Raw genomic sequence first — 288358 nt, 5'->3', positions numbered from 1 at the left:
TATTTTAGTTATTATCAAATTGCCTGAGTTTTGAGAACGTAGCGGACGTAGAGGATTATAATGTAAAAGGAGCTCATTCAAATACTGAGGAGCTAAACCATTCAGGGATTTATAAAGCAATATTTTAAAATCTAAACAATGTTTGATAGGGAGCCAGTGCAGTGTTGACAGGACCGGGCTAATATGGTCATACTTCCTGGTTCTAGTAAGAACTCTTGCTGCTGCATTTTGGACTAGCTGTAGTTTGTTTACTAAACGTGCAGAACACCCACCCAATAAAGCATTACAATAATCTAACCTTGAGGTCATAAATGCATGGATTAACATTTCTGCATTTGACATTGAGAGCATAGGCCGTAATTTAGATATATTTTTGAGATGGAAAAATGCAGTTTTACAAATGCTAGAAACGTGGCTTTCTAAGGAAAGATTGCGATCAAATAGCACACCTAGGTTCCTAACAGATGACGAATAATTGACAGCGCATCCATCAAGTCTTAGACAGTATTCTAAGTTATTACATGCAGAGTTTTTAACACCTCTGTTTTTTCAGAATTTAGCAAAAAGAAGTTACTCGTCATCCAGTTTTTTGACTATGCATTCCATTAGTTTTTCAAATTGGTGTGTTTCACCGGGCCGCGAAGAGATATAGAGCTGAGTATCATCAGCATTACAGTGAAAGCTAACACCATGTTTCCTGATGATATCTCCAAAGGGGTAACATATAACGTGAAGGTTAGCAGCCCTAGTACTGAGCCTTGAGGTACTCCATACTGCACTTGATCGATATGATACCTCTTCATTCACTGCTATGAACTGATGGCAGTCATATAAGTACGATTTAAACCATGCTAATGCACTTCCATTAATGTTGTGGTCAATTGTGTCAACTGCAGCACTAAGATCCAATAGAACTAATAGAGAGATACAACCATGATCAGATGATAAGAGCAGGTCATTTGTAACTCTAAGGAGAGCAGTCTCAGTACTATGATATGGTCTAAATCCTGACTGGAAATCCTCACATATACCATTTTTCTCTAAGAAGGAATATAATTGTGAGGAAACCACCTTTTCTAGTATCTTGGAGATTCGAGATTAGTCTATAATCAACTAGTTCTTTGTGGTCAAGTTGTGGTTTTTTGATGAGAGGCTTAATAACAGCCAGTTTAAGGTTTTGGGGACATATCCTAATGACAATGAGGAATTAATAATAGTCAGAAGAGGATCTATGACTTCTGGAAGCACCTCTTTTAGGAGCTTAGATGGTATAGGGTCTAACCTACATGTTGTTGGTTTAGATGATTTAACAAGATTTAACAAATGCAAGATGTCTTTAATAAAGATAAAGCAACAGTCCAGTTAAACAGAAATCCTCTTCTGAGATAAATTCCAGCAACAGCCGTCAATATGATAAGGCAAATAACAAAAATATCCCCATGAAAACAAAGAAAAAGCACAGCAGAGGGAACAGGTGTGGCGGTGTCAAGTCTCAGTCTCTCAGAGGAGGAATGGCACACAGCTGGCGGATAGGAAGCTCAGGCTGGCAGACATCAGCAGGTAAACTGGACAGAGTGCAGAGCAACCCGATAATCAGCAAACACAGAGTAGTAAATTGTACAGACCAGATCCAGACAGGACTCGGACTAGACAGGAATAAGGGAAGGAGAGAAAGCCTCTGCATAAATAACTCTAGGAATAATCTGGCAATGAAGCAGGGAAATGGGAAGCTAGAAGTAGCAAACACAATGAGAGGGATAGGCGAACAGGTGTGAGAGAATTAACCCAAATGCTGATAGCAAACTAGAAACAGCTGAGGTGAGTGAAGGTGCATGTGGAAGAGAGTGTGTGTAATGGTGAGTGTGAGTCAGTGAGTAACCAGTAGAGGGAGAAAGAGACAGATACCAGGCCCATGACAGTACCCCTCTCCTAACGAGTGCCCCCTGGCTCTCCCAAGGGAGGAACCTGGCGGGCACAGAGGAAACCTTTAACGAGCGAGCGGTCCAGGACATCGCGGGAGGGAACCCAGGTTCTCTCCTCAGGACCATATCCCTCCCAGTCCACTAAGAACTGGTATCCCCGACCCTGGCGGCACATATCAAGGAGCTTACGAACCCTGTAAACCGGAGCTCCCTCGACACGAACGGAAGAAAGAGTAGGCCGAGGAGAACCAGACCACCTAAAACAGGACTTGACTGAAGTGAGAGCTGTCAACAGCACGGACACTTGGCTAAATTTTTTTATCAAACGCGATAAAAATTAGCAAAACAAAGGAAACGCTGAAGCGCGACGCGAGTGTCAGGGACTGGCCAATCGGTGACCACCTGAACTTTAGTAGAGTCCATGCTAATCCCCTCTGCTGAGATAACAGACCCAAGAAAAGTAACGCGTAAAGAGTGCGCGTGAAAGGAACACTTCTCAGCCTTAACAAAGATTCGGTTCTCAAGAAGGCGCTGTAGGACCCGGCGTACATGATGTACGTGAACTTGGAGAGAGGGAGAAAAAATCTGAATGTCGTTGAGATACACAAAAACTAAAATATTAAGCATATCTCTAAGGACGTTGTTAATCAATGCTTGAAAAAAGGCCGGAGCATTTACAAGACCGAAAGGGAGAATGCAATATTCAAAGTGTCCTAAAGGTGTATTAAATGCTGTCTTCCATTCGCCTTCCTCCTTAATGCGAACTAAATGGTAAGCATTGCGGAGATCCAACTTTGTGAAGACCTTTGCTCCCTGCAGGAGCTCAAAGGCCGATGACATAAGCAGCAAAGGATAGCGATTCTTAACGGTTATGTCATTCAGCCCTCGATAATCTCAATCAATCAATCACCTTTATTTATATAGTGCTTTAAACAAAATACATTGCGCCAAAGCACTGAACAACATTCATTTGGAAAACAGTGTCTCAATAATGCAAAATGATAGTTAAAGGCAGTTCATCATTGAATTCATTGATGTCATCTCTGTTCAGTTGAAATAGTGTCTGTTTTAATTTGCAATCAAGTCAACGATATCGCTGTAGATGAAGTGACCCCAACTAAGCAAGCCAGAGGCGACAGCGGCAAGGAACCGAAACTCCATCGGTGACAGAATGGAGAAAAAAACCTTGGGAGAAACCAGGCTCAGTTGGGGGGCCAGATCTCCTCTGACCAGACGAAACCAGTAGTTCAATTCCAGGCTGCAGCAAAGTCAGAATGTGCAGAAGAATCATCTGTTTCCTGTGGTCTTGTCCTGGTGCTCCTCTGAGACAAGGTCTTTACAGGGGATCTGTATCTGGGGCTCTAGTTGTCCTGGTCTCCGCTGTCTTTCAGGGCAGTAGAGGTCCTTTCTAGGTGCTGATCCACCATCTGGTCTGGATACGTACTGGATCCAGGTGACTGCAGTGACCCTCTGATCTGGACACAGACTGGATCTGGTGGCCACGGTGACCTCGGAACAAGAGAGAAACAGACAAATATTAGCGTAGATGCCATTCTTCTAATGATGTAGAAAGTACGGTGTTATGTGAAGTGTTCCGGTTCCAGTTTACCTAATTAATGCAGCCTAAAAATCCTTTAACGGATTTGGATATTAAAAGCATATTAGTATGTTATGTGTATGCCAGGTTAAAGAGATGGGTCTTTAATCTAGATTTAAACTGCAAGAGTGTGTCTGCCTCCCGAACAATGTTAGGTAGGTTATTCCAGAGTTTAGGCGCCAAATAGGAAAAGGATCTGCCGCCCGCAGTTGATTTTGATATTCTAGGTATTATCAAATTGCCTGAGTTTTGAGAACGTAGCGGACGTAGAGGAGTATAATGTAAAAGGAGCTCATTCAAATACTGAGGTGCTAAACCATTCAGGGCTTTATAAGTAATAAGCAATATTTTAAAATCTATACGATGTTTGATAGGGAGCCAGTGCAGTGTGGACAGGACCGGGCTAATATGGTCATACTTCCTGGTTCTAGTAAGAACTCTTGCTGCTGCATTTTGGACTAGCTGTAGTTTGTTTACCAAGCGTGCAGAACAACCACCCAATAAAGCATTACAGTAGTCTAACCTTGAAGTCATAAATGCATGGATTAACATTTCTGCATTTGACATTGAGAGCATAGGCCGTAATTTAGATATATTTTTGAGATGGAAAAATGCAGTTTTACAAATGCTAGAAACGTGGCTTTCTAAGGAAAGATTGCGATCAAGTAGCACACCTAGGTTCCTAACTGATGACGAAGAATTGACAGAGCAACCATCAAGTCGTAGACAGTGTTCTAGGTTATTACAAGTAGAGTTTTTGGGCCCTATGATTAACACCTCTGTTTTTTCTGAATTTAGCAGTAAGAAATTACTCGTCATCCAATTTTTTATATCGACTATGCATTCCATTAGTTTTTCAAATTGGTGTGTTTCACCGGGCTGCGAGGAAATATAGAGCTGCGTATCATCAGCATAACAGTGAAAGCTAACACCATGTTTCCTGATGATATCTCCCAAGGGTAACATATAAAGCGTGAAGAGTAGCGGCCCTAGAACTGAGCCTTGAGGTACTCCATACTGCACTTGTGATCGATATGATACATCTTCATTCACTGCTACGAACTGATGGCGGTCATATAAGTATGATTTAAACCATGCTAATGCACTTCCACTGATGCCAACAAAGTGTTCAAGTCTATGCAAAAGAATGTTGTGGTCAATTGTGTCAAACGCAGCACTAAGATCCAATAAAACTAATAGAGAGATACACCCACGATCAGATGATAAGAGCAGATCATTTGTAACTCTAAGGAGAGCAGTTTCAGTACTATGATACGGTCTAAATCCTGACTGGAAATCCTCACATATACCATTTTTCTCTAAGAAGGAATATAATTGTGAGGATACCACCTTTTCTAGTATCTTGGACAGAAAAGGGAGATTCGAGATTGGTCTATAATTAACTAGTTCTCTGGGGTCAAGTTGTGGCTTTTTTATGAGAGGCTTAATAACAGCCAGTTTGAAGGTTTTGGGGACATGTCCTAATAACAATGAGGAATTAATAATAGTCAGAAGAGGACCTATGACTTCTGGAAGCACCTCTTTTAAGAGCTTAGATGGTATAGGGTCTAACATACATGTTGTAAGTTTAGATGATTTAACAAGTTTATACAATTCTTCCTCTCCTATAGTAGAGAATGAGTGGAACTGTTCCTCAGGGGGTCTATAGTGCACTGTCTGATGCGAAACTGTAGCTGACGGCTGAATGGTTGCAATTTTATCTCTAATAGTATCGATTTTAGAAGTAAAGTAGTTCATAAAGTCATTACTGCTGTGGTGTTGGGAAATGTCAACACTTGTTGAGGCTTTATTTTTCGTTAATTTAGCCACTGTATTGAATAAATACCTGGGGTTATGTTTGTTTTCTTCTAAAAGAGAAGAAAAGTAATCAGATCTAGCAGTTTTTAATGCTTTTCGGTAGGATATGCTACTTTCCCGCCAAGCAATACGAAATACCTCTAGTTTTGTTTTCCTCCAGCTGCGCTCCATTTTTCGGGCTGCTCTCTTTAGGGTGCGAGTATGCTCATTATACCATGGTGTCAAACTGTTTTCCTTAACCTTTCTTAAGCGTAAAGGAGCAACTGTATTTAAAGTGCTAGAAAAGAGAGAGTCCATAGTTTCTGTTACATCATCAAGTTGTTCTGAGGTTTTGGATATGCTAAGGAATTCGGATACATCAGGAAGATAACTTAAAAAGCTGTCTTTTGTGGTAGAAGTGATGGTTCTTCGATACTTGTAACAAGAAGTAGAATTTACAATTTTGGCTATATGAAGTTTACACAGAACTAAATAATGATCTGAGATATCATCACTTGGCTGAATAATTTCAACACTATCAACATCAATTCCATGTGACAGTATTAAATCTAGAGTATGATTTCGACAATGAGTAGGTCCTGAAACGTGTTGTCTAACACCAATAGAGTTCAGAATGTCTATAAATGCTGATCCCAATACATCTTTTTCATTATCGACATGGATATTAAAATCACCAACTATTAAGACTTTATCTGCAGCCAGAACTAACTCGGATGTAAAATCACCAAACTCTTTAATAAAGTCTGTATGGTGCCCTGGTGGCCTGTATACAGTAGCCAGTACAAACATAACAGGGGATTTATCATTAACATTGGTTTCTTTGGATAATGTTATATGAAGCACCATTACTTCAAACGAGTTATACTTGAAGCCTGCCCTCTGAGAAATCCTGAAAACGTTATTATAAATTGAAGCAACACCTCCCCCTTTGCCTTTTAGACGCGGCTCGTGTTTATAACAATAATCTTGGGGGGTGGACTCATTTAAAATAATGTAATCATCAGGTTTTAGCCAGGTTTCTGTCAAGCAGAGCACATCTATATTATGATCAGTTATCATATTATTTACAAAAAGTGTTTTCGTAGAAATGGATCTGATATTCAATAAGCCAATCTTTATCATTTGTTTATCCATATTGCATTTGTTTTTTATTTGTTGAACCTCAATTAAATTGTTAACCTTAACTTGGTTTGGACGTTTTTTGTATTTTCTAGTTCGTGGAACAGACACAGTCTCTATAGTGTGATATCTAGGTGAAAGAGTCTCTATGTGCTGAGAATTAACTGACCTCTGTGACGGGAGGCAGCTAGCAGACGGTCGGTTTAGCCAGTCTGTCTGCTTCCTGACCTGGGCCCCAGTTAGTCAAGTATAAACACTAAGACTATTTGCCATATTTCTAGACAGAAGAGTGGCGCCACCCCAGGAGGGATGAAGACCATCTCTTTTAAACAGGTCAGGTCTGCCCCAAAAGCTCGTCCAATTGTCTATATAACCTATGTTATTCTGTGGGCACCACTTAGACATCCAGCCATTGAGTGATGACAATCTGCTATGCATCTCATCACCACGGTAAGCAGGGAGGGGACCAGAGCATATTACAGTGTCTGACATCGTGCTTGCAAGTTCACACACCTCTTTAAAGTTATTTTTAGTGATCTCCGACTGGCGAAGTCGAACATCATTAGCGCCGGCATGAATAACAATCTTACTGTATTTACGTTTAGCATTAGCCAGCACTTTTAAATTTGCCAAGATGTCAGGCGCTCTGGCTCCCGGTAAACATTTGACTATGGTGGCTGGTGTCTCTATATTCACGTTCCGTACAATAGAATCACCAATAACTAGAGCACTTTCATCAGGTTTCTCAGTGGGTGCATCACTGAGTGGGGAGAACCTGTTTAATGTTTTGATCGGAACAGAAGAGCGGTGTTTTGACCCACGACTACGCTGCCTCACCGTCACCCAGTTGCCCTGCTGCAGGGGCTCTGCTGGAACCGGACAATGTACAGGAATCCCTGAGCTAGACGCATCCAAAGCCATATCTAGAGCCCTAACATTCTTACTGTCCTCAATTAAAGTTTGGATGCGTGTCTCTAATTCTGAAATCTTCTCTGTCAGCCTAACTGTTTCCCTGCATTTATCACATGTGAATCCCTCATCAGCGACAGAGATAGATAAACTGTACATGTGGCAAGAGGTGCAAATAACAATTGTAGGAGAAGCCATTACTCACCGTGCTTGATGAAATATTCTTACTGCGGTTGTTTGACGAACTTGTGGAAAACTGCAGCGTGAGAGAGGAGAGGAGAGGAGAGGAGAAAAGAAAACGCTAATGACAAGCTAACGAGTGCTAACGCTTTGCAGGTGTGCTGCAGTCACGGAAGAGTGAACGATCAAAGTTAATCTGATAAGATTGATCGGTAATATCAGAAATATGGTGTGAATTAAGTTATATTTTACAATTAAAAAAACAAACAAACAGACAGTGATAGTAAGAAAGATTATAGAGAAAAAATATAAAATAAAAACAGCTACATGGAGCTATGATTAGCTACAGAAGGCCAACAGGAAGTAGAGAAAACACTGTCCAACCAATATAATAATAATCTATAAAGGGACACAAAGAACCGTCTTTCTTCTTCACAAAGAAGAATCCTGCACTGGCGGGAGAGGAGGAAGGAACAATCGTGCCGGCATCAAGGGAGTCAGAAAGATACTTCTCTAACGCTTCACACTCAGGAAAGGACAGAGAGTATAGCCTTTCACGTGGAGGGATTGTAGCAGGAATGAGCTCTATACTGCAATCGTAGGGACGGTTGGGAGGGAGAGAAGTGGCCCGGGAACGACTGAAAACCGCCCGCAGGTCAAGATACTCCTCCGGGACCCCAGTCAAATCACCCGGTTCCTCCTGAAAAAGAGAGACAGAGGAAACAGGAGGGAATGCTGACGCTAAATATTCAACATGACAGGACAAATTCCAAGAAAGAATAGTGCCCTAAGACCTGTTAATGTGAGGATTATGTTTTACTAGCCAAGGGTGGCCTAAAACTACAGGGGAAAAAATTGAGTGAAAAATTAAAAAAGAAAGAATCTCGTGGTGGTTACCAGAAACAGTGAGAGATAAGGGAACGGATTCACAGTGTACCCGAGGGAGGGCGCTACCATCTAAGGCGAAAATGGGGGTGGCCTCCTCACGTTCCTTCAAAGGAATACCTTGTTCCAGAGCCCATGCCTTATTGATGAAATTCCCCTCTGCCCTCGAGTCAACCAAGGCGTTACAGGAGACAGAGAATCCAGGCCAGTGAAGCGTGATAGGAATGGCAGTGCAGGACTTGGGAGGAGAGACCAGAGAAGTTGCACTCGCCAGTAACCCCTCCTCTACTGGGGAGCGTTTGATTTTAACAGGCATGTAGGAATGAAGTGACTCTGAGCCTGCCCTCTGAGAAATCCTGTAAACACCTCCCCCTTTGCCTTTTAGACGCGGCTTATGTTTATAACAGTACTCAACTTGTTGACATCTTGTTTCGAGGTTGATACAACATTTAATGCTGAATGATTGAAAGTGTTGACATATTTGAACATTCTAAATATGTGTTGTTTAAGTTACATTTTCTGGTTTAGCAATTAAAAGGAAAACAAAGGACTTGATGTGTGACCCATATTTGAAATGCATTCTCTGCATTTCACTTATCCAAGTGCACACAAACAGCAGTGAGATCAACAAACACATGCACTGTGAAGACACACCCGCAGCAGTGGGCAGACAATGATCTGTGCTGCATTCGACCCGATAGATCATGACATACTCAAAGATAGATAATGACATACTTAAAGATAGATCACGAAACTATACGGGTATTCAAGGGCCAGCTTTAAGATAGCTTGATCCTACCTGTCCAAATGTTACCACTTTTGTTTGTTTAAACAGGGAATAACCTCACCAGAAAAGAATGAAGTGCCACAAGGATCTGTCTTAAGCCCTCTGCTATTTTCACTATACATGTTTGCCCCTTGGTAATATTAATAGAAAATATGGGATTAGTTTACGTTGTTAAACTGATGATACTCAATTATTTATTTCAACAAGACCAGATGAAACTTCTAAATTATCTAAGATAAGAGAGTGTGTAAAAAAATTTTAAGATTGGATGTCCAATACTTTTTTCCTATTAAATTCGGATAAGACAGCGATATTACTTATTGGACCAAAAAACAGTACACAGACTCTAGTAGACTACTAATTCCTTACATTTATATAGCACTTTTCTGGGCACTCAAAGCACCTTACATAGAAGAGGGGGATCTCCTCAACCACCACCAGCATGCAGCATCCACCTGGATGCATCTTGTCTTTTGAAAATCCTATTTCACATGTTACAAAAAAAGCAATAAGCCCCAAGAAGCCATGGTTTACAGTGAATTTAGGACAGCTAAGGGGCATTTTATAATAATAGCGGAGGGGCTGTTACAAATTAACTGTAAACCACTGCTTCTAGGGAATTATTGCTTTTATAAAAACAATTATTCCAAATGTGTAGTAAGGTAAAAACTCCTGTTTACTATGGTACTAAAGCCTGATTTGTTCACGTTCGTGTAGCTGCACGAACCGATGGCACTTCAACCTGCCAAAAGGGGAGGAGCTGACCTATAATTCTATTCTATTTTAAAAATACATGTTGCCCCATGGTAATATTATTAGAAAATATGGGATTAGTTTCAACTGTTGTGCTGATGATACTCAACTATATATCTCAATGAGACAGGATGAAACTTCTAAATTATCTAAGCTAACAGAGTGTGTTAAAAATGTAAAAGATTGGATGACCAATAATTTTCTCCTATTAAGTTCGGATAAGACAGAGATATTACTTATTGGACCAAAAACAGTACACAGAATCTAGTACACTACAGTTGGCAACTAGACGGATGTATTGTTATTTCCTCTACAGTCAAAAATGTGGGTGTTTTATAAGACAGCAACCATATTTCCCATGTTACAAAAACAGCATTCTTACATCTTAGAAACATTGCCAAGCTACGAAATATGGTACCTGTTTCTGATGCAGAAAAGCTAGTTCATGCATTCATGACTCTACACTGGACGATTATAATGCACTTCTTGGTGGTTGTCCTGCTTCTTCAATAAACAAGCTACAGGAAGCCCAAAATGCAGCAGCTAGAGTCCTTATCAGGTCAAGAAAATCTGATCATATTACCCCAATTTTACAGCCTTTGCACTGGCTATCTATTAAGTTCCGTATCAGTTACAAATTATCATCACTTACCTATAAGGCCCTAAATAGTTTAGCTCTTGCGTACCTAACTAGCCTTCTACCACGTTACAACCCATCACGCTCCATAAGGTCACAAAACGCTGGACCTTTGGTAGTTCCTAGGATCCTTGGTCTATTCCTATGGAATAGCCTTCATGATGTTTGGGGTTCAGACACACTCTCTCTGTTTAAATCTAGATTAAAAAACATCTCTTTATAAAACATTCGTATAATGCATCTCATAATTTGTGACTGCAGTTGTATTTGATCAAATGCACATTATTATTCTTTAGCTTGGGTTAATCTAATTAATTTTACTTTGTTGGAACAGCAGCTGCGCTAATGATGTCTCTATTTGTTTCCCTGTTTTGCCTTTTAACTAGGATTTACACAAGCTCCAGTCTGGATCCAGAACAGCCGAGAAGAGATGATGCCAACCCTTCTGAGGACCTCAGATGATGCTAACCCTGAAACAACATACAGAACTAAAAATATTGCTACTTACCATTCAATCACATTATAATTGCTGTTAATAGTGTTCATCGTCTGGTTGACTATGTCTTGTATAAATTTTTTTCTGAAAATTCCTGTCATTTGCACATAAACTGATCACCACTTATAAGCTACTACTAAATGTTGTAGAAACTCAATTTTCTGTAAAGTTGCTTTGCAATGATTTGTTTTGTAAAAAGCACTATACAAATAAACTTGAATTGAAATATAAGTTGGCTCTGAGCGCCATTTCTTCAGAATCTTTTGACTGAATCGACAGTAAACAATTCATGTGCAGTCTCATAGCACAGAAGCCTAAGTAATGCTTGGTCCCTTATCTCAGGGAATCGAGGTTACGTCAGTAACAAGAGAGTTTCTCTTTCAAACAGTCTCTCCTGAGGTATAAACCAAGGCTATAGCTTAAGCATCCATTATCCAGTGAATCTCAACACAAAGTGCTGCTCTGAGTGTATAAACAGTCCAGAGTGCTCAACATACACTCTAAGAGCCCAAACCGGGCAGAGTGAATTAGGACCCTGCTCATCATTTAAATTGGGGAGTGCCAGAAGGGTGAAGACTTGACAACAGAGTGGAGAGCACTTTGAGCACATAGCCATGTCTCGGTTTGAGAATGATTCTACAGTCGTTAGTCCCAAACTTAAGTCAGGAATCACTGACTAACAGTGCCTGCAGGTTACCCACTTGCTTGACTGATGCTAGAGGAGGGCCCTGAGGACTATAGACAAGTCTCAAATCGGCACAGTATGAGAATGAGATAGATACAATCTCTGAACTCCTCTCAGAAATGTAACAACTATTTCGTTTCAGCCGACTGATTGTCCAGCCACAAAATAATGATTCGACATGATGTCTGCACACATACACTTTAAACATGGAAGGGGTGCGCCCCTTATCCAGCAGTTCTTGTAGAAAGAATAGCACGTGGGAGACGTCACAAGAGGACGGGTCCTCGTTCCGTGGTCTACACCAGTCAGAGAAGACTGACCATTTGAAGGAATAAAGATGTCTCGTAGACAGCGCTCTAGCCTCCAAAATGGTATAAGTTACATTCAGGGGTAGCTGCAAAGACTCCCGTCGAGGGGCCAAACATAAAATGTTCCATAGCCCTGGCCAATCATCCACCAAGAGTTCCACCTCTGCCCTCCTGAAGACAGACCAAATCATTAATGAAAGATGTAGTCTCCATTCTCCTGGATCTACCTTGTCCCTGGACAACATGTTTGCCCCCTGGTTCAGTCTTCCCAGCACATGAAATGCTCTCAGCCAGAGGACTTTGCCTTGTGCCCATAGAAAAAGCATTTAGCCAACCTGTTCAGTGATCTGAGACATACTTGATGATTGATAAAGGCTACCACAGTCATGTTTTACATTTATGCATTTAGCAGAGGCTTTTATCCAAAGCAACTTACAGTGCAGTCTATAAACATTTTTACCAGTATGTGTGTTCCCTGGGAATTGAACACATGACATTTTGTGCTTCTAACACAATGCTCTACCACTGAGCCTTAGGAGCAGTTTTCCGAGCAGACCAGGACATGGTGCCCCATTAAGGCTGACAGGGATAATGCAGTGGTGGGTTACCCTGAGATAAACACATCCCAGGCGAACATGGGCTTTGAGCCAGTACTGAATGTTGTGAAGGCCCAGAGGAATTATAAAGGGAGTCTCTGGATTCTCTGGAAAGCCCTGAGGGGACGTGAAGTCCCTAATTTGAAAGACGTGCTTGTCGCTGAATAGTCAGGGAACGTTCTGGCGTAATCTATGCCCACATTCAAGCAGAATCGATAACTGTCTCCAAACACCACTTGCTTGCTCTGAGACAAAGATCATTTATCTAAACTTATTCTCAAACCAAGATGCTCCAGGTGGCTAAGCAGCAGCAATCTGTGAGTGATGAGTTTCTGTTTTGACCTAGCTAAAACCAGCCAATCATCAAGCTAGTTCAAAATGTTTAGTTTCACACCTGGATATGAAAGTAAGCATCTTTCAGATTCACTGACAGAAACAATTCCTCGGGACATACTTGCACGAGAAACTGTCTCAAAGATAACAGCTTGAACAGCAGTCTCATAAGTGAGTGGTTCAGTTGTCTAAGATCGAGAATGTGTCTGAGCCCACCATCTTTCTTGGTAATGGGGAAGTAGCGGCTGTAAAACGCTGACTCGCTGTTTGCTAGAGTTGCCCCACGTCTCCTTTTGCAAGCAGTGTTTGTAGTTTGGACTGGAGAACATCAGCATCATTTTCCTGTTCAGAAGTATGAATAACACCTCTGAAGCAAAGTGGCCTGCTTGTGAACTGAAGCGAGTAACCTTGTTCTGTTTTTAGAACCCAACTTGGCACATCCAGGATAGCTTTCCAAGCCTGAAGCCAGATGGCAAGTGATTCTAGTTTTTTGAATGGAAGTTAACTGCACTGGGGCAGGGAACTGACATTTGTGGTAATGAGGTGAGAAGTAATGCTTGGTATGTGGGTCCGTTATCACAGTGGTAGCTTAGGCACGCAAAGTGAAAAGGATGGGCCCAGCTTGAGTGGAGTTTCCATCACTCAGTAATAAGTGAAGGGATGGATAGCCTCAGCAAGAACTGACCCTCTCCTCTTCCTCTCTGCGTACGGATCAGGATGGCCTCTGAGGCTCAGGGTCTAGTGTCACTCTGAGGCAGGGACCTTTACGCTTCAGAAACGGTCAGCGTTCCAACATCCAGGGATGTTGCTGAAACCCATGTTCAGACTGGGGCTGAAGCAGCACCAGCTTTGAAAGACTGCTCAGAGGATGGAGCTTTCTGGCAACTTGAGTCAGGTGCTGTACTGGAGCATTTCTACAGGAAGTGACACATTGCCTGCGATGACTTCTGTGCCACTGTAAACCACTAGGTAAACCCATTCACAGCAGGGCCAAACAGTCCCTTAGGAGAGAATGGCTAGTCTTGGAAGGTGACCATTGTCAGCATCCCTGATCTCCATCAGATTCAGCCAAAGGTGGCGCTCAAGTCCTCCAAACTGGCCATGGCCTTAGTAGCGCTCAGATCCAGATGAGTTGCTGTGAACAGCTTTTTAAAGGCATCAGAACTCTGGCCAGACTCATCCATGTTGCAGAGAAATTTGATATAGAGGTCAGCTCCTCCACCTTTTGGTGGATTGAAGAATTTTTGGTTCATGCAGCTGCATGAACATGAACAAATCAGGCTTCAGTACCAGAGTTAACAGGTGTTTCCCCCATAAGTGTGTCAACGCAACATTTCAAAAGGGAACTCTGGACTTTTGGTAGTACCTAGGATAGCAAAGTCTAAAGGCTTTTTCAAATTTGGCTCCCAAACTCTGGAATAGCCTTTCTGATTATGTTTGGGGTTCAGACACTCACTCTCTGTTTAAATCTTTATTAAAGACATCTCTTTATCCAAGCATTCACATAATGTATCACATAAACCTGTTACATCTGATCAATTAAACTTTATCATTCTTTGCTTGGTTTGAACAGCAGCTTTGCAAATTTTTCTCTATTTATTTTTACTGTTTCTGGCATGGGATGGGAATACCAAGGTAACTAGAAATGGCACAATCTTCAGTTTGGATCCAGCTCTTATGAAGCCAACCCCTCCAAGGACCACAAATGATGACAACCCTGAACCAACATGCAAAACAACCTAATTTTCCTGTAAGTTTGATCGTAACAATCATTGCTATTAAAAATGTTCACAGTTTGTTTGAATACATGTCATTAACTAACAGCATGATTTATTTTTCTGTATATATGTGCCATATGGACATCACCTAGTCACCACTGATATACTGCTCCTGAATGTAATGTACAAACTTTCATTTTCTGTGAAGCTGCTTTGCAAAGATTTGTACTGTGGAAGCGCTATACAATTAAACGTGAATTGAATTGAATTGATTTTTTGAAATAAAAAAAGTATGATTATAATTTAAATCTACATAATGCTCAACTCAAGAATACATACACTTATTATTAACTATACAGTTACTGTATAGTTATGTTTTTTTTCTATCAGTTTTGAAAACAAGAGTGTTTGAGTTTATTTTGTGTTATTCACTTAATCTTTATTGCATTATTTTAGAGACGTGTGTTACCCTGACAGTTTTTTGTCTTTGTATCTATGAATTACCTGAATATGATTGCTGGCCATGTTTTAATTAGCTTATGATGAACTGTGATTTATCATGTGTCTTTCTAATTTACCGCATATTATTATGGTTTATTAGTACACGTAGTACAAGTATAAAGATTTTGGTAGTTCAAGTAGAATGATATGATATGATATGTTGATATGTTAACATTTTGTCACTTGATGAAATATGCTTTTAAAAGTAGTAAATCATAAATTTGGCAGGATAAAATTAACAATAACATTTTATATCATGATGATGATGAAGCACAATGAGCAAAAATTGTCTTGTCCTTGCTTAAAGATGTCACGGTGTCTGGTCTGTGTTTCCCTGGGTCTCCACTAGTGGTCTAACTTCCCCATAGGCGCCTCACCGCAGGCACTACAATTCCCACAAAGCCTTGTCCCTTCATCACAGTAATTGCACTCCTGTTAATTGCATTCAGGTGTCTTCACTTCATAGTCATTACCCTTCCTATTTAAATCGGTCTGTTTGTTTCATGGAGTCCTTAATTTCCATCACCTGGTTTCCTCGCGTTTCTAGTATTTCAAGTTTTTGTTTGTTTGTTTGTTTGTTTTTGGATTGATGTTTGGTTATGACCCCGGCTTGTTTTGATTCTGATTTTGGATTACCCAATAAAACTCACACTGCTCTTGGATCTCTCTTTGTGACGCTTGGTAAATGAAACAGGAGGCAAAAGCGAGTAAACAGAGTTTATTGTACAAGATGTGATGATGGAAGGTTGGAGAGTGACGCAGGAACATCGATGGCAGCACAGACTGGTGAGTTGGTGAGTTGAGTGCGCTGGTAGGGATGACGGTGGTGGTAGATCCGAGTGAGGTGACGATAATCCGTGTGTGAAGGTAGTAATCCAGAGCGAACCGAAACAGGAGACAAAGCAAGGCAGGAACACGAGAAACAGACATCTAACACGGAGGACCTCAAACAACGATCTGACAAACAAGAGACGAAAGACAGGGTGTTAAATAGGCAGTTGGAATGAGATTACGATCAGCGGCAACACCCACTTGAAACAATCAACATGACGTAACATGAATACAGCTGGAGACGGTGCATTCATGAACCGTGACAGTACCCTTCCTCCTAAGGACGCCTCCTGGCGTCCCCAGAATCTCTTACCTGTCGATTGTAATCATCGATAAGGGAGTGATCCAGGATGTCCCTAGCAGGTACCCAACTTCTCTCCTCCGGACCGTAACCCTCCAAGTCCACCAAGTACTGAAATCCATGTCCCCTCCGTCTAGAGTCCAGAATGCGATTGACCAAATAGGTGGTCTCCCCATCTACGAGTCGCGGCGGGGGAGGAACCGGGGTAGGCGGATTAATGGGAGAATGAAATACGGGCTTGATTTTGGATACGTGAAAGACGGGATGAATTCTCCTGTACGCAGGAGGGAGTTTAAGGCAGACTGCCACCAGACTAATGATCTTGGTGACAGTAAGCAGGCCAATAAATTTGGGAGCCAATTTATTAGATACGGAATGGAGAGGAATATTCTTGGTAGAAAGCCACACTTTTTGACCCACGATGTATACGGGAGGCCTAGACCAGTGGCGATCGGCTTTTGCCTTGGTGCGCGCCCCCACTTGGAGTAGAGTCTCGCGGGCTCTGGTCCAAGTGCGGTGACACCTCTGGACAGACTTACAGTCGCTCCCAGTAGTTTACAGAATTCTCGCCAAAATTTAGACACAAATTGGGGTCCCCTGTCGGAAACCACGTCTATCGGGAGGCCATGTAAATGAAAGACGTGGTCTATGACGGTCAACGCTGTCTCCTTGGCTGAGGGTAATTTGGGCAAGGGAATAAAGTGGGCTGCCTTCGAGAAACGGTCCACCACGGTTAAAATTATGTTAAAAAATAATGTGGGACCAGGGTCTCGAAGGGACCGGTAGCGGTTGGAGTAACCCATCAGGGGGCCGATTGGAAGCCTTACCAGTGGCACAAACTGAGCAAGCCAAAACAAAACTGTGAATGTCGCAAGCCATAAGTGGCCACCAGAATCGTTGCTTGACTAAAAATCTAGTACGGTTAACCCCTGGATGGCAAGCTACATTAGAGCAATGTAACCCACTGGATAACGTTGGACCTTAATCCCTCCGGCACAAATAAGCAGTTCGGTGGGCACCCGGGCGGAGGCGTTACCCCTTCTAAGGCTGTTCTGATCTTCGATTCGATCTCCCATGTGAGAGTGGAGACCACTAATGTCTCAGGAAAAATACACTCGGGAGTAGACGGGCATTCGGAATGGTCAAAAATACGTGATAAAGAATCGGGTTTGATATTTTTGGAACCCGGGCGGTACGAAATAGTAAAGTCAAAACGTCCGAAAAAAAGTGCCCATCGAGCCTGCCTGGAGTTCAACCTTTTGGCGGTGCTAATGTACTCTAAATTCTTGTGGTCAGTCCATACTATAAAAGGAACCCCCGATCCTTCTAACCAGTGTCGCCATTCCTCCAATGCCATCTTAACTGCCCACAATTCTCGGTTACCAATATCGTAATTTTGTTCTGCAGGAGATAAACGATATGAAAAATACGCACAAGGGTGGACCTTGTCGTCTAAGGGAGAACGTTGAGATAACACCGCTCCTACCCCCACCTCTGACGCATCGACCTCCACCACGAACTGACGTGTAGGGTCAGGGGTAATCAGAATAGGGGCTGAAATGAAACGGCTCTTCAGTTTGGCAAACACAGCCTCAGCTGTGTCTGACCACCTGAACGCAGTCTTGGCGGAGGTCAGAGGTGTGGCTAGTTGGCTGAAGTTGCGAATGAAACGCAGGTAGAAGTTAGCGAACCCCAGAAACCTCTGTAGGGCCTTACTGGAATCTGGGCTTGGCCATTCTACCACAGCCTTAACTTTCTCGGGATCCATGCGTATTCCCTCAGTCGACACGATATACCCCAAAAATGGAATTGACTGTGCATGAAACTCGCATTTCTCCGCCTTGACAAAAAGCCCATTCTCTAGCAACCTCTGAAGCACTCGTCGGACTTGCTGCTCATGTTCCTGGAGAGAGGAAGAAAAAATCAATATGTCGTCCAGGTAGACATAAATGAACTGATCAATCATATCTCGCAGCACGTCGTTAACGAGTTCCTGGAAGACGGCTGGGGAGTTGGATATAACCAAATATTCAAAGTGCCCTCTGGGGATGTTAAAAGCGGTCTTCCATTCATCACCCTCCCTGATCCGAACTAAATGATACGCATTGCGTAAGTCCAGTTTTGTGAAAATTGACGCTCCCTGCAACCTCTCGAAGGCTGAAAACATCAATGGCAAAGGATAAGTATTCTTAACCGTGATGTTGTTCAGTCCCCGGTAATCAATGCAAGGTCGCAGTGATCCGTCTTTCTTTCCCATAAAAAAGAACCCCGCCCCCGCAGGAGAGGAGGAAGGGCGGATGAATTTAGAAGCTAGAGAATCAGAAATATATTTCTCCATAGCCTCCCTCTCCCTCTTTCTGGAACAGAAAGTGAATAAAGTTTGCCCTTAGGTGGAGACTTACCTGACAGTAATTCTATGGCACAGTCGTAGGGACGATGCGGAGGAAGAGAAGCAGCACGAGACTTACTGAACACTTCCTTCAGATGGAGGTACTCAGCGGGCACGTTATACAAATCCACCGCCTCCTCCTGTAACACAGACACAGACACAGACGGACAGGCAGACACTAAACAAGACTCATGACTCATTCATCATTCAAAATTATGAGTAAACAATCAATTTATGTGTGCTTTATTTATAAAAAAAAAACATTTGTTGACAGATTACTTACAATATGACTAACATTAGCAGTGAAAGGTCATGCAATCAGTGAAATAAGTTGAATTTCTCTTAAATTAAATTATTAATATTCCTTCTTAGAAAAAAATTGTATCTCTGAGGATTTCCAGTCAGGATTTATACAGTATCATAGTACTGAAACTGCTGTCCTTAGAGTTACAAATGGCCTGCTCTTAACATCTGATTGTGGTTGTATCTCTTATTAGAGCTATTGGATCTTAGTGCTGCGTTTGACACTATTGATCACAACATTCTCTTGAATAGACTAGAAAACCATTAATGGAAGTGCATTAGCATGGTTCAAATTGTACTTATCTGACCGCCATCAGTTCGTAGCAGTGAATGAAGAGGTATTATATCGATCACAAGTGCAATATGAAGTACCTCAAGGCTCAGTACTAGGGCCGTTACTTTTCACGCTTTACATGTTGGGAGATATCATCAGGAAGCACGGTGTTAGCTTTCACTGTTATGCTAATGATACTCAGCTCTATATTTCTTAATCCATGCGTTTATGACCTAAAATTTAGATTATTGTAATGCTTTATTGGGTGGTTGTTCTGCACAACAAACTACAGCTAGTCCAAAATGCAGCAGCAAGAATTCTTACTAGAACCAGGAAGTACAACCATATTAGCCCAGATCTGTCAACAAAGCACTGGCTCCCTATCAAACATTGTATAGATTATAAAATCTTGCTCACTACTTATAAAGCCCTAAATGGTTCAGGAAGTCAGTATTTGAGCGAGCTCTTATTGGACTATAGTCCTCCATGTCCGCTGCATTCTCAAAACTCTGGTCAGATCCTTTTCCTATTTAGAAAATAACATACTCTGGAATAACCCACCTAACATTGAATGAATACTATTAAATATCTGGATTAAATCTAGATTAAAGACCCATCTATTTAACCTGATTTAGACATAACACACTAACACATTTCTAATATTCAAATCCGTTAAAGGCTTTTTAATGCTATAATTAGGTAAACTGGAACCGGGAACACTTCCCATAACACCCGGTGTACTTGCTACATCATTAGAAGAATGGCATCTACGCTAACATTAGTCTGTTTCTTTCATTTTCCGAGGTCACCGTAGCCACCAGATCCAGTCTGTATCCAGATCAGAGGGTCACTGCAGTCACCCGGATCCAGTACGTATCCAGACCAGATGGTGGATCGGCACCTAGAAAGGACCTCTACAGTCGACTTGATTGCACAAATACTATTTAAACTGAACTGAGTTAGATGACATTTTTGCTTTATTGACTTACTATTTTCCTATTTAATGCTGTTCAGTTGCTTTGTCACAATCTGTATGTTTAAAAGCGATATATAAATAAAGGTGACTTGACTGACTTGTATGTAACAGAAATGTATGTTGACAGAAATGTACTTAAAAGTAATTAGTAAATTTTTCTAGTAGTAACAACATCCTAAATAAAATTTTAGAGGATCTGTATTTAACTGCTTCTTTTTGAGTAACATCCCCAACACTGCTCATCTCTTGGTATTTCTGACTCTCAGTAGTCATGTCAAACCAATCATTTTTCACTTATTAAAAAAAAAAAACATTGCAAGACAAAAAAAAGTCTCGACTGGAGACATTTAATTCTTGCAATATTGATAAGGATGATAAGGTAAAGATGATGAGTTAAAGTTATTGCTTTGCCATGTCACATGACTACTGACTCCAAATTGTCAGGATATTCATGGGAGACAAAGGTAGGTGAATTCAGTACACAGTGTTTATTAGTGATTTAAGTGCTTTATTAGTGATTTAAGTACTTCTTGTTTTCAAGTGCGGGCAGTATGATGGACACAGGGGACTGGATGGTAGACAGGTGAGTGCATTTGATTCAGAAGTGTCACAGCCACAGATCACTCATAATTGTTCTCTTCCTTTACAGAGGCCGAAGTTAATACCAGCTCGTATTAATAATACTACCCCCCCTCCAGGGTCCGCGCCAACAGACCCAGCTCTCCAACGTCATGGGGGCCTGCCTCAGGGACGCGGTGCGAGTCTTTCCGGAGGTTGGGCATGGAACTCTGTGAGCAGATTGGGGTCAAGGATATCTTGACGAGGTACCCAACATCTTTCTTCTGGTCCATAATCCTCCCAGTCCACTAAGTATTCTAGTCGCCCACCATGATGTCGGGAGTCTAGAATCTCTCTTACTGTGTAGATGGACTCAGTGTCAATGGGTGGTAACTAGGGGTTGTCGTCAGGGACCGGGTCTGCAGAGGGAAAAGAGACAGGTAAGTGATGGGGTTTTAAGAGAGAAACGTGAAAGGTGGGATGTATCCGATATTGAGCGGGTAAACAGAGTCGGTAAGTAACAGGGTTTATCTGTCGCTCCACTGGAAAAGGTCCTATATACTTAGGGCTTAGTTTTCTGCAGGGTTGTCTTAACCAGATGTCCCGTGTTGAGAGCCAAACCAGCTGTCCAGGTTGATATGTGGGATTCTGCGTTGATGACAATTAACGACCTGGTTCCATACCCTCTCACTGTTCTGGAACAAAGTGTTACTGCAAAGACCTCAGATGGCTCACAGGACCAGGGAAACAGAGGAGGTTGGTAGCCTAAAACACATTGGAAAGGGGTCAGGTTGGTGGATGACTGTCGTAGTGAATTTTGTGCAAATTCTGCCCAGACTAAGTAACGGTTCCAGAGGTTTTGATGACAAAAGGTTAGAGGGAGCGACTGACATCTTGAATTTTGCATTCTATAGATGCAAATGCATTCATTTGCATTTGTTTTGGGGTGATAGCCGGAAGTGAGACTTACAGTGACATTGAGTATCGTGAAGAACGACCGCCATACCTTTGAGATAAACTGAGGTCCTCGATCTGACACGATGTCCTCCGGAATTTCTAAAGTTACGAAACACATGCTCAAATAGGAGCTCTGCGGTCTCGAAAGCTGTGGGTAAAGCTCTCAAGGGAATTAATTTGCATGCTTTAGAAAATCTGTCTATGGCTACTGGTATACATGTTTTACCATCTGAAACAGGGAGGTCAGTGACGGAATCCAACCCCATGTGGGACCAAGGGCGATGTGGAACCGGCAAGGGGATTAATTTCCCAGTGGGTAGTTGTCACAGGACTTTTGTCATGGTACAAAAGGCACACCCCGGGATGAATTTCTGGATGTCATCTTGTATTCCTGGCCACCAGTATTTGCGTTTGAAGCAAGAGAATGAAGCGAGAGTTTTATTTACCCCGGGGTGACCTGTTCCTACAGAGGAGTGTGCATGGAAATGGAAATAGAACCTGGTAAAGAATAAGGCCCATCTGGCCTGGCGAAGATTGAGTCTTTTGGCCTCCTTCAGATATTGGAGATTCTTGTGATCTGTTAGCACGAGAAATGGTTGTCTGGCCCCCTTCAACCAGTGTCTCCACTCTTCAAGGGCAAGCTTTACTGCAAGGAGCTTTCGGTTGCCAATATCGTAGTTTCTCTCTGTTGGAGACAATTTCCTGGAGAAAAAGGCGCATGGCATAGGTTTTGCTGCATTCTCGGAATACTGGGACAGGATGGCGCCGGCACACCAGTTGTGGAGGCGTCCACTTCCACAGTGAACTTTTTCTCTGGGTCTGGGTATTGAAGTAATGGAGCTTTCGTGAAGGTGGTCTTTAAGGTTTGGAAGGCCTGCTCAGCTTCAGGGTTCCACTGAAGGGTCTTTGGTTTCCCTTTTAGGAGAGACGTGAGTGGTGCAGTCATTATACTATATTGGTTAATAAAGCGGCAATAAAAGTTTGCAAAGCCCAGTAACCTCTGAAGCTCCTTGATAGACTTGGGAGTTGGCCACAAAGTGATCGCCTGTGTTTTCCAGTCATCCATCCTCACCCCTTTGTCGTTGATGTTATACCCCAGGAATTCGATGGATGGTTGGTGAAAGACAATTTTTTTCCGCCTTTACAAATAAGGAAAACTCTCTGAGACATTGAAGCACTTGGGAGATGTGACACTGGTGATCCTTTTCATCGGGAGAGTAAATGTCTTCTATGTAAACGAGAGCAAAACGGTTCAGGTACTCATGGAGGACTTCATCCATGAAGCTTTGGAATACTGAGGGGGCATTTACTAGACCATACGGCATTACCAAGCATTCGTAGTGCCCAGCGGGGGTGATAAATGCTGTTTTCCACTCATCTCCCTTCCGAATTCTGACCAGGTTGTTTGCGCTCCGTAAGTCTAGTTTGGTGAAGATACGGGCATCCCGGAGCTGTTCCAGAGAGGATGGGATTAAGGGAAGTGGATAGCTGAATTTTACCGTTATCTTATTTAAAGCCCTGTAGAATACGGTCGTAACCCTCCATCTTTCTTTGGGACGAAGAAGAAACTAGCAGCTGCTGGGGACTTGGACGGTCGGATGTACCCCTGTTTCAAGGCTTCCTCTACATATTCTTTCATGGCGTTTTGTTCTGGGATGGACAAGGAACCCTGGGAATGGTCTCTCCAGGGACTAGGTCGATAGCACAATCCCAGGGGCGATGTGGTGGAAGCTTGGAGGCTGCTAGGGGGTTGAAGACGTCTGGAAAAGAGGCATAACAAGATGAGACATTGACAGATAGATTCTCTTTGGGACTCGCTATCAACGTGGAATTTACTGGCATAGAGACAGGCTGGTCATCAACGGATGGTGTGGAATATGCTCCTTGAGTGACATGGCAGTTACAACCCCACTTTAGAATTTTCCCCGTAGTCCAATCTATTGTAGGCTGATGTTGGATCAGCCAAGGGCAGCCTAAAATCAGTTCAGCTTGACTATTAGTGAGTCAAATTGTTCTTGGTGGTTATGCTCAACACAGAGGGTGATAGGTGCTATCTGTGATGTCACATACCCTTTATTTATCATCTCACCTGTCACTACATAGATGGCGTATGGCTTTGGAGTTCGGGTCCTTTGAAGGCGATGGGTCTTAACGAATTTCCCTGAAATGAAATTGGCAGCCGATCCGGAGTCAACAATGGCGGTAGCTTCAACATCGAGACCTCTAAACCTCAGATTCACACATATGGTTAGTGAGATTGATACAGAAGGTTGAGGAAGAACCGAACTCACCACTAACCATGGAGGACGAGATGGACAGGTGCGTATAAAGTGTTCATCACTTCCGCAGTATAGACACAGTTTGAGCTCCCGTCGACGATTTCGCTTCTCTGGGGATAAACGGTGGGAATCTACTTGCATCTTTTCCGGCTGTGGCTCAGGGGTTTTCTCAGGTATGTTTCGGCGAGGAGCAGTATCTGTGGTGTGTGCATCCCGATAGCAGGACTGGGATCTCAGGTGAATTCGGAGAGCTTGTTGCATGAATTTCTCGAACCCAGATTGTCATCATAGATGGCAAGTTGGAGTCGGAGTTGGAGTTAGGGTTTAGTCCTCACTAGTCGATACACTGTCAGAAGAGCTTTTTCATTCCATCCACTCACTGCGGCCGAAGTACGAAATTCAAGGGAATACTCTGAGACTGTCTTTTTACATTGTCGCAGGTTTAAAAGTTGATTGCTGCCTGAAGAATCTCCCAGAGGACGTCCAAACACTTCCTTGAAATGGGCGATGAAATTCTGTAAGGAGGAGGTGATTGTGGATTCCTGAAACCACAGAGCTTCAGCCCATCTAAGTGCTGGTCCAGACAGTTGTTGTATTTTAAATGAGATTTTCGATCTCTCCGTAGGGTATTGGTGTGCATGTTGCTTAAGTGCGAGTGAACATTGTAATAAAAACCCATTGCAATCTTCCTCCCCATCGGAGAAGGGCGCTGGTCGTGAGACTGAATTTGCCATATACACCAACGTGGAAGCGGGATTAGCGGAAGCGCTGTCCTCGGACTGTGCTGAATTCATTTTTCGGTGTTGGTCAAGCCTTCTGTCAGGATATGCACGGGAGACAAAGGTACATGAATTCAGTACACAGTGTTTATTAGTGATTTAAGTGCTCGGTGAATACTTAGTGTTTTCAAGTGCGGGCAGTACGATGAACACAGGGGACTGGATCGTAGACAGGTAAGTGCGTTTGATTCAGAAATGTCACAGTCACAGATCGCTCATATATGTTCTCTTCCTTTACAGAGGCCGAAGTTAATACCAGCTCGGGATATACACAGGAGACTACAGAGACCATTGGATCACAGGTAATGATAGAGTTCAGGGGTCCTGAGGACAGCAGAACAAGGACACAGGTTAGTGTTACAAAAGCGTAAGTATACATTACGTCTGGTAGGCACTGAAGTTGTGGTGAGTGTCTTATAGTTCTCTGATTGGATCATTGATGCGGGTCAGGTGTGGCTGGTTAGTACTCAGGGGAATGTGGGCGTTGTGGATTGGCTGAAACTGGGCTTGCCTGATCCCTGACACAAATACATCAAGATTGCTTAATTTTTAACCCCTAACAAGGGTTCAGCGAGGCTATAGGCACACCTATAAATGTGTACAAATAATTTCAATAATGCCAAAGAGTAGAATTGCAGGAATGAAGTAACACATGCTGTGGGAAAATAAATCATAAAAGTGGTGTGTTTTGTTAAACAATATATATATATATATATATATATATATATATATATATATATATATATATATATATATATATATATATCGTATTACTTGTGCAAAACAATCACTTTAGCAAAGATTGTACTCTATTTGTTTTGATAAATAAAACAATAAATAATATACTGTCATTAAAATGTTCATTTTCATTTTTTTAAACAAATAATTTAAAAAAAGTAAAGATTTTGAAAGCTTTGAAGGAGATCTCTTAATAATTGTATATATAGCTTTACATTGTAACAATAAATGTACTATGATATATTATCTCCAATTATCTTATCTATAAGGTTGACACCAAAGCTGATAAATTATCATCTAAATCTATCCATGTCATGTCAACAACCAGGATATTAATATTATTTATCATCATGTTAATTATTATGCCTTTAGCCCCAAAATACTATACTTTAATATATTCTTCCACTACTGAAAAACTGTTAATTTAATAGAATAACAGAGAAAATCATCAACAAGACCTTTGATTCAATGATTTCTTGACTTCTCCAGCTAATTAAACCTATAGTTTCTGGCTAAATATTTTTGGCTAAAAAGCAATAAATAAATCTTGATCACATATTCATTTGACACTTCTGTCATCCTGCAGAAGTTTGCTGAGGCCCTCTAGTGGACCCCGGGCATCCTGACCTATATGAGTCCCGTCTCTTAATGCATCTTGGAGGACTAAGTGAAGCAAATTAGGCCATATTTCAGATCCATAACACTGTCTCACTGATGAAGATAATCTCTCTTATAATTATGTATTTGACAGAAGCTTTTATCCCAGGTGACTTAGACTGCATTTAAGATCTATACACATTTCATGCAACATTCATTCTGAAAACACGATGCAAGAAATACACAATGCAAAGATCAGTGTTTTATTAATATCAAATGAAACTCAAACTTTGACAAAAACAAGAGTTAAACTTGTAGGGGGTAAAAGAACATTAAGCATTAAAAGAATGTTCAGAATAGAAGATAACAGAACATTACGTGTGTATTCAAGTATTCTAACACAAACTCAGACATGCCTTCTGAATAAATCACATACTGTCTTACTGAAGGCACTGCAGCCAGTAGTGGTTTCTAATGCTTTTTTATTCATTAAGAGATTCAAATCTACATGTGTTCAAATCAATTACATTGTATCCTTCTAGGCAGGAACAGTTTTTAAATTATTAATATTATTACTACGACATTTTTGATAAAAGAGAACACAACAGTTAAACATTTTCAGTGCATGACAGGTCTTCAAGCTTAAGATTTTTAGCCTTGTTGGCTCTGAAATATTACAGAGCTGTATGAATATATTTCTTGGTGAGCATTTCACTATTTCATGAAAAAAAAGAATTAATAATAATAATACAATATATACCTAAAAACCAGTTAGTAGCACAAACTGACAGTCGGCTGACTGCTACTCAAAAGAAATGTCCACGACTGGGAATCAGAATCAGAGCTGTTTTTAACACTAGTAAGCCCATTCCTTGATACCTGTGAACTGATCATTTACTTTATGAGTAGTAAATCTAGTTAATAGACTAAAACAGGCTTGATCTTTCACTCAGTGTTAAGCATTGTATATTCATTGCTGTGAAGATAAATGAGTTACACCGTTCCAGTAATGTCACTAATTCAATTTAAACAGTAGTCCAATAGATTTATAGCACATAAACATGAACACTATGTAGTCAGGAAATCAAACGACAACAAAACTATTAATTAAACCCAATATGTCAAACTTTGGAAATACTGTAATAAAACAAATCACCAACACATCACAATTAATAAATATATAAAATGACTGAATCTAAGGTGCTTTTCAGAGCATATTCCACCTATGGTTAGATAAATGAAAGATTAAAATAATATGGCAGATCAAAAAGATTAGATGGGTAGGTGTCAAACAAAACAACCCATAGAAAGTGTGAAATCTAGCAATTCAGTCAAAGGATTATCAAAGTTACAGGTGGAAGATATAGAAGAAAAAAGATGCAGGAGGGGTTCAACTAAACGAGTTGAAAAAAGGAGTTTTGAAAAGAATGAAATAACGTGATAAGAGAAACAACCGCAATAATAACAAAGATCCTAAAGAAACAAGTAATATTCAAAGGTTTAGATCTAGCATCTTCCATGATGATAAAGATATAAACATTTCAGAAAGCAAATGGACACATAAACACTGTTGTCAAAATAAAGAGAGATCAGATCCCATGAACTGTTACTAGCGCTTACTGTCTAAAACCATGAAAGATTGTCTGCTGTTCAAAAATGAGTCAAGTTCCCCTGGACTTTGGTTTTTATAGCAGTGTTGTCTACTGCGTGCAATGTGAAGGGGAAAAGAGACGTATTAATGGAGAAAGTAAATCTCACAACAACCTTGATTAGCATACAGACTACAACACAGCATTCAGTGTCATTTCAAAAGATCTGGCGAGTCTCCGGTTAAATACTGATTAAAGAATGAAAAGGCCATCCATGGTTTCTCTAAGCTAGTGTTAGTTTGGGTGCTCCAGAGATAAGCCTCTCTTGCACAAAGCCTATCAGAGTCTGTTTTAAACAACATCCAGATTGTGTAACAGTCGAGAAGCTCACCTGACACGAGTTACTGAAGTTAGCAGAATAACACAAGTGTATGATCAGAGGTAACGGGACAACATAAGACTAAATGGAGCAACAACATTTCCAACGGTCTAAGTGTTTTGCACACACACAGAAGATATTACGCAAATAAGCCACACCATTTATTGCTAATCTTGAGAAACGTCGCTATGAATGTACATACCCTTCTACAATGATCTGAAGAGTGGAGGAAGGAGTAGTGATCACGTCAGTATTTACTCACTCTCATGTTTTTCCAAACTGAAGAGAAGGGATTCTTTTTTATTATTTGTTATTTTTCATACAAAGTCAGTTCATAAGTAGGGCCGCACAATTTAGCCGTAAAGTTATATTGTTAGAATGTTTCTACATTATATTATCATTCAAAAGATTATATTAAACAAATATTACCCCCAAAAATATTTATTTTAATAACTGAAAAATGACAACATTAATAATCATGGCTGTCTTTAATTCTTCACTTTCACATGATGATGCATGAAGCTCTCATTCTGGCAGAAGACTGCCACGTTTATTTAATTCAAGTCTCTTGATAGTTTTGTGTGAAAGACTGAATTCAAAGTCTTTATTCAGGGGACCAATAACAATTTTCAGCCTGTTCGCTACACAAAGCTATAGCTTTAGCAGACTTTGGGACAGATTTACTAACAGTTTGCACCAATGCAAACTCTCTAAACCCAGGAAAGGTGTGGAGGAGTTAATTTTATGGCTTATCTTACAGCATAAACATTTATAGGAGTTTCTCTTTAAGACTTAACATTTACAGGAGGAGAGTATTTAAATAAACAGGATAAGTAGACAATTCACTGTTATTCGTGTCATTATTTAATGCCCAAAAAAAGCATGTCTTGAGCCATTTTGCGCTTGACATGGCTGCAATGCTTGCTAATTAGAGCAGCTCTTGATAGATGCGTGGCTCATTATGGAAATGAGCTGTGTCTGTGTCTATAAAAAAAATTCTCCTGGTGTTTTCGGTCAGGAACAACATGAGAGTTAAGTAGAGAGTGACTGGTATGTTTGCATGAACTACTCCTTTAGTTTCCCCTAACTGGACCCGACGGTGCTTCATCACGCCTCGAGATTAGTGCTCTATGGATGCCTTGAGCCCAAAGTATACTTCATTTTAATATGTGCACGCTAGTTTGTGTGTACAGTCGAACGCAGTATCCTCCATTAGATAAACGAGCGCTCTAGAAAGTGTAATCTTTGTCCAGTGCCTGCTCTGTTTTTCTCCAGAAGCTATGACTGATGAAAATGTCTGTGTGTTCTTCTAAACTAGAGTTGTGGCTCTCTCATAACCCCCTCACATGAGCGTTTGGGAATGTGGGCGTCTGTTGTTGTTGGTTCTGACTCTTTAGTTTTGTGTGTTATTGTGAATCATGGTCCGGGCCAGTGCGGACAGTTTGTGGAACAAATGATTATTGCAAAACCAAGTCAGTGTGCATGTGCGGTTATGAAAATCTGGTTGTGCGTGTACAGTATGCAGTGAGTAAACTTGCACCCTCACGTATGTGTAAAAATTGAAGTATACTTTGGGCTTCGGTGGTGAAGTGCCTATAATCAGAGTGGTCGAAATCAAGGCCCTGTATGAAGTGCAGGCAGGTGGACGCTGAATGGTGTGTATCTGAGAACTCATGTCTTGTTTCGGGTGAACACGCGCTCGCCCCTCAAATTGAGATGCTGTAGCTGGTACTGCAGCACTTCAGTGTCCGCCGGCTCCCTGAGGCTCATCTTGTCCAGGTTGAGGTAGTCCAGGGACTTGGAGTACACCCGCTTGCCCTTCAGCAGGCAGAGGGGCAGGGGCCCGTGTAAGGCCTTGCTGGGCTCCCCGCTCACCTTCAAGCAGCCGTCGCCCGAGCTGGGCATGCGCCGCCTCCGGCGTCCGTTGATGGCTGGGATGTCATACGGTTGGTAGTAGCGGCTCTTGGCTTTGTAAATCCGCGAGGCTCGGTGCAGGCTTAAATCCACAGGCTTTTTGATGGGGCTGGGCAAGGCCTCTGTGTTGCTGTTGTCAGGGCTAGACCACTTCTGGGCTAATTTGAGAAGCTCCTCACCGGTGGTGAAGCCCACTAGATAGTTGGAGTTCATGTGGAGGATCTGGTATCCTGAGACAGTAGTTTTAATGGGGGAGCAGGGGGTGCTGGAGCACCGGGGTTTATCGGCTTCTGGCTTCAGGCTGGCTTTGACCTCAGCGGCAGGCAGAACAGAGATGGGTGCCCTGGACACCCCACTGGCATCCATTTCCATCTTTAATGACATGACCTGGATGAAACACACAGGGGAATAAACTGCATTCATTAGTTACACATTTGTTGAATTTACTTCTCACAATACACACCGTTTCAAAGCAGTTTTTACTGGAAGTTACATTGTTATGTCTATAATGCCTTTGTGCTTTAACACTGAGCAAGGTCCATGGCTGGACCATTTAAAAATCACGATACAAATGATCCTCCAGATATTAGATTTAGCTATATTGTATTCGTAGCATTGTCTAGCACAGATATGAGTGCTGTGGCGACTCGGCACATGTCTGAGCGCTCAAAGCAATTCAGGGAGATAAATATTGGATGGGTTTGTTCAAACAGAAGTAACCAATTCCCAATGAAAATATGATCAGACGTCACAGCTGATGAGTCTGATGCCTGGGCACATGCTTAATTAAGACTGTAAAACGCTTACATTGTTCATGAATTATGACAATGTTTACTCTATGGTGTTAATATTGCAATATGTGGTGTATTTCATGTTTCTGAATGAGAAGCTGGCAATAGTAAAGCACAGATATTCCAAAATAAGAGTCCCAGTGTATGTCAGGCTTAAAAGTCACATTATGCATACGTTTATATTTTAGAAGTTATTATTGATATTTTGGTTACACAGTATCTGGCATTTTACTTCAGTGTGAACTCTTGTATCTTGTCAGCTGAACTTCATGCAGAATGGATTTTAATATTAAAACACAGAAGGAGAATTTCAAATGCTGACTCTCATTCTGACTAATAAAATACCAAGAAAGAAAACCATTTAGAAGGCATGAAACAATCCGGATATAAACCACAGAGCTACACAAGTGTTAATGAGAAATCATTCATCTTTAGGTGGGCTTAATAATGTAATGTCCTATTTTTATTTGGTATGAATGAACAAACAAATAGGCCAAATTTAAGATCATGTTTTACACACTTATTAAAATCTTTGTGTAATTTTGGACAGTATAGTGCTGGATGTAATCAAACAGTGTCCACACAGAGATGCGTTTCATGCCGGACATTATGAAGGATAACCCCCGAGAAACCAGGCCAGTGCCTTACTGTAAATCAAACAAGATCACTAGCATTTCAGCAGAAATCAAATCAAATGCGCAGTTTAACACACCGGACATTGTGACTGATGTAAGAGCATGAATAATAATGATAATAGACCATCATTTTGAGTGTTTAGCGAGAGGTCTGTGAGGATTCATCCCGTTTCTTCTCCAGCTGATGCTCGACATCAGTCTGTCTGTCCCACACACACACGCGTTCATCAGCAGCTGCGTCGTCAAAGACACATACACTAAAACACACAACCTGGGCTTATTCTGGGCTGTGCCACTGCCACCATTTCGTGATTTCCCCCAGCGGCACGGGATTTAACCTCACAACCGCGGCGTGCACACTGCTGAGAGACCGAGCGGCGGAGAGATGCGATAAAGACAAGAGAGTAAAACCAAACCTGTTCAGAGAGACTGCACACCTGGGCTTGAGAGAAGCACAGACGAGATCCCTGTCAGAGGAGAAGAGCAGAGCAGCTCCCAGAGTCTGCCGTCGACACCAGTCACGTGACGCGAGCCGCTGATGCTTCAGGATTCAGTCACGTGACGTCACAAGGCTTGGATGCTCTTATATAAAGCAGTGCTTCTCCTGCAGGGGCCCGGGGCCCACTAGGGGACTCAGCAACTTTCCAAAGGGTGCTAACAAGAAGACTTCAAACGGTTTAAAATTAAATTAAACAAGCTTAAAATGATTCGTTCCAAAAAAATACATCTGCTGGAAATTGTGTAAGTTGAGGTAGGTGGCTGGGGCGTTGCTAACAAAATGGAGGCAGAGTAATGGTTGTGGTAATATACTAATTTCCTTTAGATTTTTAAGGGTAGTGTACAGTCGTGGCCCAAAGTTTTGAGAATTACATAAATATTCGTTTTCAAAAAGTTTGCTGCTAAACTGCTTTTAGATCTTTGTTTCAGTTGTTTCTGTGATGTACTGAAATATAATTACAAGCACTTCATACATTTCAAAGGCTTTTATCGACAATTACATGACATTTATGCAAAGAGTCAGTATTTGCAGTTTTGCCTTCTTTTTCAGGACCTCTGCAATTCGACTGGGCATGCTCTCTATCAACTTCTGGAACCCATTCTTTCATAATCACTTCTTGGAGTTTGTCAGAATTAGTGGGTTTTTGTTTGTCCACCTGCCTCTGGAGGATTGACCACAAGTTCTCAATGGGATTAAGATCTGGAGAGTTTCCTTGGATGAGAAGCAACCCCACACATGAATGGTGGCAGAATGCTTTACTATTGGCATGACACAGGACTGATGGTAGCGCTCACCTTTTCTTCTCCGGACAAGCCTTTTTCCAGATGCCCCAAACAATCGGAAAGGGGCTTCATCGGAGAATATGACTTTGCCCCAGTCCTCACCAGTCCATTCACTATACTTTCTGCAGAAGATCAATCTGTCCCTGATGTTTTTTTTTCAGAGAAGTGGCTTTTTTGCTGCCCTTCTTTACACCAGGCCATCTTCCAAAAGTCTTGGCCTCACTGAGCATGCAGATGCGCTCACACCTGCCTGCTGCCATTCCTGAGCAAGCTCTGCACTGGTGGCACTGCGATCCCGCAGCTGAATCCTCTTTAGGAGACAATCCTGGCGCTTGCTGGACTTTCTTGGACGCCCTGAAGACCTAGAAGTTCTTGATGATCCTATAAATTGTTGATTTAGGTGCAATCTTAGTAGCCACAATATCCTTGCCTGTGAAGCCACATTTGTGCAACGCAAAGATGTCTGCACGCGTTTCTTTGCAGGTCACCATGGTTAACAATGGAAGAACAATGATTTCAAGCATCACCCTCCTTTTAACATGTCAAGTTTGCCATTCTAACCCAATCAGCCTGACATAATGATCTCCAGCCTTGTGCTCGTCAACATTCTCACCTGAGTTAACAAGAGGATTACTGAAATGATCTCAGCAGGCCCTTTAATGACAGCAAATGCAGTGGAAAGGTTTTTTTGGGATTAAGTTAATTTTCATGCCAAAGAAGGACTATGCAATTCACCTGATTACTCTTCATAACATTCTGGAGTATATGCAAATTGCTATTATAAAAACTTAAGCAGCAACTTTTCCAATTTCCAATATTTATGTAATTCTCAAAACTTTTGGCCACGACTGTACTCCTCCATGGCTTGTGTAAGCACTGGTCAATGCATTGATTTCCATAAAGTGAAGCATCAGCTTCAGTTCTCCCCTTGTTGTTTATCTCAGCGTTTACCTTCACGTCACTAGCTCCGACCTTGCGCCATAGCTCATGACCGGAAGAGAAGATGAGTCTTCTTAGGGGGAGGGGAGGTTAAAGGATTTTGATTACAGATTATGAGGACACATTAATAAAAAAATTTATAAACTCTACAGTATTCCATTAAAAATAAGAATTTTCAATTTTGATGTCATGTTGACTTTAATAACACTGTGTAACTGCACAACCATTGGTTCGAGCAGTGAGATAAAAACAAACCAATGGCGAGTCAGTGGAGCTGCATGAGCCTTATGGCCTTGAAGCTCGCCAGACCTGGCCAATATGGGTGGGGCCTTCTGGCTGTATCAGCAGGCATTGTGGCATAGGATTCTCAGGTTACTTTGACTGAAGCAATGACACTGAGCCGTGTTACGCTATGCACCGAGGAACAACTGATATGTGAACTTTTGCTTAAGCACCCAAGGGACTCAGAGGGACAAGTATAATACCATAAGCCCTTCAAGTGACAATGGGTCAAACTCACAGAAACTTAAGGCCAAGAGCGTACGAGAAGTAAACCAATTCTGGCAAGTTTAAGCACGTCACAGCCGAATGCAACTCGAAGCTAGTCACTCATATCTAGTCCCACCCTCTGGCAGGTGCATGCCAAATATGCTGAAAGGACCCTAGCCTATAAGGCAGGGATGTCCAGGTTGTAAAACCTAGCAAATGTGGATGGTGAGGCCCAGCTGGCTACAGCACAGACTTCTGCACCACTAGAACAAGCCCAAGAAGAGGACATGCCTCTGGTGGAGTGCGCTCATACTCCAATGGTGCATTTCTGGCCCAAGAAAGAGTATGCTAGCATAATAGCGCCAACTATCCACTCTAAGGCCCAATCCCAATTCTATTTTATACCCCTTCCCCTTCCCTTACCCCTCCGCCTACCCCTTGTCCCTTGAAACAGAGTGTCAAGGGGTAGGGGAGACAATATTCCCCTAAGGATTGGGACACCACTACCATGACGTCACAAGCCATCATTCGTCGTCTAGCTCTTACAATACACACACATACTGGTGTGCTGGTGTGCATTAGAGCCTTTAATTATCGTTCTGTATTAATGAGCTGCTTACTGACACACATATCGGAAATCGCGCAGCTCACACATCCAGGAGAAAATAAACTTGTCAACGCTGCCCCACGACTTTTACTAAATACAGTTTAAACACTGAATCGCTACATTATATTTTCCAGCGACGAGAGGATACAATCGCTGTTTTTAAGTAATCTCTTACCCCTACCCCTCCAACCAAAAGAGAATCGAGACACCCCTACCCCTTCATGTGAATGCGCGAAACTGAGGGGTAGGGGGAAGGGGAAGGGCTAAGGGGTAGAATTGGGATTGGGCCTAAGTCTCTGCTTCATAACTGGATGATCTTTGGTGCAGCCACCGAAACAAGTAAAGAATTGTTCCGACTGCCTGAACGGGGCGGAGTGCTCAATTTAAATTCTCAGTGTAGAAACAACTCCTGGTCTTTCTCCAAGGGAGGAAGCAAAGAGAGTGTAATGACCTGTGCTCTGAATGGAATGGAGAGCACTTTAAGTATTTAAGCCTTGGCTCCAGGACGATGCTTGACTGATGCTAAAGCCAGTAGCAGAGCAGTTTTCAGTGACAGGAGCCAAAGGTCGGTTGATTGTAAAGGCTCAAAAGGGAAGGCTCTTAAGAGCTCCCAGAAAAGTAGGCAGATCCCATTTAGGGACGGTAAAGGGGCAAGGCGAGTTCAGCCTCCTGGACCCCTTAAGAAAGCCGACAACTAAGTTGTTTCATTCTTATTCTGAGGTCACCGTAGTCTTACGGATCCAGTCTGTATCTAGCCCAGATGGAGGATCAGCTCCTAGAGATGACCTCTACAGTCCTGAATGTCAGCGGAGACCATACCAACTAGATGAGCCCCAGAAAGAGTCAGTCAGGAGAGAGAACAAATCCAATTTACAGTCGCTCCCATAAACGCTGTATTATAAACACCCTCACAATATAGTGTTACCTAGCTTTTTGTAATTTGATGCACAGGAAATCTGACAAAGTATAGTGTTAGAAATGTACATGCATTAAAAAATGCATTTTTTGGGAGGATTTACGAAGCTGATGACGCATCTTCACCGTCTTGTGAAAAGGGTACATTGAACTCATTCCATAATTGATGAACTTTGACAATTATTAAACTGAACTGAATCAACAATGAACTGACTTTAACTGGAAAATCGACTGTTCACTATTGTCCTCTTTTTTTTTTTTTTTTGATCAGAATTTAATTTCTTTACTTTATTGAAACATTATTTTCCTGTTTAACACAGTACAGATGATTTGACACAATCAGTATTGTATAAAGCACTATATAAAGGTGACCTGACTCGGCTTTTAAAAGAAGATGTAAGCTGGTTGGAATTGGGCATCAAGATCGGCAATGTAAATGTGGCCCTAAACACTAGTGATGTCTGATCCAATGCTTCCCAAACCTGTTCCTGCAGGACAATATTCCTTGCAGAGTTTAGCTTCAACCCTGATCAAACTCATCTAATCAAGGTCTTCAGGAAGATCACTACAAAGTTCCAGGCCGGTGTGTTGGAGAAGCTTGGGGCTAAACTCTGCAGAAAAGTGTACCTCCAGAACCAAAATTTGACAGGATTGGGTACTATACAATTATGCAATTAGATTAGAACACAAAATACCTTGGGGCCAGAGATTTGAAGAAGTGGCTACTGAAGAACTATTCAACCATTTCCAGTTTTCTAATGCACCATATAGTTTGAACTAAATTGTTTATTTTTCAAGAACTTACCAAATACCAAAGTTCATTCCCAATTTACAAATAATTTGTATCTAATTTCAGTTTGATGAAAAAAGTAATTATTAACAAAGCAGATGTCAGTTGCAGTGGAGGGAAAGAAGTGCATAATCTGATTGTAATCAATTATATGAATCAAAAATGTTTCTAAACAAGAAATATCACTTTGGACCTTGTTTGATGAGGCCCCAGAAAGTGCTGCATTCATTAAATATTCCAAATGAATTAAAACCAGCTGCAGCAATATGTCATACTATGACAAGTAAATTCTATGCGAGCTTCTACATTTCAACATTCAAATGTACAATATAAATGTAACACATTCTTCTGAACCATTTAAGGTGAACGGAAAAGCTAAATAAGCCTATGATATGATTGTAATTACAACAATGTGATATATTTTGGTGGACTGTGTTTTGGTATCAAACATTCAGTGAGATGTTCCTTTAAAAGCAAAGAAAGGTAAAGCGAACTATGACAAATTCTTGTCACTAAAAGTAATGAGGTGAGGCCTGTAACATGCTCTCTGAGTTTTGGTTACTGGGTCCAGTTGACATATGCATTATTTGTCCATGAGCTTGGCATGTGTGCTTTGATAGCTGTGTTTTTGGTTGTGCCCTGGTTGGGGGTTTGTCATGTGTAAAAGCCGGACACAGTTTTTGAAGCGCTCTTGTTTTCTAGAGCAGGGGTTTCATGTGTTGCTGTGCCACTGGATTGTTGTTGGGTTTTAACAGCAGGGTCATGAGATTGAGGTGGCAGAAGGATGGAAGTGTTGGAAGCAGGATTGGGCTGCTTGGTCTCTGAGCTTGGCTGTGAGGTTTTGCTTACACCATGCTCTGAAACATCTGCCGAAACTGCTCTGGGTTTTCTGGCTGGAAAATCATCATGATCTAAAGGGGAAAAAATACACTGAGTAAACAAACAGAAAAGCACAGACTGGATTGTGACAAGAATATCATGTGCTTCCCACACCTTTTGACAAGGATTTTGCATGACTTCTTACTATGTATGGACTTTCTTGTTGTTTGTGATTACTGGATAATATTCATTCAGCCAACTGACATAGGAAAAATCGAACATCATTTGATTTGGTATGCTGCTCCAAATCTAATGAGACTAAACTGTTGGTCAAACTGTTTAGAAGTTATAAAATAAATGTCAGTTTTTAAGATGACATTAAGGTGGCGCTGTGTTTAAACTATTCACATGCCCTCATGTCATGCTTTGTAAAACACATACCAAATTTGGTAAGAATCCGTTAAAGCGTTGCGAAGAAATAGCCTCGTCCATTTTTGTTAGAAATTCATGAACATGATTTACAAGAACTGAAAGGCATTTGAAACCCTTTTTTCCAGCACTGAATATGAATTTGACTTGAGCCAATTTTGGTGAAAATAAGACAGACCGTCTAGGACAAGTCAGGAAAAGTTAATTTTTCAGGAAATTCAATACTGCGGAAAATCTTGGTGTTTGATAAATAAATAAAAAAAGGTAAACAAAAAAATAATTTAGTTTCTAGCCCTTATGGTTCAAAAGTACATGAGTACATATTTAACCTTTTCATGACACTAGAAAGTTTGAGTTAGAAACTCAAAACTTGCTGTGAATAATAAATAGACTGTCCTCTATCTGTGCGCCAAAGTTTATAACTTGCATTTAATGCAACATGCCTGATGCACTCTTCTCTGATGAGCATGTCTTCTTGCCAAGAGACTTGGTGAATGGCAAAACTTTTGCTGGAGTATAAGTGTTCAAAGGAGCCTTCTTGTTGGGCACAGCTGAGGGAACAAATAGAAAGCAGCTAAGACAAGTGTACAGTAAACCACGTATTATACAATGGCAGTCAGAACATGATGTCTAGACAGTACCTGGGGAGGAAGCTGATATTTCCAGTACTGGATCATGGGATATGGCTATGGAGGCGAGGAAATCATCCACTTGTTTGAGAGACAGGGAATTATGGAGGGTCTCCAAGGGACAGATTGAAGGAACCATGGAGTACAACTCAAAACCTTCAATGAAATATGCCAGAATATCAGAATCTGGAAAATAAAAAAACTACACATACAACATCTTCAGCTAGGATAATCATATAGCTTGAGCTATAACTTGAGATCTTGGACACATGACAGAAACATGTCGTTCCATTTCCTCTTAAAGTGACAAGCAACAACACGGTCAAACGTGAGTTTGAGGTGGGCAGGATGGAGGCAGACGGGTCACACAAAGAACAGCTCACAATACCTTCAGTCTACCAAAAACACTGGCCAAGATGAAATTATGAAGCAGAAATGATAATCAACCTACCTTGTACAATTTTTTTTTGTACATTTCTCAGATGAAACTAGTGAAACAACATGATTATGATTTGGTTTATTCACATCATGCAATTCGGCAGAAAATGTCTGAACATAATCTTCTTGAGTCTTTCTAATAAAAGCAATGAGAGGCCATGCATTACAGTGATTATTCCACTGTAACACACAGTGTCTTTTTGGTTTATTGTATTAATACACACCAACAACAGATATATAATATAAAAAGACACCAACAGTCATTAATGGTTACATTTATCGGTAACATTTTATAATAAGTATACACTAATCAAGTACTTACAAATCATTAAGAAACTATTAGCTTCTAGTCAATGCATAGTAGCTTCTAGTTAATGCATAGTAGCTTCTAGTTAATGCATAGTTTATAAACATTAATAGACAATGCAAGTGAATTCTTCATTCATTATCATTGCTTATTAAACAATAATAATTGTGTTAATTACAGAGACAATGAATGGAGAACTCACTATTCGTGTGGAGTCTATTAATGTATTAGCTACAGTTTATAAACTTCATATCAAAATTAAAAATCAAAAGAACCAATTCTTCTGAATTCTTCAGCTCATTAGTCTAAACCTGTCAACGGTTGCTAAGCAACAGTCCATGCAGAATATGCAATGATACGTGTGGATTTATTCTGAACTCAATCTGAACGGAGTACATTTAGATTATTTATTTTATATTGAAGCGCTGTTCTAACACCCGGACTGATTTGCTAATGTTGTTAAAAGCATATTACCTATTAACAAGAAAAGAAGAGGCATTTTAAGAAGTGAATAAGTGAAGGAGCTAAGAGCACAACAAGGTAAGGCAACAAATATTAGGCAATATTCAGGTTATTAGGTTTGGTGATCTACTCAGAATAGGTCTAAAATGTGAAGATAAGATTGTCCCAGTAATTATTTAAAAAATAAAATACATTAAAAATACAAACAAGCATGTGTTACTTGTTACCTTTCCTTCTGCAAATGCAAGGAATAAACCAAAAATGTAGAATGCACATATAGGATAATTTTCTTGTGGATAGATAAAGTTAAAAATGAAATATAATTATTATTTTTTTTTTTTTGGTAAGGGTCAAAAATAGGGTATAAAGACTAGATCTAAATACTTACTACAAAAAATAAACACTAATTAGACAGGATAGGAGGAGTATATTAATCATCTTTAACACTTACCAGTGAACATACTGGAAAACACTGACCCATTTAGAAAAGCAGATTAAAAGAAAAACAAACAAACAAACAAACAATAAAAATGGTATGCTAAAAATGGGCAATTTTCTAAACTTTTAGATGTTATCAACTTATTAAACACTACAACGCATGTATTAAATATTCGGGCATACAACGGTTTTAAAGAATGCTTCACTTCTCCTCTTTAATTTATGTGACTGTTAGATCATAAAGTTGTGTGTATACTGTGGAATTTGCAACTGAAAAAAACAAAAAACGAATCACACAGAAACCATTTGAAGCGTTAGCAAAGCTAACCTATGCAGACAAATGTAAACAGGTTTAAATAAAGTGTTGTGTTAAATCTTTATCCTTTAAATAGGCATAAAAGCAGCAAATTCTGTTCACCTCAAATTGCAACATGTTTAATCAGTTTCTAAGAGCTAGCTCATTCAGCCACAAATAATCAAGCAAATATTACGTACCAGCAAAATATGTTTTTTAATCTTATTGTTCTTTCACACAGATGAAGGAACAGAACTGACAGCAATCTTTGAAATGCATGAAATGAAAATGAAATGGGTATTTTTAGTCCTCTAAAATGAATATTTCTGTTCGCTATCCTGTGGTTGATGGAAGAACAAATAATAAAAAACTCAAAGGGGAAGACTTGCAACTGGGAATTAACAAAAGCAAACATACCATTGGTCGGGTGTCGCGCAAATGAGATAGAAAATCTTTTTACAGCAGAACCACGCGTAGCCTCTGAGAAAGAGAAAAACAGGTACCTGAAATGTGTAACAGCTAACAGAAAGAGGGTTAAAGAAGGCTAAAGAAGGCAAGAGTCATGCCGGAGAGACGCAGAGGAGAAGCAGAGGGGTGCTTGTGTTAAGTGTTCGACAGCCAGAGGCATGGTGATTAAAAACAAACCAAACAAAACATTCCTCTTCTCAATATGAAAGCTTTCCCTTCTGTTCAAGAAAACACCCCATATCAACCCTAGAATGCATAACAGGGGTTAATTTGATACGATACAGCAGTAGCCTTCAATTCTCTTCCTGGGCACTGACAGCAAATGCTGCGTATCTCACACCTGATTCAGTCACCAGAAGATACCTCAGGTGACTGAAAACCACTGAGGTACAGTGAGATTTTTTTATTTTTGCAAATTAAAATTCTAACAAAATGCATTGATTCGAATTCTGACTACTTCCTACTATGAGTTGATTTACACTCTGTGGATTACTTAAAAGTTTGGTTTTAATATTTCATATCATTCCAAAGTCACATCTGAGTGAATGTTAAAAACTTCGAGGAACAGGCATGTTCAAGCTTTAGACCGGTCTGGTACTCAAATGGAGTAAACTGTCCAAAAGGCAGAGGGCAGAAGGGTGGGAATCTCTGTGCAAGATGTTAAATCAACCGGCATTACATTAAGCCCTGGATATTATGTCAGGGCCCCTCTCTGGCCGCCACGGAGAGGTGTTTGTTACACCCCCACTGGATCATGGATCAACACACACACACACACCCCCAGTGGCATCCCATAAACACCCTCTAGGCAAAAGTGGCGGCAACAAATCCTCCACATAGTTTCTGACACAAAATGGATATAAATAATGCATACAGGATTCAGGGGTCAGCCGAAATTGGCACACAGAGTAATCACTGTATACACATGAAGACTGATCAACTCTGATTTATGCATCATTAAAGATCGATGCATCATGATGTGTGAAGACGACTTGTGACAGAGCCCCAAGGATATTTCCCCAAAGTTTTTGTCTCGTGTGAAGATCACTATAACGTGCTGACCGCATCTGCAAGGATCCGTTTCATAAAAGTTTCTGCTAAATTAATCTCTCATATTAATACGCTTGCTACAAGTAATTCTACTGAATTGTATTTTTGTTGTGGTATATAGGAAATGAACAACTGAACATTATCACTAAATATTTAGGATTTTGTGTATAATCACATTCTTAAATTACTTAATTACACTAAAAGATAAAAACAGGATTTGAAAAAAAAAAAAAAAAAACAGCTCATTTTGCCCCCATTATGCATTCATGTAGGTTTTTTTAAATAATGCATTCCTAGGTTAAAGTGATATCATGTTGCTCTGCTTTCTCTTCTGATCCACAGCAGCACTTCTGCTCCATCAACACATCTACAACACAACACTAATTAGCCAAGGAATCTCAGATCTACTCTAAATCACTGTTGAGTTGAATTTCTCCTCAGATAACAGACTTAACAGACTTTGAATGATTTTAAGTCACTCATCGCATTATTTTAGCTGCACTAAAAGCTTCCCACTCAACGGTTTCTATCACTGACACTGCAGCTAGAGACTAAAATGAGGTTCTTGGCTTTTCACAGAAAGATGAAACGTCAGACTGCACATGTTAACAGAACAGAAACTAGCCTCTCGGATAGGAAGATACTGTCTGCCTCTTTCAGTCTGATATTTATTACTATATTTATACGGTTTATACTGTGCACAATGCAGACCTGTCTGCACCATTCAGGCAGGTTTATTATTAAAAGAAATAAAAATGCATTAGAGAAATCAATTTCAATGTTAACAAAATATCCAAACATAAATTCAAACTTTTAATTCAGAGCTTTAATTTGACTTGCCGGGAGATTTCTGGCTTCCATGATTTATCATAGGATGTTTATGTCAAGTCTGTATTCAAAGATGGGACAGGTGTGGAGAAGGGAAACACAGTAAAGCCAGAACACTACCACAGTCTTCTTGAATAATAATAATAACAATAATAATAGGGGGAAACTGTAGATCTTTAGTTTCAACAGGCAGATCAATGAATTTCATAAAACTGCCTTGCATGCACTATAATGAACTAAAACAAAACACTTTAAATTTACTAGTTAATGTCAACAAATTATGACTGAAAGTTAAAGTCTAAATGAAATCTGTTAATCATGTAAAGCGTAAGACTTTCGTTTCGTTCTGATTCCATTTCCCATGTTTTTTCAAGTTTCAGAGTCAACGTAAATCAAGGATTTGCTTTCATGGCCTTCGATGCAGGTTCAGAAATATCTCAGGATTCATTAAAGAAATTGTTTTTGCGAAAACAAAACATGAGTTGGAGTGAAATGAGGATGAGTGAAATAATTTCCATTCATTCATTTCTAATTTAAGTGGTCGTGCTTCATTTAGTTACATGTTTGTAACTACACAGTGTATCTTAATAGAGCTTATAGTTATTTATATTAAGATAAAAAGTTTTTGAGTGAACTCAAATGAAATGTTTCTTATTCAGCTACTCTTAAATAACTGAAGTTAGATGAAAATACTAAGGTATATAGCTATGAACACTGAAGCGAAGTTTCCTGGTATCCATACATGGCGTTTTATAGACTGACTACTAAAACATGCTGTTTGGAGAGTAGAAAACAGGGTGTCACAGGGGTGCTGTGGTAAAAGCATATGAGGTGCAGGGATGAGGTTTGTGTAACACAGATCTCTGATAAATGACATCAATGCAACCAGTGGAGAAACACAGATGGGACTCCAGGGACGGGGATTCACCATTAGAAGGTGTGCGTGCGTGTTTGCACATACCATCTAAGAAGCCAGAGGAGGTCAGCTTTTTACGGTGTGCGTGAGCGTAATCTTGTAGGTTAGGTGCACTGGAGGAGCCACCCAGCACCATGGTGCTAAACAAGCCAGCGCAATGAGACCCTGATGAGAGTTAGAGAAGATACATACAGCAATCGGGTGTTCACAGAGACACACCTCGCAATGCATGCAGCATGCTTTCTACAAGATTCCTGCCACAGAATGAGTAGTGCAGCCTCACTGAAAGCATCCCATAATGACAGTAATGTCTTTTGTCATGGCAACCACTCATCGACCTATAACTAAGGCTTTAGGGTCACATGATATCGAGCAATTACTGACACAATGAATGTGTAATACACTACACACTGTTGAATTCTAACAATTAATATTAATCTGTATTAATTGTAATTAACCTGTATTGACAGAAAGCACTTTGCTGTAAAAGACCAGCGTGTATTTTGCTCTCATGCACACACATTTTTTTTTTTTTAACAGCTGCCCAAAAAAAAAAAGAAATGTATATAAAAACCTTTCTCAGGTGGCAATGTTTATAGTATTTATGCAAATGTCCACCACTTTGCAGTGTCACTTGTGTCGTGAACAGTAAAACATGAAAAATCCTTTGGTATGTCACATCACAAAGTAAAACTAAATCACACAAGCTCTTGGTTGTTTGAAAGATTTGCACTAACTTTGTGAGGACTGACACACACAAGATATTAATGGTTAGTTTCCCTCCCCAAACAACAACCACATTTCTGTTTTAGATGTATATGAAAAGTGAATATATAAAGCAAAGCATCGTAGATCCAGTAAATGGTCATATTTTCTCTACTTCACTGCTTTTAAACTGTCCTGCAGAATGACAATACTTTTTTGTGAATGCTATTATGCTATTGCTATTATGACCCATAAAGAATAAAAATACACAGAGTACAGCATGTCACACTGCAGGACATCCAATTGTATTTCATATCCTTCAACAAAAATGGATAATACACGGTAAGGAACATGTATATGCTTCAAACCATGAGCACACACAAAGGACATTACAAGCATATATGAGAGTCAGCGCTGTATTAGTCAGCTGTGTGGCAAAAATCTTACAACAGTGTGTTTCAGAATAAAGCTCACAGATAGTATTACACACACAGATCCAAATTAATTGGTCTTTAAGTTTGAACGAATCGAGAGAGAGCAGCCACACCAACATCACACACACAACACAGATTAGAAATGGAACGGCAAAACATTATTTGGACACATGTGCGACCAGGACGTTGCGTCAGAGCTCCTCATAATGAACATCCGACAGCTTCAGGATATTATAAGGTGACATCTTACCTATTCCAGGAGTGAGCTTGTGATCCGGGTGAAGTCTGCTGGCTCTGCTGTGACTGTTGTTCTCGGACACTACCTGAAAGAGCACAGGCACACCACAATAACTACTCAAAACGCCAACCTTTATTCATCTCTGCCAAGAATTTGTTTTCCAGACAGACAGGTGTTAATAAGAAGCACTGTAAATGTGTGAGTTCACAGGTCTATACACCCAAAAAAAAAAAAATAAAAGCGCATGAAGACACAGAAATGGACCATGCGTTAGGCATCGCCACACAGACTCCATTCCATATCAGAAACAGGAAATGAGATCACGGATGCAGAAGGGTATGAGGACAAACATGGCAACAGTTTATAGAGTTTAACTCAACATAGTCCATTGGCATTCATGTAAAACCCAACAGAGCAGGGAACAGCCCGGTTATTTTTCTCATTTCAGTTTCATGCAAAACTAGGAAATCTACTTTGGGGGAAAAAAAGAGGTTATCCTTGGCACAGGAAGAGGGTTAATGGACAATAAACGGCTCAGAGGTCTCAATGCCATCCTTCACGTCTGAACAGGTTTTACCTGAGGCCTACATCAGTCTTGGTTTTCCATAAACCCTGGCCGTTCAGGACACAGATTCAGCCCAGTTCTCAACTAAAACGATTGTCAGTGGAAACAGTGGCAACAAAAATACACTCGAAAAATCTGTCTTAATTTCATAAATCAAAGCAATTTCAATCTATCTGAAAGATTAGTGTAGATAAAGATAACACACTTCAGAAAAAGTATTTTAAATAAAGACCAAGTATGTCTTTTTTCTGGTTGGAAAGTGCTGAACTATCTACAGTTACTCTCATAAGACTCTAGAAAGGAACTGATTGTATATCTACAAAAAAACTGACTGAAATGTGCTTTGATTTTATTTATTTTTCTTAAATGACAATGACATTTTTAAATGTGGCTGAAGTGTCTGAGTTGTTTTTGGGGCCAATATATTTAGTTGAAACTTGAGTTGATCTGTGCCACATCTTCAACTGTGTAAGTACTTGAGACCGAGGTTCCCACTTTGTTATAAAGTTGTGTAACGATGACAGGAAAACTGACCAAGCAATAATATCTTGCAAAACAAAGACACAAGCATAATTATAACATTTGGGTTATAATTATTAAAAAACAAAGAGTGATGCTCACTAAATGGTTAACCACCATAAATAAATAAAATAAATAAAAGTATTTGATTTATACTCTTGTTAAGAGCTTCCTAATGAACTGTGAAAACAAGAAATGCAGATCTGGCCGCATGGACAGGGACCAGTGAATGTTACAGGGAGCCAAAGCAGAAGCAAACTCATGTCCTGAAAGAGATGAGTCACAAGCCATATCCACCCGAAACAAACATGATATCAATGACACACATCCCACCGCGGCCCAGAGGTCAAATCTAGCTTTGTCACTGGAGCAGGATGCAAAGGACAGCTAATGGCACAGCAGATGAATGAAAAGAGCTGAGAGTTAGCAGCTAAACATGGATCAAGACAGCAGATCGCTGAACAGAGGACAAGAAAAGACTGAGTTTATGGTCTGAAGGAGCAGCAAACACAAAGAATATCTTTTTACATAGCAAAAAAGTAATTATAATACATAAAAAACTATATTTTCTTTTCTACATGGTATGATATTCAGGTTAGATTCAATCAGTCTCATAAATAATAATAGGAACATTAGTATACATTACTCACAAATTTTGTAGAAATGTATTTAAAACAGAATATAACGTCAATCTGAAATGGCATTTGCAATATATTTTAGTTTCTTAAAATTATGTATTTCTGAAGACTTGAGTTCATCCATCATGATGCACTAATAGTAAATATTTTTTAACAATTAATTATTGGCAAGAATGCCAATACAAAGACTGAACTGCCTATAATGATATCTAAAAATATACATTATATATTTATGTTTTTTTTTTTGCACATTTCATGTCGACTCTAAAGCTAAAATGAGAACCCATTGGTCTGTAAAAACAAAGCCTGGGTGTTCAGTGTTGTAATATTAAAGGATATTTTTGTATAAATAATGAACTACCAAATTTAGTAATAATCATAGTAAATGCAGATATTTTAAAGTAGTTAGTTTTCAAATGTTTAGAACAAAACATGATTTATGTGAAACATGAAGATGATTGTAACTAGCCCAAAACTGGTCAAACGAACTGAAACGCTGACTTTCCAGAACACAGACCAGTGCATTATATTTCAACAAAACAGATGATGAATGAGGTAACAGTGCGCTCTTTTAATTCATCTGCTGATTAGGTGTCCTTGCTGACCGCCGCAAGATCTTGAGTGTGAACGAACAATACGTTAGTGGTTGGTGTGAAGAATGAATTAAATTGGTAAAAACCTGTTGCCATGAGCCAAAAATACTGGATGTGAAAGCCAGTGATTTGGGGGAGACTGGGGAGGAAGTGATTTGGTCCCCTGATCTGCGTCTTCGACGCCCAGTACCAACACCACAGGTGTAATGAATCCAGGTACCTAAAGAGTCAGGGCTAGACACACTCAGGGGGCTCTCTTCCTGGAAGTGAGACAGGGGGCAGAAACAGCACAGTCATGCAGCGTTAACAACAGTCCGGCTACGACTCCACCAACATTCACCACAGAGCTCTTCGGCTCAACAGAACACAAACACAGTTAAGTGTGCTCATACTTTGCCAGCAGGCGTCTTGAGAAAGTCTTTCTGCAATGGGGACTAAAACACGAAAACAAATCAGACACGGTGGCAGTTTTTCAAATAATACACATTTGTGGGCGAGAAAAGCCTTGAACTGAAAAATGAAAGAGCATTGTATTACATACACAACACAAAACTGCTAGCTGAGCTGAATGAAAACTGAATGCTTTTTTACATCTCATTAACTAAGAGATCATTTATGGCTAAGGTATGCATAAAATAATTATAATGCACAACAGTGAGTTAAAGATCTACCTGACAAATGACATTTAAGTCAGCCATGTTACCACCTCGCAGCTGAGAAATATAACACGGTTTTTAACGTAGCTCATGAATGCTTCGGTGTCTGTATCCCTGTGCTTCAACTACAGGAGCGCATTCATTTATAACAGTGATTAAAATGACTGGAACTACTGTTCTAACACACATTCCAGCCAATCAGATTAGAGCATTCAGACGCACCATGATATAATGACTGTTTTCAATTATTTCCCCATCATTACAGTAGCAAGGGCTCTGATAATTTGATGTTCAGTGCAACACTGTTGATTTCACTTTAACTTTGAGTGATATGGAGCTAGAATAAAATATATTATGAAAATTAGTTTGTAAAGTTTGAGGACAAAATCATCAGCTGTAGTGCAATGTGTAATTCTAGCCTAGAGTTGTACAACACACCCAGAGAAACAGTGCTATTTTACTCCCATTTTCAGTAATTGTAGATACTTTAAAAATTAAATACATGAAAAAACGGAAGAAAACCAAAATATAGGAATGTCAAACTGATTACTAAAAACTAAATTCAAATGGAAAGAATTGAAAGTCAAGAGAAGGCTTTGGCGTATTAAAAGTTAAGGACATGTAAAAGCATATTTGCATTAATAGAGATAGTGTTGAGATTGATGTAAACTGCAAGCACTTGTTCATAGCAATGCATAACGTGAATGTCACAGCAATGGAAAAAGACATTTAAAAAAATTATATATGATTCTAGCAATGCACCGCACATTCACAGTTTTTTTGTGATCTAAAAACCTTTTCATTTAAAAGCTTATGCTGAAATGCTTGAAATCAGTTGTGTATACAAACAAATCTGATCATATGAATTTGTTTATTTACAATAAGGTCTTAATTGTTAACAATTGTCAATACTTTTACTGAATTTATATTAATTTCAATTCATATTTTAAATAAAAAGTTGTGTCTGTTAACATTAGTGACTGCTCTATGAACTAACATCTGTATTTTTTTTTAACTACTACAAAAAATATATGAGTTAATGTTAACTAATGCATTAGCCAATGTTAACTACTGAAACATCACTGCAAAGTCTTACTTAATTTCTAGCACTTGTTGAATTTGTATAACACACATATGCAGCATCTATATTGGTGCATATATGTAAAAGTATGTGCAACACTGTTATCAGAGAAGAATAGTTATTACCTGTGAATGACTTAATTTGATTCATTTAACAAAGGTGTTTAGAGACATGCTATGTAGGATCTTACTTCCACAGAGCCGATCTTTTTGGAGCGGGGAAGAGGGGACTTCCTGTGGATGTAGATGGGATCGGACACCATGGGGCGGAACATCATAAGAGCTCGATCCGGCTCGTCACGTCTCGCACCACCGGACTCTTCATCATTGTCATTATGGGATTTCTTCTTGGAGCCCTCATTCTGAGTCACATTCAACATTTAGAGGGATTTTAGTCATTAGTTACTCACTCGCAAGTCGTTCCAAACCTATCTTCAGAACACAAATAAAGATATTTTTGATTAAATCCAAGAGCTCTCCGTCCCCTACATAGACAGCAACACAACGGAAACATTCAAGGCCCAGAAAGGTAGCAAGGACATGGTTAAAATAGTCCATGTGACAGCAGTGCTTCAACTCTAATGTTATAAAGTTATTTTTGTTTTCTTTGCCCACAAAAAGTATTCTCATAGCTTCATAACTTTACGGTTGAAGCACTGCTGTCATGGTCACTCTCGGATTTCATCAAAAATATCTTCATTTGTGTTCTGAAGATGAAGATGAAGATATTACGGGTACAACTTTCTGAGGGTGAGAACTTGATGGCAACATTTTCATTTTTGGGTGAACTATCCCTTTAAGTGCATTTGACAACAACAACAACATTTTTTTTAAGTATTCTCGTCGCTGAATAACATTAGAGTTGAAGCACTGCTGTCACATGGACTATTTTAACCATGTCCTTACTACCTTTCTGGACCTTGAATGTTTCCGTTGTGTTGCTGTCTATAGAGGGACAGAGAGCTCTCAGATTTCATCAAAAATATCTTCATCTGTGTTCTGAAGATGAACTAAGATATTACAGGTTTGAACGACTTTCAGAGGGCGAGTAATTAATGGCAACATTTAAATTTGTAGGTGCAAACCTCTCTGGATGCTGGTCTATATCCAAATCCAGACGGCAGGTTCTTATCTTCTTCACAGCCTTTAGCTCCTGGACTGAAATGAAGCTCCACATGGAAACGGTCCTCTGATGAAGGATCCTGCAAATCCAAACCCCTCATCAACACACTATTAACAGGGTCTCAATATACAGTATATTTGATCAAATATAAAGTTATATTTCTTTTTCCACAATTAAATGTGGTCTCTTGTATAGATTAAGCAGTTACCGAGTGGTTTCAAACTAATTTGATTTCTTCCAATACATAAAATAAAGTACTTCTAAGGCAAAAGAGTTTACTGAAGATGGTGTGACAGGAATGCATGCCTCAACACGAATGTGATTTATTTCCATTCCGTTAGTTTTCTTGAAATATTACTATATGAATCTATAATTAAGTTTTAGGTACACTTTCATAAATATACTAAGACTATGTGTCTCAAAGTAGAGTTACATTTAAAAAGTCAACTTACGTTTTGCATGCTCAAAATATTATATTGCATGAGCAGAATTATCGCAGCAATACCTTTTCATAAATTTCTTGGATATCAAGTCAAAAGTGGTTTCTGATTTGTGTTATTGACTTGATCGCAAATAAATGCACAGACACTATTTAAACTGAACAGAGATGACATCACTGAATTCAATGATGAACTGCCTTTAACTATCATTTTGCATTATTCACACACTGTTTTCATAATGAATGTTGTTCAGTTGCTTTGACGCAATGTATTTTGTTTAAAGCGCTATATAAATAAAGGTGATTTATTGATTGATTATGTAAAAGCCCTGCATGTGTGCAGACCCCTGGTACCTTGTTTGGGTCTTCATAGAGCATGATGACTATCTGTGTCATGTAGTTCAGCTCGCTGACTATTTTGAGGTAGTCCATGGCTCTCTTCCACTGATCTTCTCTGGCCTCCTGAAGATACAGCCACACAAAACCCTTCAAGTAGATCTCAGAACAGCAAAACAACAGCCAGGATATTTCCATGTACTTTAAAGCTTTAAAAGATGATATTAATCAGGGTATACATCACAGAGGGCTCCGTAGCGCAGGATAGACAGCAGCGAGTGAACGTGACTCTCACTGGTGAAGTAAAGTCTGGTCCGCACATGACGTTCAGGAGACATGACTCCTCTGGAATATCTGCAGACAGAGCAATCAACACAGAAAGCCTTTTGATTTCACCCAAAACCTGAAATATTAATGCATTTAAGAGGTCGTAATGACCTACAGTTTTCAACTTATGATACAGGTACCAGGCACCAAAAATAAAAATAATTTGGTTAAATCTGACCTGCAGTTTCTTTTTAAAGACTTCAATGTAAACTGCCAAAGACTGCTAACATCGACTACCATGAGGATTGAGAAAGATGATGTCTTACAACGGATGCAGTTTGTTAACAGTGTCATCGTCTTGTGTCCTCTGTAGGTCCGAGCGGATCTTGCGAACAAGAGGTGTGCAGTAACCTTTAGCTATGTCCAGTTTCTCAGCTTGAGAAATACCGTATTCCTGACAGCAGCAAATAAGGACAATATTTTATGAACACAATAATCAAATTGTGACACATTCATTTATACAAGCTCTCATAATGGATTTAATTGATCTTTTACTAAAAGCAATAAAAAGGTCACCTGTGGGATGACGATGTCTGCCAGGGCTTTGGACAGCCGGTAAATTTCCATGGTGTTGTCCAGCTTTAACAAGCTGTTGTGCTGCACGTCATATTTGATGCAGTCGTAGATATCAGGGATCTTGCTGATGTTGTATCGTCCGTTCTTCATCTTGAAATCCTTCTCGAGTTTAGACCAGCGACGCAGCATCAGCTCGAGAGTCTCACTGTGGTACAACTGGATGTCTGTTAAAAAAGAGAAAAGAGAAGTACATACTAAATGTATTTGTGCAATGCTTTAATAATGTGCATTCACAACATCATGTCTACCTGCTGATTTGGGGTCTTCCATCCTCTGGCGGATCTGCAGCGTCAGGTTCTGGATGAGGGAGTACACCTTATCACACGTCTTCACCGGGTTTTTAATCATCTGCATGGACTTCACCAGAGAAGTGCTGGAGGTGGGCGCCAGCTAGTCCAAAAAAAACACACAAAAAAAGACAGATCATCACTCACAACGACAAAAAAACAAACCTATAAAACAGGTGAACTTTTCTGAAATAGCTCAGTTTTTAATCCAATGGTCTAATGAAAAGCTCCCAAAAGCAGAGATGAATAACATCGTGACCAATTCTTTTAACAAGGTTCAACAAAAAGTACCTTCCTTCTTAAATCTGACCGTACCTTCTCGTAGTCTTCTGGGGTGAAGTCTCTGTCCTTCTGCAGAATGTCATGAAGGCGAGCTTTGACTTTCTGTTGGCAGCTGCTCAAGGAGTCGCTGTCACTGTCCAGCAGCCCATTCATATTGGCACTCTTTACCATCTGCACCAGGATGGGTGTCAGCTCGCCCTCTAACGCCAGCAGGCCCTGAGACACCAGACATACTCTTACTGAGAAATATGATTATGAATATGTTTTAAAGGTACAATTTGTAAGATATTTGCAGTAAAATATCCAAAACCCACTAGGCTAGTGTTATATATTTTGTCCAGCTGAATACTAACAATATCTCTAATGTTTTCAACTACTTGTAAATCATGAGAAAATCCCCATTCTGAACAGTGACACGGGGCAGTGCAGTCGCCTGTCATCAACATTAGTTACCCTTTATTACCGCCTTTACTGATGTAGAAACCACGTGATAACAGTGTTGTGGACAAATACGGAAGTAGCTTCGCGACAAACTTCAATTAGAAAGAGATGCCGATCTGACTTGTGTTTTACTCGACAGGTGAGTTGTTTTGATTCGTATCTTTACAGAAAACGTATGCTATTATAACGATCAACAAGATTAGTATTATGGAGCATACACGCCAAACACAGGGCATCGTGTCTTTAGACCTGCGCGAGGAGGCGTCTGATCCATAGTCTGATCACTTCTTTGCATTGACTTTGTATGTAATCTACTCGCGCAAATCGTTGAACTCGCGTTAAATCCATGATTTATGTTTTCGTCTGATTGATGGCCGTCAGCAGTTGGGTAGAAGACAACAAATCCCATCATTCAACGCTCCTTCTTAGCGTCATCACACCACGCGATTGTTATTGTTTTGGTAGTGCGCCCTCTAGTGGCAGGTCCTACAACCTGTACCTTTAAATAGGGCTGTCAAAATAAACCTTAGAAATAACTAAAAATAAAATAAAGGGATACAAATATTTGAAAATGTTCATACTTAACATCAACACATTCAATTTGACATTTCAACCCCACACCCTCTTCTCCAAAACCCTCCCAAAATGCCAGTTTTCCTCCCTTCATCAGGAGCACATTAACCAATAACTTAGATCAGTCACAATTAAACTATCTGAAGAACTGAGCTGGATGATGACACTTTTTTTCTTCAACACTAAGCTGACTTGTTTTTCAGAGCTGCTTAACATTTGAATTAGTCACATATTTGTTGTGACTAATTGTTCATCACTAATTCTGTTTATTACTGAGAAGCTGCTTTGAAGCAATGCGTACTGTATGAAGCGCTCTAAAACATGACTCTATACACTGACAACCACAGTTAAATAAAGTACTTTGATAACACTTATTCTTTTCTATTTCAGAAAATAAAGGTGGTGGTGTTACTTTAGCAAACGCTGCAGCGGTCATCTGAACGCGTCCTTCATCAGAGGCGTATATCTTCAGGTCATGCCTGTACGTGCTGTGCAGACGGAGAAGACCACAGCCGGGAAAGCCAGCGTAATCGCCTGAAACATAGGAGAAAAACAATACATACAACAATACACAGAGCAGACATGCTACGACAATCACGAGCACAGTGAGAGTGAAGTACCTTGTCCTCCAGGGTACATACACCTGAAGGCCCGGCCAAGCTCTTCAGCCTGAACCCTGCCAGCGGGAGTCAGCTCTCCACCCCACTTCAAAACCAGCAGGAGCGACGGGTCGTCCCTCCGCACATCTGGACAAAAACACACACATCCATATCAAATACATCAGCCTTGTGTGCAACATTTATGCACACACTTCATTAACTCATCTGATGTTTCACCTACAAAACAGAAACATGGAAGACCATCCTCACCTTCCTCTTCACTGGACGTTTTAGGGCAGCCATGTGGCAGATATGTTAACTGAACCTTGCGATTAATGCCAGAGAAATGACCATACCTGAACAAACAAAATGAGATATTAGAAATGAGACTGAAACACAGCTGTATAATTGAATGTAATGGGGCCAAGCACAACATGTCAAAAGTGGCATTAAAATAACATGGATATAGCATCTGCAGGGATTATATTAGCAAGTGTGGTTGAAATACCACAAAAGCTAGCACTGTCATCAAATCAATACTGCTATTGATACTGCTTTGTCAAGGCAATGTGCCAATGACACAAAATAACTGTAAATATGTCACAATACATCAGCAATATACAACCTTAGTTCTGTTTAAGAATCCTTGCTATTTAATTAATGATGCATTACACACACACACACACAAAAAACAAGTTAAACTTTTCACTAGTATGGTATGAAGATGATTTAAAGTTGATACTACATTTGGTGAGCATCTGATGAAGCTTTTTCAATAAAATGCTAAGTGTTAGAGAGAGAGTACTGCTCTCTAAAAGGCCATGTAACCCTAAAGGCAATGCTGAAATGACATTTAACGAGATTCACCCCAAAATATAAATTCTGTCATCATATAGCCACCCTTTTGTCATTTCAAACCAGAATGCCTTTCATTAGCTCGTGGAAGGGACTACAAATCAGAAGCAAGGGCAGTAAAAGAAGAATCTGGAAACTAACATGCTTCGACATGCCTGGCCCCTGTTAATAAACTTACATTTCCAGAACGGTTTTCAGCTGTTCAAGCTTTGCTTTGCTCTCCTCGATTTCTGAATCGTTATTTTGGCCGAGTTCTAGCAACAGCTGCCTGGCAATGTCCAGCACTTCCTGTCCGATCAAAACAAACACAACAAACAGCTGAGCAAACCAGACAATGAACGCTTTAGATATGTGTGATGAATAACATCTGTTATCCGTTACAAAAACTACATTTATTTACTTGGAGCTGCTTTGGTTTTTTTAATTTCAGTTTTCCACTTTTGTAACCTTCACATTTTTCAAAAAGGTCAAAGAACCTGAAAGACACAACAAGAGAAATGAAATAGCAACAGTGCACTTCAGCTGAGCAGAGCGTGTATTAAATGTGTTTTTGGAACGAGCTGAAATGTGCGTACCGCTGATGTCGAACTTCCATTTTCATCTTCTGTTTAGGAGTTCTGTCACCGTGTCGAATCACAGCAATCACACACCTCAACTCCATCCTGAAAGTCATATGACAGCACTTGAAAAGAGCTGAATCAATACATCAGTATTAATATATAACATTAAATGTGTTCAAAAGGAGTTCACAATTTCCTAGAAATGAAAATTCCCACTGCATCACTCCAATATCACTGAATTTCTTCTGCTCAACACGAAAAGTGATCATTTGATGAAACAGTCGGGTGAAATCAATCAATGGCAGCACATTGTGACTTGACAATGCACCAAAAATAAGATTAATTTACTCATCCTTATGTCATTCCAAAAGCATAAGTCCTTTGTTCCTCTTCAAAACACAGTTGAAGTCAACTTCAATGAAACGTGAGGGATTTCTGCCCCTCCGTTGAAAATCCATGACCCCAGCATTTGATGATTCAAAAAGTTCATAAAAACATTGTTAACATCAAGTGTTTTAATTCAAGTCTCCTGAAATGACACATTTGCCTGATTCAAGCAATTAAGGCTGTTATTCACATATAAACCCTGATCAACGCACACTGGAGCACATCAAATATTGCAAATGCAAGCTCAGATGTGACACGCAAGAACCAAAGAGACCTCAAGCAAGTACGACTGAGCTTCCTGTAGCGTATTAGATGTGCTGCATGTGTCAATCAAGGTTTATATGTGAATAAAAGCTGACATGCAAGCATTGAAGCGGATATATCGACTGATTAGATTTACAATCTTTTAGAATCGGCAAAGTTTCGGTGGAATGGACAGAAATCTCTCAGGATTCATTATTAAGATCTTCATTTGTGTTTAAAAGATGAACATATCTCTTATGGGTTTGGAACGACATGAGGGTGAGTGACTGATGACAGAATTTTCCTTTTTGTGGGAACTCTTCCTTAAATAAAGTACATAAGAGTATCAGCAAAGGGTTTTCCTTTAATATTTTCCTAGAAACTAAAAAGATAGCTAACTAGCTGAGAAACTAATAGCATTGTTGAAATACTATCACGAAAAGTTTAAAATGAGGCTTGTCTTTGCTCGTTTGGACGCACATGGTCCCAGAGGTTGTGGGAACTATGGGAATGTCCTCCGCTTCTAAAGGAATAGACCACGGGATCTGAAACTGTGGAGCCAGCTCTCTCATGATGGTATTCCTGTGGGGAGAACCAAAACAAAATAACACAATCTTATGCATAAATAGATGTGTGTTCTACATTAAATGCATGAAGTGTTTCTAATAAGAAATGACCACAGTGTAATCATCTTATTATAATTAAAAATGCAACAAATCAAATACACTGGATATTAAGGATTTGTATACTAACCCCAGGATCTTTGCACAGTCATCGTAGTATTTCATGGAGTTCTTGACGAAGCTGAAGCCGTTGACGTCACAGACGTATGACTGGCCATTAGCACGGAGCAGATCAAACCCACACACAGTTTGCTATAAATGAGAAATCACTAATGCTTCATAACCAACTTTCAGAATAAGGCTCAAACTATTCAAACGAGTAGTTCTGCCTTTTGTAAGACTGTTTTCAAAATCTTGGTTTACCTTGAAAGCCGAACAGACTTTCCATGCGATGAGTTTCTCTCTGGCATTGAGGATGACTGGGTAACGGACCTCTTTCCCCTCACTGTCTCGTTCCACCTTCCCATCCAGGGCAGGAGATTTACGCGCCTCTGCGTGGGCATAGTCAGGACCTACAGTATACACCTGAGAAAAGCACATCAAATAATGATTTGTTAATAATGAGTCTGTAATCAACTATAAAAAGTGGAAGTCCTATCTGAATGACTGATCTTTATGAAAACTGGAATATGTGCACCGCTGACTAGATGAGCCTGTGTGATGAATACTGCAAGTCTGGCATAAAGTGGTACTATAATGAGCTAATTCACATTTTTGTTACCAACTTTGGACACTTACTGTAAACCCAAGTCATTATAGAATATTAGAGCAAATCGGTTTAGACTATAAAACTATAAAGCTCTTAAACTATGATTTAAATGAGATATTTAAGGGTTTATGTTCTTGTCATGTGTTTTCTGTACTTTCATTTTCTGATTATACGTCAAAGGATCCGTTCAATTCAGATTTATTTTAAAGATCTGATTTTTTTGGTATGACCAAAATTTCTTTTAAATTCGGCCAATATCAGATCAAGGTCCTGAACGTGAAAAAAATAATGACCGTATGAAGCACGCCATGACTTAAGGAGGCCACTTTAGTAAACATTTATGCATTAGTTTATAATCTGAAGTTCTGTGTATTCTGAGCAGACGATTAAGGAGGACAAAGATAAGGATAATTTTTTTTAAATATTCATGGTATCTTCAGTTTAACTTGTAAAGAGCTGTCACTGTAATACTGTAAACAGCACCACACTGTATCTTCACTGATTTCATATACAACTTTCTGTCATATTCACTGAGTGATCAAAAAACAGCATGTCAAATCACTGGAGTGACTCCTGTCAGTGCAGAATTCATCATGTCAATCATAGAGCGATGTAAAGTGGCACTGCAACACATCTGACCCCAATCAGAATCAGCACCACATATGAAAGTGGCCCAAATCAGAATCGAAAAGGTCAGATTCTGTGTGGTTTGTGCTGTTTACACTGTCAAACGATCTGAGTCACATACACGAGTACAAAAAAAATCAGATTTTCCTGCAGTGTGAACGTAGCCTAAATTGTGTTGCCAACTTGGAAAATAAAATTAAACACTGAACAGCCTGACACAACTCAAGAGTTTTCACAGACAACATATCTCACACTCTGTGAAGAACAGAATAAAGAGAAAGAGGAAAAAAACTTTCCTCTTAAGAAAATCTAAATATTATTTTCACTTTGATTAATCTAAATACTAGCACTGATATGAAAAAGCATGACCACGGTGTGTGAGGATCTTTGCTCTGCTGAAGATAAACGACTGCGATACCTTCACATCCGTTCCATCTGTCGGCATGAACTCCTCATAGATGTAGGATCCAGTCTTTCTGACGTTACTCTCCGGAGAATACACACTGCTTCTGCTGCCAATCTGAAACAAACAGGAAGGGATCAGAAACAGAGTCTGATAAACCGAAACACTACAATAGTGTTCCAAATTTTGTGATAACATAAACCTTTCTGTAGGATTTCATCTCATTATGGTTCTATCGTCTTGTTTTTGAATATTTATTTATTTGCACCTCACTACTAAATTATTAAACACAAACCATGCCAGTGTTACACAAGCTATTAAGCAGCTCAGCTCCTAAAAAGATCTGCATGTTATGTTATTGAGTCTCTGTATAATGGAAACCTATATCGTATTATTTTTAATAAATAAAGGCTGCAACTTCTGAACAGTTACACAGAAAACCATGCAGTGTTGTTCTCCAAAACAAACATTCAGACAAATATAGTGTATGTATCCAAGTCTTTAGGCTTTAAACCTTCAATTTGTGTCCTATTTCTATAAAAAAAATAGACCTGATTGAACAAATTAATGTGATTTAAGTCTTAAAACATATTTATGAAGTATTTTTTAAATCAATTGATGTAATGTGGTGTGTATTGTGGAGCTGAAGGGATGGATTGTGACTCATGATGGTCACACCTTGCGGAAGAGCCGCTGACTGCCTCCTCCTGCAGATGTGGGGTAGTAGATGTAGACATTGTGGTCCTCAGCACTCACTGGCTTCTCCACGAAAGGCTTCTGGAAGATCTCCCCATTCACCTCCACGTGGTCCTCTCCCTCCACCAGATTACATTCTACAAAAACATCACAACCTCATGAAACCCCATGAAATCGTTCACATTAGAAACAGGATATTTGGGTAAAACATATTTTGAGAGACCAAATAAACATGGTCAGGTTCAAAGAGAAGCTCAAGCAAATACTGCTTTATAAAAAGACAAAAGTAAACAAACAGGCAGCAAGAAACTGAAATCGCCTTGATTTGATTGAATTCAATTGAAAAGTGCATACATAAATTCTCTCAACAAATCCTCTAAACTACAAAGGTAACCTGCAAACGTTTTACTCATTATTTATTCATATTCATGAACACACATGTATAAGTAGCGAATGCAACTCCCAATAATTATCAGAGAAACAAAACCAAATAAAACTGATAATTAGTTATTTTTTTTACTTAACATTTTTTTATAAAAAAAAAAGTTAATTTCAGTAATTCTACTCAAATTGTAAACTTGTGTATTAAATAAATTCAATGCACACTGACTGAAGTAGTTTAAGTCTTTAGTTATTTTAATTCACATTTAACAAAAACCCACCAATTCACAAATTAGAATATGATGTCATGCCAATCAGATAATAAACTCAAAACACCAGCAAAGGTTTCATGTGCCTTCAAAATGGTCTCTCAGTTTGGTTCACTAGGCTACACAATCATGGAGAAGACTGATCTGACAGTTGTCCAGAAGACAATCATTGACACCCTTCACAAGGAGGGTAAGCCACAAACATTCATTACCAAAGAAGCTGTTCACAGAGTGCTGTATCCAAGCATGTTAACAGAAAGTTGAATGGAAGGAAAAAGTGTGGAAGAAAAAGATGCACAACCAACCAAGAGAACCACAGCCTTATGAGGATTGTCAAGCAAAATTGATTAAAGTTTTTGAGTGAACTTCACAAGGAATGGACTGAGGCTGGGGTCAAGGCATCAAGAGCAAACACACACAGACGTGTCGAGATTTACTGAACCACAAACAACATCAGAGGCGTCTTAACAGTCTGTGATGATTTGGGATGCAATGTCATCTGCTGGTGTTGGTCCATTGTGTTTTTTGAAAACCAAAGTCACTGCACCTGTTTACCAAGAAATTTGGAGCACTTCATGCTTTCTTCTGCTGACCAGCTTTTTGAAGATGCTGACTTCATTTTCCAGCAGGATTTGGCACCTGCCCACACTGCCAAAAGCACCAAAAGTTGGTTAAATGACCATGGTGTTGGTGTGCTTGACTGGCCAGAAAACTCACCAGACCTGAACCCTCAGAGAATCTATGGTGTATTGTCAAGAGGAAGATGAGAAACAAGAGACCAAACAATGCAGATGAGCTGAAGACCACTGTCAACGAAACCTGTGCTTCCAGACCACCTCAGCAGTGCCACAGACTGATCACCTCCATGCCACGCCAAAATGAGGCAGTGTTTAAAGCAAAAGGAGCCCCTACCAAGTATTGAGTACATGTAGAGTAAATCTGATGAAGTATTCTAATTTGTTGAGATTTGTTGTGAATTGATGGGTTTTTGTTAAATGTAAGCCAAAATCATCGCAATTAAAAGGGTTTCACAATCTGAGTTGAATTACTGAAATAAATGAACTTTTCCATGACATTAGATGCACCTGTAGGCTCGTGTCTCATTTGTAAGTATCAGCTCAATGGCACTTATGTCCTATAAACTACCTGAGAACAAGCCACTGTGATGCAGATGCTGTAAACACATTATCTGTCCGCTGGTGCCACAGGCTTATTTTATGATGTCCAAACTAGGACAGTGTGAGGAGTTAACAAACCTTCTGGTCTGGCAGGATCTCTGTTCAGAACCGCAAAGCGGGGGAGCTGTATTCCCTCGGCCTTCAGTATCTGATACACCTCCCTCCTAAACACAAAAATATCACATAGGAATTTGGATTTTATGTGTGTAACAAACAAACATTCATATAGCATACATTCATATTGTTTTTCATATAGCACCCATGCACAGTCTTCTTTAAAGTAATTTAAATGGTGCTTCAAACCAGTTTAAACCCTTTTTAACCAAAATGTCCCTCATCATTTACTCAGCCTTATGTCCTTAAGTTTAAAAGAGTTTTAGTAATCTCCAAAACATAAATGAAGCAAAGAGTGTCCATTATTTGATGTGCTCTGTTTAATAAAGTGAACATCATAAAACAAATTAATTTGTGTTTTAAAGAGGATTGCAAGTTGCATGAGTTTGGAACGAAATTAGGATGAGTAAATGTTAACTTAAATGACAATAATCACACAAGAGAACCACTGTTCAAAATATCTGAAGTGCTGCTGTTGGACACAAGGCTGCAGTGATGAGTATTATTTGTGTAGTATAACTTGTGTATTGAAGACAATAAGTTGATATCGAGAACATTTTATACACAGTACTGCCAGTGCAGACAGATCTATTTTCACTGGAAGAACAAAAACAGTCTGGACTACATTTCAGGACTCTTGAAATGCCACTAGGCCAACCACATTCAATAAATCAGTGTGCACTGCATCAGCTTCTTTTGATTTCTCTTATCGTTCAGAACTAAAAAGAACCAGTTGTTTCACTTGTCAGTTGTGTGAGGAAGAATTACTGTGAGAGACAGTTAGTCATGGATGCATGAAGTTTCTAAACCAAATCAAATGAATACATTTATCTCTTTAAATGATCACTTCTGTTGCAGTGATGACCGCTCCATGGGCAAACGCTTGCATGCATGCTGCAGCTTGCTGTTGACCCCAGTTAAAATGCAAACATTCAAACAAGTTTTTCAGGACCTTTAAGATTTTCTCTCATTTACCATGTACTTCACAGGACTGGACAATTTGTCATCAACAAGCAAGAGGTCTGCTGTTTTGGATATAAACACAGCTGTGATGTAGCCATAGGCACCAGGTCCACTTGCCATTGATATTTAGACTAACAGCACAATTTCAAATGTGATATTGCTTTTATTAACAGGCCAAATTAAGAAGTGGTTAATATTGTCTTGTAAGTTGATGCATTCTCTGTAAGTAGGGACCATGACAATCACCCATGCTAGAGGAATGACATACAGGTGCTGGTCATATAATAAGAATATCATCAAAAAGTTGATTTATTTCACTAATTCCATTCAAAAAGTGAAATTTGGATATTATATTCATTCATTACACACAGACTGATGTATGTCAAATGTTTATTTCTTTTCATTTTGATGATTATACCTGACCACTAAGGAAAATCCCAAATTCAGTATCTCAGAAAATTAGAATATTGTGAAAAGGTTGAATACTGAAGACACCTGGTGCCACACTCTAATCAGCTAATTAACTCAAAACACCTGCAAAGCATTTAAATGGTCTCTCAGTAGTTCTGTAGGCTACACAATCATGGGGAAGACTGCTGACCTGACAGCTGTCCAAAAGACGACTATGGCACCTTGCACAAGGAGGGCAAGACACAAAAGGTCATTGCAAAAGAGGCTGGCTGTTCACAGAGCTCTGTGTCCAAGCATATTAATAGAGAGGCGAAGGGAAGGAAAAGATGTGGAAGAAAAAAAGTGTACAAGCAATAGGAATAACCGCACCCTGGAGAGGATTGTGAAACAAAACCCATTCAAAATGTGGGGGAGATTCACAGAGTCAGTCTTTTGTTCGTTACCTGGCTCGGCTCTGTGTTCATCTTCAGTTCTCTCTTCACATCAGTTCAGTCAGTGTACTGTTTGAGTAAATGAATTACTCCGGGATATTGGTTTGTTTGAACTCAGAGGGAGTGTCAGCCACATTAAAAAAGTTAGCAGCTTAAGTCATTTGTGGATTAATGCATATTGGAGACGCGAACCGGTTAAAATGATTCAGTTCGATTTGGTGAACTGGTTCAAAAAGATCCGGTTACATCGAGTGATTCGTTCGTGAACACAGACACGGAAGAGAAGACAATGCTGAATAAAGTCATAGTTTTTGTTATTTTTGGACCAAAATGTATTTTCGATGCTTCAAAAAATTCTAACTGACCCTCTGATGTCACATGGACTACTTTGATGATGTTTTTCTTACCTTTCTGAACATGGACAGTAGACTGTACACACAGCTTCAATGGAGGGACTGAGAGCTCACGGACTAAATCTAAAATATCTTAAACTGTGTTCAGAAGATAAACTCACGAGTTTGGAACGACATGAGGGGGAGTCATTAATGACAGAACTTTCATTTTTCTGTGAACTAACCCTTTAAAGTTTTTTTTTTTTTAAATATATCATAACACAAGCATCACTTAAAAGTGGTCATATAATGCCCATTTTCCACAAGTTGATATGATTATTTAGGGTCTTAATGAAAATTTCAATTTTAGTGTAGAATTTTTTTTTTTACCCAGTCAAAAACAGCTCTTTTCAAAACACACTGGTTTGTGTAATTCTCCTTTAATGCTAATAAGCTCTGCATACGTCATACGGTCAGTCGGCTCGATTTGAGAAAGGGGAAACATTTAACGAGATTACAGAAAAAACACTTGGTGGATTTTTATCATAATAGGGTGGTTGTGTACACATACTGCCAACACACATTTCAGTTCAAACTACTTGTAAAAGTGCATGTAGCATTAAATGACCCTCTTTAAGTAAAACAATACATTTATTTTGTGATTTTTAATATTATTATAATAATTTTTTTTGTTTTGATTTTTCATTTTATTTAGCTCTTAAATTACAAAATTACTCCATTGACTTTCATATATGTGTGCATTTATATTTGGACCACACTGAGATTGTTGTAAAGGCTCACCACTTTATTTATGTGTATGTATGATCTCCACTGTGTTATATTTATAGATTTATATTGGACAATTTGTTTTTAAATTATAGTCTCAACCATTAACAAAAAGTCCCATAATCAAAAAAGTTACGATATATGTAATAGTTTCTTTGCTCAGTATAGACGGTTCATGTGAGATTATGTGCAGAACTGAAATCATTGAAACACGCTTAGGGGATCTGAAACGTACTTTGCTTACTCTCAGTTTGAATAACCACTTTGTTCCCTTTCAATACTACACTCGTACTTTTGGTTCGTGCAGTGTAAAAACATTGAATTATGTTCTCGCAGCTGGAATCGAGACCTCGCAGCACAGCTCTCAGGCTTCGCCACAGAGGGAGTGCTCTCCTCTCCTCTTCTCTCATTCTGATAAGTGTCCCTCTGCTGGTGCGAGTGATCTGATCTCATTTGGGGGAAGTGAGGATGAGCTGCTTGATGACAGCACGTCATTACCAGAGTCGGATGTAGAGGAGCTGTTGGGCTCTGTAACTGACTCCACTCCATCTACATCATCCGTACCCAATGACGCCAATGACGAGATGGATGCAGAGTTTCTCCATATCCTCTCAAAAGCATTTGAAGAGCTGGGCTAAAAATGGTCTCCACCAGAGGAGCCCCCTCACACCCATCTGGATGAGTGGTTACTGCCGGGGCACCGCCAAGCCCCTCGTCAACATCCCTCTCTGTTCTTCCCGGAGGTCCACGACAAGTTCACCAGATCGTGGAGTGCTCCCTATGTGCCTCTGCTTCATCTGTCCTCACTTCCACTGACGCCGCTGAAGAGAAGGACTATGATAAGCTGCCTCCCCAGGATGAGTCAGTGGCGGCGCACCTCTGCCTGCTCACCCATCTAAACCATGTAAGACCCCTTCAGCTCTCGCCTACACCTCAGCTGGACTGGTGGCTTTGCTGTTTACTCAATGGCGGTCCTTCAGGTCTTTCAGGCCAAAATCTTTGCAAAGGGCTCTTCGGTCCGGCAGCCGAAGGATTCGCCGGGCACTTCACGGAGGCACAGAAAATCCTCCCAGGATATGCAACATTTCCAGACCGCCCCACATGCAGCCTCTCTTGGACCTCTTGACACCCCGTTAAATTCTAGGTGCAGAGGGAAATGTGTTTTGTGCCAAAAACAGGTCCATCTAGACACCTCTACGTCTTCAAGTGGTCTTTTTTCTCCACTTGGTGTATAAACCGCAGCAAAGACCCTCATACTTCTGATTTGACAGCGGTGCTGTCATTGCTACAAGAGCTGCTGGTTAAGAGATGCTCCCTTACTCACGTTCAAAGTCTATGTGGCGACTAGAAGCGGTCTCTCATGCCCCTATTGCGGGCCAGTCAGTGGGCAGAAACAGCACAGTTATCCGTTTCTTACGGGGTGGCAGGAGTCTGAATCTCCCTCGACCCCCTACAATCCCCTCATGGGATCTGCCCACTGGAGCCAGTTCAGTTTGCAAACATTTGTTCGCTATTGCTAAAGACTGCGCTGCTTTTAGCAGTGGCATTAGTAAAGCCAGTATGGGAGCTGCAGGTGCCCTCCATTCAGGCCTAACGACACAAAGCTCATCCTGAAAACAAGGCATGGTTATGTAAGTAAAGTGCTCTCCATTTCATTCAGAGCACAGCACATTACGCTCCCCTGAAGAGGACAGAAAGTCATCTCTGCTCTGTCCTGTCAGAGCTCTGCGAATATATGTTGAGTTTTCAGCTCCTTATAGGCGATCGGACCAGCTCTTCATTAGCTTCAGTAACCGCACCAAAGGGCTTTTGGGCACAAAGCAAAGACAGCTGGGCCTCGTCGTCCACATTTGCAAGGTTTTATAACCTGGAAGTGGTCCTTTCTGCTTGAAGAGACACATGCTGCATGAACAGATCTGGCAGAGAAGCCTTGGCCGTATCACGCTCAAACTCTCTAGCATCAGTTCACCAGTTAGCATTCCCATATCTCAGGGAACCAGTAACCGAGTATGTTTTTCATCTTAATAAACATAACCAAGACAGTCTTCACTTTTGAATCTGTAAAATGCAATAAATGATTCTCAGCTTGTTCTGTTTCTATGTACTCTACAAGTTAAAAACAATTATTTGTCATAAAGACAACACATATAAAATTAATAATGATGAAATTCTAGAAACATGGATGCAGCAGTTTACCCCATTTTGTAGAATAAGAATAAGTTATATGCTGCCCCCCCCCACACACACACACACAAAGAATAAATATAAATAAATTTGTCCAATAACTACAATTTTAATCAGTAATCACAGTTACTAGGGCTGCTCCGATCACGATCGGCCGATCGTTAATGCGCATCTCGTCAGTACGGAGAGAACAGAGAAGCTTCGCAAATAAACGCCGAAAATGAAGTGGATTTGCGCATCTTCTCTATTAACAACGGCTCTGTGTAGTAACAGCTGCTCTATGTGAAATCACACACCTGAGGGAATTAACCGCTGATTAGAAAACCGGCTTTACTGACGAGATGCGCATTAACGATCGGCCGATCGTGATCGGAGCACCCTAACAGTTACAATACCTGGGAGAACCTGTCTATCAAATATATTGAACAAAAGTTTTTCCAGTTGTAAAAGCAATAAAATATAGCTGCCAATATCTTTTGCATTAGAGCTGGAACAAATCAAATGTGGTCATTAAACAGTGCAGTAAAACGTGCAATACAATGAAGACATGAAGCTCACCTGTCCTGAATAAAATACTGAAGATCCAGATCATTGATAACAAAGGGATTCCTCAGCTTCTTATAAGCCACAGCTTTATCCAGTGGGAATCCTTCAAAAAACATGTAATATACAGAGAAGATATATTCACAAAAGCAGGTTCTTATCGAGAGGGAATTAATACATCTTCACTCTTGTTCTCAATACAGTAACTGACTGTGCCTGCAATCGTTTTAATGCACACCTTTGAGCCAATCAGAGGTTTCAGACCATGGTATAAATTAACAATTCACATTCTACACAAACTTCACATCATTTAAATTATTTTACAAATAAGGGTACAACTTAAAATCATTAACCACAATTTGATAAAAATGATTTCAAATTTAAACCATTGTTTCAGAATATACTGTACAGTAAACACACTTGTTTGTAATGCATCACTCTAAACACAAGCGGGACGTCACAAACCTTTGGAATGGAAAGAGATGAGACAGTCACAGAGCGGCCAGTTTTCCACCGGCTCATTCAGAACCACTTCCTCTTCAAACGTGACCACAGTGATGTATTTGAACAGACACAGTCTCTCCAGGATCTCCTTCATAGGTTTGGAATTTGACTTCTTAGACATGGCACAGATGCCCACCACGATCTGTCTCTCAGGAGGCTGCAGATAACAACACACATCTCCAATTAAAATCCTTTCACTGGTTTGAGTTACAAATAATGAGGATAAAGTGTTAATTTGCGTTAAAAGAAATGTAGTGCTCTCAAAGGATTAATTGCGATTAATCGCCTCCAAAATAAAAGTTTTTGTTTGCATAATACATGTTTGTGTTATGTGTATATTTATTATGTATATATAAACACACACACAGAATATATTTTGAAAATATTTACCTGCATTTACATATAATTTATATTAGAAATATATTTAATATATAAACATACATGTTTATGAAATATATACATGCGTGTGTGTATTTGTATATACATAAAACAGTAAATATACACAACACACACACATTTATTACGCAAACATTTTGGATGCAGATTTTTCTCTCTCCTTGATCTGGAAAACTATATTTCACTAACTGTCCAGTGGGCCGAGAGTAATACGCATCACTTCGCATCCCTCGTTCACACACCGAATCATATTCTGCATCGTCTCGGTCTTCATCCTCTTCTTCCAGGTTCTCGTACAGGCAGTCGTAGCCGAGCACTCTGCCCGGATCCAGCAGCTCGTCTCCCTCGCCGTCCTCCGCTCCCACAAAGAAGCGCGGGTGATCCAAGTCCTCGTGCACAGACATGCTCACCACAGACAGCTGTCAGTCACTCACAGAGGATCATGTGAAGCCCCCTCCAGCTCATCTTCACCGGCTCGCTCTTTAACAACCGCTGACTCAGGCACAAAGCTTCTGAAAGAGAAAGCTTTAGGTTCACCCAGGCTGCATTTACTTGATCAAACACACCGTAAACAAAGTAATGTTGTTAAATATTCTATTTTCACATTAATCTGATATTTTTGGCTATGTAATATTGTCAGTGACAAATTTAGTATCTACTATAATGCAAAAAAATGTTTTTATCTGGTTTAAGAGTGCAAATAAAATCAAGTTACATATGGTTTGGAAAAAGGACTAAATTAAATGAATCAAAAACATAATGGAACATCAAGTAAAACGGCATATATGTGAGTGTACACACCTTTTCCAAAAAATTACATTTTACAATTACAAGTGACATTATACAACCTAAACTACCCTTATCTTGTAATAAAAGTCAAATCACCTGACATTTTAAAAGGATAGCTCTGTTATGTTCCATAAAAGATGACAGTTCTCTATTTTGTCCCTTTACTGACGTACAAGGACGTACTGACCTTGGCACACTGCCACGTGTGTAAGTATCATTTTAGTGTCAGGTGTTTATTCTTTCTTCAAGTTGGTTGGAGCACAACTTTGTTGGTTGCACCACGTGAATGATTTGGTACACACCATTTTTATTAAAAAATGAAGTAGTGCAGTATTTTTGTTAATATTATTATTTTAATAAGGCTTTTTGTTTATTTTTTTAATTGGCATAAGGATATTTGTATCACCCTTATATTTTTGAATGATCTCATCTCTAAACAAAAAATATTAATACACAAATTAAAAGCCATGTTCAGAAAAAATTCAAGTAATTATATGAACTGCAGTTTTATTTTATATGCAAACAACCCATTAACTATTTTCTGGTGAATGTTTAATGGACTCACCACCCAGATGTGTCAGAGTAATCCCTGGAAGACCACAAGTTCAGAGTTACTAGTGACCTGCAAAAAAAAAAAAAAAAAAAACCTGCTTAAAAGATGTAGACCTGGGATAATATATATATATATATATATATATATATATATATATATATATATAAATTGTTTTAACTATTTACATGCTATGTGCTCATATTTTCAAAAGAGATGGCACTTCTCTAAAGACAAACACTAATGATTATGAACAGCATAACATGCACTCAATAAGATAAGGCAAATATTTGACCTTCTTTTCTGCAATCAAACTAAATGTAATGACAGAGATCCACGTAGAGTCACTTTATCATGGGAAGGGTTCAAGGTTCCTAAATCTAAATTATTTTTTTATGAGGACAAGGGCAGTTTTTTTCTAATTCCCTTAATTTACAAGGCTGATTATCTCTGGTGTGGAGCAGACAGGAAGTTGCTATCATATTAGATACTCTGTGCCAATATCTTTCTGTAAAAAATAGTTTAATAGACAATTAGATAACCTGCGCAAAACCACGATCATATTTTGTGCATGCTTTGTGCAGTGAACAACAGCTAATATCTACAAGTTGCTCTGCTGTACCAACACAGTTAATAGCTTAAAACAATTAAGGAAATTAAAAAAGGTCAAACAAACAACAACTTTTGGACCACTTGAGATGGACTGGCCTTTATATAAACGAAACAAAAATACAAAACATTGATGATGAACAAAAAATGCATACATATGTATTAATTATTTAAATCACATACATGTTGTCTCAACTATCCAAAGGAAATGCTGAGAACCCTGTCAATTATCTGAGAACATGAACAGAGATCTGCCATAATCCTCAGACATCTGTCACTGACAAGTCAAGCCAAGTCACCTTTATTTATATAGTGCTTTTAATAATACAGATTGTGGCGAAGCAGTTTGCAGTATTAAATAGGACAATAGTGTGTAAAACACCTGTCTGAAAACACACTACATACCATAACAACACATCTCACACACACACACACACACACACAACACAAAAGGGAACTGATGCCTTATTCCCTTACACAATACTAAACAAATACCATAAGTATCAAATAACATCCCCAAAGTCAGAAAAACACCATAACTGGGTTTTAGTTAATTCATTGTAAAAGAACGAATATTACAGATATTATATTAGACCGTTTAGAAGATTTGATACACGTTACTTTGACTGGCAGCATATATACATGTAATAACCTGACCTACAGTAGAGATTAAGTCAAATACATTAGTGTGGCAGTGAAAGTCATGTGCACTTTGATGGCTCACTTTTAGCAGCTAATGATATTTCCTGCAGAAACAAAACACGTGCATGATGTTAGAGATGATCAATAGCAAAGACGTTATATTCCTACCTGCTCTAAAAGAGATGGAAGTGAAGTCGAAAGCTGAAGGCTGCTATGTTAGCTGTTCACACACAGAAATGTTGAATGAGGAAAGCTAGCATTAGCGTACATGCTAAAAGCAACGGCAGCAAATATCATCATCACTCTTCAGCTAACGGGCACAAACACAGTTGAGCTCATTCTGAATCTGATCTCCTGCAGGCCTCAACGATTCTCCACAAAATATTTATTACATCCATCTGCATAACTGCTGCATGAGTGTACTCAAGTTTAGGCTTTAAAAATAAAAAATAAAAATAAAAAGTCAAAGTGGCGTGGCGTGGCGTCATTCATGACGTCACCGCGAGGGCGGAGCCACAACGAAGGTGGACGCTTATCCACCTCTTTACCTGATTGGTTTAAAAATCGAGTCGGATTGGTGATGGGGTGGTTCCCTCCTGGAGGAATGACCTGGCAGAGTACAACATTTTCCTAGCTAAATTTTACATTCACAAATGTGAATTTTCTTAATCCTCTTTTTTTGAGATTTAAACATGAAATGAAGATGTACTTTGAATCTATTGAGTTATCTGAAAACTTAAAAGCTATGAGAACAGTGGCTGTGTTTAAGGACTTGGCACTTAATCTGGACTGAAAGACTGAAGGAACTTAGTCTGGACTGAGGGTCTCTGGAGTATGGTTGTAATGTAATGACAATAACTGTTGTTAATGTTTTTGTGTTTGTGTGTGTGTGTGTGTGTGTGTGTGTGTGTGTGTTTTGCTGTTATCTTCTAACAAGCATTTAATAATAATAAAAAAAGTGCAACATGTTCCTGGATCAACATCCTTGTTGATCCTGAAACAACATTCCAATCAACCAATCAGAACTGAGATAACTTCTCAGGAAATATCTGTTTTAGGCTTGTAGGTGCTTCAACACAACATTGTTAATCACCTATTACTTTGTAAGGTCCAGGCACTCGGCCCAAGGAAGGTATCCGGTGCTGGATGAAGGTTTCCTGCGTGTTCAGTCTTTCAGCGCGTAGAGTTATTCAGTTTAGGTTAAACACTAATCTGACTCCATTGTGTTATTATTTAATCTGACTCCATTTTAGTATGACCTCGAATTTAGGTTGAAATGCAAATTGGTTGCATGCCTGTTTAATCAATATTCTTCTGACATTTGATTATTCTAGTTAACTCTTTGTTTTTATATTAACTTGTTCATTCGGATGCTCATGTTGCTAACAAGGATACAACGTAATCTATTAGTCTATAATTACAGAGTAAAACAGAATAAAATCAAGTGTAACAATTTATAATCAGTCAGGTAAATATGTATTTTGCCAATTACATATCCAATTGAAAACACATCAAATCATATCAATACAAAACATTAAATTCTCAACGATAAATCTAAAAGTAAAATTTGCATACCTGGCCTTAGAAAATACATAGTATGAAGTGAAGAGACACACAACACACCACGGGCTTTCTGGCTAAAGAAATCGCCCTGATCCTCTTTCTGCAATCGTTTAAAGATTTCAGACCAAGACAAACATCCCCCAAGATGGAGAGAGGAACTGACCATTGGAATTTGCATTAACTCAGGTCCCAAGCCTGGGTGGTTTTACACCTCAATGGGAACAGGGGGTACCAGTTGCACCGAGACATTTCAAATGATACTAAACATGAGTGTTAGTTCACTTGCATTGACGTTTTCATGTAATCATTTTGAGCAGACTGAGTAGAAGGAAGAATGGGTTTTAGGGATTTAAAATGAAACAAATGGCCGGAAGGGGAGGAGGTCTCCTGCACCTCCAATCTGTGGGGTGTCTCAAAGATGCCCGTGTATGTTTGTATTGTCTGTTTCTCAGGAGATCAAAGTATCTCAGGTTCTTTCGTCCTTACAATTTCCTATCATTACCTATCATAGTGGTTAATGAGTTTGACTTCTAACCCTAGGATTGTGGGTTTGAGTCTCGGGCCGGTAGGCTAATACCATGACTGAGGTGCCCTTGAGCAAGGCACCAAACCCCAAACTGCTCCCGGGCACCACAGCATGAATGGCTGCCCACTGCTCCAGGTGTGTGTTCACAGTGTGTGTGCACTTCGGATGGGTTAAATGCAGAGCATGAATTTTGAGTATGGGTCACCATACTTGGCCGAATGTCATGTCACTTTATCTTCAAGAATCAGCTAAAAACACATTTCTTCCAATTTTTATTTGACCCTCTAACTCTAGCACCCTCTATTCTAATTCTATTCTTCATTAAAAAAGTAAAAAAAAATCAAAACAATTGCCTACACTTAAAAAAGGTTATATCAAAACTTCAAAAAAAAAAAAATCATAACAGAAAATAAAATTATACATTTTATATCAATTAAGGTCTAAATAAGGCTTTAAAAGGTCTAAATCAGATTATTCTGTGTCACCTACCCTCTGTACAAACACACAAAGAAGAAGAGAAATGTTCCTAAAATTCTTTAATTCAACACATAGGTGATACTGACACAGGAAAGCATTAATGAGACTGGACAAAACTCAAAAGACATGCATGCATGGAACAAACAAAGGGAACTGATTAGTACACCGCTAAATGGAATGACTAAATCAAATCAGTACACAAAGAAACAAATGACGAAATTGATAGGCAGGGAGAAAACAGTGATTCATTCAGCACTGGCACAGTGTGTGCATATTCCAATAGAAAACTAATTAACTCAAGATGTGTTTTTCCACCCAACTGCCTGCATGTTTCAAGAGTTAAAATACTACCAGTAAACTGAGGTAACACTATAATAAAAATAAAAAAGCACAGATCCTCCTTGTTCTTTATGTATGACCTGTAGTTTGATTTGTGTATATACAGTATCTGTATTCATTCAGGGACGGAAACCGTCTGGATGTTGCAAGAATAAAATCTAGTCAGCTTGAGGTAAAATAAAATTGGCAGATTAACAATAAAAAAGTAATAATTTAAAGCTTCCATGGTCTAGTTTGAATTGTGTGTAAAGCATTTTTCATTCATTGTAATGATTTATGAGGAGACATTAGTCAGTTAAGGTAAAAAATAACAACACTCTGGTAAATGGGAAAAAAAGATAAAATAGTGATTAGTAATATCTCTCAAAAAAAAAAAAAATCTGCATTGTGCAACCAAATATACTGTGCTATAACAAGTCTCAGTTAGGTTAACACAGTACACGTAGCAAGGGTTATTAAATAATATAATAAATAAAAAGAAAACAGATATTGAAAATAGAAAAATAATAGAGCCAGCTAGTGTTAGAGATTTATTTTTTATAATTGTATAATACATAAAAAGAAAATAGAATACAAAAAGATTAGAAAGGTAGTTATTTTTTTAAAGAATAGAATTATAATAGTGAGTGTTAGAGTTAGAGGGTCAAATAAAGATGGAAAAGATGTGTTTTAAGATGATTCTTGAAGATGGCTAAGGACTCAGCTGCTCGGATTGAGTTGGGGAGGTCATTCCACCAGGAGGAACATTTAATTTAAAAGTCTGTAAAAGTGACTTTGTGCTTCTTTGGGATGGCAAAATCAAGTGACGTGACATTCAGTAAAGTATGGTGACCCATACTCAGAATTTGTGCTCTGCATTTAACCCATCCGAAGTGCACACACACAGAGCAGTGAACACACACACACCATGAACACACACTGTGAGCAGTGGGCAGCCATTTATTTTGCGGCGCCCGGGGAGCAGTTGGGGGTTCAGTGCCTTGCTCAAGGGCACCTAAGTTGTGGTATTGAAGCCACGTTCACTTGCAGAACGCAAGCTTTTAGAGGGCACATAAAGTCTGAAGTAACAAATTTAGGTAAATGGGTGCAGAGCCAGTGGTAGTTTTGTAGGCAAACATCAATGCCTTGAATTTTATGCGAGCAGCTATTGGAAGCCAGTGCAAATTGATAAAAGAGGTGTGACGTGTATTCTTATCTTGCTGTCGTGTTCTGGATTAACTGTAAAGGTTTGATTAGAATTGGCTGGAAGACCTGCCAAGAAAGCATTGCAATAGTCCAGCCTGGACAGAACAAGAGCTTGGACAAGGAGTTGTGCAGCATGTTCAGAAAGAAAGGGCTTGATCTTCTTGATGTTGAATAAAGCAAATCTGCAGGATCGGACAGTTTTAGCAAGGTGGTCTGAGAAAGTCAGCTGATCATCAATCATAACTCCAAGGCTTCTAGCTGTTTTTGAAGGAGTTATGGTTGATGTGCCTGACTGGATGGTGAACTTGTGATGAAGCAATGGGTTTGCTGGAATCACAAGCAGTTCTGTCTTGGCAAGGTTGAGTTGAAGGTGATGGTCCTTCATCCAGTAAGAAATGTCTGTTAGACAAGCTGAGATGTGAGCAGCTACCGTCAGGATCTTTAGGATGGAATGAGAGGTGAGTGTCATCAGTATAGGCTATGATGGTATGAAAAGCCATGTTTCTGAATGACAGAACCCAATGATGCCATGTAAACAGAGAAGATAAGTGGTCCAAGAACTGAGCCCTGAGGGATCCCAGTAGTTAGATGTTGTGACTTGGACACCTCACCTCTCCAAGATACTTTGAAGGACCTATCTGACTCAAACCATTGAAGTGTGGTTCCTGAGATTCCCTTTGCCAGTAGGGTTGATAGGAGAATCTGTGGTTAACCATGTCAAAAGCAGCGGACATATCAAGCAAGGTAAGTATTGAAGATTTGGATTCTGCTCTTGCCAGTCTTAGAGCTTCAACAACTGAGATGAAGGCCGTCTCAGTTGAATGTCCACTTCTGAAGCCAGATTGGTTGCTGTCAGGGAGATTGTTTTGTGTGAGAAAGGCAGAGACTTGGTTGAACAGAGCTCGTTCAAGTGTTTTTGCAATGAAAGGAAGAAGGGAAACTGGTTTGTAGTTCTCTAGAAGAGATGGGTTGAGGGTGGGTTTCTTAAGTAGTGGAGTTAAACGAGCTTGTCTAAATGATGAGGGAAAAACACCAGTGTGGAAGGATTGTGATAATGATGTGAGTGAGTGAAGGTACATCTGCAAGAGAAATGGCTTGAAGGAGATGAGATTTAATAGGATCAAGCAGACAGGGAGTAGGGTGATTAGAAAGGAGGAGTTTGGAGACTTCTGCCTCAGAGAGTGAAGAGAAGGATGTGAACGAGTATATGTTTGCAGATGTAGTTGACGGATTGTGGTGTGGAAAATTGTGCACTGATGTTTTTAATTGTATTAACGAAAAACTTGGCAAAGATGTCAGCTGTTAGAGTATGCAAGAATTAGACAAATTGTTAATTTTGTTATGGTAGTATGTCCTTTTAGCAGTGGAGACATCAGCAGAGATGGAAGAGAGGAGTGACTGATACACAATAAGGTCAGTAGCATTTTTGGATTTCCGTCACACCCTTCCAGCAGCTCTAAGCTTAGAACGGTGTTCACGTAGAACATCAGATAGCCAAGGGGCGGAAGGGGTGGTACGGTCTGACCTGAAAGACAAGGGGCAAACAGTGTCTAAACAAGATGTAAGAGTGGAGCAGAAAGTATCAGTAACACTGTTAGCATTAAAAGCTGCTAACAGTTTAGAAGAAGGAAGTGAAGATGAAACCATTGCAGATAGCCGGGTGGGTGAGAGTGCACTTAGTGTCATCAGCATAACAGTGAAAACTAACACCATGTTTTTTGATGTTATCTTGAGGGTAACATGTAATGTGTGAAAAGGAACGCCTATTCTTAGTTTTTCTCTTCTCTAGACCAACTTAAAGCAGTCCAGCCATCAGAAGAATTGTGCAGATATGTGAAATTTCTGGTTTAAAAACGCAAAGTGCTGCCTGCGTTTTGCCCCTTGTGATTGCCGTATCCATTCTTGAACCATCTAAACATCTTGTCAATACATTAAAATTGTAATGAAGTGTGCAAGCATCTCTCCACTGCACTCATGTCATGGTTTGTCACCAACGTCATTAAAATACCTCCAAACAGCAGACTTTGGAGGGAAAACTTACAGGCTCTGGTGTAAAATATTCAAGATCCACAGTATGAAGTGTCCCACCTATCGAATACATTTCCTCCTACCTGATAAGCAGAAACTTAAAAATTCATGTTTCACAAAATCCACATCTTCATCCAAAAACGTTGTCAAACTAATCCTGTGTTTATTAAACAGGACTTCTTGTTGGTGAAACGCACATCACTCTTCTATAGAATATATATATATATATATATATATATATATATATATATATATATAGGGGTATTAGGAGTGTTAGGAGAGAGAGTTATGTGAGTCACAATACTTCAGTGTCCAACCACCGTATCCTAAAACTTATTTAGCAAACACTGGGATGTCAGTACATAGAGGACAAAATAGCAACTGTCACAGGTGTGTGCAGGGAGAGGGGAACGTCCAAAAAATAATCAAACAAACACACACACACATACAAACACAAGTGTGATGTTACCTTGTACAAGGCAAACTGACAAGACCAAATCAATAACACAATATTTTTGCTTCAACTGCATAAAATCTTGCACAATAATCCACAAGTGATCCACTTGACTCTAGTCCATCAATTACCATCTTGTGAAGTGATCCATCATCAAAACCCATCATTTAGATGTTTTTAACTTCAAACTGTTGTTGCCCGCTAAACACAAGTCCTCTATTTCTCCATACTGTGGAAAAGTAATTTCATCTGAATATGGAGAGAAATGAGCACATATCTAGTGCAAACAGTTCTAAACAAATATGTTGGTGTATTGGTGTGAGAACTCAGCAGGGGATGGGTATTTTGACCGGAGGAAGAATTATTGTGGATTATGGATTGTATTCTGGCCAGAAACAACAGTTTAAAGTAAAAATGCCTTAATGATGGAATTTTTTTTAAACATGCAGCTTCACTTCTCTCTAAATTATGGGCAGGCTTTGTGTGGAATACTTGTGGATCTACTAGTGACCAAACATTTAGACAGGTGACAACAACATGATGAAATGCTATTAAAAAATATGCATTTATTAATTTCGAGGTCACCGTAGCCACCCAGATCCGGTCTGTATCCAGACCAGATGGTGGATCATTACCTGGAGAAGACCTCTACAGCCCTGTATATCAGCAGAGACCAGGGCAACTAGATGCACCCCAGAGACCGACCCACTCTGAACGCCACGTTGGCCATTGACTGATGAGTCCTCTGCACAATCTGACCAGTGTTGCAGCCAGGGCCACTGCTGGCCAAATGTGTGCCCTAAGCAGGATTGTATTGTTGTGCCCCCCTTCCTCAAATATTATGATGGAAAAAAACACCTACTATAGGGGTAATTGATAATAGAACTTTAATCAAATAAAAAAGTAAATGAATAAATTGTATTATTTACAAATTACAATTGTAGCTCTCGACATTTACCTATGATTATAACTTTATTATGACTCTAATTTATTTTATAGTCTCAAGCATTCAGAAATCATGCAAAAGGAAACTAAGCAGTTTTACTATGATTAAACCATGGTTTTATTTTTGTAAGTGTTGTGATATCCATGTTTGTTGTTGAAGAAATTATAAAGGCTGTGTCATCTATAGCAAAAAGGTGTCCAAAAATGAAAGATTTAGTGAATATTTGAATTAAATGTTTGATTAGTAGCCTAAACAAGGATTTGATTGTCCTGTAAGTGTAACAGCAGCAATTACATGGCATTTGGCTCCCTTTGCAGGTATTTGTAATAACATGTACGTACATTTTTTATTTTGCATTTGCCTACATTATGTATTGTAACAGTGTTATTATCAACCAGTCATTATTGCCTCATTGTTTTTTTATATAATGCATTTTAAGACATTTTAAAGGCTATTGATGGCTTAGGTCTGTTTTTATAGCAACAACAACAACAAATTATTATTTGAAGTAACAAAACCATGGTTAATTTGCAGTTACCATGGCTACAATAACGATTTGTGGTCTTTCTCCTCAAATGCTGTTGAGCTTCAAATTTGCGTTTGAGCCCATGTGAAAAAGTAGCATAATTTACATATGATTTACAGTTTATTTTAATAAATATCAAACATCCAATTCAATTGTGCAATATAGCTGACACCTAGATGAACAATTGCAGTTGTTTTTATGACTGTAAGTCATTTTTCTCAAATGCTACTGACGTTAGAAATGTGTATACCAATATCGCATGTAACTTTAGAGACGGTCTCTAAATTTGAGACTCGAACGTCCAAAGTCAGACCAACTTTATGCCTGTTTTTTTATTTTATTATTTTATTTAATTTTTTTACTTACTTTAGTTTTCCTTTCTCTTCGGCAGATTGCTGATGAGGTGCGAGCAGTCGCGAGTGCGGATGGGAGAATGGCGGAAGTTTTTTCTTTTTTTTTTTTTTGAGCAATTGGCATGGTGCCCCCTCTGGGAGTTGGTGCCCTACGCAGACTGCGTACTGTGCGTGTAGGGAGCGACGGTACTGGTTGCAGCCTGGAATTAGGGGAAGTCGTGGCCTAGTGGTTAGAGAGTTTGACACCTAACCCTAGGGTTGTGGGTTCGAATCTCGGGCCAGCAATACCATGACTGAGGTGCCCTTGAGCAAGGCATCGAACCCCCAACTGCTCCTAGGGTGCCGCAGCATAAATACAGATTGTGTCTGTATTTTGGAAGAGTTAAAAGTGCCCTGTTCAGTAAAATCTGGGATTCATCCACTCAGGTAGGTTACGACGATTAACTGTTGTCAGGTCAAAACCCCGATGAGGACGACGGGCAGCAGGTGAGCTTCCCTGAGACGGTTTCTGACAGTTTGTGCAGAAATTATTCGGTTATGCAAACTGATTGTTGTAGCAGCTGTCTGGGTGGCAGGTCTCAGATGAAGGTGAAGATGCTGGATGTGGAGGTCCTGGGCTGGTGTGGTTACACTTTGGAAGAGTTAAATGCAGAGCATGAATTCTGAGTATGGGTCACCATACTTGGCTGAATGTCATGTCACTAAACGACACCATGTTGGTTTTGTCTGGCCTGAGGAGAACTGGACCCCTGACTGAGCAAGGTTTCTTGCCACTGTCGCCTTTGGCTTGCTTAGTTGGGGATGTTTGACTAATTGCACAGACACTATTGGAAGAGAGCTGAACTGGATGACCACTGAATTATCAATTAGCTAATTTTAGCTGGAAAAATGTCTCTTTGTTATTGTCCTCTTGCATTATTGACACACTGTTTTCACCGTAAAGCTGCTTTGACACAATCTGTATTGTATAATGCACTGTATAAATAAAGTTGACTTGACATTACCTTAATATACACCAAACAAAATTATAAAAGCAACACTTTTCTTTTTGCCCCCATTTTCCATGAGCTGAACTCAAATATCTAAGACTTTTTCTATGTACACAAAATGCCTATTTCTCTCAAATATTGTCCACAAATCTGTCTAAATCTGTGTTAGTGAGTACTTCTCCTTTGCTGAGATAATCCATCCACCTCACAGGTGTGGCATATCAAGATGCTGATCAGACAGCATGATTAATGCACAAGTGTGCCTTAGGCTGGCCACAGAAAAAGGCCACTCAAAAATATGTAGTTTTATCACACAGCACAATGCCACAGATGTCACAAGTTTTGAGGGAGCGTGTGACTGGCATGCTGACCGCACGAATGTCCACCAAAGCTGTTGTCCGTGAATTGAATGTTGATTTCTCTACCATAAGCAGTCTCAAAAGGTGTTTCAGAGAATTTGCCAGTACATCTAAACCGGCCTCACAACCACAGACCACGTGTAACCGCACCAGCCCAGGACCTCCACATCCAGCATCTTCACCTTCATCTGAGACCTGCCACCCAGACAGCTGCTACAACAATCAGTTTGCATAACCGAATAATTTCTGCACAAACTGTCAGACACCGTCTCAGGGAAGCTCACCTGCTGCTCGTCGTCCTCATCGGGGTTTTGACCTGACAACAGTTAATCGTCGTAACCTACCTGAGTTTTTACTGAACAGGGCAGATGGCTGACAGCGTATGATGTCATGTGGGTGAGTGGTTTTCTGATGATAACGTTGTGGATCGAGTGGCCCATGGTGTGGTGGGGTTATGGTATGGGCAGGCATATGTTATGGACAACAAACACAGGTGCATTTTATTGATGTCTTTTTGAATGCACAGAGATACCTTGATGATGTCCTGTATGCTCTGGATCCACGTATACGACAGTGTGTTCCAGTTCCTGCCAATACCCAGCAACTTCACACAGCCACTGAAGAGGAGTGGACCAACATCCCACAGGCCACAATCAACAACCTGATCCACTCTATGTGAAGGAGATGTGTTGCCCTGCGTGAGGCAAATGGTGGTCAAACCAGATACTGACTGGTTTTCGGACACCCCCCCAATACAGTAAAACTGCACTTTTTAGAGCAGCCTTTTATTGTGGCCAGCCTAAGGCACACTTGTGCATTAATCATGCTGTCCAATCACACCTGTGAGGTGGATGGATTATTTTGGCGAAGGAGAAGTGCTCACTAACACAGATTTAGACAGATTTGATCTGACAATATTTGAGTGAAATTGTCCTTTTGTGTATATAGAACAAGTCTAAGATGAGTTCAGCTCATGAAAAATGGGGGCAAAAAAATGTGTTGCGTTTATAATTTTGTTCAGTGTATTATTATAGCTTTTTTCTATCCTAGTTATTTTGATACACAAAATCCTAATTAAACACCACAAATTCTCTTGTGATCAGTTTACTCACTTATGTTTGTTAAGACATTACCGAAAGGGTCATAAATAAAAGGTTTGCATTTTTGGGTGAGCTATTTCTTTAAGGACTGTTACTTTAAGTACAAAACCAATGAATCAAACATCTGGGCAGGTGACAAAAACAACACAATCAATTGCTCTTTAAAATATTAATTTCTTTATTTATTATACATTTTGTTTACCCTAGTTATTTGAATACAATCCTGGTTAAACCACAAGTGCTTGCGATTGGTTCACTCATTCACTCGTTTGGATTTAGACCGAAAGAGTCACGAATCACGATGACTCATCATGAACAATAACTTCAGACGAAGATTCAAACGGATTTGTGAATCGTTTGTCTAGTTCGTTTAAAAGAATCTGTTCAAAAGCGCGAATCGAACATAACACCGATTTTCCCGCCCACAAGAAGAATAATTGCGTCATTTCTGCCCGGTTTTTCTCGCTAGCGGTTTCTTCACGTGTCTCCGGCCATCAACTCCTCTGCTAAACGTAAGCTGCTTTATTTTATAACTTTAACTCCTCGGTCTTAATGCGAATTAAAGCACGATTGAAGAGAAGGTTGACTCCTTAGCGTCAAATAGTTAGGCGATAATTGTGAAGTTGACTTTTACTGCTGCGGTCTAATGTTAATTGACGTAACATTAGTCGTCTTTAGTGTTAATACCTATCTTAATTAAATTATTAGCTTTTAAATTAACCTGTATTACTGTACTGTAGAAGAAAGGATATGGTGTCGTGTGCTTTTTCTAGAAATTACGGTGTTTTACACGAGGCTTTCAAAGAGGTTAAGAGGCCTTGTGCAGAAACTAATGACCGATTTAAATTGAACGTTAATTGAACTCCTTAAAATGTTAACCGATAATCGAGTTAGTTTGATGTAGCAAATATTGAGTTTCAGCAGTGTGGTGTTTTCTGTCACAGACCTTGGAGAAGTGTTAATTGCCGGTGGTATCCTCTCAGCTGAGCTGCTCATCATGGATGACTGGGAGGAAGATCAGGTGAGGCCACCACACTCATCCTCTCACGGTGTGAAATTCACTGGTCACACGGAGATGTCTTGATTCCTTCAGTAGTACTGGAAACATTACTGATTGTTTTTTACATTTTATATTTTGACGTATATTGGCTAAGAGAAGTGATTTGATTACAATGAGTTTGCCAGAAGTTTCTACGTGTTGCATATGGCCGGCGCTTTTATCCCAAGTGACTTTCAGTGGATGCGAGGTTTAACGTTAGTTTCGTTGTTTCGGTTCATAAACTTAACGTTACATTACTTTGCCAGATGTGCAGCGTTGAATATACAACAGGTACATTTTGCAAGTGTTCAGTGCAAGAAATCAAACCCGATGAACTTTTTAGCACAGACTTCAGCACCTGAAATGAATGTCAAATAAGTGTTCATTCAGTTAACATTCAATTATTTCAAATAAGTACAATAGGACTTTGATGCAAGATGAAAAATTTATGCTGAAAAAAGTCAGAATAGTCGCATTCCTTGATCAAACAGGGTCAAGTGATTTCATTTTTAAGATAAACTAATCATAAATTAAAAATACAAAAAAAAAAAATCGATTCATGGCCTTAGAGAATTAATTTTGAATCACATTTTAAAAAATGATTAATTGGAAAAATTGAATTTTTTACCCAGCCCTAATATTTAGAAATGAATGTTGTTAATGTGATTACTTCTTAATTTGTTCATCTTTTACAGGGCCCTGTTGTATCCTGCAATTCAGGTTTTGGTAGGTTTAAAAAATAATAATGCACACACACATATACATACATACATACATACATACATATTTATTGCACTTTGTTCTTTTTTTACGTTTAGTTCCATACAACCTGACAGAAATTACATTTCAGTTTCACATTAGGGCTGTGCGATTTGGGTAAAATATATAGATGGAATTTTTTTGACACAGATTGCGATTACGATTTAATTTGCGTTTTTAATTTGGCAAAGTCAAGCTTCAGCTTAAAATTGTCAATAGTGTGCAGGACAGTATGGGTATTGTTACCCTGCTGAAAAAAACAACAAAAAAAATTATTATGGTTTCCAAAATTATTTTTGTAGTGTGTTTTGGGCATTACTCTCATATTAATTACTGTTCTATTGTTTCCCATCTGACAGATTATATCCCACCAATAGAATCCATCAAATGCAAGTAGACACCATTATAGTTTACAGAAAAGCCAAAATAATTCATATTTTAAACCTTAAATCCATTCATTTTCTTTGGTGTTTTGGGAGGGGTTCTATTGTTTGTTTGTTTTTGTTTAAGCAGGGAATATTATAATTGCATTTAGGGCTGTAGCTATCGAATATTTTAGTAATCGAGTATTCTACCAAAAATTCCATCGAGTAATCGGATAAAATGTGTTTTTGCTTAAAGTGCAATATTAATTATGCAAGAGAAAATAAGACTCCTGGGTCTCTTAAAATGAACAACTAAGTTTCCTTTTTTAGAAAAAAAATATATTTTTTAAATGCATAGAATGCAATGCATAAATTAAAAATAAACATTTAATTATTACCTATTGTTTTTTTGTCTGTACTTGTACTGTGAACAATGACAAGAAAGTTGACAGATGAATTAAGTGCATTTTAAGGGACATTCAGTTGGGGTTTTACATAAAGCATTTTCTGAGATGCACATTAAACACATAAAACATGAATTTAATTTATCTTTTAATTATTGAAAATTAAACAAACTTAATTTTTTTTTAGTAGTAGGCTATGTACATTCTGCTGAACAATAGTAATAGATTTCTGGCAAATACTTGTCTTTAAACTAAACCAGACTTTTATTTTGACGGGTTACCATACCTTTACAGTTCTGTGTGAGTTCCCACACATTGTGACGTGACGCTAGTTTTACTCAAATCAAAGGGTCAAATGCTCATGAAGTGACTGTCAGTGCAGTTCTAGAGATGTTGTTCATGTGTTCACCTCCTCATTAAGTGACACAGCAGACGCTGAAATCATCGGAGCGTCACGCGCGCTTCAGTGTGTGTGATAAAGGAAGAAGTGCTTCTGCTCCATTCATTAACAGAGGCACACAGAACATGCAGGATTCATATTTAAACAGACTGTTCCGGCTTAATATTTACAGATATTAGTCCATATTGTGATTTGATGTAAGTGCAATGACCTATTTTTGATTAATTCATTCAAAATTTGGCAAATTCCGTGCCATCCCACGTTAAACTGTAAATTCCGTTTTATGACTGGATTCCGCGATTCCCTCCGCATTTTCTGCATCGCAGTAAACTCGTTGTCACATTAAAAAAAAAATTGAGAAAGAACCTGACATCAGATTTAAAATATATTAAAAGAGGCTTTGAGGCAGAGGAATTTGCCTCGATAATTTTTTGTAATCGAGTTTCAGCCCTAATTGCATTACTTCTTTTACAGAATTTACTTATTTAATTTAACAGGAAAGATTTATTTTGTGTAAATAAAGAACTATTAGTTTAATCAGTTATTAAAGTATTACATAGGTTACATAGGCTGATTTATTCATTTTTAATATTTGGGATTTTAAAAACAAGTGGAAAATGTGTTGAATGTTTCATTTCATCCTAGTGAAATTAGCAAAGCAGTGTGACAGATTTTTTTTAAAAAGCAGAGCCAAACAATTTTTAAAAGCAGAGCCAGGCAGGTTGAGCGCATGCTTCGGGTCTCATCCATATTGCCATATGTGCTCGTGGAGACCTGCGGAGCCGCGTGCGAGTATAACTGAACATTATGAGACAGGCTTGTGTGAGCGGTGTGTTTAAATTAGGGATGCACCGAAATGAAATTCTTGGCCGAAGCCGAATAATAATGAAATGCTTGGCCGAAGGCCGAATACCGAACGCGGTGTTTCGCATTTTTTCCATTTATTTTGCCAATCTGTCACCTTTTTCAGTCCTTCTGAGTTTGCAGGTATGGACATGAGATGCAGCACTAAACAGTCTCTCACTGTTGGTGCTTGTGCATGGAGCAGACAAGTACCTGCAGAATAGTTGAAAATTTTATTGCAGTTTTCTGACAGTTGCTCAATTCAAAACGAACAATGTCTTCAAGATAATGAAATGGTTGAAACCCAGTGTAGGCCTACTATTTTACTACACTGAAAATAGTTCAGAATTTTCACAAAATACATATAAAATATAGGTAGTAACACTTTACAATGTTTGTTAACATTATTGCATTAACTAACAATGAGCAATACATTTGTTATGGTATTTATTAATCTTCGGTAATGTAAGATAATAAAAAATATTTAGTTCATGTTAGTATAAGTGCATTAACAATTTTAACAAATAGGCCTACCACTTTTGATACTTTTTAATTCAGAAATTACAAATGTGATACTTAATTTTAATACTGTATTAGTAAATGTTAACATTAAGATTAATAAATGCTTTTTAATAAGGGTTTTTCATTGTTAGTTAATGTTAAAAATAGAAACTACTTATAAAGTGTTACCATAATCCAAAATATAAATAAAATCTTAAATTAATTTCCCATACAAGGAGCCTACCTGCGTGCCATCTGCGCCAGGTCAGGAAAGCGGCCTTGATTTGTCTTCCAAAATTCGAGAGGGTTATTGCTCCTGGGGATGGGGACTTCTGAGAGATACCCATCTACAGTGTTGGGAAAGTTCACTTTCTACATGAACTAGTTCAAAGTTCAGTTCACAAATTTTAAAATGAACTAGTTCAGTTCATAGTTCAAACTACAAAATAGTTCTTTTTTTCCACATGTTGCTGCAAGCTATTATTTTTCACAATTATTGCCACAGCCCATATAGAATCACAGACAGCAATTATTTTATCAGTTTTAACAATGAAGCTATGCTCAGATTTCATCTTCATATAATATCCAATTTTGAATCCTTATCCAACCAGGGTTTACATTAGGATTGAGGGGACAGCATTCCCCCATTGTTGCTTTAATGCTTTGTCTCCCATTCTCACCGACATTGTCATAAACATCATAAAAAAATCTTTTAAATGATCATACACCTTCTTGCTACATGCTGCTGTCGCCTTGTTTTTTTTTTTTTGATGACGCGTCGCGCATGCGGCGGACGACTGTGCGCCACTGGTGGCTGGTGTTGCCAGATTGGGTGTTTTTTCGCTACATATTAAGACCCGTTTACGGTGTGTTTTAGCCGGGCTTTCGCCAGGAAGGCTCTATAGAAATCTGGCACCCTATTGAACGAAGTGAACCTGAGAGAGCGTGCCGTTCACAGACACCAGAATGAACGAGTTGACAGTAACGTTCATCAGGCAGTAATACAGCACGTTCAGTTCAAGTTCAAGTTCAAGTTCAAGTTCATTTATTTATATAGCACATTTAAACAGCCACACAAGACAGACCAAAGTGCTTTACAGAACAAGCATATAAGAATAAAAGCAGAAAAACACACATAGAGAACAACTAAGCTAAGATTAATTATAAAATCAAGAAGCAAATGTAGAAAAAAAAAATAACAAAAAAATAAATAAATAAATAAATAAAAAAATAAAAAAATAAGAACAGTCTAAGATAAGAAATCAATATGCTAACGAGAATAGATATGTTTTGACCAGAGACTTAAAAACAGGGAGGTTGGGAGCAGTTCTGATCTCTAGAGGCATGGTGTTCCACAGACAAGGCCCTGCCACCGCAAAAGCACGCTCCCCTCTACGCTTAAGTCTGACACGAGGGACTACCAGCAGCGCCTGGTCGTGGGATCTGAGACTTCTGGACGGAATGTACGGATGAATAAGTTCAGAGAGATAAACTGGTGCTAGGTTGTGTAAAGATTTGAAGACAAAGAGAAGAATTTTGAAATCTATTCTCTGCCGGACTGGTAACCAATGTAAAGATCTGAGGATGGGAGAGATATGGTCATATTTGCGACAATTATGGATGAGTCTGGCTGCCGCATTTTGGACTAACTGAAGACGGGAGATTTGAGAATCTGATATACCGCAATATAGTGAGTTGCAATAATCCAGTCGACACGTGATGAAGGCATGAACCGCCATTTCCAGAGTTATTGGAGTGAGAAAGCCTTTGATTTTAGATAGTAAGCGAAGTTGGTAGAAACCAGAACTGACTACAGATGAGATGTGTTTATCAAACTTTAAAGACTGGTCAACAAGAACACCTAAGTTCCGCACTTCTGTAGATTTAAAGGGAGATAGACCTCCCAAGTGTGGGCATGTGAACTGGGACCTTTCACTCGGGCTGAAAACAATGACCTCGGTCTTATCATCATTAAGGGATAGGAAATTTTGAGCTAGCCATGCCTTCACCTCCTCTAAGCATAGATGAAGAGAGTTTAGTGCTGCAGGATTATTGCGCTTGATTGGAATGTAAATTTGGGTGTCGTCTGCATAAAAGTGAAAAGATACACAGTGTTTCCTAAAAATTGTGCCCAACGGTAGCATGTAAAGAGAAAATAGAGAGGGAGCCAAAATAGAGCCCTGTGGAAGACCACATCTCAGGGGTGCCATGGAGCTGGAAAAGTTTCCCATTTTTACTAAAAACTTTCTGTCAGTAAGGTAAGACTGGAACCATGACAGGACAGAGCCTTTTATGCCCACCCACGTCTCCAGTCTAGCTAGCAGAGTAGGGTGGTCAACGGTGTCAAAAGCCGCCGACAGATCTAGGAGAACTAGAACCACAGTGTCTCCACAGTCAGTGGAGAGATAAATGTCATTTAGCACTCGCAGGAGAGCGGACTCAGTGCTGTGGGCAGTCCTAAACCCAGATTGAAAGACCTCATATATACAGTTATTTGACAAAAAGTGTTGGAACTGATCCAACACGATTTTCTCTAATAACTTGGAAATGAAAGGTAGGACAGAGATGGGCCGGTAATTTTTTAAAACAGAAGGATCAAGTGAAGGCTTCTTGAGCAAAGGAGTGACCGTAGCCACTTTAAGATTGGCCGGAACAGATCCAGTGCTTAGACACTTGTTAATAAGGGATACCATACCTGGACCCACCGTGTTTGTGATTAATTTTAAAAATCTCGGGTGAATGATATCATTTGGGCAGAATGAAGGTTTGAGCTTAGCGCTCACATCCTTCAGTGTCTGGAGGTTAATGGGAACAAAAGCCTCCCAAACACAGGAGGTACGTGGCCTAATAGGGGGGAGAGTTAATTTAGGGCAGATACTGGTCCTTAATGTAGTGATTTTGTTAATAAAAAATCTCTGGAAGTCTTCACATAGAGCATCTGAGGCAACAGACAATTTAGCAGATGGGTTTAAAACAGAATGAATGACAGAAAACAAGACCTTAGGGTTAGAGTGATTGGATTCAATTAAGTTTGAGAAGTATGCAGCTTTAGCTGATTTAGCAGTGTTCTGGTATGCTGTAAGTGAGTCTTTGAACATGCGGAAGGAGACACTTAGCCTGTCCCGTTTCCATTTGCGTTCGGCCTTTCTACATGTTTGTCTTTGGAGACGAGTGTCAGAATTTTGCCACATATCTGATTTTGGTTTGGGTTTGTGAGGCTTAAGAGGAGCAGTCACGTTTGCTACTTTAAGCCAGGCAGAATTTAAAAGGCTAAGATGCTGATCTGCATCCAGGTCAGATAAAGGTTGGTCCAAGTGCCAGTGAGAGCATAACTCAGTAAAGCACAAGTCGAAGTTTGTGTTGAACTGAGGAGAATAGAACCGTGACATAACAGGATCAGTAGTGGGTTGAGAAAGCTCCAGAAGAGACAGTGAGAATAAAATAGGCTTGTGATCAGAGAGAGGAAAATCAGAGATAACAATATCAGTGACATTAATCCCATAAGATAACACAAGGTCCAGTGTGTGGCCCTGAGTGTGGGTAGAGTTTTTGACCCACTGCAGTAGGTTAAAAGCATCTATTAAGTCAAGAAACTCCTGCGACAGGGAGTTTGAAAGACAGCAGACATGAATATTGAAGTCGCCCAACAAAAGGAAGCGATCATAATTTGTGGCAATGTTGCCAATGAACTCAGTGAATTGCAGTATAAAATCCTTAGTGAAGAGTGGAGGGCGGTATATCACCCCAATACAGATGGGACCATTCCAATCTAGGTGGAGAAGCTGAGTTTCAAAGGTGGGGAAGGCCGTTGCAGGGACCAGCCGGCAGCGTGAGGAGAGAGAGTTATTTAAAATAGTTAAAATCCCACCCCCGCGTCCATTAGGACGAGGAGAGTTAAAAAATGTACAGTTTGCTGGAACCAGTTCTGATAAGGGAGTTAAATCACCGACCTTTATCCATGATTCTGTGATGAACATAAAATCCAAGTTGTGTGATGAGTAGAAGTCGTTTAATAAAAAGGTCTTATTCACCACGGAGCGGGCGTTTATTAGCGCCAACTTAGGTGGAGGAATAGACACGTGAGATGACGGCGCTTTTCTCAATGAGCGCAGATTTTCGTGATTTACTCCGTTCCGCCGGGCACGTCGGCCAACACTGCGGAGATCAACCTGAGTGGCAAGACTCAGATGTAGAGGGAAAACAGGACGAAGACATCGGTAAACCGCGTCCCGCGGGTGCCATGCTACAGATCTGCGTCCAAACGAAATGTCAGCTTGTAAATAAGCTTTCAGTTTCGTCATGTAACCTCCGCGGCAACCTCGTTTCCTCCTTCGCTTTCTCCGCACGGTGTTTAGCGGCCACCGGCAGATATCGTGCAGGAAGATAGTTTGGGGAGGCTCGTATGGTTTGTGAAGTGGGCATTCCACGTCCACGGTGTGAAAGTTCGCGTAGTGAAAGTTTGCGTATGAATCCCCAACGGAGATGCGGATGTCTAGGAGAGCTTGACGGGCGTACACCAGCCGCGTACAGCAGGTAAACGACACCTCAGACAGAAAGAGAAGAAAACACGAGAGCTGCAGACGGCAAGCCAAACACACAGGCGCCATCTTGTTTGAATTATTTCACGTTCGCCCAAAATATGAACGAGTTCATGAACTATCGTCCAATGAATGCGTTCAGGCACAACACTGCCCATCTAACTGTTGAGCAGTCGAGCTTGTCCTCTGTCTTGCAAATGGGTTATTCTCTTGGAGGATCTCATCGAACATGTCAGACAGCGAGACTGTGCACGGCTCATCTGTAGTACGAGCCAGTTTACTCTCTGAGCTGTTTTCATCTACTGCGCTGTGCATCACCTGACAGTCTCCATCACCTAGCGGCTTTCCCAAATCCAGAACAATGTCTGCAAACGGCTGTTTTTGCATCTTTATCTGACACTTTTTAAAGTGTTTCCACACTGCTGACATGTTTGCTGCATAAAGCGCGCGCCTATCACTCTACGCGGGTTATTTGATTGCGTCATTAAAAACGTCATTGTTCGGCAAAATTTATTCGGCCTTTTTACTTATTCGGCCGAACACCGAAAGTGCTTTTTTGGCTATTTTCGGCCGAATAATTTCGGTTGCCGAACATTCGGTGCATCCCTAGTTTAAATGGCTCCTCTGTGAGGAGTGAGTATGAGAAGCATTCAGAGTTGTGTGCGCTCTTCTGAATTGGGAATAGCGAACATGCATTATAAACTTCTACCAAATTAGAATCTGTTGGGGAGATAAAATGTGCAAGATAACGTTCATGTACTATTACAAACCTATAGGAATAAATATTTTATTCTCCAGACACCGCTCTTGTAAATTAACTTTACCTTTTTTGTGGTGTCTGTCATTTCATAAGTTTTTCTTTAGTATTAACTTTCCTAACTATTGACCCTGCAGACGCAATAATCACACACACACACACACACACACTCACTCTCTCTCTCTCTCTCTCTTTCTCTCTCTCTCTCTCCCACTTTCTGCGTTTTTTTTTTTTTTTAACTGTGGGCGTTTACGCAGTTAAGGCAGTGCTGATTGAGGAGAACGGGGGTGCGCTCTCTCTATTGGTTAGTTATAATGCCACTCAAGGCTGACAGTCATGCATATGCTCTGGAACAGAGTAATATCGTGTCCACATCGCAGGCTTTGCGATTAGCAAAATCGTAATGTCTCCAATCGCGTTTGCATTTCGATTTCAATTAATCGCACAGCCCTATTTCACATGCTTTCAGTACACAAAAATTGCTTGATTTTGAATGGGCATCACTGATAGGAACGATAACTTGGAGTTAAGTGAGTCAGAATTATTCAGTAACTGCTCTGAGTTTGGTTATTTCTCTCTCTCTAACTACTAATACGAGTGAAAACTAATCATCAAAACAAGTATTTGAACGTTTCAGTATAAAAATATCAGCTGTCTGTTATGCATGTGATTTCTAAAGCTTGCAACTCAGTATTTTGTGAAAAAAAAATATGCACAGGAATTTAATTTTTTACAGTAACGTAAACAAAACATAAGGAAACCTGCCAAAGAGCACTGACCCTGCCTCTTCGACCTGACTGCAAATAGAGACCGATCCATTCAGAATTACTAAACACCACAAAATCCATATGAAAAATAAACTTTTCACAATGTGTGGGAACTCAGTGATCCATTCCTCCTACAAAATAATAAATCATGTCTATGTTTGTAGCATCTCCCATCTTTTGCCTACATGTACATAAACCCCACTAAATAATATAGACTTGACTGACTGCTTCACTTTCCCTTTAAATATACACTTAAATGTCAAATGCACTGTTGTGTTTTACTTGCAGGTCTGAGCTCTAGTGGTGCAATTGGAGGATTCAAGAGCTTCTATTCAGGTTCACTCTCCCATTTTGTACATGCAGTCATTTGTAACCCCTTTTCCAGACAAAAGCAAATTTCAATTGACAGCATTGGCTAGAGCAAAGAGATCAGAAACCCTGCTCCTGGTGATCTACGGTCCTGCAGACCTTGGTTGAGCCCTGCTCCAACACTCCTGCCTGTAGTTCTCAAGTAACCCTGAACACCTAGATCAGCTAGTTCATGTGTGCTTTAGTGGCATCAGAGCTGAAATCTGCAGGATGGTAGCCCTCCAGGAGCAGGGTTGGCATTTGTGTGATCGGAGGTGTAGACTAGAAACATTAGATGGCAACTTTTTGTATTATGGTCATTAAGCTGCTGCCTTTAAACCGCTTGCTGTATTAGTCTGTATTAGTTAATAATGTAGCTAAATTACTGAAGGGTCTGTACACATTGTGGTTAATCAATCAGTAGAGGAATGCCAACTGTGTTTGAACAAGATGCTTTTCATTTGTAGGAAGTACAGGAAATGGGAAGACAAACAATGAAGGTTCGTATCTCTTTTCTTTAATGCTGTTCCTGTGAATTTGTTTTTGAGTCCTGAAGGGCTTTTTGTTACAGGACTTCAGAATGCAACTAAATTTAATATAAATGTGCTTTCAAAATCTATTAGGTGTCAGTTGATTTAAACAAATTAACTAATTGCACAGATTTGTGCAGTCGTAAATAATTGAGCCTAATATTAAAATGTGTAATTATGAATCAGACCTGCCAGCCTGTGCACCATTTGGGTAGCCAGTATGTACTTTGACCTCAAATTATGCGGTTACAATTTGGGACCGTAAACTATGTGAAAAGCTTTGTTCAGTTATGCACATGCAGTATGCTAGTCACTTAAATCACACATTCGTTCTTGATAAACAAAATATTTGTTAAATTGTTACTTGTGTAAGGAGTGATAAGGCCAAAAAACTCAACATTGATGATGATCACGATACATTTCTAATTTTTAAAGGCATATTTTTGCTCCCAAGTAATTGTTGTAGGAACCAGATCATTATTTTTAGTTTAAATCTACTCTTTATGGTCGGAACATGAGAAACACTTGAATGCTTTATGCTTTTCCAGTAGGACTGCATGATAAATCACATGAGATGTTTAATGTGCATCTTGTCAGTAAAGCCGGTTCTGAAATCAGTGTTAAATCTCCATCACGCATTACATGGAGCAGCATTTACTACACAGAGCTGTTATTCACAGACAAGTATGGGCAATAACTAGGGCTGGAACAACGCGTCAAGGTCATCGATGACGTCGACACAAAAAATACGTCGACGCAAAATATGCGCATCGATTCGTCGACCTGTTTTTATTTCTCTAAAAAACGTTTGCAAAACGTTTACCTTATGTGCGCTGAATATACGCGATGGCCGGATCAACATTCTGTCCAACGTTATAACCAATCCAGGGGTTTTTCTACATTCATCTTTTTTTTTTTTGGCGGCTGTCAAAGCCTTTTTTGATCGGTGAGTGATGTAGAATAGAATGACTGCTGGGCCTGACATGGAGCGTACGAGACAGAGACCCGGCTGCGCGCGCGCACGCACTCAGAGCATTCAAACTACACGAGCGCTGTCTTGCTCTCGCTCTCTCTCTCTCTCTCTCTCTCTCTCTCTCTCTCTTTCTCCCTCGTGCATATTAACCAAAATCATTAGACACGATAGAAAAAGGGCAGAATGCCAAAGTTTCACGTGGAGCATTTGGAGATTTTTTTTTCCTCCATGACAGGCTGCTGGCTCCCACTGTTGATTTATTTTCTCTTTTTCTTTTTTTTTTGGGAAAAGCACTCTCTGTATTAGCTTATAGCCCTCAGGTTAACATTGGTTACTGTATTCTTTCAATTGCTCTAAACAAGTATTTTGGGTGACCTTTTTATTGAATGCTAGACATCAAGTTGTTGTTATTTTAATCTGAAAGAAGAACTTTTTTCAGTAAGCTTGTTTCAGTAAACTGTGTTTTCAAGGCTTCAAGGTTTTATTGAATGCTATCTCTATACAAGTGCAAAGTAATGCATTCTTAGTCAGTCTTTTATTTTGAAATTTTAAGAGCAATAAACATATATTGCAATGTTAAGGAATTCATGTTTTTTTCATTCAGATATGTAAATCAACATGTATAAATTGTTAGTAGTCAATTAATGGGGAGATAATAGAATCGGTCTGAAAAAATTAATCGTTAGATTAATCGATGCATCAGAAAAATAATCGCTAGATTAATCGTTTGAAAAATAATTGTTTATCCCAGCCCTAGCAAAAACATTATCATATGGAAAAAATACATTAAAATTGCATGATCTTTATCACAGAAAAATATTTGAATGTAAAGTCGGCAACACCAAAGCTCAAAGGTATAAAAAAAAATGTTTAACTATCGCATAGCATATGTGACGTTTCAAGCACACAGGCTCTTCATCAGACATCTTTCTGCTTGTTTTTTGGTCGATCACCCAGTTTAGATTGTGTGTGCTTTTGCTTCCTTTTTCTGATCTTTATCACAGCAGCTCATAATGTAAGTCAGTAGTGTCTAGGTACTAGTACAGTTGTTGCCCTTCTTCAGTCCTGTCCATCTGTCCTCTTGTAACAACCCATCTTTTGGTTACTTGAATGCACTGAAGGTGCAAATATTAGAATGAAGGTATCAAATTAGATCTAATCTAAACTAAATACAGCTTATTAAACCGAAGCTCTTCTAAACCACCAAGCAATTTTGTAATTTGTCAATCTTTTGGGTCCTAATTGTGTACATCTCATAATTATGGATGTTAGTACAATTGAACCTTTAGTTTGGTCTGGAGAGGTATATTAGAAGCAATTCACATTACCAAATGTAAAATCAGATGTCAGCTTCTGTTATGATTTGGGACTATGATGCCTAAAAGCTAATGTAAGTATATAGATTTGAACATATGCAAAGTGTGTCCTTGTGTTTGTAGATGTTGACGGCAGCTCATGGAAGTCTACTGGTGATGGATTCACGGGCAGAGGTGAGTAGGTGAACTCAAGTATTGATAACTGAAGTAATGAGTAACTGCATCAAGAGCGTTCACACAGTTGATGTTTCATCGAGACATCAAGAGCAGTCTTTTTAACTCATCAGGTGTGTTTGATTAGAGAGCCAAAATGTGCAGTTGTGGGGGGGGGGGGGGGGGGGGGGGTTATATGGGGGCTTAGGTAACCAGGACCAAGGTTGAGAATCACTGCCCTGAGTTTGGAGTCAAAAGATCTGAAACAAGAAAATTGAAACTAAAATTGTTGGTTCGAAATTTAATTTACTTGAGGATGTGGACCACATTTCTAACCAAATAATATTTGCCACAGTAAGCTAAGGACACTGGGTCTCTTTCATGTGTTAGCAAAATGTGCGTGAAAACTGTGTATGGATGTTTTCCAAAAAATTATTGATCAAAAGTTTTCATACTGAAATTAATTCTAGATTCATGAAAAAGTATAGACCCCTTTTGCGCGGACGTCACAGGTACGTCACGGCGCTAGCTGGAGGCAAAACAAATGGAAAACTGGAGGCGGCTAATACAAACCAACACAGGGTCGGCTACTCAAGGAGCTTAAAATGTCGTCGTCTTGTGTTGTTGGTTGCCAGAATCGACGGAGAACATTTTATATACATTGTTGTGATTAATTGTGACCGGAATTTAAGAACATGGTAAGAAAGAATAAATACAGAAAGTTTATAATTAATTAGCAGTCTTCAGAATTTTTATTTCTAGAAAATATTTACATCTTAATAATAATTTTACTGTAATGTCACTCTTTATTTAATCTATGGATTTATACGCCCTCATTTTCTCTTTACTATACACGCTCGGTTTCTCTATCAGGTAAGTGTAGATGTCAGGCCACTCAATCGGAGGTAATCCTGTCAGATCGTCCATCCAATGAGTGATTTTGTATGGGTCGACCAATCTGGTTCCGTCCGTTAAAGTTAACTTTTTCAAATAATTATTGCGGTCCCGGACAGTGAGTGACCTTAAATATTCAGATAAAGCAGATATATTCAGATTTTCTCCAGCCATTGTTAAAAAAACAAGCTAAGAAAACTCGCTAGCTACCATTTGTTCAAGTGTTGAGGGGAATCTTTCTGCCTCCAGCTAAGCCCCGCCCACACAAATACGTCACCTTGTTTACCAACTGTAAAAGGGTCTATAGAAACAACTGAAAGCACACAATCATAGCATATACTTTAGTTAGACTTAATTTGTGTTAATATCGCATCATATACATAAGGGGTGTTCGATAAATATAGTTTACGTTAATTTCTTAACTGTTGTTTAAACGATATGCAAATTGACATTATAGAGTATATTGCAAAAACCAAAAAGAAACACCCAGTGAGTGCAAGCATACACTGAGATGTAGATGTAGGTTAGACTACTGCACGAGCACACGTCCACACTAGGGGTGTGCACGGATAGTCGAACATTCGAATGCAAAAGTCGCGATATGTGAATGGCCCTAAGAACTATGTCTTCTACAGTACTTCAAATATGCCTTAGAGAATCACAGAAAGTGACCGAATTCAAGAACATTGTTGCGGCATCTCTCAAGCAACAAATAAACACCACTAACTTGGAGAATGCAGTGAAAACTCCTCTTCTCGCGTCCGCCCTAGACCCTTGGCACAAACGTCTCAGGTTTCTCGATGAAAACATGAGAGAAGTAAGATAAAAAAACTTTTTTTGAACATTATCAGAACATTTTCCCTGATGTGAGTGGTCCGTTACCAACGATGAAGAGGATGCAATCCCCACTCGTCGTAAAACGCTGAGCCAGTTCATCAGCGCTGATTACAGAGAGTTCTTGCTGGAGCCATGTATTCCAACAGATGAGGATCCCATTCAGTGGTGAAACGAAAACATGAAGCGCTTCACAAAACTTACTCGCTTAGCACACTGTTATTTGTGAGTCGCGCCAACGTCTGTGCCGTCAGAGCACGTTTTCTCCACGGCCAATCATATTTATATGCCCGTATTTATTAAGGGGGGGGGGGGGGGGGTGAAATGCTCGTTTTCACTCAATATCCTGTTAATCTTGAGTACCTATAGTGGTTATTCCCCTTTTCCTGAAGTCAGTATTGGACGCCTGTTAGAAAATGATTAATAATTCACTTGACTTGACCCATGACTTCATCAGTGAACCATATAAATGTGAGTTATCATTTCATTTGCTTGTTTAATTTGTTTTTGTCTTTAATGTAATTTAATGCATTGTTTTATAGAGTAGATCTTTTAAGAGAAACATATTTTACAGACTGTAATGATGACACACACACACACACACACACACACACACACACACACATATATATATATATATATATATATATATATATATATATATATAAAGCTGAATGAATGACAGTGAAGTGTTTAAAAAGTGTTTTATCTTTAATCTTTTAAACAGATACATCATAATATTTGAAGGTTAGTTTAGTCTGTGTTCCTATAAATCACAGGTTTCATCATGATTGCATTTGATTTACAGTGTTAATAGTCATCTACTATCAAGATCAGTCCATTCACTATGATGTTTATGAAAATTGATTCCTGTTTATTGAAAAGAAACTTGTAATACATTCAATCCCAGTGTATTTACTTAATACACTGAAAGTGTAAAGACTACCTTCCGTTACAAAGACATTCACATTTATACTGGTGGCCAGCACCATTACTACATGTGGAAGGACAAACTCACAGAAAACACTTTACACATGTTCCCTTAAATATACAGAGTCTGAAAGAAACATATTGCCATGATGTTCTAGTTAATCAACTTTGATGTTATTTAGGGCTGTGGTGGTGGCTGATTTTTACCACCACGGTAGTCATGGACCAACAACCGCCGGTGGCGCGGTGTTAAAAAAAAAAAGAATATATATGTGTGTGTGTGTGTGTGTGTGTGTAAAAATGTGCTAGTTAACGAACGCGATCATTATATATTTCCTTATATATATCCTGTATATATGTATGCACATGTCTATGAAATCAGCCCAGCACTGTCTCACTCATCTAACACATCGTCAGTTTGTGTTTATTTGAGAACTTCTGTCAGTGAACGCCACTTGCAAAGCACTAAAATAAATATAAAAAAATAATGCAGTTAAACAAGAAAGACTCCTAAATATGATTTTTTTTTAAAATACACCCTGTCTAACGGACGCGAGCAATGGAGCGTGACAAAATACTCATTATAATCGGTGATGTTACACTGGATGCACCACATGATAAATCCCCGTCCGGTCTGTGAGGTACTGACACAGAGTTCAAATGTCCTGTATAGACACTAAACAGACTAAACCTGTTGCGGTAGTGTTGTGTCCGGTTTACTTTTCCGCCACCAAGCGAGCTCAATAACTAATTTTCACGCGATCTCTTTGAAATAGGAATAGTTGCCATATTTCTTGTTACCATTTTTATTTATCGCTGTCTTGTTTGTATTTGGCCAGTCTGGAGAAAGCCTCACCAAACCTGACCAGCCAGCGTTTGCGATCATGAGAACTTGTGCAAACGCAGATGGGTGACATGAATGCAGATGGCTCAACACTGAATTAATGTGCTGAATGCATAAACTATTTAGGACCTGCGCTCCTAAACCTGCCAACTTACTAGCACAATAACCCACTCCTCAAAATGTTGACCAATTATCGTTGTTTTAAAAATTTCAATCCATAAATGACTTTTTTTTTGTGGCTTAACCCTGATAAGGGAGGTGGGAAACTACATATTTTATAAAACTGCATACTTTTTTTTTTCAGAGGGTTGCCTGAACAAACAAGAACACTACAGATTTAAACTTTGTAAATCTGAATCCAAAGTTGTTTGTGTGCAGCATGCTTGTAAAAAGTTAGTGCTGGAATTTGTATTTGACTGCCATTGCTCATGATATATTTTCAGGAGGCAGAGGAGGATCACGAGGAGGAAGAGGAGGCTTCAGAAATGACTTTAAATCAGGTGATATTACATGTATCCTTGATTCTTCTAAACAGAAGTCTGGTTTTCAGTATCTGTCAATTTTGGTTGTATTCTACTCCAAGAAGAAAACAAGCTGGCTCCAATATAATGCTGATGTAATTTGTCATAATTTTCCTGGATGAAATCAGTTTACTATAAAAGTGAACAGCATAACCCCTTCTGTTAGAGAAGAATTCATGGTAAATTACTTCCTCGAAGTGACCATCATATGGCGTACTTTAAAACTGCCACTGAAGACAACTGAAGTAGGATTAGGATGAAAATCTCATAATTCTTTATTTATATATAAGACACTCTTTCAGGTGCACTCTCTCTTTTTTAAAGTACTTTTTATATATATTAGGGGTGTAACAGTACGCAAAAATCACGGTTCGGTACGTACCTCGGTTTTAAAGTCACGGTTCGGTTCATTTTCGGTACAGTAAGGGCAAGAAATGCAAACATTAAACTGCAGGTTGTTTATTACTATACACTTTTTAAAAAAAAATACTTGTATACTAATATATTTTATATATATATATATATATATATATATATATATATATATATATATATATATATATATATATATATATATATATATATGAGCATAAATTCTTAAATCCCAAGAATGTTTGGAGCTCTTTAATTTGACTTAACGTAGCTGTAATGCCCGAGTTCAAGCAGCAAATGAACCAATCGTCTCTTCCTTTTTATATATATATATATATACATACATACATACACACACACACATTTTTTATATGTATGAGTTGTGTGCTCGTGTTATCCTGTATGAATTTAACAATGTTCTTGCTTATTTTTCAGAAATTGATGGCAGTGATGAGGGTAATTATATATTTTTTGTTTTGTTGTTGTTTTTAAATAGACATGTTTTTGTGACTCTAGAGCACTTTCTTTTTTGTGGTACCCATCTGTTTGCAGGTTGGAAGGAAGGTCAGGGTGAAGGTCAGGGAAGAGGGCGAGGTGGTTCCCGTGGTGGTTTTCGCGGTGCTTCCTGTGGGGGTTTCCGTGATGGTTGGTAGTTGTAAAAATTGTATTTGACTTATAATTTAAGAGAGAAAATAACTAAGGGATGAAATGTGCGTGGCTATGTATTAATTTGGTTCCTTGACGCAACAGTGAATTATAGTTCAGTGCTCATTATACACATTGAACCACATTACAATATCTTTGACCAATCCTGATCGAGTCGAGTTGTTTGAGGCATATTTTTTTTTATATATATATATATTTTTTAAGGTGGTAATGAAGAGACTGGGAGAAGAGGCTTTGGAAGAGGAGGTAACGAATTTTAATTCCTGTCTATGTATACATGTACAATTATGTATGTATATTTTTTTTTATTAAAATTTCTTTCAAATTCCAGGAATTGATGAAAATGGCACAGATGAGGGTAATGTAATTTTTTAAAATAATATAAATTCTCTTGTGACACGTGATGTTTCAGTACTTCATGGACCCCCTCTGTTTGTTACAGGTTGGAAAGGAGGTGAAGGCCGAGGAAGAGGTCGCGGAGGTTTCCGGGGTGGTTTACGTGATGGTTTGTCATTGAAATAAATAAATTAGAATTGAAGTTTATAATGTGATATGATGACAGAAAGGCCTGAGGTGTGAATCTAGCACATCTGTTTAGGGAGTTATTTGTCTGGGGCAACAGTGATTTATAGCACAGTGCTTCCCAAACTTTTTTTTTTACCAATAAACAGTTTTGATGAGTAAAAATAAAACAATCACACTGCACGCCTCTAAGCATTAAAACAAAATTGCCTAAACATGCATTGCTTCAAATGATATATTAAAACTGGATCTTATATTAAAGGGTTAGTTCAACCCAATAATAAAAATGTCATTAATGACTCCCCCTCATGTTGTTCCAAACCAGTAAAACCTCCGTTTATCTTCTGAACACAGTTTAAGATATTTTAGATTTACTCCGAGAGCTCTCAGTCCCTCCATTGAAGCTGTGTGTACGGTATACTGTCCATGTCCAGAAAGGTAAGAAAAACATAATCAAAGTAGTCCATGTGACATCAGAGGGTCCGTTGGAATTTTCTGAAGCATCGAAAATACATTTTGGTCCAAAAATAGCAAAAACTACAACTTAATTCAGCATTGTCTTCTCTTCTGTGTCTGTTGTGAGAGAGTTCAAAACACTGCAGTTTAGTGATATCCGGTTCATGAATGGATCTTTTTGAACCAGTTCACCAAATCGAACTGAATCGTTTGAAATGGTTTGCGTCTCTAATAAGCATTTACCACATATGACTTAAGCTGTTAACTTTTTTTTTTTTTAATGTGGCTGACACTCCCTCTGAGTTCAAACAAACCAATATCCCTGAGTAATTCATTTACTCAAACAGTACACTGACTGAACTGCTGTGAAGAGAGAACTGAAGATGAACACCGAGCCGAGCCAGATAACGAACAATAGACTGACTCGTTCACCAGTGAAGAACCGGTTGCAATGGGTTTTGGATACACCAGTAGTTCTTTCGGACTGTTCGATTCAATAAACCGGTTGAAGAAAACGGTTCACCGCTTCTTTTGCGGTTGACGTAATGGCGTCATTGGCGATGATTGCCCTTCATTCAAGCCTTCGGTTTACCCACGTTCATAACATTAGCACAGAATCAGTTCAGAATCAATCACCAAAAGAATCAGTTCAGTTCAGGCGCTCTGTGTGTCGGTCTGCTTCACGCTGAATCACACATGCGCAGTATCATCAGCTCCTCGGTTCACGAATCGGACACGTCTGACAGAAACAGTTCTTGACTCGTAAACGAGTCAGTCTGTTGTTCGTTATCTGGCTCAGCTCCGTGTTCATCTTCAGTTCTCTGTTCACAGCAGTTCAGTCAGTGTACTGTTTGAGTAAATGAATTACTCCGGGATATTGGTTTGTTTGACACACACACACGTATCTGAAATCACGCAGCTCACACATCGAGGAGAAAATAAACTTGTCAACGCTGCCTCACGACTTCTATTAAATCCAGTTTAAATACTGAATCGCTACATTATATTTTTCCAGCAACGAGAGATAACAATCTCTGTTTTTAAGTAAACTCACTCTAAAAAGATAAACGCACCGATGCAAATACACCCAACTTCTTTTTCTCTCTCTCTCGAATGGGCAATATTTAAGAAAAGGTTTTAGCGACTTCTAATTATTGAGGGGATTAGCCCCCATCAATGTCTACGGCAGTTATCGCCCTGATCAGACATTTGCTGTGGCACTATCATGCAGTCTGTAATGATGATATGATGTTAGCAAATATTAGTGGCTATCTCACCCTTCCCCTTACCCCTACTCCTCCAACCAAAAAATAATTGTTGGAGACGTGAACAGTTTCAAATGATTCAGCTCGATTTGGTGAACTGGTTCAAAAAGGTCCGGTTACATCCAGTTATTCATTCGCAATCCGGATATCACTAAACTGCAGTGTTTTGAACTCGCTCACAACATACACAGAAGAGAAGACAATGCTGAATAAAGTTGTAGTTTTTGCTATTTTTGGAACAAAATGTATTTTCGATGCTTCAACAAATTCTAACTGACCCTCTGATGTCACATGGACTACTTTTATGTTTTTCTTACCTTTCTGGACATGGACAGTAGACCGTACACACAGCTTCAATGGAGGGACTGAGAGCTCTCGGACTAAATCTAAAATATCTTAAACTGTGTTCTGAAGATAAATGGATGTCTCACGGGTTTGGAACGACATGAAGGTGAGTCATTAATGACATAATTTTCCTTTTTGGGCGAACTAACCCTTTAAATGTAAGGCTTGGCAACAAATTATTTTTCCATGATTAATCTCATGATTTTCTGCGATTTTAATAGTTGTGCACAAAATTAATTTGACTGAACTTAATGTTTCATTTTAATATTTGTGTCCTGCTTTTAAGGTGGTGGTGATGAAGACACAGGAAAAAGAGGCTTTGGAAGAGGAGGTGATATTTTCATATTTATGTGTTTTAAGTACTACATGAGTCATTTATCTTATTGGTTCAATTGAACTCTCTTCAATGACACTGTGTAGGTTTCAGAGGCCGGGATGAGGAAGTGTTTTCTAAGGGTAATTTACTGCTGTTTTTAGTAACTAATTAATAAGCTGCTTTTTAAATTTGCTTAGTTTTCTTTCTCTTTTCCCGATTGTCTAGTCTCAACAGCAGACAAGGAAAATCAAGAAGCAAGTGAAAATACAGGTGTGTCATATTTTCCTTCAATGCAAGAAGTCATTGCTTTAGCCAGAGCATGTTATATTTGACTTGCTTTATATCCAAAATAAACTAACATTGTGTTTGTTTCATGTAGGACCCAAGGTTGTCTATGTGCCGCCTCCCCCTCCAGAAGAGGAGAGTTCAATATTTTCCCATTATGCCACAGGCATTAATTTTGACAAATATGATGACATCCTTGTGGATGTGAGTGGCAGCAATCCTCCCAAGGCTATTATGGTAAGTTGTTAGTGCATATATTTAGTAATTCATGTTAACATTGGCTATAAAATATTGTAGGTTTTTGTAATATTTAAGTTATACTAATACTAACTTTAACTTTAAATTACAAAACTGTATTTCTGCTCCATGCAAGCATGCATGCACCGTCAAGATCTAATGAACGGTCAAGATCTAATGCACTGTGAATGCGGGATTTTTTTTAAACGAAAAAGCCTAGTGGAACACAGCAATTCTAAATCGATTTCATTTAAAGTACTGGTGATAATACTTGCATAAAATGTTTGATGTGAAAAAAACGGTTAATTGACTGCGCAGCACAGCCACAAGCGCCACAGTTACGTTTGGGATAATTTTATTTAGTGTCATTAGAAAACATTGCAGTTGCGTTTTACAATACAACAACGAACACCTTGAAACCATTTAAAGAGGCGCATTCACCAGTCTCCTTGACTATGACTAGAAACAGGCAACAAAGTATGATGATCTCAAACGTATGGCGCGCTCTCTTCATTTTATCAAATGATCATAATCACATCCTATTAATTTTAGTCCTGCTACTAGCATTTTATTAAGACTAAAACCCCTTTAATTCGGGTGAGAAAGCTTTTTATCCAAGTGGCTTTTGCACACAATTATAATACCGCTGTATGCGCATTTGAGTTGGATGGAAACCTGGCTATTGTCTGCATCAAACCATGCTTCCGAACAAATATGATTCACGGTTCTGGGCAGCTCCAGGACAGCTGTCTCTCCGAGCACAGTGCTCTTTGTGAGTGGGGCGGAGTAACGGAGCCCTCAATCAAGCTGCAGTGTTTGTGAGAGCTGACAAGTTCTCCATCTCATTTACAGAGTGAGATTCTCTGACTACCTTTATCTCCCAGGACTGTTGTTGAATCTTCCAAAAGTTCTGGCTTGGGGTGCCTCACATGCGGCGGCAGCACTTTGCACCACACCAATAACATGGGGCTGCCCGCTGATATTGCCTGACTTTAAATCAGTGCTACTAAACACTGATATCGGTATCGATGCCGATATATAAAAAATTTACAAATATCGCCCCGATATATCGGTCGACCTCTAATCAAAACGAATGTGTGTGCGAACTGTCAGGTGAAACTTAACCCTCTGGAGTCTAAGGGTATTTTTGGGGCCTTGAGAAGTTTTGTCATGCCCTGACATTTGTGCATTTTTCAGTTTCTTATAAATATCTAAATGGGTAAAGTCTAATATCACTGTAATCAGCACAAACTGGGCTATAATAATATGTGAAATGCATGCATGTACATGATTGTATTTTTGAGAAAAAAAGTTATGCATGGTTAGTGAAAAACTAAAAATGTTAAATCACTTGAATAAGGCAATAAAACACATACATAAAATTGGTTGCCGGAAAAGTTGAGAACTGGAGCTTGTAGCCTAGAATTTTTCTTTCTGAATGATGTGAAAATCATCGTTTACTCACTCACAGAAAACAATATATTGATTTAAATTTTCTTAAACACTTTTTGTTGGTAAAAGTCATATGCGAGTAGGCGTCAACTATCATGAATATCATTGTGATTTACACCTCAGAAGACAAAGGCCTGCATAATGAGCTGCATAATGAGCCTCTCATTCAACTGTGCCAATCTGAGGGCAAATTTTTTCGCATCCTATCTCTAATCACGCAATCCTTCAGAAATCCTTTTAACAATCTTATTTTCTACCAAATAAACCCCATTTATTATCATTATTATTATTATTATTAATGTTGAAAAGAGCTGATAATATTTTTCAGGTTTTTTTTAGGGGGAATAAATCGAAAGAACTGCATTGTTTTTACATTTGTTAGAGTTATCTCTATTTGTCACATTTATATTATTTACATCAAGCTTTTGAATGGTATAGTATTGTATATTGTTATTGAAACTTCATAATGTTTCACTTGATTATACATTTAGTCAGGAATTATAGTTTGGAAAAAGTATTTGGAAAAAGTCTAACTAGTAAAATGTTTACACGTTATGTGAAAACTAGTACAAATAAATAAAAAGAGACTTACTCATGTTTATGATCTCTGCTGAATAAAGCGCTTCATTCTTTTTTCTGAGGAAATCCTTTTCTCAAATCCTCAACCACATCACATCTTTTTGGGGTGAATTAGGTCTTATTCCTCTCATCGCGAAGCAAACAGTAAAATAAAAACTTGAAGAATAGTCTGGCTGCTTTTTCTTCTGTGTGGGCGTATTCAAGCCGTGCGCTTCAGTTTGGATCTGAATAGCGCGTTCAGCGCGGGGGCGTGGTCACATTAGATATAATGAGCGGAGATATGAAAAACAGACATTGCGTTGTTTTCATATGGATTACTTTATCTCAGAATATTTGTTTTCGGCAGCACTTGTTTAGTTTAAAAGTAGACATTCCAGGCTTTCTATAGATATCTCTCTCATGTCTCTTCGTTGAGTATTCACGGAGTTACAGTTCATTTTAATGAAATGTTTGTACATGACGATCAGCGGAGATAAAGACTGTAGACAGCGCACCTTGTTTGTTATCTTTATTTTATAAGTGCACAAAGGTTTTTTGTTATGTCTGTATCCAAAGCTAATAAAAAATTTTATTGCAATTTTGGCTTATAAAAATCTAGCTGCATTTCTTCGAGCATAGTTCCTTCTCTTAACAATAATAATACTGATGATAAATATAACGGTTTTTTTTTTTATATAAAAAACAACTGGTTGTAACACTGAAACTTTCAATTTACTGCAAATGCATGCTATTTTAAAGTGTCATAACCTGGAACACCACTAGATGATGCCTGTTAATGAATCCTCTTAAAAACTCAGATCAAATTTGACAAGACATTGAGAGATAAATAATATTCTTTATCAGGGTATCCGCGGGGTCATAAAAAGTCATAAATTTAACAATAAGAATTTAAGGCCATAAAAAGTCATAAAAACGTCTGGTTTTTCCATACAAGGTCATAAAAAACATTTAGCCACGTCTTAAATTTATATACTAGTCCATTAATTTGTTCTTCCATCAAAATGCGCTCGCAGTGGCAATGGCATTCATTTGTTTCATTCATGTTGTTTCATGTTGTTGCAGCATACAGACTTGTCAGAATGACTTTTACAGAAACCCGCGCGAACTCCGAACATACTGTATCAAACTGAGTCACTGCTTAGATTAATTTAAATCATCCTGGCTATCACAATGGGAAAATGTACCTTTAAAGATCTATGGCTCGAAGATGGTGCGTTTAGTAGCTGGCTCAAGCCCGTCGCTTACAATCGGTATCAAGCATCCAAACACAAGACGCGGAAAAGCTGAACTGAGTAGCTGGTTACTCGCGCGCTCTGTGTTCGGTGCGGAGAGAGAGCGAGAGAGAGAGCCGCATATCACGGACAGTCCCTCCTGCACATGAACGAACAAATAATAATCGCAGTTTTAAACAAACAAAAGGATGTGAAAGAGCCTGATTCATTACCACGGTGTTCAGGTGTTCAGGGCTCATGCTGAGAAAGGCGTCTCAAAATGCTTGTACACCGAATTTGCTTCTTTTTGCTCTTGTGCCGACAAATACATACAAAATATGTCAAAATACCCGGCTTGGAAAGTATGCTCGAAAAAAACGTATTTATTTGTCAGTTATTTCTTAAGTGAAAGTAAACCGTTGAGGGAAAAGATGCGTTCATCGTCTCTTAAAGTGACCGCGCCTAATTTAGCTACTGGCTGCTGTAATGTTAATCCAAGAAAATGAAAGAAATATCACTCACTGCTCTTGACTTCATTACTTTGTAGTTTAAACAAGAATTTATGCACAGTCAAACCAAAAATTATCCAGACTCCAGATATAATTTTTGATATACATATTTTACTAGTAGGTAAAGGACACTAATACATTTATGTGAGTACAACCCCTGGCAAAAAGTATGGAATCACCCCTCTCAGAAGATGTTCATTCAAATGTTTAATTGTGTAGAGAAAAAACCAATTTTTTCACAACCAAAAAATTGTTTGTGAAAAAACAATTTTCACTCAACAAAACAATATTCTGGCTGTATAAAACACTTGAAAAAACAACAAAGATAACTATAGTCAATTACAACTGTTTTTATAGATCAAACAGAGGAAAAAAATATGGAATCACACAAATCTGAGGAAAATTATATGGAATCACCATGCACTTTGCATTTCTAAAACTAACACCTTTATCTGATTACAACTGCTAATTAGTCTGCAGTTAAAAAGGAGTGCTTGCACACATTAGTGATGTGTTGAACCAAGATGATTGACATAACTCATGGCTCCAACACGAGAGATGTCAGTTGAAACAAAGGAGAGGATTATCAAACTTCTCAAAGGTAAATCTTCACGGAATGTTGCAAAAGATGTTGGTTGTTCCCAGTCAGCTGTGTCTAAAGTCTGGACCAAGTACAAATCAAATGGTAAGGTTGTAAAAGGGAAGCGTACTGGTAGACCAAGAAAGACATCAAAGTGCCAAGACAGAAAACTTAAAGCAATATGCCTTGAAAACAGAAAATGCACAACAAAACAAATGAGGAACAAATGGGCAGAAAGTGGAGTTCATGTCTGTGACCGGACTGTAAGAAATCACCTAAAAGAAATGGTATTTACATACAGAGAAGCCAAACGAAAACCATCATTAACATCTAAACAGAAAAAAACAAGGTTTCAGTGGGCTAAAGAAACACAATCTTGGACTGTGGATAACTGGATGAGAGTTATATTCAGTGATGAATCACGAATCTGCATTGGGCAGGGTGATGATGCTGGAACTTTTGTTTGGTGCCGTTCCAATGAAATGTATAAAGACAACTGCCTGAAGAAAACATGCAAATTTCCACAATCATTAATGATATGGGGTTGTATGTCAGGTAAAGGTATGGGAGAGATGACCGTCATTACATCTTCTATAAATGCACAAGTTAATGTTGAGATTTTGGACACTTTTCTTATTCCATCAATTGAAAGGATGTTTGGTGATGGTAGCATCATTTTTCAGGATGATAATGCATCGTGCCATAGGGCAAAATCTGTGAAAACATTTCTACAGGAAAGACATATAATGTCAATGGCATGGCCTGCAAATAGTCCGGACCTCAATCCAATTGAAATCTGTGGTGGAAATTAATGAAAATGGTCCACGACAAGGCTCCAACCTGCAAAGCTGATCTGGCAACTGCAATAAGACAAAGCTGGAGACAGATTGATGAAGTATACTGTTTGTCATTAGTTAAATCCATGCCTCAGAGAATTCAAGCTGTTATAAAAGCAAGAGGTGGTGCAACAAATACTAGTAGTGTTTTTATTTGGTGATTCCATATAATTTTCCTCAGATTTGTGTGATTCCATATTTTTTTCCTCTGATCTGTAAAAACGGTTGAAATTGACTATAGTTATCTTTCTTTGTTGTTTTTTTGTGTTTTATACAGCCAGAATATTGTTTTGTTGAGTGAAAATAGTTTTGTGGCATATACGTGAAGGGAATTAAATATATCCTGTTTGTACATGATAACATTATTAGGCCAGCCGTTATTATTTCTATATGTAATAAAATGCATTTTATACATGAACTATATAATATCCAAAAAAAAAAAAACATACAGCAAACGAAAATAGGTGATTAATATATTAAAATGAAACCTCTACCTAAATTTTTTTTTAGCACGTTTAAAAATAAATAAAACATGCAGCAAATAAAAAAAAGGATTAATCCGTTAAAATGTGTTACTCTGGGTTAACAGTAATTATAAGTAATTCTTCAGAGCAGAGCCTGCATGGGCCTAATCTATAGGCTATTTTTTTTATTTTTTTTTATTCCATCTGAAAATGACTTCGTTCATCACATTCACTTCACGCGCTCTGACGCAGATCCCCCTCTCGCGTTGCTCAGCTGTAGATGATTTAAAATGTTTGATATAAAGGTTGCTGTCCCATTTTATACAGGAGTTTTTCATGTAAAAAAAATCTAATTATATTATTAACACAAGTTCATTTAGGCTATTTAACATGCACTGTGACATTTTACCCTTTTTTACTTATAAACTCCTTGATATTTTAAAGTTAGTTTAATATTATTTAAATTCAAGTTTAAAAAATAGGTTTTAACTGCTAAATACCAACAACCATACTGCATGTGAATAAATAAAATTCATACTTTTTATAACGTTTCATTCTGTAAATCTCTTGTTTACAGACAAATGTTTTTTCCCCCAATAAGTTAAAGGACACATAACGAATAACAAAAATGCAAGTTGTTTTATTAAAGGAAAAAATATATTTAAATTGAAAATATAAATTAAAATATAGGCATAATATATGAAAATATTGACATTTTGCATATTAATCCATGTAGCCAACCACCCTAAAATAGGCTACCACTTTTAATGCTCCGATGCAAAGTTAACCACAATTTCTTTTGAATAATATAACGCATAATATAATATAAATAATACTGCACACCTTTTAAATGTGTCAAATCTAAAATATGGTTTAATACCATGTAGATTAGAGAAAATATAATCACATGTTCAGGCACAGGCTTGACTTTTACCCTGCTTGAATTCGTTCTAAAAATGCACATAACTTCATAAGTACCAAACTTTCATCTGTGGATATTAAATATTGTAACTACAGTGTTTTTCTTTCGTTTTCCCTGACTGAAGCCATCAAATCTAACACATCAGCGAGTCAAAACTGACGTCTATTAGCAAAAATGTGCTTTGTTTACACTTGTTTGATAACTTGTGGTTAAAGCGCCCCTCAGCGGTCAAAGGTTGCAAATGCACTTTATACTGCTGCCGCGGCGGTAGGAGTGGCGGTAAAAGCGGCGTTTTGGATGTCTACTTAGTGTAAATGTTTTATTTATCTATATATAAAATTGGGAACAAAAATTATCCAGCACCTTATAAAGCACCATGCATTGCTTGTGTTTTTTTTTCTGAATTGCTAATGAAAGCTTTTCACACCACAGTCTGAACAAAATGAAGCATTGCTTGGTAATTGGTCAACAAAGTATTGATAGTTGTGTAAAGTCATAATAACAGTTGTCTGTAGTTTTGGTTGATTACGTAGATTTCTATCAAAGTTATGACGTTATCAAGACAAATTTGTTCCGACAGAGTTTAACTAAGTTTGTGTCATATTTTAAAACCATTTTAGAAGCAATAGCAAATAAACTAATAATGTGAGAAATGTTCAAGGTGTCTGATTTGATTGTACATTTCATTTTTACATTGAAGACTATCCAGTGCTATTTTACATTTAATTATTCAGTTTCTGTACCTTGACACCTACAAACTTGAAAAAAACGTAAACATTGTATGTACGTTCATTTTTATTTATGCTATTTACACAAATCAAACAATTTCAAACAGGGCCCACTGGTACCACCTTCACCGGGTCCCCGCTGACCCCAGCTATGTCCTGTGGGTGTTTAATACTGTGACTAAACACCAATAACACTTATTTTGGAAAGTAATGCCATAAAATAATTGTTCATTTACAATGTTACAATTAAGTGTTCCTGTGTTCTTGATACTCAAGAAAAATAAGGCGAAGGCTTCAGTTTCTTAATCTTAAGAAATAATAGAATAACTCTTTTTAATAATAAAACTTGTTACTTACAATGAAAGTCAATAATAAAAAATAAAAAAAAGACTTTTGAAAATGATTTATCGTAATTCGTGTAGGTCATAAATTTAAATTGTAATGTCATAAAAAGGTCTTAAAGTCTTAAATCAGTCTCAATTGACTGATGAAACCCTGCAGAAACCCTGTTTATTGTGCCTACACACAGACTCATAGTTCCATTAGCATTTTTTGTGTACATGGTACATTTAAAAGCTTTGGAAATAGGCCAAAATAGCTGCTAAATGACACAGTACTACAAAAGTTCCTAATGCTCGCTCTCTCTCATACAGACTTTTGATGAAGCAGGACTTTGTGAATCACTGAGAAAGAATGTAACGAAGTCTGGATATGTGAAGCCTACTCCCGTCCAGAAACATGGGATTCCCATTATTTCTGCTGGACGAGATCTAATGGCTTGTGCCCAGACCGGATCAGGAAAAACTGTAAGAGCAACCCTCTGTGACATGCTGTTTTCATTAAATGCCAAGACCTTTAATTTGTGTTTCTGATGTAGTTTATCTATGTTGTTCATTATCACTCATGTAATCCTCTGCTCACTCAGGCGGCCTTCCTGCTGCCCATCCTACAGCGGCTGATGGCTGATGGTGTGGCAGCCAGCAAGTTCAGCGAGGTGCAGGAGCCCGAGGCCATCATCGTGGCCCCAACCAGAGAGCTCATCAATCAGATCTATCTGGAGGCCAGGAAGTTTGCATATGGGTACACATTTTTTACTTTTCATTGATTTTATAGATGGTCTAGTGTTTGTTTTATTTTATAGTTTTCTAAAACCAAAAATCTGGAAACACTGAACTACAAAGCAAAAGTAATTATAAAATTAGACTTTATTTGAATTACTTTTTTACAATGTATGAAAACAGACCAATTTAAGCACAATCTTACTCAACAAAAGAAATGTGGCCATCAGCAGGAATATTTCATACAAGTTTTTCTCATGCATTGCACAATACCGTCTCATAGTCTTTGCCAAAATCTGGACATGGAGACTTGAATCCCATTTTAGAATTTTCGCATTTTAGATGGTAATGTTTTCTCTTGGTTCTAAATAAAAGTGACTAATAGTGCAGTGCGACTTATTTTTTTTTCTCGTGACGTATTTTTGGACTGATGCGACTTAAACTCAGGTGTGGCTTATAGTCCGAAAAATACGGTAAACCAGATTGCATGTCTGACTGATGCGACTTATATTTACCGTATTTTTCGGACTATAAGTCGCACTGGACTATAAATCGCATTTATTTAGAACACATTACTGTCTCCAGCCACGAGAGGGCGCTCTGTGTCTTCAGTGTAGACTACAGGAGCACTGAGCAGCATTAGAGCGCCCTCTCGTGGCTGGAGACGGTAATGTTTTCTCTTGGTTCATTTCTCTCGGTTCATGTCAAATTAATTTTGATAAATAGGTCGCACCTTACTTAAAGTCGCAGCACCAGCCAAACTATGAAAAAAAGTGTGACTTATAGTCCCGAAAATACGGTAGATAAAATACAATTATTTATGACAGTAATATAGCCATATATTGTAAAACAATTGCACTCTAAAATAAATGAAAATGAATATAGGTGTATTTTTTTGTGACATTTGAGTACGAAAATTACAGCACATTTGTCCTAATTTCTGCACTTGCAAGAGATATCACTTTGAAGAAGGCTACTTTGAATTTTGCCTGCAGTACCCATTTCAACTAGCAGTTAATATTACATACTGCACCTTTAAGCTTTTGTTTTGGTGGAAAACTCCAGCTTCAGTAAAAACAGGTTTATGAATCAGTTTTTTGAATCCGTTCACTCATTCATTCTGTATTACTGGCAGCTTCCAGGTTTAAAAAATAACAATTGGTTTTGAATCTTGTGTAGGACCTGTGTGCGTCCTGTGGTGGTTTATGGTGGTATAAATACCGGATACACTATTCGAGAAGTGTTAAAGGGCTGCAATGTCTTGTGTGGGACCCCAGGAAGATTGCTTGACATTATTGGTCGTGGAAAGGTAACTTTATTTTATCCAAATCTTCCCCGCTGCTTATTTAATAAATATATAATGTGGCTTCTACTACTACCACTAATAATAATAATAATATTCATAATATTTATTATTTATTTAACTTTTTCTCTGTCAGGTTGGTCTGAGTAAGCTGCGGTATTTGGTTCTGGATGAAGCAGACCGAATGCTGGACATGGGCTTTGAGCCAGATATGCGAAAGCTGGTGGGATCTCCAGGAATGCCTCCTAAAGAGGATCGACAAACCCTCATGTTCAGTGCCACCTACCCTGAAGATATTCAAAGGTCTGACACACTTTAAAGGGCAACTTGCATAGCACTGACGGATGACCGAAACCGGTTCTGAGGGCTCCATAAATATGGCCTGGGGATAGTGTGCTGCGTTTGTTTCGTTGAACAATCTAGCTACAAGTTAATGAGAAGATTTTGAAAATGTGTTTTGCAAGTCTCTATTCAGTGATGCTTTCATGGCTTCAGGAGTGAGATATGAATCATGTGTTGTATGATAGGATGGCAGCAGATTTTTTGAAGGTGGACTACATTTTCCTTGCTGTTGGTGTGGTTGGTGGAGCATGCAGTGATGTGGAGCAAACTATCATTCAGGTGGACCAATACTCAAAGAGAGACCAGCTGCTTGAAGTGCTCAAGTCTACAGGTGCATTCACAATCATACACATTTAATGATTTAATATTGAGGGCTTGATGAATTTCCAAATCCCATTCACTTACTGAAGCATAACCACGTTGCTTTCATAAGTCTAAAGCAAATTGATTACCTTTTAAGGAACTGATGGATTAAAATGTATACTTTATATTAGAAATTTTTCTACTATAATGTGTATCTTTGTAGGGTTTGGAATCAATTTAAATAAATGTAAATTGATAAAAATATAAACGTATTAATTGCACAGGTTCCTGTGTGTTTTATAAATTGTATTTTAGTTTCACACAAATATTTTAGATGCGTTGTAAAATGAAAATGGGTTGTAAACAACTTTATGTTGACAGCTTTGAGGTTCATGTTATTAGCTAATTGGTCAATTTAATGGCACTTTGTTTGCAATTACAGGGAATGAACGCACAATGGTCTTTGTTGAAACCAAAAGAAGTGCTGATTTCATAGCAACATTTCTCTGTCAGGAGAAGGTCTCTACTACAAGCATCCATGGGTACTTTATTTTTTTCCCTCACTCCTGTCCCTTTCTCTATTTCTTTCTGTAATAATGTGTTCATGATGATATAATGTTGAAGAAAAACAAAGCAGTCTCCGTAGCGTTGTAAATTCTGAGCTCAATATTAATCAGTTATAGATAGGGCTGGGTATTGAGTTTGATCATTTTTAATGATATTTTAAATTTTCTAATAACATAGTTTGAAAAACTGTTGTCGCTTTGTACCAAAGCTTGATCCCTGAAGGGTTAATCTTAAAGTCAGTGAGCAGTGCTCAGTTGGGACCCTATGATTTCTGTGATGTGGAGAGAATCGCTGAATCCAGTCATAAAAACGGAATTTACGGTTCAACGCAGAATGTCAAAGAATTTGTCAAAGTTTGGGTGAATTCTTTTAAAAGGTCATTACAATTAAATCAAAACGTGGTATGGATTAGTATCTGTAAATATTAAGTAACAAAAAGAATATGGATCCTGCATGTTCTGTGTGTCCCTGTGTTAATGAAATGTGCAGACACTCCATTTCGTTTACTACACGCATACTGACGCATGTGTGACCCTCGCGGTGATTTCAGCATCTGCCGCCTCAATACATGACATGAACACAATCTCTAGAACTGCTCAGTCAATTCATGAGCATTTGACAGATTAATTTGAGAGAAACTATCCTCATATCATATGCACACACAAATGTAAAGGTATTCACGGCAACCCATCAAAATAAAAGTTTGGTTTAACTTGAATTATTATGCCTGAAATATATTGCCGTTGTTCAGTATGTAGAATGTACATACTACTACAACTACTGTTACAAAAAATTTGACTTTTTTTTTTTTTTTAAGAAATAGTTAGACTATTTCTTTAATGGTTTAATGTTAATATAAAATCCTTTTGTTATAAGTTTTATTTAATATTTATTTGATTTAAAACATGAAAATAATAAATTTTTAATGCCTTCATTTGATACCCAGAATTTTTTATACAAAACACAATTTCTGAGGGGGAAAAACATTTCATTGCAGTGGAGTCATTCAGATTAAAAAAATAGATTTTAATTGTTTTTATGCATTCAAATAATTAGACATGGATAAACAGAGTTTGGTAGCAATAAAACAGAAGGTGAAGGAAAAAATATTTCATAGGGCATTGTATAAGTTTCATGATTTTAATTACACATTGACACATTTTTGATTTACTAATGTCAGTTTAACCATAAAGTCCAGAAGACTTAAATGGGCGAAAAACAGAAGTTGGGAAAAAATAAAACCATTTCATAGATTAGCTCTGGCAAGACGTCAAGGAAAATGCATGCAAACTAGCATCATGATATACAAGACAATTTATAAAAATGTGTACTACGCTTTTACTCAACTCACTTTAAACCACTGTTGAGTGTAATAACTTCCTATTGCGATCTAATGTGTGCTTTGGCCAAATAATGTTGTTGAAATGCAGTGTTGGGCAAGCTTCTTGGAAAATGTAGTTCAGTTACTCTGTTAAATGAACCTTCACTACATTTAAGCTATAGCCCTGTGAAATATAGCACAAGGTTTAAAGTTCTACGGCACCATGCTGGATCTCCGGCGTGCAGTGTTTGCTGTGGAAAAAATTATTACTTTGAGAAAGAAAACAAAACAAACATCACTTTTGAGTCCATGAGTTCTCCTACCAGTGGGATGAGATGAGCAGCTTTCACTCTCAACCAAACTAACATTACTAGCCAGTCAGAATATTTTGCTCTTATAAACACGAGACGCACCTAATAGTATCCAATTATAGAGTCGCAGCCCTGATGAATGGAGAAGCGCAACAAAAGCTGCGAGGAGCAATGATTATGACCATCTAGTGCATATTTACATAGAAAAGCAGCAGATCTTTGTAAACAGCTCAGAGTAATAATGTAATCTCCATAAAAACTATATGATTGCCAGAACACATTTACCGGGATTTTTGAACTGTCCTGTTCACACATGATCTATTGATGGTAACTTACCTGTAATTTACCAGTAAAGACTGTATGTATGAAAGAGGCTAAACACTTCCTCTGATTATGCCGTAAATTTGAATTGCGTTCAAAAAAAAAGTTACTCTTCTCACTAGATTTGTACGTTTGCAAGACCAGTTATTATTGCCTCATTGTTAGTTTATATATAAAATAGTCAGACTAAAGCCTGGTTTTCACTTAGTAATCTGATATTTTTTTAGTAACACAAACAGACCTTAGATTACTAAATTACCAAAACAATGATTATAATTACAGCCCTAGACTAGTTCCAGTATTTCTAAATACAACTGCATTGTTACTTTTATGCAATTAAAAGACACATTTTGTCATTTGAACATTTCTTAAAAAGTGTTAAAATATTGTCATGTTCTAGTGAACTAAGTATCTGTATTTTTGTAGTTGTGTAATGTCACTCCTCTAGTGCCGATAAGCAGTGATTATAGCACATAATTTTTCCAAGTGTATGATACAGCTTTTCATTTTTCAGGTCATGAAAATGAAAATCAGTTGAATAAAGCAATAACTTTGCCATAGTATCCTTTCAAATGTTAAAGTTGCCACCGTCACTGCATGACTTGCATGTGCAGCCCTGCCCCACCCCACCTCCAGAAAATGTTTTTTTTTTTTTTTTTGCTTTAACCACATAGCAAGCTAAGTTACAGCAACATGGCAAAAGTAGTTTAATACATTAAAGCTATTAAAAAAGAAATGAAATTAAGCCAACATCATACAAACTGTCAGTCAAGCAGATAAACAGGCATAATAGTTCAGTTTAGTTGTTTATTCAACAAATTTTCCAACTTTTTTTTATTTTATTATACAATTAACAAAAGCAAAAAAGGCCTTTTTAACATTAGCTTGTTCTTTTTCTATTCTACCGGTGTTTTTTTTTTGTATTTATTTTTTATAAATTGTAAAATATATTAAAATGGAAATAGTCAAATGCCAAGACACAGCTTTGATTGGGGAAAACCGTAACGCTACCACCACGCTACTGGGAAATGTAGTTAAACTACTAGTGACACTGCTGAAATGTTATTAGCATTTCTCATGTAATCACCCATTATAAAATTAGGCTGAATCTCATGAAAATCATATACAAATCAAATACAGTCATAATCGGGACCATTTTTATGGAAGTGTAATGTAAGTTTATTCATCACCCGCTGCAGGGAACTTGTCATATGATGGACATACCGGTGCAAAATAAACGTATTTAGAATATATTATTCCACAAAATAATTTGAGATTCACTTGCAAGTGCAGCTTAAACGTTTATTAGGAACAAAAAAGCTGACTTTCAAAGCTGAATTTTTAGCATCATTACTCCAGTCACACGTCCAGTCAATGCAGCCGTTTACCAGGAGATTTTGGCGCACTTTATGCTTCCATCTGCTGACAAACTTTATGGAGAAGCTGATTTCAATTTGCAGCAGGACTTAAGCACCTGCCCATCGAGCCAAACCACTTCCACAATGTGGTTAGATGACCATGATATTACTGGGCTTGATTGGCCAGACAACTCACCTGACCTGAACCTCACAGAGGTTGAACATTTCAGTTTTTTTTTTTTTTTTAATCTTTTTTTGATTGATCTTTGAGAGAATATTCAAATTTTTTAAAATTAAATTTTTTATTTTCCTAAGCTGCGAGAAAATGTAATCTTGATTTAAAATAGGTTTATAAAATTGTTATCAAAAAAGTATCATTCATGAACCATCAAGGTATCAATAAGTTTTTTTTTTTTTTTTTTTTTTTTTAGCAATACCCAGCCCAAGTTATAGGTGCTTGTTGTTGTTGTTGTTGTTGTTACAAATACTCCCTGTCCAAAAGCTTTTAATTGAATAGATTTTTTCTTTGAATAGTGATCGGGAACAGCGAGAGCGAGAAAAGGCTTTAAGTGATTTTCGCTTAGGCCAGTGTCCGGTGCTGGTGGCCACGTCTGTTGCTGCCAGAGGCCTGGACATCGAGCAGGTCCAGCATGTTGTCAATTTCGACCTGCCCAGCAGCATCGATGAATACGTCCATCGCATCGGGAGAACTGGACGCTGCGGGAACATCGGTCGGGCCGTGTCCTTTTTTAACCCGGAGTCAGACACTCCATTAGCTCGCTCTCTAGTCAAAGTTCTGTCTGGGGTTTGTATTTTCATGTTTATTATAAAATCACTTTATATGAAGAACAGATATAAGTTGGATTTTTATCCATATAAATATTGAGCAATGTGAAAACAGCACATTAAATTTGGTCAATGTTCAAATGTGTTTGCTTGACTTTCCACAAAAAACATTGGTTTACCATATTTAATGTGCTCAAAAATAAAATCGAATGGAATGTTTATTGATAAATGTTGCAGATTGTCCATTATACGAGGATCTTAATAAAACTCCCATAAATTGTAATCTCCCAGGCTCAACAGGAGGTTCCCAAATGGCTGGAGGAAATTGCTTTCAGTGCTCATGGGACAACAGGGTTCAACCCTCGTGGAAAAGTGTTTGCGTCTACAGACACTCGAAAGGTATGGCATATCACTTCTCATTTGACTGCCTGAAACCCCATTTTGAACTTAATTTGTTGTAATTTGATGCATGTCTCAATGACTTTTGCATTTAGGGGGGATCCTTTAAGACAAGTGAGCCACCACAAGCATCCACCCCAAGCCCAGCAGCGGCTGCAGATGATGAGGAATGGGAATAACTACTTACACCTTATGTTCTATTATGTTGATTTAATTTTTATATTTGAGTTTATTCATTTATCCACATGGTTAAATGTTGATTAAGGTAGCTTTGCGGTAAAGCAAAAAAAAAAATCACATTATGAAAACTGTAGGTTTGATCTGAAAGACAGTATAAATCAAGACATGATACCTTTTAGCAGTTTGGTTTGAATGACCTGATTTTTGTGTCACCCGTTTTGATTTGAGCACATCTTGATTAGTGGATTTGTTTTGTGTTATCAGATTAACACTTTGCTAAGAGCGTATTGAGTTTTGTGAGGCTTTATCTGAAAGCCTTTTCCTACAGTTGTACCGTATTAATCAGTTCTGTTGTTAAATGTGACAGTTTGCAGGTTGTTTTTCTTGACAATTTTGTCTTAACGCCAAAGTATATAAGAAGCTTGTTTTGCTCATGTACCTTGCCAGATAAAGGTAAATAAAGCAATTGTTTGCTAGTCAGCTTGGTATTAAAAATTTATTCTCGCTAAAATTTCACATTCAATATTTCTTGTGACAATATTTCTGTACCATGGATCAGTATTTCTCCACACAGTAAATTACTAAAAATAAAGATGGAAGCTGACTTCTCTGAAACAATGCAAGTTTGATTTAAGTGTTTTCTAGACCTTGAGAGCTGTACAGCATCCCATTGATGGGCTTAAAGGGGGCCACATCTCTTGACTGGTTACTAAATCATGTCCTTCACTTGCAAGAGAATTTCCTTTCTTAGTGGTATTGGCCAGGGGGTTGCTGATGGCAGCTGAATCAACTCTGGGTACCATGTCTGATTCCTACTGAGTTGGGGTCACCAGGACGGCTGAGAATTTGTCTTCCTTTACCCACCTGATGGCCATTGGGGGCAGGGTGTACAGGCAGGTGCTGGGCCAATTGTGGCCCAGGGATTCTCGCTGATTTGAGAAATAAATTGGGCATTGAGAGTTGTCTTCTGAGGCAGAGAGGTCCTCCTATGCCCTCCCAAAGATGGACCAAATAATTTTAACTGTTTGAGGAAGTAGCTTCCATTCTCCTGGAGCTACATTGCTTCTGGACCGCATATCTGCTTCTAGGTACAGCCTGTCCAGGAAGTTTTCATGGCAAGGCAAACTACCATCATCTTGTCACAGTTAATATGCATGCTTGACCAGGAGCATAACACGGAGTTGCCTTCGAACAGAGCGCTCCAACCCAAATTGGATGCAACCACATTCCTCCTAAAGGACAGTCCCAGTTGAATGCCTGATGGAAACTTGCAGCTCTGCTGATCCCTGTAAGATTCAGCCAAAGGTGGCACTCCAGCACCCCTAAATTGGCCATAGCATGGCCAATTACCTGTGCCATTGTCTTGGTGGCAAGCAGAGCCAGGTCAATCACTTTGCACCGCTTCTTGAAGGTGTAAAGGTCCTGGCCGGACTCGTTCGTGCTTCAGAGAAGAGCACTGCCATCGTATGCAGCCATGAGCCAGCCTGGCCGGCCACTGCATAAGCCCTGTTGGGCAAGGCCAATGTCATCCTGCAGGGCTTAAATGGGTGCACTGCAAGGGCTTTTAATCTAAGGGCCAATGGTGGGCTCAGGTGGGCAGCAATCGGGGGAGCTTGCTGTAACCTCGGTCTTTAGCGGAATCAGTGGGTGGTTAAAGCAGCAGAAGTGGAGGGATTTGTGTCACGTTTTTGGTGAGTTTTTGCAGGAAACTGCAGGCAGGAATGGGGAAGGGTGTTTGACGGGAGGAACAGGAGACCATGGGTGGGATCTTCTAGGGCCAACGAATTTAAGCAGAGATCCTCCACTGCCTTAAGCCCAGTTCACACTGCAATTTTGGCTACGATTTGGTCATTAATGATTTTGGATTAATGATAGCCTTCATTACAGTCTGACATTAATGAAAACTGAGATCCCACACTGTGACATGATCACCATATTCATACAGTTTGACAAGTACAATCCTGAAGGACTTTTTTAAAAAAAATCACACAGTGTGAGCCATGCTTTAGGGACATCATGCTCTCACTGTGAGAAAATGAGTCTCGCCAGTCTTTGCTTGAGGATATCTTTCCTTAAAGAAGGTTGGTCCTCCCTGCTCTGTTCTTGCAATTCCATTCCATTCAGTGCCAACTTCTGATCTTCCACTGCCAGGGCTCTTCTACAGGCTGAGCTTCTTCCTTCGTTGTGGACATTGGCAGTCAGCGAAGAGAGAATCCCTTTGCTGAAGGTGAAAATTCTTATGAAATGGCACTCTAAGCCACCTTATATAGCAATCAGTCTTAGAGCACCATTGATTTAGGCAGCTACACAAATGTGAAGAAATCAGGTTTCAGTAACGCAGTAAACAGGAGTTTCTCCAAAAGTGTCAGCATCGGAACAGGAGAGACCGTTCTATAGGGATCTATGGAAATATGGGAAATATGTTTGAGGATAATAGTATGAGTTTACAGCATATGAATGTTAATTTCCACTAACAATGCAAACACTGTTGCATTAGGTACCGAGCCCCACACGTGACGAGAAAAAATTAATTGTGCGCACGATTTACTATTGCGTATCGGATTTAGCAAATCGAGGGAACGAATTAGTAAATCATGCACTTGATTTAGCCTTATATTTTTCCCTGCATGTCATGTGCGGGGCTCTGTACTTAGGGCATTGGTTCCCTATATATATATATATATATATATATATATATCCGTTTATACCTGATAAAATATTTTAGATCTTGGCATAACTAGAAAAATAGTTATGAATAATATATTCATATAATGTATAAAAAAAGTGCATTTGGCTTACTCATATATCAAGTTATTCATTCAATCATTCATTCATACACATAAGAACAAGTCATCCTAAGGCTCCCTTGTAAGTTTACTGAGCTCCCCTGGTTAAGAACCTCCATTAAAATTAACTTGAGTCATTTCTCGGGCCTCATGTATAAAACTTTACGTAGATTTTATCTTAAATGTTAAGATAAGCTACATTTTGTGCATGTATAAAAGTTTTCAGATTTACAAAGCCATGCATTTGCCAAAACCTGCGCAAAATTCCCTTGTAATGCCCAGTCAGCAGAAAATTGTGCATACACACATCTCTAGGGGTGTCCCCGACTAAGGATTTTCATAGTCAAATCGAAATTCTAAAATCTTGCCGATATTCGCTAATAGTCGAATCATATGTTTGGGGGCGGGGCAAAATACATAACAAGAGTCAAGTCAGATATTCGAATAAGATAATTACTGATGTTAACACACAGGGAAAATGTGTAATGAACACCTTGCAGATATAAACGGGGTAAATAATGTTTTGTGTTTTGATTAACAGAATGCCAACACTATGGCGAAACCATAATTTATTATTCTTTTTACAATAGTGTAATATACAATAGCTCTCATTATAACGTCTAAAACATTAGCAGTTAATGTTCTGCATTTCTGTTTTGAGTGATGGGTTTGATAGCAAGTTTTTCATCAATGGTATTCAACTCATAATTTCATTTAGAATAAGCTTCGTTACTTATAAAACACTACGTTAATATTAAGACTTAAAGGCAATTTGTAAAAAGGGCCCGAATGCACATGAACATATCTGCGGGGCTCTGAATGCGAACTGCTTTTGTGGACGCGTTCTTCACGAAACAATGTGCAGAAACACGACAGCTAAACTAAAAATTCATAATGTTTTAGTATAATGGTCTTCTCATTATAATAGTATCTATATAACAGTCCCAGTCATAGTTATTAATATTCTGCATTGCCATTTGAGAAGAGATATCACCGTAGTTCTTACAATGAAGCCCTTGACTCAAGTCTTGGCCTAGTGGTTGGAGAGCTTGACTCCTAACCCAAGGTTGTGGGTCTGGGGTCGGCAAGAACACGACTGAGGTGCCCTTGAGCAAGGCACTGAACCCCCAACTGCTCCCTGGGCCCCCCAGCATAAATGATGCCCACTGCTCCAGGTGTGTGTGTGTGTGCGTGTGTATATATACATACATACACCCCGGCTGAAATGTTTTGAAATCACTTGAACCCTACCTGTTTGAAAAAATCCAGTCTGTGTCAGTTTGAGTCTTGGTAAAGTTTTAAATCCCTGCCACCAAGATGCTACTCTGTTGGTCACGGATTATGGAATGTGAAACATAAACCTAATAGGGGTGGTTGTATTTATTCACACACTTTAAAATATAAATCTGAAGCTTCTTTTCAGATTCTTACAGCTTTATCATGATAGGCTGTATATTAACTTATTGGAAGAAAACTGGTAGTTCTATGTGAAATCAGACATTTGAGCTAGTCAAAATGGCATAATCAATAACACCCACAAAATATTCGACTGTTAGATTGGTAGTCGAATCAGGCTCCTCGAATCGAAGCATCGATTCGTCGACTATTCGGGGTCACCCCTATGAATCTCCTCCCCGAGACCTTTCCATGCTTTAATAAGCATAATGTAATCTACATATCATTTCCATCCACGTGACAATCAAAATTTAACACAGTTAAGGGTATTTTATTTTAAGGGTATTGTAGGCTTTTTTTTTTTACAGTCTATGTGGACAATACGTTAGGAAAATATGAGACCATAAATGCACTTTGAGACATCACTATTCTAATTTATGCAATTTTCCCTAAAAGGTATATTTTAGAATGTTTACAGCATATGTTTTTTATGAAAAAAGATGGGGTTTATTTTATTTTTATTTGCAGTGTAAATAGCTGTCTGACTCACCGCGTCAATAACAAAACATTTAAAACATGTTTTATGGTGTTTGTCACTATTGGGAAGAGCACGGAAGGGGTTATCATTATGAACAGAGCTTCAAGAGTATGTCATCAAACCTGTTTTATCAACGAGTTCATCATCATGTCTGTCTTTACCGTCTGTGCTCCAAAGCCATCAGATGAATCAGGTTCACATCAGTCATTATTATTCGTGCTAAAGTATTTTCTCAGAACATGCGTTTTGCTATTTAGAGCACAATTTAAAGCGAAATTGTTATATGCCAAACAATCCTGTTGTCATTTCTTGAAAATAATTTATTGAAATTTCAGAGCTCAACTTAATTATTCAGTGTCATATTTAATCTAAATGTGTATGTCAAATGTAAAACAGCCTGTCGTCAACCGTTGGTGTTAAAAGGCGGGAGCTGATTGCTGAAGCCACGCCCATCTAGCCGGTGGTGAGAAAAGCGTCAATCCACTTGTCACTCAAGTGGCCACGCCCGTAATTATGTAGAATTTTATATGATTTAAACAGATGAGTTATAAAAGTAAAAAAAAATCTCGCCCTCAACATTTGCAATGAAGCCAGTCTCTAGCGGTCAGTTGACGAATTACATTTTTAGTCACTTCCTTATTGGCTTCACGAGAGAGAGCGGGAGATTGCCGCTCGGTGCATACGCAAGGTCTAGACTCGAGAGTCCGTACGGTGCGCACAATTGCGTACGCACATTTCCATGCAAATATTGTACGTACTAAACGTTTATACTTCCCAGTACAGCTTGCATGTCTTCGCCCTCTCTGGAATTATGGGTAGTGTAGTTGTTTGAAGGCTGCCTCGCCTTCCTCGAGCGTTGTGTAGCGGTGGAATCTGCACTACTAATCCCATGCGACACTGGAATAGCATGTGCCTTTTAAAAACCGAGTTTCCTTTAAAAAAAAAACACTTGTTTGTCTCAGCAGTTTGTCGGCTTTTGTGTGGTTTGGTAAGTATATAATTCTAATTTCCTGTTTAGATATTTAATCTAAATACTAAAGTACTTCGAAATCTCCATACGAAGCGTTTGTGTATCCGTGCAGATAACCACATACATGTACGAACTCTACACTTGTTTATGACCCATGTTGAGCTGATGAATGGGCTTCTGAGTTAATTTAGTGTATTCAGTAATGATCGCTTGAAGCTGTTGTTCTGGTTATTTCGTTATAGTTTGAATAAATACTTTAGCATGTTTTAAAATGATGCACATTCACATTCTTACAAGATTTCACCTGTTTATGCCATCCTGTGTAAAACATATAAACTGCAGATGTTCGTTTCCTTTTATAGAACAGAAACTATATTATTGACACATTGTATATGAAGGATAATGACACCTGATGTCACATGACTGTCGGAAGTGCCTTCAAACAGCAGAGAGGATATTATTATACACTTCAGCTTCTCTACCTCAGTCTTTTCAAACAGTGAATTGGTTACATGCAGAAGTAAAACAATGAGTCTCAATGCTCGCTTCACAAAATGAGTTTTGTTCGTCAAAAACAACACGAAAGACAATTTACTTTACATTGCGTGTTTACCCTTTTTCCTCTTAATCAGGATTAATCAGTGTTGATTAGATTTTCTGTTTCTGAGCGGCTTTGCTTCTGTGAGCTGAAAATGTAAATGATGTTAATCGTAATAATGAATTTGATATACTGATTTTAACATTTATTTAAAATTCAGTTGATATCAAATTTGACATACAGATGTGTGTGTATATATATTTCTTATGCTCATTAAGGCTGCATTTAATCAAAAGTACAGGAAAGAAGTCATATTGTGAAATATTAATGTGATGTAAAATAAATGCTTTCTATTTTAATATACATTAAAACCTAATTTATTCATGTGATGCGCAGCTGAATTATCATTATTCTGGTCTTCAGTGTCACCCGATCTTCAGAAATCATAATAATATGGTGATTTATTATCAGTGATGGAACCTGTGATACTTTTCAGGATTCTTTGATGAATAAAAAGTTAAAAAGAAGAGTATTTATGTAAAATATAAATCTTTTCTAACAATATACACTACTGTTCAAAAGTTTGGGGTCAGTACATTTTTATTATATATTTTCTTGAAAGAAATTAAAACGTTTATTCAGCAAGGATGTGTTAAAGTAAGAAGTGATAGCAAAGATTTATATTGTTAGAAAATATTTATATAAATTATGTTCTTTTTAACATTTATTCATCAAAGAATCCTGAAAAAACTATCGCAGTTTCCCAAAAAGTATTTGGCAGCACAACTGTTACCAACATTGATAATTTTTTAATAAATCAACATATTATGATGATTTCTGAAGGATCATGTGACACTTGTTACTGGAGTAATGGCTGATGGAAATTCAGCTTTGCATCACATTAATTAATTATATTTTAAAGGCTATTGAAATAGACCCATTATTTTATATTGTAATAACATTTTGCAAGATTACGGTTTCTTTTTCTGTATTTTTGATCAAGCAAATGCAACCTTAATGAGCAGAATATTATAAGTCTTACTGACCCCAAACTTATGACTGGTTGTGTGTGTATTTGTATATTTGTGTGTATTATCTTACACTCCAGATGATCTGGATCAGGGTAAATAAGTGTTCAGCTGGACATTTCCTCATTACTCACAGGAGAGGAATCTGCTGTTGTTTGTGTTCTCTAATGTGAGCGACGCTTTAGAGACCGTGTGTAACAGGTCTCATCATGTCTTATCCAGTTATTTGTATGTGCAGGGTTTAAAGTGTCATTACAAATGTAATGTTTTCCCACAGGAAATGTGTCTGTAGGTTTCATCTTCCCTGTCCGAAGAGTGTGTTGACTCTCTCTCTGAACAGTCTCTGATCTCAGTTTGGTTTTCTTCTGTGTATGTCCATCTCCACAGGTGATGAGGGTTTAAACGAAGCACAAGCATCATGGATGAGGACACTAAACCCTTACTAGGATCAGGGCGAGCTGGGGACTATTACACCGATTCGTTGGACCCCAAGCAAAGAAGGTACTGTTTCTCTGCTGGCTTTAGTCTAACATCTTATTACCAGTATTTTAGGTGAAACTTTATATTTGCATTTCATTGCCTTGTACCTTACATGTGCAATTACAATAAAGTTAAATCTAATCTAATATTTAGTTAGGAATCGTAAAGACACAATCATGCCGTGTGCCTAGTTCTGTTCCTGTTCTGTCTTGGATCAGCGTTCTCGTTCTGAGGTGTTTCTGAACCAGCTCGGGGTCCTGTTTGCGTTGTCTTTCAGGCCGTTTCACGTGGAGCACAGGAACATAGTGGGGGATGAGGTTCAGGAGCGTGTGTCTGCTGAAGCTGCGGCGCTGAGCAGCAGAGTACATTACTACGGCCGTCTGACCGCCTCTTCTGACCGACCTCTGGTGAGACATCTCACTGGCAAATACCACTGCATCTTTCAGATCTGCTTCTCTGTGTCTCCACAAACAAACAGCTAAATATCTGCCGGTTGTTTATTAGGCCTGTTGCGATTTATTTGCATTAACTACAGTCATCATGGATGTAAAATCATACGTTTAAGTGAACAAACAGATGCCATTTGTTTTATTCCAGTGCTTGAGAATGCTTAGGGTTTCACTTTTTAATTATTTATTCGTTTTCTTTTTAACATTTGCACAATGGCAAATATTTTTGTTCACTGCATGTTATGCATGTTATCAAGTTAATGGCACAGAAAAGGAGATAAGCTACTAACACTAACTGTACAGATTTTAAGGTGCGATCACATTAGTGAAATTTATGTCCAAAAAAAAAAATGTAACAATGCATGAAGCTCAGCTCATATAAAAATCGACTTCCAAACCAAGCATCGTACTCTTGGTCAGCACAGCACAACTGTCTTGTTTCACAGATATTTGTGAGCAGTCTGTTGTTGTGTGTCTGTGTATAATTGAATTAGCTGGTGGCTTTGATTTCAGTTTAGTTTTGTCTGGTTTGGTTTGTGTGTGATGCATCTCTAAATACAGATTAACATTGTCTTCAACCACAAATCCAGCTTTCCACCAGTATCTCAGGCTGTGCATCATTAGTTTGGTGACTCTAGAAGTTGAAACCTAGTCTTGTAGAATATAAAAGGTATGGTGATGTAATGTATTTGTTTATGCACCTTATGTTGGTCAGGTACCTCCAGATCATGTGATTCCTTCTCTTGATGACCTCTATATCTACAGTCCACTGGGAACAGCATTCAAAGTGCAGGGGGGCGACACTCCTGCCAAAAACCCCAGCATTGTCACCATGTAAGAGGCTTTTAATGCATTGCTTCTGTACACAGTTACGAGGGACAGGTTTATCTGAGAATTACACTGCCAGAGTTATACAATGTGAAACGATTGAGCTAGAATCAGAAAACTGAACAATAGTTGCATAAGAGTGATGACAAGCAGAACAGATTTACATGGACACATTTCCTGTGTGTGTGTGTGTGTGTGTGTGTGTGTGCAGCTTCGCCATATGGAACACCATGATGGGAACATCTATATTAAGTATGCCATGGGGAATAAAACAAGTACGTTAATTTTTCTTATGTGTTCCCTGTCCTCACTGCTGGCTGTTTTGAAGGTAAATCATTTTGTTTGTTCTGTTTCTAGGCTGGTTTCACTCTGGGCATCATCATTATTGTTCTTATGGGTCTGCTGACGCTCTACTGCTGCTACAGAGTATTAAAGTCCAGAGAGTCCATACGTAAGCCGACCACATGACCGCTCTCTAATAAACAGCCAGTCTTTCACTTTTTTTTGCAGCCCCAAAACACACAAGATATTGTGTTCCAGTGTAGCTCTTAGACATAAACATCTGTTATAAGATGTTTCTACCATTCTCAGTTTAATGCACAACAGGAACCCCAGTGACAGACCTGGTACTTCTTTATGTGACTGTGTGTATAAAGTTTGTTTGATACACAAGGTTCAGATCCTGAGTATTTGAGTTCGTGAACTCATTTTCACATAAGCTGGTCTTGATTAAACCTACGAACTGTAGATCTGTACTGGATCTGTCTTCATATGTTCCTGCAGTATTTCCAACACCATCTGTTTCTCCGTGAGGTGTTGACGTCTGTAACCCTGCGTTCGGTGCTAGCAGGTGTTTCACGTGAATCCTCTGTCTTTGCAGCGAATGTCGACACCTCAGACTGGGAGTTTCCTGATGTGTGTAAATATTACTTTGGTGGGTTTGGAAAGTGGTCGAGTCTTGTCTTCTCACTGGTGTCACTGATCGGTGCGATGGTGGTCTACTGGGTCCTCATGTCCAACTTCCTGTTCAACACAGGAAAGTTCATCTACAGTGAGTGTTTGTTCTCCTCATGTGTTCTGCTGCACTGATGTTTTCTAGGAAACTCTGTATAACTGCTGTCTCTCTGTTTCTCACAGACTATGTTCACAATGTCAACACGTCAGACACCTTTGGCACAAATGGAACAGATCGAGGTAATTGGTCACATTGATTTTTATTATTATTAATTAGTTAGTCCAGTGATACCAATGCGTTCAATGCTTTGAATTTGTCACTGTATTAAAGTGTGATTGGGAAGGTTCACTCAGGATATGTACAGTTTTGAGACATCTCGTGTGCGTGACTGCTTGAGTCCATCTTTTTTGCCATTTTTCTTTCTATAGAGAAGGTTTGGGCAATTCTCTTAATTTTGAAGATTCTCTTGCTAGCTAGGAGGCTAATTTTGCTAAAATGGAAATCCAAAATGCCTCCTACGTATTCTCGTTGGCTATCAGATGGTCTTTATTTTATTAAGTTAGAAAAGATACGATTTTCACTCAAGAAGTGTTTTGGAAGTTGTGTCCACCCAGAGCTAATTAGGACTTTTGGGTCTGGTGCGTATGGAGTAAGACTTGGTTTCTTAAGGTTGGATTACAGCGGTCACCAACAGCTTAAAGCAACTTCCAATTCCATTTTTCTGTGACACTTTCACACATCTGAGTATGAAGATCACAAAAGGAAATATAACAAATATATATTAAAAAATCAGGTAATTTGGTTGATAAAATGACCCTTGATTCAGATTAACAGCGTGTGTTTCTCTAGTGATATGTCCATATCCAAACCTGGATCCGGACGGAGACGGCAGCACTTTCCAGTACTCTGCGGGGGGGAACAGCACAGGAGCGGTGTTTGATCACTGGTGGAGTAAAACCAACACCATCCCGTTTTACCTCATTGTCCTGCTGCTGCCGCTGCTCAACTTCCGCTCGGCCTCCTTCTTCGCCAGGTTCACCTTCCTCGGTATGGCCTTTATTTCCCAGAGAGCTAATATGAACAGCAGCTTGTGTTTTGCTCCATTAGCTGCATCTATCATGAGGATGTCATTTATTTTCACAGGCACCTTGTCGGTGGTTTATCTCATCATCTTGGTCACATATAAAGCCATTCGACTGGGCTTTCACCTGGAGTTCCACTGGTTTGATTCATCAGAGTTTTTTGTTCCAGGTAAAGGAGTCTTTTTTTATTAATCATGCATTATCTTGAAATCACCTGTGAACTAAATTTAAAGGGATATTTATGGTTCTCTATTCACTTCCTTTCACATGACTTCTGCAGTGAACTTCACAAAGCTAAATGTCAAGCCACATCATAATCCTAACAGCGTTGTGTAGGCAGAGTAAAAAAAGATGCATGTAAAGTCTAAAAAAAAAACCTGTGTAACCTTTAACCCCATTTGATTCTGAATGTTGAATTCATCCAGTGATTGATGGAATAAATTGTAGGCCGTTTAAATGATGATTAAATGGTCAGTGCAAAATCAGGTACTCCATTTTATTGAGTGATTTTTCTTCCCATGATATCTGGAGGCAATCAAAGTCATGTGAAAGAGTGGATCTCTGTGTGACGTGTGCTTGTCTTTATCTCTGATTGAGCTAGAGTTCAGATCGCTGTGTCCTCAGCTGACTGGGGTTCTCACGCTAGCATTTTTCATTCACAACTGCATCATCACGCTAATGAAGAACAACAAACATCAGGAAAACAACGTGAGTGCTCTCATCAGTCTGTTATTACTGACTCAAACCATCACGTCTGTCCTTGTGGGATTACTTCCATATTCCACCCATTACACACAAGTTTCTTTTCTGCTTCAGGAAACTAAAACGTTTAGGGCTGCAAAAAAGACATGCTTTACTTTGTACAAAGGGAAAATGGAAATGAGTCACTTGTGGTCTAGAATGAGTGTTCAGGAAGATCAGTGAGAACCAAATTAGGAGCGCTTTTCTGTCTATGTAACGTTTTTGTGTGTGGTTTGGCAGTAGCCCTTCATTGCACAATGTCCAGTCACCGAGCAAACATAGGAATCGTTGGTTGTAACAACGTGAAGATATGAAGACATAATTACAGTGGGTACGGAAAATATTCAGACCCCCTTAAATTTTTCACTTTGTTATATTGCAGCCATTTGTTAAAATCACTTAAGTTCATTTTTTTTTCCTCATTAATATACACACAGCACCCCATATTGACAGAAAAACACATAATTGTTGACATTTTTGCAGATTTATTAAAAAAGAAAAACTGAAATATCACATGGTCAAAAGTATTCAGACCCTTTGCTCAGTTTTTAGTTGAAGCACCCTTTTGATCTAATACAGTCATGAGTCTTTCTGGGAAAGATGCAACAAGTTTTTCACTCCTGGATTTGGGGATCATCTGCCATTCCTCCTTGCAGATCCTCTCCAGTTCTGTCAGGTCGGATGGTAAGCGTTGGTGGACGGCCATTTTCCGTTCTCTCCAGAGATGCTCAATTGGGTTTAAGTCAGGGCTCTGGCTGGGCCATTCAAGAACAGACACGGAGTTGTTGTGAAGCCACTCCTTCATTATTTTAGCTGTGTGCTCAGGGTCATTGTCTTGTTGGAAGTTGAACCTTTGTCCCAGTATGAGGTCCTGAGCAATCTGGAGAAGGTTTTCGTCCAGGAGATCCCTGTACGTGGCCGCATTCATCTTTCCCTCGATCGCAACCAGTCGTCCTGTCCCTGCAGCTGAACACCCCCCCCCCCACACGCTTCACTGTTGGGACTGTATTGGACAGGTGGTGAGCAGTGCCTGGTTTTCTCCACACATACCCCTTAGAATTAAGGCCAAAAGGTTATATCTTGGTCTCATCAGACCAGAGTCCATCAGGTGTTTTTTAGCAAACTCTATGCAGACTTTCATGTGTCTTGCAATGAGGAGAGGCTTCTGTCGGGCCACTCTGCCATAAAGCCCCGACTGGTGGAGGGCTGCAGTTATGGTTACATTTCTACAGCTTTCTCCCTTCTCCCTACTGCATCTCTGGAGCTCAGCCACAGTGATCTTTGGGTTCTTCTTTACCTCTCTCACCAAGGCTCTTCTCCTCTGATAGCTCTTCTGGTCATCTGGCCACTGTGCTCTTAGGAACCTTAAGTGCAGCAGAAATGTTTTTATAACCTTAGCCAGATCTGTCACAGTTCTGTCTCTGAGCTCCTCCGTCAGTTCCTTTGACCTCCTGATTCTCATTTGCTCTGACACGCACTGTGAGCTGGAAGCTCTTATACAGACAGGTGTGTGGCTCTCCTTATCACGTCCAATCAGTATAATCAAACACAGCTGGACTCAAATGAAGGTGTAGAACCATCTCAAGAATGATCAGAAAAAAAGGACAGCACTTGAGTTAAATATATGAGTGTCACAGCAAAGGGTCTGAATACTTAGGACCATGTGATATTTCAGTTTTTCTTTAATAAATCTGCAAAAATGTCTACAATTCTGTGTTTTTCTGTCAGTATGGGGTGCTGTGTGTGTATATTAATGAGGAAAAAATGAACTTAAATGATTTTAGCAAATGGCTGCAATATAACAAAGAGTGAAAAATGATGGGGGTCTGAATACTTTCTGTACCCACTGTAATTAGTAAGATTTATATTAGGTGAATTCTTACAAAACCTTTGCAGAACACTCTGGTCACATTTCAAAATGTTTTGGAAAGAAGAGTCTATATAAATAAAAATACGGTAAACACAGTATTACTGTAAAATATTAATATCCAGTCTTCAGAGGCACATGATACTTCAGAAGTCACTCTAATGTGATGATTTGGCGCTCATGAAACATTTCTGATTATTATCAAGTTGTGCTGATTGATATTTTTGTGGGAATGTTTTCATTATATGTTTTGGTAATAGTGTAAAAGTCTTTGCTGTTATATTTGATCAATTGAACACATCCTTGCTGAATAAAACACTAAAAGTGGTGTTTTAGTTATCACCATAGTTAAAGGTGAATATGTGCTGGTAGTCTAGTGAATGTGTGGTGTTGTGTTGGCAGGTGCGGGATCTGTCTCTGGCGTACCTGCTGGTGGGGTTAACGTACCTCTATGTGGGCGTGCTGATCTTTGCTGCTTTCCCATCACCACCGCTGTCTAAAGAGTGCATTGAACCTGTAAGACCCAGCATGCATCTGTAGTATCATATCATTCTTCTAAATAAGCTGATTGAGGTGCATTCATTAACAGTGAGATACTCTCGTCCTGTATCACAGAACTTCCTGGATAACTTCCCCAGCAGCGATGTCCTGGTTTTCTTCGCGAGGACTTGTCTTCTGTTCCAGATGACCACCGTGTATCCTCTGCTGGGGTACCTGGTGCGCGTGCAGCTCATGGGACAGCTGTTTGGGGACCATTACCCCAGGTGAGGAATAATTTATATGATAATGAGTTAAATCAGTGCTTTGTGACAAAAATCATGTTATCCCAGTTAAACCTTAAACCAGTATTAAACATATGTCTGTAAGCGCTCTCGAGTCAGTTTTTAGTGGAATTTGCTCATAAAAGTGTTGAAAATATTTGTAAAACTTACAAAAAATTTTGTATTTGGTGGTATTTACTGATTACTGGAGTTACATGGCTTTAACCAGCAACTATCTTCACCCAGTAGAGTTTCAATCGCTTCAAAACAGCAAATTAGTTTGTTTAACCGTTTGGCAAAATGATTCAGTGTTTTGTTAATTGACATTAAAGCTGCGGTAGGGAACTTTTGACGTTCTAGGGGTTAATAAACAGAACTGCTTGCGTCTTACGGAAGAACATCGTAGCCGGAACTACTTCTCCCTGTTTGTGTCTATGAAGAATCACAAAGGTTACTCCGCCGCGGTATCCCCGAAGCAATCTAAAATAGTCCGAATATAAACGCTTATTATAGGTGCACCCTAGTGATTCAGGACAAGCTAAAAACACGGTTTGGAAAATGGATTCATGGTGTACTCACTTATTATATACATTTTTCTACATTTTGAACACAAACAACGTTACGGACCGCAGCTCTGATTGGTTGTTTCTTACCGGGAGCGGTGTATTTCTGCAAATGGCAATAGGACCACTGGGAGGAGCCAGAGGAGCTTGATTTTTTTCACAGATTATCTGTCTCATATTCTACTGTCAGGACATGATGACAGGTTTAACAAATATGTAAAAAAATATTTTTTTTACAAAAGTTCCCTACTGCACCTTTAATGTGTTTCCATTTCTAGTTTCCTTCATGTGTTTGTTCTGAACATCCTTGTTGTGGGAGCTGGAGTCCTAATGGCCAGGTTTTACCCCAACATCGGCTCCATCATCAGGTAAAGAGAGACTGTTCCTGCTTCCTTCTTTAAAACAGGAACTTGGTGTGATTATTTCTTAAACTGAGCAGAGCCTGTGTATCAGTGTAAGGATTTGCACTGAACTCTTTCCCTGCCGTTGTTGGTTTCCTCTCAGGTATTCGGGGGCCATATGTGGCTTGGCTCTGGTGTTTGTGCTTCCCTCTCTGGTCCACATGACCTCACTCAACCGCCGAGGTGAGTTACGCTGGCCCTCGGCCATCTTCCACGGCTCCCTCGTCCTCCTCGGTGTGGCCAATCTGTTCGGACAGTTCTTCAAGTAGCATCCTGTGCCTTAAAAGCGTTTACCTGATGGAAGAGTTACTCTGTGTGTTGGGAACGGTTGCTTGGGTGCTTCTCACAGGAATGAAGTCATGGTTCTGGAAGTCCTAACTATTCATGTACCTGTGAATTTCATTACAAGAAACTCGCTCAAAGGCACCAAATGTCTTCGTTTTTACATTTAATTAAAGCTATGCATTTATCATATTGCTTTTTAACGGCTCTTATTAGTTCAAGAAAAGCTATTTCTACGGGGATTCAATCGTTCTGTTGTTTTTAAATGTATTTACATTTTCTTCAATCACTAAAATCACCATCTTTCATCAACATTTGCTTCCTCTGAATTATAAACATGCATACATTATTTTGCATGTAATGAGCAGGGTTTTTTTATTACTAGAACTGTACTTGAACATCAGTGAATTCTGCATTCATTCAAAATCAAGTTCTTAAATTAGGACCTTGCTAAAGAAAGTGGATACGGATTTCATTGTAGTGAAATGTAACCTGCTCACAGTAATTCATGGATACATAAAGGGAAACAAACGTCTGTTTTTTTGGTTTCAAGTCACGTTTTGGATGACTGTTACTGATACTGAGTCTTTGAGTGTGCGGAGGCATTCTGTGTGAGTTCATGTCACTTTATGAAATATGTGCACATCAAAAAGGGAAACTGCACACTTTTGTGAGATTCCAAAGCTCGAGTCACTTTCAAGTATTTCTACATTTGTCAATTTATGTCTTGTTAATTTTTCAACAATTAAATTTAAGTGACCTCTTTAGAATTTTTTTTGAAAATAATGCATTTTACAGCATAAAGCTCACAATATCTTAATTAAAACCTACAAAACTCAAAGTGTTGTTTGCAATGTAGCGTTTCCTTTATGATTTCCACTCATTAAAAACCTGATGCAAGTTTACGGAAAATGTTTTAATATCACAACCAAGGTTTTTTTTTTTTTATGAAGTGTCAGAAGAAAAAAAACTACATGCTTCCAAGACTGTTTTCAAATGTATTTTGTGATTAAAAAGAATAAACTTTGTTATTGTCTGTTTATGAATGATTTATTTTAATTACCAGCTTGTTTGTATAGAATAAAATGAAGAGTGTACTTGTCATATCGGTTTCTGAAATAAAAAGGAATTTGTCCACAAAAAAAAAGACTTTTCAGTTTCACTTCATCAGTAACACTTTATTTTGAGGTTTCCTTGTTACACGCTACTATAATAACAATTAATTATGCATAATAACATGAAAGTAACCCCAATCAAACCCGAAGTAATCCTAGTCCTATAGTAAGTACATGTAGTTGATTAATATTACTCCGTACTTAAATGTATAATTGCACTGTAAGAAGAACTACTTAAAATAAAGTGTAACCCACTTCATCTTTTTTGAGTTTCATCTTTTCTGTTACACAAAGGAACAGAATAGTGTTTTGGGTTGGAAGTTTTTAATGTTAGATTTAAATAGGTGTGCTTATGAAATCTGGCAATGCCTATAAAAATAATCACAGAGATGTTGGTTTGCAGTTATCTGTGTTCGTGTAAAGCCCAATTTATATTTCTGTGTTGAACCTACGCTGTAAGATATGTGAGTACACCGTAGCCTGACGTGCACTTCTCCAAAAACCTAACAGTGCATCTAATCTACGTGGACCACAAGAGCTTGTGATTGGTCTGCTAGAACCCCTCCCTCCATATGTACTTGAGTTTTGTGTGTGTTTACGTGCACTTAAATGTATTTGAATGTTACACCTTCTTATATACAATAAAACAAAGCAAGAACAAGGTTCTTATCATTTATTAATTACATAGCATTATACATCACTAGTTGTCCTCGACCAACAGTGTTGATCTGCCCTGGTACAAGTCCTTGTGGAGATGGAAAGAATCCCTTCTCCTGTTCCTTTGTTGTCTCTTTTTGTAGTTTTAAATAATGATTTGATATTTATCTGTTGCTGTCACAGCTTTAATGCTTCTCCGACGAGCCGTTTCCTCTTTGGGCTTCTGTCGTGGTTCTGCAGGTTACACCAGTGTGGACACTGAAGACTAGCGTTTGCATGTGTACTGCCACCGACGCAGAAGTATAAATGAAAACTGATGCGTAGGTCCAACTCAGAAGTATAAGTCAGCCTTAAGGCACAGCTTCTCCACTCTTCTGTTGGTTGGCGTTCAGATGAAGAGCTCTGCATAATCTGGTGCGGCTGCTTTCTGTCCACACGCGCGCCGCAGATACTCCTCCGCTCCAGACGAGCTCAGAGGCTCTACCTAGTGCCACACAATACAGAGTTACACAAGGGTTAAAACTGCCATCACCACACACACACGTACACCCTCTCAATCCAACCCAAACACAACCTACTCTGATGACTGCTGCACATACGTCTCATGATGCTTTGTGTCAATTATGGTAGTAACTTCTGTTAAACTATGTAATCAGTGAAATTGTAATAATAATAAGCATTTTCAAAAAGAAAACTGTGTACCATGAGGTACAACAGACTGTGAATAACCTATAGACTGTATAAAAACATGGACGTAGTGTCCTTGACGTTACCCGTAGGCTTCCGAAGGGTGTTTTTGAAGCACAAAGTGGGCGGAGCCGGCCGTCGCCATCTTGGCACTTGTCATTGTGCGTTACTCCTGGATAATTGGAAATGGACAAAGAGGCGGGGCCTATTTGCTGAAACGACGCCCACCTAGCGCGACACAGCAGTGACCGCAGCGGCAATCCACCTGTCACTCAAGTGGCCACGCCCTTAATTATGCAGAACTTTAAGGCTTAATATTATTTAAACGAATGAGTCATAAAAAAAAATTCACCCCCCTCACAGTTGTCATGAAGGGCAAAATAGTTTTTGTACCAGGCTGTAAACATGTTTTTTTGCTGCAGTAAAGTTGGGCATTTTAACATGGGGGGTCTATAGGATTGACTCCCTTTGCTGCCAGCCTCAAGCGGCCAGTCGATGAATTATCGCTCAACACCACTTACATAGGACGGTTTATTTTCGTGTGCTCGAGAGCCATTGGCCATTGCGATGCAATGTGTTAAGCAAATAAGGCTTCAGTATTTGAGGAGAAAGGTGTTCCCTAAAGTGATTCACTTCTCAGGGAACCGAGGTTACGTCAGTAACTGGAGACATTCCCTTTTGAGAGGCTTGGAGAACATGTGAAGTCATGCTGTGTGAAGCTCTTGGAAGGCATCAGGACCTGGGTATAAGCTTGGCCTGAACCACTCATCTGAAAGGCCACAGGCAGGCTCTTCCGGAGCCGACCAAGCTAAGGCGAGATCCTCCACAGCCTTGGTGAGACTGAAGATCAGCTGGCTGTCCATGCTGGGTTGTGTTGGTGTAGATGAAGGGAGGGTGTCAGAAGCTTTCAAAGCAGGGTGAGACTCATGATCTCACAGTGAGAGCATTCAGTCCAAATGAGTGCAGTTTCAGACTTCTGCATCAGAGTAAACAGGACTTCCCCATAAGCGTATTAAACACAACAGGAAAGTTTAATCAGTTCATGAAAGTAAACACATAAGGACACGTGCGTATTTATTTATGTGTATTTTTTGTATGTAAATCTGGTCACACATGTGAACAATATATATATATATATTTTTTTTGAGATGTGCACACCTGAAGAAATAAAATCCAGAAGCCCAATGTACCTGACAGGACCTGTGACAGGCCAAACAGGAATCTCCCGTATTTTATCATTCTATCACCCCGTTTAAATATTTTCCCGTATTTCTCTCATATTTTTAATCTTTCTATAAAAGATCCCACTGTGCGTTTTTTATATGTTTCCCTCCTACGCCTCCTGTTAAACTCCCTTAATTTGTATGGTCCAAACCTCATTATATGAATAATCACCCCAACAAATGCCAAGGTTCTCAGTTGCCAGATCTTGTATGAAACACATACTAATTTCAATCCATTTGTTCCCTCAACTTGGGAACCTACAACAGTGATGAGTACCACAGGAAGGAAATGATCTCTAGTACAAATGGGACGGGAGGAGAAGACTCGGGGTTGTGAAAAACAAACAAAAACGAATGCAAATGTAGCCTGTGCGGAGCAGTGAGTGATGTATAGTACATTACCTGATGATATTCCAGCAGTTCAGTGAGCGAGCTGAATCTGATCTGGTCTCCCAGCAGCATGTAGCAGCTCTCTGAAGCATCGATCAGCAGGTGCTTGACTCCCTCACTGGATCGGTAGGAAAGCACATATCCAAAGATCCTCTCGCTAACACGCACCAGGAAGTCCCCAGGCTCTCCCTCGTTCAATAGAGCCTCTGCCTGTTCACGAGATATTATACCTGCAGGGAACACGAGATTATGTGAATGACAGGAAATCCAACAGCATTCTGACACTCAATCTTAATGCTGTATGAATGCAGATGGCAGCAGTGTGTAACCTCTAGAAGTTGAGGTCTAGATTTATACGGTAAGTTACAGGAATGAATATAGTCTGTGTTTTTTTCTCACCGTGAAACCAGGATGCGATCCGGCTTTGGTCGCGCTGGAATCCTGCTCTGAGCGGCAACTGTTCCTCCTTAAACCAGCGAATAATATGATCTCGGCAAGAAGTTGTCACTGAGCGCCGCATGCCACCCTTCCTACCAATGAGAACACGAGACGTTAATTACTCTCATATCCTGGATCATCAACCACCATGCAAGACATCACCACCCCACAACAGAAACATCTTTTAATGTATGTAACAGAATGTAAATCTTTGCACAACAGATAATGGTTTGAGGGGAATTCCTTGTCAAAATACGTAACTGCACAAACCGCACAAGTGACATTCCTGAGATGAATAAAAGATGTGACACAGCTGTGATCAATAAATCATCATTAAGAGAGACCGGTGACATTCCAGTCTTCCCAGTGTCTCTGCATAACTTCCTGATTACTGACTATTAATCACTGATAAATAAATCATATTATATAGGTTATTATATTTACATCAAAACAGAGGAGGGTAAAAAAAGATAGGTCAAAGTACAATATTTTCCATCACAATACTGTTACCAGTATTCTCATTTTAAGATTAACATTTGAGATGCATGCATTTTTTTTTGTGTGAAAAAGCAGGTTAATCAGCATTCAGAGCAAAGCTGAATAATTATTAATTTCCACAGTACATTAAGCTCAATTTCTGTTCCACTAAAATCCAAACTTAGTACAATTTACCACAGTTTCAAATGAATACACTACTGAATCTGATAATATCTGTCATTTTATTGATTGAAAGAAATTAATGCTTTTATTTATAAAGGACACGTTAGATTAATCAAAGTTGACAGTAAAGACATTTAGAATCTTACAAAAGATTTCTATTTCAAATAAATGTTCTATAGAATTTTCTATTCATCAAAAAAAACTTGCTTTTAAATGTTTTTCACATTTTTTGATCAAATAAATGCAGCCGTGGTAACTAAGAAAATCTTAGGGTCCTCACATTTTTGAATGATGGTGTCTGTACTAAACATAAATGGCTGCTACATCACATCTCGACCCGGATAATCCCATATTGATGGGTCTCCGCTCATTCCCACCAATCACTGGTGTAATGTAAACCCAAATTCAATGGTTGTTTTGTTTGAATAAGCCAACTAACAATCTACATTATGTGTCATTTAGGCATCTTGTTCACAACATACACACCATGTCCAAATGAAATGAAAATGAATTTTGGAGGGAAGAGGACGTTTCCATACAAACATTAAAGGAAATGAATGTATATTAATACACAGATGGCTGAGAGCACCATTAGAGTCCCATGACCTACATTTGGGCTTTGATGCACCTTCTGTGAGCTGTTAGCAAGAATAATAATATGATAATAATAATAATATGAATGAGCACGAGTAAGCTTCAATTACGGTTAATATTCAGAACAAAAGAACAGCAAGAGCAAGCCTTTCCAGTATTTCCACATTAGAATAGCAGCTGTTCACAGAATATGCTGATTAACATCAATAAATGAATGTTGACATGTAAACGTCTTCAGAGTAAAGGCTTACTCATATATTTTGGGGAAATGTGACACATTATCACATGACTCACCGGCTGATAGCACCGCTGCTGTTTCTGGGTTTGGGTTTGGGTGGAGTGGTTAAATTGGTGCTTCCGAAGGCCTTTGTCATGGCCTCTACCCGTCCTCTTTCTAGAGCTTTAACTGAGCGTCTGCGGTGGTCCTCAATAGTCTGCTTGGCCAGAGATCGTCTGCGCATGTCTGCAGCTTTTGACTTCTGCACTGGAACCACATATGCAAAATCACACGGGTTATTCCTGTTATCAATGCATGACTGAGACAATAACAGCACAAACAGAACCACAGAGAGCTAATACCCTTTCTCAGACAAGATCTGTCATGTGTTAGTTTCTGTGTGTCATTCTCAGTATTATCAGTGACGATTTTCAGTATTATTAGTGTAATGGAGAAAAACTTTAGGTCACACTTTATTTTTAAGGTCTGTCTGTGTAGATTCAGCACTAAATATATAATTTTTAACATTCAATTCTCACTACTAACTAACTATTAGCTATGTATTTTGCCTCAATAATCTCCTAATTATCTGCTTAATAGTTAGTAAGGTAGTTGTGATTGTGACGTTTAGGTATGGGGTGTGATTAAGGGATCATGCAGTCATGCATTAATATGTGCTTTATAATAAACAGCCAATAAGCTAGTAATATACAAGCTAGTTAAGAGTGAGAACCAGTCCTTAAAATAAAGTGTTACCCAATAGTATATTAATGTTTAAGATTTACTGTATGCATAATTTCAGTTAAAAATTGTATGCATTTTATTTTTTTAAATGTGATACAATAAAACATGCTTTCTGCCTTAAGAACATGTTTCTGTGAGATTCACTCTCTTTCCCGTAAACACTGTGGATGCATACCATAAACAGTGCTTATGTTCTAGATAAGTAATTGAGGAAATGGTTTGTAGTGTAGATTGTATGGTTTTCTGTACATGTGTTCTTCCACTCCTTGTCCTCCTCCTCCTCTGGAGTGTGTTTACTGCTCTGCACCTCCTTCAGACTGATGTAAATCTGCTGCTTCCTCTCCTGCTCCAGCCTCCTCAGCTCCTCCTCGGCCTTACGCCTCTCCTCCAGCTCCAGTGCCTGACAAACAACAAGCCTCCAGGTCAGGACAGACCCAGAAGATCTGCTTCTTCATTTGTTTAAAGTGAAAGTGGGGGGAGTTTGTGTGGCGGCAGTACCTTGAGTTCCTCCTCCGCTCTCCTCCGCTGGACCTCCTGCTCTGACAACACAACCTGCTCCAGGCCAGAAAAACGCTTCTCCAGCTCGGCCTCTTTCATAGCCCTGTACATTCAGAAGTGAAGAGAACACTTGCATAGGTCACAAGAGTTTTTGGCGATCATTAATGATTCACAGAACTGAACAGGAAACAGTTGCTATGAGGGAAACCATGCATGTCAGTGAGAACATTCATAACAATAAGAGGTAAATTCCTTGAAGACATAAGTGCACGTTCATACACAGCAAAACAGACATTCCTTGTGCTTACTGTCTTGTGCATACTCTTTAAAAAAGGTATGTGAGAAGAAGCCAGACAAGCCTTTTTGTTTTCCATGATGTATTTTTCATGGCATAGAATTCAGGTCGCTATTAATCTGTGTTGGATGTAAGCTGGTATTTCATATCGTGTTAGTTTAATGTTGCACGTGTCCTTTAGTTCGGTGCAGTTATCTGAACACATTGCATCATGGAAGTACCTGCCATTTGGTTTGTTTGCACTGATATACACCCAAGCAGGCACTGATTATTATAATTTTACATCAGAAATGCCTGTAAAACCAGAAACAAATATTCATTTTAACTTCTGTCCAGTATTCCCATTGAAAAGAACAAGTGCATGAGGAGGAAGTGGTTTCAACAGGAACACAGCATTAGCACACAAACCCCGATGACATCACTCCATTAAACTGGTGAAATACTGAACGAGTGTTGACTGAGTGGATTACTGTGAGGTTTATGACATGCAATACATTTTCAGAGTTAAAGAACAATTACAATAGAACAGAAACACAACAGAATATAATAGAAATCTTGCCTTAACCGACTGAAATACGTTTCGAGTTAAAGCACTAAAATTAACAACTGGAAAGAAAAAAATGATATAAACAGAACTTAAAAATGGTAATATTAAAATAATAATCAAATATTTAGTGCCTTGCACACCTGAATCAATCATGGGTGCATTAGATTTAAATGAGCAAAATTTCAATCAAAATTTCTGTAATGACTCAAACTTGATTGGTGTGTGGGAATAATAAAAAATGACAAGATTAGTCAAAATTGATAATATATAATACTGATTTACAATGATGTTTGTTCTTAGATTCTCATGATCTTTTCTGCGGTATTACATAAAAAAATAATAATAAAATGCATTGCATTTTCCATTTAAATCTGCATTAAAGGCAGTGCTATACATTATATCATTATGTATAGCTACTCTATATCTTAAATGATATATAATCGTGATTGCATGACATTAAGGGAGACTGTGAGTGTGAGTGGTGTTTTACCGGAGCTCCTCGGCCTCTCTCTGAGCCTGCAGCGCTGCTCTCTCGCCCATGATCTCGTCACAGATTTGATCGTAGGGTTTGTCTTCAGGATGTTCTCCCATCACCCAAACCCACACATCCTCATCCAGACCCTTCATCCACGACAAAGTCTTTCCTGAAACTGCACAACATGCCTAATAAATACCTGACTAGATTTCTATAGCACAAAGCTGTCTCTTTGACTTCGTCTCTCTGAGGCTTCAAGAAGAAGTTTAGTGAAATCCAGAAATCCATATATTTCTGGATATATATATGACAGAGCCTCTGCCCAGTACATTCACATCTTAATGACAGTCAAGATTAAACACCTTTTTTGGCTTTGACACGTGCAGCTTCCTCCTTCTCCAGCTGCGCCTCTCTTTCTCTCCATCTGCGGATCTGTTCTTCTCTCATCTTAAAGAACAGAATCTGTTTCTGTTCCTCGTTCAGCTCGGCCAGCAGCTCGGGCTGGATGAACATGTCAGACAATATCTGCTGCAGCATCTTCACGCCTCGGGAGCCGAGCTCAACACCTGCAGCTCAACGGGATGTCCCTCTCGGTCTCTGTGGGTCTGGTGAAAACACAACTGTTTATGATACAAAACAAGGAACACAAAAGAAGATATTTAAGGTTTGGTTACCATTGACTTACACAGTATTGACCAACAACAACATTCGACGACATTTCTCAAAATATCTTAATATCTACACATTATAGGTCACACTTTATTTTAGGGTCCAGTTCTCACTATTAAATAACCATTAACTATGACTTTTGCCTCAATTAACTCCTTATTTGCTGCTTATTAATAGTTTATAAGGTAGTTGTTAAGTTTAGGGTATTGGGTAGGATTATGGATGTCATGCATTATATGTACTTTATAAGCACTAATAAACAGCCAATATGTTAATAATAGACATTCTAATAAGCAACTAGTTGTTAGTGTGAATTGGACCCTATACTAAAATGTTACCCAATATTATAAGTCTGAATTAAGGTTTTTTTTTTTTTTTTTTTTTTTTGGTGACTATTCATGTTTAATTCATTACAACTCTATTTATAATTACTTGACTAAAAAAAACACTTACCACAGTAGGTATTAAAGTACAGAATAACACATTTACTGTTACATATTTGAAAGAATCTGATCAGTCTGATCTGATCGGTACAGTCAATATATAAATGTAAACAAGGAACAGGAAGCAGGACAAATAGCCGTCACACACACACACACACACACACACACACTCACCGCTGGAGGTAAAGTCTTCACACACTCATTTCTCTCGCGAGGATCAGTGCATCATCACATCAGTGGTGTGTCTATAACGAATCCAGATGAAGCTTTGCTGAGAATACAGCTTGATTTCTGTCAGAAAGCCTGAGTGAACACCTGAACCCTGTCCAGAAAGGTACATGTCGAGTGAAATCTGTGGTCATGACTCATGTACACACCCTTACATTCTTCCAGCCCAGACTGAGATCCTCCTCCTCACTGCTGTGTGTGTGCGTGTGTGTGTGTGAAAGACTCATTCAGCTGCGCGAGAGCCGCCTCATGCACCGTGCACGCGCGTGTGATGAACCAGACCTGCGCAGGGAACACTTCAAGCTGAACACAATTTGTCTAATCCGACCCTGAAATTCTGAGAGATTAAGATAAGAAGAAAAAGCAGGAAAGAGGATAAAATTAATAAATAGTGCGTGGCCATGTCCCACACATCTCTCTCTCTCTCTTTATATATATATTGTTTTACAAATTTGAATAACAGACTCAGACTTTGAAGTGTCTTGATTTGTGTAAGTTATGACAAACAACGTGCACTAGGAGGTGCACTTGTTACAAAACCGCCACCGAAACCAATATTGTTCTGCACATGGGCTCATATTTCTTGCTGTGTGCCATAAAGGTGCAATTTCCTAAAATTATAATTATACAGACGACACACACACATACATGGGTCAAAGACGAAAAGAGTGTTTCAAGCATAAAAAGACTTTGTAATATAGCTTTAAAATCGTTTTCCCCCATACTTAAGAATGTGTCCTGTTTAACTTTATATTTTTCTGAAAAAATGCATTTTATTTTTACCATGATTTACAGAAGACTGCGACTAATGCCTTTCAGTGTAACAATGCTTATATACCAAAAAAATCTTGTTTAAACATGGTTTGTTTGATTGCATATTAAAGAACTATATTCAAGCATCACAGTGCAGCTCTCAAATACAAATTAAAATATCTTTATAGTATGCCAATGTCCTTTAAACCACTAGGTTTTACCTGTTTGTCAGCAAGAGGTTTTTGTAGGGAAGTGAAAGTCACTTCAAATTGAATAAAATTTTGTATGATCACATATTCTTTTTTTTGTATTTTGATATGTGCAAGACAGAATAAGTATATTGTTTCATTAACTGATGCTCCCATGCAATGCTTACTTAGCTTGTTACTTTGTTTCTGACTTGCTCTGACCCCAAAATTGCTGCTTGCAGTCATATTAATTAACACTTTCTGTTTGCCAGCACACATGACATTATCAGGACGAGTATTTGGGAGGAGAATCCCCTCAAATGATCTCCATTAAACTTAACATACTCAATAGCTCAATAACTTTCTCTTTTCCTTGCTTGAACGCAGGCTGCTAACTGGCCATCCATTTAAAACAGTGAGCTTGAGCAGGAAAACAATTATTCATAAAAACAATTATTCAGTAAACCTGCTTATTTTCCCAAAAATCACACAATAAAAATGACATAATCTATATTACCACACCATGAAAAGGGGGAATTATCATATATTTAAGAGCAATAATCAGACTGTTGAATGACTATCAGTTTTTATATGATTTCAGAATGGCTTCTTGGCTTTTTTTTTTTTTTTTTTTCGGGACAAAAGTCCCCTGGTTATTCAAAAACTTAAATAATAATAATAATAATAGGACTTTTTAATATAACACAGCCAACACTTATTTAAAAATGCCAAGACAACAAATGTATTTTTAACTTGGTAATTTATATGTTTATTTAAAGATGTAATGGTAAAATCAAAGGACCATTACACTGAATCACAATTTTACACTTTGGAGCATTATTTCCCCCATGACATTTTATTTTCACTAAAATTAGTTGAAATATGAAAGCAGACTCTTTACTTGTATTTAATATGTATTTTTATGTATATAAAATTACTTAAAAATATTATTACACCGTACATCAAATCTTCCATTGTGTTATAATTGAAACAAATTGATAAAAAAAATAAATAAAAAAAATTCAGTAAATATGTTTAAAAGAGCTACTCATTGCCCTCTGACACTGTAGGGGGGAGAGCTATCTCATTTCTTATGGGATGATGAAATCAAGTCATTTACCAGTATAAGTACATTTACCAGTTATTACAAGGACAAACAATCCAAAATCTAAAAAAGTGTTTAAGAAGTTCACAACAAATAAAGCAAAATATAAAAAACTCATTATTATTCTACATTATTGAATATATTTCAGAATTCACTGGTCCTGTGAAGTGAAGGGTTTTTCACATTTTTTCAAGAATTGACTTTTTAGTCATTTGAATGTTTTCGTTATTAACAGTTTTGTTCAAGATACTATTTACAAAAAATTCAACAAGCTAGAAATTATATAGGCTACAGCTTATGTTTTAGTCTTTTTTTTTTTTTGAAAATATGAGCAAGCTTGAAAACTTGACAAATCAGCAGAATTTGCAACAACAATGTAGAATACATCACTGAAATTGAAAGTTTGCATGGCATTAAAATACATATACAAGATCAACAGTAAGCAGCTCTCCTATCCGTATTTTGCCATTATTAAAGACCGATTGAATCGTGTGACCCACGACACGCAAACAAAGGAGGATACAACCCAATTGTTAGTACCGTCGGTAAATGCTATTCCAGACTGCACATTGCAATCCTATGGCAGGGCATTTGTGAATGACAGCGACACTAAATCGCCTAATGACCCGTTTTTTTTGGCTGGGCATTCACGAGAACGTGTGCGCATCTTGTCGTGAATGTCAGTTGGTAAACCCACCGGCCACCCCAAAAGCGCCATTGCGCCCTCTTCCTCTAGTGCAGGTCCCGGTCGGACATCGGCACGCGGACATCGGTTTGCGCTAGTCATAGTCGATTACGCAACCCGATATCCCGAGGCAGTGGCGCTCCGCAACATCTCGGCAAAGAGTGTGCCGGACACCCTGTTTTGTTTAATCTCCCGTGTGGGAATCCCAAAAGAGATTCTCACGGACCACCGTGTTTATGTCATGCACGTTACGCGAATTGTACGAATTATTGGGCATTAAAGCGGTACATACCAGCCTCTATCACCCACGAACGGACGGACTGGCCGAACGCTTTAACCGTACTTTTAAAACGATGATTCGTAAATTCGTACAAGAGGACGCGAAAAATTGGGACAGATGGCTGGAACCCCTCTTATTTGCTGTGCGCGAGGTCCCCCAAGCCTCCATGGAGTTTTCCCCCTTCGAGCTTCTTTATGGACGCCAGCCCTGGGGGTCTTGGACGTCCTGAAAGAAACTTGGGAGGATGGACGTTCGGAGAGTAAAAACAAAATTCAGTATGTCATGGACCTGAGGGGAAAACTCCATACACTGGGGCGGCTCTCTATGGAGAATTTGCTGCAGGCCCAAGGCAGACAGAGACAGTCGTATAACAGGGGAACTAGGCTACGAGAATTTGCACCGGGAGATAAAGTGCCCGTTTTACTACCCACCTCTAGCTCCAAATTATTAGCAAAGTGGCAAGGACCCTTTGAGGTCACACAGCGGATAGGGGATCTCAATTATGAAGTAGTATGAACGGATAGAGGCAACGCATGCCAAATTTACCACCTCAACCTCCTCAAAAAAAGGAGCGTGAAGGCGTCAGTGCTGTTAGCGACGGCAGTGAGCGGAGAGGAGGATCGCGGGCCAGAAGCGATGGTCAAAGAGAAATCCCTCGCCCTGGCCCCAGGGGGGGATCACCTCTCGCCCTCGCAGCTCACTGACATCGGGCGAATTTGCCAATGTGTTTTTGCCTCTACCGGGTCGCACTAATTTGATTCAGCACCATATTGAGACCGAGCCGGGCGTGGTGGTTCGCAGCCGGCCATATAGATTACCTGAACACAAAAAAAGGTAGTTCAGGCGGAATTAGAAGCTATGCTGGGGATGGGAGTAATCGAGGAGTCCCACAGTGATTGGGCAAGCCCAATAGTTTTGGTGCCTAAAACGGACGCTTTTGTGTGGACTACTGCAGGGTGAACGCAGTGTCAAAGTTTGATGCTTATCCAATGCCACGGATTGACGAGTTGCTCGATCGGTTAGGCACAGCTCGTTTTTATTCGACATTGGACTTAACAAAGGGATATTGGCAGATGCCCTTATCTCCCATGTCCAAAGGAAAAACAGCCTTCACCACGCCGTTTGGATTGCACCAATTTGTGACGGTTCCGTTCGGTTTGTTCGGGGCCCCCGGCTACGTTTCAGCGTCTCATAAATCGGGTGCTAAGACCTCATGCTGCATATAACGCGGCCTATCTGGATGATATTATCGTCTATAGTGGAGACTGGCAGCGGCATATGGAGCATGTGAGGGCTGTCCTTGGGGCGCTGAGACGCGGGGCTAACGGCCAACCCGAAGAAGTGCGCAGTTGGGCGGGTGGAGGTAAGGTATCTGGGCTTCCACTTGGGTCATGGGCAGGTGCCTCCCCAAATTGACAAGATGGCAGCAATTGCAGCCTGCCCCAGTCCCAAGACCAAAAAGGAGGTGAGGCAGTTCCTGGGGCTCACCAGCCCGCTGACTGACCTCACTAAAAAGGGGGTACCAGATATGGTCCAGTGGACGGAGCTGTGCAAACAGGCCTTCACCCGGGTTAAGGCGGCCCTGTGTGGCGGACCGCTCCTGCACTCTCCTAACTTTTCTCTCCCCTTTTTGTTGCAGACTGACGTGTCAGACAGGGGGCTGGGCGCAGTCCTGTCTCAAAGGGTGGAGAGGGTGGACCGGCTGTACATTAGTCGAAAGCTCTCAAAGAGAGAGACTAAGTACAGCACCATAGAAAAGTAGTGTTTGGCCATCAGGTGGGCGGTTCTCACCCTTTGCTATTACCTCCTGGGTTCACCATCTGCTCAGACTAGGGATGTCAAATTTCGATTATTTCCATGATCGATCGTCGTTTAAATTAACGATCAATTAATCGATTAATCGTTAACCATAATACTGCAAAATGCGTCTATTGCAGGCACGCAGTCAGCGGTATGACAGGATGTGCAAAAGCCACACACACACACAAAACGCTTTCTCACTTGAATTAAAGAGGTTTTAGTCTGAATAAAATGCTAGTAGCAGGATTATTAAATGAATAGATGCGATTATGATCATGAAGAGAGCGCGCCATACTTTTGAGGTCATTTTACTTTGTTGACAGTTTCCAATCCTGCACGGAGAACGCTGAACGCGCATCTTTAAATGGTTTTGTGTGCTCGTTGTTGTATTTTAAAGCACAATTGCAATGTTTTCAACTGACATTATTGTATAAAATTATCCGAAATGTGGAGCGCGTGTGACTGCGCTGCACATTAAGTGAACTACATCGGCGCTGCTGCACCAAAACACAGTTGCTCACATTAATTTGATCCTGCTGGATTCTGTCCTAGAAAATGCAGATTTTTAAAAATCCGGCATACAGCGCATTAGATCGTGACAGTGCATGCGTGCACACGAGGATGAGCGAGCGCGGCTTTGGCTAGATTTATTTGGAGGTTATTGCTCATGTCTCATTCGGCACAAATCGAAATGTTTCCATTTTCGCAATGTATTTGAATGTTAAACTATTATTTATAATGTAAACTAGGCTTGTACTTAACACGCATTCGCATATAGACGGAAAAGATGATCCTCTTCATATGAGCAAAAACGTCCTTGGCATAACAGCAGAGTGGACCGGTATACTACGGTCTATTTAAACTGAATGCTCCAGGAATGTGTCGGTCACAGCGCCTATTAATCGCTGTTTTGAATCCAGCAATTATTTATTTAGAAATGATAAGATCTGATTATGACAAGTGTGGTATAAAAGCTTTGTTTATTAGAGGAATAATAGGTTAACTGGAAAATGTTACATCGCGACCATGCTTTTGGACCCCATAGTCTTCATTTACGCGGCTTTGTTCTGGTTTGCCGGTTGGTCACGAATTTCCACAAATTCAGTATATTTAGGCATTGTTTCTTTTCCTAAATCTTCATAGTCTAACCCTCTAATTTCCCAGGTTTATTTTATTATCTTTCGCTTTTAATAACTGTTTTCGCATCTCTTACTGTGGTAAACATGGGAAGGGAAATTAAAGATTTCATGAATTAAGAATTCGTTCGATTTATTAATTTGTTCCCTTATTTCACTTAAATCATGGGTTATTTAGGGAACAAAATTAATGAAACATGGACAATTGCCACATTAATAATTCGTAGGAATGAATTAACAAGTTGTAGGAATGAATAGACTACCTGTCCTGTCACTGTGTCCCGCAGCCCTGCAAAGCGCACGATATAAAACAGTTATCTGATGAAATGATTAGTAACTACATTTCTATTGCATTTAATGTTGAATAACTTTTATGTTGTTTCTATTTTAATGTACTTTAAAGTTTAAATCACATTAAAAGCTTAATTTGTACATTGTGAATGAATGATGATGCTTTTATATATCGTCACCGTCACTCACAGCCGCTCGCACGTGTTGAGTGCGCATGAGCCGCACGCAGCCCAACATTGAATCGGTTAACCGACCATCGATAGCCTTAATCGATTGCATCTCTTATCGACAATTAATCGATCATCGATTAATCGTTGACATCCCTAGCTCAGACCATGCACCCCTCCAGTGGCTCCACCGAATGAAGGATACCAACGCACAAATCACTCGCTGGTATCTGGCTCTGCAGCCGTTTAAGTTCAAGGTGATTCACAGAGCAGATGGCTGTGGCCGACTTCCTCTCCAGGATGGCTCCCCGGCCTGAGTCGGGCGGGGGGTTATATGGCGGCGGAGCCGTGGTTCAGCGAGGTCTGCGACGGGAGAGAGAGTGAGGAGACGAGTGGTGGTGAGTGGTTCAATTGAGAAACAAGTAACACCTGCTTCTCTTTGCAGTGATTGGTGTGGGGAATCGGCATTTAAGCCGCCCGCGAACTGGCAAAGACTGAGAGAGCTGAGGACTCGTGGGAGAAAGCAGCAGACGTGTGGGAGAGACCGTAAACCAAAAAAACGTGAATAGCGTTCAGTGAACGTGTGAATTGATGCGCATGTGGCGCGACTTTGTTTCTTTTTGAGTTAATAAATATTCCCACGAGCCTCAGAACGCTGACTCCGTTCTCCTTCCTTCTCAGCCGAGCTTGAGCCTGAAAACATTACAATGAGTTTTAAGGAGAAGGCATTTCCTGCTTCATGCTGGAATGGATGTCTGTAATTTCTCCATGTTTATATGACACTGTGATGCTATCTCGCTGGGGCTTCGGGTGGTCCTAGATGTTAGCTGTATCAAGGGTGTAATCAGTAGTGATCCATGATGGTTTACATACTCGGGCGTTTGATGTCAGCAGTGCTGGGAGCTGCAGTGTTCCTGCATGAGCCTATCTCTGGCTGATTTGTGCAGAGGGACAGTGAGGGGTGGATTTCACTGATAAACACCTTTCGAGGGATCAGGGGTGATTCACAGTCTTTCTCAAAGCTGAATTACACTGATGTGTCATGATTGGAGATTCTAGTGGTAGTGCCTACAGTGCTTATGGATTAATTAAGTCTTATAAATGCAACTCCTATAAAGTAGAGGACTGAAAATAACTGATAATATATTTAGCTGCATGTAAACTCTCTCCTGTCTATATCTGGGTGTTTTGAACAGAAATAATGGACACTCGTTCACAAGATGTAAAACTGCATTTTTCCATCTCGAAAATATATATGAATTATGGCCTATGCTCTCAATGTCAAATGCAGAAATGTTAATCCATGCATTTATGACTTCAAGGTTAGACTATTGTAATGCTTTATTGGGTGGTTGTTCTGCACGCTTAGTAAACAAACTACAGCTAGTCCAAAATGCAGCAGCAAGAGTTCTTACTAGAACCAGGAAGTATGACCATATTAGCCCGGTCCTGTCCACACTGCACTGGCTCCCTATCAAACATTGTATAGATTTTAAAATATTGCTTATTACTTATAAAGCCCTGAATGGTTTAGCACCTCAGTATTTGAATGAGCTCCTTTTACATTATAATCCTCTACGTCCGCTACGTTCTCAAAACTCAGGCAATTTGATAATACCTAGAATATCAAAATCAACTGCGGGCGGCAGATCCTTTTCCTATTTGGCTCCTAAACTCTGGAATAACCTACCTAACATTGTTTGGGAGGCAGACACACTCTTGCAGTTTAAATCTAGATTAAAGACCCATCTCTTTAACCTGGCTTACACTTAACAATACTAATATGCTTTTAATATCCAAATCCGTTAAAGGATTTTTAGGCTGCATTAATTAGGTAAACCGGAACCGGAAACACTTCACATAACACCGTACTTTCTACATCATTAGAAGAATGGCATCTACGCTTATATTAGTCTGTTTCTCTCTTGTTCCGAGGTCACCGTGGCCACCAGATCCAGTCTGTGTCCAGATCAGAGGGTCACTGCAGTCACCCGGATCCAGTACGTATCCAGACCAGATGGTGGATCAGCACCTAGAAAGGACTTCTACTGCCCTGAAAGACAGCGGAGACCAGGACAACTAGAGCCCCAGATACAGATCCCCTGTAAAGACCTTGTCTCAGAGGACCACCAGGACAAGACCACAGGAAACAGATGATTCTTCTGCACAATCTGACTTTGCTGCAGCCTGGAGTTGAACTGCTGGTTTCGTCTGGTCAGAGGAGAACTGGCCCCCCAACTGAGCCTGGTTTCTCCCAAGGCTTTTTTCTCCATTCTGTCACCGATGGAGGTTCGGTTCCTTGCTGCTATCGCCTCTGGCTTGCTTAGTTTGGGACACTTCATCTACAGCGATATCATTGACTTGATTGCAAATAAAAACAGACACTATTTAAACTGAACAGAGATGACATCACTGAATTCAATGATGAACTGCCTTTAACTGTCATTTTGCATTATTGACACACTGTTTTCATAATGAATGTTGTTCAGTTGTTTTGACGCAATGTATTTCGTTTAAAGCGCTATATAAATAAAGGTGACTTGACTTGACAAAAGAGTGCAGGCAATCACTGAAAATAGGTACGCACTGATCATGATTATTCATGGCCGATTCTGACTGCTGATTATTTACAAGCAAATGGGCAGATGAACAATATGTTTATATGCTCTATTACAGGCCGCATGACAAGTATCCCAATAATCTTGTTTCTATATGAGCCACTGTACCATGTCACAACCCTCAACAGAGCACCAGGTCACATTATTGAGTTCAAGCAGAAGCGAAGTAAGGTCAAAACTGTTGAAATAACTAACTGCTTTGGACCTCAGGGAGCAACGGGAAGAGACGGCAGTATCTCAATAGACTCAGTAGATCTCAGAGACCTCAGTGCCAGACACCCTTAAAAAATGAGTGCCTGTGTCTGTGTCCAAACAGAAAGCATTTTAAACATGAGTGTTTTGTTATTATAAGAACATGTTCATTGCACAAAGGCTGCTTATTCTTCAAAGGTCAAAATTATTTTGTGCAGTTACGAAAGTCATAAGTACTGTGTTCATTGTTGGGCAGAGAGCACTGTGAGTGTCTCAGATTCAAGGCCATGACACCAAGTTGAGCATCTGTCCGCCTAGTTTTTGTGGTGTGTTCCTCACCGCCGACACGGTTATGGCAGATTGAGCATGTTGAATTGGCAGCAATGAAAACAAAAAAAATTCCAGTCCTCACTCCCCCCAGCTCTGCATGTTTTGCATGTCTCTCTTTGTTAACACACATGATTCAGATAATCAGTTTGTTTGAAGTGAGCTCCGTGCATGAACTGTGTTCACATTGACACGCTCCCTACTCCCTATGCAGGGAAAATCTGTTAAGGCACTGCCCAATGTCTCCACACACGGACAAGTGTGACATCTTATACCTCTGTAAATCAATACAATTTAAATTCACGTCTCGCACAATTCAATGCACTTTGAATGGAACATACACGTTCACTTCAAACTGGAATCGCAATATCCTGTGATGTCCACTTCGCAGGGCACTTACGTTTGAATAGAACAAACCTCTGAAGAATTAAGAAAAACATACAAACAATGTGCATGTCATAATTGAAAACCCGCTGCTCTACATTGCTCAAATCTTGTGTTTGAATCATCAGTGGCAAATCCTTTATGTAAACGTACTAACAGACTGTGAGTCAGAACAGAAGTCATTGTAGTCTTCTCTCCCAGGATCTGGAAACAGTCCTCCATGAAATGCGCTGAATATTCAGGTGGAACTGTTCTGGAACTGTGTTGTAAATACAACTTAACCACTGATTTCTAGTTGCATCAAACGAAGGTCAAACTAAGTATTTTCACTTTCACAACGAAACAGCATCTCCACAGCATGGCGCCAGAGAGAATAAAAGTTACACCTTCTTTCTTTGCTTGAACATTTGGGTGGTGTTATGCAAATCTTCCCACATAGTTTGGGGGGTGTGGTTGACTCTTAACTTTGATAAAGAATATCTCTTTGGATTTGAGACTTTAGTCTTTGCAACTTTAAAGATCTTCTTCATGCCCCAAGAGCTTGAAACAGTCCAAAGAGAAAACAAATCGCATCATATGACCCCTTTAAACCAAATACCGTTTATGTGTTTAATCCCATTTTCATTTTTTTTTTGTGTGTGTATGTTTTATGTTATTTTAATTTCTGAAGAGTGTTGAAAATTCTGATCAATTAATCACATTTTAGGGGGTGATACAATATTGTAATGCATTACTTTCCCCAACAAGGGTGTCTGGGTTTTTACACTGAAATGAGTTAAAGTATAGAGTCAGAGTTGAATTGGGAGTGTTTGATAAGGTATACATGTTAAATGTCTAAAGTGTTGGGGTACTCGAGGACCAGCATTAGTAAACAGTAGTAAACATGAGTTATTTAGGCCTAGATGCAATATGTGAGCGACAGAGAGGTCACTGTCACACTAGACACATTTCTGTATGGACAGAGTGATTGTCATGCTGAGCCACACAATTCAATCTATCCACAGCTACAGTATTATATTGCCTTAGCTTTAATATTAACAACACTCACTGACAGTGATATAAAGAAGTGGAATAAGACAGCTGCACGTTTTGTCAGAAACAGTATGAAACTGGCTTTGAAATCACTGGGAGTGGCATTCTGTGAACATGAACTTTCAGACTGAGTGGCTCATCGTATTGTCAGAGAAACACTGAGCATTTGCTAAAGTCAGCAGTGTCCTATCTGGAACAGAGCGAGTGTGAGATAGCAGGTGCATTATGCAAATGTTTTATCACCAGAACTAGTTCAAGTAATGAGTCCTGATGCTCTTCTCTCAGCTCAATCATAGTTCGACCCATTTCTTTATTTTAAGACAGTCTGTTTCACAGCCTCATATCAGTAGCAGGTCAGTTTCAAAATAGAATGTCCTCATTCTCTGAATTAAAACTTTCTGATGTAACCCAGTTCAGATGTCCATTCTGCCAGTGTTGGGGAAAGTTACTTTAAAAAAAAGAATGCATTACAATATTGTGTTAGGCCTTATCTAAAAAAAAAAAAACTAATTGTGTTACTTAGTTACTTTTATTGAAAAAAAGGAATGTGTTATATATTATATATAAATATGTGTTATATTTGAGCAATAAATACACACACACTCACACAATTCAATTCAGTTCAAGTTTATTTGTATAGCGCTTTTTACAATACGAATCATTACAAAGCAACTTTACAGAAAATTACGTTTCTATAATATTTAGTAGTAGCTTATAAGTGGTGACTGTCAGTTTGTGCGCATATGACAGGATTTTACAGAAAAATTAATACAAGATGTAGTCAGCCAGACGATAAACATTATTAACAGCAATTATTATATGATGCAGTCACACATGTAGCAATATTTGTTAGTTCTGTTGTTGATTCAGGGTCAGCATCATCTGGGGTCCTCTGAGGGTCAGCATCATCTCTTCTCAGGTGTTCTGGATCCAGACTGGAGCTTGTGTAAATCCTCCTTTGGATAATTGCAAATATGCAAAAATGACTTTGTGTGTGTGTTTGTGATTTAAATGAACCCCCTAAAACTGGTCTAACACCCCCCACATGTCTACGTCAGTATGTGGGAAGATTTTCATAAGGCTGCCCAAATGTTCATGCAAAGAAAAAATGCGTAACTTTTATTCTCGTTGTAGTATTGTTGTAGCCGGGTCTTCATGTTGTACAGACGCTGTGTGTTTTACTTTGAAAGTGAAACTACTTTGTTTGGTTTTCCAAAAGAGGATGATATCCGCTTCGTCATTTCTGGAGCTGATCCGCACTGTGGATCGCCAGATTGTCTTTCACTGTGGACAAAGCGGAGTCCAGCCCGGGGTCATCACATGTGGTCGTATCCACCGGTCGCGTCATTCTCAAGCCGGCCTCTGCTCACTTTATCCTGCACTGTGTGGAGCTGTGTTCTGTTGTGAAAGCAAAAATACTTTGTTTGGTTTTCCGAAAAAGGACATGACTAGAAATCAGTGGTTAAGTTTTGAGTGAAGTGAGTGAAGTGACATTCAGCCAAGTATGGTGACCCATACTCAGAATTTGTGCTCTGCATTTAACCCATCCGAAATGCACACACACAGAGCAGTGAACACACGCACACACACTGTGAGCACACACCCGGAGCAGTGGGCAGCCATTTATGCTGCGGCGCCCGGGGAGCAGTTGGGGGTTCGATGCCTTGCTCGAGGGCACCTAAGTCGTGGTATTGAAGGTGGAGAGAGAACTGTACATGCACTCCCCCCACCCACAATTCCGTCCGGCCCGAGACTAGAACCCACAACCCTTCGATTGGGAGTCCAACCCTCTAACCATTAGGCCACGACTTCCCCTCAAATTTTTCCCCTCAAGTTTTATTTACAACACTGTTCCAGAACAGTTAAATCCAAATATCTAGATGTGTGCAGCACATTTTATGGAGGACATTTTCCTGATCTGCTGGCTGTTCTGTCTCACAGTCTGTAAGTATGCTTTTATATTTAAAGAATTTGCCACTGATGATTCAAACTTGATTTCTGAGCAGTGTAGAGTAGCGCTTGTTTGTCATTTCCCCAATCACAAATATAAACATAGTTTTATGTTCACGTGGCACGATGCAATGCAACACATAAAAATACAGTATAAGTCACTAATAAATAGTAATTATGTCCCCACTTTATGCAACAAATGCTTTGTTTGTAAAGGGCTTATTGGTTTGGTTTGGTCGTGCTTGGACACGGCACTCGTTTGGTGATTCAGCCAATCACAACTCACTGGATAGCTGGCCAATCAGAGCACACCTCGCTTTCAGACAGATGAGCTTTGTAAAAATCGATGGCTTTCAGAAAGGCGGCCATAGAAGAGAAACAATGGCTGCATCCGAAAACAACTTGCTGCCGTGTGGAACGCAGTGAAGGATACATCTATACCGCCTTAAAAAATCAGCCAGATGAAAGCATCTCAGGAGACAGGTACCAAAGCTAACACTGAATTCGGACATGCCTTGATGCCTTCCCACCTAGGAATGCTCTCTCCAAAGGCTGCACTTATCAGTTTTCAGATGCAGCCAATAAAGCACAGTATGTGGAAAATAATGTGGTTTTTTTTTAACCTTAAACTTCATGAACACATTTCATTACACAAAATAATGTTCTTTACTAAATAATTACCTATTCTATGGTAATTCTACAATAATATAATATTTTATTCATTTCAATACATTTTCAACAAATAAATTCAATAATTCAATATACTGTATCTCTAGTGTTTGTCATATTTTGTCACTGACAAGCCCCCAACTCTGAATCTCGGGGGTTAAAGAAAATTTAGAGTTTCCCACTCACCAATAATGACTTGTGGTGGCGTTCCACTCATAAATATGATCTATCCGACTTGAATACACCATACTGTACCTTCCTAGATTCAGTTCCAGCTCCAACACACCTGCCTGTGTTTGTCATGTGATCCTGAAGAGCTTGATTAGCTGCTTCTGGGGTGTTTGATTAAGGTTGGATCTGAACCCTGTATGAAGCTAGCTCCTGGACCGGCTTTAAAGGGATTTTAACTGCTCCTCATTGAATTGTGACTCATTTCAACAGACTGCTGCAGGGATCACATATTTTTGTAGACCAAAATCCTAAAATCAATAATTCTTTTGAGTGTGTTTTTGGTTAAATGCCATACCCGGACATACACTGTGTGATTTAAGCAATGCTTTGTTAAATACCAACTCTCGATGTACAAGTCAATTGTGATAACGCTATATGGTCCAAGCATTAAGCTTCAAGTTGACTGCACTATAAGTGTGAAATCTGGGACCCACAATCAATCAAATAATCACAATTTAATAAATTACACTGAAAATGTTCTTGGAAATAAAACATTTCTACATCTAAATGTGTGCCGTTGTTAATAAATGCAGTTTAGTTAGGTGGACCAGTGCCATCCTGGTCCCTATGATCCTGGGACTTGTCCTTTTTGAAATTTGAGCTTTTCAGAGCCCCTCAAATCCAACTCAGAGAGATTAGCCTCTCTTACAGGAAATAGGAGATCATCATCGTGGTAAGACTTCCTTCCTCTGCGTCCAGGGACCATCAGCACCAGCCCACGGAAAGAAGACCCTCTGTTTTACCATCAGGAGAGACAGAGAGCCACTGCCAGGGGCCAGCTAGACCCGTCTGTTCAAGGAGGTGCGCTAAAATAGTAGAATATTAAAAATAATTGCGTTCACACTTACAACCCTGTTATATTGGATTACTGCACTGCTCAGGAGGAAACCACAGCTGAGAATCAAAACCAGGACACCTGCCGTGGTCGACAGTAGATGGGACAGAATTCCCTAATTAGATTTTATGCCAAGGGAATTCTGAAATCATGAGCCAGATGAGTCCATCTGCTTCACAGGGAAGCTCTTCCCCACCGGTGTACCCCAAACTCACTTCAGCTGCCAGAGTGAGCTTCCTCCATCCAGGAGCAGGAGCGGACACTAACGTCAGGAATCCAGAGATCAAACCTAAACTGAGCCCCAAGCCTCTCGTTCTTCCTCCGGTTCCTGTGATTCCAGTCATCACCCCCAGCAAGCCGCGGCAGCCGCACACGAGCTGGGTGCACAGCGCCAAACAGAAAGAGGAAGCTGGTGCTCAGAGCAGAGCAAAGGAGAGCCGGAGAGCTGACAGGACGTCTTTTCTGTCTGCTGTCATCGAGCGGACCTCAAAGCTGTATGGATACACACCTGCACTGCATCCCAGCTCCTCCAGGGAGACACCTGCCACCGAGTCTGCTGGAATGACATCACATCCAGATAAGGACGGCGGCGGGACTTCAACACTGACGGCAGAAGCACAGTCTGTTGCAACACAGACCGCCATGGTGCCGTCGGCCAGACTCAGACCTGCAGTTCCTGGGAAGGTACTTTTGCCTTTTACTAAAGCTGCTTCTCTCATACTAATCCACCGAACTGGAAACTCAGATAGGTGTATGCATGTGTGTATCTGATAGGTTTATTAAGTTTGTTGACTACATATAACTGAGTGATTGATTTGCTTGTCTCTGCTGTTTTAGACTGGTTTGAAGAGAGCTTCTTTGGGATTTGAGCATACTGGGGATTGTTTGTCTCTCCACCCAGATCGAGTGATTACAGCTCATATCTGAATCCCATCTTTGCCATAACTCACATTAAATGGACTAGAACCATTTTTCATCCTCCTATTTTACTTTTTAAGAGTTGGAGACTTGTGCAATGGCACCAAATCTTATTTGGACATTTAATTTGTGCTTATAATGAGAGTGAATACATAAGAGTGAATGTTATTGTATAGAGTAAATATTATGGTAAGTATCATTTACAAAAATATGTGACAGAGTTTGTCACTTTGATCAAAATAAAGCAGCACAGAGTTATTAAATTAGAAGAATACAAGTGAACTGAAGCATGGAAATGAAGTACTATACAGGAAAAAACTAGAAATCACTTATCACTCAAATACTGATGATTAATAAACACAATAACACAGACACTTTTATCCGTGCATCATACAGTGCATCTAAGGCTTTCATATCGTAATGCCCCAGCAGTGTCCTGAAACTATTATGGCTGTAGTTTTTCTGGGATTTTCAAACAGTGTTCAGTGTTCAATTTAGCAATATCCTACAAATAAATCTTAGCATGATGATATATTTATTACAACAGCACAGCTGTGAATGTGACACTTGCTTTTATAACTTCATTAAATAAGAATGTTTCAATTATTATTAGTAATTTAAATATTAGATCAAATGTGGAAAGCACGTTTGGATTGTTTTTCCTCTGTAAATGAAAATAGTCTTCAAATAAACTAAAGAATCAGGCTTTGGATGTCCAGAGCATCACACTGTCCTCATAAAACTCCTTACAGTCCATGTTAAAGGAAAGAAAAGATTCATAACCCGAACAGATCAGAGTCTATGAACCATTTTGCCACAAAAAGACAAGGGATAGAGCAAGTATGAAACCAGGAAGCTGAACTTTGGGCCTTTCTGATAGTTACAAACTTGTATTTGAACCTCTTTTACATGTTCCTAACTTTAATTATTCAGACACTTTCATCCAAAATGATTTACAAGCGTGGATCATTGTAGGTCAGAGCAGTTTACTAGGAACCAACAATGTATTTAAAGTACACTGTACCAAGTTTCACATCAGTCAAGTCTTAACATTTTTGAGTATATATCTAATTATTTTTATTTGAAATAATCTAAAATATATTTTTTCATTTATATATATATATATATATATATATACACACACAAACACACACACATATATACATATAGATATAAATAAAAATAGTTAAAATAGTTTATATATAAATAATTAAATATATATCAGATGTATATAACACTTCATTTTTCTATATATTTATGTTTATAATTTCATATATATATATATATATATATATATATATATATATATATATATATATATATATTAATAAAATCATTACAATTTAGGAGTTGTAGTTGACAAATAGGCAGTAAAATGCTTTTTCTTTTCGTTCTTTCTTTTTTTGTAAAAGACCATTTTTGAAGAAAAAACAAATATATATATGTAGTTTGAAGTCTGCTGTTTGAGATAATTTAAGGGGTCACTAACTTTATCAATTCTTTCATTGTTTTTTTAAAACATTTTTACTGAATTGTCCCATAAATCTGTTCTATGGTGTGAGTGACATAGCAAAAATTAAGAAAAAAAAAAAAAACTCTTAATAATATATAACTAGAATCAGAATCAGAATCAGAAGGAGCTTTATTGCCAGGTATGTTCACATACGAGGAATTTGTTTTCGTGACAGAAGCTCACAGTGCAACATAACAGCGACAGAACAAAAAACACAATAAGGAATAAAAAATACATCAAAATAAAAATAGGAATGACAATATACAAATTGAAATGTATGGCAGGTGTATTACAATGAGCATTATGTATGTACATGTATATTATGTGCAAAAAATTTAAGTGTACACTTAGTATGTGTGTTAGATAAATAAGTGTATGTGTATATAAATATAAAGTGTAGTGTGTTCGACAGTTATTATCAGCTGTTCATAAGATGGATTGCCTGAGGGAAGAAACTGGTCCTGTGTCTGGTCGTTCTAGTGCTCAGTGCTCTGTAGCGTCGACCAGATGGCAACAGTTCAAAGAGGGAGTGTGCTGGATGTGAGGGGTCCAGAGTGATTTTGACAACCCTTTTTCTCACTCTGGATAAGTACAGTTCTTGAATAGAAGGGAGGGTTGTACCGATGATTCGCTCAGCAGTCCGGACTACCCTCTGTAGTCTTCTGAGGTCAGATTTAGAAGCTGAGCTGAACCAGACAGTTACTGAAGTGCAGAGGATGGATTCAATGATGGTGGAGTAGAACTGTTTCAGCAGCTCCTGTGGCAGGTTAAACTTCCTCAGCTGGCGAAGGAAGTACAACCTCTGCTGGGCCTTTTTCACAATGGAGTCAATGTGAATGTCCCACTTCAGGTCCTGAGAGATGGTGGTTCCCAGGAACCTGAATGACTCCACTGCAGTCACAGTGCTGTTCATGATGGTGAGTGGGGGGAGTGCAGGGGGGTTTCTCCTGAAGTCCACCATCATCTCCACTGTTTTGAGGGTGTTAAGCTCCAGGTTGTTGAGACTGCACCAGACAGCCAGCTCTTTTACCTCCTGTCTGTAAGCAGACTCGTCACCGTCCTGAATGAGGCCGATGAGTGTGGTGTCGTCTGCAAACTTCAGGAGCTTGACAGAGGGGTCCTTAGACGTGCAATCATTAGTGTACAGGGAGAAGAGCAGTGGGGAGAGAACGCAGCCCTGGGGAGCTCCGGTGCTGATTGTACGGGTGCTGGATGTGTATTTTCCCAACCTCACTAGCTGCTGCCTGTCTGTCAGGAAGCTGTTGATCCACTGACAGATGGAGGTGGCCACGGAGAGCTGAGTTAGTTTGGGCAGGAGGAGGTTTGAGATGATCATAGCATGAGAGTATTTCTCTTCATTCTTAGCCACTTATTTTCATACACTGTTATTTATTTAATATGAAATCATGAATACCGTAATTTTTTGGACATTTTCAAAAGAAACTTGGATGTCATCCGTTCTAAATTGCGGAAAATGATAACATTTTCAGATGAGTGTTGATTTTTAAAAAGATATTTTGAGATATTTATACATCAAGTCTGTGCTTCTTTTGTGTGTCACGCCATGCATGATACGCTAAAGTTATTGCTTTAAAGAAAAGGTGAGAAGTATTACATTAAAGTATTTCTATTTAACTTTGAACATGTCAAAGGAGAAAGAAAGTTGAATTTTGATACAAACAATATCAACATGTTTTTTTTTTAAAAGAACTAAAAATTATTTTAATCAACAAAATTTCATCATTTAGTCACTTAGTCAATCAGAGTTTTACTGAAACTCCCCGCTGCATAAATATGATTGATATTCAATTATTTCATCGTAAAAACAAAGTATCACATTTTATTCTTATTTTCATGACATTTTATTAAAGTACAAGTTTTCTGTGAAAACATTTTAATTAATGTAATTATTGCATTTAAGAACAATGAAAATGATAAAAAAGAGAGAAAAGAAAAACAAGCAGTTAAGCATCTTATTTAATTATTAAAAAAGCTTCTTAAAGAGACAGTGGTGTGCCACAACGATGGACATTATCTGTCCCACCGGAGGTTGCTTCAGCCTTTTGTGTCACTTTATGACCTTGCTATTCCAAGATAAGCTGTCATTAGCAGTTAACAAGACACATTTGCATAATTTTAGATGATTATTGTGATGAGTGGCGCGGGGCGAATAGATGTGGGAACGAGCGAGGCCGGTAGAGTGATTGGGAATGAACGACACCTGCGACCCTCTACGGTCTCGAGTCCCACAGGGGAGATGGAAGGATATAAAACTGGAGTGAAGACAGTGAAGGACGAGAGAGGACCAGGCCTGGGCTTTTAGTTTATGTTTTGCTTTTTTATTTGCGTGTATCAGTCGTCCGTGAGGGGCTGATGCACTGTTTTGTGTTTATTTTGGATTATTAAAATGATGTTTGATGGTGCGCCGGTTTCCGCCTCCTTCTTCCCGATGATTATGGAGTTAATATTATTACAATTATGTAATATAAAGTGCAGTTTTTAATAAAAAATAAAATAAAACTATTTATGGGTGTCTCACCAAAGGACAACAAACTTAACACTTCTACAGTGGTTCCAAAAAAGTTTAATATTTGAACAGTTCTGAGACAAACAGATCAAGGGCTTCACAGGGGCTTCATAACATGACCTCGAATGGGCCCTTCAACTAAGTAAAGCTGTCTGAGGAACTGGCCCAGTTAAAATCAGGGTGTCACACTGGAGGACAGGGTTTTCAGTGATAAAATGTATAAAGATCCTATGATTTTACAATTATAAAGATGAAAAAACTTTTTTTATTGCAATTTACTAAAATATAGCTACACTTGAAAAATTATGCCTGAGGTATTTGATAATACATTTATGCTTTTCTTTTTAATTTATAAAAGTTGCAATTTACTGGAGCATGCTTGAGACAGTCACATCATACAGTAGGACAGTTTTCAGATAAAATAAAGGCAGCTATTGTAACAACAGGCACATGTATTGGACAAATATATATATATATATATATACCATTTACTGCATTTTAAATAATGAAAATGATTAATTATTTACCTTTTTTATATATGTGTGATATTGTGTTTTTTTTATTTATTTTTTTTATTTATTATATAATAATAGATTTAGCCAAATATTATATTATCACATTGGCCATGGCCCTAAAGAGTTGGTTTGACAGAAAAGCCCCGGATATCCTCATGAAGATTTAACATCTGGATTTTAAACAGATAATGCATGATGATGACGTCTGAGGTGTATGAACCTGGAAAACATGTGTTCGCGCGCACTCACGCGCACAGGACTGTACCAACTGAAGCTAGACTGAGGGGTCGAGACACACACACACACACACACACACACACACACACACTACTGCTCTTACACTGAGCCGAAGGAAATCACAGTGATGCTCAACATCCAGATTTACATGACTGTGAATCATTCTGTCGGTGAGTCTCATTGTTTGTTGTCCTTTATTCCAGTGTTTTGCACGATTTCCCGATAACTGGATTCACGCGCTTTCACTTCTGCAGCAACGTTATTCTCTGTTTTTGTGTCACACATTCAGTTTCCTTCAGTCATTTCATACACGTTTGTGTGTGTTTGATAAAAAACACACTTTAAACATGTTCACTGTTTATTTTTGTAGCTGCAGCGCTCGTTCACGTCTATTCAGTGAAGCTAACAGACTTTAGCACACAAGGGGGAAATGAGTGAAAATAAATAAATGAGACTCAAACAGTGATGATGATGATGATGATGATGATGAAGAAAACATGGTGCGTTTTTTTAAAAATGTTTATTTACACTGTTTTTATTTGTTTTATTTTTTGCTACGTCTTTATTTAGGACAGAGCTTTATTGTTTTCTGGCTAGCGAGATGAATGATGAATGGATATCCATGGGATGATGCTTTGTGTTAGACCTTAATGCATGTTATAATAGTGTAATACTAGTGTAATTACAGTACTAATAGTGTAAATTAAAGTAACAGTGCTGAGTTACCACAGACCCTCAATATAACCATCACTGGTGCTGTTCTGTGTTCATTGTCTGCTCAAACCATCAGTCAGCTGTGATTCAGTGATATTTGGTCTTGGTTGTAAAGCTACTGTCCTGTCATGTGTTGTCACAGCCTCAGTCCTGAGGTTTAGGGTTTTGGCACAGTGGTTCTATTTCGGATGAAATCTGCCATCTCTTCATTAACCACTATATGATACACAACACCACAAGACCTGAACGTGAAGATCTGCATTGTCTTATGTTTGTTGACTTTGTACAAATGTAGGGCTTGAAGAGTCTAAACAATGTATCATACCTCACTAAATAATATGTAAACAATTTAGTATGATTAAATATCTATGAAGAATTGAGCATTAAATGCAAAATTGTACTCTTATGATTAATATGGTTAATATTTTCATTATTAAAGGTCTTACACCTTTAAGAGTGGATTTTTGATGATAATCAGTTTTTGTGTTTATAAATGCACTTAATGTTGCAAGCTGTGCTGATAATATTGCTTTTCTAGCAAAAGTGTTTATAAGAGTCATAGAATCATGTTTTAAATATTATTAAATATCAATAAAGATTTAATAATCAGATCATATTTGCGACAGGAATGTTGGCTTGTGCTGCACAAATTTGGTAAACATTTCCATTTGTTAACAATAAAAATACTTCTAAAGCGTATCTTTTAGTTAATGTGGATTTCAACGTGGATGAGTGCATTAATATTATTAAACGGACCTGAGCTAGCATGAATTAACAGTGAACAGTTGAATTTTTTATTAACGGTCGCTAGCAAAGAATAATAACAAATGTATTGTGCATTGTTAGTTAATGTTAATTAATGCATTACCTAACAATAGCTAATGGGTCTTTATTGTAGTGTTACCAAAAATCTGTATGGCTGTATTTGCTCAAAGGGATCTGCAGATTGTTTGGGTTTTTAGAGATTTAAGCATACTCTAAAGTAAAAATGATAAATGAATACACTCTATATTGGATGATTTACCAAACTAGCCCAAATATTTAATAAACAAATAGTCAAAGGACAAGAAAGTGTAAGCATTGGAGTTGCAACAGTATTAGGCAAGTCTTTGCTGTGTCAGAGGAATTTAGGGTTTGTACGCTCTTGCATCATGGTCTCTGGTTGCATGCCACAGTTTTCCCCTGCATTGACAAAACGGTCATTTAGCAGATGTTTTCTCATCCACAAGCAACTGACAGTAAGAGCACAGACCCCATGGACTAACCTGACGCTTCATGTCTTGCTCAGGGCACAGTGGTGATTGACGAGCTCAATAACTCTGCAGTCAGGCTGCATAATCATGACAAAAATCATAATAGGGCATTATTTCCCTTGACACTGCGATTACAATACAGGACCTATTCATTTGAACTGATATTAACATCAGCAACTGCATGCCATGTTTTCAGGCAATGTGGAAAACAATACCCAGCCCTTAATTGTGCATGAGTTGAATCTGCCGTGCAGGGGTTGAACCTTTGACCTTTGAATTGCTGACCCTTTAACCACTATACCATCATCATCCTATAATAAAACAATGATGCATGTTATTATTAAACAGCTGTGTGATAGCTGTATGTAAAATAGTGTTTAGACAACAGCCTCGGCTCTACGGTTGCTGTTTGCATAAATGGCTGTTTATTTCCATGCAGTTATAAATGTGGTCAGATAAGTGCAGCAGTGCTGTGGTTGTCCTGAGCTGAGTCTCTGGCAGTGGGTTGATTCTCTCAGGAAATGTTTCCACCTTAGCAAATGTTTCCAGTGTTTTTCCTTACTGAGAGCTCTGAGAGAGGCATCCCACTGAATGACTTCCCTGTCAGACTTTACTCATAAATCGCTGAAACTGGAGGCTCATAATTTCCTAAACAGTTTAATACAGCACTAGTGACTTAATACAGCACTAGTGACTTAATCTCACATGCTCAGCAATGTAATTGATGGAAGAACACAGTTTGTAATGGTCAGCCAACACAAAATTTTAACTAAAAGGGTTCAGTGAACTTGTTGCACATCGAGGTGGGGAGAATTATCTGACGTCATCAAACAATCTTGGAAAGCATGAGGTGACTATTAATTTATTATAAGGTGTCTGAAAACAGTGGTGTTAACAGAGATAAAGAGAGTCGTGTTGTAGTATTATTGAGTCATGCCATCTCTGCATGGTGACCATCATTACACACAAACACTAGTGCCTCTCATTTTTAGGGGAATTTTTGCACCTGTAAGTAATGCTAATAATCAGCCTGTGGGTAGTTTTATATTAAATGCTTTTGCTATTTAAAGTTGCATGGAGTGTGATGTGACAACATTTTTGTAATTATTATTTTTATACATGCAGCTTTCATGAGCTCATATTAACTAATATAACAAATGTGAAAATAGGTGCACTACTCTCTCTTCAAAGTTCAAGCTTTATTAATAAAACAACAGGATGTTTCGGCCATCCAAGGCCTTCATCAGATCGCTGATGAAGTCATGTTTTATTAATAAAGCTTGAACTTTTAAGAGTGAGTTTAACAAACAGAATACATGGAATATTATTTAGTTTTTAAAAAGTAATTATTTTAAAGCTATATTACTATTTATTATTAATAAAGAGCAAAAGATGATTAAATAAACTTGAAAGAAAATCTGACTAACACTTTACATTTAAGTTCCATTTGTTAACTAAATTTAATGCATTAACTAACATTAACAAAGAGTGTACCTTTGTTGACATTAATTAATAAAAATACAGGTATTCATTTTTAGTCCATGCAAGCTCAGGTCAATTAAATAACATTAGATTTTTATTTTAATAATGTATTAATAAATGTTGGAATCAACATTAACTATGATTAATAAATGTTTAAGAAGTATTTTTCAATGGTAGTTTATGTAATATAATGTAGTTAACTAATGATAACTAGTGGATCCTTATTTTAAAGTGTAAGCAAATTCACACTGCACAGACAAACCCCAACACACACCAACACACATCAGCACACACCAACACACACCAACACACACAACACACACCAACACACATCAGCACACACCAACACACACCAACACACATCAGCACACATCAGCACACACCAACACACATCAGCACACATCAGCACACACCAACACACACCAACACACATCAGCACACACCAACACACATCAGCACACATCAGCACACATCAACACACACCAACTCACATCAGCACACACCAACACACATCAGCACACACCAACACACACCAACACACATCAACACACACCAACACACACCAACACACATCAGCACACATCAGCACACACCAACACACCAACACACATCAACACACACCAACACACACCAACACACACCAACACACATCAGCACACACCAACACACACCACACACACCACACACATCACACACATCACACACACCACACACACCAACACACATCAGCACACACCAACACACACCACACACATCAACACACAGCACACATCAACACACACCAACACACACCAGACATCACACACACCAACACACATCAGCACACACCAACACACACCAGCACACACACCACACATCAGCACACACCAACACACACCACACACATCACACACACCACACACACCACACACATCAGCACACATCAGCACACACCAACACACACAACACACACCAACAACATCACACACACCAACACACTCAGCACACATCACACACACCACACACACCAACACACACCAACACACATCAGCACACACCAACACACACCAACACACACCAGCACACACCAACACACACCACTCACATCAGCACACACCAACACACACACACACATCAGCACACACCAAACACACCAACACACATCACACACACCAACACACACCAACACACATCACACAACACCAACACACACCAACACACATCAACACACACAACACACACAACACACACCAACACACATCAGCACACACCACACACACCAACACACATCAGCACACATCAGCACACACCACAACACCAACACCAAACACACACCAAACACCACACCACCACACACACCAACACACATCACACACACAGCACACACCAACACCAGCACACATCAGCACACACCAACACACACCAACACACATCAGCGCACACCAACACACATCAACACACACCAACACACACCAACACACATCAGCACACACCAACACACACCAGCACACACCAACACACACCACACACATCAGCACACACCAACACACACCAACACACATCAGCGCACACCAACACACATCAACACACACCACACACACCAACACACCAACACACACCAACACACACCACACACACCAACACACACCAACACACATCAGCACACACCAACACACACCAATACACATCAGCACAAAACCAACACGCCAACACCACACCTACACACACCAACACACACCAGCAACACATCAGCACACACCTACACACATTCACACACACCAAACACACATCAGCACACCCAACACAGCACTAACACACATCAGCACACACCAAACACACATCAGGCACAAACCAAACACACCAACACACCAATTTCAGCACACATCAGCACACACCAACACACATAGCACACACCAACACACACCAAACACACATCAGGCACCACACCAGCACACACCAACACACATCAGCACACCGACACACACAACACACTCAGCAACACCAACACACCACCAACACACATCAGCCACACACCACACACCACCAACACACATCAGCCGCACACCAAACACACATCAGCACACACCAGTTCACACACCAAACACACACCAACACACAACCAACACACATTCAGCCACACCAACCACCCACACAGCACACACCAACACACACCAGCACACACCAACACACACCAAACACACATCAGCACACACCAGCACACACCAACACACACACACCAACACACACCAACACACATCAGCACACACCAACACACATCAGCACACACCACACACACCACACACACAACACCCAACACACATCAGCACACACCAGCACACACCAACACACACATCAGCACATACCAACACACACCAAGCACACACCAACACACATCAGCACACACCAGCACACACCAACACACACCACACACATCAGCACACACCAGCACACACCAACACACACCAACACACACCAGCACACACTCAGCACACACCAACACACACATCAGCACACACCAACACACATCAGCACACACACAACCACACATCAGCACACACCAAAACCACACCAACACACATCAGCACACACCAACACACACCAACACACTCAGCACACACCAGCACACACCAACACACACCAACACACATCAGCACACCCACACACCACACAACACACAGCACACACCACACACACCACACACATCAGCACACACCACACACACACACCAGCACACACCAGCTCACATCAGCACACACCAACACACACCAACACACATCAGCACACATCAGCACACACCAGCACACACCAACACACATCAGCACACATCAGCACACACCAACACACACCAACACACATCAGCACACACCAACACACATCAGCACACATCAGCACACATCAGCAAACACCAACACACATCAGCACACATCAGCACACACCAGCACACACCAACACACACCAACACACATCAGCACACATCAGCACACACCAACACACACCAACACACACCAACACACATCAGCAAACACCAACACACATCAGCACACATCAGCACACACCAACACACATCAGCACACATCAGCAAACACCAACACACATCAGCACACATCAGCACACATCAGCACACATCAGCAAACACCAGCACACACCAACACACATCAGCACACATCAGCACACACCAACACACACCAACACACATCAGCACACATCAGCACACACCAACACACATCAGCACACACCAACACACATCAGCACACATCAGCACACACCAACACACACCAACACACATCAGCACACATCAGCACACACCAACACACATCAGCACACACCAACACACACCAACACACATCAGCACACATCAGCACACATCAGCAAACACCAGCACACACCAACACACATCAGCACACATCAGCACACACCAGCACACACCAACACACATCAGCACACATCAGCACACACCAGCACACACCAGCACACACCAACACACATCAGCACACATCAGCACACACCAACACACACCAACACACACCAGCACACACCAACACACATCAGCACACATCAGCACACATCAGCAAACACCAACACACATCAGCACACATCAGCACACATCAGCACACACCAGCACACACCAACACACACCAACACACATCAGCACACACCAACACACATCAACACACACAAACACACATCAGCACACATCAACACACACCAACACACACCAACACACATCAGCACACACCAACACACATCAGCACACACCAACACACATCAGCAAACACCAAACACACACCAAAATACAAGTGTGTCAGAGTTTGCTGGATCAGTGTGTTACCCCTGTCGGCCTCTGCTGCCATTGGTCGGAGTTTGTTTTCACCCGACTCAACATGTTCAATCAGCATTTATTTGGTCATGGAATGTCTGAGCAGTGTGATATTATTTTTTTTCTGGACAAACCAAAACTGATTAGGGACCACCCGAGCAAAAACACTGCGGTTCTCTGCATAAATTCAAGTAGTTGCTCCATCTTCCCCGTGACAGCAACCACGGCTTCACCCACAGCCCTTTTCTTTTATTCGCCATCTTTTCATGTGAAGAATGACACGCAAAGACATTAATAATAAGGGGTGGCTTGTTATCATTTTTTAAAAACCGATCCCGATCTAATACCAAAATTCGATCTGATAAAAAAATTTTTTTTGTGTGTGTTTCTAGAATTTCTATACCAACTTAATTTTAAAGAAAAATAACAAATAAAAAAAATGTATCATAATCCATGACAACAATACTATTATAAACTAGGTTAGTGAAAAAATTATGAAGCAAAAGTTACTCTAGAAAAATCTTGACTGTAGGGATGGGTACCGAGAACCGGTATTTTTTTGGACCGACATCTATCTCTAGCAATGTGCTGTATTATTATGTCTCGTGGCTCTAGCTCCAACTGCACTTCGAGAGACACTTTCACATCAAATGTCAATTCAGCAGTGGAGTTACACTCATGAGACACTGCACTTATTTACAAACACAAAAGTACATCATTTGCGTGTGTTTTTTAAGGCCTTGCTGGTAAAACGTTTTATTCCTGTGCTGTTCTAACATGTGCTTATTTAGAGCGCGTCCACCCGAATCGTCCATGCACTAAAATGCCGGTCAAACAGCACCTGATTACTAAGTTATATCAGTTATCTTCTGATTATCCTCTGAAATTCTCTCATTATTTACTAATTCATGTTGTACCAAACATGTATTATTTTTTTTTATACTTGCGCTGAACACAAAATAAGATATTTTGAAGAATGTGGGTAAACAAACAATTGCAGATCCCCACTGACTTTGATAGTAGGAAAAAATATAAGTCACTGAGGACCAGCAACTGTTTAGTGTCCCACATTCTTCAAAATAGCATTTTATGTTCAATAGAAGAAGAAACTCTTTCAGGTTTAAAACAACTTGAGAGTGAGTAAATGATGACACCATTTTCATTTTTGGGTGAACTATTCCTTTAATGTTGATAATAAAAGACAGAGAAAAATAACTCGCTGCTCTTGACTGAAGAACATTAATACAGTTTCTAAAGTTCAGCAGTAATAAAATAATTTGTAATTTTTTTTTTCATCAACTTTTCACTTCATATCTTTCCCCCCCCAAAATTATAGATAACAGGATCAATAAGTATCGGTATCGATAAAATGTTATACATTAATTAACACAATAATTTTATACAATCTGAACATTTAGTGAAAAAAACATTATTTAGTGGGGAACAAATAAAAGTAAAGCATGTGTAGGATTAAATCGGGAATACATTTGTGAAAACAAATAAATATATTTCTATAAATATACAGTATATACTTTAAAATGAAGACATTTATTTTAAATGTATAGCACAGCAACATATGATAGATAAGACAACAAGAAAGGCTATTAATAATCTTTGATTGCGCAAAAATATTATAATATGAAAGGCTTCAATACAGAGCGGCAAAAAGTACTAATGTTCATCATGTGAGCATAAAACAGTCACAGCGCACAGCATCAAAAAGTTCAAAGCACAAAGGTTAAGAGATATTGATACATAGTGTGTTATATCTGTGCAATAGTTTGAGCTAGGGCTGTCATGGTGAGGAAATTTCCCCTGCGCTAATTTTGAATGGCTCTATAGCACGATATGTGGTATTATCGGCGCATATATATATATATATATATATATATATATATATATATATATATATATATATATATGCGGTTGCTGCGGTTCTTGCATTCCTCTGTAGGGTTGGGAATTGTTCGAAATTTTTCGGTTCCAGTTCCAATTCTATTAAAAAAATAGTGGTAAGGAAAAGTACACAATACTCAACTACTGAACTACTATAGTATACAAATTATTCAGGTTCCATTTAAATGAACTATTTTTACTATTTTACCTTCATTGAATGTAGTGTTACTGTAGTAAGGTAAGGTAGTAAGTAATGTTGAGTAATGCTAGTCCATCAATCAGCATGGGCTTCAAAGTTGATGTTTTTACACTATCAATAACATTTTGCTTTTAAAGCTGACACAAGCTGGTTGAGCAAATAGTCCCTTCAGGGCTGAGACACTGGTTCATTTCCCTAAATTAATGAAATATAAACTGTTATACCATGTATACACTCTCTCCATAAAGCCCCTATTTTACAAATAATAATGCAGTCAGGAGTCATTGGAAACAATGTTCTCAGTGTCACACCAGAACTGTTTTCTGAATGCCGAAACTTAGAAATCGCTCACGGTTCCGGTTCTTTTCAAACCCTATTCCTCTGTAGTTTACTCGTCAGTAGCACGGTATTGCGATATTGCAGTTATTGCGACATCTCTAGTTTGAGCCTTTTATTTGAACAGTTTTTACATTTCAGTTACTGTGCGTGTGAAGAACAAATCATAAGTGCTCTTTACTAGGGGTGCTCTGATCAGGATTTTTGTGGCCAATCACGATCATAGAAAGCAGTATCTGCTGAGACCGATGTGTGAGGGGTAGCAGTATGGTGAACTTAATGGTGAACAAAGAAGATTTTGTGCTTTTCCTGGGGCTTAACAATAACACAGTAGCATAAACACAATATCGGATTTATGCGTCTGACCGATACCCTGATCCAGCAAAAAAATGCCAGTATGGGAGTGATACCTACCCTCAATATCATTATAAAATGAATATCATCATTTTATTTCCAATCTTCAAGTACTTTTTCAGAAGTTAGCTCTGTTGCTAGTATGTTGTTAAGCTTTTCACAAAAAAAAATAAAATACAATTATATCACCTCTTATACTGGTGAACCCTTTCCTTTGGAAATTTAATACAACATTATTAATGCGTACGAAAACGGTTTAGAATATCGCAAAAAAAAAAAATGTTTCTGTGCATTTAAAAAGTTCAGTGCAGTGTATCATCGGGTCGGGCTACGGAGTTGAGAGAATGAGCTGCTTCAGCAAGAGTCGGCTGTTTCAAAACTTAGTAAGCATTTTTGAGCATCACTGAAAGAGAAAATGTCAGTATTTCATTGAGATTTGAGATTAGTATTGTGGATCTTGCAATTACACATTGTCCACCAGACACAGTGGCCGGTGGACAAAAAAAGTTTATTTCTATCCCTGAATCAGATCTAGCAGTTTTTAATGTTTTTCTGTAGGATAGGGTGCCAATCTGAGCACACCGCGCTTTTCAGAACGATAAGCTTTATAAAAATCAACGTGTTTCGGAAAGGCGGGGGATAGAGGAGCAACAGTAATTAAGGTGTTTTTGTATTTATTTTTTACCTTAAACCGCATAAACACATGTAATGTTTTTTTTAGCAACGTCACATGACCCCTTTAATTGTATTTTGATGGTAAATTTCTGTAGGATTCTGTACCGTTTTCAGTGAAGTGCAAACATGAACTGTAAATCTTAAACATGCTCAGAAATGGTGTATTATTCCTCTGGTCTTTGAGAATAATTACTGTGTTAGAAAAGATCACAGGCTAGCATGCTGTGTGTCTTAAATAACATGTTTTACCCTGAAGGCAAACCTCTGACTGCTCACTGTTGTGAAGAATCTGGATTGTCAGAATTGGTTAATAAAGCACTGTTTGTTGTATTTGTAATGTGTAACTTTGTTCTTATTTTTTAATAACAAAGATAAAATAATGACAAAGATTTTTATTTGCCTTCTTTGGCCTCAATGTCTGCCACTGTTATTTTTATTTTATATGTTGTTACTTTGTAAGTTTTGTTTTTTAAATAAGGGAATGTAGGTTGGCTTTACTACTTAGAAAACTTGTAAAATATTTAAACCAACATGACAAAGAATCGTGATATTACTTAATATGTGATATCAGCATTTATAGACATTCTGAACTCTATTAGTGTTAGACAACATGTTTCAGGACCTACTCATTGTCGAAATCATACTCTAGATTTAATACTGTCACATGGAATTGATGTTGATAGTGTTGAAATTATTCAGCCAAGTGATGATATCTCAGATCATTATTTAGTTCTGTGTAAACTTCATATAGCCAAAATTGTAAATTCTACTTCTTGTTACAAGTATGGAAGAACCATCACTTCTACCACAAAAGCTTTTTAAGTTATCTTCCTGATGTATCCGAATTCCTTAGCATATCCAAAACCTCAGAACAACTTGATGATGTAACAGAAACTATGGACTCTCTCTTTTCTAGCACTTTAAATACAGTTGCTCCTTTACGCTTAAGGAAGGTTAAGGAAACCAGTCTGACACCATGGTATAATGAGCATACTCGCACCCTAAAGATAGCAGCCTGAAAAATGGAGCGCAGCGGGAGGAAAACAAAACTAGAGGTATTTCGTATTGCTTGGCGGGAAAGTAACCTATCCTACAGAAAAGCATTAAAAACTGCTAGATCTGATTACTTTTCTTCTCTTTTAGAAGAAAACAAACATAACCCCAGGTATTTATTCAATACAGTGGCTAAATTAACGAAAAATAAAGCCTCAACAAGTGTTGACATTTTCCAACACCACAACAGTAATGACTTTATGAACTACTTTACTTCTAAAATCGTTACTATTAGAGATAAGATAAGAGGAGGCGGGGGTGGAGGGGAGGGTGGTCATTTTCGAGTAGCGGGCACTGCAGAACAGAAAGACCCCTCAGGGCTGGACGAGTGAACCATGGATGAAGGAGGGCTGGACGGGACCAGCGGAGATAACGGAGAGAGGAGAGGGGGCAGTTCGATCTCCGGATCAGATTCCCAGTTAATGAGATCCTCCTCCTTGTTTTGGCCCTTTTGCCATGCCATACTCAGCTCGCATTCAGGCGTGATGCCCTGCAGGGATGCAACGATTTTTCAGAACTGATCCGATCTGATACTGAAAATACTGAGTATCTGCCAATACCGCACAAATCCGATACAAGCACAGTTTTTTTTTATCAATGTAGAATTTCTATGCTTCTCTGTGTTGACCTGATCACAGCTCTTTCGTGTGTAAAACACGATCTACTACATACATATAACCTTATTTTAATGAAAAATAACAAATGAAAAAATATGTAATCATAATCTATGACAAAAATAGTATTATAATCTAGGTTGGTGGATAATTCAGTAGCAAAAGATACTCTAGATTCTAGAAAAATCACGGATGCACAATAATTTTATAAAGTCCAGTGAAATATCTAAATAAATCTAAAATCAGGTAAAATGTACACGTTGCTCTTTGTATTATTGTAAAATACATTCATGAAAAAACAAGTATAGACACACACACACACACACACTACATATACTGTATATATATATATATATATATATATATATATATATATATATATATATTTGCCGAGCCTAGTCATACTACGCAGTGGAAAAGCGCCATTAGTGAAATTAAAATATAACAAAACTAAATAGAAATTTTAAATCAAACCCCAATTCAAAAAAGTTGGACAAATAAAAGAAATCTCTTAATATAAACAAATTAAGGCTTTGTGCTCTTTCCGTTTAAAATTAGAGACAACCACCGGATTTTAATCATGATCCAAACAAAGATGCAGCATTAGTAGTTTTTAATCTGTATAATTTTGAATCAAAAACAGAATGGTCTGTCTTTAGTTTTGTGAAACCATACTACAGAAAATATCTGAAGGAAAAGGCAGATGAGCTGAATAAGACACAGATGCACTCTCTGAAAGCAGGTACTTAGGAACTGCAATAATAGTGGGATACCATTGTAAACAAAACAGCATTGCTTTTATGAATACTACTTTAATATGCATTGTTCAGAGGCAAAATTAAAAGAATATACCACTTAAACCTTTCAGTTGCCTTCAGAAATACATTCACTCCTACTCCAATTGTATCGCGATTTGTTGAGCATCTCAACCGATTTGAATCTTCACATATTTGAATCTATTTTCGACGGCTTGCGGTTAATCATTACATCCCCAATTTTGTACTAAGCATCCTGAAAGTATAGTAGTTATCAAGCACATGCAAAAAACTTGCCAGCAAAAATAATGATTATGTATTGGGAAAAATAACAAGGAGGTATTTAAATGTATTATTAATAAGCTAATGTTTTCTGAGTCCGTGTCGGCTGCAAAGATGAAGTTGATGATGCTGAATCGCCATCTCCATAGTACAATATACGTGCCTTCAGAGAGAAATTCATCTTTATTATGGATTACATAATCAAGTTATGTATTTGATTTGAATAGGTGAATTTTCACATTTCAAGCTTATTATTTATTTCTTAAGTCTATGAGGTGAGTAGCCTATTTGCGTTAATTTTGTTTGTGCCATGTAAAGTTGCTACTACTTTCACATTGTAAGAAAGAAATCTGTGACATTTACAATAAAATACTGTAGCTGTGGTTGCCAGAACTTTACAGAACTTTATTTAAAAAATATAGTAGCAACATTTTAGGTTTTACAGAATTAACTTAAATTTACAGTTAAAAACAAACAAATAAGCAATATACATGGGGCTCTCCAGAGAAGACACGGCCTCCACACACACACACACACACACACACACACACACACACACACACACACACACACACACACACACACACACACACACACTCAGCAGTCTGTCCCTCTCTGCTTGCCTTCTCATTCCTGTTACTGGAACAAGACACAGGTGTTTGTAATTTGCGTTTGATCCCCTTACTCACCGCTCTTCTCCCAACTCCCTCTCCCGCTGCAGACCTCGCTAAACCACCCTATCGCCACACTCATTCATTGATTTAATGTTAATATACCATCCTGTTGAAGTAATAATATCTGTTTTGTATCGTAATATGCCAATAACCACCAAGAACAGGTGGTGATGAGAAAGTTACATGATGAATCAAAGCTCATCACAAACAGCTTTTCAACAAGCTAAGAAAGTAAAAACTAATAAATAAAAGGTGCACAGTGTAATTCACACAAATACTTAAAACCACCATGGTAATCACACACTGTAGGCTAATAATGCAATAAATATTAATTTAACAACACTAGATATTCAGTTGATAAGAAAAAAGTATGAAGATACAGTTCTTTGAAAAAACATTAAAGGTGAAGTGTCATGCAGAGAATTCTGTGAATGCCAATTTACATTTTTTTTATTGTAAATTATACAGTGACTTGTTCTTTTTCACATCCAAAAACCGTTTTACAGTTATTCACTATTTATTCAGTTATTTATATTTGAGGTTAATGAATAATAGGTGAACGTTTGGATTTCATGATATACTGTAATTAATTCAAAGACAAAAATGTAGTTGACCGTTAGGGGGGCAGCCCTAGTCCCAAATCACAACTGACTGAACAAGGGGCATCATACAGTGACCTTTAAAGCTCAGCTCCAGTCCTCAGTGAGATCTTGGACTAGTCAGTAACTGTATTTCCTGATGTCTTGGCTCAGAGATGGTAATGTCAGTCATGGTTCCCCTCCATCAGATCAGATGTCAGCATGCTGATGTTGGACTTGTTGTATCTGTGCTTTCCAGAGTCTCTGATGCTGAACTCTAGTCTTAACAAACAAGAGAAATCAGGCAAACCTAAGCAGCGAGGTCAGATTTTCACTAAGGCTGACTTCTCTTGAGAAATTGAAAGCGGACACTGTTTGAGTCCGCCATGAGTTCAGTTCCAGTAATCCCACATGCTCATCATGTGGCGAGAGTGCGGTCAATTACTTGTCAGCTACAAAAGACACTGGTATTAAAAAATGAGCCCGTTTCTGGAAACAGAAACATTCCTGAGCCGCCTGGAGCAAGTCATAGTGACCGGCCTCCTGCGGGCACTTCAGCGAGACGTGCATGAATGCTAGACGCACACAGACAGCCTGACATTCATGCCACTCGCTGGACTCAAAGGAATAGTTTATCCTAAATTGACGATTCTCATTGACTCACAGTAAAAATTGCTCCAAACCTTATGTGGAACTCAAAAGTAGGTGTTTAAACTGTGTTATCATTGTTATGAAACTGCTGCAATTTGTTTTTAAATACATGAATATGTGTAAGAGCAAAATAGATGTGAGAGCTGTGGAGGAGAGGGAATGAGTTTCATTAAATAACTTGAGGATTTTGGGTCTGTTCTTCTCATAAAGCTATCGTATGGCTTATTTTGTCATATTTTAGTTTTGGAACTTGACAGCATCCATCTTGTGAAACTCATTTGCTGAAGTCTTTCTGTCTTTGGTTGTAATCCTGCCATATGCACACTTTACAAAAACATCTTTTGGTCAGCTGAAGGACTTTGTCTCTGATGAGTCAGTCTGACATCATATCCTCCTGATGATTAAACTAATGACATGTCTATATTGGAACCAGCTTTGCCATCAAAGAAGCTGGTAACTGGTTAAAGTGATGCTAAACGGATGTTAGTATAATGCATGTAAGTGTAATTCTGGTTTGTTCTTGCAGGGAGAAGCATTTGATCGGGTCAGCAGCTCCTCTGCACATGCACAGAGTGTTGCCAAAGCCAAGTACGAGTTTCTCTTCGGGAAGACAGAAGACAGAAGCTCATCAGATACTGGTACTTTTGTGTTCTTGTATTCTCACATGCAATTATTGTTTATATATATATATATATATATATATATTAGTATTAGTATTAGTAAACTGAAATTGCATGTAGCACATTTTCTCTTCAACTTACACCTTACTCTACTAACATCCTGTTCTTATGTCTGTAGTTCTTCATACTCTTATGATAAATAATACATATTTGACAGAGGCAACAACCTTGTACTTTGAGAGTAACTCATGCTAATTGAGGGATTAACTCCCAAAGTTGCAATTATTGTTGTTGTGATAATTATAGCAGCATTTGAGCATCAGTTGAACCTGTTTGATGTGGGCTATTTTTGATCAAAGGCATGCTATTCAACTGACGCATTATGTCTGAGAGTTTTAAGTAAAGCACCCGCTGACTCATAAACCTGCTGGTAAACAGCATATTTCCTTTCAGTGTTACCATGTTCAGTCTTTATAAGTATCTTTAGGCTTCTTGCTTCATTAAAGTAGTTCATAAAAGTTATGAATGGATTTTAAAAAGGCAAGCGGCTTGTTTTTTTATCAGATCCAGTTTTTCTAGTGAGGTCTTGCAACACTGGTCTCTGTGAAGAGCAATGTATGGGATTTCCCCAATACCACAGGGCTGATGGGAGAAACTTTAGTGGAGGGAGTAGCAAAATGTATGAGTCAGTGAAGACACACAGCTTTGTTTCTGTGATTTTCTAGCATCCAGTGGCATCCATTCTCAAGCTAACATTTTCCAAGAGGCAGCACTGCATTATTAACTAGTTCTGTTCACAAATGTCACTACCTTAAATGTTTGAGGAGTTAATTTGCCAACGGCCGTCATGATGAAACCTGTTTTAGAAGTGTATGTGAGTCACAAAGCTCAGATATTTCATTGGCTCGTGGTTTTCTCGTACTTCTTCAAATCCAAACCAACAGAAAACCAGTCAAACTCAACATGCTATCATTTGATTTACATAGTAATTTTTTAATACACTGGTTTGGGACAGTATTTCTCCAATTCCCTTTATTCACAGACATTTACATATACTTTATCCACATTTTGTGAGCCTGGAGCACAAAGGCAGTCATAAGTAGCACAGGTATTTGTAACAATAGCCCAAAATACATAGTATGGGTCCAAATATTCAAATTTTCTTTTATGCCAAAAATCATTAGGATATAAAATGTATGTGTTTAGCAGACGCTTTTATCCAAAGCGACTTAAAAGCAACCTACTGTACATTCAGGCTATCAATTTTTACCTATCAAGTATTGCCAGGGAATCAAACCCCCAACCTTGCGCTTGATAACGCAATGCTCTACCGATTGAGCTACAGGAACACTATTAATATGATCTCCATATTAAGATCATGTTCCTTGAAGATATTTAGTAAAAGGTTATTTATTCAGCTTTCAGATGATGTATAAATCTCAATTTCAGAAAATGTACCCCTATGACGGGTTTTGTGGTACAGGGTCACATTTCATCTCTGTAAACCAATAAACTTGGATTGGATAGTGGACTAAATCAATAGTTCATCCAAAAATCTTCTCACCCTCAGGTCATCCAAGGTGTAGTTGAGTTTGTTTCTTCATCAGATTTGGAGAAATGTAGCATTGAATGTCTTGTGAATGACATCAGTGAATGTCTCGAGAAGAGAAAAGCTGCAAATCCAGCAAGGCATTTCAACTTCAAACCATTGCTTCTGGCCAAAATATGAGTTTATAATCCATAAAAACGCTTCCTCCAGTGAAAAAGTCATAATCAACCCACATATTTGTTCAGAGCAGTTTTGGCTCTTGTATATTTCTCATCAGATGAGACGACTTTTGACCCTTTGACTAAACTAAAATGCAACTAGCATCTAGTTCTGTGCATCATTTAGTTCACAAAGGTTGTTCTGCAAATAATAATTAGTACACAAGCCCTGCTTTGTTGCCTGTAGAAACCAGAAAGCAGTATTTCTGAGAGAGTTTTACAGTGCTGACTGTTAACATGCTAAATCAAAGCACAGTATCAGCATAGGTAACACTTTCACATAGGGACTGAGTCTCACTATTAATTAGTTGTTTATTAGTATGTCTGTGTAACAAAATACACATCTCCATATTCATCGGGAAGAAGGAGGCGGGAACCGGCGCACAATCAAAACATAATTTTAATATTCAAAAATAAACAAAATAGCGCGTCAGCCCCTCACGGCGACTGACGCGCACAAATAAAAGCCAAAACATAAAATAATGTCCCAGGCCTGGTCCTCTCTCGTCCTTCACGATCGTCGCTCCAGTTTTATATCCTTCCATCCCCTATGTGGGACTCGATACTGGCGGTGGGGCGCAGGTGTAGCTCATCTCCAATCACTACACCTGGCCTCACTCCTCGTTCCCACGCCTCTCGGCCCCGCCCCACTCGCCACAGTCTGTTATTAACATATTGGCTGTTTATTAGTAGCAGTAGTAACTGTAAATAAGCAGCAAATTAGGAGACTATTGAGGCAAAAGTTGTAATTAATGAATTGTTAAAAGTGAGAATTGGACCTTAAAATAAAGTGTGACCATATATTTTTACCTAACTCAAATGTTTATATGTATTTAACTTAAATGTCTGAATATTTATTTTGTCTTCATTGTGTAAACTAGATCTATGGTTTTATCATTTCAACCTTTTTTGTCCGTCGTTTTGCTTTGATATTTTGTTTCGTTTGACATGAAGTGTCAGATCTTTATCTCACATACTGTACTGAACTCTACTGTAAGTGCATTGGGATGCAGCTCGATGTTTTTGTTCAAATTTTACAGTACATTTTCATTTTATTTCATTCCATAGACAAATGCTGCCACCTGCTGTTTGCTAATGTTTTACAGACCTTCACATTTCATGATAAACCAGTGCTTTCATTTCAGCTTGAAAAAATGAAAATTTCACATACAGTGGTTTGAATACACATTTTCTATAAGGAGCAAGTTTTTCATTTCTGGACAAAAAAATTATTTTATATTTTTGCACAAGTCACCTTATTATAATAATAATGATTATTGCTTAATAAAGTAATTACTGCTATCACTGACTGTCAGCAGATCCAGAAATTAACACCTAATGATCTCTAATCCTAATGTTTTGGTTTGTCAAACAGTCGCCCCTTCGACCCAAGAGAAACAGGAAAGCGGCTCAGGTCTTGAGTCTGCTCTTGATGAGGATGACATTGACGAGACGTCCCTCTTCCAGGAAATCGACAGAGAGCTGTCAAACCTATTGAGCGGCCTGACGGCTCGGAGTCAGCATGCTGCGGCCGAAGAGGACTCGCCGTCAGGAGACGCCACCTCACCCATGATCCCCTGCAACGGGCAAAACAAAACCCCGCCGCCACAACTGGATATGGCCGAGCAAGGCCTGGACCTTCAGAACGGCCGGTCCGAGTTAGCAGGAGACTCTCTCCTCACATCTGGTATGCTGTTTGACTCGTGGTGCGAGGCGCTCATAAAGGACCCCAGCTCAGTTATGGCAGCCGCAAACGAGTTGAGCTGCTTCAGCTCTGGGCCCAGTCGAGACCCCAGGAACGCATCAGCCTGCCAAAATAAATCTGACGCCAGCTCAACTCGAGCTGCAGCACAGTCTGTAGAGGTGCCCTCCCAAGAAACCGCTGGAAAGGAGATGGAGGGCAAGAGGGCCGGGTCACCCTCGCCCATCAGGACAGATGCCGACCCCTCGGGAGAACTGGTGGATGAGTCTCTAGAGGAATCCACTAAAATTCTGGCTGAGATCCCGGGCATCTTCAGTGGCTTTCTGGAGGGGGGCAAACTGCGGGACAAGCCACCGAAGAAGCTGCGGTTTGTGGAGAGCAGGGCGGAGAGCCTCGTGAACGGAGAGATGCAGAACGGAACGTACCAGAGCTGCAGTGTGAAAGAGGAAGTGACTCTAGACACACAGCATACAGAAGCCACAGGAGTGCCTCAGGGGTGTGTGCTGAGACCCGATCACAAACCAACAGAGAACGGCTCAGACAGGTACAGTACCTCTGCATCTCAGTCCTCACTTGCCAAAAGCCTGTAAGATAGTAGAGAGACACCACTATTTGGCATGAGCAAGCTGTTTTATATGGTACTTTTGTACTTTTAATTAAATTATAAAAATAGTTTCCTCCGGTGGATTTAATTTGGTGTTCGTTCAACAGGAAACAACGGTGTTCACAGGTAAATCAACTCCTTATATTTTTATAATAATATTATTAACAATTATTAATATTATTGACAAAAGTGTTGTTTTACAAATATTTTTTATGTAACTATTTATATAATTATGGTATTATTAACATGTTTAAATACCATTTTAACGATGCATGTGTTTAAAAAAATACTTGGTATTATGTGGAAAAATCCATCAATTATAAAATGCTTCAACATTAAAATAATCAGTAATGTATTTCTTATCTCTGTTTAATAGCAATTATAGTTTTTATTATACATTTTTAAATGAACACACACAATAACATTTTCTCAGTTCTAGTAATACTAGCTCTGCCTTGTTACATAGACAATGCGTGATGGATTTAAATGCTTTGCATTGATGTTTGATATTTTTTGGTATTAAATTAAAATATTAACATGTATAACATGCTTTTTGTTTACTTGTTTGCCATCTTGGCATGATTATTCCTGATTGACTGTTTTGACTGGTTGATTATTAACATGCATATTATTAGCATATTGTCTGTTTATTAGTACTTATGATGCACATTCTGTATATTAATGCTTTATTCTGAATGACAATATTCTAGATCCCTTAGACCTACTCAATACCTATACTTAAAAACTACACCTTACTTACTATCAATAAGCAGCAAATGATGAGCTTAATAAGGGGGAAAGTTAATGGTGAATACCCTAATCTAAAGTTTTACCAGCTTAATGTATAAATAGCTGTTATGTCAGGGGTGCACATATGATGTCAATGTAGGCATCTCACAGAGGTCAGTAAAAGCTGTCTAGAACGAGAGATATACACAGCTACACTTACAATAAAATATGCAATACACAGAGCAATCGTGCTGTTCATAAACTAATCTAGTTACTTTATATATTCAGTTCTGTAATTATAAGTTTCGCTTCCTTTATCCTTTCTGCTCGGTCTTCGTAAGAAGTTATCAAGCACAATTTAGAGGAAGCGTTGTGTTTACTTTAGTTGCTAAGAGGAACGAGGTTTGTGGTTTAGAATGGAATCAAACTTTTTTCAGCTTCCTGTGGGTGACTCTCATGAATTAGTCCAACATATACGGCTCATAAATAATGTTTTGCAGAAAGAATACTGCATTTAATTTTATTTTCATAATCACTGATTTCATAATAATTAATAATCATAATAATATTCACTATAATAAATCATGTGACTTTGCAAGATTACGGCTTAAGTTGGCAGATGTTGTAGTAAATGCTTGAGTTGTATCTATGGAAAACAAATAGGAAATGTCCTGAACTTCTGAATCTTTCTGTTAAGTGTCACACTTTGTGATGTGCTGCTGTTGAGATGTGCTTGTCTTTCTGTGTGTTTCAGGAGTTGTGCTGCAGGTGAGAGGGACACCACAGATGTCTTCAGCTGCCAGTTTGAGAACATCCTGGAGTCGGAGCGTCTGCGGGAGACTCTCTACAGCAGCGTGGACAATCTGTCCAACCCTGTGTCTGAACCCAGCTCTCAAAGCGCCCCGGGAGCCTCGTTTGCCTTCGACATCCCCCTCACGCCCATGATCCAGCAGCGACTCAAAGACAGAAGTCTGTTCCTGAGCTCGGACGCTGAGGTGCTGAGCGTCACCAGCTCGAAGGAGAGCGGCAGGGCAGCTCTGGAGGTGACCTCATCGTTCCTCTCAGTGGGTCGTGAAGACGCTGGAGCAGCTCCAGCAGACGCTTTAAACGACAAGGACCCCAGAGACTGGCTGCAGGGCTGTTTAAGGTAAGACCATACAGTTCAACGTATAAAAATGCTGAACGAATGGCCGACGACTCTTTGACTTTATCATGGTTGTGAGTATTGCATGCAGTGTTGCAATCATTCTCAGCACTGAGCGTTGTTTCGTTGTTTTTGTGCTGAAGAGCTTGTGTTGAATAAATGTGGCGCCCTCTACAGAAAGTCTTTTCCATTGCACTTAGAAGTTCAGACCAAAGTTACTGTATAATTGTTAACTAAACCTAAAACATTTTTGATACGTGAAATAAAATAAACATAAGCTGCAATAAAATAACTTATTTTATTTTGGCTAGTTTCCAAGGAAACATTTTAAATTCTTTTTCAACATCATTTTCATGATATGTAAAAATTGCCTTAATGCACTGTAAGTCGCTTTGGATAAAAGCGTCTGCTAAATGCATAAATGTAATTTAAATTTATTAAATTTAAACTTAATTTTAATTTAATTTTAATTGTAATTTAATTTTAATTTAATTTTCATGTAGTTTATGAAGTTGAACTAATAAAATAAATTCAAATACAAATAAAAGTTAAAGTAAAATAAAATAACAATATCAATGAATAAAAACTATATTGACATTTAAAAGCAATTACAAACATGAATAGTAAGTAAAAAATAATATTTATATGATACAAAAATAATTGTGGTTCAGTAAAGATGTTTGGACAATGACTGTAATTCATAAATAAATTAGAGTTGATGTTAAAAAGGCCAGTTCACTCAAAAATGACAATTCATCATTTAGTCACCCTCTGCTTGTTCCAAAACTATATGAGTTTCTTTCTTCAGAAGATATGTTGAAGATTGTTGGTAATCAGACAGTTGACCGTAGCCACAGTTTTTTTACAACATCTTGAGTGTGAGTAAGTGATGACAGAAAGACATCAGACTCGTTCAGAATATGGTGTCAGATGAAGTAAAGAAAAAAAAAACACATTTTAAATATAAAACTATAAAATGGATTAGGGGTCTTAAGGGTGGTTCATAAACGCCAGCAAACAACAAATTGCTCTGTTCATTCCTCTGTTAGTGACATCAGTGTCTGATTAAACATTTAAAAAAAAATGAAATTTAAAAAAAAATTTTATGAATAATTTATTTTTATTTATTTTTACTTATAGGAAGTGGAATAAAAAGAATAAACACTGTTCTAACCAGATGTCAACGAGTGAAAAATCGGTGTTAAGGGGTTTTCAAATATAAACCGACGGGACAACATTAAAAGAGTTATAAACTTCCAGTGCAAGACCGATAGAGACGTTTAGCAAGCATCAGCAGAGCTCAACTTTATGCAGATGAGCAAAGCAGAGAGTGAAAAAGTGATCAGGGTTCGTCTCCTGTACAACGATGTTACTCTCACCCTGCATCCCAGTGTTCATACTATCAATCCTAAATAGTATGTGAGATGAGAATAAGTGCGTCCCAAAGCATAGTATTTTGAAATAGAAAGCCCAAAGACCCGAATGGTCTGTGTGGATCCGTGCACACTCTGATGGCTAATATTACCCACAATCCATTGGGCTTTGACGAATGACTCGGTTGAGAACTACAAACATGGTGGATGTGCACGACCCACAGTAGAGAGTAGAGAGGTTTAGATAAAGGGGTTTGAGTTACTAATAATCAACATCTAACCTGGTAATAAATATTCATTTAATGTAATCTGTGTTGTATTTCATCTGCAACAGCAATGTGAACTTTTATAGACATCCATTTGTTTGTTAACTTTAATAAATGCATCATGCAAAAAATATTATCAGAGTACTCTGAATGAAGAACCACAGCTCACAGATCAGCGTGCTTCTTCTTTTCTCTCTGATGTGGTAGGAAGTTAAACATAATGAAATGTGGAGGATGTTGAACTGTGACAAGATGATTGACAGGCCAGTTTACAGTGACAGGATGGGATTAATTAATCATCAGAGCGCTCTGTTAACGACGCAACTGTATAGTGATAGTATGTCGCAAAGCTTGTCTACTATTCTTCTTTTTCTTCACCAAAAAAGTACATACTTTAAGGTTAAAGTATAAGTAGGCACATTGGGACGCAGCATTCTTGTGGAAACGAACTAGCCACTAACACGGTCAATTAATTAATTGATTCAAGATTTCTGAGATGCTGCTGTATTGAACATGGCACCTGATGACTAATTTACTATTCTTTTGGTCCGTCATTTAGTTTTTTGGTTTGATTCATCACACACAGTTTGCGCAAAAATGCATGGATTAAAATCTGTATTTAAATAGATTGTAAGATATAGATTGTACTGCATGTTAGTTGCTTATTGTTCCCAAGAGCATGATTTATTCAAGTCCTCATGTTTTGCTAAAAAGGAACTGTGCTTCTAACCGCCGGTGGAGAGCTGTAGTTCCTAGCGTGTAAGTTTGTGATGGTGATCGTTTGAAGTGTGGTTTCGGGAAACACTGACTCGTTGAAATATGTTGGTAACTTGTTGTGACCATAGTTTGCTAATGATGCTTTTGGGAAGTTCACCCCTGAATGGCTGTGTTTTGTGAGTGTGGGAATTACAGCTTATTTTCACACTCATTGTGGACAGAATAATTGTAGCTGTGATCATTAACTACAGGCTGTGTATGATTCATAAAATCCCAACTTCACAGTCAGAGCTCAGTGATTTCTCATCCTTTCCCTACTTCTTATTCTAGTGATTATTTTGAAAAGCACCTTTCTAAATTACTTATTAATTCCAATAAAAATCAACTGTAATAATAAATTGCCATGTTAACTAACAGAAAGCAGTAGATCTAGTTATGGCAGTACAGCAAAACTATTTTTAATTTTGCTGATGTTGATACTTTCATATTGATTTGCCGTTCACAGTTTCAGTACACTTTCATGATTTTGTGCTCATCGTCATTGAAGCTCATTTCCTCTGTGGCCATAAAACACTGCAAAGTTTTAGGTGTGACAAATGCATTTAAACACAAGAAACATTTATGATTATTATCAATGTTGAAAACAGATGTGCTGTTTAATATTTGTTTGGAAACCATGATACATTTTCTTCTGTATTCTTTTCCCATACTTTTAAATGGTGGGGTATTTTTTTAATGCATCAGTATGATAAAAATCAGAGGAATAATGTACAATGACCAGGTCATTATCAAAAAATAAGAATCAGAAGAACCTTGTTTTTTAGCTGTTGATGTTACTTTTAAACTTCTTTCTACCCTTAGACTGCAGGGCTGATGGGAGAAATGATGGTTTAGAGAAAAACTGGCGTCAGAGTGAGTCAAGACACGAACAGATATGACATTTTCTAGAAGAGAGTTTCCAAAAGAGAGTGAAACTGCATTAACAGTTACGTCACACTCTACTAACTCTGTTAACACTATGTGGGTTTGAAGTAGATTCAGTTGGAATTAATATTTTGTACAATACTGTCCTGTTAATAACTCATCTGTGTGTACAGAAGAAGACTAATGAGACACAGATCAGCCGAGTTCAAACTGCACAGAATGATGGAGCTCTTGTGTTTTATAGATGAGTGAATTATTAAACCTGCTGTTGACTGCATTCAATCAACCTCTCATGATATAATTTGGTGAACCATTGCTCATGTATGGATATAATATAATTAATAAAACACATTTGACTCCAACATGCACTGAGAGAACTGATCAGTAAACATGCATCCTCACCCGCACACTCGTCAGAAATCAGGCTACACTTCCTCATCATCAGCCCTTCTGTTATTTATAGCTCCAGCGCGGCAGGCTTCAGCCTCGTGCCCCAGAGCATGATGGATGTAAATAAAGCACATCTCTGTGTCGTTCCATTCACACACGCGTGTTGGGCCCAGCCCCCCCTCCACCCGTCTGTCTGCTCGGACGTCCCGCAGACGGAGTGAGCGCAGCGGCTGCAGTGATCACACTTGCTACAGTAATGAATAAGCACAAACAGAGCACCGTGTCCTAGCAGCCCGCAGGAAACTGCACGCGCCGTCTCCATGTAGGTCAGAGCCGAGCATCCGTCCGGACGGTAGGACACGTCAGGAGTTCGTCCACACGCACCGCCGACCGACCGACTCTCATGGGCTCTGTAATGTCCAGCTGCTTTCCCCTGCCAGGCCTGTCCGACGCCGAGCAAGCGTCTGTCCAGTAAGTCTTGACCTTTGGCTTGCATGACACGCTTCTCAGACACCGTGGCGATTCACGTGGGCAGTGTGTGTGTGTGTGTGTGTGTGTGTGTGTGACTGCAGTGACGTCTCCGCAGCAGCTCTCGTGTCTGTGAATGTCCTCTGCTGCTGAAAGCCTGACGCTTTCCTTTCTTTGTGTGATTCTCCCCTCCCTCATGACTCCAGTGGGCTGATCCTGAAGCACATCAGAAATGATAACAACCGTAAATGTTATGATGAATATATCGTTGCCTGTATTGTAATTTCATTACTCACCTACAGCTGAGTCGAGATCATTGACACCTTTACCTGTCTGTTTATGCTGTTAATTTATTGTTGTATACGAATTCTGTCTTGAGTGCAAATGCAGGCTATTTAATTTTATAATAAAGGGAATAAAAACAATCAGGTTATTGCTTGTGTTAGGATAAAGATGTGGTCATGTTAGCAGAAACTCAGGTAAAAGACAAATCCATTAAGGTGCTGTCACATTTACGGCAAGTTTCCAATAGAAATTGAGTGACTCCTCATAAATTCTGCATCAGGTTCAAGTTGTTCACATGGATTCTGTGGACTTTTGTCTGTAGAAAAAGTCCTGTCTACTGTCAATACTATATCTATTAAGCACAGATGTCAGTTTGAAACCAAGCAGCCTTCTGCTGGTCAACTTGAAAAACCAACTTAAACCCATTGCAAAATCTGTGGGGGAAGTCCCTCAGCCTCACACACAATTTTCCATTACAGAGAATCTTATTAAAATAACTTTTTACAATGGAGAAAAATGTGTCGAACCACTGTAAAAATGAGTGCAAGTGTTTGTTCTACACAACATCCGAATATGCTGTTTTAAACTCAGGGTAAGGCTTTCTCAATCCAACATTCAAAACTTGATAAAGTCTTGATAAACTTCCTTTATCTAGTATTTCCAAAAATGTCATTTTTGCAAGCAACTTTATCTTTTGTCTGCTACAGACGGTCTAGTCTGCCATAACAATTTTAGAGTTTGCACTATTTTTCTGAAAGCATTAACTGCAAACTGCAGTATTTACTCCTCATAAGTAATGGTGTGTTTGTGAATTTGGGAGGAAATGAATTGCTTTTCCAAGTTATCATGCTATTTATATCCATCAGCGCTTGTCCCCAGACCATAAGCCTTGTTCTCAGTAATGCTGATGAAAGCAGTCTTCAGTTGTTCTGCTCTGTGAGGTGTCACCCTTTACTTCCACATGGTCACACACACGCGGAGGTGAACAGTGTGTGTGGCAGGTGCTGATGTCATGTGATGGGGCATCATGGGCTCTCAGCTGCTCTAGAGGAAGTAGCTCTCAGCAGCGCTCTGGGTTTGTGCCAGTGCTGGATGTGTGAGTCAGCACCAGCGCCCCGGTGCCAGGCGTCTGTCTGCTCACTGTCCCGCACACAGACCTGTTTCATCTAACAACCCTTCATTTCTCCACTCATACATTTTGCCTGTGTGTTCCTCATCTGTTTTGGTCAGTTTGGTTGGGGGGTATGAGTAAGGGTCTCTTAATTTTGTCACTACATACCTCATTTACTACATCAGCCTCTTATTTATTGCATGTTGCATGCAAACTGCAAAAAAATCCCTAAAATTAAATCAGTAGTTTACAAATATAATTCAAGTTATATCATAACACAAATGCGATGTTTCTAGCAGAATTCTCTTGTGATATTGTAGTGGAGTACCTGAATGAACTGAAATCTGGTACTGTACATGAATGCGCTCTTAAGTGCAGTTAGTACAGTGAATGCACCTATCATCCTCAATATTGGGGAATCATTCTGATTGAATTAATTTATATGGTGACAAACAAAAAACTTTCTATAGACATCTTGTGGGTTCAGACCATAGACTGTGTAAGAACATGGATGTAATGTCTGTGTTGTCACCTGTAGGTTTCTGAAGAGTGTTTTTGAAGCTCAATGTGGGTGGAGCCAGTCGTTGCCATCTTAGCAGCGTGTCACCACCTGGACAAAGAGGCGGGATCTGTTTGCTGAAGCCACGCCCACCTATCTCGACAGTGTTGACAGCAGCGGCAATCCTCCTGTCACTCAAGGGACCACGCCCTTAATTATGCAGAACTTTAAGACTTAATATAATTTTAACGGATGAGTTAAAAAATTCACCCCCTCACAGTTTTGTCATGAAGTGCAAAATTAGCTATGTAGACCAAAGCCACTTTTTGTACTAGGCTGTAAACACATTTTTTTTTTCTCCTGTAAATTTGGGCATTTTACCATAGGCGGTCTATGGGACTGACTCTCTTTTGGAGCTAGTCTCTAGCGGCCAGTCATTAAATTGCAGCTTTAGTCACTTCCGTGTTGGTTTCACGAGAGATAGCAGAAGGTTGCCGCTTGGTTCAGACGTACAACTAGAGACCACCTAGAACACCACCAGCAACCAGATGCACTAAAATCTGCTCAGGACATCTTAGGAACCACATTGTGCCCTTCAGAAACCATTGAAAATAGCTTATCTGCCTAACAGCACTCCAGAAGCTGCCCACAACACCCTAGCAACCACCTAAACCCAATCAACTGCATATCAGTGTCCTAAAACCAATCACAACACCTTTAGTAATCACATACAGTAACAACAACTTAGCTCCCACCCAGAATCAGAGCAACATTTATATTTCAGAATATGTAAATACCTAGCTAGATTAAATCTTATGAGCACATAGCATATAACTGTACCTGAATGAGATCTGGAGACATTATAGAAAGCACAAGAAGTAAACCCTGAAAAAGTGAAAGTGTCAAATGACACTTGTTTGTGTTCCCAGTGTTTCAGGATTCATCAGGCTGACGGCTGATCTGCGCTGCTGGGATTGAATTGATCAGCACACACCCTGCTAATCTACTGACCCGGCCAAGATCTGACTCTAGGAGAGAGATGCTGTGTGTGTGTGTGTGTGTGTGTGTGTTGGCTGACTCTAGCGCGTCTGAGTTGTTGCTCATCAGCCTCATATTTCACCGGCCTGCCCTTCTGCCCAAGGCCGAGCTCTTTACAGCCACCACCTCATCACATGATAAAGCAGCAAAAACAACCGTACAGACGCAGATATCTGCACAGATCCTTCTGAAGGTCAACACACACACACACACACACACACACACGAATGCCCTGTGCTTTTGCAGGGACTTCTGCTGCAGAAACACTGGGAAGCATTCTTGTGGTAATCTGCTGGAAGATCAGGCTGTATCTGTTAGCTCGATGTCATCTGCTGTTATTCTGGCGCTCAGAAGACGCCCAGAGATAATCTGAGGTCAATCTCAGTGCTGGTGAAATGTGGGAGCAGGAATAGGGAAGTTAGAGAATGTTTGGAAAGGGTGGGGGGTGACATGTGTATGCTTTCACTTCATACTTTCAGTGCGAGGGAATTAAAAACTAACTTGTTCAGTGCTGTGTGGTTCGTCCACCATTCTGTAGTACAGATGGAGGGAGGCGCTTTCAGACCTTCATCTCAAGTCCTCTGCTCTGTTGCTGTTGCTGAACACTTTCTGTTACTCTGATCATCAAGTGTACATTCGTCTACCCTTGATATTTTTGGACTTCGGTCTGTTCTCAGGTCAGTGCCTCTACTGTTGTTGGCTCAGGATGGTGATGTGGTGAATGTCTTCACTGTTTGTGCAGGTTTTCTGTGCTGGGCTGGATCTGTCTCTCTCTTCTGTAGTAGTTGTGCTGGAGCCTTCTGTATAATTGAATTAAATCTGTAGCATTTTATTTCAGTTGTCTGTTGTGGAAGAATGATTTCCTGCTTTAGTGTTATGGGAAAGAAAATCATTCAAAATCATTTCATATCCCCATGATACAGATCCTGCTGTGATATTTGGGGATTTGTAGGAAATGGTCTTCTTAATATGTATTCTGAAACGTGAAAAGCATGATTCTTAAATTCTTGATTGTGATTTCTATGTTGTGAAAGATTCATCCATAAATACATTTGGTTTTTGAAATTTCTTTGACCTTATGTTAACAACCACTGATCTATAATAGAGAGCTGGATTGCTCATGTCCTTGTTTTTATATCTCAAGTAGCCCTGTACGTTCTTACAATGCTAACATCCAATGCATGTAAATGGAATTTCCCCTGCGTATCAAAAAGTCAAGTTCATATTCATTACAGTATTTTCAATATATGACAAAGTGCTCAGTTTGAATAGTTTTGTGCTTTTTATAGGCGTACCTTAACTGTTCATGTAATTATGTTGTTTTATTGGAGGCTAACTGTAATCATTTATACAATGATTCATCTTGATGCAGTAAATGATTTAAACGTTGGTTAAATTAATAATTAATTAAACACACACATGTGATATTCTGCTCTTAAATGATAAAGCTAGTAAAACGCCACAGAATTTGGAAGAAGAGTCTGATATAGATGTTCCTTCATCAGGACATAAACAATACACACATCATAACATAATTCAGAGAAATAACGGTGACTACATATGGTACAGACTTAGACATTAAGTGTTATTTCCAAGATGATGCATGGTAAGCTTTGAAATTCAATACAATATAGAGCAGTATAGTTAGAGGATAATATTTGCAGTACATTCTAATCAGTTTCTGATAATAATACCAGATAATATGTTCATGTTTAATATTTCCTGAATAATTATGTACATAAAGAAATATTGTGTTGGATATGATTTTAGGTTAAGGTTTTGGCTGTTTGGCTCGAACTCTTCTGGTGGATTCACCGCCGAATGACCGTTAATAACTCATTATACAGATCAGTGGTTACAACTCCATCTTCCAGCGAAAATGACAGTCCACTTTAAGCCCATGCCTTCACAATCAACAGCAAGCTTGTGCAATGCCCACATTTCAAAATCCATTCAACAACCAGTGGAGATAACTAAGTACCTGTCTTACATGTTTGTATTGTTTGGAAGAGAAAAACGTCACTTCTTCCATTTCATCACAACTTTATCATACTTAATCCCACTTTGCATACTTCTAATTATTCAATGCCATTGTTCATCATTTAGCTCTGGTTCTTGAATTTGATTGGTGGTCCAGGGCTGGTGGCTCCAGAGCGTGATTTATCCCTCGTCTCTGGAACCGAGGAGGAATAATCGAGGGGAATACAGAACACAGACTGAAAGGGAACGAAGGCGATTCTGCCAATACCGCTGACACACTTTATCAAGTTGCATTGCAGTATTTGTTTGTACCAATTAATAAAACATTATATTTACAGTTATCATACTTAAGTGTGAATGGCCCTTTAGTGGTGTTTTATTTCTGAAGGTTGCATTGACATGCCAGTAGGTGGTGACAAGTCAAGTCAAGTCACCTTTATTTATATAGCGCTTTAAACTAAATACATTGCGTCAAAGCAACTGAACAACATTCATTAGGAAAACTGTGTGTCAATAATGCAAAATGACAGTTAAAGGCAGTTCAAGTGACTGTTAAAGTCGTTGAATTATTCATGCAACCTATTCATTCAAAAACGCTGAGTTGTTTAGTAATGCCACTTCTGTGTTGCTTAAATAGCTTTGGGCTGGGTTATAGTTGGCATATTAAGCTTCATCAGTAAGTGAACAGTAACCCTATTATCACTTTATCATTCCTGCAGTTTGCTTTGCTTCTCAACAATGTCATTTTTACATGTTGTTAACATTAAGTATATAGTTGTTGTTGTTTTTTGCATTGTTAATCAACATTTTAGCCTTGGTTCTGACCAGTTACACAATCTGCCTGAGGCCAGAGTGAATGTCTGTGTTTTAGCAGCACAGCTGGCCAGACACTCCCTTCAGGGCCCCAGAAAACCCCAGCATTGTGTGGTCACTGTCTGTAGAACTGCTCTGCTGGTGAGAGATACACCAGTTTCCCTGCAAGAAGTGTGTTTCAGCACAGTGCACTTACGTCCTGATTGAGAGTTCATAACAATTCTTTATAGTCTGAAAATGATATCTGTATTTCACATAGTGTTTGAGTTAAACTGGAATTAACACCAGCTTTCTGTAAGGTGTGGTCAGTTTCAGTTTTATAGTCGTGCTCTGAAATGAATTAAATGTTCTGGTTGTGTAATGTTGTTTCTGTTATGTTTAAAGCATTCCATGCATACCGCACACATATGTGCATACTACATTCCTAGTAGCCTAGCTGTAGTGTGGTTGCACGCCATTGGGAACACATCCCAAGAGCTCCATCTGCTCTTTGTCAGTCTTTCAATTGTTCTGTGAGAGAACTTTTTTAAAGAAGAGGATGTTCCCGCTCTTCTTCTCCCTCCTCCTGTGCGCTGAGTTCTGGCGGAGAGCAGCAAGGGTTTGTGGGAAATGCGTGAGAGATGAGCAGACGCTAGTATGAGCCGAACTTTAAACAGCGCTTTATTTTCGTGCTTTAACTGTCGAGGTGTGAACTTTAACTGCGTGTCTCTGTCGGGATGTTAAGGAAAGCGTTGCGCGAGAGTTGGAGGTTTGCGCTCTGGACGTGTGCGTGAAATCTGCAGGTAAACAAAGACACTACTGAAAGTTTGATAAACGCACGATCGCGACGCAACACATCAGAACGCGACGCGCTCTTTATAATCATTAAAGCTTGAACAGTTGACGCGCGTGCCGGTAACTTCTAAAAAGGAACGTTGCGTTCTGTTGTGACGCGTCACGTCGCTTGCAGAAACGGTGGAGTGAAATGTTATAATGTTTTTGTGAATCACAGTGAGCCTTCTTCAACTGTACTACAGATAAAAAGACTGCAGTGCTTATCCCAGGAAAGAATTCCACTTCTCATTAAAAAAAAAAAACGAATTTGTGACGGGTCCAGTTTTCTTTATGTACACAAAGCATACTGTTTTTAGAGACCTGTTTCCTCCTTGAGCATCAGTGAGCGTTTGAAGTTTCTGTAATAGTTGTGTATGAGTTCCTCAGTTGTCCTCAGTGTGAAAAGATGGATCTCAAAATCAAACAGTCATTGTTGGAAAGGATTCAAATTCACAAAAGATTTCGGAAAACCAAGGAATTTGTGGAACCTTGAAGTATTTTTATGAAGAACAGCTGGCAGTTTAACTGTTCAGGACAAACAAGGGACTCATGAACAACTATCACAAAACAAACAAACAAACAGCTGTGGATCATCCAGATGTAAACTTTTGAAAAAAAATTTTTTAACTATTATTTTCTCTTGTGGACTATATGTAAATGTATTTTATTTATTCGTCATTTACAGAACTTTTCTTTACAATATTAGTAGTTTTGCAATGAAGATGCATTTTTTTTTTATTCAGACAAAATGAAATATACATTTGATACAAATGCAAGTATTAAACATTATGCATAAAATACAAGAACAGTAGCATTTCATTGGTCTACCTTAAACACATCATGATCTTATCCTGTTTGGAGTGTTTAAACAACTGTGCAATCTAATATATTAAATTGATATCATGGGTGTAAACTACCCTGGTAAAATGTGAGATTATGAGACATCTTAGACTGTGTTTACACCTGTATTCATGTGTGTGATGTATCTTTGAAGTGTTGTGTGCTGGTGTAGTGTGAACAGAGATGCTTTGGTGATCTGTTTCTGATATGTCTGCCTCACTGTGGTGTAACTTCAGAACAGCAGGCTGTGGATTTACATCATGTCCAATATCTCAAACCCGTCTCTTCTTACTATTTATTCAGTATTTAAGGAGATTCCTATTTTAGGTATTGGTGTCCAATATTATTTTACTTGTTTTGCATTTTTTTCCAAGAATATTACATTGATTTGGCATTCAATTGCCTATAAAATAAGTCACTATTAAAGGAATAGTTCACTCAAAAATGCAAAAATGAAAATTTGCTGAAAATATTCTCTAAGGCCATCCAAGAAGGAGATAAGAATTTTGCATTGCATTATATCAATCAATCACCTTTATTTTTTATATTATATCACATTGCAGTGAATGGGTGCCGTAAGAATGAAAGTCCAGGCTCATAAAAACATCTCAAGTGTTTTTAGACATGACTCCATTCCAGTTTTCTCCAAATCTGTTCTGATGAAGGCCTGAAATTTTCAGCACATTTTCAATTTTGGGTGAACTATTTCTTTAACAGAAGTCTCACTGGCACCACAAGTCTGTAATTAATGAATTTAATCCTGTTCTTTGAAATAATCCCAGTGTAAAAGTCTGAAAGGGTCATGGACAGGAAGGAAAACAATGCTTAATGCAGATTAATAAGATGCAACTAACTTATAATCATGGATAATTAGGTTAGCAAAATAAATAGGCGTTTCAAAACGTCAAGAGAAAACATTTCCTATTTATATCGTTGTTAAAATCAGAGGCCATGCATCCAAACAAAATCCAAGCAGCATTTTTGACAGAAATATACTTTATTTGTCACTCGGTAAAAGCTCATTTGTAAGATGCTAACATGGATGGATTGTGTAACATGTTGCCATCCTCAAAAACCATGAAAAAGAAACTGCACAAGCTAGACAAAAGTATAATATCTGTGGCAAATTGAAAAGCTTAACATTGATATATTCTCACTATACAATCACAGTTTATTCTGCAGTGGCGCCGAATCGTCTTTCCACAAATGCTTGATAATTAGCAATTTGCATTCCTAAACTAAATGCTAAGAGGGCAAAAAAATAAAAAAATAAATGATGCTAATAAATGGAGACAAGAGCTGTTTGGTGCTTGTATTGATATTTTTCCACGTGTTTTCAGTAGGATGTGATGCTGAAACCTCAACAGCGTTTAAAAGTTGCCAGTGATTCACAATGAACTATAAATAAGAAAACCAATTGTGATTATTCATTTTCTATATACATATATGCATAAAAAGCATTTAACATTTTGTCATTTAAAAAAATAAAAATAATATTTGTACTATTACAGTGAGATGCACTTTAAATAAGTGTGGCAAATAACTTGAAAAAACCTTTAAAAATAAAAAGAAACATTGAAATACATATATTGTTATTATTGCCTAATACAGTGGATCTCAATTCCATTCTTTGCGTAACAGCGCTCTGCATATTTTGCATGTCTTTCTTATTTGTAACATAATATACTTAACATAATATACCTCTGTAAATAAAAACAATTAATGCACTTTAATTCCCTTTGAATAGAACATATTGCTCCCTTCTAACTGGAATCATGGAGGGATATCCTGTGATGTCCCCTTCGCAGGGCACTTACATCTGAAGTGAAAAGAGACACAATCAAAATGTGCAGAGCGCTGGTTCACGAGGACTGGGACTGACAGCCACTGATCTTATAGTATCAGAGTGAACACTTACTGACCAAAGAAAAAGTTAAGCAGACACTTTGTTTTAAATGTATTTCTTTGTGTTTTTATGATTGTTTAATTGAAAAATTACATTCAAATCTGAACTTTCACTTCATTCAGAAACACACGAAGGCTGTAATAATTGTTTTAAAACCGTTTTTAGACTGTTTTTCTCTTGTACTTATGTGATACGAAGAATAATGTGTGTTGCTGAAGACTGAATTGCCATATTTGTTGCATATTGAAAATAAATTGCCTTCAGAAACTGAAATTTATAAATAAGTTTATCCACAAACAGATGTGCAGATATAGTGGGCTGCAACATCTCTGCTTCAGGAGCTGCTTTTACACATGAACCTGGTAAATTATTGTAAAATTGCCAGATTAGTAAAATCATCACATTTGCCACTTACACAAGCAGTGGCTTTCTGACTCTTTCTGTTAAGATACATTCACACATCAGCAATAAAATACCAATAAAATCTATGATGTAAATCATGGTAAATGACCTTTAAATGCTGCAGCATTTTCTTCATCCGATCAGATTAGGAAAAGTGCTTTTGTTTCATTATCTGTTCAATTTGACATTTTTTTTGACGCTTCCTAGTTTCTGCCGCAGTATGGAATAATTTCTTTATCTCTGCCAGAGCGTTTATTAAAGGGGTCATGTAATGTTGCCAAATAGAACATTATTTTGTGTATTTGGTGTAATGAAATGTGTTTATGCGGTTTAAAGGTTAAAAAAACACATTCTCTTCCACACACTGTACATTAATGTTGCTCCTCTACGTGTTGATTTTTACAAAGCTCATCGGTCTGAAAAGCGAGGTGTGCTCTGATTGGCCAGTTAGCCAATGTTTTGTGATTAGCCGAATGTCTCCACACCATTACGGCAACAGAGAGAATCAAAGTGACGTAGAGATGTGGGGGTGTGTTTAAATGAGGGTGTGGATGAGTCTTAACTTTTATACAGTCTTTGGATTCGAGACTTTAGACTTTAGAGGTCTTATCTATTCACAAACAGCCTGTGACACTCCAAAGAGAAAGGAAAACTTGAAATTGCATCATTTGACTGCTTTATTGCCTGAAGCAGACTTCTTACTTCAGTCATGACCCTGGAGGTACTTAAATTAGCAATCTACAGCTTCACACATCAAAATGGTAATTTACCAACTTCATCTATCCAAACTGCCAGATTTTCACCAATCGCCATTATTTCTCAACAGTTCACACTTGCCTAAATGGTCAAATTAGTGTAATTTTCAGGAAATTAAGTCTCTTCTAAATTAGTTTTACATTCACTTCATCTACAGCGATATCATTGACTTGATTGCAAATAAATGCACAGACACTATTTAAACTGAACAGAGATGACATCACTGAATTCAATGATGAACTGCCTTTAACTGTCATTTTGCATTATTGACACACTGTTTTCATAATTCATGTTGTTCAGTTGCTTTGACAATCTTTTTTGTTTAAAGCGCTATATAAATAAAGGTGACTTGACTTAATGTGTCTCAGAGTCTTGTGCGAGTGTCACTCTCATCTTTATTTGCCACAAATGAAAAGTGCACTGTGCAAATCTCTCTTCATCTATACCAAGTTTAAATTATTTATATTTTTTTCTAGAATATATCGTGAAGGACCTGTCATTATTTTCTTAGTCCTGTTTGAATCACTTTTTCATAAAAATAAAAATGTCAGCATAGCTGTGATTCTGTCATACCTGTTAATCACCCCCTCATTTTCTCTAAACAACAAGATCAAGTTATGTTGTGACTAGACTGGTTGGTAACACTTCTCACTATTAACTAGTTGCCTTTGAGCATCCGTATTACTAGCATATTGGCTGTTTATTATAATGCCTTATTCTGCATGACCATATTTTAGATCCCTTAATCTGACCCCATACCTAAACTTCACAATTACCTTACTAAATATTAATAAGCAGCAAATTAGAAGTTTACTCGGACAAAAGTTGCAAATAATACTTAGTTAATAGTGAGTTTTCCTTCACAAAGTAAAGTGTGACCGAATGGTTTATTTTATATTACCCTATCTTTATCTGTTTTTGTAATACATGAACAGGCAAGCAGAGTGGTCATCTTGTACATTTTCTTTCATTCTCTACTTTTAAAGGGCCATTGTTTTCATTCTTTTGTGAAAATTATGAAAGTGTCTGCCATTTTGATATGCCCAGTATTAATAATAATTAAAATTTCAGTAATTAGAAGTTTCTAATTAAACAATTTTCTGTTATACTGTAAATTGTATATGGTATATTGTTTGTGGCGTTAATTTAGATTATTGTATTTTCAAAGTAAAGTAACAAACCAAACTCTGTAAAACATAGGTTACAATAGAAGTTAATAAAGTGAAATAATTTTTTTTAACTCTATTTTCTCTACCTTTTTTCGCTTCTCAATTGGTGTCCATAACAGTGGGAATGTTTCTGTACTAGGGACACATGGGAATTTATATTCGATATGAACATTTAAGAAAACTGACAGCTAATGTCCAATCCAATTAGAGAAGCAGAATAAACTGCTGCCACCAATATCTGCCACCACTTGTTTTATTTTCTACAAAACGTTATGAACTTTTCCTAAAATGAGATTTGCGTGTGTGTTGTCATTTGTTGTGGCTCTCAACAGATGGCACTGTTAAACTGTGTGTGGTGACTTGAGGAAGCCTGTACTAATGCAGTAGATAAATACAACAAACTCTTCAACTTCAGAAACCAGCCTTAGTGAGCAATGCTGTTTAACAGTTTTTATGGTCATTCATCTGTTCAACTATGAATTCATGCTCTGACTGCACAGAGAAGAAATGAAAACGCATTTGTCTGTTTTAATAACTCCCTTCATTGCATCTCAATGTCACGTCTCTGTTCAGATCTCAGATGAAGTTCTGTTTGAAGGATCATAACATTCTTCAGATGCAGTCCTTCATGACACGGCTAGCATTAGTCTGCATTGTCCTTCAGTGGCTAATGGCTCTGAAATGTTGCCAGAACCAGAATAACACAGATTGGACTGTGAGATCTTGCATGATGTCATTGATGTGGGAGGACAGCGGGTGATGATCGTTACATTTGTTTTTGTATGATGTAGTTCTGGTTGCTATCGCTGTTGGCAGAAGCCTGTGGTGACATTGGTCTTCTGTAATGTCGGCCGGTTGATTTGGGCTTTGCATTTTGTTTCTCTTGTGAAATGAATCTGATGGTGCGGGTGGGGAGAGTGCAAAAATGGTTTCTGTTTTCAGCAGGAGATATCGGACAATTCCTCAAAATTCACTTATACAGGATTAAATGGATGAGCGAACATCATTTAGGCAAATTAATTAACATACTATTCACTGTTCTCTAGTGTCATGTGAGGCTGTGCTGGAGTTCAGCCAATCACATTCAGATCTGCCTCTGTTCCAGTATGCAATGTTTGCTTTTTATTTACATCCCAATAAACATCCCAATTAGTTTATTATTATTATTATTATTATTATTATTTTTTTTTTTATAGTTTTGCTTCACTTGGAAATACATCACAGTAGAGTTGAAGTCAATTGCCGTTTATGTAGAATGCAGAACTTTTCAGAGAAGATTTTAGGGGCTACACAAAAAGCTAAAACATAGAGTGCTAAATAAAGAAGTGGCAATAAAACATCTAAATATGAAAATCTTTTGTGTGTTTGTGTGCTGTGCAGCAGCGATGCAGGGCTAAATGACATGCTGTCAGACTGGGACTCAGACATGGATGGTGTGGAATGTCTTAAGGACACCGATGTTCTCCACAATGGCAGCCAAAAAGACCAGGAAGCTGCCCGACGTCTGGCCAGACGGCTCTACCACCTGGAAGGCTTCCGGCGCTCGGATGTCGCCAAACATCTGGGCAAGAAGTGGGTGCATTCAGTCATAAATTTAGTTTAGTTTATCACTGTGTTTTCCTCCACTCTATATTGTCTTTGATTGGACACCTGTAATGCACACCGAAGAACTAGAACCTCTCACTAGAACCTGAAGAAAAACTTTGAACACTGAATAAGTCCAGCAGTGTCTGTCATTGTCTATGTAGCTAGGCACATGCATGTCACATACTTATCGTTATTCAGGTGAAAATGTTTTCTTTGCACTCAGAACTAGATTTCTGTTCCGTTTAGGGCACAATTCAAAGTGGAATGACCATGAGCCAAGCAATCCTCACTGATGTTGCAACAGTAAAATGTTGCAAATTGTGCCATGGGAAAAGTATTCCAACACATACATTTCCAGTGTTTCTTGAAAGGTTAAATTAATTTAATTTTATAACTTTGTCATTTGAGTGCTTAACTCCATTTTTAAGAGTGGCACATGTAATCAAAATATGTTAAAGAGTTTAAATAAATTTTGTGTACTTCAGTATTTGGCCAGTCAGCATTTAGCTAACGCCAATACAAGAGTGTGTCTGCACAGTGCACATATTTATGCCAGATTTATTTTGAATAAATTCCAGTGTTTTCACAAAAATGCTTGTATGCATGTTTCAGTGGCAATCATTTGTATTTAATAATGTTTAAAAAACAATAAAAAAAACAAACAGTTGCTGGTCCCCATTGACCTTCATTGAGAGAAAAAAAGTATATATATATATATATATTATAAATGGGGACCAGTAACTGTATGGTTACCAAAATTCTTCAAAACATCTTCTTTATAGCCTTAAATGTTATTTAATTCCTTATTACTGCAATATTATTTTATAATATTAAGTTGCTTTGAAAAAAATATATAAATAAACTCTGAATAAATAAATGCTTTAAATCAATAGAAACTTAATTCATTGTATTTCCAATTGATTTTTCAATTACATAGCTCTGCCCACGCCCCCAAAATGAATCTTACACTTTCAAAAGGCTCCATTGGCACATCCTCAAGTATGATTAAATTAGCATATTTTTTCATACCAAAGATCTTGTTAATACAAGCTTTTGCTAATGCCATTCATCCATTTCGTAGCCTACATACAAGCATATTAAACAACAGCTCAATGTATGTCGTTTTCTAGTTTACTGTGGTGAACTGTGCTGACAGTTATTTCTCAGACATATTTCTTTGTCTCTCAGAACCAATCAGATCTGTGTGTGACCTGAGTTCAGTGACTGCATTGGAGCAGTTCAACACACTCAGCCCCTTAAAGAACCACCTATAGGCCTATATGTTCATCCCTTACATTCTCAGACAAACTAAAAATAAAGGTTTCAACATACAGGCACTCATCCATATTCATAAGCACTCTCAGTGCCAGGCACAGTACTCTAGAGGAGAGCATCATTACTCCAGTGTGCTCTGTAGCACCGCCTCCACAGCCCTGGACTCATCCTATCTCACTCTCCCACTGTCTGCAGACCATCTCTGTCCATAGCAATGCTCTCATCCTGTCCTAATTTTACGCTGTCTGCAGATCATCACTGTCCATTGCAATGCTCTCATCCTGTCCCACCCCCCCGCTGTCTGAAGACCATCACAGTCCATAGCAATGCTCTAATCCTGTCTCCCGCTGTCTGAAGACCATCACTGTCCATAGCAATGCCCTAATCCTATCTCACTCTCCCGCTGTGTGAAGAACATCACTGTCCATAGCAATGCTCTCATCCTGTCTCACGCTGTCTGGAGACCCTCCACTGTCCATAGCAATGCCCTCATCTTGTCTCACTCTCCCGCTGTCTGAAGACCATCATTCGGTGCATCCCTACTGTCTCCATAACAATGCTCTCATCCTGTCTCACACTCCCGCTGTGTGAAGAAAATCACTGTCCATAGCAATGCTCTCATCCTGTCTCCTGCTGTCTGCAGAACATCACTGTCCATAGCAATGCTCTCATCCTGTCTCCCGCTGTCTGAAAACCATCACTGTACATAGCAATGCTCTCATCCTGCCTCACTCTCCTGCTGTCTGCAGACCATCACTGTACATAGCAATGCTCTCATCCTGCCTCACTCTCCTGCTGTCTGCAGACCATCACTGTCCATAGAAATGCTCTCATCCTGTCTCATTCTCCTGCTGTCTGAAGACCATCACTGTCCATAGCAATGCTCTCATCCCGTCTCACTCTCCCACTGTCAAAAGACCATCGCTGTCCATAGCAATGTTCTCATCCTGTCTCCCACTGTTTGAAGACCATCCCTGGCCATAGCAATGCCCTCATCCTGTCTCCCACTGTCTGCAGACCATCACTGTCCATAGCAATGCTCTCATCTTGTCTCACTCTCCTGCTGTCTGCAGACCATCACTGTACATAGCAATGCTCTCATCCTGCCTCACTCTCCTGCTGTCTGCAGACCATCACTGTCCATAGAAATGCTCTCATCCTGTCTCATTCTCCCGCTGTCTGAAGACCATCACTGTCCATAGCAATGCTCTCATCCCGTCTCACTCTCCCACTGTCAAAAGACCATCGCTGTCCATAGCAATGTTCTCATCCTGTCTCCCACTGTTTGAAGACCATCCCTGGCCATAGCAATGCCCTCATCCTGTCTCCCACTGTCTGCAGACCATCACTGTCCATAGCAATGCTCTCATCTTGTCTCACTCTCCTGCTGTCTGAAGACCATCACTGTCCATAGCAATGCTCTCATCCTGTCCCATCCCCCCCACTGTCTCAAGACCATCACTGTCCATAGCAATGCTCTCATCCTGTCTCCCGCTGTCTGAAGAACATCACTGTCCATAGCAATGCCCTCATCCTGTCTCACTCTCCCGCTGTCTGAAGACCATCACTGTCCATAGCAATGTTCTCATCCTGTCTCCCGCTGTCTGAAGACCATCCCTGTCCATAGCAATGCTCTAATTCTGTCTCACTCTCATGTTGTCTGAAGACCATCGCTGTCCATAGCAATGTTCTCATCCTGTCTCCCACTGTCTGAAGACCATCCCTGTCCATAGCAATGCCCTCATCCCGTCTCCCGCTGTCTGAAGACCATCACTGTCCAAAGCAATGCTCTCATTCTGTCTCCCATTGTCTGAAGACCATCACTGTCCATAGCAATGCTCTCATCCTGGATCACTCTCCTGCTGTCTGAAGACCATAATTTCCATAGCAATTGCTCTAATTCTGTCTCACTCTCATGCTTTCTGAAGACATCACTGTCCATAGCAATGCTCTCATCCTGTCTCACTCTCCCGCAGTCTGAAGACCATCAATGTCCATAGCAATGCTCTCATCCTGTCTCACTCTCCCGCAGTCTGCAGACCCTCACTGTCCATTACAATGCTCTCATCCTGTCTCCCACTGTCTGAAGACCATCACTGTCCATAGCAATTGCTCTCATCCTGTCTCACTCTCTCGCTGGCTGAAGACCATCACTGTCCAAAGCAATGCTCTCATCCTGTCTCCCACTGCCTGAAGTCCATCACTGTCTATAGCAAAGCTCTCATCCTGTCTCACTCTCCCGCTGGCTGCAGACCAACACTGTCCATAGCTATGGCCTCATCCTGTCTCCCACTGTCTGAAGACTATCAATGTCCATAGCAATGGCCTCATCCTGTCTCACTCTCCCGCTGTCTGAAGACCATCACTGTTCATAGCAATGCTCTGATCCTGTCTCACTCTCCTGCTGTCTGAAGACCATCACTGTCCATAGCAATGCTCTCATTCTGTCTCACTCTCCTGCTGTTTGAAGACCATCACTGTCCATAGCAATGCTCTCATCCTGTCTCACTCTCCTGCTTTCTGCAGACCATCACTGTCCATAGCAATGCTCTCCTCCTGTCTCACTCTCCTGCTGTCTGGAGACCCTCACTGTCCATAGCAATGCTCTCATCATGTCTCACTCTCCCGCTGTCTGAAGACCATCACTGTCCATAGCAATGCTCTCATCCTGTCTCATTCTCCTGCTGTCTGAAAACCATCACTGTCCATAGCAATGCTCTCATCCTGTCTCACTCTCCTGCTGTCTGCAAACTATCACTGTCCATAGCAATGCTCTCATCCTGTCTCACTCTCCTGCTGTCTGCAAACCATCACTGTCCATAACAATGTTCTCATCCTGTCTCCCACTGTCTGAAGACCATCACTGTTCATAGCAATGCTCTCATCTAGTCTCACTCTCCTGCTGTCTGAAGACCATCACTGTCCATAGCAATTGCTCTCATCCTGTCTCACTCTCTCGCTGGCTGAAGACCATCACTGTCCAAAGCAATGCTCTCATCCTGTCTCACTCTCTCGCTGGCTGAAGACCATCACTGTCCAAAGCAATGCTCTCATCCTGTCTCACTCTCCTGCTGTCTGAAGACCATCACTGTCCATAGCAATTGCTCTCATCCTGTCTCACTCTCCTGCTGTCTGAAGACCATCACTGTCCATAGCAATTGCTCTCATTCTGTCTCACTCTCTCGCTGGCTGAAGACCATCACTGTCCAAAGCAATGCTCTCATTCTGTCTCCCACTGTCTGAAGACCATCACTGTCCATAGCAATGCTCTCATCTTGTATCACTCTCCTGCTGTCTGAAGACCATAATTTCCATAGCAATTGCTCTCACCCTGTCTCACTCTCCCGCTGCCTACAGACCATCACTGTCCATAGCAATGGCCTCATCCTGTCTCCCACTGTCTGAAGACCATCACTGTCCATAGCAATGCTCTCATCCTGTCTCACTCTCCTGCTGTCTGAACACCATCACTGTCCTTTGCAATGCTCTCATCCTGTCTCACTCTCCTGCTGTGTGAAGACAATCACTGTCCATAACAATGCTCTCATCCTGTCTCACTCTCTCGCTGGCTGAAGACCATCACTGTCCAAAGCAATGCTCTCATCCTGTCTCCCACTGTCTGAAGACCATCACTGTCCATAGCAAAAGCCTCATCCTATCTCACTCTCCCGCTGTCTGAAGACCATCCCTGTTCATAGCAATGCTCTGATCCTGTCTCCCACTCTCTGAAGACCATCACTGTCCATAGCAATGCCCTCATCCTGTCTCACTCTCCCGCTTTCTGAAGACCATCACTATCCATAACAATGCTCTCATCCTGTCTAAATTTTACGCTGTCTGAAGACCATCACTGTTCATAGCAATGCTCTCATCCTGTCTCACTCTCCCGCTGTCTGAAGACCATCACTGTCCATAGCAATGCTCTGATCCTGTCTCACGCTGTCTGCAGACCATCACTGTCCATAGCAATGCTCTCATCCTGTCCCCCCCGCCGTCTGACGACCATCACTGTCCATTGCAATGCTCTCATCCTGTCCCCCCCGCTGTCTGAAGACCATCACTGTACATAGCAATGCTGTCATCCTGTCTCACGCTGTCTGCACAACATCACTGTCCATAGCAATGCTCTCATCCTGTCTCAAGCTGTCTGCAGACCTTCGCTGTCCATAGCAATGTTCTCATCTTGTCTCCCACTGTCTGAAGACCATCCCTGTCCATAGCAATGCCCTCATCCTGTCTCTCGCTGTCTGCAGACCATCACTGTCCATAGCAATGCTCTAATCCTGTCTCCCACTCTCTGAAGACCATCACTGTCCATAGCAATGCCCTCATCCTGTCTCACTCTCCCGCTTTCTGAAGACCATCACTATCCATAACAATGCTCTCATCCTGTCTAAATTTTACGCTGTCTGAAGACCATCACTGTTCATAGCAATGCTCTCATCCTGTCTCACTCTCCCGCTGTCTGAAGACCATCACTGTCCATAGCAATGCTCTGATCCTGTCTCACGCTGTCTGCAGACCATCACTGTCCATAGCAATGCTCTCATCCTGTCCCCCCCGCCGTCTGACGACCATCACTGTCCATTGCAATGCTCTCATCCTGTCCCCCCCGCTGTCTGAAGACCATCACTGTACATAGCAATGCTGTCATCCTGTCTCACGCTGTCTGCACAACATCACTGTCCATAGCAATGCTCTCATCCTGTCTCAAGCTGTCTGCAGACCATCACTGTCCATTGCAATGCTCTCATCCTGTCCCACGCCCCTGCTGTCTAAAGAACATCATTGTCCATAGCAATGCTGTCATCCTGTCTCACGCTGTCTGCAGAACATCACTGTCCATAGCAAAGCTCTTATCCTGTCTCCCGCTGTCTGAAGACCATCACTGTCCATAGCAATGCCCTCATGCTGTCTCACTCTCCCACTGTCAAAAGAACATCGCTGTCCATAGCAATGTTCTCATCCTGTCTTCCACTGTCTGAAGACCATCACTGTCCATGGCAATGCCCTCATCTTGTCTCCCGCTGTCTGCAGACCATCACTGTCCATAGCAATGCTCTCATCCTGTCTCACTCTCCCACTGTCTGAAGACCATCACTGTCCATAGCAATGCTCTCATCCTGTCACACTCTCCCGCTGTCCAAAGACCATCGCTGTCCATAGCAATGTTTTCATCCTGTCTCCCACTGTCTGAAGACCATCACTGTCCATAGCAATGCCCTCATCCTGTCTCCCGCTGTCTGCAGACCTTCACTTGCCATAGCAATGCTCTCATCTTGTCTCACTCTCCCGCTGTCTGAAGACCATCACTGTCCATAGCAATGCTCTCATCCTGTCCCATCTCCCCGCTGTCTCATGACCATCGCTGTCCATAGCAATGCTCTCTTCCTTTCTCCCGCTGTCTGAAGACCATCACTGTCCATAGCAATGCCCTCATCCTGTCTCACTCTCCCGTTGTCTGAAGACCGTCACTGTTCATAGCAATGCTCTCATCTTGTCTCACTCTCCCACTCTCTGAAGACCATCACTGTCCATAGCAATGCTCTCTTCCTGTCTCAACTCTCCTGCTGTCTGAAGACCATCACTGTCCATAGCAATTGCTCTCAACCTGTCTCACTCTCCCGCTGGCTGCAGACCATCACTGTCCATAGTGATGGCCTCATCCTGTCTCCCACTGTCTGAAGACCATCACTGTCCATAGCAATGGCCTCATCCTATCTCACTCTCCCGCTGTCTGAAGACCATCACTGTTCATAGCAATGCTCTGATCCTGTCTCACTCTCGTGCTGTCCAAAGACCATCGCTGTCCATAGCAATGTTCTCATCTTGTCTCCCACTGTCTGAAGACCATCCCTGTCCATAGCAATGCCCTCATCCTGTCTCCCGCTGTCTGCAGACCATCACTGCCCATAGCAATGCTCTAATCCTGTCTCCCGCTCTCTGAAGACCATCACTGTCCATAGCAATGCCCTCATCCTGTCTCACTCTCCCGCTGTCTGAAGACCATCCCTGTCCATAACAATGCTCTCATCCTGTCTCAATTTTATGCTGTCTGAAGACCATCACTGTTCATAGCAATGCTCTCATCCTGTCTCACTCTCCCGCTGTCTGAAGACCATCACTGTCCATAGCAATGCTCTGATCCTGTCTCACGCTGTCTGTAGACCATCACTGTCCATAGCAATGCTCTCATCCTGTCCCCCACGCCGTCTGAAGACCATCACGGTCCATAGCAATGCTCTGATCCTGTCCCACCTGCTGTCTGAAGACCATCACTGTCCATAGCAATGCTGTCATCCTGTCACACGCTGTCTGCACAACATCACTGTCCATAGCAATGCTCTCATCCTGTCTCAAGCTGTCTGCAGACCATCACTGTCCATAGCAATGCTCTCGTCCTGTCCCACGCCCCTGCTGTCTAAAGACCATCATTGTCCATAGCAATGCTGTCATCCTGTCTCACATCGTCTGAAGAACATCACTGTCCATAGCAATGCTCTCATCATGTCTCCCGCTGTCTGAAGACCATCACTGTCCATAGCAATGCCCTCATCCTGTCTCACTCTCCCACTGTCCAAAGACCATCGCTGTCCATAGCAATGTTCTCATCCTGTCTTCCACTGTCTGTAGACCATCACTGTCCATAGCAATGCCCTCATCCTGTCTCCCGCTGTCTGCAGACCATCACTGTCCAAAGCAATGCTCTCATCCTGTCTCACTCTCCCACTGTCTGAAGACCATCACTGTCCATAGCAATACTCTCATCCTGTCACACTCTCCCGCTGTCCAAAGACCATCGCTGTTCATAGCAATGTTCTCATCCTGTCTCCCACTGTCTGAAGACCATCCCTGTCCATAGCAATACCTCATCCTGTCTCCCGCTGTCTGCAGATCATCACTTTCCATAGCAATGCTCTCATCTTGTCTCACTCTCCCGCTGTCTGAAGACCATCTCTGTCCATAGCAATGCTCTCATCCTGTCCCATCCCCCCACTGTCTCAAGACCATCACTGTCCATAGCAATGCTCTCATGCTTTCTCCCGCTGTCTGAAGACCATCACTGTCCATAGCAATGCCCTCATCCTGCCTCACTCTCCCGCTGTCTGAAGACCATCACTTTCCATAGCAATGCTCTCATCTTGTCTCACTCGCCCGCTGTCTGAAGACCATCTCTGTCCATAGCAATGCTCTCATCCTGTCCCATCCCCCCACTGTCTCAAGACCATCACTGTCCATAGCAATGCTCTCATGCTTTCTCCCGCTGTCTGAAGACCATCACTGTCCATAGCAATGCCCTCATCCTGCCTCACTCTCCCGCTGTCTGAAGACCATCACTGTCCATAGCAATGCCCTCATCCTGCCTCACTCTCCCACTGTCTGAAGACATCACTGTCTATAGCAAGTCTTTCATCCTGTCTCACGCTGTCTGCAGATCCTCTCTGTCCATAGCAATGCCCTCATCCTGTCTCACTCTCCTGCTGTCTGAAAACCATCACTGTCCATAGCAATGCTCTCATCCTGTCTCACTCTCCTGCTGTCTGAAGACCATCCCTGTCCATAGCAATTGCTCCCACCCTGTCTCACTCTCCCGCTGGCTGCAGACCATCACTGTCCATAGCAATGGCCTCATCCTGTCTCCCACTGTCTGAAGACCATCACTGTCCATAGCAATGGCCTCATCCTGTCTCACTCTCCCGCTGTCTGAAGACATCACTGTTCATAGCAATGCTCTGATCCTGTCTCACTCTCCTGCTGTCTGAAGACCATCACTGTCCATAGCAATGCTCTCATCCTGTCTCACTTTCACACTGTCTGCAGACCATCACTGTACATAGCAATGCTCTCATCCTGTCTCACACTGTCTGCAGACCATCACTGTCCATAGCAGTGCTCTCATCCTGTCTCACTCTCCTGCTGTCTGCAGACCATCACTGTCCATAGCAATGCTCTCATCCTGTCTCACACTGTCTGCAGACCATCACTGTCCATAGCAGTGCTCTCATCCTGTCTCAGTCTCCTGCTGTCTGCAGACCATCACTGTCCATAGCAGTGCTCTCATCTTGTCTCACTCTCCTGCTGTCTGCAGACCATCACTGTCCATAGCAATGCTCTCATCTTGTCTCACTCTCCTGCTGTCTGAAGACCATCTCTGTCCATAGCAATGCTCTCATCCTGTCTCACTCTCCTGCTGTCTGAAGAAATTCACTTTCCATAGCAATACTGTCATCTTGTCTATGTTTTTTAATACATTGATCAAAAGGTATGGGAACCATGAATCTCAAGCCATATAGCAGCACTCCCTCAAACTTATTCACATATCTTTGTTTGCTTTACTTTGCTTTATACGGCTGTGGTTCCTCCTCTGTCACCCTCTCTATTATAGTGTTGTGTCACAGTAGATTAATGTCTTTTCTGGGTTGTTCATCACAAACTAGTAAAATGCTCTGAACTTCAGTATGTCTGATTTCTGTCACACACACACACACACACACACACACACACACACACACAGAGTATACAATGAAGTGATGTGTTATTACAGTGCCCACAGGCCTTTATCAAATGTGATTGCCAGATACCATAAACCATATGAGCATGAGCTTACAGTATGTCCAGTTGAACTGTTGATAATGTAAATGTGTTTTTTTAATCCCTGTGATAATGTCATATTTATTTTATGTTTGTTTTCACAGTAATGACTTCAGTAAGATGGTTGCAGAAGAGTACCTCAAATTGTTTGAGTTTACAGACATGACATTGGACCAATCACTCAGGTACATCTCATGTCAAGTGTTTGTCATTCAGTTATTGGACACTTATACAGTCTCAGTGTGTGTGTTGCTGCTGTTTTGCAATGACTAAAATTCGGCTCATCTGGTTGTATGTTTACAGTCTTTTAACTCCAATGTTAAATAATATATTTTTTCTTTCAACAGTGCCACTCATTTATTATACATTTTAAATTAATGAATGTTTTGCTGAAAATTTTATTTGTAAATGATTTGTCCTGTAGTCTCCCCACACACAACATTGTCAAGTTTTTACTGTAATTTGAGCTTGTATTGGCTCTTTTTATCTTCTATCTTGCATCTGGACCTGATTCTGGACCCCTGATGAGTCTTAACACTCAAGCTACAAGCAAAGCTTGAAGTTCAAGGTCATGTTATATTGCTGTTTTTATGTTGCAGATGTTTTCTGAAAGCATTCTCACTAATGGGCGAGACACAGGAGAGAGAGCGGGTGTTAATTCATTTCTCTAATCGGTACTATCAATGTAATCCCACCGTCATCACTGCACAAGGTACTTCATGTGTCATCCTTACGTAACCTTTCTCATTTTCTCATTACTTATTTTTTTTATTTCAGATCATTTTAATGTGTAAAGGGTCATTATCATACAGTGGTGGTCAAAGTACACAAATCAAGTACTTGAGAAAATGAACAGATGCCCTAATAAAACATGACTCTAGTAAAAGTACAAGTACTCATTTTCAATTTTGCTTGCTTAAAATTACAGAAGTACTTGATTTTATAATGTACTTAAGTATTAAAAAGTAAAAAGTAGTGATCGCTGAATCATGTTTATTATTTAGTCTAGCCAGCACTAGTCAGACTACACATTAATCTGAACTAATAAAACTGATTAATGAAGACATTTAATATGCATTCATCTGTAAATAAGCAAACTTTTACTATCAAAACTTATTGTACACTACGAAAGCATTAAACTTCAGTATACTAAAATATCCATTTGCTAATAATTAAAGTGTGGAAACAAGTGAAATATACATGTAGTATTTTAATATTGCGACAAATCTAAATTTGTGTAATTATGTACAATGTACAGGGGTCACATGGGGAAAAATGTACTAATGTTTAAAGATGGAAGTTATGCAAACATGCTAGTTTTATGTAATTTTAAACAGCTACATCAGTGAGGAAAATGCAGTAATTTACATTATTTTACCTAATGTAACCTACCCTGTATAGACATGACACATAACTCTTTTACAGCAGATTCACTTTACAAATAACTAATAACTCCACAAATAACTCTTCACCTAAAACTTAACAATAATAAATACTAAAATTCAGCAACTTACTTTTTACACCATTGTTTGTGTTTCGGTGATATCTCGGTTCTTTGCCGTTCTGACCGGATCATTGAATCAGTGAATTGTTGATTCAAAATAAGCTTCAGTCAGGTCAGTATGATTCACAAATGAATCGTTTAGTGTGATTTGTGAACCAATTCAGCAGGTTCATTGGAAAGAATCATCTTGTCCATAAATCAGATATCGAAGGAAAGTAGAAAGTATGGTATTATGCTTTAGAATGCTTTGAAGTAAAAGTCTCCCAAAATAAAGTAGTGAAAATAAATAATACTTTTCTGTTACTGTTCACCAGTTATCGTAACCCTAGCACAGAGAAACAGCCTCTCACTTTATATTAGGATCCTGATCACCTGGGTGGAGTTAATATCATCACATATACAGCTGAATGCACATTATCCTTCTATTACATGGCTGCTAACTAAATAATAAATAAATGTTTGTGAGATTAGACAACGATATGAGCTGAAGTTAATAATGTCAGAATATTCGATACAACAGTGAAATATTAAATGGGTATTTATGGAATGGTTTCATTTCAATGTTAATGACTGTTTGTAGAAAACAAATAATATGAATAAAAGGAATATTGTCATAAGGACCATTATTTAAAGTAGGTTTTCAAAGACATTCCCATAAAAAACTGTATATTGTGATATATATCGTTACCAACTAAAATGTCAATAATGTAGCGATATACAGTATATTTTGGCTTTACATCGCTCACTCCTCTAAAAGAAGAAAGAGACAAAAACATGAAGCTAAAAAAGTTGCCAAGGACTGATGCCTCGGGTTATACAAGTCACTCCATATGAAATCTCTAAATAAAACATTGCACAACATTTGTTATCTGTTAGATATTTCATATTCCCCTCTTCAGTAATTCTCCATCAAACATGATTGGGTTTAATCGCTCATTCAGTATCACAGTGTCGTGTTTCTTCCATAGCAACCATCTTAGTAACAGCTATGACCAGTCTATGGGTAAAAAGCTAAACCATATCCTTGTTGCTAAGAGTGTTGCCATGGAAGTGATGTTAGTCTTTCTCCTGATGCAGAGATGAATGAGTGCGTGATATCAGAAGTTATGATAAAAATAATGTTCAGTCTCTTTGAGCTGTCTCTGAGCGTGTTCACGGTGTGACCGAATGTTTCATTGATGTTTGCAGATGGAGTTCATTGCCTTACCTGTGCTCTAATGCTGCTCAACACTGACCTTCATGGCCCAGTAAGTGACCTCTGACCCTTCGCTAGAGTTGCCTGTATTAGTAGCTACATGAAAACTGACCGTTTGTTCCATCTTTGCCATAAGCCATGAATGCATTTCATGCATTTCTTTGCAATAAGCCTTTGCCATGAATGCAGACGCCGTTTGAGCCTGTTATAAATTTGACCTGAAAAGGAAAACAAAAAGAAATGATTCAGGAAGTGCCATTAGTAGCAGCAGTACAGTGAAGACAGAAGAAAGTTATCTACCCCCCACTACTTCCTCAGTGAAATGTGAGGTGCATTCTGGGTTCTCTAAGAATAGCTCCTCTCATTGGTCTCCATGGTGTTTGATCATGTGTCTTGGAGCTTGCAGGACGCCGTGTTGTGAGCTTGACACGTTCAGGAGAACGCATGTGCCATGGAGACGCAGAGATCTCCTGCCCACGCCGCAGCACTTCTCTAGACGCTTTCATTTCAAACATTTCTTAGTTTCATGTCTTGTGGGTGAATACAGCTGAAAGTTGCGCCGCTCTGGATCTTTTCAGAAATGTATGCCAGACGCCCACACACAAATAAATACATGGCTACGTTTGTGGAGGGAAGCGTTATGCATATCACAGGTTTATATAGAGACAGAGCAGGTGCAGATGGGTAAATCTCAACGAAACCTGTCCTGCTTTGAAAGAAGATATGTATATTTTACATAAAGAAAGCAGAAGTTATTTTGTGTAACCAATAAAGACTCCATGAGCCTTATGTCTGTTAGCTTTGAGGTCGACTACTGTATTCCTGAAAACTGACAAAATTAATATTTAGCAAATAGATGCATTAAGATTTACAGTCCAGATTTGTGTCCACTGGCGTGCTCTTTAGAATGAGAATGAGCAATGACAAACACGGTTCACAGCTGTGTCATCACTAAAGCCTGAGCCAAACCTCATGTTTCAAAAGGACATACACTACCACTGGGTTCAGAGCAATCTTTTTGAAAAACAACAACAAAAAATTATTTCAGCAGTGATGCACTGATTCTGATTAAATGCTAAAGAAAATACTTGGATATTGTTATAGAACGTTTCTATTTCAATTAATTATGTTCTTTTAAGCTTTCTGTTCATCAAATAATAAAAAAATGTTTTTGCATCGAGAAATGTTTCAGCAAATCAGCACATTAGAATGATTTCTAAAGGATCGTGTGATGCTGAAGACTGGAGTAATGATGCTGCACATTCAGCTCTGATCACAGGAATAAATAATGCAATAAGCCCCAAGAAGCCATGGTTTATGGTGAATTTATAACTGTGTAGGGGTGTTGTTTGGCACAACCCCCTTAGCTGTTATAAATTCACTGTAAACCACGGCTCCACAGGGTTTATTGCTTTTATAAAGCAGTTATTCCATATACGTAGTAAGGTTTCACAGAATAAAACAGAGTAAATATAGTGTAATGATATTAATAACTGTATTTTTCCACCAAACAATGTATTTCCTCAGACACAGTTGCGGTTCTGAAACCACCGAGCAACACACAGATGAAAAAAAGGTGTATGTTAGTAGAGTAATTTACAACAGCTTTGAACGTGTTTTATAAATTACATTTCACAATATAAAAACTAGTACAGTATTTCACAGTAGTACAGTTTTTACTGTATTTCTGATCAAATAAATTCAGTGTTATTAAGCAGAAGAGGCTTCTTTCAGAAACATACAAAAGGTGAAATTAAAAAAGAAGTAATTAAAAGGCAACACGTATCAAGCCATGTCCTGTGGTCTTTTTGTGACAATACAATAACTGCATTTTCCAATAACGCAAAAATCGTATTATAATTACGGTAATACATCGTGGAATCCTGTCGTTCTGTTTAAGAATGTTTTCTAAATATAAAGAAGCATTAATTGCATTCATTGTAACAAATACATGATTTATTCGCAATTTAATTGAAATAGTAATTCCTTGCATTACAGTAATGAGAATGAAATTATGGAATAAACACACATTTGCATTTTATCCATGAGCGTGGTATCTGGTTACTGAGCAGGACTCAAATGTTGTTGTTGTTAGGTTTTGTTTTTTAGAGAATGATTTGTTGTTCTTGCAAAACAGTGTTTTATTCTCAGTCAGTCTTTGCTGACTTTGTGATCCGTGTCAAATCAGAAAGAGAAAATGGCTTGGTGTGCTGTTAAAGTGATGGATGACAGGAGGCTGTAGCATTACTTCACAAGAGCTTGTGGAATCGTGTGTTTGCAAGCAGCCTGTGTCTCTCTTTGATAGCTTGTGCCAGTCTGAACAGAGCCATCCACCTACAAACTCGGCTGGTGCTGGCAGGAGCAGTAAAGTCAGTGGAACAAACACCGTCTGCGCTTTCTTTTAGACTCCTTCAGTCTCTGTCTATGACATTATAAAAGCAGCAATCTGATGCTGTGAAGGAGAAAGCAAGGTTCAGACAGAGTAATCGTAGTGCTGTTCATTTGGTGAAATGCCGCTCTGGTATCATGAAGTCATTGCAGCAATTGTAGAACTATGAAACGGCATTTGTGCTGCTGTGATGCTTTCTCTTCTTGTTTCTGCGTGATCTGTTGTACCAGCTCTATGAAAATGGTGAATAGTTGTAGATTTTCCCCCACATGAATTTGCTTTCTCACAAAACAAAATCATTTAGTGAAGTAAAACATTTACCCCCAGTTTCACAGATTGATCTTAACAAATACATAACAAATACATCTTAACAAATATCAGTGCCTTTGTTTTGTCTCAAGATGCACACCACTGTTTTTTCTAAGACATGTTAATAAAAATTACCTATTATGGCCTAATCCTGGATTAGTCTGTGTGAAACTGGGCCTTAAACGATATAATAGCTCAGAGATCAACAGCAAAGTAGTTCAGAGTAAATGCTCATGGGGTGTTAGTCATTAGTTACTGATTACACACTCAGTTAAATAATTTCATGCCATTGGATTAGATCAGTTCTGGACTGTAATAGATATTCTTAATTCTGTACATTTAGTTAAAGCAGTACTTAATCAAGTGCATCAGTCTGTGATTATTATTGCATGAGCGTGGAATTATATGGTGTCAGACGTAATTTATAAAAAAATCAGAAATAAAACAATATTTTGCTTTGCATCAATCAATAGATGAAATAAAAAGAGAAAACAGTTATTAAAAAATCAAGTATTTTTTCGTTGCAAAGTTAATTTATTTGTTTATCCAAAAATAGACCTTACATATAGACTGCAGTTCCAACGTTTGGGCTTTTTAAACATTTTTTTGAAAGATGTCTCTTCTGTTCACCAAGGCTGCATTTATTTGACCAAAAATACAGTAATATTTTGAAATATAAAAATTGGAAATTACTGTTTTTATTTTGATATATTTAATAATGCTGCACTGATACATATGTAAGACAATGTTGACTACAATATAAATAGATCTAAAATGATCTAGGTATTGGAGAATCAGTTATATCATCTTGTTATGTTGTCATATTGCCCAGTAATAAAACTTGCTGCATGGTAAAGCTGTACATGACAGCACAGTTACTGTAGAACTGCTTTGAAACAAAAATGTGTCTTGTGAAAAGCACTATACAGATACATTTCATATTTTTATATAATTTATACCTGTTTATTTTTCAGCATTTTTTGTTAAATAGAAAGCTCAAAAACATGATAAATCTTTTGTCTTTTTTTTAAATTAATTTAATGGATCATTGCTGAATAAAAGTATACATTAAAAAAAGGGAATCCAAGGGACTTCTAGAGGCTTTTAACATTTGTGGACCAGAAGAAGTGCCTTAGATTCCCTTTTTTCAAAAGTAGTTTCAAACCCAACCAGAGAGCACCTTCTGGGATTACTTGACAAGGTCCTTTCAGCATTAGCTCTTCAAGATGTCTCCTACAGTTATGGTAGTGTATCTCTTATATTAACTGTGTTTTACATGGAATTTCCAGCGAAAACAATTACATAGTGATAAACTCTGTGATATAAAATGACTCATACTGTGATTTAAGGTTTTGGCCTTGCCGCCCACCCCAGTGAATACTGTAGGGCTCCTTTCTTTTAATAGCAGGCTCTATTCAGTTTGTAAATTTGATGAGAAAGCAGGACTGAGTGATTTCCAGCCATTGTAGCAGTGCATGCTGGGATGTCAGCATGAATTCATTAGAGATCCCCTCTCCTGCTGTCAGTGGCGTAAGGTCGTGTTGGACATGCAGGGGTAAATCAGGGTATGCCAGGTATGCCATCCTGTCCCATTAGCAGCCCTATAACTGTTTCTCATGCCCCACAGAATATTGGGAAGAAGATGACGTGCCAGGAATTCATCAATAACCTGGACGGACTCGATGGAGGACAAGATTTCCCCCGGGAGCTGCTGAAGGTACGTCTCAAACAGATCTCTCAGCGTTCCTCTTTGAGATGATGTATGAAAGGATAACTTTTGTTAAAAACCAGCTAGACAAAACATTTCAGATTAGAAATCAGCTGCCCCAGGTCCTTTGAGTGTGGTGATATTCTATAACACACAATGCTGTGTACTTTCTCTTGTTTTCATAAGATCATCTGATTTTTACTAGTCAATCACCGTCAGCCTGATGTTTGTGCTCTTAATACAAGCTCAGGACAAAAGGGCTCTCGACTCGGCTTCATTAGTACAGACATGGATATTTGGAGGCCTGAACTAATGCACGTAGATCTCAGCAAGATTTTCTTCAAAATACTGCTCCACCATGACCATACTTAAAAGAGAAATCTGAAATAAACATACAAAAAATTATTTTGTGGCACTACTAAGACTGCAGAATGCAATGATGCATGATGTGAGGCTAAGAAACATCTGTATACTGAATAAAACAGGACAGAAGCATGAGAGAAAATATTTGTTTCACAGCAAAGTTGTGTTACTGTCATTTATTTTTTAATATGGAGTTAATTGTTTCATGCAAATATTCGGTTCTTGAGTTGTTTGTGTCGTAAGTGATGCTCGCAAAGATTTAAATGTATGCTTTTGCTGGTGCTAATCTAAAGCCTACAATGCATTCAAGATTCAAGATAAAAGTGTTTTTCAGTTTATTCAACACTTGAACACCAAAAAATTGAAATATTTACTTTGTGATTACATAATCCAGGTTACATGTAACTACCCAGCCCTGACCATCAGATCTGTGGCCCCCCTGCTAGACAATCTTGTCCCGCTGGCACCCGAGTCAATCAGTGACAGGCCAAAACAGCCCGGTGCGGACTCAAAAGAGTGTGATCTGCCAAAATCAGCGGACATAGATAATTAAATACCCCCCACCCCCCTACCAGCACTTCTTCCGGATAGTGCACAGTTACGTACAATTCTCACACTAACAGGATGTGTATTGCATGCTCAATAACTTGGCAGTATCTTCAGCGAGCACTTTATAAGGCGTTATATAAAGCTGCACCAAAAGCAAGTGCCCTTGCCGAGCGTCTGTCGTGTCTGTCCTCTGCCAACTCCATGAGCTGGCCACTTTCATGAGCTTTTTATGGTCCGACTGATCCGTCTTAATGAGAGAACAGAAGATTGTGTGTACTGTGTTCTTCAGGTTGATTTTGCTGTCAAATATGTCTTTCTGATCACAAGATTGCTTGTAATGGATACTGTTAATCTAGTCTAGGTTTAGTTAGTTGAAGCAGTTTGTTAGTTGAAGCAAACAAGCAAACCAATCAGACAGCTTTATTAAGTTGTGAGACCACAAGGACAAAATCATTTAAAGTTGTTTCCAAGCTCATTTCAATGGCTTATTTTGAGTAAATTGTAGTACAAGGTAAAGTTTTCAGTTGTGTGAGTCACAATCTTGTTTTCTGCAGTGAAATCAGCCTGCCAAAACTCAGAATATATTGATGAATCAGTTTGTCCTTTCATATTTCTTGGTTTGGCATCTGAAGGAACTTGGTTGGTATCTGAAGTTCAGCACCTTTTGTATCAGAACTTAATGTTTTATGGTATTATTAGATCACAAGTTTAGGGCAAACGTGTCAATTTATGGGGTTAATTACATATCAGTAAATGATGCAGACCATCTTTATTTATTTATAAACAAAAACAGATTTAATGTTTAATAAAAGTAAGGTTTTATAACCCTGAGAAACATTGTGGCTTGTTAAGAGCGTCTTTTCAGAACGACTGTGGAGACAGACTCAAATAAACTTGAAAGTATCAGTGACTGTTGAAGACTGTGTGTCTGTTTGATTGGCAAACACCACAGTTTGTCTGATATCTCTTGCAATATTAAACATTCTCTTTTGATACATCAAATATCTAATTTCTTTGTCTACTCGAGTTACACACTGTCATTTGGTGGCTGACCATTTTGCATTATTGAAATGTTCGCAAGTTTAATGTTAATGTGTATATGATTATAGCCTTGTTTTCTTGTTGTGAAGTATGTGAATGACCATCTTAGAGACAATATGGCAGCGAATGTGCATCGCAAGGCACAGCATCTTACCAAATTTCTGAAAATAGTGTTAATTTGCTTGGTTATTTCCTATGTGCTCGCTCCTTTCAGTTATGCAAACTACACCTACAGCAAACAATCACTTTTGGACATCAAAAAATGGTTCTCCAACCACCAACCTTTCGATTTTGGTGAACTCCCTCTGGAGCCGCTGTGGCCTAATGGCTAGACACTTGGACTAGTTACATGAAGGTTGCCAATTCTAGTCTCGGTGCTGGGAGGAGTTGTAGGTGGGAGGGAGTTAATGAACTGCGCTCTCTTCCACCCTCAATAACCATACTTAGCAAATGTCACAAATTTCACTTTCTTTCCCTTGGAGCTACAAATCACTGCAGACAAGTGGATCACTTGTGTTCGCCGTCAATATCAAAATCATAAACAGACATGGGGGAAGTGTGGAGGGCTGGGTGCTAAGCAAGCGGTCTCTCACGTGAAGGAGGTGAATTCTGTTTAAATTATATTAAGCCTTAAAATTGTGTATAATTAAGGGCCTGGCCACTTTAGTGCCACTGCTGTCACAATCGGCGTGTTAGTTGGGTGTGGTTTCTTCAACCAGCTCCAACCACGTCCCACCTCAGCCCATTTTCGATTATCTAGGCTGGCAAAATGGCAACGGTCGGCTCCACCGACTTTGGGCTTTAAAAATGCTCTTCAGAAACCTACGGGTGATGTCACGGACATTACGTCTATGTTTTTATACAGTCTGTAGTGCTAAGCTAAGACTGAACCCACACCAGACAGATCTACATAGCATCTGCCTTGCCAATGTACGGTTTCTAATAAACAAGTTGGATAACCTGAAGACCTGGACCCTCACACAGATGGCTTATGGACTGTAATGTCATGGTCTTCACTGAGGCCATGTCCAAACGTACACAGGTGTTTTTATAAACTGTGTTTTTCCTTCTTCTGATTTTAAAACAATCTCTGTACACATGAAAACGCTATGTGCATAACATGCAGTGCTATGAAACACTGTCGGGAGCATGCAAAGCCAACAAGTGGCTAAATAATCTCAACCGTAAAGCCGTGTTGGCTGATCAGAAGCCTGAAAAAGTTTCCAGTTGGTGGAGATAACAGCACATGCTCCGACGCGCACCCTGTTTATTTTTTTATTTTTAAAAAAGCAAAATGTTTTGTTGATATTGTGAATGCACTCAAATAAAAGTAGATCTGTCATGGATTCAAATTATGTATTACACCTATGTGCATGATCAAAAATGATGGAGAACTTTAAGTTATTTTCACTGTTATAAGGAAAAAATGCAAGCACTCCTGCCTTTGCCGACATCAAGAGGTTAATTCAAGTCAAGTCTGCTTTATTGTCAATTCCTCCACATGTATAGCATATACATACAGAGAATTTGATTTTTTTACTCTCAAACCATTGGTGCATATAAAATAAAATAAAAATAAAGTTAAATAAAGCAGAACCAGGCACATGGAGGGGGGGGGGGTGAGAGGGCAGGGGGTTCGGAGTTCAGTGGTGCCTGGGGCAAAAAGAAGAGAGGGGGGGGGGCAAGGTCGTGAGGGAGTTTAGCTTCCTGACAGCCTGATGAATGAAGCTGTCCTTCAGTCTGTGAGGAGACTGCAGAGTCTCCAGGCCAGGACCAGCAGACTGAAGGACAGCTTCATTAATCAGGCTGTCAGGAAGCTGATCTCCCTCATGAACTTGCCCCCCCCCCCCTTGAAGAAGCTGTATGTCTGATGGGTGGGATTACCTGCAATGCAGAGGGCTTTGCAGGTGAGACAGGTTCCATAAATGTCCTGGAGGGAGGGCAGAGAGACACCAATGATCTTCTCAGCTGCTCTCGCTATGCGTTGAAGGGTCTTTTGGTAGGACGTGTTGCAGGCACCATACTACACAGTGATGCAGCTCGTCAGGATGCTCTCGATGGTGCCTCTGTAGAAGGTGTACATGATGGGGGCCGGGGCTCTGGCTCTTCTCAGTTTGTGGAGGAATTAGAGACACTCATGTGTTTTATTGGAGGTCCTCTGTGATGTGCACAGCCAGAAACTTGGTGCTGCTTACTCTGTCCACATTTGCACCGTTGATGGTCAGAGGAACATGTTGAATGTTCAAGAAGAATAGCGCAGTCTGGAACACTGTTGCTGAGCCATGTTTCTGTGAACACAAAAACACAACAGTCTCTTACAGTCCTCTGAGTTGAGTGCAGTAGTCGGATTTAGTCCAGTTTATTGTCCAAAGACCGTACATTAGCCAGTAAAATGGTGGGGATAGCTGGCTTGTGTGGGTTAGCCGTTAGCTTGGCTGGATAGCTCTGCACTTACCCCTCTCCTGCTTCCTCTCAAGCCTCTTGTGGTGCCTCCGATGTGGGCGAGATGCAGTAGTGGGGGTCGGTGATGGTGTAGGTCTCTGGAGCAGACAGAGATCCCGTTTAACTCAAAAAATGTGGTTCTGCCGACATTGAGCAGAAACTCACGAGTGTGTGCTTAAAGACAGGTAGACGTGATGAAGACATACAAAAACACTGCGACTCACCAGACAAAAAACATGGAAACACTGTTCTGGTGGGAGAAAGGTGTGGTAAAAAAAGTTACTCCACATCAGACCACAAAGCACTTCACTGGTGGTGAAAACTGCCCAAAGGCTCACTGGCACCCACTTAACTACCATTGAGAGCATTTATCACAAGTGCTGTCTTGGCAGGGCAATGAACATCATCAAGGATGCCTCACATCCTAACCATGGACTGCTGTGTTTAACGTATTTGATGCACACTTTTGTAAGGAATCATACATAAGTAATTTATTTACTATTCACTATCTTCTGTCAGACTCTCTGAGACATCATTGTCATAATGAGTTGTGTCTTGCTTCGGACTTGACTGACAGACTGGCATTCTGACATTCACAAGTTTCATGCTCTCTTTCCTTACCTCGAGTTTTTTCCCTTCATGTTCCCCATTATCTTGTTGTTTTACTTATCACAAGAACTTTATATCAGTAGTCCCATATTATTAATTGTGAGCACACAGCCTGTTTACAATGTCTATTATCGTAACGTTTACATCTACCAATTGTTATTTTGGATATGAGTGATGATAGATATCCCTTTTTTTTTACATTTGATCCCCTGTCCCTGAGGAAGTCCCTGCATATCCCTGTTTACACTGGATTGATTTTAATAACGTTTTTGTACTTAATTGTTGCCTAGCAAAAGGAAAATAATAAGTATCTGATCAGGACTTGGTATCAGCAGATCAAATCAGATCGGATTGGCATCCCTAATATTTTTCACTTTTTTAATGGTAACATTCAATTTAAAATGTGGCACTTACTCAGTGTGTCATATTGGACGCACTGTAAATATTAGGTGGTGTTCACACTGACAGCAGTCTGATTACAGCAGTGTAGTGGACCTGTCCTCCTCCGGGCTAAGTATGCAAGCTCAGTTATAAACCTCACCATGTAAGGATTGATTAGATATGGCTCAGATGTATATATACTGAATGATGTCTAATAAGAGCAACTGTTCACCAGTTGACAGGGATTTACTGCAGTAACATTTGAGTGTTCTGGTCCTGTCCTGGTGTACTGAAATCCCTTGAGATCTTTGGATTTGTTGAAGGTCTGGCCTTTAAAACAGAGACATGAGAGGCTGTACGCCTCCGTGTAATCAGACACCAATCACCGCCGCCACACTTATGATGCTTCTATTCTTATCAGACCTATTTTTGCTGGACTCAGCACACATAATGCTGAAGGTGTTTGCCAAGCTTTTGACCTGTGATGAATTGAACAGAAACATAAACCTTCATTTTCAACACGAGCTATTTGTGTTGTCATTTTATACCTAGCAATCAAGTGTTTTGCTAGTAAAATGTGCTTGTGCGTCTTTCTTTGTAATAAATGACACCTGTTTTGCTATGATTATCTTTATGGCACTACTTAATTTGTCAGTTTAGGTGTCTTTCTGCATATCTTGTTGGAGGGGGAAGTTGTGGCCTAATGGTTAGAGATTCGGACTTGTTATCAAAAGGTTGCGAGTTTGAGTCTTGGGAAAGCAGGTATTGTATTATACCAGCAAGGCACTGAACCCCCAACTGCTCCCCGGGCACCGCAGCATAAATGGCTGCCCACTGCTCCGGTTGTGTGTTCACGGTGTGTGTATGTGTGTGTGTGTGTTTGCTGCTGTGTTTACACACTTTGGATGGGTTAAATGCAGGGCACGAATTCCGAGTATAGGTCATCATACTTGGCTGTATGTCACGTTACAGTCATTAACACATTCATTTGGATAGATCAGTAACTGATCTTAATGATTCTGATTGTTCTCCTGTTGGTCCAGAACAAAAAAAAAAAAACATTAATTAATAAATAAATAAAAGAATGAACATTTCAAGTGTTTAATTTAATAGAGGTTGTTTTCTTCATGGCAGGATGCTTCTGAAATGATTGTGTGATATCAGGTTTATAAACGCAGGCGATGTGACGCAGCTCATCTGTCTGAAAATAAAGTGTTAAATCAAAGGTCAAAAGATTAATAACTGTATATTAAATGGAAAATCGCAGTTGCTATCTTTAGACAACTGCTGCTTTACACAAGCAGAGGACAGCTTATTTTTCAGTGGTACAGATCCCAGTGTAGTGATGCTTTTATTCTTTTTTGCAGGCTTTCCTCGGGTCCTTAAAAACTCTTTAGTTTAGTTATCAAATTTAAAGCCATAAAGCCATAGTTTTTTTTTTTTTTTTTTTTTATGTACCAAGCGGCCAGCGGCAGACAGTAGTGAGCCTATGTTTGATCAATTTAGCCTTCTCAAATCATCATGAATAGCCTAAAATAAGATCTATAGATATAAAACAGATCAAGAATATAACAATGTTTAAATGTTAAACCTAGATAATTGTGAACTATATCCAGTAGTTTGTGTGGAGATGCTTTGCAGGACACGGAGGAGCCAGTGTGATCTCTTGCATTTTTCTTCAGTGGATACGCCATCATTTATGCTCATAAAAGTAAGAGTAATCACTTGTAACTGTAAATGGTCTACTTTTATTTGTGTGTGAACTCACAATATCAACAAAATGTTGTGCTTTTATAAAATAAAGAAAACACGATGCGCTTTCTGCCATCTCGTCTTTAACAGGAGCGCTTCACAAAAATGAACAAACTCAGACATGATAACATATATATATTATATATATATATAGAGAGAGAGAAAGAGAGAGAGAGAGAAAGAGAAAGAGAGATTGAAATGATTACTTAATGAAATGAAATGTAAAAAAAAAAACAAATTCTATAATTATAATCATAATCGTAATCCGTAAAGATGCACTTCTCTCTAAAGGCACATCTAAGGAAATGGAGAGTCCTTGTGACACAGACTCAGAAAACACTAGTTTATTAGTAAATAATTTAAATATATCCTTACTATTTCCCCCGTCACATTTATGGTAATTACTTTTGCTGGTGCTTTGAGGCAAGCTTAAGCCTATTGCGTGTATTTGAACGCAGAACTGTTCAGATGCGCTGACAGCATGCACCAAATCTGTCGAGCCACTCTTGACAGTCGCAGTAGCACTGTCTCGTGTTGTTTCCACCAGCACTGCATTTTTTCATTACTAATTGATTTATGTCTAAAATATAAAAATAAGGACAAGCCTAAAACAGGCCCGAAGCCCGGACAAAGTCTGAACTATGAGGTGAAAACTGGCCTGAAGCCCAGCCTGAGGGGCGTAAAGCTGAAATGCAGGGCTCTAATCAGGCTTGATTCCTTCTTCTTTTGAAAGTTGCCATAGAATATATAACTATAGTTGCTACGAGCACTCCCTCAGAGAGTGTATTCAGTGCGGCTGGCAACATTGTCACTCTGTTAATATCTTAGCTGAAACCAGACAAAGTGAACATGTTGGTTTTCCTGGCAAGAAACTTCAAGACCGAAAAACAAAGCGGCAGGACTTGCCAATTCACTTAAGTGGCCCAGTAGTTTAACAGTGATGTTCCTGATGTTCTCTTATGTTGCACTTTGAAAAACCTTTAACTTTTTTTAAATGTTTATAAATTGCAATGCTCTGATAAACCATTATAGAGTAGCTATTGCTATAGAGTTAGAACCAGTGGATGCGGTTTACAGGTTGCAGTGCGCCAAATGAGACGCTGTAGAAACCAAATATTTTAATGGTTGCGGATGAAATAGCTCAAATCGAGAGCCAACGCAAATGCAATGACGTGAATAAAACGTCATCATGATTAAAGAAAAGTGGCTTGATTAAGTACTTGAAGGGTTTTTTTATTCCTAAAAATGTTCAGAAATTGAAGTCAACAGATGTTTTGGGTTCAGATGTTCAGGGAGACAACACTGCATTTAACAGATGCTTTTAGCCAAAGCTACTATTCAAAAGTTTGGGCTCAGCTATTATGCAAATCAGCATATCAGAATGATTTCTGCATGATTGTGTGACACTAAAGTAACATCTGCTAATAATAACTTTGCCACCAATAAATTGCATTTTATAACAGAAAATAGAAAAGTTATTTAAAACTGTAATAGTATTTCAAAATATTACAGTGAGTTTTGACTATTTTTGATCAAATAAATGCAACTTTGGTAAACGTGAGACTGAACGGTAGTATAAACAAGCTACACTTTATACTTTTTTTCAGTTCATGCATTTCATTGGATTCATATTTAATAGTTTGAGCTGCAGAAAGACCTTGTGTATTCCTTGTGAAAACTGCCAGCAGCCGTGACATCCACAAATCTGCACTGGTTTATTATGTTTTTAGTGTGTGCTGTGTAATGAAGGCATCATACAGCGCTATATGGCATGTACCCACTATACTGGAGGTTTATTCTGAGCAGCAGTGAACTGACCTGACTGCTTCCAGCGTTTTATCCTACACATGCATTTCCACACCATTCCAAGGCTGCGCATAGAAACTGTGTGTTTTATTTATATAGATTATACAGACACTCACATGCTCTCCTGTACATTTTTAAGAAGCATTGTGTTATTCATATGAATGTAATGACTTTGAGCTGCATGTAGCATGTATATGTTTGGCAACAGTAGCATAGTTATGGCCCGATGTCTAATAAATCTAATTCTGATAGTGGCCAAAATATCATTCAGTGTGAATATTTCTCAGTGCATGAATTATCAAGTAGAATCAAAGATGTGAATGCATGTATGCTGCTCATGAACCTGTAGGTCGCACCGAGCTGTGCTGCTTTAATGAGGGTATAAAATAAGGTGAGTTTAATGGTCAGCAGGCAGATAAACAGACCTTATACAGATTTAATTCTGTTAGAGTACATCATCTGTAAAGTGCTTTTATTCAATATATCAGACACGTTTAAATGCGTGATGAAAAGTGTCCACTGATGACAATTGTGCACATTAACCATTTTGTCACAAAGTCATAGTCAATAAGAATGTTTTTATATTAAATTTAATTTAATGTCTTTCTTAAATTAAAATGGATTTTTTTGTCAGTGGTTGGTCGATATATCACTATATATTGCCATATTTGCATTATTGGCTTTTTTTAATTAACGACATTGGCCAATACGTTTTTCTGTTTGGCCGATAAGTGTCAAACTTTTATTTTGATAGCTCTGTGACTGCCAGTATGTCTAATGAATAAGTAGAGCTCTTAAAAAAAGTTAATGGTATATGAAACAAAATTATAGCATTTGCAGAATTATAATGTTCATTATTAGTAATAGAAATGGAAATGCTATAATACCTTCTCATATACCGTTGGTATTCAGTAAATACGCATTTATGTCATTTAAATACATTTTTGAATACCTAAATTAATTTTAATATTTGTTAAATCCTCTGACAGTTTTTTCTGAGCAGATCTTATAGGACTGTCACTTGACAGTCACATACATATATTTGAACTTGATACATGTTTTATCAAGTTCAAATATTTGTTTCATATTGATTGACTAATTAATTAATATAAATTCCATGTGTTATTTACTTTAGTATTGTGATACCATATAGGTCTATATTGGCTTTATATTAGCCATCAGCCACCCTGCTCTCAAAGCTCATTAGCCATTAATAAATCCATGTTTTCATGCATCATTTATCATAATACAGATCCAGAGACTGATCAGTTGTTGCTCTTGTTGTGTCTCTGTTTAAACACAATGTATATTTGTCTTCACTCTGACAGAAATGAAATCATTCTACTCTGCAGTGTCCAATCACATCAGCTCTGTCTTCACTCACATTCACAGCAGATGCTGTATTACACCTCCACTCCTACATACATGTATAATATCATAACCTATACCTTAACCTGGAACTAAATATCATGCCTGTAGTCCCAAATTACATTTAAAAGAGTCTTTTTTTATCTAGAATGTGAAACATGTTGTTTTTCTGTATGAGTTTTCTGTTCATTGTTGTCAGATTTTATTCGTGATGTGAAATGTTATTCAAACAATCTTATAAAGAGTTGCAGATTCAGAAAATTGCTGCCCCAGGACCAGCGAGTGAACCGTCATCATCGGCTCATCACTCATTAGAAAGTTCATAAAACTCAACTTTGTTGCATTGCTAGAGGTCGTTGTTGCTAATGTCACCTCTAACTCTTGTGAAGCTCAATGACTTCCAGTCGCTTTGTCACTGAAGATCAGTTTCAACATGAACACCTTTAATGAGATGACATGAGTTCTGTCAGTATACTACCACAGTCTAAAACTAACGAAAAACAGTTGGCTTCAGTGGGTAACTGAAATAATACATACACCCCTGAGTAATTTTCTAAGAAAGTGCATGGATTAGACTCTATTAAGTCTATCAATTTTTTATATATACAGTACATATATACAGTATATATATAAAAGCATTGTGCTATAACTCCCTCTCCTTTCCATTCTGAAAGCAACATTTATTGTTTTCACCCTGCAGAATTATATATTTTTTCATTGTGATGTGAGGATGTGTTTCACATGTTCACATGTGATCAGCTGTGCCCCCCACATCAGATCATTTTATGTGTATTTGGGACTTTGAGTAATATACTTGTGATTATTTAATTAGGTGTGATTGATCCTGATTTATCACAGAAAACCTTTGAGAATAATGAGTCAAACAATTCACAGTCCTTTAACATACTTCAAGACAATTGTCAGTCTATTGCTACTTTGTTTCCAATGAGCTTCTGATTAAATTTATTCTTTAATACATTTTTGATTGTTTCAGTGTAACAGTTTGCCACTGTGCAAGGTGTGAAGCATTGTTGTTCTTTTTATTATTAATATTATTTAGCAATAAAGATGCTTTAAATTAGTAAGATTAGTTTCTTCCATTTTGTAAAGTGACATCAGTGCTGTTGGCTGTAAAGCAGTGGCTGCTGGTTGCTTGAGGAGCCGCACACGCTCTCCAGATCACTGTAGGGAACAGATGGGCCTGATGATGCATCGCACGTTGGCTCTCTCGTCACATAAAGGCATATTGTCTGGCAAGTGACCAGGCCGTCTTAAGCAACCTAATGACAAACCTGCTGAGAATAATATTAATAACACCTTCATCAGGTGTGTTTGAAACTGCTCTGTCTTTTTGCACTATATATATACTAAATCTTAAGATAACCGATTGTCATAAAAGAAGCACATTGATGTGCAGTTATTTCAGCTGCTGTCCGGATTATCATGGTCAAATAAACCTGCTCATATACAGCGGCTGTATCACAGGAATCAGAAAGGTTCTTATGCTTGTGACCCATTTGAGTGAAATGCAGCTGAAGAATGAGGAAGTAAAAACCATATTTGACCTTTTCCTTTACCTGGCACTGAGCTTGGTAAATATATTAGTGTTTTTGCTAAATTCCATGTTTAAAATAACTTTGGAAATGTTACAATTTCAAACAGGAACATGTCATTTTAAATGTCAAGTTATTAAAAACGGCTGTTTGCTTACAGCAACACAAAAGGCTTGTATTGTATTTATTTAAATATAGTTTATACAGTATTGTTCAAAATAATAGCAGTACAATGTGACTAACCAGAATAATCAAGGTTTTTCGTATATTTTTTTATTGCTACGTGGCAAACAAGTTACCAGTAGGTTCAGTAGATTCTCAGAAAACAAATGAGACCCAGCATTCATGATATGCACGCTCTTAAGGCTGTGAAATTGGGCAATTAGTTGAATTAGTTGAAAGGGGTGTGTTCAAAAAAATAGCAGTGTGGCATTCAATCACTGAGGTCATCAATTTTGTGAAGAAACAGGTGTGAATCAGGTGGCCCCTATTTAAGGATGAAGCCAACACTTGTTGAACATGCATTTGAAAGCTGAGGAAAATGGGTCGTTCAAGACATTGTTCAGAAGAACAGCGTACTTTGATTAAAAAGTTGATTAGAGAGGGGAAAACCTATAAAGAGGTGCAAAAAATGATAGGCTGTTCAGCTAAAATGATCTCCAATGCCTTAAAATGGAGAGCAAAACCAGAGAGACGTGGAAGAAAACGGAAGACAACCATCAAAATGGATAGAAGAATAACCAGAATGGCAAAGGCTCAGCCAATGATCACCTCCAGGATGATCAAAGACAGTCTGGAGTTACCTGTAAGTACTGTGACAGTTAGAAGACGTCTGTGTGAAGCTAATCTATTTTCAAGAATCCCCCGCAAAGTCCCTCTGTTAAAAAAAAGGCATGTGCAGAAGAGGTTACAATTTGCCAAAGAACACATCAACTGGAATAAAGAGAAATGGAGGAACATTTTGTGGACTGATGAGAGTAAAATTGTTCTTTTTGGGTCCAAGGGCCACAGGCAGTTTGTGAGACGACCCCCAAACTCTGAATTCAAGCCACAGTACACAGTGAAGACAGTGAAGCATGGAGGTGCAAGCATCATGATATGGGCATGTTTCTCCTACTATGGTGTTGGGCCTATTTATCGCATACCAGGGATCATGGATCAGTTTGCATATGTTAAAATACTTGAAGAGGTCATGTTGCCCTATGCTGAAGAGGACATGCCCTTGAAATGGTTGTTTCAACAAGACAATGACCCAAAACACACTAGTAAACGGGCAAAGTCTTGGTTCCAAACCAACAAAATTAATGTTATGGAGTGGCCAGCCCAATCTCCAGACCTTAATCCAATTGAGAACTTGTGGGGTGATATCAAAAATGCTGTTTCTGAAGCAAAACCAAGAAATGTGAATGAATTGTGGAATGTTGTTAAAGAATCATGGAGTGGAATAACAGCTGAGAGGTGCCACAAGTTGGTTGACTCCATGCCACACAGATGTCAAGCAGTTTTAAAAAACTGTGGTCATACAACTAAATATTAGTTTAGTGATTCACAGGATTGCTAAATCCCAGAAAAAAAAAATGTTTGTACAAAATAGTTTTGAGTTTGTACAGTCAAAGGTAGACACTGCTATTTTTTTGAACACACCCCTTTCAACTAATTGCCCAATTGCACAGCCTTAAGAGCGTGCATATCATGAATGCTGGGTCTTGTTTGTTTTCTGACAATCTACTGAACCTACTGGTAACTTGTTTGCCACGTAGCAATAAAAAATATACTAAAAACCTTGATTATTCTGGTTAGTCACATTGTACTGCTATTATTTTGAACAATACTGTATGCCGAGAAATCTGGATCACGTCCCAGTCCAGTTCACTTATCCAATTAAAAAAGGCAAGATACCACAAACTAAAAATCTTTTAAAAATGTGATTTATAACAACAGAAAATGCACAAAATTTACGAGCATGCATGCATTTATTTAACATTTCTTAACATTTTTCTTTCAAGGTAGCTCCTCCCAACCTTACTGTACTCGAACAAAAGCAAAAACAGAATGCATTCTACAGAAGACCCTAGTTTAGGGGTGGCCAGCGTCAGTCCTGCAGAGTTCAGCTCCAAACCTAATCAAACACACCTGGACAGCTAATCATGGTCTAAGGGTTACTAGAAACCATCACTTAAAGGGGGGGGGTGAAATGCTATTTCATGCATACTGAGTTTTTTACACTCTTAAAGAGTTGGATTCCCATGCTAAACATGGACACAGTTTCAAAAATTAAGTTGAACGTTTGAAGGAGTATTTTTGTTCCCAAAATACTCCTTCCGGTTTGTCACAAGTTTCGGAAAGTTTTTTTCGAGTATGGCTCTGTGTGACGTTAGATGGAGCAGAATTTCCTTATATGGGTCCTGAGGGCACTTCTGCCAGAGCGCGCGCTCCCGTATAGCAGAGCACTGAGAGCACAACAGACTTCACTGATCAGAGCGAGAGCGTCGCGAAATGTCACAAAAGGAGTGTGTTTTTGGTTGCCAGGGCAAGACAACCCTGCACAGATTACCAAAAGAGAAACAGCATTAAGGGACCAGTGGATGGAGTTTATTTTTACAGAGCATCAACGGAGTTGTGCAAGTGTTTGTGTTTGTTCCCTGCATTTCGAAGATGTTTGTTTTACAAACAAAGCCCAGTTTGATGACTGATTTGCACATCGTTTATTTCTTAAGGATAATGTAGTCCCAACGAAAAAGGGTCACGATCGTATGTTGGAACTACAGGCGGTGAGTAAAACTGCTTAAAATATCTCTGCCTCCTTGTTAGTGCGTCCCCTCCCATGCCGGAGACACGGGTTCGAGCCCCGCTCGGAGCGAGTCGTTGCTGCTGCTGCTCTCGTTCAGTTTCAGCCTCTGGATCTGATTCTGGATCATAAATAAACGGCTGAATCTGACTGTTAGCCATGGTTTGTTTGGGATGATGGTTTTTTCCTCACGGTAATGTCACAACTTCCACATCCTCTCAATCGCAAAAGCCTATTCGCGAGCGTGATTCTTTAGCTCCGCCCACACGTCACCCCTCCAGCCGGTCGTGTTTTTCCGGGAAAAATCGGTACAGACTATCTTTCTCTATAATAAAATTAAAGACTTTTTGGAGTTATGAAGGATGCAGTACTACTCTATAGGTACTCAAGATTAACAGGATATTGAGTGAAAACGAGCATTTCACCCCCCCTTTCAGCCCTATTCGGACGGGACTAGTTTTCTAAACTACGTTTGAGTTTCGATTCTTTCATGTACCAATTCATGTACTGATTTTCATGAATTGCTGATTTTCATGTACCAATTGGGACTGGACTAACATCTCTGTGTTGATTACAGAGGTGGGAGGGTCTGATTTGTGCATCTGGAGAGATCACGCGCTCTGCATGCGTGCATTGCATTCATTCAGAATGATTGCCATTAGTATTATTACACAATAAATACTAAATGGCTAGTATAGCAAAACCATGTTAATGTGTGGTTCCTTTAGTTTAACTTGGTTTCCTTTTGTGTGTGTGTGTGTGTGTGTGTGTGTGTGTGTGTGTGTGTGTGTGTGTGTGTGTGTGTGTGTGTGTGTAGTAGGCTAAACCTACCTTCGGACGGAATTAAAATCACCAAGTACGTCTGTGAAACACATATTTCTCTAACGACCCCCTGTAAAACCCGTCCAAATAGGGTTTAGGTGAGTTTTTGTGAAGGTTGGAGCAAAACTCCACAGAACTGTGGCTCTCCAGGACCGATGTCGGCCTACATCGCCCCGCTCTACATCTTCAGTAAAGTTGCTGAGCGCATTAAAGAGTTAACAGTCACACAACAATGAAGAATACATTGTCCCTCTATTACATGGCACTTCTTTTTGTGATCGAGAGAATGCTCTTTAAACTGTTGGCTGTTTTGAGCATTGGTTCAGTTCGACAAAAAAGAAGTCTGAGAATTTCTCCTAATTTGTATTTTGTCTTGTTCTTGAGTAGCATAGAGTTTGAACAATTCAGCTGTACCCCTCTATCAGTGCCGTGAAGTTCATTTGTGCTCTTAAAAATGAATGTTATTGTTGGTTGAACTGCTAAACATCCATGAAATCTTTTCACTGCGCAAATAATTCTTTAGATTATTAAAATGTTCTTCCCACTAAGGAAAAAAATGGTTTACTGTTCATTGCTGAAAGTTTTGTGTCCCTTATTAAATATCATTTGTGAACAGTGTGCCTTGTTGGATTAAAAGCCATCAAATAAAGTTCAATAGACAGTAATTCTGCATAGTTATGATGGCATGTTTATCTCTACACATCCACAGTCTACCGGCTCCTCAGAGGAACTGTGTAATGTTCTCAGAAGATGAGCCAGCCACCATATGCCACCTACTCTGGTGGGCATGAGTGGGTTTTGGCTGCTGTGCATAATATGAATGCAGACTTCAAATTTAACTGTTGAAAAGAGACTAATCTCTTCTTCCACTCTCAAAGAAAAAGTGCTGTTTTTGGCAAAATGAAAGATCCAGTCTGTGGACATGAAGAATAAACCCATGATCCTCAGCCTGGCTGCAGCTCTACTCTCTATGCTGCTGTTACTGCAGCACCGTCAGTGGCTCTTCAGTTCTTTGACCCATCCATCATAACAGATACTGGAGCTTCTGTTCTTGACATTGGCTTATGCTATTCACTGTCCTGCTGTACAAGTGCATACATAAAGCATTTCTTGTTCCTCCACCACACTGTTAAAACAACAATCTGACATGAACTAGAATTTTGAGTCTCTCTGAACCAACTTCTAACAGAAAACATTTCATCTACATGTAGAGGTCTTAAAAGAACACCAGCAAAAGCAGTCTGTGTAATTGTATTGGTCAGAGGGTAGACAATGATTACGGAAATCGAAATTGCAACATTTTTGATGCTAGAATCCATACCTAACATTATGATTGGGGAAAAAAATCAATGTGACATAGAACCAAAATTATTCAGTGGTTTTGAAGCTCATCTTTCAGATGCTGACATAAATTTGCATACAATGTTTTGTAAAAGGTCCATGAATGAGGTACTTTAGATTGTATTTGCATCCCACGTCCACAATATGTGTCTGACAGCATATAGAGACTTGGTGCCATGAAACCATGTTTTTTTTTCCCTAGAAAGCATGTGTGAACATTATAGACTTTTCCCAAATCAACTTTTTCTTTGATTTAAAAAAAAAAAAAAAACGTAATGAAATCATGAAACCTCTGCTTGAATCATCATTCATGAAGTCAAATATAAAATAGTCTCACAGACTTTAGACTGTTGGCATGATGTCTGGTTTAAATTTAAACTTATCCTAGAACAGATCATGAGGGCTGAACCACCAACAGTGATTTGCTTTCTTTATTGTGACTTTCATGGCTAGGTCTTTGATAAAGAATGATAAGCTGCCATGGAAAAAACGTATTCAGATAATGGCCCAGGAATTTTATTTTCTCCCCAAAAAATAAAAAAAGTGTTTTCACTTCATGTTCAGAGATGCTTTATGCTGTATGCCAACACAGTCTCGTATATTGACGCTTGCTCAGGACACCGTGGTGTTGCTTTTTGACGCTCAAGCTACCCTTTGTTTTCAGTTGTTTTTATTAATTTAATGGTTTTCATGCATTTGTATTAAATATAAATAATTTTATATAAATGTATACTTTCATTGGAGCACGTAATCCCCCACTACCCTAAACCTACCCACTTCTGAACAATATAAAACACGTAACAGGCAAATAAAAGTACAGTCACAGGTATTTATTGAAAAATAGAAGCAGTATAAAAGCATTACAAACATGTCGGGTTGCATTCCAAGTCTTCTGAAGCCATATATATATATATGAAGCCAATATATAATTTAATCATAATGATAAGCTTTTACTTTTATCTGCAGTCAGTCTATCTGAGATTTAATGTCATAATGTATTGCTGCGAGCTTTTTAACCATACCTACACTTTTTTCCCTTTATGTTGCAATTATTCTACTTATTGCACATATAAAAAACAAAAAGTTTATCTGTAGTTCCACATTCATAATTATGACCACACAGTCTGTTTTCAATGTCTATCATTGTAACACGTTTACATTTAACCAGCATCTTTATACAGTGTACAGTATTCATAAGGAACTTAAAACAACACAACAAAACAAAAAAAGTTTGAATAACTTTGGCTGTTAAAAAAATTCAGTCTGTTTGCACCATTTTATATATATATACAATATATATATACTATTTTCAGCTGAGGATTATTGTGGTATAGTGCATCCCTAAATCTCAGCATCCCATGAACCTCACACACTTTTCACACAAATTGTGTTGTTCCTCTGAAGTGTTCATTGAATCAACCCTGTAGAAGCTTTAGCCACATTTTGAAACGGTCTATGAGTATGTTTCATGTTTATCATCTGAAGTCACACATCTGAAACTTAAATGAATAAACCTGCCCGCTCATGATTTGTTTCATTTCAACCAGTCATGGTGTGTTTATAAAGCATTTGTATGCACTTTGAACACTTGAATTATTGATTCCAGTTGAAATCATACTGAGGAGATGGATTTCTCACAGGAGATCTTTGAATTACTGCCTGGAGCCAGGAGTGTTTGAAAGAATCTTCATCATTATTCCACAGCCGTTATTATCATAAACCACCTCAAGACAGCCAGAGTTGTGCATCAAAGTCTTATTGCGTTCAAAAGTAGAATATCATTTGGCCATTTCTCCAGTAAACTCCAACATTAGCATGCATACTGTATGTATGCCTCAGAGGCAGTGCTGCATTGTTGTCTGCTGAGGGTGATTTGGAGAGCTCAGCTACAGCTCGTGCAGGTAATGTTCAGCTCTGTGTTCTGTGTGAGTCCAGTGCCAAACTCACACTGGCTGTTTCAAATATAAATGAATCAATCTCAACATTGGCTCACTTCAGAATGGGAGGAGCACCTCCTCTCCCCTCCTCTCTCTCTCTCTCTCTCTCTCTGTGTGTGTCTCCCAGACTCTACCCATCACTGACGTGTTGCTTTCAGGGAAACGCGCTCTGTATCCAAACACTCCAGTGAGTGATGCGGGAGAGAGCAGCGCCGCTCATGTGTTGAATGCAGGGACATTTGTTTGCTGTTCCTCTTTGCTCGTCTGTTCGTTTTCAGTGTTTTCCCTTTGTGTGGCTCACTGCCTCCTCACACGTCCCTCTAGCGAGACGTCCGTGGGTCCTGGATCAAGCTTAATCTCCTCTCTTGCGCTGTGTGTGCGTGAAAGGGCTTTAATCGGAGGAGATGATCGGGGTAAACAGCGTTCAGGGGACGGGGAAGGTCCGCATGCGGGCAGGTGGCTCGGTCAAGTACGGCAGGGAGGAGCCGGTCAGGCGTCAGCCCCAACACCGCTCCAAGTCTCTCAAAGTGTCCACTTCTGTTGAATTCAACACTGGACTGCCCAAAAAGGAGAAGGTAATGAGCCTGACGTTTGCTGTGGTGTTTGTGTGCCTGGAATGGAGAGGATTTCTTTGGCATTGTAGTGCTGCATTAACAATAATATGTGATTTTTGGATGTCATTGCTGACATGCTGTTGTTATCTTGCCTCGCATGCAGACTAAAGCTCTTCATATAACCCTGTTTTTAAGAGCTGCTCTGGTGTTGTAACTGCAGCACTGGGAGCACATACAAAATGCTGCATTTCCCTCTGGAGGAGATGTGTCTGTGTCCTTACATTGGATTTATGTCTTTACCAGCAATTTGCTTATTTAAGTGATGGATGGTTTGATGACGGCTTTTTTGTCGGTTGTGCCAGTTACTGGATGAAATGCATGCTGTTGTTAAGATCTGTTATTGGGATGGCATCACCGTGTCACCTTGACCCGGGGTTACTGTGTCTGTCTGTTTTATTGGCCACTGTGCTTGATTTATGATTCAAAGACATTGTTTATGCCAATGTTACCCTCTCCGGTGTAACTTGCTCCCTCTTTCACACCCGTGTGTTTTCTGTAGTGCTGTAAACACATCGATCTAATGTGTCTGCTGTCCAGTGGACGGTATCCGCTGCCATAGACACACATCTCATGTGAGAGGAACATACTGTATGAACACTGAAACTTCTCACACTGAGTCAACTAAAATGGGAAAATTACTACACTTCCATTTTTAACTGTACCATGACTTTACGTTGTAGGTTGCTTTAATGACTTATTTGGATAATATATTTATATGTATAAATAAATTTCTAGAATGCAAACACAAATTTAATATTATTCATTATATGTATTTAAGCAAGATATATAATAGATATATATATTTTATAAACATAATTTTGGCTTTTTTTGCCTTTATTCATATAGTATAGTATAGAGTTGGCAGGAATCTCTGTGGGAGACAGTAAGAGGGCGATGACATAGGATTTAAACATGAACCAGGACTCAGACGAAGCACAATTATATGTTGGAGCACTATACACTATCACTATCGACTCTAGCAGATACATTTTTTTTGAATGCTTGGTTTACATCCAAACCTATTTTTACATTACATCTGGACCATTTTTTTAAAGTTGAATTTAATTTCTATGTAAGTAGCATCATTAAATAGAAAGACAAAATAATGTCAATGCTGTTATTCTGTATAATCTGTGATTCAAACAGATAGTTTTGCCCAAACTCACAGCATCGGGTCAGTAGTTGGCATGTTGTGCCTCTTAATCAGCGTACTGGATCAGTGTTTTGAAAGCACCACATCGTTTACACTCTTCAGGAAATCAGTCTACTTATTTTTATAATTTTAAATAACAAATATAACTTTTGTATTCATGATTACTAATTACTAATATACTATTTTACTAATATACTATTTTACTAATTACTATTTTGCCTATAGATTCTTATTTAAAATCCCTCACAGTACAGTATAAACTATCCTTTGACACTTAAAACATGTTACCAGGCTAAATGATTAGCCACTAGGCCACATGCCCATCACCTTTTGACATACAGCAACAGAACAACACATAGCAAGTTCTAACAGAGGCTGAAATTTTAGAGTTTTCATTTTATCAAATTACAAGTCTATCAAAACCAGTGGAATTTCAGGTTTCTTGGTTCCAATTTAAAAACCTCAGCAAAATCTAATACTATTGAACACACTCCATTTAAAAAATGTCCTAAAAATATTAACACATTTAATTAAAACAATGGAATGTAGCTTCAAGTGTTTGTTAGTGAAGTAAACTGCTTCAGATTTATCATGTAATGTGACATAATAGAGAACAAGGAAATAAATTATATTCTCTGCAGAATGTTTTCTGTTATGTTAGAAGACACATCACAGATTTTGCCTTTAAGTTTATATAAGAAAAACATTTACGAGGTAGTTTGGCACTGAAATCATGCCAAGATGAGCATTTTGACCAAGAAGTGAACATTGGATCATTTACATGCACACATAGTGTACACAATCAGATGTGCACTTAGACATACAGAGGTTCAACAGCATCCATCTGTCAGTCAGAAAGCACAGACTGGTATCATGACTTTTCCTCATATTTGTATTGACACAAATGAGTGTGTTACAGACACAAGCATACGGCCGTGACCCATCGTGTGTCATGTAGCAGCTTCATGTAACGTCAGCTGACGTGTGTTTAGTGTTATGAGACGGTGACTGTTGTGAGATATGAGCTGCTTCAGTGTCTGCCGTCAGTCACATTTGCATGTGGTCTGAAGAAATAACTGTGTCCTTATATTCGTGCTAACAAATGACATTTCTGCAGCATTTTGATGTCTGGTTTGACCTTTCGCTCATACTTCACCCGGGAATCTCATTGTGCATCTGCATAAATAGTGCAAATAAATTATGTGACATTTCCAATCACAATGAATTTTACTGATGGCACTGCATCAGAAAGCTTCATTAATCCAGAAGAGACAGCGTTTCATCATAACTCATGATTCTACGGTGTTTGACTTCATAATAACTCAGTGAGATGGAGTATTAAATAAAAAGCACACATCCACAGTGATGAAATTACAGTTACATGGATCACACGTACCATGGGACAGACCTCACATTTGAAGAACGCTTATTTAAGGAGGTTAAATTAATAAATTGTACTTCAGGTGAATATGAATTCTATTAAACTGAATGCATACCATACTAAGCCTTTTTCTTTGTTCTGTTTTTTTTCCCCATGCAGTCGTTGTATAACTCCATCAAGAACGAGAAGCTGGAATGGGCAGTGTAAGTACTAACACACTCACCACCATCATTGCTGTTTTCAGAACTGAAATATAAAAAAAAAACTGGAAATTCTAGAGAGAAAGTATGGAATTATGATCAAGAAAAAACTATATTCACTGCCCCAGAGATCATACACCACAACCTTTGTGAAGCATCATGTTTCCTTTCCATCTTTACAAGGGGTAAAAAAAATTATGCTTTTATTTTTATCTTCATCATCACTGGCTCTGGTTACCACCAAACACAGATACACAATAAACACATGTTGCAATTAATGTCCAAGAAGTGTGTGTGATGGTGTGCCTTTGAGTCAAATGATTAGATTGGTGTCATTTGAGACATGAGCTGTAATCATGATTTTGAAAACATGACATTAGACTGACAGTGTGCTTCACTGATAACAGTCATAGAGGCAGACACCAGTTGTGCTAAATTACAGCAAGCCCTCGCCAACTCTCTGTACCAACCACAAACCACAGCTCGCTCCGCTTGACCCCAACCAATCCTCCTGAACCTCAAGCTTATCTCTTGCTGTAACATGTAGGAAACATTAGTTATTTGCAGATTAATTATAAATTAATATCATGTTTGAATATATTCTGTTGATTAAAGCAAGACGAACCCATGGAGTACATTGGATCTCATTCACTAATAATTGACGCACATTTGAACTTCTCACGAGAACTTTCCGGCTAATTCACAACACTTGCGTACGCACATGAGCTTGTTCTTAAACTCGTTCTTTTGTTAGTGAATTTGGAGTCTTCTAAATGAGCGCCCGCGTGCACAAGGTTAGTAATTAGCATAATTCACGCCCAAACCAGCTCCATACAAGGGCTTTCCACAACGAGGAACTTGTACATAGAAAGACAATTATGGCACCGAAACAGAAGACAAAGAAAAATAACTTTAACGATAATGAACGTGAGGTTTTGCTGCCGGAGGTGGAAGCCAGGAAAAATGTGTTATTTAAAATTGTATCCACTGGCATAACGGGCACAGGTAAAAAAGAAGCATGGGTTATAACACAGGCTTGTAGATAAGGTGGTATAGGGTGAGAGTGGTTGGTGATGTGGCTTAGGTGTGGTTCCAGTGAGTTGCATAAATCAATGAGGACTTCTCTGGGCAACCTAAAGCGACTGAACAGCCATTCGTCACTCTCCGCGAATATATCTGTGCGCTCTCTAAAGACGCGCTCTCTCCTTAGAGCGCGCACCGCGATGTCTTTAAGCACTACTAAGTGTGCCCTGCCTCTAAACACAAGATGAGACACATTAATTACCGTTTATATAAGGATAGATCAGGTGATTGTTGTTTGGACCTCTAAAATAAAATATATATATAAAAATTGGAACTCTAATTATAATTTGTCAATAACATCTAATTATATGTAGGGTTCTTAACACATGCTTATAAGGTCCCGGTTGTACATGATTATTGCGTACGTGTGGTATAAGTTGTTCTTGAATCTTTTCGTACATTTAGAATAAATTTTAGTACGAAAGTTTTTGATGAATCATGATTTATTCGTGAAAACGTGCGTACGCACATTTCACGCAAAAATCTGTGCCTATGCATATTTAGTGAATGAGACCCATTGATTTTAGAACAGCTAAGAGCCACAGTTAAAGTTTTTAACAATATATTTATTTTTTTACAACTTGTGGATGTAAAAATAACAAAATAAACATTAAAACACACTGTTTTGAACATACTGAATAAACACAAGACTTTCATATACATGTATGACTGAAGTAATATTGGTGTAATCAACGTAATGCCAAAATTATGCCAAGTTGAATTTGTGTTGAGCTTGGAATATTTCTTTAACTCAAAGTAACTGGTGTGTGTTTATAAAGTATTTTACAATGGCTTAGAATAAATTTAACAAAATTCACTGTCCAGACAGGTCACATCAGGTATTTTCCAATTATAATACCAAATGTATTTCAAACAGGTATAGATATTTGAAAATTAGTTTTAGAATGGTTTGAACATTTTTGGTTTTGTTCAACCCTTGCTCTTGAACGGTTGAATTGTGTGGTCTAGATTCTGTTTTAATACTGATTCCTTTGAATTTTTTTTTATTTTTTTTATGTGTTCACAAATGTTCCTTAATGAAAGCCTAGCAAAAGCTACAGATGGGATTTTAAATTACCTTAAGAACAGAAAGCGAAGCTGTGCTTAACAATGCTTTAGCATATTGAAATAATACTTGGCATATGCCATTGCCATCTTACCCTGAAGCTACCTGAACAGTATGGGAACAACGCCACATACTGGCCAAGAAATCTCATTAAAGATTGAAATAAGGTGAGTAATTACAGTAGGGATGTCAAGTCGTGAGAGTGGTCCCTGTAGATTTCTATAGCCCAAGTTAATTCACTAATGAAGTCGACTGTGAATACAAGTGCGGCTGTATCTTGGCTTTTGCATATTAAAGTGACCTGGGACCTTGCCAAGAGGGCCGCTTTCTCCTTTTTCACCAAAATAGTACCAGTACTTAGAACCATTGTAACATATTGTCACAGACTTAAGAGCCGGACAGTAACATAACTGACTACATAACCTCCTAACCAAGAGCACAAGGTGTAGCTGGATGATTTTAAGGGCTGGAACAGACGGGGCCCAGACGGGGGAGTAGGAGTGCATATTGATCCAATGGAGGTTGTCTGCACATCAGCCGTTCCAGTGGATCTATAAGGGGTGCAGAGGGGCCAAGAGCAATATACTGTATACAATCACAACGCCCGTAATTCCTACGTACACCCCAGGATGCAGTCTTTGTTTACAAGTCTTCAGAGTTTTGAGAACATGTTTAAGCACCAAAGTCGTTCATTACATTTATATATATTTTCTTAGGATAAAATGGACAGAAATCTTTAATTTCTTTGGTTTTACAGTTATTCATTCTCTAAACGTGAAATAGTTGTCACCCAGTGGTGCAACCAAATTTGGTGCAACTCTTTTTGGTTGCTTTGGTTAATGAGTAGTTATTTGGTCTGGCCTCGTCCCATGTAAATCGGAGTGAACTTTACAGAATTGATTGTAAATATTAAAAGGGCATCATACCCCAAAGAAAGGACATTTCAGAGGACCCTTGTCAAATAGTCATTGCAAGTAAGGTTACAAAACCACTTTGAAGTGCTTCTTCTGCTTCTCTGACCTACAGTTGAATAATAGTGGAGCTTCCTGGCAGACTTACATTCTGGTATGTTTGGCAAAAAGCAAACACTGCGTTTCATAAGGACAGCAGTTAAGGACGTTGGTGGTAGTGTGATGGTCTTGCAATGTTTCTTCAGGAGAATCTGAAGTCTAGTTCTAGTTTTATTGTCTGTCAGTCTTTCTTAATTGAAAACTGTATCAGTTGCTTGGTATTAGGCAAGCAGGTTTGATGAGCCAGTGGAAACATATTTAACATTTGCCGGTCAGTGGCACCTGTGAATTTTTGGCACTGGTCAATAGCTGTAAATAATTGGCTCATTTAGAAAAGTTTGCAGCTTGCAGGTTATTTCATATGGTGTAAAACTTGTATCATCATTTCCAATCCGTGTTTTGATTGTTTGCCCTCATTTCTGATCCGGCAGATGTTTGATATGCTAAGTATTGCTCTGTTTCTGTTGTGCAGGAAGTGTGCAGCCTTATTTCATTAGACGTTTTATTTAAATGTGGAAAAGTGCAGTCAGTTCACATAGATTGCATATACATACAGAACCAGTCATTTATGTCTAGCTCTGTTTATTTCTCATCTTGCTGAAATACTCTGCCTCCATCATCATTTATCTGTGTTTTTATAGGGTTTGCTGGAGTGTGGAGAACGAGCACTACGTATAGAGAGGGAGAATGAGATAGCCTGCAGTTGAAATGAGGGTGAAATGAATTGTTTTCTGATTTGAATTATGTTGATTGTTTGTTTTGTGGCTAGGTAAATCTCACCAGCCTGTTAATGGTGTGATTCAGCTTGAGTAAGTGGAAGGGAACTTCTAAAAGGGTCATTTATTTACAGAGACAAGAGACACTGCTGTGAGCCTGTCTGCCAGTTCTGACTAACTCTACTTGTTTCTTATTTCAGTATTTCTTCATGTTTTTTTTAATGGTTAGAGGGTTGGACTCCCAATCGAAGGGTTGTGAGTTCTAGACTCGGGCCGGCAGGAATTGTGGGTGGGGGGAGTGCATGAACAGTTCTCTCTCCACCTTCAATACCACGACTTAGGTGCCCTTGAGCAAGGCATCGAACCCCCAACTGCTCCCCGGGCGCCGCAGCATAAATGGCTGCCACTGCTCCGGGTGTGTGCTCACAGTGTGTGTGTGTGTTCACTGCTCTGTGTGTGTGCATTTCGGATGGGTTAAATGCAGAGCACAAATTCTGAGTATGGGTCACCATATTTGGCTGAATGTCACTTCACTAAAGGGAGTCTTTGAGCATTTCTAATGCCACCTGACTCTCGACTAAATAGTCTCAAGCTTCAAATATATTACTGCAAGCTAAGGTAAATGGCTACCATTGGGATTGTTAGTGTCCTAGCAACGTTCTTTTCCATTACTGACAGAAGCTCCAACTTTCAGGACAGAGTCCAGCCGAGTGTTTGCATTTAAAAAAGCAGTGCAACTGTAGTCTTTGTCCAAAAACCCATCAAAGCATCTTCTCAGATGTTACTTAAGTTTTGGAGTCTGATAACATAATCTAGATTACTACTGAGCACTGGGGATATTTACGTTTGGTCACTTATTGATTGGACAGGTGCCTGGTTATTCATTAATAAAAAATTGAAAAGTGAAAATTTCCACCAAGATACCTGTGAGATGGATGGCATCACCATCACTCAAGGAGTTTTTTAGGAGCCCTGCCATTCATACATGAGCGAGCAGTAATAGAAGGCATGCATGGATTCAGTGTCTGTAAAACACTTATTGCGATATTGGATGTGGATAGTAGCATCACAGAAGTCGACTCAGTAAAAGTTGCATATAGAACAGGAAAAATACATTGGATTTATATCTATTGTATGGATATAAACTGGAGTGCGCATACCAAAACAGATGTCCTTGCCATCGATCAAGATGCATGAATTGTCTATAATTTGTTTGCTGTCATTTATCTGTCATGCAAAAGAGAGCATTTTTAGCATATAACATTTATTGATTTTTCCTGCTTTTTATTTTCACAAATGTCAGATGGCCAAATAATAACAGTGGTCAAGTGGTCAGTGTGTTTGTGCAGGGATTCCTGCAGTGGTGTTGAAGGACTGCGGACTCTCCCACACATCAGTCTCTTACAGTCAAGTCAAGTCAAGTCACCTTTATTTATATAGCGCTTTAAACAAAATACATTGCGTCAAAGCAACTGAACAAAATTCATTGGGAAAACAGTGTATCAATAATGCAAAATGATAGTTAAAGGCAGTTCATCATTGAATTTAGGTGACCTCGGAATAAGAGAGAAACAGACTAATAACAGACTAATATTAGCGTAGATGCCATTCTTCTAATGATGTAGCAAGTACATCGGGTGTTATGTGAAGTGTTCCCGGTTCCGGTTTACCTAATAAATGCAGCCTAAAAATCCTTTAACGGATTTGGATATTAAAAGCATGTCAGTATATTAAGTGTAAGCCAGGTTAAAGAGATGGGTCTTTAATCTAGATTTAAACTGCAAGAGTGTGTCTGCCTCCCAAACAATCTTAGGTAGGTTATTCCAGAGTTTAGGAGCCAAATAGGAAAAGGATCTGCCGCCCGCAGTTGATTTTGATATTCTAGGTATTATCAAATTGCCTGAGTTTTGAGAACGTAGCGGACGTAAGGATTATAATGTAAAAGGAGCTTATTCAAATACTGAGGTGCTAAACCATTCAGGGCTTTATAAGTAATAAGCAATATTTTAAAATCTATACGATGTTTGATAGGGAGCCAGTGCAGTGTTGACAGGACCGGGCTAATATGGTCATACTTCCTGGTTCTAGTAAGAACTCTTGCTGCTGCATTTTGGACTAGCTGTAGTTTGTTTACTAAGCGTGCAGAACAACCACCCAATAAAGCATTACAATAATCTAACCTTGAGGTCATAAATGCATGGATTAACATTTCTGCATTTGACATTGAGAGCATAGGCCGTAATTTAGATATATTTTTGAGATGGAAAAATGCAGTTTTACAAATGCTAGAAACGTGGCTTTCTAAGGAAAGATTGCGATCAAGTAGCACACCTAGGTTCCTAACTGATGACGAAGAATTGACAGAGCAGCCATCAAGTCTTAGACAGTATTCTAGGTTATAACAAGCAGAGTTTTTAGGTCCTATAATTAACACCTCAGTTTTTTCAGAATTTAGCAGTAAGAAATTACTCGTCATCCAGTTTTTTATATCGACTATGCATTCCATTAGTTTTTCAAATTGGTGTGTTTCACCGGGCCGCAAAGAAATATAAGGCTGAGTATGATCAGCATAATAGTGAAAGCTAACACCATGTTTCCAGATGATATCTCCCAAGGGTAACATATAAAGTGTTAAGAGTAGCGGCCCTAGTACTGAGCCTTGAGGTACTCCATACTGCAGTTGTGATCGATATGATACCTCTTCATTCACTTCTACGGATTGATGGTGGTCATATAAGTACGATTTAAACCATGCTAATGCACTTCCAGTAATGCCAACAAAGTGTTCAAGTCTATGCAAAAGAATGTTATGGTCAATTGTGTCAAACGCAGCACTAAGATCCAATAGAACTAATAGAGAGATACAACCACGATCAGATGATAAGAGCAGATCATTTGTAACTCTAAGTAGAGCAGTCTCAGTACTATGATACGGTCTAAATCCTGACTGGAAATCCTCACATATACCATTTTTCTCTAAGAAGGAATTTAATTGTGAGGATACCACCTTTTCTAGTATCTTTGTCATAAATGGGAGATTCGAGATTGGTCTATAATTAACTAGGTCTTTGGGGTCAAGTTGTGGTTTTTTGATGAGAGGCTTAATAACAGCCAGTTTTAAGGTTTTGGGGACATATCCTAATGAGAATGAGGAATGAATAATAGTCAGAAGAGGATCTATGACTTCTGGAAGAACCTCTTTTAGGTGCTTAGATGGTATTGGGTCTAACATACATGTTATTGGTTTAGATGATTTAACAAGTTTATACAATTCTTCCTCTCCTATAGTAGAGAATGAGTGGAACTGTTCCTCAGGGGGTCTATAGTGCACTCTGATGCGATACTGTACCTGACGGCTGAATGGTTGCAATTTTATCTCTAATAGTATTGATTTTAGAAGTAAAGTAGTTCATAAAGTCATTACTGCTGTGATGTTGGGAAATTTCAACACTTTTTGAGGCTTTGTTTTTTGGTTTTTTGGTTTACCATGGTGTCAAACTGGTTTCCTTAACCTTCCTTAAGCGTAAAGGAGCAACTGTATTTAAAATGCTAGACAAGAGAGTCCATAGTTTCTGAATAATTTCAACACCATCAACATCAATTCCATGTGACAGTATTAAATCTAGAGTATGATTTCAACAATGAGTAGGTCCTGAAACGTGTTGTCTAACCCCAATAGAGTTCAGAATGTCTATAAATTCTGATCCCAATACATCTTTTTCATTATGGATCAACATGGATATTAAATCACCAACTATTAAAACTTAATCTGCAGCCAGAACTAACTCGGATGTAAAATCACCAATCTCTTTAATAAAGTCACAGAAAATAAGTTACAGAAAGGTTTCCACGCCTTTCCATTTAACAGAACCTGTTGAGACTCTCACTACAGACACTTCAAGAAGACTTGTCATGCATGAAGGTTGATAGGATATGTGTGTGTGTGTTGTAGTGATGGAGATGAGCTGAAGAAGTCTCTGTCTGAGCTGGCGGATAAGAACCATCACTCTCACACTAAGAGCATCAGTCGCATCAGCAGCGGCAGTAACCCGTTCCTGGACATTACCCATGACCCCAATGCTGCTGTCTACAAAACTGGCTTCCTGACCCGCAAAATCCACGCTGACATGGACGGGAAGAAAAGTAAGATTTAATCCAGAGTTCATTTGAAATATCTCCAATACAACAACTGCTCGATTTGAGCAGCCACTCAATGATTTTGAAAGTGTAAAAAAAAAAAAAAATACTGTGAAATGTGTATAGTTTAATTTAACTAAAATACCATGATTTATTTATTTGATAAAGAATAGCAGTTTTCAACTAAAGACTTTTGTTTAGCAGGTCAGGCCATTCAAATGACTTATTTCTAGTTTTTACAAAGCATTTCAGTTTATAGATTTTTTGTGTAATTAAAAGTCGTCTTCATAAGCACTTAATATTTATGACTCTTCATAACCTAAGCTTCTGGGTATGCAGAGAATGATGGGACAGAAGATTAAATAAATGCTGTGTAATGTGAACGAGGCTAAAGCAGGTGTGATTCAGTGCTTTGGCAAGCACACATGGTGAAATGGGATTTTGGCTGTCGTCTCTCATATATTATGTCCATTTATTTTTCCTTCCTAATGAGATTCTAGTCTCTAGAAACCTGCTGAGCTGTTGTGTCTGTTTGAAGAGATGCACAGATTACAGCTCGTCCTGCAAAAAACATTTCAAAGACTCTTTAAAAGGATGCTTTTAACAACTATGCATAGTTCTGTTTTTGTATTATAAACACTACCACGCAGAAGTTTTGGTTCAGAGAGATATTGAAGTAAATTTATACTTTTATTTAGCAAGGATGCATTAAATTGCTCAAAAGTGGCAGTAAAGACATATGTTCTGTTATGATTTTTATATATAATGATAATAATATAATAAAAAAAAAAATATTTCCACATATATGAAGCAGCACCTTAAAATTCTAAATTCTTTTTAAAATTCTCCAGAAATGGTTCTTGAGCAGCAAATAAGCATTTTAAAATGATTTCTGAAGGATCATGTGACACTGAAGACTTGCTGAAAATACAGATTTGATCAAAACAATCAATTACAGATATTTTAAGTTGTTTTATTCCATGGTCTGTCAGTATACCTGATTCTTATTGGCTGGCAGTTACGCATTAGAGAGGACCGTTTAAAACACAGGTAGGTCCAAGTCAGTTTAATCACTTTTCTACTATATATTAATGCACTGCTTTCCCTGATGCACACGCACACACACACACACACACACACACACACACACACACACACACACACACACACACACACACATCACTCACATATAAACACAGTGAGAGGGAGAGAGGTCGGAGATTGCAAATCATGCTGCGCCCACACAGAAACATATTGTTGGGGCTGCCCCGTCACTTTAATTAATAAAATAGCATAGATACTAGATCACTACATTATATTTCTCAGCAACGAGCTAAAATTAAAGTAACTAAACAGCTTCATTGTTTGTAGAGAGACGCACAGACACCGGTAACTCACACACACCACTGTCATCTCTCTCTCTCTCTCTCTCTCTCTCTCTCTCTCTCGATAATTAATTAAAATAAATGCTATAATTCATTCAAATAAATGTGGCATCTGTATCTGATTTGAAATGGGCAGAATGCTGGACCTAACGAGCTGTAACTGGCGGAAATAACCATTCTTATCCTTCGGTTAAATATTGCACTGCCAACGTCATAAACAAGTTTTAGTTGTCAATAGTGGAAAAAGACCATGGAATAAGAGGGATAATCATTGGCTTTCCACTTTACATCAGGTGTTTCTCCCTTACATACTATTTTACAATATTACTGTTTTTAACTATTTTTGATCTATAAATGCCTTGGTGAGCAAGAGACTTCTTAAAAAAAAAAACATTTTTAAAACCTTATACCGTTGTTTGAACACATCTACCAGAGTAAACTGAAGTGGTTACCTTCTACCCTCCCCTGATTTGTGATTTACGGTCCAGCTGTGGCAGAAGAGTTTAGTGGACATACCAGTCGTGCCAGTGTGGTCTAATGAGCGTGTCCCTGGGTTATTACAGTCAGGATAAAAACAGCAGGGCTTTACTGATCTGCTGCATCGCATGCTGAGAGCATTCAGGCCAGGGTCCCAGGGGTGCCATCAGCGCACTACAGAGAGCTCAGTCTGGATGGGGTGTGAAGGGTTTGGATGCTTCCCAAAGCTCCTATAACACAGCTGTAAATAAAGCTGTTCTTCAGAGACACTATCAAGGGAAACATTTGACAGTAGAAATGCAAGTAATGCCCTTCAGAGGAGGAACACGTAGTGACATGCCAAACTGTATGAATTTCGGACTTCAGTTGAAATCAAATGGAGAAGTTATTTTCCAAACCGTGAAAGTGAAATGAAGCAGATGCTGCCGAGCTCCATAAAGCACTACAGAACTAGTCCATGCTACTTTTATGTGTGTTGATATCGATTATGATAAGTGCTGTATTTGACAGCTACAGTGATTAATAATGCATAGCATCTTAAATTTGGGTATGTTCCTCAGACAAAGCAAATGCTATCAGAAGACTAGGAACAAGTTAGGATACCTGTAATGATGTTATTGTCCTTTTAACATCAACTGTTAGTGAATAGAAAATAGGAGCATATGATAATTGTGAATAAATTATTTTATTGTATTTGTATTCTCTAGCACCAAGAGGGAAACGAGGCTGGAAAACCTTTTATGCCGTTCTGAAAGGCATGATCCTCTATTTGCAGAAGGTTTGTTTATTCTCTCTTTCATTTTCCCCTCTCGCACTGCTGATTAATCAGATCTCCATCGTTTCCCACAAACATCAATAATAATTCAGTTTCTCCTCCACGAGGTTCAGATGTGAGACGTAATCACATTGATTAATTTATTTCAGGTCTGGCAAACCTTTTTAGAGCCCATCAAAGATAGAAGCGTTTTAGCCCATTACAATAGTTTATTTATGTGCTCCATTTGAACTTGCGTTAGTTGCTTAGCTGTGCAGTCATGCAAAAGTCACAAGAATGAAATATTGGTGCAGAAGCAGGCCGTACCTGTGCATATTATTTTGTGCTGGTGACTGATTGTATCCACAGCTGCAGGTTTCCATGGCATTAGAGCTAATGATGTGCCATTAACCCATGTGCGGCAATCACACCAATGACTTTCATCAGAGAAAAGGGAAATGTGCTGGATAACATTCTCAGTCTCATTTCACACAGACCTTTTACTTCGGAGGAAAAGAACACACTCAAGTGCAAACTGAGTGAAATGTTCTCTCAATCTTAATTGCATGTTCATTGCAATTAAATAAAAATGTATTGTAGTTTAAATATGAAAACGGTCTGAACTTCAGAGTGGCTTTTGAAGACGTAAATACTGTACTTTAAATCTTCATATATAATTTCATTATTACTTGTATTGTCTTTGACATATAGTTCAGGTATACTGTGGAATGTACCGATAAGCATTTATAGAGAACTAAAATATACTTTAATATAATTTCTATTTACACTTGTATGTCATGTATTTAAATGTATCTATAATTAAACATTTGCAATGAAGTTAAAATATATTAGCTTTAAATGAAATATCAAATTAGACTAGAGTTTAAATGACATGTACTTTACTACCTTACTAAAGTAAGCTTTAGTATTACTTCATAATTGGAGTCTGTTAGCTCCTCCCCCTCCACTACGTAATTAAAGCTGTGACAGTTGAGCTCATGTAGTGTCCGACACTTTGTACTTTGTTTTTTCGGTTATTTAAGTGCATCATCCAGGTATTTAAAGTGCACTTTCTCTTTTGGGAATTTTCTTTGAGAAAATGCTACTACCCAGCCGGCACATGACCGACCTTCAACGTTGAAATATGGTTGAAATAAGGTCAGTTGTGGTTTCAACGTTGAAACAACGTTGATTCAACGTTTAAAGATGAACTGTTGAAAAACTTCCAGCACATGACCAACTTTCAACATTGAAATATGGTTGAAATAAGGTCAGTTGTTTTAATGAAACAACGATAAAAATGTTTAATGCTAAATGGTAGAAAAAGGTTAACAAGCTTTTAAATTATTTATATTAAATTATTTAAATTAATTAATTTATTATTTTAATAGCATTTTAAAATATTTTAGTTATGATACCTATTCTAAAATCTAAAGGTATATTAATAATTTAAAATAATAATTTAAAAGGTAAACATTTCATTTAAAATTGCTACAGAGTGCATTTTTAAGTCTTCTTAAGTGTGATAAGAAACGGCCACAAAAGTATAATTTCTTTAAGTAAACATCACAACTTATTGTGTTGTCTCTGTAAAAGGCTTGAAGTTTTCAGATTTGTTTAATTCCTTGGATTCCCATCCCTGTCCGTGTTCATCATTTGTCCTGTGTGTGTGTGCTCCTGCAGGATGAGTTTAAGCTGGAGAAGGCCCTGTCCGAGGACGACCTGAAGAACGCCATCAGCGTGCACCATGCTCTCGCCATCAAGGCCATGGACTACGAGAAGAAGCCCAATGTTCTCAAACTCAAGACTGCAGACTGGAGAGTGTTCCTCTTCCAGGCCCAGTAAGAGCAGCAGCACTTTCAGAAACAGGCCTGAAACACTAATTTCATGCTTCAGTTCAGGCTCAATTAAACCTCATTTATCTCTTCCGTTGGTCTGCAGACCTTTTATTTCTTCGTAAGGCTGACTGCTCTCATCCTGTGAGTTTGCACGACTGTAGCGTGGTCTTCTTCAAATGAACGTCCCGTCTCTTTCTCTGTAGGAGCCCCGAGGAAATGGAGTCCTGGATCAGAATAATCAACTCAGTGGCGGCCATGTTTTCCGCCCCATCCTTCCCCGCTGCCATCGGCTCTCAGAAGAAATTCAGCCGTCCGCTGCTGCCGGCGACCACCACCCGAATGTCTCAGGTGGGTCTGAAGAGCGCTGTTGATGGCACGTGTCGCGTCTGTCTGAAGCCTATGAATACTTCTGCTCATGTGATGTGTCTGCTGTGTTACAGGAAGAGCAGCTGAAGTCCCACGAGGCCAAGCTGAAGCACGTCTCTACAGAATTAGCCGAGCACAGATCCTATCCGCCAGATAAGAAGGTCAAAGCCAAAGAGATCGATGAGTACCGCTTGAAAGAGCACTACCTGGAATTTGAGGTAGATGCCTTTTATGATGCTAGAGACACAATTAAGCAGATCATTTGCTCGGCCGTATTTCCCCCCTCACTCATATTCATTGTCTTTGACGTTCCTCATCTAAGCTGTTAAGAAAGAACTTGTCTAGATTCGATGGAAATGTGTTAAATTGTCTGCCTTTGATTGAATGCTCATTCATTCCTCTTATCAAGGCTATTTTCATAAAAATGGATTTAACAATATTTAATTTAAGGAAAGTATTTTTTTCTGTAACATTTGGTGTCACACTAGAGTAACACTTTCACTTAAGCTACATATGTTTAAATATTAGGTTTATTTAACACATTTCAAAATAAATAAATAAAGCAAAAGCATTGTTAAATGTAATAAATCAAATCAACAGTATTCTGACTTGAAAAATCTACTATGAAATTAGTTAAAAATAAAACCGCTTGTATAAAAATACTTAAGCAGCATCTTTCACAAATAATTGGGTTAAAACCAAATTTATTTTGGAGGCCTGTTTTGAGCCCTATTTCTGGAAAGGGTCTTCTACAATTGTAGAAATTAAAGAGAAGTAGCCTAGAATTATCAAATGACCCAAAACGTTTCTTATGTAGTGTAATTGCAGCTGTGTAGAAGGAGGCACTTGATTGGGAGTGAAATGCCTCGTCATCAAGCGAAGTGGAAGAGCAGTGTGTGTGATAAACACAAAACTAATAAGTATACGAGATATGAAATACAAGAAACTAATACAAATAACATATGCATGTGGTTTTTTTTACACTGTTATGGTAAATACAGTGGAATTGTCTAATTGATTAACATGATCTTAGTTTAGTTTTATGGATTCCACCGTTATAATGTGATAAACTCATTTATATTGCAGTGTATTAACCCTTCTTAATAAACTAGACCAATTACACATCTCCATAATATATATCCACTTCTGTGAATAAAAAAATATATCTATTTTAAAGCCCTTTGGCCTGACAAATATGATCAATATTCCATAACAAAGCTGTATGACTCATATGCATAAATATTGCTTTTTTATTTAAAGAAGCAAACTCATTAACATCTTAGATGGCCTAAGCATGAGTAGATCTTTAGCAAATGTGTATAAAAGTTTTAGATCTACCTTTTGACAATAGAAGATTTATTTGATCTTATATTTAGCACTCTTGTAATCTTTATTATATTCAGAGTTTAGCTCTGGTCCAAACATTAGTGGCACACACCGGACACAACGGCTGATCAAAACAGTAGGCTTTGACCAAATTCTTGGTAATGTCGCAATATCCTTTCTTGATAAGTCAATCTCAGAATGCACTTTAACAAGCTCAGTAAAAAAACTGAGGAAAATTATAATGGATTATAAATGTAATTTTATTCAGTACTGACAATTATGAACAGAGAATCGTCCCATGTGAGTCATTAGATCAGCAACATGCTGTGGTCAACCTCTGCTGAAATCAACTCTGAGCATTGCTTTAAGACTTTAAGGCAAGACACCACAGGTGAATAGGGTTCAAAGAAGATAATTGCTTTGTATAGCAAGTTTTACAAAATGTCCAGAACAAATCTGGAACATTGGAAAACATCCAAAATTAAAAATTATTTCTTTTGTTGAAATATTAAGAGTTAAAGGGTCATGAAACCCCATTTCAGTAGCTACTGGTTAGTTCTCACCAGGGTTTTAGTAAATGCTAAAAACATGGGCATGGTGCGGAGTGGAGGAGGGGGAAGAGGGGAGACCGACAACACACACAGCTTTGTGTTCAGACTGTTTCATTTTGCTTCCATTTAGTTAAAATCACAAATAAATTCACAGCCATTTTCACTCATCATCGAAAACATATATATGAATCTGCTGTTGCACCTCAGAGAACTTTTAAGGATTATTCTGTGGCATTTATATAAGCCTTTTGTGTCACAGAGCTGTAAAAACGGTTATGCTCACCAAGTGAATGAATCGTGTTCGTGCCAAACTCGTTTTATTACAAAGCAAAAACAAACACCCTCCTTCGATCCATGAACTTCTCTCTTGGTTAATGTACACAGTCTCACAGAAGCGTTTGTCACAGCAAATCTACAACATGCTGTTGTGAATAATTAAGTGAAGCGTCTTCTCATAGGATAAGAACACGCAGTCTCAAGAATAATTTAATAGACACCGACGCGTCATCAATGTAGATTTTAAACCCGGAAGATCAAAATAATGCAAAAAAAGTTTTCTCCAACATTTAAAATTATTGGATACTAACATTATCTTCTATGATGTGCAACACAACTTGCTTTAATCTCAGAAAAAGTAGTCTGGGGTTTCATGACCCTTTAGAGGTTTACAGAGGGGATTTCAGGAATAAAATGTTAATAAAAACAAATGGTATGTGAACAAACCCCTCAGTAAAGGGGATACAACTGTCAGGTTGTGCATGTAAGTGCTGCTGAAGTTTCTGACTCAGTGTAGGAGAAAAAACGAATTTTGATGAAACTTATTTTAATTAAAATCTACTGATGCAAATACTTTAACGGCTAAATGTGTATTTTGGATGTTGTCGATCCATTAGTCTGAAGGACAAGACATGTTACGGATGCAAAATTGGCTGAAATCTCACAGTTAGCCAGTGCATGAAAGCAGTGTCATGTTTGGAATAAATGAGCCTCTCACAAGGTGACTTCGACTGGAGATGCTGCTTTGGAGATGCAGTAACAGATGCACGGTGGCTAATGATGGATTTTCTGAATTCTCTCTGAAGGAAAGCCGTTACGAGATGTACGTCAAGCTCCTGAAAGAGGGGGTGAAAGAGCTCTTGACGACCCGGGACGGTGACGCAGTGCTGAAGAAGTCTCAGTCCAGTCCATCTCTCAACCAGGAGTCCCAGCCGGCCGCCGCTAAAGTCAAGCGCAACACGTCCGAGCGGAAGGACTACCGGCCCGAAACACCCAAGGTCACATAGACATCTCCTGCTTCCTGTCAGAGAGCCTCTGTATATCACGCGTGACTGTACTTTGATGTAATTTATTTATCTGCCGACAGCTGAATCAGAAAACATTTGTGTAAAATGTAAATTGATCAATTGATTGGAAGTTGTAAATCTCCCTTGACCAGCTTGTGGAGCAAATAGTGTGGTTTTCTTTTTTATTCGTTAGCGTGTAACGATTTTGTGGTTGCACTTTATTTGACAGTACAGTACGTGCGCTTGCAGAAATGACTGAGTAAGATCAGGTAACTACAGGGGTTTAGGGTTAGATTCAGGGTTAGCACCTACTGTAGTTACTGTAGTTTCTATAGTATGTGTAAGCGCAACAGCACTGTAAAATAAAGTGCCGCTGATTTCGTTCTGAGAACACGACTGTCTCTTGATTGTGCTGTTCCCCTCATTTGCTTTTGAGAAGTATTTTCTTCAAGTCGAAACATATGCTAGACAGTAGATATAGTCTCACTCAGAGCGAGTTATTTTACTAGACTAAGGGTGTTTTCACACTTGGTCCTTTCCAGGGGTCTGAGTGCGTTTCGCTTGATTTTTGTCCCATATGTGAACACCCCAAACGATCTCAGACCCTCAGAACCGAACCGAGACCATCTGGGGAGGTGTCTGAGTACAGTTCAGGGATGGTTCGCTAAAAAAACATGCATTGTGAACACAGATGGGCCCAGGCTCACTTGATTTTTCCTTTTGTGAATTACGATGTAGTTTGGCCTTCAGATGTTTCCGTACAAATCAGATGTTTGTGGTGACAATGGAGACGGAAAGACAATTATCATATAGCTTAATGTGATGATTAACATGAAAAAGATGATTTTTCACTCTTTTCTTAAAAATGGTATGACATTTGAAAGGCTGTAATTTGATATTATTTATATTTTTTCGCGAAAACCTGTATCTGAACTGTAAATCATGGTTTTCACATTCGTTTTACAGTTTAAAATGTTACCAGAGACATTGCCCCACCCCACTCATATGACATTAATTTAAAAAGTGTTACATTTGAGCTTAAAAATCCTGCAGAAAACCTATGTCCTATAAAATAAACACGATTACACAGACAAGGAAAACAATTTAAAATAAATATTACAAAGGTGTACCAAAGGTGTGCAAAAGATACAAATATTCCAGTTTTGGAGGCCATAATGTCAGCCATTACACACTGAACTGTGACAATCTGAACACAATCTGAAGGAGGACTGAGACACATATCATGCTTAAGTGGCCCAAAAAGGATCCGAGTCCTCTTTCAGGAGCTGCGATAGTGTGAACACAAAGAGAACTGTGCTTTTTCTCTTGGTCCACTTAAAGGGGCCTGGGTTTGGATCTTTTAAAGAGGACTCAAGTGTGAAAACACCCTAATAAACGTGGATCTGACTTGATCAGCAGAGAGAGCGTTTGAGGGGTCTTTTTCAGTGCATGGGTATGATGTGGCATATAGCCTTTCGATTTTGTTGTGGATGAAATCCACTACCGATGTACACACACCTTCTAACAAACCACCGGTAATATCTACTCACACACACACACACACACGCTCGCTCGCTCGTTAATGGATCGTACCAGCATGTCACAGCAATGGACCCAACTCTAAACAGATTATTTTCTAATGATGATTTCGAGATACTTGCTGAGTTACGGCATTTCAGACTGCAAGATGATGTTGACTTCAACGTCATCGGCTGCGCAGTTTGTGCCATTTATTTTTTTATCTGTTTGTTGAAGTAGAGAGTATACTTCTGCTTTTTCAGTAGTGTAAATGCCAATGCTCCTTTTGTGCATTTTATAATCTTCTATATTTGAATTTTTAATTCTCAGTTCAGAACATTATTGTTGTAAAGATGACAGTAGTATTTATAGTGCACTTTATTAGTTCTTTTGACTCTTTAGAGAGCTTTGTAAAGGGTAGTGATATGTTACTTCATTATACAGGTTTTTCAAGCGTAACCAAATCTGTGGTTGGTTTTATTGAAGGTACACAGCCGAAGGTACATTTCCACTCGTGTAAAGTCGTGTTAGTTTGTCTGTGCTCCTGTGTTTTTGCCGTCATGTTTAGGTTGTTCGAATGCAGAGGTTTCTAGAAGAACTGAGAGCGTTTTGGTTTGGAACGGTTGCTTTTCATGATGCTGACCTTAAATTTAAGATGTCATTTTCATTACAGAAGAAAAACAATGACGTGAACACTATATGAATGTTCTACACTGTTTTTGCACATCAACAAAGCCACATCTACAGTATTCACTTATTTGAACATTTAAGGGTTTAAGAGAAATCTTTATGAAAAGCTTACAGATATTATTTTGAGTACCTTCTCGAGTTCCCGTCTATAATGACATTTCGTTTACTTGAAGTATTTTTAAGGACACTTTATTTTAAGGTAGAATTTGACAAATAGAAAGGATCATATTTACATTGTGTTTTTGTCATTGCAAGCTCTTTCAACAGACTTTATAATGTTGCTGCGTCTTGTTTTTTGTTTCCTCTCTGTGAAATTGCTGGACGTATTATTGGTCTTGTCCAGTTCTGAACACAGAAGCACTTAGATGATCTTTATTTTTATTTATTTGTTGCTACTTTGAGAACAAAAGTTGCATAATGTTTTTAGCAGTATATACAGTACACACTTAGTAATAATGTATACTACAAAACTGTCATCAGTATGAATGGTGATAAGAAGAGTTCGGCTCTTCCTGTTATGTGCTACTATGTTTCATGTTTGATGTTCGCCGCTTTTCCAGACCAAACATGTAACGCTGGCACGAACCCTTTAATAGTGCACCTCCTACACACAGACTTAGTGCTTTTAAATTATAATTTCATTTGTTATTATTTACATAACATTGCAAAACAATAACTCAAATAAAAAAAACATCCGAAAGGGAGACTTGTCTAATTTCAAGCAGTCACGAGCTTTGAAATATCTTTCTTTGTGGTAATAATATTTCGACTGGAACACTCACTTTGTTTTTGACTTTTGTTTGTCAGTCTCTTGACTTTTTCAATTTGGTGCGTTTACTTTGCCGAACCCTGTAATGTATGATCTCCTCTCAAAATGCAATTGCGTGAGTACTGAAGGAGTGCAGCTGGTTTTAATGCGCCTTAGCCATCAGTTGGACCATTTGCGGTCCAGACTCAGATATCGTGAATACCTTTTTTAGCTGTGATCCTGTACTACTCCTTTAAATCTGTAAATGTTGTTCAATATGCCTGTTGCCCTGTATTCAGAAGACTGGATGTACTGGTTGTGATCTCTTGGCATGAGCGTGTCTTACGCCTGCCCACAAAGATCAGGGACACAATGTTGGCTTCAGTGAATAAAATACTGTATTTAATCCTTCATTGCCTCTGCGCTCGTTTTTAATCCACACATCTTCTGAAAGCAGCTCAAAGTTGAGCATTCTGAAGCCTCATCGCTGAAATGGTTCATGTGTGAATCAAACAGATAAAAAATAGGCCAAGCATTACACACCACAGCTTGGACAGAGAAGGTCAATGAACATCATCTCCTGTTTATACTTTGCTCCTAAAGTCGACAATGCCAACTAGTGTTTTGGCAAAGTGGAGTAATAAATGCAACAATCACATACACTATAGAGCTGCTGTATGGGTCTGAACAATAGACAGTTCTCCAGTATACACTAGAAGCATGGACTGTAGCTTTTAGCTCCATAAACTATCCTCAAATTTGCGATCGCCTCAGAGTCAGTCTGTGTGTTTATCGATAGATTGCTAGAATATCTGTATCTGTGCAGTTCTCTGTCTTAAATGCAGTTTACAAAAGGTCACGAGGGAGCAATCAGTTTCCCATCTAATGTAAAGTTTTCGCTCATCACACCACAGCTGTTTCCTGCAGTGAAAATCAAGCCCTCAACACATATGAACACATACTTTAATTACACTTATTTAAATATACGTAATCTAATTATATGAACTTTATACATACAGTATTGTTCAAAATAATAGCAGTACAATGTGACTAACCAGAATAATCAAGGTTTTTAGTATATTTTTTTATTGCTACGTGGCAAACAAGTTACCAGTAGGTTCAGTAGATTCTCAGAAAACAAATGAGACCCAGCATTCATGATATGCACGCTCTTAAGGCTGTGCAATTGGGCAATTAGTTGAATTAGTTGAAAGGGGTGTGTTCAAAAAAATAGCAGTGTGGCATTCAATCACTGAGGTCATCAATTTTGTGAAGAAACAGGTGTGAATCAGGTGGCCCCTATTTAAGGATGAAGCCAACACTTGTTGAACATGCATTTGAAAGCTGAGGAAAATGGGTCGTTCAAGACATTGTTCAGAAGAACAGCGTACTTTGATTAAAAAGTTGATTAGAGAGGGGAAAACCTATAAAGAGGTGCAAAAAATGATAGGCTGTTCAGCTAAAATGATCTCCAATGCCTTAAAATGGAGAGCAAAACCAGAGAGACGTGGAAGAAAACGGAAGACAACCATCAAAATGGATAGAAGAATAACCAGAATGGCAAAGGCTCAGCCAATGATCACCTCCAGGATGATCAAAGACAGTCTGGAGTTACCTGTAAGTACTGTGACAGTTAGAAGACGTCTGTGTGAAGCTAATCTATTTTCAAGAATCCCCCGCAAAGTCCCTCTGTTAAAAAAAAGGCATGTGCAGAAGAGGTTACAATTTGCCAAAGAACACATCAACTGGCCTAAAGAGAAATGGAGGAACATTTTGTGGACTGATGAGAGTAAAATTGTTCTTTTTGGGTCCAAGGGCCACAGGCAGTTTGTGAGACGACCCCCAAACTCTGAATTCAAGCCACAGTACACAGTGAAGACAGTGAAGCATGGAGGTGCAAGCATCATGATATGGGCATGTTTCTCCTACTATGGTGTTGGGCCTATTTATCGCATACCAGGGATCATGGATCAGTTTGCATATGTTAAAATACTTGAAGAGGTCATGTTGCTCTATGCTGAAGAGGACATGCCCTTGAAATGGTTGTTTCAACAAGACAATGACCCAAAACACACTAGTAAACGGGCAAAGTCTTGGTTCCAAACCAACAAAATTAATGTTATGGAGTGGCCAGCCCAATCTCCAGACCTTAATCCAATTGAGAACTTGTGGGGTGATATCAAAAATGCTGTTTCTGAAGCAAAACCAAGAAATGTGAATGAATTGTGGAATGTTGTTAAAGAATCATGGAGTGGAATAACAGCTGAGAGGTGCCACAAGTTGGTTGACTCCATGCCACACAGATGTCAAGCAGTTTTAAAAAACTGTGGTCATACAACTAAATATTAGTTTAGTGATTCACAGGATTGCTAAATCCCAGAAAAAAAAAATGTTTGTACAAAATAGTTTTGAGTTTGTACAGTCAAAGGTAGACACTGCTATTTTTTTGAACACACCCCTTTCAACTAATTGCCCAATTGCACAGCCTTAAGAGCGTGCATATCATGAATGCTGGGTCTTGTTTGTTTTCTGACAATCTACTGAACCTACTGATAACTTGTTTGCCACGTAGCAATAAAAAATATACTAAAAACCTTGATTATTCTGGTTAGTCACATTGTACTGCTATTATTTTGAACAATACTGTACACTACTGTGCAAAAGTCTTAGTCTTAGGCAGTCTGTTGTCAGACTAAAGCAAACAATATAAATAATTGGATTAAAACCATTTTTTGGAGTGAAAATACTAATGTGCCTAAGACTTTTGCACAGTACTGTACTTTACAAACGACATTGTTGCTACTTTATAAAGAATAAGCATACAGTGATTTACAGAACTGATTAAAGACAGGGACAGACAACACTCATCTTAACTAAATATCAGAGTGAGTGACAGAGATTCAGTAGAAACATTATGTGTGCTTTTGTATTAAACAACGACCCAGATCTTGAAATACATTTATTAGAGTAAGGGACGCTTGGGAAATGAGTGTGTGAATGCTATGGATTTATTTTACATCTTTTTAATGTTCTGTAATGTTATCCTTTTTAGGCTTTATTTATTTATTTATTTTTATAGAAGTATAGACTCAGGCACCGTTAAGGCACCGGTACTGTTTTAAAAGTATCGAAATACTTTTTTTAAGTATACGGTATTGTATAAAACCCAAGTGAACATTATTAACTTTCTTTACATTTATTTAAGAGGAAGCTCGCAATTATGGAAAGGGCCGTTACATTTCCGAAGAGTACCAATCACAATGCACTGGGTCAGCAGGCCAATCAGAGCAGACTGTGCTTGTCAGAAGAAGGGACTTTGTTGAAAACAATGTGTTTGAGAGAGGAGGAGCATAGAGGAATTACAGTAATTACAGTATTTGAAAAATAATGTGTTTTTTGAACATTAAAGCATGTCAACATATTCTGTTACACCAAACACGCAAAATAATGATCTTTAAAGAAGCATCATATGACCCCTTAAAACGAAAGCAGAGGGGTGAACTGACGGTTCAAGAGAAGAACAGCAGATGGAGGAGGGTCTTGAGGAGGAATCTCATCACCTCCAACTTCAACTTTACATGGCACTCAGACAGAAGAAGCCTCCTTTGAAAGGATCGTCATTAACAACAAGAATCAAAAGATTCAAATGAAATGAAGCATGTAACTTTGCTTTTGCGTCACCTGATGTGGTCAGAACAGCTTCACGCTTTGCTTAAACGGGTGAGTGAGTGTTTTATGAAACCGGGCTCTGCTGATTGGAAACGGTTGCTTGGAAACCAGATATCTGAGATGCTCTTCAGATGATGGAGACGGAGTCGAGGAGAGATGAGGAGCTAATGGACAGGAAGCCTGATGTCAAGAAGGACATCTGTGTGGATTTACTTTGACATTTATGTTCTGTTTACCTCAAAGTAAAGAGCTGCTAACAGTGTCACAGTTGTATGAGTGAAATTAAACTTACATAATACACAAAGTCTCCTATGTGATTCCTGGTATGTTCTCATTGTCATATTTAGTATCTTATTGAGGATTGTAATTCATGCAAAAGTGATGTCATAAATAAACACTTTTAGCAATGTTCTAATCATGTGTGCCATGTGAGATGCTAAGTGTATCTGTCCAGTCATTTAAGGCAGGTTTAATGTGTGTCGATAGCAGATCAAAGTCAAGCAGAGCGCTGGTGCTCGATTAAATGCCCGAATGTGCTTGCAGTAATTACTCTTGTGTCTTTCTTCGGTGTATGAATTTGTGGCCACCTACACATGTTGCCACTAGAAACCAAATCCAAACCATGCATTATCTTTAGTTATAATTTGCAGCAGCCATATACTTGCAGATAATAACATTTTACACCTCTTTCTTGTCAGATAACTTAGTTTGGTTTACTCTTTCAGAACATGCTGAATATAATCTAGATTTTGAGCAGTAATACAATGCTATACGATCCTCTGATACATTTGTTAATATGATGTAAACATCCATTTAATGCGCTAAATCAGTTTAAATAACATGAATGTACATAGATGATACCAGGCATGAGAACTGTGCTGCTTTATATACAGTACAGTACAGTCTAATCTGCTGATTTGCTGCTCAAGAAACATTTCTGAGTATTATCAATGTTGAAAACAGTTGTGCTGCTCAATATTTTGGTGGAAACCATGATGCATCAATTTCAGAATTTTCTGATGAAAAAAAATTCAGAAAAAAAAAACTACCTTCAATTATTCAGTTGGCAGAAATCAAGCTTTCATTGAAGTAAGACATGTTCTGAATTCATTGATCCGTACTGAATCTCCAGAAGCAGGTGCTTCTCTTCTGTTCACTCTGTTTCTACAGGGTTCAGACCAAAGGACTGGGACGGCCATAGCACAGCCTTCATTTACTGCTCACTGACCTCTTTCGGTGTTTATTTTGATGTTTGTTTTTGGACCATTGTCCTGATGGAAGATCCAACCATGACCTTTTATAAGATTTCCAGCAGAGTCAGGTTTAGATTTCTTTATCTGCTGGTGTTTGATCAAATCCATGATGCTATGTATCTAAACAAGATGCAGAACCTACAGAAAACTTTGTGCACATAAAGATCCAGTCGTACTGAGCAAACACATGAATTTCTGATGCTCTGTAAGCTTCACTCTGCCATTTCCAAAGACAGATGAAGGCTGTGACAGTAATGATGATGAGAGCTCGTTTAGGGCTCATCTCTTCCTGTCAGCTTTTTATTAGCTTGAATGGAAATAAATGCATAGATTTTGTTCATTTGTACAACTATTGTGTACTGACAGTACAGTTTCAAAATATTAGTGTACAATACAATAAAATAAAATAATGAAATTAAATAATATCTAAAGCGCTTATAAATCATTAAATGTTTTAACTTTATTACCACAATAAACCATATTTGTCCAGTTGCCAGACATGATTAGATATATTGCTGTCCACTTAAAATGGAGATTTCAATAAAATTATGTTATAGTTAATGCAGAGCCATCAGATCCCTAAAACAAAGAAGGTGAGGAAACACAGTTAAGTGTTAAATGAATAAATCTAGTTTTACTATTACAAGCTAAGGATTTCAGTACTGTAACAGGAACTCAATGGATGTATCATCTGTGGATTGATTAAAGTCATAAACAACATATCTCCATTAATCAGTAGTGGGCTGAGTGAGAGATGAGAGATGCAGTTATTAGTTTTGTTTGGTGAGTAGCTATTTATTGTGTTTGTGAAGCGCTCTTCACTTTGATTATAGGAATCAGAAATCTGTGAATCATGTAATAGTGAGCAATCAGTGCTGTAGTGCTTTACTCTTCCTTTACACAAACAGTATCAGCAAGCAAACCAAAGATCACGAAATAAAATGCTAGGTGAACAAAACATGCTGTACTGACATTTCTCGAGCATTTGTGAAATGTACAGTAAACTGGCTACTGTTTAAAAAATAAAATCACCACATTTATAAAGACACACTGATATTAAACAACAGTCAGTTGTAACATTAATAAATCTGAAGATTTCTATTTGTAAAGCTCTTTATGCAAATGCATGTACTGTTTGACAGCCATGTGGTTTAGTGTGGAGCAATGTGTTTGTCAGGTGCTTGACGAGAGGATGCTGATGCTGAGAGGAGGACTTCTCCGAAACACAAAAGGAGAACGAGCACTCAGAGTGTTTCTGTTGTTGCCATGGCAGCAAACAGGTACATTATGACTCACTGGTCAACTTCATCTGTTGAAATACATCACAAATCACACGAGCAGAGTGCATCAGATGGACAGTCTTTTACATTCAATTCATATTCATATGAACTTTGTATTGTTGTAACAGTTATAAAATATCATTAAATATAACTGTGACACAAACAGTTTGTGTCAATGTGACACAGGCAGGCATCATATTTTCAGACACTGAAGTGAAAAGGACCTGAGAGGCAAGCTGTTACTGTTTTTATTTTTTCATTCAATACTCACACAGAGTTTCAGGAGTAACAATTTAAATATGGAAATGAATGCCCTAAATTATTAACCAAAGTCTCATTATATTTGGTGATTTTAATGAAATCACAGTCGACAGAGCCATTGTGTTTCGTTTTTATTTTGAAATCCATAATTGGTTTTCTAGGTCCTTACAAAGGAGGGAAAATAAATAAATAAAAAATACAGATTGTTTCATTAAAACCTATATGAGTTAAATCATAACAGTACAGTGTTGCTATTCTGACATACCCTCAATTAAAATATGGGCTAATAAATATCTAAGTATTCTCATGCCTGATTTTACCTTTCAGGTGAAATTTAATTCTGCCTTTATCTGTTAAATTTACATTTACAGTTTACATTTATTCATTTAGCAGATGCTTTTATCCAAAGCGACTTACAGATGAAGACAGTGGTAGCAAAAACAACAAAAAAGCAATGATATATAAGTGCTATAACAAGCCTCAGTTAGATTAACACAGTACATGAGCAATGGCTTTTAAATAATATAATAAATAAAAAGAAAACAGATAGAATAGTCTTTTTTTATAATTGTATAATAAATAAAAAGAAAATAGACAGAATACAAAAAGATTAGAAAAGTAGTTAGATTATTTTTTTAAATATAGAAAAGAATAGAATTAGAATAATTTGAGACATATCATTTGATTTAGCATTTTACATTAACAGCATTTTAAATATATATATATATATATATATATATATATATATATATATAAGAATATTCAAAAGACTGATATCAAAAGTCATTTATACAAGTTGTAGTAGTGAAATATAGGTGCTCATACCATAATAGAGCTTCATATTTAGAGTAATGTTTGATTATTTCCATATAGTTATTGGGGCCTGGTGTCTCTTCAAGAGGACATCTAGAACTACTCCTAAATATTATACATTATACATCTCACTTACAATCGTTAAACAATTGCCACTCTCTTATTCACCGAAACACAACAGCAAAAACATTTATTTAATGAACGTGTGTTTCTATAGTAACAATCCGCTTGCAAATACAGTAACTTCCACTGATCTAGAGAGAGAGAGAGAGAGAGAGAGAGAGAGAGAGAGAGAGAGAGAGAGAGAGAGAGAGAGAGAGAGAGAGAGAGAGAGAGGTAATCAGCGGTAACTTCCCTTCGTAGAGGAAGTGTCTGTGGTTTAAAGGGTCGCGTACCGGAAGTGACGCTGATACGGAAAAGCGCTCCCCGGACAGCCGCTATGGGATCAATATATCTACAGGAATAAATAATGCATTACAGATCGCAAATATTCGAAAAAAAAACATACCATCAGAATGAATGATTAGGAAGTGTTATTGTTTTTAATGTTTCGCTCGCGGACAGAGGGTTTGACATGTGGCCAGTCTCTGTTAAAAAACTTTGCGCTTTTTGTTTCTGCGCGTCTGCGTTTGTGTTTTTAATCATGACATTTCAGGTAAAATATTAACTCTGCCTTAAATGAAACCTCAGATAGTCATCAAAGATTTGCTTACCTTAACATGAAACGTATTTCTCGTTGTTTTGTGATAGGATGTGTCTCTTAAACTAGACAGCACGTCTCACAGCTCACTACGGTTTCAGACACTGCTATAGAGAGCTTATAGCGATTTTAAAACCTTCACTATGTTTAGTTATTAATGCAGTATTTAGCTTATACTGAATTGTTTTCTAAATATAGAGCAAATGAACCATTAGTGTGGACTATGCTGGTTTTGAAGTTGTTCTTGTTTGCAGATGTGTGTCCTCTGGACTTTGGGATCTGATCAGTCTCTCACTAACAGTTGGATGAATCTCTGTCCTTTCCTCATCCTTGGTATTTCCTTTCACTAAAATCTCCCTTTTCCATCCCTGCAACCTGTATGTAATAGCAAATGCTTACTGACTTTTGAAAGATGCATTGCATTTCTAACATAGGAATTTTCTCCACTTCTCTAACAAATAAATGCTTTCATTTATGAAACTTTTTGGATAAACAACTGACTCTTCTATTTCTGCAGTAAATCCTTCAGTAAATCCATCGTTCATGTGTGGTGAGCGTGATTTCACCAAGTACAACATGTTCCTGGATCAACATGCTTGTTTATTCTGGAGCAACGTTCCAGTCAACCAATCAGAATTGAGATCTAACTTCTCGGGAAATATCTGTTTTAGGCTTACAATCATTGTTAGGTGCTTGTTAATCAGCTATAATTTCCCCCTTATTTTAGGAATATAATATGGGTAGGGTTAGGTTTAGGTTTAGGAGTAGAGATTTGGTTAAATCTATATTTTTGGACAATAATGTTGATCCATGATCATCAGAAGATGTTGATCCAGGAACATGTGTGCAGTATCTGTGTATTCACACACTTGTCTCTCCTCGTAGGTAATCGAACAGCTCGGACAGTTCGAGGAGAACACACTCAGACAGAAGTTAACACACACACCGCTCCAGGACCCTGTCATTGTGTGGTGGTCTCCTCTGACTGGAGAACTGGGACGTCTCGGAGACTGTGGCCGTAACAGATGTTTCTTCACTGTTAACAAGTCTTATCATTCCCATCCACACACAAAAGCTTTCCTTTTTTATGGTGAGTCCATACAGTCATTGATTCATTGTTCAGTTGTTCCATACTGTACACACTCATTTTATACTTGCATTTATATGATTAAAGTATTAATTTTATACAGTTTTGTCTACATAAAAAATACAAGCTAATATCAGTTGTTTTAAATGCAGATTACAGTGTGTATAGAAAAGAATCAGCCCCCTTTAAAATAATAATAAAAAAAATAATATTTAATAATATTTATTCTCACTGTAGTTACAAACTGTAGTCTGTTACTGATTGCAAATTACATGACAAAGATTGCAGAGAAAGAAAATATGTTTCATTTATTGTTATTAACAACATGAAGTACATTAAACATTACATTACATCAAGGTTTCCCAAGCTGGGGTTCATGAAGAGTCTGCAGGGGGTTTGTGAGTTCATTAACACGCTAACAATCAATTAAATCATTAAAATGTAGAATTTAAATAAAATAACTTTCTAATTAACAATTAAAATAAAAATACAAAATGATATTTACTTGTATTTCATGTGACCATTAACCAACATCTGCACACCGTGAACATGCAAATATTACTGAACTTATTACTGTACATTTTCGGTTCAGGTAAATATATTAGGTGAAATAACCCACTGAGTGATAATTCAGATAAACAGTAGTTTAACAGTGTTGAATCTTTGAGAAACGTAATATAAATAAAATTGAAATTATTTTTGGGAAATCCAGTGGTCAAATGCTGTGTAGCCACCGAAATAATGACTGTTTGTGTGAATGTCCACAAAACTGACAGACTTTCTGAATGTATATAAGCAGTAGACTATTTTAGAAAGGAACATGTAAAATATGAAAATAAATTGCGAGAATCAATGCATTTTTAATAATTAAATTTGTGTAACACTTTATTTTAAGGTGTCCTTGTTACAATTTACATATACTTACTATTTAATAACAAGGAATTATGCATAATTACATGCAAGTAACCCTAATACTAACCCAAACCCTATAGTATGTGCATGTAGTTAATTAATAATACTCAGTACTTAAATGTATAATTACACTATAGCAAAAACACCTTAAAATAAAAGGTAGACAAATTTTAAATTCTGATTACATAATCAGTTGTATATTCATTTGGACTACTTTTAACAGTGTTATTAAATTGTCAGTGTTCTTTAAAGATTAACTTTAAGAGAGTGTTACTTAGATGACAGCAAAGGTAATGTGAGATCAAGTCTCCACATCAGCAATATTAGATCAGAAAATATCTCTTTTGTAAGGTACCCAAAATCAGTGTTTTACTGCATTTTGTGTAATACTCAAAACTGTATCAGCGGTCAACAGCTCAAGAGGCACACAGTCTCAGACAGGAAAGAGCAGAAAGCAGGAGACAAAGTAATGAAAAATGAGTTGTTTATTGTTTATTGAATGATCTTAGTCACTCATGTTTCCATGCACGGACACGGATCTGACCAGCATCAATCCAAAGAGTGTTATTATACATTACCAAGGCAAAGGCAATACTTCACAACATCACACTGCCTCTCATCTCTTTCTTGTGAAGACAAATATCCTTTAAAACCACACAACCATCAGATTAAACAACAATGGAAACATATTTCATATAATATAGAATGAGTAATCCATGAATGATTGATGTCCAGCTACAACACTAGCCCCATATCAATAATGACACTTTTCTATAATAATATAGATCCTTGTAGATCATATATTGGTCCTTGTACTGATGAACACAGTTTATTTTCAGGTACAGATTTCAGTATTGAAAGTCTTCCTCTTCCGCGTCACGAGCAGCACCAGTGGGCGTTGTTTCACGAGGAGTCGCCCAAGAACAACTACAAGCTTTTTCATGAGCCGCTCATTACCGTGTTCAACCACACGGCGACGTTCAGCCGTCGCTCTCACCTGCCCCTCACCACGCAGCACCTGGAGGACCTCAGCGCCCTCCGCGCACAAACACACCTGCTGCCTCTGGCCTACAAAAACCAGCTGAGGAGGACTCTGGCGCCGGTGGCGTACGTCCAGTCGCACTGTGACCCGCCGTCTGACAGAGATGTTTACGTTCAAGAGCTGATGCAGCACATCCAGGTGGACTCATACGGACAGTGTCTTCACAATAAAGACCTGCCGCCCCATCTGAGAGACTCCACTGCGATGGACGATCACGATTTCTACCAGATCCTCGCCCAGTACAAGTTCATCCTGGCCTTTGAGAACGCCGTCTGTGATGACTATATCACTGAGAAACTGTGGAGGCCGCTCAAACTGGGCGTTGTGCCGGTGTACTACGGAGCTCCTAACGTGCGCATGTGGTTGCCAGATAACAGGAGCGCAGTCGTGGTCGATCCCAATGAGCCGCCGAAGAAGCTCGCTCAGTATTTAAAGTGGTTGGACAAGAATGACGGGGAATATCTGAAATATCTGGAGTGGAAGCAGAAGCGGGAGATATCTAACGTGAATCTGGTGAGAGAGCTGAAGGACAGACCGTGGGGTGTTCACGATATTAGTCAAGACAGCTTCATTGACGCCTTTGAGTGCATGGTGTGCAACAGGGTCTGGGAGAATATCCACCGGCAGGAAAAGGTACTGAAATTATGGTTTTGACAGGATTTCTCTAAATTTTCCATTCTCTGATCATGCAATATTCAAAAGGTTTTGGTATTGTGGTATCACTTTAGACTAGGGGACGCATATTCACTGTTAACTAAGAGTTTTCTCTTAGTAAACTCCTAATTACTGCTTATTGGTAGTAAGTTAAGTAGTAGTTGCAGTAGTTATGTTTAGGATTAAGGGATCTGGAATATAGTCATGCAGAATAAGGCATAAATGCAGGGGTGTCAAACTCAGAGTAGATTCAGCCCTAATTAAAAGCACCTGATCCAGCTAATCAAGTCTTTCAGGCTTATTCGAGTACTACACGGTTTGTGTGTTTGAGCAGGGTTGGAACCGCAGCCCTCAAGGAACTGAGTTTGACACTCCTGTATTAATATGTGCTGATAAAACAGACAATATGCATGCTAATAAGCAACTATTCTAAAGAGGTTTACTGCTATTGTTTATTTGATCTGTGACAGAAACTGCCATCTAAAGTCTGGCGAGCTGAAGAGAGCCACCTCACATGCCCACCTCCAGAGCTGTTTGAGTTTGCTGTGAGCCCCAGCTCGTCTCCTCGGCAGATATGGAGAGCCAGTTATGAGCAGTCCAGAAGAGAAGCACGGGCGCTGGGACGGATGCTGCGCAGGAACAGAAACTTTACCGTCACGCAGTTCTGGAGAGAAGTGTTTACTGACTAAAGGAAACGGCTAACTGAAATGCACTTATTATGTTTATGTGGATGGCAAACCTGTGAAGTGTAATTCATAGGGCTGTGTTCATGTTATGTGAAGTTATGTAAAACATTGCTTTATATTTAACATAATCTTTATGTGGACGTGACATTTTTTCTTAAACAGTCGAACAATGCTCAGGATATGTATTAACCGTGTGTTTTTTTATTTAATCTATATAGCCTAATGTCCAGCCTTAATATTCAAAGCCACTCTTGACAATAAGGGCCCAGTGATGCATTAACAATGATTATTTGTTACAGTAAATTTTTTTAAATAATTTAAAATGTTTGTTAACTTTAGTTAGTAAAAACTAAAATAACTGTTCATTGAATAATATTAAATTATATAGTCAGTTACAGTTTTTGTTCATGTTCATTGTTCATGTTAATTAATAATGACTATATTAAATTTAAATGTTTAATGCAAAGGTCTACAGCAGGGGTTTCAGGAGCAGGATTGGACACCCCTTTCTTACTATAAAGTATAAACGCATTAAAATGCACTGTATGCACTTTATGGTTATGATTTTATGACATTTAAGTAAATTCAATTTTTTATTTTTTTTGCCAGTTCATACTTTTTCACACAGAGTATTGAATAACTCTCTGTAATTTAATTTAATTTTTATTGTTATTGTTTTTTTATGAACTGTGACTTTCATAGATTCATTATATTAGTTCTGATTACATTCAAAAATAACCAAAATAATAAGAAAAATTCAAAGTTTGTCAAAGTTTAAAGTTATATCCTAGATTAATATGGATATAAGTCACAGGATCTTTATATGAAATGTTTCTCAGAAATGAAATCCTCTCTTCTGTTGCTGTGTAATCTTGAGTAGTGTTTCCTCTTTACTCTTCTTGACACTAGATGGTGACACAAACATACACAATGAATGTACAGCTATAAGCAATGTTATCTGTTTTTCTTCTATATGCAAATAAACAGCAATCTAAAAGTGATGTTGATAATATACTATTATTCTATCAGCAGTAGTACTGCTTAAAAGTATTACTTATTTTTATATATGCAAATTCAGATTACTGCAAAGAGACAACCTTTTTCTAGAATAAGGATGAGAACTAGAACTAGAAAATAGATACTAGATAAACTAGAAAAAATATATACTTGAAGCTTATTGAGCCTGAGTGGTAAGAATTAAGTGAAGGCTTGAAAGAGTTATACAGAGGTCGTGTTTCAGCCAGTATCTACACAAATTTTTGAATCGATTTTGATGGAAAGTTGGGTTACAAATGGTAGGCTACAAAAGTACTTATGAAACTTAAGGACTATGTGTTATATGTTATTCTTTGGTTGAAATCAACATACATTTCTGTTAAACAATTACGGTTTGTTCATATAGAAAGATAATTCTGAAGCAAAATGGTAGTAAAATTATGAATTCAATCATTTATTTGTGTTAAGACACAGCAATAAGTCACTGCTTCACAAACATCAGTCTGTAGATGATTGACAGTCTTCTGATACCAAACCAGACTAGAATAGTCTAAATTACAGACAATTTTCAAGTGCAAGTGAGTACTTGTTATATCTACAGAGCTAAACAATGCAGAAAGTATGAATCATCACATACTTTTCTTTGTTAAGTCCAGAAATCATCATTCTGGAACTACAAGTTTTAACTGTCAGCGAGTTTTTACATGTAATTCAGTTATGAAGTCCTGGTGGGTAGATATCCATCTTGAAGGAATGTTTAACTGGATGCAATGTTTAACAGATTATCAAAGATTAGACGCTGGAATCCAACAAAGTCAACAAAGGAAACATGAGCTGTTGAGGTGTGATTGGCGCATAAATCTGGATGAGTAGAAAGAATCAATGAATGCTGGTTTCTGTGATGACTGCCACATTTATCCAGACATCAGAGTCAGAATCAGAAAGAGCTTTATTGCCAAGTGTTTACACACACACACACACACAGGAATTAATCTTGGTGTCAGGATATTCCAGTACAGAAAGTACAGACATACATATAATTAAATTTAATAAACACTAATAATAAAGAGAATAGACAATACATAGGCAAAGGAATTACAGCCTCAGCTGGGACTTTTTTTTCCAGTGTGAATGTCCCACTTTAGGTCCTGTGAGATGGTGGTTCCCAGGAATTTCAATGACTCTACTCTAGCCACAGTGCTGTTCCTGATGGTGAAGGGGGATTTCTCCTGAAGTCCACGATCATCTCCACTGTTGTGAGTGTGTTCAGCTCGAGGTTGTTAAAGGGATAGTTCACCCAAATAACAAAATTATTTCATTAATAACTTACCTTCATGTCGTTCCAAACTCGTGAGACCTCCGTTTATCTTCAGAACACAGTTTAAGATATTTTAGATTTAGTCCATGAGCTCTCAGTCCCTCCATTGAAGCTGTGTGTACGGTATACTGTCCATGTCCAGAAAGGTAAGAAAAACATCAAAGTACTCCATGTGACATAAGAGGGTCAGTTAGAATTTGTTGAAGCATCGGAAATACATTTTGGTCCAAAATATTGGTCAAAACAAACCAATATCCCGGAGTAATTCATTTACTCAAACAGTACACTGACTGAACTGCTGTGAAGAGAGAACTGAAGATGAACACCGAGCCGAGGCAGATAATGAACAAAACATTGACTCATTCTCGAGTCAAGATCCGGTTGAAATGGGTTTTGGATCACCAGTACTTCTTTCGGGCACTTCGATTCAATAAACCGGTTGAAGAAAACGGTTCACCGGTTCTTTTGCGCTCGACATAATGACGTCATTTGCGATGATTGCCCTTGATTCAAGCCTTCGGTTTACCCGCACCCATAACACAAGCACATAATGAGTTCAGAATCAATCACCAAAAGAATCAGTTCAGTTCAGACGCTCTGTGTGTCGGTCTGCTTCACGCTGAATCACACATGCGCAGCATCATCAGCTCCTCGTTTCATGAATCGGACGCGTCTGACAGAAACAGTTCTTGACTTGAGAACGAGTCAATGTTTTGTTCATTATCTGGCTCAGCCCGGTGTTCATCTTCAGTTCTCTCTTCACAGCAGTTCAGTCAGTGTACTGTTTGAGTAAATGAATTACTCCGGGATATTTGTTTGTTTGAACTCAGAGGGAGTGTCTGCCACATTAAAAAAGTTAGCAGCTTAAGTCATTTATGGATTAATGCGTATTGGAGACGCGAACCATTTAAAACGATTCAGCTCGATTTGGTGAACTGGTTCAAAAAGATCCGGTTACATCGAATGATTCGTTCGCGAACCGGATATCACAAACTGCTTTGTTTTGAACTCTCGCTCACAACAGACACAGAATAGAAGACAATGCTGAATAAAGTTGTTGTTTTTGCTATTTTTGGACCAAAATGTATTTTCGATGCTTCAAAATATTCTAACTGACCCTCTGATGTCACATGGACTACTTTGATGATGTTTTTCTAACCTTTCTGGACATGGACAAGTAGACCGTACACACAGCTTCAATGGAGGGACTGAGAGCTCTCGGACTAAATCTAAAATATCTTAAACTGTGTTCCAAAGATAAACCGAGGTCTTACGGGTTTGGAACAACATGAGGGGGAGTCATTAATGAAATAGTTTGGCTATTTGGGAGAACTAACCCTTTAAGACTGCACCAGACAGCTAGCTACTCAACCTCTTTTCTGTAAACAGACTCCTCACTGTCCTGGATGAGACCGATGTCTGTAGTGTACTGAAGCTAAATGCCATGAAATTTTAAGTAGAATTGCTGGTAATTTTACAGATAGTTACAATAAATAAGCAACTCCAAATAAAAAACTAGAACTAAAATAAAATGCACCCCATAATCATAGGCGGATATGGGTAAATGGGCAAGTGCCCAGGGGCACCAACATAACCACTAAAAAAAAATTATAATTTGAATTTGAAAAAGATACATGATCACTAGGACTTCAAGACACAGCTGTGTCATTCGAGGGGGCATGACAAGCAACGATTACAGTGAGAAAATGCTTTGATTATAAGTATGAGGCATTTCTATTTGGGCAGTCAGCCAAAAGCACCAAACGCCATTTAATTGGCAAATGCTAGAAGCTAAGTGGCAGTGGTAACAAAAAAATAAAGAAAGAAATACATTTAGCTACAAAAAAATTCCTCAAATATGTAGCTTCTTTTCGATTGAAACCACGCATCAGTACATCGTACATGTTGAAATTGAACCAGGCAATGGCAATCGCCATGATTTGGCCAAGTAAGACATGTTCTCTGATTCAACATCTTTTGTTGAATCTGGATAAACATTACTGTCCAAAAATAGAGACTTGGCCCAATCCCTACCCCTAAACCTACCCCTACCCATAATTTATTCCTAAAATCAGTGTGAAGTGGTAGCTGATTAAAAAGAGTGTAGAGGCACCTAACCCTGATCATAAGCCTAAAACAGATATTTCCTGAAAATTCTCACTGGTTAATTGCAATGTTGTTTCAGGATCATCAATGATGTTGATCCAGGAACATTTTGTACTTGGTGAAATCACAGTCACCAGCCAATAGCTACTTTACTTGCTGTCAACTGGTTTAGTTTATTGCTATGCATGCAATCTTTTTTCATCGCAAAGTCACGCATTCATTAATGGCTTCTGTGACTGGAAGCATCCGTTGTCCGTGTGGGCTCGCTTACATTAGTAAAATTTCTAGATCGTTAATATAATTGGAATAATACTAGCTTGCTCCATCCTTTTTCTACTCTAAGTGTTTTCTTTTTATTTATATAATAATAATAATAATAATAATAATAATAATAATAACGATAATAATAAAAACCTGCTATGTGTACTGAGTAAAGCTAACTGAGACTTTTTAAAGCACTGGATAAAAAGAGCCTATAAAGAGTTGTACCTTAGTTCAACTGTTTTGTGCCTGACAAAGACTTATTGGTCGAAACGTTTCAATAAATGTTTTTTTTTATTATTATTATGCAGTTAAATCAGTGTGCAAAAATTATGTTTTGTTCATTGCTTCAGTTTGTCTCATTTTGTCCTGTAACTGAGCCTTGCAGTATACTCTATACTGAACTTGTAAGCAACATGACAGCTCAACCTACTGCTACAAGCTGACAACAGTAAGTACATTTTGAATATTAAGTAAATAATCATTTGAACCATGTCAATGCAATTCCACTAATGCCAATGTTATTTTGGAGGCTATCCAAGAAAACATTGTTTATAGTAATAAAGGCAGCACTAAGGTCCAAAAACTCTAATGGAAAGATATAACCATGATCTGATGATAAGAGCAAGTCATAAAAGAGTAGAGGCCTCCATAAAAGAGGATGAAGAATAATAAAAAAGGTTTTCCTGGCTGTGGAAGGGGATCTTCAGAAGGGATAAACAACAACAGACCAAAAGCTGCCTGTCACTAAAAGAGAAAATAAAACATTAATGTCCATAATTGAGGTAATTGTAGGTCAGAAGGAGTCTTTATTTGTCCTTCAAACCTGTTCTTCCTCAGTGGACACCCGCAGATAAATTGTTCTGTCCAGCAGGCTGGCCTCCAGCACAGATGCTCTAAATACATGTTAGTGAAGATAAGCGGTTGTGAGAGAAACCAGCCTGTTTAACCTCTATTATTATAAAGACACACCCTCACACAGGTGCATTCATGGCAAGCAAAGAAGACAAATGGAAAACAGAACTCGCAATTGCAAAATAAGACAAAAATTCTAAAGAGGACATTGAACTGAAAAAGCAGAACATTGATCTTTCCCATGTGAATCTTAAAAGTTAGACTGATTATTCATTGACTAAGTGCTTGATCTAGTTCTTAAGATGCAGTCTTACCATAATGGATATGTTAATGCACCTGGCTCAAGATGTAAAAAGCTAAACGTAGGCTGTAAACCAAATCATGGCCTGACCATGGTGAATCTGCCCACAAGCTTTTTGGAAATGTGTTCATGTTGCATTATTTTAGAGACATTTCAATTTGTGTATAACATGCATCTCTTTTGGATTGTTTTTCTTTGTGGCAAAAATATTTTTTAGTGTTTATAGTTTTGATAAAATGTAAAAAATATTTTTGAATGAACTCTGCTACTTTTTAATTTTTAGCAAGAAAATTGCAAGATCATGACAATTACACTATATAAACTCATTTACTGACTGATTTAGATTTCTTGTATTTTTTTATATGAGTGGATTTCAATCAATGTGAGCGTCAGCCTGGTATGATTCCAGCGCGGCTCTCCACTCTCTCAGCTGGGCCTGCCTCATCTCCAGGTCCCGAATCTGCTTCACTACGGCCTCGAGCTCGAACTCTGCACCGAATGCAGCTCGAACGTGTCCTCGCCTACAATCAAAGGTAGACATTCATCCACCATTAAAGCAAGTAACACTGAGTACAGCAGTGGTAATGTGTGTGAATAGAGTATTAGCAATGTAAGCGCAGTTAGCAGCAACCACGCCGCTGATGCTAACGGGCTATAAGCTAATAGCGGACCCCAGAGCTCAAAATTAAATTAGTGATAACGAGGCGCTCTGATTGTTTTTGTTGTAGAATGCAATAGAGGATATATTCACACGTTAGAGAATGAGCTTAATTGTTTTTTTAGGAGATCTACTGTGTTATCTGGTGCAATGCTGTGGCTGACAACTGCATGGTAGTAATACAATTGCTTATAGTATCTATCTTGGAAGTAAAGAAGTTCATGAAGTCATAACTGCTGTGCTGCTGGGATATCTCTGTCTGTGGATGCTTTATTTTTTGATAATTTAGGGTCTGTATTAGATAAATGCCTGGGGCTGTGTTTGTTCTCTTATAAGAGTGACAAAAAGTAAGTAGATCTAGCAGTTTTTAGAGTTTTTCTACAAGTAGAAGTTATTTTCCACCATGCAATATAAAATACCTCTAGTTTTTTTATTTTCTCCCAGCTGCGCTCCATTTTCCAGGCTGCTCCTTTTAAAGCATGTGTGTTCTTGTTAAAGTATGGTTTCCCATACTCTGAATTTGTGTTCTGCATTTTACCAATCCAAGTGCACACACAGCAGTGAGTAGTGAACACACACACACTGTAAACACACACTGGGAAGTCATGGCCTAATGGTTAGAGAGTCGGACTCGCAAATTTGAAGGGTTGTGAGTTCGAGCCTTGGGCCGGCAGGAATTGTAGGTGGGGGGAGTGCATGTACATGCAATACCATGACTTAGGTGCCATTGAGCAAGGCATCGAACCCCCAACTGCTCTCCGGTTACCGCAGCATAAATGGCTGCCCACTGCTCCGGGTGTGTGTTCACAATGTGTGTGCACTTCGGATGGTTTAATCAATCAATCAATCAATCAATCACCTTTATTTATATAGTGCTTTAAACAAAATACATTGCGTCAAAGCACTGAACAACATTCATTTGGAAAACAGTGTCTCAATAATGCAAAATGATAGTTAAAGGCAGTTCATCATTGAATTCAGTTATGTCATCTCTGTTCAGTTTAAATAGTGTCTGTGCATTTATTTGCAATCAAGTCAATGATATCGCTGTAGATGAAGTGACCCCAACTAAGCAAGCCAGAGGCGACAGCGGCAAGGAACCGAAACTCCATCGGTGACAGAATGGAGAAAAAAACCTTGGGAGAAACCAGGCTCAGTTGGGGGCCAGTTCTCCTCTGACCAGACGAAACCAGTAGTTCAATTCCAGGCTGCAGCAAAGTCAGATTGTGCAGAAGAATCATCTGTTTCCTGTGGTCTTGTCCTGGTGGTCCTTTGAGACAAGGTCTTTACAGGGGATCTGTATCTGGGGCTCTAGTTGTCCTGGTCTCCGCTGTCTTTCAGGGCTGTAGAGGTCCTTTCTAGGTGCTGATCCACCATCTGGTCTGGATACGTACTGGATCCGGGTGACTGCAGTGACCCTCTGATCTGGATACAGACTGGATCTGGTGGCCACGGTGACCTCGGAACAAGAGAGAAACAGACAAATATTAGCGTAGATGCCATTCTTCTAATGATGTAGAAAGTATGGTGTTATGTGAAGTGTTTCCGGTTCCGGTTTACCTAATTAATGCAGCCTAAAAATCCTTTAACGGATTTGGATATTAAAAGCATTTTAGTATGTTAAGTGTAAGCCAGGTTAAAGAGATGGGTCTTTAATCTAGATTTAAACTGCAAGAGTGTGTCTGCCTCCTGAACAATGTTAGGTAGGTTATTCCAGAGTTTAGGCGCCAAATAGGAAAAGGATCTGCCACCCGCAGTTGATTTTGATATTCTAGGTATTATCAAATTGCCTGAGTTTTGAGAATGTAGCGGACGTAGAGGAGTATAATGTAAAAGGAGCTCATTCAAATACTGAGGTGCTAAACCATTCAGGGCTTTATAAGTAATAAGCAATATTTTAAAATCTATACGATGTTTGATAGGGAGCCAGTGCAGCGATGACAGGACCGGGCTAATATGGTCATACTTCCTGGTTCTAGTAAGAACTCTTGCTGCTGCATTTTGGACTAGCTGTAGTTTGTTTACTAAGCGTGCAGAACAACCACCCAATAAAGCATTACAATAATCTAACCTTGAGGTCATAAATGCATGGATTAACATTTCTGCATTTGACATTGAGAGCATAGGCCGTAATTTAGATATATTTTTGAGATGGAAAAATGCAGTTTTACAAATGCTAGAAACGTGGCTTTCTAAGGAAAGATTGTGATCAAGTAGCACACCTAGGTTCCTAACTGATGACGAAGAATTGACAGAGCAACCATCAAGTCTTAGACAGTGTTCTAGGTTATTACAAGCAGAGTTTTTAGGTCCTATAATTAACACCTCTGTTTTTTTCTGAATTTAGCAGTAAGAAATTACTCGGCATCCAATTCTTTATATCGACTATGCATTCCATTAGTTTTTCAAATTGGTGTGTTTCACCGGGCCGCGAAGAAATATAGAGCTGAGTATCATCAGCATAACAGTGAAAGCTAACACCATGTTTCCTGATGATATCTCCCAAGGGTAACATATAAAGTGTGAAGAGTAGCGGCCCTAGTACTGAGCCTTGAGGTACTCCATACTGCACTTGTGATCGATATGATACATCTTCATTCACTGCTACGAACTGATGGTGGTCATATAAGTACGATTTAAACCATGCTAATGCACTTCCACTGATGCCAACAAAGTGTTCAAGTCTATGCAAAAGAATGCTGTCGTCAATTGTCAAACGCAGCACTAAGATCCAATAAAACTAATAGAGAGATACACCCACAATCAGATGATAAGAGCAGATCATTTGTAACTCTAAGGAGAGCAGAAATGAGTCGAACCAGACAAATCAAAGAGTCTATCAGAGCTGTGTGCATTGAAACGAGAGCCGAACTCCTCAGGAAGTCATAAATCAGTTCTAGTGCCACAAGAACCAAGCAAGATAACCAACCAACTTGTTCACACAACAGCTTTCAACATTAACACCAATAGAACAATTATTGACAATTTTAATTCGAAGAAGAGATTGTCAAATTTATTGTTCGTGATTGAAATGCAACGCTGGACATCACATGTAAACCCAGGAGATCAAGTTAAATACTTGCATTGACTTCCCCCCAGCCAGCAGAACCAGACTGAAATTCCTAAGGGGGAAGGGCTTTAAACCTTTGTCTCCACAGAAAAGTCCCTTTGCCAGAGAATGGCAAAGAAACTGCTTTTTGTACATTATATATGGACCAGAATGAACTCAAAAAGACTTATAAATGAATCGTTCCATTGCTTAACTCCATATTCATTTATGTGTAACCCACACATTTGACTATCATGTATAATCACTTATTGTGTATGTCTTTTGATAACTATAGGATACATAGTCATGTCTAGTATTGATGTAATCAAATTTTCTTGCTTGATATTGTCCTGACAATCATTTATTTGTAAAATATATCATAATTGTGTTATAGGAATCATGTCCAAAATTAGATCCTGCGAGGCAGGAACCACATGCTTGGTAAGATAAACAAATGATTTATGATCCCCTGAGCCAAGACCATATCTGATTGGTCAAGGCAACATTTGAGGGGTGGCCCACAAGGAAGTTTAAATACTTTGGACCCCATGAAATTTGGTTTTTAGTCTGCTTTTAGTCCCTAGCTGCTGCTATTAGCCATGTCGGCATTTAGTTCCAGCCTTGCTCGTGCTATCAGTCATGCCTGCTCTTAGCTTTTAGCTTGTAGCTTTGCTACCTAGCTTTAGCTTGTAGCATCTAGCCATGCGGTTAGTCATCATTGTTCTTTGAGCGCGGTTCCAGCGTGCCTGCCTGCTGCTACTATGCCACGATGAGAAGGAACACAACCTAGTCTCGTCAAACTTTATTTCTTTTCTTTTCCGTTTGAGAGTTTCGTGTTCTGAGTTAAGTTTTGTAATGTCCATTCAACTTCAACCAACGAACACGACTCTGCACTTTCAGCCAACGCCCAACAACCACGGGCTTCCCAAGACGTCACTTCAGAGACTGAACTTCCAGCCAATCAACGACCTCGGGATAGCCCTTTCACAGAGGCTCCTTCTTCACAGGAGATGCAAGTAACTTTACCTCCAGACTGTGACCTTTACTGGTGTATCTAATATAATTTTAACCTCACTGAGGAACTCAATGCGAGCGCTAATTACGTAATTGATGGTTGTTCATGTTTATGCAATTTAACGTATTGCTGTTAACTTGGGATTCCATATTTCCATTCTCTTAAACTCATCTTTCCCTAACTTTCGACCTTCCTGCAACTTGTGTGAATGTGTTTGTGCGTGCGTTTATGTGTTAGATTAGTTTATATGTCTTAGATTTATCTAATAAAGCCTTATTCATATTGAAAAGAGAAGTATCTTGTGTTTTGTGCTTACAAGTTAATGTCTTAAACTGCCGATCTTGTTACTGTGCTAATTGATAGTGTTTTCACTATGGTTTGGGTATTAGTATCCAGCGCAGATTTGATGTTAAACGGCTCGTTCACTGAACCGTAGGCGCGTCTCCGTGAACAGCCGTGAAACAGTGATTCTGTTCAAATTCCCTTTAAAATCTTAAATGATTCCCTTTGAGCTAAATTGACCTGTTTCCCTTACATCTAGTATCTTGGAGAGGAAAGGGAGATTCTAGATTGGTCTATAATTAACTAGTTCTTTGTTAACTCTTCATCATCAGTTAGGAACCTAGGTGTGCTATTTGATAGCAATCTTTCCTTTGAAAGCCATCTAAATTATGACCTATGCTCTCAATGTCAAATGCAGAAAAGTTAACTCATGCTTTCAATACCTCAAGGTTAGATTATTGTATGCTTTATTTGCTCTGTGTGGTTAATAAACAAATTACAGCTGGTCCAAAATGCAGCAGCTAGAATTCTTACTAGTACCAGGAAGTATTAGCCTGGTTTTGTCAACTCTGCACTGGCTCCATTTTTGCAGGGCGGATAATACTCAAATTATTTATAATTAAAAAAAATTCATAAGAAGTATAAGAGAAACTCATTTGTGCAATTGCATTTTGGTGTCTTTGTTTCCATAGTGACGGAGTCTCAACACGGTCTGTTAAAGCTCTTTCACATGGAACGCAGCGTGCAGTAAACCTGAGTGGCTCAAGTCTGCCCGGTCCGCCCTTTGAAAACAAGAGGCTCTTCAGATGTAGGGCTGAATGGGAAAGGATATATCAATGGGTCTGTCCAACTAATGATGAACACGCAGTTTGCAGAGAAGCATTTCAGTTGCTCACAGAGGACTTACTTAACCTGTTGAGCCGCACCCAGACGGGGGCGCACTGAACTCTCCTTGTTTGCACGTGTCAATGTTTATGAATAGATTAAATGAAACGGGACAAATTTAATCTTGACAAACTATATATCATTATAAAGATCTAAGCCTCGAGCATCGACGACAGATTGCTGTTTTTCAATGGAAAGCTTATACAAAATGTATTTGCTAGATTTGTGTAAGCAGTACACATCAAAACATGAAGAATGAAAATGCAGTACATACCAGATTTGTTGTAATAACGAGTCATAAACACATCCACAGCTGTAAATCCCAGTTTAGTTAGGAAGGTAAGGGTCCACTTAACAAAATCTCATAGAGGACATTTAGTCCAATGAAGCAATAACTTTGTAATATGGATGATAATTCGTTTGTTTACGTTTCAGTTCTTCCAAAAATGAAAATTCTGCCATCGTTAACACACCCACAAATTGTTCCTTACCTGAAATTATTTATTTCTTCTGTTCTTCTGAAGTATGTGGATAACCAAACAGGGTCCTCAGTGACTCCGATAGTATTTATTTTTTTCCCTACTATGGAAGTTACTGGGGACCAGCAGCTCTTGTTCTGGGGTAAAACAGCAGATAGCATAGCTACCCTCAAAAAGATAGTACTTGCCATTTCTAAAAAGTCAACAATAAATGTTTTTATGTAAAACTATTTATCTTGTCCCATTCTCTCAGGGAATTTTTGGCTTCTTCCTGTTTCTGGTAAAATGCCAGTACCACGTACCAGATGTTCCATTAACATCATTTGTTGAGATATGTCAACAGTTCAACAGTTGGTTACTTGCAAACCATCAATTTAACAGGGCGCGGGTTCGGGGCGGGTCAAGAAATTTTACTTTATTTGTGGGGCGGGCCAAATAATTTCAGGAAAGCGGGACTCGCGTGTTGGAAAAAAAAGCCAACCCCGCGCATCACTTGTAGGCAGGGAATCAGAATACAAAAGGTAACAGATAACAGGTAACAGATTCATGCAAATGCAACACTCGAAAGGGAATCAAATGCCTTCATATCATACACTGTAATATGCTCTGGGCCCCTCCCTGCTTACCGTGGTGATGAGATGCATAGCAGATTGTCATCATTTAATGGCTGGATGTCTAAGTTGTGCCCACAGAACAACATAGGTTTCATAGACAATTGGACGACCTTTTGGGGAAGACCTGACCTGTTGAAAAGAGATGGTCTTCATTTCTCCTGGGGTGGGGCCACTATTCTCTCTAGATATATGGCTAATAGTCTTAGTGTTTATACTTGTCTAACTGGGGCCCAGGTCAGGAAGCAGACAGACTGGCTAAACCGACCGTCTGCTAGCTGCCTCACATGACAGAGGTCAGTTAATTCTCAGCACATAGAGAGACTTTTTCACCAAGTTAAGATTAACAATTTAATTGAGGTTCAACAAATAAAAAACAGATGCAATACGGATAAAGCTTGGCTTATTGAATATCAGATCTCTTCCTACGAAAACACTTTTTGCACATAATATGATCACTGATCATAATCTAGATCTGCTCTGTTTGACAGAAACCTGGCTAAAACCTGATGATTAAATTATTTTAAATGAGTCCACCCCCCAAGATTACTGTTATAAACATGAGCCGTGTCTAAAAGGCAAAGGGGGAGGTGTTGCTTAAATTTATAACAACGTTTTCAGGATTTACCAGAGGGCAGGCTTCAAGTATAACTCATTTGAAGTAATGGTGCTTCGTATAACATTATCCAGAGAAACAAATGTTAATGATAAATCCCCTGTTATGTTTGTACTGGCTACTGTATACAGGTCACCAGGGCACCATACAGACTTTATTAAAGAGTTAGGTGATTTTACATCCGAGTTAGTTCTGGCTGCAGATAAAGTTTTAATAGTTGGTGATTTTAATATCCATGTTGATAATGAAAAATATGCATTGGGATCAGCATTTATAGACATTCTGAACTCTATTGGGGTTAGACAACACGTTTCAGGACCTACTCATTGTCGAAATCATACTCTAGATTTAATACTGTCACATGGAATTGATGTTGATAGTGTTTAAATTATGCAGCCAAGTGATGATATCTCAGATCATTATTTAGTTTTGTGCAAACTTCATATAGCCAAAATTGTAAATTCTACTTCTTGTTACAAGTATGAAAGAACCATCACTTCTACCACAAAAGACTGCTTTTTAAGTTATATTCCTGATGTATCCAAATTCCTTAGCATATCTAAAAAACTTAAGAACAACCTCATGATGTAACAGAAACGCTGCACTCTGGTGTCCTCGTAGGTCCAGGAAGGGTGCGTTGAGGGACTCCCGC

The 288358-nt window shown here is 38.9% G+C and overlaps 7 protein-coding genes across 18 annotated transcripts; 4 read left to right on the top strand and 3 right to left on the bottom strand.

The window, feature by feature from the left end:
* Positions 1–26468: 26468 nt before the first annotated feature.
* On the bottom strand, positions 26469–32075 carry LOC113053981 (UNC119-binding protein C5orf30 homolog). Of its 2 annotated transcripts, none has more exons than XM_026219163.1 (2): positions 31951–32075; positions 26469–30495 (listed from the first exon to the last, which is right to left on the bottom strand). In XM_026219163.1, exon 2 carries the CDS (start codon positions 30490–30492, stop codon positions 29866–29868), a length of 627 nt encoding a protein of 208 aa, XP_026074948.1. In that variant the 5' UTR covers positions 30493–30495; positions 31951–32075; the 3' UTR covers positions 26469–29865. The 2 variants fall into 2 exon arrangements, with proteins under 2 accessions (XP_026074948.1, XP_026074949.1); XM_026219164.1 differs by having other exon boundaries at positions 31972–32072.
* Positions 32076–36533: 4458 nt separating this feature from the next.
* On the bottom strand, positions 36534–70747 carry LOC113053980 (inositol hexakisphosphate and diphosphoinositol-pentakisphosphate kinase 2). 4 transcript variants are annotated; one of them, XM_026219159.1, is made up of 33 exons: positions 70399–70747; positions 68995–69051; positions 67883–68152; positions 67206–67401; positions 66756–66846; positions 61055–61140; positions 59131–59285; positions 58468–58569; positions 57077–57238; positions 56844–56965; positions 56571–56672; positions 55476–55562; positions 55301–55376; positions 55079–55188; positions 54316–54401; positions 54067–54192; positions 53859–53980; positions 52466–52648; positions 52112–52253; positions 51804–52027; positions 51554–51681; positions 51200–51314; positions 50979–51086; positions 50148–50264; positions 49254–49424; positions 47719–47760; positions 47413–47586; positions 45024–45096; positions 43680–43799; positions 40790–40852; positions 38445–38588; positions 38247–38354; positions 36534–37466 (listed from the first exon to the last, which is right to left on the bottom strand). In XM_026219159.1, exons 3-33 carry the CDS (start codon positions 68042–68044, stop codon positions 37210–37212), a joined length of 3954 nt encoding a protein of 1317 aa, XP_026074944.1. In that variant the 5' UTR covers positions 68045–68152; positions 68995–69051; positions 70399–70747; the 3' UTR covers positions 36534–37209. The 4 variants fall into 4 exon arrangements, with proteins under 4 accessions (XP_026074944.1, XP_026074945.1, XP_026074947.1 ...); XM_026219160.1 differs by lacking the exon at positions 47719–47760 and having other exon boundaries at positions 70399–70746; XM_026219162.1 differs by lacking the exons at positions 47413–47586; positions 47719–47760 and having other exon boundaries at positions 70399–70746.
* A 10725-nt stretch (positions 70748–81472) lies between these two features.
* On the top strand, positions 81473–119296 carry LOC113053978 (probable ATP-dependent RNA helicase DDX4). Of its 4 annotated transcripts, none has more exons than XM_026219157.1 (25): positions 81473–81587; positions 82020–82096; positions 82810–82840; positions 91737–91784; positions 92264–92296; positions 94739–94789; positions 98714–98770; positions 99599–99619; positions 99716–99808; positions 100034–100075; positions 100161–100187; positions 100272–100283; positions 102704–102748; positions 102838–102873; positions 102959–103003; positions 103113–103255; positions 111190–111342; positions 111462–111616; positions 112774–112903; positions 113034–113200; positions 113425–113570; positions 113985–114084; positions 117955–118225; positions 118498–118605; positions 118701–119296. In XM_026219157.1, the coding sequence occupies exons 2-25, from the start codon at positions 82073–82075 to the stop codon at positions 118782–118784; spliced, it is 2022 nt and encodes a 673-aa protein (XP_026074942.1). In that variant the 5' UTR covers positions 81473–81587; positions 82020–82072; the 3' UTR covers positions 118785–119296. The 4 variants fall into 4 exon arrangements, with proteins under 4 accessions (XP_026074942.1, XP_026074941.1, XP_026074940.1 ...); XM_026219156.1 differs by having other exon boundaries at positions 81474–81587; positions 82000–82096; positions 100272–100334; XM_026219155.1 differs by having other exon boundaries at positions 81475–81587; positions 100272–100334.
* Positions 119297–124132: 4836 nt separating this feature from the next.
* LOC113053976 (sodium-coupled neutral amino acid transporter 9-like) lies at positions 124133–135410 on the top strand. Its single transcript, XM_026219152.1, has 15 exons — positions 124133–124492; positions 126428–126541; positions 126798–126927; positions 127685–127803; positions 128009–128072; positions 128155–128248; positions 128678–128848; positions 128935–128991; positions 129602–129799; positions 129896–130003; positions 130436–130542; positions 132845–132958; positions 133058–133206; positions 134045–134134; positions 134271–135410. Exons 2-15 carry the CDS (start codon positions 126459–126461, stop codon positions 134434–134436), a joined length of 1650 nt encoding a protein of 549 aa, XP_026074937.1. The 5' UTR covers positions 124133–124492; positions 126428–126458; the 3' UTR covers positions 134437–135410.
* An 812-nt stretch (positions 135411–136222) lies between these two features.
* On the bottom strand, positions 136223–144696 carry LOC113053977 (SH2 domain-containing protein 4A-like). Of its 2 annotated transcripts, none has more exons than XM_026219153.1 (9): positions 144276–144696; positions 143352–143609; positions 143005–143164; positions 141673–141775; positions 141424–141574; positions 140508–140697; positions 138921–139051; positions 138534–138751; positions 136223–136705 (listed from the first exon to the last, which is right to left on the bottom strand). In XM_026219153.1, the coding sequence occupies exons 2-9, from the start codon at positions 143524–143526 to the stop codon at positions 136610–136612; spliced, it is 1224 nt and encodes a 407-aa protein (XP_026074938.1). In that variant the 5' UTR covers positions 143527–143609; positions 144276–144696; the 3' UTR covers positions 136223–136609. The 2 variants fall into 2 exon arrangements, with proteins under 2 accessions (XP_026074938.1, XP_026074939.1); XM_026219154.1 differs by having other exon boundaries at positions 143352–143594.
* A 14179-nt stretch (positions 144697–158875) lies between these two features.
* On the top strand, positions 158876–262328 carry LOC113053975 (PH and SEC7 domain-containing protein 3-like). 4 transcript variants are annotated; one of them, XM_026219147.1, is made up of 16 exons: positions 158876–159656; positions 180521–180632; positions 183757–184627; positions 186171–186563; positions 203691–203882; positions 213869–213949; positions 214364–214476; positions 216457–216515; positions 220789–220878; positions 242929–242972; positions 250797–250987; positions 253551–253621; positions 255281–255438; positions 255639–255783; positions 255876–256019; positions 258761–262328. In XM_026219147.1, the coding sequence occupies exons 1-16, from the start codon at positions 159123–159125 to the stop codon at positions 258959–258961; spliced, it is 3399 nt and encodes a 1132-aa protein (XP_026074932.1). In that variant the 5' UTR covers positions 158876–159122; the 3' UTR covers positions 258962–262328. The 4 variants fall into 4 exon arrangements, with proteins under 4 accessions (XP_026074932.1, XP_026074934.1, XP_026074936.1 ...); XM_026219149.1 differs by lacking the exons at positions 158876–159656; positions 180521–180632; positions 183757–184627; positions 186171–186563 and adding an exon at positions 190018–190701; XM_026219151.1 differs by lacking the exons at positions 158876–159656; positions 180521–180632; positions 183757–184627; positions 186171–186563 and adding an exon at positions 194071–194308.
* A 7253-nt stretch (positions 262329–269581) lies between these two features.
* Positions 269582–274444, top strand: LOC113053974 (alpha-(1,3)-fucosyltransferase 10). Its single transcript, XM_026219146.1, has 4 exons — positions 269582–269848; positions 270779–270983; positions 272732–273567; positions 274059–274444. Exons 1-4 carry the CDS (start codon positions 269768–269770, stop codon positions 274275–274277), a joined length of 1341 nt encoding a protein of 446 aa, XP_026074931.1. The 5' UTR covers positions 269582–269767; the 3' UTR covers positions 274278–274444.
* The last annotated feature ends 13914 nt before the right edge of the window (positions 274445–288358 follow it).

Source organism: Carassius auratus, chromosome 35 (genome assembly GCF_003368295.1).
Source record: "Carassius auratus strain Wakin chromosome 35, ASM336829v1, whole genome shotgun sequence".
NCBI classification, from domain to species: Eukaryota; Metazoa; Chordata; class Actinopteri; order Cypriniformes; family Cyprinidae; genus Carassius; species Carassius auratus.
Note: the sequence above shows the minus strand (reverse complement) of the source record. Positions and strands in the feature narration are given on the sequence as shown.

Excerpts from the sequence above, each read along its gene's own strand:
- LOC113053981 (XM_026219163.1), bottom strand. The coding sequence starts at position 30,492 with ATGTCATTAAAGATGGAAATGGATGCCAGTGGGGTGTCCAGGGCACCC.
- LOC113053980 (XM_026219159.1), bottom strand. The coding sequence starts at position 68,044 with ATGTCTGTGCACGAGGACTTGGATCACCCGCGCTTCTTTGTGGGAGCG. Across the intron at positions 55,563-56,570 it reads CCCACAACCTCTGGGACCAT|GATGGAGTTGAGGTGTGTGA; the intron begins GTGCGTCCAAAC and ends TATGACTTTCAG. Across the intron at positions 38,589-40,789 it reads TGCGCGACACCCGACCAATG|GTTTTGAGTTGTACTCCATG; the intron begins GTATGTTTGCTT and ends ATTTCATTGAAG.
- LOC113053978 (XM_026219156.1), top strand. The coding sequence starts at position 82,073 with ATGGATGACTGGGAGGAAGATCAG. Across the intron at positions 102,749-102,837 it reads AAGAGGCTTTGGAAGAGGAG|GTTTCAGAGGCCGGGATGAG; the intron begins GTGATATTTTCA and ends GACACTGTGTAG. Across the intron at positions 113,201-113,424 it reads TACCCTGAAGATATTCAAAG|GATGGCAGCAGATTTTTTGA; the intron begins GTCTGACACACT and ends GTTGTATGATAG.
- LOC113053976 (XM_026219152.1), top strand. The coding sequence starts at position 126,459 with ATGGATGAGGACACTAAACCCTTACTAGGATCAGGGCGAGCTGGGGAC. Across the intron at positions 126,928-127,684 it reads CCTCTTCTGACCGACCTCTG|GTACCTCCAGATCATGTGAT; the intron begins GTGAGACATCTC and ends TATGTTGGTCAG. Across the intron at positions 128,992-129,601 it reads CACAAATGGAACAGATCGAG|TGATATGTCCATATCCAAAC; the intron begins GTAATTGGTCAC and ends GTGTTTCTCTAG.
- LOC113053977 (XM_026219153.1), bottom strand. The coding sequence starts at position 143,526 with ATGCTGCAGCAGATATTGTCTGACATGTTCATCCAGCCCGAGCTGCTG. Across the intron at positions 143,165-143,351 it reads ACGTGTCAAAGCCAAAAAAG|TTTCAGGAAAGACTTTGTCG; the intron begins GTGTTTAATCTT and ends CATGTTGTGCAG. Across the intron at positions 141,575-141,672 it reads GAGCGGAGGAGGAACTCAAG|GCACTGGAGCTGGAGGAGAG; the intron begins GTACTGCCGCCA and ends GTTGTTTGTCAG.
- LOC113053975 (XM_026219147.1), top strand. The coding sequence starts at position 159,123 with ATGAGCCAGATGAGTCCATCTGCTTCACAGGGAAGCTCTTCCCCACCG. Across the intron at positions 180,633-183,756 it reads CAGAAGCTCATCAGATACTG|TCGCCCCTTCGACCCAAGAG; the intron begins GTACTTTTGTGT and ends TTTGTCAAACAG. Across the intron at positions 186,564-203,690 it reads TGGCTGCAGGGCTGTTTAAG|CAGCGATGCAGGGCTAAATG; the intron begins GTAAGACCATAC and ends TGTGCTGTGCAG.
- LOC113053974 (XM_026219146.1), top strand. The coding sequence starts at position 269,768 with ATGTGGCCAGTCTCTGTTAAAAAACTTTGCGCTTTTTGTTTCTGCGCG. Across the intron at positions 269,849-270,778 it reads TTTTAATCATGACATTTCAG|GTAATCGAACAGCTCGGACA; the intron begins GTAAAATATTAA and ends CTCTCCTCGTAG. Across the intron at positions 270,984-272,731 it reads AAAAGCTTTCCTTTTTTATG|GTACAGATTTCAGTATTGAA; the intron begins GTGAGTCCATAC and ends GTTTATTTTCAG.